General features: G+C 42.8%; 1 protein-coding gene across 2 annotated transcripts; it reads left to right on the top strand.

The window, feature by feature from the left end:
- Positions 1 to 93,216: 93,216 nt before the first annotated feature.
- NR4A3 (nuclear receptor subfamily 4 group A member 3) lies at positions 93,217 to 206,610 on the top strand. 2 transcript variants are annotated; one of them, XM_030205148.1, is made up of 8 exons: positions 93,217 to 93,536; positions 96,908 to 97,054; positions 107,966 to 108,816; positions 121,539 to 121,668; positions 122,107 to 122,279; positions 139,886 to 140,085; positions 180,698 to 180,876; positions 204,961 to 206,610. In XM_030205148.1, the coding sequence occupies exons 3-8, from the start codon at positions 107,968 to 107,970 to the stop codon at positions 205,221 to 205,223; spliced, it is 1,794 nt and encodes a 597-aa protein (XP_030061008.1). In that variant the 5' UTR covers positions 93,217 to 93,536; positions 96,908 to 97,054; positions 107,966 to 107,967; the 3' UTR covers positions 205,224 to 206,610. The 2 variants fall into 2 exon arrangements, with proteins under 2 accessions (XP_030061008.1, XP_030061009.1); XM_030205149.1 differs by lacking the exons at positions 180,698 to 180,876; positions 204,961 to 206,610 and adding an exon at positions 165,260 to 168,540.
- The last annotated feature ends 718 nt before the right edge of the window (positions 206,611 to 207,328 follow it).

Raw genomic sequence — 207,328 nt, 5'->3', positions numbered from 1 at the left:
TTTAGATGCTTATTTACGAGGATGATTCCAACTGTTAATGGTACAGAATTCGTTTACTAAGCTATGTTACGGGTTGGTGTATGGGAACTGTTGTTGGGCTGTGAATTGGGGAAAATATATTCAACGATCGGATATTGTAAAGGACAATAGTAATATCCATTGCCGAGGGGAGTAAAGGGGGAGAGCTATAAGAAAACAGGCTCTATCTCCTAGCTCTTGAATGCGAGGATTTACAAGCATGGACTGAAAATGTGGACTTTGCTGATTAAACAATTCCAGACACAGCCCTCAACATGCAAGAATATTTATTAATCAAGGACCAGTGGGAGAGAGGAGGGTATAATACAAAATAATTGATGATAAAGCATTAACTTGTATCTAGTTGGAATATATAATCTACATGTTTAAGATTGCGAAATGTTCAGTCTGTTATATCATCAATAAAAAATTGTTGAAACTTAAAAGATAAGGATGACATGGAAAATAAACATAGCTACTTATCAGGGAAATAAACCTAGTAAAGGATCAGGAAGCAGCCTCGCAAAAACCACACTCTTATGTCAAATCAGATTATGCAGAGTGCCAGAATTCTGACAAATGGAAAGCTAAATGCAGGGCTTTTTTTGAGGGGGTACTTGAGGGTACTGAGTACCGGCACCTTTTCCATTGTCTGCTAAAATTGACCCATGGACCCCAAGTTTTAATGAAAGAGCTCAGGCTCTACACACCAATTCTGCCTTGTCACAGATTCCGTGACTGGTTGCAAGGGACCTGGCTATTGTGGGGTGGGTCCCTCAGCGATTACCCCGCCCCTGAAGGGTGGCCTAGCATTTGAGTACTGGCACCTTTTTTTACTAGAAAAAATGCACTGGCTAAATGTATAGATCTTCAAGACAGGAACCTGGCACAGATATAGCAAGAGGATGCTATACTGGCTAATCTTGAAATGAAAAGTACTCAGTTGGCCAAAGGAAAAGATTATTGGCATAATAAGGCACCCCAATGGGAGAGGTACATTACCCAGAGAGAGGAGTTAAAAAAGCATCAGGAAGCAGAGAGTGAGTAAGAGATCAGACTATGACTCCTCTAAATCCCAACTCCACCCTGTTGAAACTGAGACCAGTTTATTGCAGGAACAGGAGTTTGTTGGGCTGGGACAAACCAGCCCCTCTCCTGAAAAGGGGAAAGGGCACTTTTCAGAGCCTGGAAAAAATATGTTCCCTATCCAGCCACAAGAGGGGGGTACAAGTCTATATTAACTCCTCAGCCAATACCACAAGTGGGAGAAAAAGAAACAGGAGAGGTATTCTGTGAAGGAACAGTTGTAACTAATCAAAATGCTTAAGCAAATGGTTGTTCCTTTTAAAAAGGGGGCAGGCTTACTATAAACAAGCACCTCTCCCATGTGCGCCAAATGTTCAAAACTCTAGACAGAGAAGGACATGCTAGCATTGTTACCTTGGACATTTTCAAAGACTTGTCAGCAATACATTAGAGAATGTAAAACACAACCTGATAAACTTTCATCAGTAGGCCCCTCCCCCCCCCCCCCCCCCCCCCCCCCCCCCCCCCAGTATGGTTTGTTCACATATCCGCTCATTGGGCAGCGTATAGTACGTACTGTGGAAAGGAATAGTTACCCAAAGAATATGCATACAAGTTAAAGCAAACATTTTTTCAAAATGAACCAATGTCTGCTGAAGTACAGGGCAGAAAACTTCAGGACTTATTCTATGAGACCCTGACCCATATATGAAAGCTTGCATTGGCTAATGTAAAATATGAGCCCCTCACCTAACTGAACATACAGAAGATTCATGAGGCATATATAAAAACTCCTGCATCCATCCAAAGCAAAGAAAAGAGTCAGGCTAAAGTGAAGAAATAAACAGGTTGTCAATGGTGTGCAGTCCTCATTATCATGTGAAGATAGCCATTCTTATTCTGATTCACAGAATCTCTCAGAAGGATCCAGTAGGTACTAGAAGTTCTTCCGCCTCCAGGAACAATCAGTGACCTAACCAGAAGTTGAGGAAAGGACAAAGATTTCAAGCTGTAGTCAGGATTGTATGTTCCTTGTTCTTAATTGCTCTTATATTTTTATGCATTGACAATCTGTCAACCATTTTCTATCACTAAATAGCTCCAGTCTTATTGAATACAAAATATCTTTATTAAACACGTGTGCTTCAAAACCTGCTCACGTGTGTTTAAAACCTTTATTCACAAACAATGTTCTCTTATATCTTTCATACTCATTCACACCTTATAGTACCTGCATAGAAAATCTATAACAAGGAGGATTTATATATACATGACTTTCTTGAATATCATTACACACTGTGTCAGAGTTCATAATTTCCTGTCTCTCAAAGAGACTTCACAGAATTAGAAATACGGGACCTTTGCATGTGTCCATTCACTCTGCTCTTCCGGTTTCCGGTTTCACATAAAGTTTCATGAAAGTTCAAGACAAACCCCAACATACTTCTCTGGGGATGAACAACTCCACTTGCAATAGATTTCAGGCACTACATAAGCAGAATGAGACTTTCAATCTCATAACTTCTGTTACTCCAATCCTTAAGCAAGCATCGGCTCCTATTGAGTCCCTATTTGTATAACATAACCATTTTCTATGCCAGCTCTGTCAGATCTGCATGACCCTGAAGACCCACCCAGTTAGTCCCCCAGAGGTGATGCCACCACCTGGCTTTTATATTTTCAAGATATGTGGCATCTGTACTGAAGAAGCGTGCAAAAGGAGCACATTATAACTCTTGGGCACCTTTCACGTTAGAATATAACTTTCTGGGGGGCGCTGGCGAGCTCTGTGCTGCATGGATGCCTCATACCTTTGCTTCAGAACCCCTTATACAGAATCCTGTGATCATTGACTTTTTGGAGTCAGGATTTAATCCTGTAAATAAAAGACGCATCTAATAACACAGAGGACATGGTGGGACGAAATTTGAAACTTGATCCAAGCTCCGCTCCATTACCAGCATCAAAGCGACCGAAGCAAGACTGCCACTTGCCTTCTAAGATGGTGCCGGAGCATGAGTCAGAGATCTCTCTGCATTCATTAATGGGAGAAATCCTGCTTATCAAAGGTTTCCTACAGAATAATCAAACCTCCCTCTCTGAAATAAAAGATGAAATTATAGAGATTAAATCTCAAATTTCTACTACAGAAACTCGCACACAGAAGATGGAACACACATGCAAAATACACTCTGATCTTATTCAAAGTCTGCAAAAGAAATTTAAGGAGAATGATTCCTTAAAAAGAGATCTTGAGGACAAGTCGCACAGAAATAACATCCACTTGGTGGGCCTCACCGAAGGAGCAGAAGGCACAAATACTGTATATTGGATTACCTAGTAAAACTTTTACCAAAATTGTCTGACATTCCTGCTGACCTCCCGATAGAAACTGAGTGCACCCATTGCGCACCATCGTTCATACCAGCTCATCAAAAGTTCCCACGCTCAGTGGTCATTAAACTACCGTGTTATCCTCTAAATTTACTCCTACTGCAAAAGGTGAAATTAAAATCTACTCTAATATACGAAGGGTTGAAGCTCTCGATATACCCTCCCTGAACAAGTCTACAGTTCAGAAAAGAAAAGCTGTCCTTATACACCGCAATCGACTTAAAAAGATAGGGGCTCAATTCAGGCTTTTTTACCCAGCCCATATGAGGGTCACTCTTAACACTACCTGTAACTTTGAGGATCTTGAAGCTTTGATCTCCATTCTGGATTCCTGTGACTGCTAAGTTAAGATAATTACATAACATCTTACATACCATCCTGTCTGCCTGTTTGCCTTACATCAGAGCTGTTTTTGCTTCTCCACTGCAGACTATAAGTGCATGTTGCCATGGTTAATATAAAACATTATACTTGCTTACTGCAATTACTCTTATTAGCTTTATATATGCTAGTATATCCTTTGCAAATTTAGATTGATTAGGTGTTATTATCACTTGTGCTTATTGATTTTACAGTTCTCAGTAATATTATCAGTTCTTATTTAATACTGCTGGTATTAACTCTTCTCTTTTCAAAGCCATTTGATATGCTTATTTTTATAGGCTTTAATCTCTCCTATGATCCCATAAAAGTGGGGGGGGGGGGGGGGGGGGGGGGAGTGTTTGGTGTCCACATGCTCAGACCTCCTTTCCTCAGTGCTTATCATTTCAGCATGGCGGCAGCTGTGCTACAGAGTGCTGGTATGCTCAGCTTAACTCAGTTGGTTTTTTATATAGCATCCATTGTAAATATGACTGTTTTATGCTGCATATATCTTATTCATTTCTCACTCTATGTCTATGGCTTTTCTGGTAACCTTTGCCTGCTCCCAAGCACAATAAAACCATAGACAACTGATAGTTCCAAATTAGAAGGTAAACGTTATCAAATTGTGGGTTTTTATCCTGCTTCCCAGAAACATAATGGTGTAGCTATCCTGATTTGTAGGCCACTCCCTATTACAATTCTAAAGCAAGCCTGTGATAAACAGGGTAAATGGTTATTACTAGACATTACTATATTTAACTGCTGCCTTTTATTGGTTAACTTGTATGTCCCAAAGATGGACTCCCCACAATTTTTTATGACATCACTACTGAAATTGTTGGCATGGGCAGTTCTCAGATCATAATAGGTGGGGACTTTAATCAAGTGCAAGACATCATTTTAGATAGGAAATCTTCTTGTCCCCCCCCCCCCCCCCCCTAGGAAGACTAACTCCCTAGCCAAAGTAAATGACCTAAAATCTACCCTAGGTTTATCTGACCCCTGGCACCTGTTCTACCCCATGGAACAAGATTACACATTTTACTCCCCCCCCCCCCCCCCCACAATAGTTTCTCTTATATTGATTACTTAGGCAGGAGTTTGATTCCCACTGCAGCTCCTTGTGACTCTGGGCAAGTCACTTAACCCTCCATTGCCCCTGGTACAAAATAAGTATCTGAATATATGTAAACAGCTTTGAATGTAGTTGCAAAAACCTCAGAAAGGTGGTATATCAAGTCCCATTTCCCTTTCCCTCTTAATATCCTCAACCTTGTTTCCATGTGTACTTAATATGGATATCCTTGGAAGATCACTCTCCTATTACTTTGGATATTATTACCTCTACCAACAAACCCCCATGGAGGTTTAACACTACACTCCTTCAGGATGATGAATTTGTCAAATTAATGAGATCCAACCTAACACACTTTTTTTAAATCTAAATCCAATTAATGATATTAAGGCTAGTGTCTGGTGGGACATTAGCAGGCTCATTTTCGAAAGAGAAGGACGCCCATCTTTCAACACAAATCAGAAGATGGGCGCCCTTCTCCCAGGGTCGTCCAAATTGGTATAATCAAAAGCCGATTTTGGATGTCCCCAACTGCTTTCCATCGCAGGGACGGCCAAAGTTCAAGGGGGTGTAGCGAAGGCGGGACTTGGGCGTGCCTAACACATGGACGTCCTCAACCCATAATCGAAAGAAACAAGGACGTCTCTGACGAGCACTTGGATGACTTTACCTGGTCCTGTTTTTCTTACGACTAAGGCACAAAAAGGTGGCTGAAATGACCAGATGACCACTGGAGAGACTCGGGGATGACCTCCCCTTACTCCTCCAGTGGTCACTAACCCCCTCCCACCCTCAAAAAACATCTTTCAAAATATGTCATGCCAGCCTCAGATGTCATACTCAGCTCCATCACAGCAGTATGCAGGTCCCTGGAGCAGTTTTAGTGGGTGCAGTGCACTTCAGGCAGGCGGACCCAGGCCCATCCCCCTCCCTACCCGTTACGTTTGGGGAGGAAACAGCGAGCTCTCCAAAACCCACCACAAACCCACTATACCCACATCTAGGTGCCCTCCTTCACCCGTAAGGGCTATGGTAGTGGTGTACAGTTGTGGGTAGTGGGTTTTGAGGGGCTCAGCACACAAGGTAAGGGAGCTATGTACCTGGGAGCAATTTATGAAGTCCACTGCAGTGCCCCCTAGGGTTCCCGGTTGGTGTCCTGGCATGTCAGGGGGACCAGTGCACTAGAAATGCTGGCTCCTCCCACAACCAAAGGGCTTGCATTTGGTCGTTTCTGAGATGATCATCCTTGGTTTCCATTATTGATGAAAATCAGAAACAACCAAGTCTAGGGACGACCATCTCTAAGGACGACCTAAATTTCAAGATTTGGGCATCCCTGACCGTATTATTGAAACGAAAGATGGATGTCCATCTTGTTTCGATAATACAGGTTTCCCTGCCCCTCCATCGGGATGTTTTATTTATTTATTTGGATTTATTTACCGCCTTTTTGAAGACATTCATCTAAGGCAGTGTACAACAAGATCAATCTGGATATAGGCAACAGATAATATCAACAGAAAAAGTACATATTGGGAGAAAGTCAATTGCAAAGACATCCTCAACAAAACTTGGGTGTCCCTTTCGATTATGCCCCTCTATGAAAACTAACATAAGAGGTCACATAATAAGCTATACAGCTAGTAAAAATCGTGCACACAAAAGAGAATTACAAATGTTAGAATCTGACATCAAAGATCTAGAAAATAAATTCTTAGCTGATAATAATCCTAATGCTTTAATGCAATTGCAGGCCCTAAAATATAAACTTAATTCTGCCTTACGGTTATGCCTTGGAGATAATCCATATTCAAAATTCTAGGCTTTATGCAGAAAGCACTAAAGCTAGTCACCTTTTGGCACAATATTTTAAATCTAAATTTAATAAATCTCGAGTGGCCCAGATAGTTGATTCCAGTGGGATCCCATATTCCTCAGATCGTTACATTGCTCAACGGTTTCAGACTTATTACAAGAAGCTATATGCTTCTGAAATCCAATTTACTTTAGATGCTTTTAAACAATTTACCAAAGATTTAACGCATCTGTCAGTTTCCCAATCCTAGAACTCCCTCTTGGACAGAGATATTTCTGACCAAGCAGTGATTAAGACTCTCAACTTAGGGCAAGGCACCAGGAAAAAATGGATTCACAGTGGAATCCTATCAGGCATTTGTGGATTTATTGATCCCTAAATTAGGCTTTTATCTTCCAGTCACTATAAACCAAACCTGATTGTAATAGCTCTTTCTTTCAATCTACTATAATGGTTATCCCGAAACCTGAAAAAGATCATACCAAAGTAGACTTTGGAAGTAGACTTTGGAAGGACTCTGGAGTGTTTGGGAGGTTGTTTTTCTTTTAGGTATCTGGTTTAGTGCTGTCAAATTAATGATTTTAATCTATTTGCCGATTCGTTTTGGGTGAATCGATTCGAATTGATTTGTTTTCACAAAAAATCGGGAGTCCCGATTTGAGCCTTCCCTACCTCCCTCCCTCCTGCCATCACCAAAGCCGCCGCTGCTGCTTCTCTAAAGCAGCAACAAAATAAGGTAAACTCACTGCAGGACCAGACTGACTCCATATTGGCACAGGTTGCCATCTCTGTCCCGGCACAGGAAATAGCATCAAGGGGGCGAGACAGGCAGCCACACCAATGGAGAGTCTGGCCCTGTACAATGTTGACTTCTTGAGAAGCAACAGTGAGCAGCGGTGGCAGGGGTGTCAAGGTAGGAGGGCGAACACAGGAGGCATACGCTCAGTTGGGGGGAACAGAGATGGAACAGTGGCTGGATGGAAGAGGTGGGAGAAAGAGAGGAAAGAAGCTAGATGGAAAGGGGACAGAGGAGGGCAGAGGCTGGACTGAAGGGGAGAGGAGACCAGACCATAGATGTAAGGAGGAGGAGGTTGGAAAGAGGGTAGAGGAGAGCAGACCATGGATGTAAGGAGGAGGGCGAATGCTGGATGGAAGGGAGAGAGGACAGCAGAACATGGATGGAAGGAGGAGAGAGAAGGAGAGCAGACCATGGATGGAAGGAGGACAGAGGAGGGCAGAGACTGGATTGAAGGGGAAAGAAGGAAAGCAGACTGTAGCTGCAAGGAGGAGGGCAGAGGTTAAATGAAAAGAGGGCAGTGAAGAAGGGCAGAGGCTGGATTGAAGAGGAGAGAGGAAGAGCAGACCATAGATGTAAGGAGGAGAGAGGAGGGCAGAAGCTGGATGGAAGGAAGAGAGGAGGAGGGCAGAGGCTGGATGGAAGGGGGAAGAGAAAGAAGACACACCCTGGATGGAAGGGGGAGATAAGGAGGGCAGAGGCTGGATGGAATAGAAAGAACACACAGGCTGGATGGAATAGAAAGACACACCCTGGATGGAAGGGGAGAGAAGAAGAGCAGGCACTGGATGGAAGGGGCAGAGGAGGGAAGAGGCTGGAAGAGGGCAGAGGAGAGCAGACCATGGATGTAAGGAGGAGGGCAGATTCTGGATGGAAGGGAGCGAGGAAAGCAGACCATGGATGGATGGGAGAGGAGAGCAGACCATGAATGGAAGGAGGGCAGATGTTGGATGGAAGGGGAAGGGGAGGATGAGAGAGAAGGAAGGGAGATGCCGGTCCTTGGGAAGGAAAAACAAGAGGGGAGGGGAAGGAAGGAAAGAAGAATAAGGAGAGAAGCTGAACATGAGGAAGGGTAGAGACATGGAGATGCAATGCTGGACATGGGGAGGAGGGATAGGAACACAGAAGGGTGTTGTGGACAGAGAAAGAATAAAGGGGAGATGCTCAACATGGCAGGAAGTTGGGGCAAGGACACAGAGGGGAGTTGAATGATGGACATGAACAGAGAAGAAATGCCAAATGGATCAGGAAACCTTGGCAAAAGAGAGAAGTCAAAGGAAAGTGGAAACCAGAGACACAATTACAAAAATTAAAAGACCAGACAACAAAGGTAGAAAAATGAATTTTATTTTCTATTTATTGATAGAAGCCTTAAAGAACTGAATCAAATAAAAAAAATCGATTCATATGGCCAAATCAGACAGCACTAATCTGGTTTTGTTTCAAGATGTGTAAAATTTCTGCTATTAAGGGGAACGGGCGCTATGGATCAATACCATTTAAGAGGTGTGGGGAGCGAGGGAATAGAAAGAGAATTTTGAAGTTGGTCCCTCTGTAGAAAGGAAATGTGGTGTCTGATTTGCGTACATTTAAAATTGTCTTAATTAATGCACAGTCTGTTCAAAATAAGATCACACTTATCAGGGATTTGTTTTCACAGTATGATTTGGATGTTTTAGGGGTCACAGAGTCTTAGTTGAACTCTTTAGCTGTTGTTTTAGCAAATCAATGTTGTACGGAAGGATTTAAGTCAGATTGGGGGTGTAGGACTATTAGGCAAGCGAGGGGGGTTAAACTATAGCGGAAGTCTGCAATTTAGGAAAATATTTGATGAAAGTTGTGATGGGGTTGATGTTTTGTTGTTAAAAGGCTTATTGTGTTCAATTGTATTGTCCACCAAAGTTATGTTGTAGTGACTGCTCTTCCCTGTTGACAACTTCGGCACTGCTCCCTGTGGATCTGTCCAATCTGATTTTGCTAAGAGATTTTTATATTCCATTGTCTCCAGGTGCGGGCTCATAACATGTGCTGTTTGATGCTCTTGTGGGTCTATCTTTTACTCAGGCTGTAGAGCAGGTAACGCATCAGGCAGGTCATATGTTGGACTTGCTTTTTAGTCCAGTGAGTTGGGCCTGGCTATTAATGTTACTGTTTTACCAGTAGGGTGGTCGGATCATTTTTTATTAATATTTACATTAACCCTGAGGTGGTGTATTATGTTCATTTGAAGACTAAGGCAGTTCGGCCCTGGGATGCTCCTGTTTCTTTACTGAAAGTTAAAGCCCCTTTGATGGGGGATATTTCTGGTTTTGAGAAAAAGGATGTTGTCAACACTGGTGGCCCCTAGGAAGGTGGTTGCAGTAGAGTGTGAGAGAAACAGTGTGCGCCCAGGTTGTCTACAGGTTTGAAGCAAGTGCATCGGGAACTCTGGCAAGCAAAAAGGGAGTGGCGGAGGTTGAGGGATCCTAATGATAGAGGTTCGTATTTGCTGAAGTTGCAAGAATATATTGTTGTAGTTGCTAACAAAAGGGAAGTGTGTTATCAGAAATGAATCATGAGGTCTTTAAATCACCCCAAAGAGTTGTTCTCGATTGTTCATTCTTTAATCCAAGATAAAAGTACAGTAGGGGCTAGCTCTCCATTCTCCCCTGAACATATGGGTTATTTTTAACCGGAAACTTCAGAATATTGTTGATTCTTTTTCTAATAGTGGGATGGTTGAGGATTTTCCCCCTGTATTAGGAGAGGGGTGGGGGGATTTTTCAGAGGTGAGTCAGTTAGAGGTAAAATTGTATTTGAAGAAATGCCATCCAACTGGTACTATAAGAGATGTATGTATCCCTACTTTGCTGAGAGGACTGGGAGATTTTATTGTTCCCATGTTGGCTAAAATTGTTAATGTTTTTCTGGAAACTAGATATTTTTTGGATGAATTGAAAATAAGTACGATATGACCAGACTTGAAAGATTCTGCAGTAGGATGTAATGTCTTGGCTATCACCTGATATCTACATTGCCTATGCTAGCAAAAATAATTGAACAATCTGTTTATGTTCAACTGGATAATTTTCTGTCAAGAAACTCATTGTTGGATCCGTTCCAGTATGGCTTCCATAGGGCACACAGCACCGAGGCACTTATAGCTGCAACTGTGGATGAGGTCTGTTTGGGGTTGGATAGACACGATAATTACATTTTGGTTTCTTGGATATATCTGCAGCATGTCATCTGTCACGGTCCCAGGCTTTAAACAAACAGTAACGGCCTCTGGAACAACGTAAGCCCTTGGCCTACTGTCATCGAGCGGCAGCAGGAGGCAAAACCCACCAGGGCTGGACAGGATTCAGGATGCTCAAGCAGGATTCAGGCTTGGCAGGAACAGCATTCAGGATTCTCAAACAAGCTTGGCAGGAACAGGATTCTCAAACAAGCTTGGCAGGAACAGGGTTCAGGATACTGGAACAGGATTCAGGATTCTTGAACAGGCTAGGCTGGGGGCCCAAGTCCTTATGATCGAGACCCAGCCCACGGACGGTGTTAGGCCGGTAGTGGCCCCTGGCGCGCTGGGCCCTGGTCTTCTCGGAGTCGGGTTGTTTGGGAATGCAGCCCAAAGCGGGTGGTAAACGCCATCTAAGGCTAAATACCGGCACGAGACCGATAGCGGACAAGTACCATAAGGGAAAGTTGAAAAGAACTTTTAAGTGTATTTGTGATCTGGATTGGCCACTGTTGGAAACAGGATGCTGGGCTTGATTGACCTTTGGTCTTTCCCAGTATGGCAATACTTATGTACTTATGAATGGAAGCTGAAAGCAAACAGGGCAGACACAAGCAGGATACAAAGCTGACCCACACAAACAACAGAACTATGGCTGAAGGCTGAACCTAGCACACAAACTGACCGAGAAGAACAGAAGTAGAAGTGCACACAGGCACCCTAAACAAGGAATCAAGACAGAAGTGCCCACGGGCACACAGGCTATGAACAAAGCAACATGAAATCAAGACAGAAGTGCCCACAGGCACACAGACTTTGAACAAGGCAACAAGAAATCAAGACAGAAGTGCCCACAGGCACACAGACTATGAACAAGGCAGAAGTGCTTCACTGCACACGGACACAGACTAACCTGGAGACCTTTGGCATTGCAAAGTCCCTGAATGAAAGTCCACCACTTCCTTATAAACAGGACAGAGGCAGGAAACACACTGAACACCAAAGTGAGGCTTGAAACACACAGGAAGTGGAAACCCTACAGGACAGAGGCAGGAAACACACTGCACACTAAAGTGAGGCTTGAAACACACAGGAAAGAAGCAACAATGCAGACAGAAGCCAGCCCAGGAGCTGACCATCAGGAAAATAAGGTGAGTCAAAGAGGGGTCATGACCACAGTCGTGACACAGCATTTGATACACTGGAACATGACATTTTGATGAAGCGCCTGGGTGCTTGTGGCCTTGTGGGACCATACTGTCCTAGTTCAAACAAATGTGCAATTGGGTGATGTGGCTTTGACTATGCACCCGTTGAATACTGGGGTACCACAAGGATCAGCACTGTCAGTGGCTTTGTTTAATATTTGTTTCCTTTGTGCCATTTGTTGCAGACAATGAACGTGTCATATTGCGTATATGTGGATGATATCCAGTTTTTTTCTCTGACAATTTCTATTCCAGATGTAGTATCGAAATTGCAGGCTGTTTTTGATGTTATGCTTGCTTGCTTGGTTGATAGAAAGCTGAATGTTGCTAAGACTGAGCTGTTATGTTACTGCAGATTCCTTGATGGTGTTTCCTGACACTATTTCTTTGTCAGGGATTCCGGTGAGGGTTTCGACTCAGGTGCAGAACTTGGGAGTGTTGTTCAATTCTTGTTTTTCTTTTAGGTCACAGGTTTAGCACCTGATTCATAATTCTTACTTTAAACTGTGATTGCTGAGTAGGCTGTAGCATTTATTGCCTAGGATGGATTTTGTGAGAGTAGTACAGGCAATGGTATTAAGTGGTTTAGATTACTGCAATGTGTTCTACTTGGAGTTGCCTGCTACTTGTATTCAATCACTTCAGATTGTTCAAAACTGGGAAGTGTGTTTGTTGTATAGCTTGCTGAGGTTTGAGCATATTAGTGTTTATGTTGGCTGCCAATTGCCTATCGTGTAACATTCAAGTTGCTAATGATGATTCACTGTGTACTTTATCAAGCTTCTTCTTTTATCTTCAACATGCCGTGCAAAGGTATGTATTGCTCTGGCCGGCAGCAGCATGTGATTTGGTTGTGCCTGCCCTGGACCAGTCAAGAAAAGGTGTGTTTTCTATTGCTGGGCCAAGTGGAACAAACTGCCTTGTAGACTTGAAAGAGACTTGTCTGTTGGCGTTTAAATGGCAGTTGAAAGACCTTTTGTTCTGTTTGGCCTACTATACCCCTGATGGACAGAAATAAATGTTGCTTGGGGAGAATGGACTATGTTGAACAGTAGTTAAGATCACCTCTGTCAATATTGGAGAATATTGCCTGGCTGTGTTGTTGATTATATTGTTTTTATTTATGTGATTTAATGTATATTTTTGTTCACTGCTCTGGATAAGGGCAGTTTATAAATAATAAATCTAATTGTGGCCCCCCACCCCCAAAAATGCCTCTGCTGCAGGCAGAAGGTGGGAAGATTTTCAAGGTGGTCACTAAGACAACAGGTGCTGTGACTGTCAGACTGTTGGGTGGTTTTGGGCAGGGCCAAGAAGTAATAAACAACATTGCATAGAGAAAATTCTGGTCTTTGGTAGCCCACCCCTGCCGAGACCCTGAGCACCAAAGAGGAAGTCCCAGGAACCAAGGCAGGAGGAGTTTGTAGTTTGTGGTGATTGAAGTCCCTGCTACAGAAGAGCAAGTGCCTGCGGGGTGTTCCTGACTTGGGAACGAATAGGAGTGCTTGTGGAAAAAGACACCCCAGGTAGGAGGAGTGCCACACTTCTGGCAGGATTTTCATTGCATGAGTGAATGGCCCCTGTTCTGGGATGGGAGAGAGAGAACTGAGATAAACACATGGAGATGACTGTGAAACTGTAAGAAGTCTATGGGGAGATTACCAAGTACTTTGTTCTGGTTTGCAAATAGAGGAGATTTAATAGAACTGAACTGTGATTTGAATGCCCTGATATTATTTGGAGATTATGATTGACTCTGGGCTGACCATCTGAAAGACCCTGACATGTACAGATCAAGATGACAAATTTATGAACTATTTTTCAAGTTACTGTTAGTAAAGCAAGTTGAAGTGGAAATATGGAGACTGCTGCCTATTTTGTGTGTGAATAAAATAAAAAGTGCCCAGAAAAGAGTACCCATTGGCCTACCGGGATTTAGTCCCACCCCGGCCTATGCCCAGCTCATCCCCTTGAACTATTTTTGTACATCCTGGTCCTAGGGTACCTGACTTGAAGAGCTTAGCCTATGCCTGTGAACTGGGACCAGGGTTACATAAATCTAACGTATCAGGGTCAGGTGTTAAAGCATGTGATACAAGCCTCACTTGTGATGCTTAAATCTCAATCTTTCCCATCTCATAGGCATATGTTTATGGAGATGCCAAGCTACCACTCTTGAACATTTCAGAGATATACACTTATGAATCCACCAGGGGCTGGGATTGTGAGAAGGAACAGAAACACAGGTAAGTTACTGCCCAGGGTCACAAAAATATGAGCACTTCCTTCATAGAGAATCGTAAGAATGTAAGAATAGCCATACTGGGTCAGACCAATGGTCCATCTAGCTCAGCATCCTGCTTTCTGCAGTGGCCAATCTAGGTCACAAGTACCTGGCAGAAACCCAATTAGTAGCACAATTATATGCTACCAATCCCAGGTCAAGCCTTTTTTAAACCGATATGCTAACTGCTGTTACCATATCCTCCGGCAATGAGTTCCAAAGCTTAACTATTCTTTGAGTGAAAAAATATTTCCTCCTATTTGTTTTAAAAGTATTTCCATGCAATTTCATTGAGTGTCCTCTGGTCACGTCAGTCATCAATGTGTGTGGTTTGAGGAACATATTCTGTGTTGTAGGCTGTACTGTTTGTATGAACAATGGATAGAGTACACTGTGGTGGATGATGGACAAATGGTTGAGGTCACTGTGTTGAGGCCTGATTTGGATATATAGAGACAACAGAGCAGGGAAGGAGCCGGGAAGGAGAAGTGTGGTTCAATTGGGTCCACATGAAGGGTCAACAGCAGCCCTTCACATATGCTCAACACATTTAGGGCTTGCCAGCTATGCTTAACTTAAAGAGGTCACATAGATGGTTCTGTGCCTCAATGAGACACATATGGAGTGACATTCGGATGTCAGTTGTCTGGAAAGCTCTCAGGTAACATAGTAACATAGTAGATGACGGCAGAAAAAGACCTGCAAGGTCCATCCAGTCTGCCAAACAAGGCAACTCATGTGTGCTACTTTTTGTGTATACCCTACTTTGATTTGTACCTATGCTCTTCAGGGCACAGACCGTATAAGTCTGCCCAGCACTATCCCCACCTCCCAACCACCGGCTCTGGCACAGACCGTATAAGTCTGCCCAGCACTATCCCCGCCTCCCACCACTGGCTCTGGCACAGACTGTATAAGTCTGCCCAGCACTATCCCTGCCTCCCAACCTCCAGTCCCGCCTCCCAACCACCGGCTCTGGCACAGACCGTAAAAGTCTGCCCAGCACTATCCCCGCCTCCCACCACTGGCTCTGGCACAGACCGTATAAGTCTGCCCAGCACTATCCCTGCCTCCCAACCTCCAGTCCCGCCTCCCACCACCGGCTCTGGCACAGACCGTATAAGTCTGCCCCGCACTATCCCCACCTCCCAACTTCCAGCCCCGCCTCCCACTTCCTCATCTTCTGCGCCACCTTCCTACTGAACCGTAGCCATACTCATCCCCCTTGCACTCTATGCACCTCTCCTCCCTCCATCCAGACCAGGCCACTTTTTCTTGTGCTGCGAGGTTTGGGTTTACAACTTAAGCTGCCTATTCTTGTGCTATGGAATTTGGGCTTTCCACAGCACATCTGAGCTCCACTATTCAGGCCACATCTTGTGTCAGGTTTTGAGTTCCCCACAGTACAGAGAGTAGCAGGCTTCACATAGCTCTGGCCAAAGCAGGTCTTGTTCTTGTACCACAGGGTTTTGGCATCCGGTAGCAGTGTCCTCCCTGTGGAAAAGGCTGACCTCCCAACCACTGTGAGATTTACTGAGTTCCTGCTCTGAATCATTATGCACAGGTTTGTTTTTGCACATATAAGAATAGACAGACCAACCCTTCCCAAAAGATGAGACTATTCAGCTAAATACACCTACAAAGGGATAAAAACTAGGAGTCATGTGAGCAGGCAGAGTTCTCAAGAAGAAGGTAAAAGAGAGGATAGTGAAGGAGCAAAGAAAAATAAACCCTAACCACTGAAAATGTTTCAATCCCTTTTCATACTTGAGCTTGAGCCGTTTTCATTCATATCTGGTTTCACCACGTCCATAAGATACCCAAAGCTTATGGGTATCTTCCAGGCCAGAGATTTTAGGGCAGTCCAGTGGTATGCTATTAAATTTTAAACAGGCTCTCTCTCCAGGTGTAGCCAGCCCTGCAATTTTTTTTTTTTTTTTTGGGGGGGGGGGGGGGCGGTAGAGGTAGACTGGGGGGTGGGTGGGTGGCAATTCCTCTCCCCCTCCTATGTAGGCATACCTTTACTGAAAAGGATGCTGAGCCCTGCCAGCCAAAATCATGGACTGCCGCCGCTCCCCACTGCTTGTTTCTGGCATCAAAACCAGGCTGTTTAAACAAGCTTACAGCTAGCAGTCTAATTTGGGTGTCCTGCGGTCTCTGACCCTATGCTCCCTTATCCCTTCTCCTTTATACCACTTCTCTGTTCTTTTCCCTTACTCCCTCCTGGTTCCTGGTTTGAGTGCGATTTTGGAATTTGCTTCTTTCCCCTCTGTCCTATTTTTTTAATTGTAGTTCCTTCTCCTTTATTTATTTAGTTACATTTGTACCCCGCGCTTTCCCACTCATGGCAGGCTCAATGCGGCTTACATATTGTATACAGGTACTTATTTGTACCTGGGGCAATGGAGGGTTAAGTGACTTGCCCAGAGTCACAAGGAGCTGCCTGTGCCTGAAGTGAGAATCGAACTCAGATCCTCAGTTCCCCAGGACCAAAGTCCACCACCCTAACCACTAGACCACTCCAATTCTGATTTCCTTGTAGAATTGTAAACCACTTTGATCCCAATATCACGTAATGTAGTATAGCACATGCCAATAAACCATAAACCACTGAGCAGCATGCAAGGACTTCTCGCAAACTGTTCAGAGCCAGCAGTCTTTATTTGGCTGGCAGCGTTCACAATTGCCACCAGCAAAATAAAAGGGAGTTCAGGAGGGGTCCCATGCCTAAACCGATTGTTAAAATAGCCACAGGGTGCCTACTCTAATAACCTGCTCCCAAAATTCTTAAAATTGTTCTCGCGAGCCAGTATAAGCTGGCTCCAGCACACCATTAGGGCAGCCCTAGATTTCTGCAAACCGCATCTATTTGCATTATGGAACTTGCAGCACTGAGGGGCTACAAACTCCCTCACTATTTCCGGATGGAAGTTTAAAACCAGGTCTGGCCAAGAAGTCTCTCTCGGAACTGGACAACTTGGCCGCTCTGGATACCATAGAATACGTTCAGACTGTTACGCCTAACGCTGGGTCAAATGGCAACTGTAACCAACAGAGGCAGGCCACAATTCAATTCATATGTAATAACTTAAGTCAGGGGTGTCAAGATGAAGAAGCTCTTGTTTTCTTAGGGAAATAGTAGGTCGATTCATTTCTCCATCATTCTGAAGCCCACTGCATACCTGCGAGGTAATTCCCATTTAAAAACTAAAAATAATGAAACCACGAGAAAAACAATATAAATAAACACGAGGAGGACTAGAAGATCCAGTATCGGCTTCACAGACTAAAGTCAGCCTCCTCCTCAGCCGCACGAGCACATTTTTTTTTAATTCTGCTACGAGACAGTCCAAAAATAACAGCTGATATGCCACTCCCCCGTTCCACATAGTATTCTCTTCCGTTGCCACTTGCCAGTACCCTCGCTTCTAAAATTCCGTCCCCCGCCGGAAACCCGGGTCACGGGATTGCAGAACAGAAAGGGAAGACATACGGCCATATTCCTCACGTCAGGCGGCAAGTTCTTCCGCGCGTCAGCGTACCCGTACGTAATGGGAACGTACCTCTCACGCGCCGTCCTCTATTTATAGCGAGAAGTAGTAGTGCTCCGCGGCGCTTGTCGACGATCAGTCATCTGCTTTTGGGCGGCGGATGTTGTATTTTCATTGGGTAGGCAGGGCGGGGATGCTATTTATATGCGGTGTGTACTTAAAATAACGGCGGAAGAAGAGGTGTGGTTTGGTCAGGAGTACAGAACAGGCAACACGAGCCACCATCCACCACGCTACTGATAGCTTGAATCTGAATAATCCTAGGAATGTCAGGCGCGCGCGGGCTCGGGTAACCCCTGTCTTCCCTGGAGGGTATGAAGTCCCACGTGTAGCGCATGACTGAAGGGCTGCAGACGCCCATATTTGAGCTTTCAGCTTTGGTTGGACATCCGTTTGTGGTGACCAGGCTGGCTGATCTAAAGTGAGCGAAGAGGGAGTTTCCCCAAGTTGTACTTAATTAGCTTACTTCACCTGTTTGCTGCTTGTCGTTTTTCATATTTTATAGGTGTTTTCAGTTCCCTCATTCATTTACTCTTTGTGATAGAGTTCCCCTGTTCCTCCTCTGTTTTACAGAGTGGGGCTAATGCAATAAGTTGTGCTATCCATTAAGCACAGCAGTTAATGCTGGATTTTCCTTGTTGCAGGTAAAAAGATTAACATAAAACAACAGTTAAACAGTAGGCATTGGACTTAAGAGTTTTGGAAATAAATTGTTCTGCAATGTTAAAATAAAAACACAAAAAAAACTGCCAATTACTCACTGTTAAAAACTGCCAAATTCTTTGTTCATCTTGTAGTATTGAATCTTTATATTAGGGCCCCCACACCCCTTCTTGGGCAGACACTCGCATGTGGTGCACATACCACACGGGGCCAGCATTGCCATTTCATACAGTTTTCTTGTGCTGAGGCTTTAGCGTGTGGTTTTAGGGAGTAAAAGGGGAGGCTGATGTAATAAGCAGTGCTGAGCTTCAATAGCATATTATAATGCATGTGCAGAATAAAGATGAACAGGGATTGGGTCATGTAGTGACAGGAAGACAAGAAAAGCCTAGTTAAGTATCCATGTAGGCCTGCACTCATAGTAACATAGTAGATGACGGCAGAAAAAGACCTGCACGGTCCATCCAGTCTGCCCAACAAGATAAACTCATATGTGCTTCTTTTTGTGTATACCCGTATAAGTCTGCCCAGCACTATCCCCGCCTCCCACCACCGGCTGTTCACTTCAAGAGTAGTGCCCACATGTTCCAATGTTTGGTGCTGCCATCATGCAAAATGGTGATCCCTGACCCCCCCCCCCCCCCCCCCCCCCCAAGCTTAGGGGGTTAGTCTATTAAATAAGTTGGTGGTTCCTTCATTTTGCTAGACTGATCTCTAACGATGTGTCTCGAAGCACCTCAAGGCAGCAGGCTCTGACATTTGCAAGATGGCAGAACAGGAGCTAGTGGGAAGGGGAATGGCTCCTGTTTCTAGCTCTGAAAGTTTGGAGGGGGAGGAAGGAATCTGGGGCCCATTGCGGCACCAGGAAATATGTGAGGCTGGGGCCCACTGGTCTTCTGAAAAGGTGGTGAAGTGCTGGAACCTGAATAAAAATTCAGTACTTCCAGTAAAACTATAGAATAAAACAAAAGCCAGAATTAAAACATGTAAACAAAGGGTACACCAAAATTAACTTTTGTTGACCATGAAAAGACAGTCTAAAAAAATTATATAAAAGCCAACATGGCCAAGTTTTGAAGTTCGACTTCTACACGCGTTGAGTACAATACCCATAAGTATGTGTCTTGATGATCTAGAAAGCAAACATAAATAAACATTATCACTACCAATTTGAATCATAACTTCTTGACCTGATCAGTCTTTGGTGGGTTACTTTACTATGAATAGGCTCAGTTGGCGGGTCCAGGTCGAGACTAGTAATCATGAGGGGCAATGGCAAAATCAGGCCACACTTTACACTCTACTGGCACTCAATACCTCAACTCATTCCAGGCCTGAATTGGGGTTCTGAACTAAAAGCGTGCCATAAAATAAAAAAAGACTGAACAACAAAAAATCAGTTGTCCAAATTAAATTCACCGCTTTATTGTATTGTATTCCGATCTGACAAAGAAGAGCAACCTTCGAAAGCTAATCAAGAAATGTATTAAGTTATGTCCAATAAAAAAGGTATCATCTTATTTTCTTTTCCATGTTTTATTTTGTTTGTATTAACTCCAACACGTATAAATACATTTAAAACCCTTTCCCTATATGTTTGACATAAGAACATAAGAATAGCCAGACTGGGTCAGATCAATGGCCCACCTAGCTCACTATCCTGCTTCCACAGTGGTCAATCCAGGTTACAAGTACCTGGCAGAAACCCAATTAGTAGCAACATTCCATGCTACCAATCCTGGGGCAAGCAGTGGCTTCCCCCATGCCCATCTCAATAACAGACTGTGAACTTTTCCTCCAGGGACTTGTCCAAACCTTTTTTTAAACCCAGGATCAGGCGACCCTCAGGGGGAGGAATGCTGGCTTCGGCCTAACCCCTGGTAAGCCTTTCCTCGGCTGAGAGGTGCCCAGCTCTACCACCGGCTGCCTTTCAGGTGCTGTGGAGGACTTGCAGCTCATCTGCATATCCTTACAGCCTTCTCCGGGGTGACACCCAGGTCCATTCCGATCCACTCAGGGCCTCCGCTCTAGGTGCCCAGCGCTCCCACCAGGTGCTGTGGAGGACTTGCAGCCCTTCTGCATTTCCTCATAGCTGTATCCGGGGTGACTCCAGTTCCACCCCGATCTTCCCAGGGCCTTCGCTCCAAGTGCACAGAGTTTCCAGGTGCCTTTTGGCTAGGATCAGGCGACCCTCAGGGGGAGGAATGTTGGCTTCGGCCTAACCCCTGGTAAGCCTTTCCTCAGCTGAGAGGTGCCCAGCTCTACCACCGGCTGCCTTTCAGGTGCTGTGGAGGACTTGCAGCTCATCTGCATATCCTTACAGCCTTCTCCGGGGTGACACCCAGGTCCACTCCGATCCACTCAGGGCCTCCGCTCTAGGTGCCGGGCATTTTTCTCTTTGTATCTAATCTTCTTCCCAGTTGCTAAAGTACCTCAGTCATTTATGGCCCCTATTCACATTCTCTTCCTAGCCCTGTATCCTCCTAATTTTTTCCCTCACCCCCTACCTCTCTCCGCTCACTGCCCATCCATCGACTTCATCACCTCACCTTCTCTCCTACCATCTTCCTCCCTCTTGGCTTTTAATCTCCGCCTCTTTCTTCCATCCATTTTGCCTTCCCCATTCCACCTAAATACCTCTCGCCTTCGACACCTTCGTGGCCACACCTCTCCTACTCTCCTCCGCTCTCTTTTACTCCTTCTCTTACTCTCAGCCGGTGACATCAATCCCAATCCTGGCCCCCCTCACCAACTATTATCCCAACTCTACAGATCTCACCGCGACCTCTCTAACCTCATCTCTATTTCTCTACTCCCCTCCTCTTCTCTGCCCTTCTCTTGCGCCCTATGGAATGCCCGCTCTATCTGTAACAAACTCGCCTATATCCAGGACCTCTTTATCTCGCGTCACCTCCATCTGCTCGCCATAACAGAAACCTGGCTCTGCCCTGATGACTCTGCTTCAGTCGCAGCCCTGTGCCATGGCGGTTATCTATTTTCACATACTCCTCGCCCTGCTGGCCGTGGGGGCGGTGTTGGACTACTTCTCTCTCCCTCCTCCAGATTTCAACCCCTTCTTCCACCTCAATCTCACTGTTTTTCCTCATTTGAAGGCCACTCTATCCGCCTTTTCTCTCCTCTGCCTTTTCGAATAGCGGTCATTTATCGTCCCCCTGATAAGTCCCTTTCATCCTTTCTCAGTGACTTTGACGCCTGGCTTGCCTTCTTCCATGATCCTTTCTCCCCCCTCTCTCATCCTTGGTGACTTTAATATTCCTGCTAATGATCCTTCCAACTCTTATATTTCCAAGTTACTCGCTTTAATGCCCTCCTTTAATCTCCAACTATGCTCCACCTCCCCCACTCATCAAAATGGTCACTGTATTGATCTCATCTTCTCCAACAACTGTTCACACTCTAGTTTCTTGCCTTTGATCTTCCCTCCTCTGATCACCATCTTATTTTTTTTTTTTTTTTTAATTTATATTTATTAACTTTTTCCATTATATTACAAGACATTTCTTGTTCAGGTATAGTATACAGTAATTTACAATATTGTAAAATAGTAATAATGAAGAAAAAAAAAAAGGAAAAAAAAAAGAGAAAAAACGTGAAAGTAAACCTTCACTAAGGAAAATTTATACTCAAGTCCATAAATGTGATCCAAGATTTCAGGAAAATTACGGAGACAAAGTATAAGGAATTAATAAAGATTATACAAAAGCTGCTAAGAAGAGCACAAATATTATTAACGTTTTTCCATTTTCACTGAGGTTATAAGCGAAGACACATGCGACGGCTGTGTAAATACATATTTTCTTTCTTTAAGCCTTATTATGCACTTGCAGGGGTACCTTAAAAAAAAAGTACCCCCCAAGTGCAACACCTCAGGCCTAAGAAGTAAGAATTGTTTCCTTCGTCGGCGAGTCTCCTTAGAGACATCAGGAAAAAGTAAAACTTTTAAACCCAAAAAGGGTTTATCTTTATTACGGAAAAACAAACGAAAGAGCAAATTCTTATCTGGTAATAATACCACTGTGGCGACTAACGTAGCCGCAGTCGCCAATTCAGTATCAGAAGTTTCAAGTAACAAGGAAATATCAATCGGGGCTTCAGGTACCGGGGTTCCTTTCCCAGGAATGTAGTAAACCATAGACATTGGAGGCAGATTCTGTTCCGGAATTAATAAATTTTCACGCATATAGCGTTTCAACATATCTATTGGAGTTACATTCTGAAGTCGAGGAAAATTAGTGAATCTAAGATTATGGTTTTTAGTGTAATTTTCAAAAATTTCCATTTTGTCTCTAAGACTAGTCAAGTCTTTCACCATAATAGGTTGTAAGGTTTCAATCTTCAGAAGTCTCTGATCCAGGTTGACTATTTTACCATTTAAGTCTTTAATCTGTTGATCTTGTACACCTAAGTTACTTTCCAAAGATTTCACTTTAGGTTGAAGGTCATTGATCTGCTTAAGAAAAACTTGACCAAGATTGGAAACCAAGTCCCACAAAGCCTCTAGTGTAACATCTTTAGGTTTAGTCATAAATTCTACTGGTAATTCAAACCTCACAGGCAGATCAGCGTCCTCACTTCGCCCCTCAGCTTCTCTCCCCTCAGTTTGCAACGATTCCACGGGCAAACTGATCTCCAGTCCCTCCTCGGTCGCAAAAGAGGCTTCGATTCGGCGTTTTTCTTCTGGGCCCCTAACCTCAATGGGAGTAGACCCTGTCGAATCCAGGAAGAAGGAACTGTGGCGCCAATCGGCTGGGGAGGAGGTGTGCGTTCAGCGGGGCTAAGAGTAACTTCAAGTCCAGAGAGCGCCAAAGTCTCCGTTTCGCCGGCGCTTACACCTGGTTGCAACCCGCTTCCATTATGGGCTCCTTGCGGTCTCAAGTAGCGATCCATCGGACCAGGTAAGGAGGGTGGTAACGGGGAAGCCCTGCCCGCTATTCGTCCTCTTCGTTTCGGCATGTTAGGAGCTTGAGTCAACGCGACCTAGCAGCTTCTGATCACCATCTTATAACTTTCACACTTAAATCTCCTCCCTCCCAGTCCCGTCCTATCTTATCTAATTTGTCTAGGAATCTTCACGATATTGACCCTTCATCTCTATCCTCCCATGTTTCAAACCTCCTCTCTACTGTGGCACCATCCACGTCTGTCAACGAGGCTGTTTCTTCATACAACAATACTCTATCCTCTGCCTTAGACACTTTTGCACCTTTGATGACCCGCCCTGTAAGGCGTACAAAACCCCAACCTTGGCTGAATTCTAATATCCGCTACCTACGTTCCTGTACCTGCTCCGCCGAACGCCTCTGGCGGAAATCTCGGGCCCTTGCTGATTTCTTACACTTTAAGTTCATGCTGACCTTCTTCCAATCTGCTCTTTTACATGCCAAACAGGATTATTATATCCAACTGACCAACTCGCTTGGCTCTAATCCTCGACTTCTCTTCACCACATTGAACTCTCTCCTCAAGGTGCCCCCTCCCCCACCTCCCCCTTCATTATCTCCTCAGACCCTTGCTGAATTCTTTCACAACAAGGTTCAAAAGATAAACCTTGCTTTCTCTACCTCACCACCTCTCCCTCCACTAGTCCGTTCCCCTCTCTCTCCTTCCCCTCATTCCCTTTCCTCCTTTCCTGAAGTTACTATTGAGGAAACTACACTTCTCCTTTCTTCCTCAAAATGTACCACCTGTTCCTCTGATCCCATTCCCACCCACCTTCTTAATGCCATCTCTCCTGCTCTTATTCCTTTTATCTGTCACATTCTCAACCTCTCACTTTCCACTGCGACTGTCCCTGCTGCCTTTAAACATGCTGTGGTCACACCTCTCCTTAAGAAGCCTTCACTCGACCCTACTTGTCCCTCTAATTACCGACCCATCTCCCTCCTTCCTTTTCTCTCCAAATTACTTGAGCGTGCTGTTCACCGCCGCTGCCTTGATTTTTCTCTCCTCGCATGCTATTCTTGACCCACTACAATCTGGTTTTCGCCCTCTCCACTCAACCGAAACTGCGCTTACTAAAGTCTCCAATGACCTATTACTGGCTAAATCCAGAGGTCAATATTCCATCCTCATTCTTCTTGATCTTTCCGCTGCTTTTGACACTGTCGATCACAGCATACTTCTCGATACCCTGTCCTCACTTGGATTCCAGGGCTCTGTCCTTTCCTGGTTCTCTTCCTACCTCTCCCTCCGCACCTTTAGTGTTCACTCTGGTGGATCCTCTTCTACTTCTATCCCTCTGCCTGTCGGCGTACCTCAGGGTTCTGTTCTTGGTCCCCTCCTCTTTTCTATCTACACTTCTTCCCTTGGTTCATTAATCTCATCCCATGGCTTTTCTTACCATCTCTATGCTGATGACTCCCAAATCTACCTTTCTACCCCTGATATCTCACCTTGCATCCAAACCAAAGTTTCAGCGTGCTTGTCTGACATTGCTGTCTGGATGTCTCAACGCCACCTGAAATTAAATATGACCAAAACTGAGCTTCTCATTTCCCCCCCCAAACCCACCTCCCCGCTCCCCCCATTTTCTATTTCTGTTGATGGCTCTCTCATTCTCCCTGTCTCCTCAGCTCGAAACCTTGGGGTCATCTTTGACTCTTCTCTCTCCTTCTCTGCTCATATCCAGCAGATTGCCAAGACCTGTCGTTTCTTTCTTTACAACATCCGTAAAATCCACCCCTTTCTTTCCGAGCACTCTACCAAAACCCTCATCCACACCCTTGTCACCTCTCGTTTAGACTACTGCAATCTGCTTCTTGCTGGCCTCCCACTTAGTCACCTCTCCCCTCTCCAGTCGGTTCAAAACTCTGCTGCCCGTCTCATCTTCCGCCAGGGTCGCTTTACTCATACTACCCCCCTCTCCTCAAGACCCTTCACTGGCTCCCTATCCGTTTTCGCATCCTGTTCAAACTTCTACTAACCTATAAATGTACTCACTCTGCTGCTCCCCAGTATCTCTCCACACTCATCCTTCCCTACACCCCTTCCCGTGCACTCCGCTCCATGGATAAATCCTTCTTATCTGTTCCCTTCTCCACTACTGCCAACTCCAGACCGCGCCTTCTATCTCGCTGCACCCTACGCCTGGAATAAACTTCCTGAGCCCCTACGTCTTGCCCCATCCTTGGCCACCTTTAAATCTAGACTGAAAGCCCACCTCTTTAACATTGCTTTTGACTCGTAACCACTCGCCTCCACCTACCCTCCTCTCTTCCTTCCCGTTCACATTAATTTATTTGATTTGCTTACTTTATTTATTTTTTGTCTATTAGATTGTAAGCTCTTTGAGCAGGGACTGTTTTTCTTCTATGTTTGTGCAGCGCTGCATACGCCTTGTAGCGCTATAGAAATGCTAAATAGTAGTAGTAGTAGTAGAAATGCTAGCCACTGTTACCACAGCCTCCAGCTGCGAGTTCCAGAGCTTAACTATTCTTTAAGTGAAAAAATATTTACTCATTTGTTTTAAAAGTATTTCCATGTAACGTCATTGAGTGTCCCCTAGTCTTTGTACTTTTTGAAAGAGTAAAAAATTGATTCACTTCTAATTGTTTTACACCACTCAGGATTTTGTAGACCTCAATCAAATCTCCCCTCAGCAGTCTCTCTTCCAAGCTGAAAAGCCCTAACCTTTTTAGCCGTTCCTTGTATGAAAGGAGTTCCATCCCGTTTATCATTTTGGTTGCTCTTTGAACGTATTCTAATTCTGCTATATCCTTATTGAGATACAGTGACCAAAATTGAATACAATACTCAAGGTGAGGTCACACCATGGAGCGAGACAGAGGCAATATAATATTTTTGGTCTTATTTTGTATCCCTTTCCTAATAATTCCTAGGATCTTGTTTGCTTTTTTGGCCACCACCACACAGCAGAAGATTTCAGCGAATTGTCTACAGTAACACCTAGATCTTTTTCTTGTGTGCTGCTGACTCCTAAGGTGGACCCTAGCATCAGGTAACTGATTTGGATTATTCTTCCCAATGTGTATCACTTTGCATTTGTCCATAGTAAACTTCATCTGTCATTTGGATACCCAGTCACCCAGTTTCCTAAAGTTTTCCTGCAATTTTTCACAATCCACATGTGTTTTGACAAATTTTAAGAGTTTTGTGTCATCTGGAAACTTAATTATCTCACTTCTCATTCCATTTTTCAGAACATTTATAAATATGTTAAATAGCACCGGTCCCAGTACAGATCCCTGTGGCACTCCACTATTCACCCTCCATTGAGAAAAATAGCCATTTAAGTCTACCCTCTGTTTTCTGTTCAATAACCAATTCTTAAACCACAGGACATTGCTTCCTATCCCACGACTTTTTAATTTTCTCAGGAGTCTCTCATGAGAAACTTTGTCAAAAGTTTTCTGGTAATCTAGATACAACTGGCTCACCTTTATCCACGTGTTTATTTACGCCTTCAAAGAAATGAAGCAAATTGATGAGGTAAGACTTCCCTTGGCTGAACCTATGCTGACTCTGTCCCATTAAACCACGTTTGTCTACGTGTTCCATAATTTTATTCTTTATAATAGTTTCCACTATTTTCCACGGAGCTGAAGTCAAGCTCACCGGTCTGTAATTTTCCAAATCACCTCTGGAACCCTTTTTAAAAATCAGAGTTATTATTGGCCACCCTCCAATCTTCAGGTACTATGGACAATTTTAATGATAGCTTACAGATCACTAACAAAAGATCAACAATTTCATGTTTTAGTTCTTTCAGTATCCTGGGGTGTATGCCATCCGGTCCAGGTGATTTATCACTCTTTAACTTGTCAGTTTGGCTCAGTACATCTTCCAAGTACACTGAGGTTTCTTTCAGTTCCTTCGCATTGTCACCCTTGAAAACCATTTACGGTACAGGCAGATCTTCTTCCATAAAGACCGAAGCAAAGAATTCATTCAGTCTCTCCACTGTGACCTTGTCCTCTCCGAGTGCCTCTTTTGCTCCTTCATGATCTAACGGTCCCACGGATTCCCTCACATGCTTAATTCTTCTGATGTACCTGAAAAAGGTGTAATATGAGTTTTTTTTCATATTCTCTTTTAGCCTTCTTTATCAATGCTTTGCATCTAGCTTGACACTGCTTATGTTGCTTATTATTTTCTTAATTTGGGTTCCTTTTTCCATTCTTTGAAGGATGCTCTTTTGGTTCTAATAGCCTCTTTCACTTTACCTTTTCACCACGCTGACTGTTGTTTGCTCCTCTTTCCACCTTTGTTAATATGCAGAATGCATCTGGTCTGGGCTTCCACGATGGTATTCTTAAACAACGTCCACGCCTGATTAAAGTCCTAACCTTTGTGGCCGATCCTTTCAGCTTGTTTTTAACCATTTTCCTCATTTTGTCATAGTCACCCTTTCGAACATTAAATACTGCTACAGTAGATTTTTTTTTAGTGACTTCACTCCAGATATCAGTTCAAATTTGATCATGTTATGATCACTGTTTTCCAACAGATCTAACACCGTTATCTCTCGTACCATGCCCTGCATTCCACTAAGGACTAAATCTAAAATAGCTCCCTTTCTTGTTGGTTCTTGGAACAGTTGCTCCAAGAAGCAGTCATTTATTACATCTTAAGTATTTTACCTCCCTAGAGCCCTCTGATGTAGCATTTATCCACTCAATATTGGGGTAACTGAAATCACCCATTATTATAATATAGCCCAATTTGCCAGCTTTCCTAATTTCTGTAAACATTTGCTCATCTGTCTGTTCGTTCTGTCCTGGGGGACGGTAGTACAGCCTTACCAGTATACTCTTTCCCTTCACACATGGAATTTCTATCCACAAGGAATCCATGCTGCTGTTTCATCTAGAATATTTATTTTGTTTGACTCAATTCCCTCTTTAACATATAGCGCAACCCCTCCTCCAATTTCATCCGCTCTATCACTGAGATATAATTTTTACCCTAACACAGTGTCCCACTGATTGTCCTCCTTCCACCAGGTCTCTGAGATGCCTATTATATCTATCTCTTCATTTAGTGCTATATACTCCAACTCTCCCATCTTACTTTTTAGGCTTCTAGCATTTGTATATAAACACTTCAAATAGTGTTTTTTCCTAGCATCTACAAGGTGCTTTGAAGTGGATGGGGATAATTTGCATTTTTTTTCACTGTTCTTCCATTAAACACTCCTGACTTTCTTTCACAATTATTGAAATGTCTATGTCGGGATTTCCTAAATGTCCTGTTTCAATAGGATCCTTCGAGGATACTCCACACCAAACCATGTGCTCCTGGGCGACTATCAGCTTCCTCCCCCCCCCCCCACATTTTACTTTACAAGCTGCTCTCTTTTTAAATGTTAGCGCCAGCAGCCTGGTTCCATCCCAGTTAAGGTGGAGCCCATCCTTTCTGAGCAGGCTCCCCCTTCCCAGAATGTTCTTAAATCTAAATCCCTCATCCTTGCACCATTGTCTCAACCACGCATTGAGACTGCAGAGCTCTGTCTGCCTCTTGGGTATTGCGCGTGGAACAGGGACAGGTCATGGAAGAGCAGAATAAATGTTTTATGTTTATTAAAAACTTGATATACTGCCTTTCACAGTAAAATCAAAGCGGTTTACAAAATTCTAAAAACAGAAATAAGAGAAAGGAACAGAGCTACAATTCTCATAATTCCAATAGATCTCATATGGTTTAATTCTTATTTTCTTTATAGACAATCACTGAAAACTTTCTTATTTCAGAAATATCTTGGTTGATATGCTTATTTATTTGATGTTTTCAGTGCAATATTTTTGGCCTTGTAGTAAACACTTACTGTTGTTGTTGTTCAGCGGAATATAAATTCCAGGTTAGATTAGATTTTCCTTCTGCTCCTGACTCCATGGTCCGATTTCCAAATCTTATTCTAGATGACCTGAATTTTCATGTTGACACTCCTTCCAGGCCTCAAAATCATTTCTTCCTTTTTCTTCTTGAGGACCTTGACCAACATGTGCCATTCCCACACACGATGCAGGACACACACCGGATTTGGTTCTTAACTGCCATACTGATTCCTTTCTCTTTTCAAAATTTTCTTCGCTCTCCATTCCATGGTCAGATCATGTTATGATCTCCTTCAATCTCTCTCTACCATACTTTTATTTACTTCAACCGCCCAACCTACTCAGCATCTTAATCACCTTGATTTCAATTTTCCACTGGAATGTCTGTCTCTCTGTGTCACAGCAATCAAACTTATGGGACTCAACTCTTTGTGCAGCAACACAATTCTACCCCCATTACAATAAACCATGGCATCATGGCAATGTCTGTATTTTTACAACACCACTATATGATACTGATACCCGATTACTCCATTTATAAATGTCCAGGTTTATAAATAGCATATATTATAAAGCCACTTAAATACTCAGAATCAATTCTATGGTGACCTCAGCGGTGCTCATTACTAATACATAGAGATAGCAATGTATCTAGCACTCACCCCTTCATCGGTTCACCCGATTAACATGTATTATTTTATGTTTATAGCTACTTTTTATATTTTCATATATTTTTTAAATAATAAGTACTCATCTTTATGTACGTCAGATTGAGGGGTTTAAATGTCCGACATGCATGTTTCGCCCATAGATGAGCTGTCTCAAGGACAATCCCCTAAAGAAAGAGAAAGAAAAGTGACATAACTAGGATCTGTACATTAGAATCACACCTTCATAATCCCATGCAATGACCCATTAAAGATTTAACATTGTATTCCTTACCCTAACCCATCAATAGCACCAGCTTTGCAGTAAACGTTCTGGGACCACCCCTTACAAAGATGGCGACGGTGTTTCCTCCATCTGCTTATATCCATTTTCTTAATCATGATGTCATGGTCCCTCCCCCCCGGTCCTCATAGCTGGAGTGGGCATCGCTGATGTAAATGAGGCAGCTCTGATATAATATGGGCTGTCCCCCTCCCTCTCCCCTGAATGCTGCTATACAGATGTCCATGTCCTTTGTTTCCAATTTCCTCCATTCAAAATTTGGATGTTTCAGTTTGTAAAATGGATGTTCATGCTGTATGTTTCCAGTGCATGGATGTTCATCTTCCGTATTTTCAAACAGACTGTATCCTGTTTGAAAATGCATGTGAGATGGACGTCCTTTTGAAAATGTCCCTCCATCTATACTACCTACTACAAACAAAAATCATACAAGTGAGCAGGAGAGGCTCCTGCCCACTTAAATCATGCTCTGCTGACTGGCCGCCAATATTCAGTGACTCTTAACCAGGCAGTGCCACTGATTATTGGCTGTGACCAGTCAACGCCCACCCTGCTGATTCAGAACCCCTGAATATTCCAGTCCCGCCAATTCAGATGCTCCCCTCCCCCCATCTACATCCCTGGTGGTCCAATTGGGATATCCAGGCAGGAGCGATTCCCCACTTGTTCCTATCTCTATTGGCTCCATGTACTGTTTGGGTGGGGAGGCTAGAAGACAGAAACTGGCTAGATCCATGTCAATCTGGATTCAGACCCAGTTATGGAACTGAAACGATCCTCGTATCCCTATTAGATGATCTTCACAGAAACCGAGACGGGATTCGCCTCAAGTGTTAGTACTGCTAGATTTCTCAGCAGCTTTTGACACTGGATCATGATATCATGCTAGCATGACCGACAGAAACAAGTATCAATGGAACAGTATTTGCTTGGTTCAGATCCTATCAGACAGGCAACAATCCATAATATTTGGTAGCAACTCATCGCCAGCATGGGCACTGACCTATAGGGTACCACAAGGATTGATACTGTCACCTATTCTGTTCAATATCTACCTCAAGCCACTAGCTGAGCTGATTCGGTCAATAGACACTCAGTTCTAAATCTAAACAAATGATCTGCAGCTACTCATACCCATTGAACCTAACATACCTACAGACCTGAATAAACTGATTAACATCAATTCAAGAATAGACTAAACACAACAAACTTTGCCTGAATCCAAGTAAAACCAAGCTTCTCTGTGTCCCAAACACAAGTGGATACATACCAGACATCAAAATCTCTTTTGGGATGTATAAACTCCCCCTCAAATCACAAGTCAGGAACCTTGGAATACAGATAGATTCAACACTTACTCTGATTCCCCAAATTCAAGCAACCTTCAAGAGCTGCTTCTACTATTTGCAACAGCTACGCTGCCTCTCTCCTTACATTGAGAAGGTAAATCATATCCCAGTTGTGCATGCCATGATAACATCAAGATTGGATTACTGTAATGCACTCTACAACGGTCTAACTACAAAGTTCCTGCACCAGCTCCAACTGATTCAGAATGCTGCAGCAAGACTAATAGAAGGTTGCAAGTGACATGACCACATCACACCATTTTTGCAAAGCCTTCACTGGCTACCAGTACAATACAGGGCTAAATTTAAAACTCTATGTCTGATCTTCAAAGCCCTTAAAGGAATGGCCCCGAGTACTTGAAGAATAGGATGACTCTAAGGTCCTCTCAAGGACTATCATTAACTACACCCTCTCCAAAAGACATTACACAATGTGATACCTACAAGCGAGCCTTCTCCAGAGTAGCCCCCCACACTCTGGAATGCACTGCCTGAAAGGCTCCACTTAACACCAGACTATCTGTACTTCAGGAAGCAGGTGAAAGTGTGACTCTTCAGGCCTTTAATGGAAGAAGTAACTAACTTATTAGTCTCACTCACACACACAAAGAGTGACATGGGTTGCACATACTGCAGCAGGACATATTTATTCACTCCTACTCCTGCTAATATTTAACCATCTCTCCGACCTCGTGCACCTTTCTTTAAATTAGTCACTTCTAACTCCTGTTACTGTCTTACCTATCTATATGTTAACCATTTCTTTGACCTTGTGTGCAAATTTCTTTAAGTCACCTTATTTTCTAACACCTCTTACTCTCTTACCTATCTATGGGCCGTGTTTACTAAGCCATGCTGTAGGCGCGCAAACCTTTTAGCTGACGCTAACGATAGAGACACCCATTGTATTCCCATGGATGTCTCTATCGTTAGCGTGCACTAATTTTGCGCACATGCTAAAAAGTTTGCGTGCCTACAGCACGGCTTAGTAAACGGGGCCCTTTATGTTCCATCTTTGCTTATACCCTACACTGTCAATTCTATTTGTATTGTGTTGACATTGTAAGTAGTGTACTATGCCATACTTTGTATTGTTATTGTATTTGAATACTAGTAAAATAGGCACGTTTCTTAACGCAATGAAACGGGCGCTAGCAATGTAATGAGTTCCTGCTATTAATGTTTCCATGGTTGTATTCTGAATATAATTGTTGTTTACATGTGTAAGATTTCTTTATATACAATATTTTTTGTGTACACTGTGTTACAATGTGGTAAAAGTTTTCCTTGTTCAGGCCCTTCAATCAGTTTAACAATCACATCAGAAGAGCTCCTTACTCGTGAGAATGCAACATACAGTTGCCCATGTGAGAGACTGAGAGTGACAGAGTAAGAGAGAGAGATACACAGAGTGTGTGTGTGATGTCTGTGTGTGTGTGTGTGTGAGTGACAAAGTGATTAAATGTTTGTCTTCCCTTCCGTTCTGTGCACTTGCCTCCACTGATGTTCGTACCTCCCTGTATATGATTGATTGTTAGAGATTTAATCCACTCCACTTCCCTCCTCCAAGTTCCGTTCTGTCTGATTGGTTCTTCGTCCTGTGACGTCGCTTTTGTTTGCTTGGCAACTATGCAGCGTTCCGTTTCCGCGACGTGAGGGCGGGAACAGTGAGAGCCAATGAAACGCTGAACTACAGACTTACGAACTCTACACTGCCACAGTGCCACGTTGTCAGCTTCAGAATGTTGGAGGTGCTTTTTATTACATAGGAATTTTACTGCTGTAATTGTCCATTGCTCGTGTTTTATTGTTACTGTACACTGCCTTGAGCGGGATGTCCTCTATTGTATTTTTCCTGTTAATGATCACCATTCCATGATGATATCCTATGCAGCTCTATCCAGTTCACAAGATCCATTAGGATCCTTTCATAGACGCTGTTATTTGTTCAGAAATATAGGGAAAGCAACACCAGCTCTCATTCTACATATGTCTGAGGGTTTGTGTGGAGAATAAAATAAAAATACTTTTAAAAATCTAAATTTAAATAAATCTGGGGCCTTCCGGTTTACATCCTTGCTTTAGGTGTTATTCTGGAATTGAAGTACTGTGATGCAACAGCTCATCCAAGCCATCTGTTGTAATCTGTGCCACAAAGCTTGTGACTCAGGAAAACAGTTTCACAGTAGCAATAGCTCTGTAATATCACTATGACAATGAAAGCTAAATCAAATCTGCAGCTTATGGAATCAGTGCAATATTTATGCTGGGGGTGGACGGGGGATAGTATTTCAGGAAAATGCATAAGTAGTTTAGTACATAATAGTATTCGCTCAAATGCTGGATTGATTTCTGATGCATACTCATAAGCAAAAGGGTCCATATAATCAGGACCATCACAAGAGGAGATCAAGTAGGATCACTACATGGGATGGGGGAAGTACCACATAGCCCCTTTGACTCATGTTGTGAGGTTGCCAGCAGTGAAGCAAAAGACTTTTATCCAAATCATTTATACCATGACTTGAGATAGCTATATCTAACTAGTAATGTAATTTACTGGCATACCACCCTATATGTAATTTGGCCTAAGAAATTCAGAAGTCTCAGTCTTAAGAGCATTTTGTAATGTTAATTGATGCTGCAATAAGCAGTTTTCCATAAGAAATGTAATAAAAGTAATATCTGTAAGTTTTGTAGAAGTGAAAGAAATAGCCTTTGCTTGGTCATGATATATAGTTTGTCTACAGTGGCATGTGTAGTTGTGGTGCATTCTTTTATATTGATGTTAAGAAATGTAACACTATATAGAATATAATAATGAAGAGAGACAAAGCAGTTGTAGCCAAAACATGTTTTCTTGTCCAGATGCCTCTACCCAATCTGTCACAGATGCAGACATGCCAAATCACATGTATTTGGCCCCATTCTCCAGCTTATATGCTAAAACACCCTCTCACGCATTTCAGGGAAGGCCCCCTGAAAGAACCCCCTCCCTTTCAGGCTCTACCACAAAAGCCACCCCCCACCCCCACCCCACATCTACCTGAACGATGCCCTGGTGTTCTAGGTTAAGGCAGGCAGCAGCAATCCCCAGTCACTGCTGCCTGTACTAGCTCCACAGTTCAAAATGGTGGTGGCGATCTCTCACAAGACTACCTTGAGAGTTTGTGGCTGCCATTTTGAACCATGGGGCCAACATGGGCAGCAGTGACTGGGGATTGCTGCTGCCCGCCTTACTTTAGGCCACCAGGGCATCGTTCATGGTAGGTCTGGGGAAGGGACAGGATTCTCCACTTGTGTAGAGCATCAGAGAAGAAGGGGATGAGGAGCAATGAATGGGAAAAATCAGGCAGTGCTGAGGGAGAATGGGTGCATGCTAGGGGTGGAGGGAGATGTTGACGTGTGAGAGAGAGGATGAAAATGGCAAGTTGAGGAGGGGATGCTGCAGGAAAGGTGTATATGCTGAATTTTGGGGATTCCACATGGGGGGGGGGGGGATGGGTGTTGGTTGTATGTATGTGCCAAAGGAGGGAGGGAGACAGAGAGCAGGGGAGATGTATTGGTGGCATATGGGGAGGTACATTGGCAGGAACCCTCGATTATCATGCTGGGGGAGAGCTTTGGGAAGAGGGTGGAAGCTCAGATTGGGGTGGGGCTTTGGACAGAAGACAGAACATGACTGACCCTTGGGGGGCAGGGGGACAAGAGAGGGAGTATTGCTGGCTTGGGGGGGGGACATGAGGGAGAGATATGAAGGGCACGAGTTATGTTGGACAGGAATAGGACAGAAAGAAGGGAGTTGATCAACATGGTGGAAGGATGGGGCAGGGACACAGGGGCAATGCTAGGAAGGGTAGAGGATGTAGAGAAAAGATGGATGATGGACATGTACAGAGAAGAAATGCCAAATGGACATGGAGACCCTGTCAAGATAGCTAAGAAAACAGGAAGGAAATAACCGGACAACAAAGGTAGAAAAAATAATTTTATTTTCTATTTGTCAGTCTTTTGCTAGAACTGGTTTTAGACATGGCTGGGGCCTGGGAAAAAATACTCCAGCATTGGGAGGGGACACCTTTGGCGTCTCTGCAGATGTCCTTCTCCCTATACCCACTGTACTGCCACCCTTATGAAATCATAAATATAGTAATATAGTAGAGGGTAAATCAAGACCAATGTGGTCTATCCAGTCTACCAAGTAGAGTTGTCAGGGCAGTACCTGTCATTTCCCTGTGCCTGTTTTTACTTTTGGGAGTTGTACCCGATGCACAATACAGATTGCTTTCCCCATGCCTGTTTTTTTTTTAATCGGGGGAGGGGGACAGTACCTGCCGCTAAGCACCGGTTACTTTCCCTATGGGTTTCTTAGATAAGCAAAACAAGTCATTTCACAGCTCTTTTGAGTGGAGGTGCTCCATTAGGATTCACTTTGCCTGTCTCCAAGTTTACCCCATTGATTTTATTTATGCTTAAATTTGTCATTTTACTATTGGGTGAATCTCTTCAAAAAGGTGGTTAATAAAACCCAATACATAAATATTGTTAATCTGTTAACAAAATTGTAAGTTTTATGTCAAGCTATATGTACTGTACACCACCTTGGGTGAGTCTTCAGAAAAGTTAATAAATCCCAGTAAACTGAAATAAAAGATCTATCAGGTTATTTCAGTATACAAGCAGCTACTCAACCAAACCAGACAAAAAATGTACACAGTCATGCATAATGTCACAGAAATATGTTAAGCATGCTTCCATTACGGACTTCATGATGCCAAAGAGGGTATTTCCAAGATGTGACACATGGAAGCTGTGACAAGGTGGAATGAAAGCCTTCACACACAAACTGTAGCTGAAGAAGGCTAACTCAATTCAATTAATTCTTGTTTCTATAGTTGCTACCTAAAACATATACTTTAAAACTCAACCGAACAATGAATGCATTACAAGGAAACAACAGTGCACTGACCAAAAGACTCATGCTATAAAAGTGGAGCATTTGGCACTAGAACAATGTAATCTTGTTTGAGATCATATAAATAACACAGATTCCAAGAATAAGACTCATCAGTGAAGCCTACATAGTAAAACTAGCAGAATTTCTGATATTTCTGTTTGAGAAATAACAGATGCAGGGCTGGATTGACACTATATTGGGCCCTTGGCAAACACATTTATGGGTTCCCAAATTTCTTCTTCCTTCTTCCTTCCCCCACAGTCACATTCGCAGCCCTTGCCCGTCCCTTCTTAGAACTTTTCATACTTTCCACTTTGATTTGTCTGCTTGTTTGTCTGAACCCCCAAGAAAGCCAGACTCTAATGCCCAGGGCTTTTTTGAGGGGGTACTTGGGGGTACTAAGTACCGGCACCTTTTCCAATTGTTTGCTAAAATTGACCCATGGACCCCAAGTTTTAATGAAAGAGCTCAGGCTCTACACACCAATTCTGCCTTGAAATAGATTCTGTGGCTGGTTGCAGGGGTCCTGGCTATTGTGGGGTGAGTCCCTCAGTGATCATCTCATCCCTGAAGGGTGGCCTGACATTTGAGTACCGGCACCTTTTTTGCTAGAAGAAACACACTGCTAATGCCTAAATGAAAACCAGGTATTTGGAGGTTGTTCCGGGGAAAGAGTCAGCACTCAATTGGTTAAGTGCCGATATTCAGCGATAAGAAAGGGAGGAGGGAGATGGGGTGATAGTTGGAAGGGCAGGTAGAAGACTTCTATAAATTAAAAAAAAAACAGTGGCAAGGAATATTTTTTTAGACTTTAGACGTTTTCATCCTTAAACTAAAAAACAGTCTACCGATTAGCCGATTTTTAAGGATTTGACAGATTTGTTCCTCTTTGATGGACTTTAAATTTTGAGCTTGGGAATTGTTTGGACAGGGGTTACCCTAAGTTCTGTCATTAAGAAAGCATACAGTGGGGGAAATAAGTATTTGATCCCTTGCTGATTTTGTAAGTTTGCCCACTGACAAAGACATGAGCAGCCCATAATTGAAGGGTAGGTTATTGGTAACAGTGAGAGATAGCACATCACAAATTAAATCCGGAAAATCACATTGTGGAAAGTATATGAATTTATTTGCATTCTGCAGAGGGAAATAAGTATTTAATCCCTCTGGCAAACAAGACCTAATACTTGGTGGCAAAACCCTTGTTGGCAAGCACAGCGGTCAGACGTCTTCTGTAGTTGATGATGAGGTTTGCACACATGTCAGGAGGAATTTTGGTCCACTCCTCTTTGCAGATCATCTCTAAATCATTAAGAGTTCTGGGCTGTCGCTTGGCAACTCGCAGCTTCAGCTCCCTCCATAAGTTTTCAATGGGATTAAGGTCTGGTGACTGGCTAGGCCACTCCATGACCCTAATGTGCTTCTTCCTGAGCCACTCCTTTGTTGCCTTGGCTGTATGTTTTGGGTCATTGTCGTGCTGGAAGACCCAGCCACGACCCATTTTTAAGGCCCTGGCGGAGGGAAGGAGGTTGTCACTCAGAATTGTACGGTACATGGCCCCATCCATTCTCCCATTGATGCGGTGAAGTAGTCCTGTGCCCTTAGCAGAGAAACACCCCCAAAACATAACATTTCCACCTCCATGCTTGACAGTGGGGACGGTGTTCTTTGGGTCATAGGCAGCATTTCTCTTCCTCCAAACACGGCGAGTTGAGTTCATGCCAAAGAGCTCAATTTTTGTCTCATCTGACCACAGCACCTTCTCCCAATCACTCTCGGCATCATCCAGGTGTTCACTGGCAAACTTCAGACGGGCCGTCACATGTGCCTTCCGGAGCAGGGGGACCTTGCGGGCACTGCAGGATTGCAATCCGTTATGTCGTAATGTGTTACCAATGGTTTTCGTGGTGACAGTGGTCCCAGCTGCCTTGAGATCATTGACAAGTTCCCCCCTTGTAGTTGTAGGCTGATTTCTAACCTTCCTCATGATCAAGGATACCCCACGAGGTGAGATTTTGCGTGGAGCCCCAGATCTTTGTCGATTGACAGTCATTTTGTACTTCTTCCATTTTCTTACTATGGCACCAACAGTTGTCTCCTTCTCGCCCAGCGTCTTACTGATGGTTTGTAGCCCATTCCAGCCTTGTGCAGGTGTATGATCTTGTCCCTGACATCCTTAGACAGCTCCTTGCTCTTGGCCATTTTGTAGAGGTTAGAGTCTGACTGATTCACTGAGTCTGTGGACAGGTGTCTTTCATACAGGTGACCATTGCCGACAGCTGTCTGTCATGCAGGTAACGAGTTGATTTGGAGCATCTACCTGGTCTGTAGGGGCCAGATCTCTTACTGGTTGGTGGGGGATCAAATACTTATTTCCCTCTGCAGAATGCAAATAAATTCATATACTTTCCACAATGTGATTTTCCGGATTTAATTTGTGATGTGCTATCTCTCACTGTTACCAATAACCTACCCTTCAATTATGGGCTGCTCATGTCTTTGTCAGTGGGCAAACTTACAAAATCAGCAAGGGATCAAATACTTATTTCCCCCACTGTATTTGAGAGCTCATTTTGCTCAACACAATCTTTTATTACAATATACAGTAATTCTACAGGCTAGTGGCAGTTTTTCTTTATTCACAAGTCACAATACATACCATCCTACAATCAAATTGAAAATTGACTACTCCCCAGAAAAAGTCAACTTTCTAGACTTTCACCACAGTTTCCATCAACAATGAATATATACAAACATTGATATATACGAAACCTACAGACAGATGCAGGTATCTCCACCACTGCAGCTTCCACCCTTCACGTACATAAAAATTCATTATACTCAGCCAAGCCACATGATACCACCGCATCTGTCTGACCCAAGAGACAGAGATAAAAACCTCACAATCCTGACTGATTCCTTCAAACGAAAAGGCTACAACCCCAAAATAATCTCCAAGAATATTGCTTCTTCCATTAAAATACCTAGAGAAAATCTACTGCAGTACAAAGAGAAGAAAGCCATGGAGAGAATCCCTCTTGTAGTGACATACAATCCAGAGCTAGAAAAACTGAGAAGACTCATAAAAGTTCTACAGTCACTACTCCAGGAGGATGCATTACTGAAAGAGATATTCCCAGCCACCTAATTTGAAACAGAAATTAGTGAAAAGCAAACTCCCAATACAAGCTCAAAAATAAGATAATGGCATACGTCCCTGCAATATGCCTAGCTGCAAACTGTGCCAACACATCTCACAGGATCATACAATCACTCACATGGGAAAAACATTCAGCATAAAAGCATCATTTACATGCTCATCGTCAAATGTGGTATAAACATTCAATGCAAAAAGTGTGAAGAAGTGTGTTATATTGGAGAAATCAGTCAGATGTTAAAGATGAGGCTCAGTATATGTAGGTACAATATTGTCACGTCTGTGGCCGTGACCCCTCTCAGACTCACCTTATTTCCTGTGGTCAGCTTCTGAGCTGGCTTTTGTCTGTTCTTTGTGAGTTAGTTCTGTCTCTGTGTGCTGTCACCCGTTCCAGATTTCAGTGCAGTCCGGTCCGGATCTTCCAGACCTGCTTGTTTTGTTTGAACCTGCACAGCACCCTTAGTTGCGTGGTGATTGTTGCAGTGAGCTCCAGGTGCTGCTGGGCTTATTAGCCATTTTGATACTTTGCATTGCGTCTAAGGCCCTGGTATGTTGGTGCTTTTGCACTTCAGCCTGAGTTTTGTTTCCTTGCTCTAGTTCTTGCCTGAAATCTTGCCTGTTCTAATTAGTCTATGTTTAGTTTGGGGTATTGCTTGTTTCCCAGTCTGGTGTCTTGTTTGTATGTCTTTGCCTAGTTCTGGGTTTGTCTGTGTTTGTTTCCTGCTTCAGTGGCTGCTTGCAGCTTTCAGTTCAGTCTCCTGCCTAGTTGTGTTTGTTCCCTGTTTCAGTGGCTGCTAGCAGCTTTCAGTCCTGTCCTTTAGCCTATCCTTTCCGTGCCTTGCTGTCCCTGTTTATGCCTTTTCCCTCTGACCCTCAGTCCCTGTGCTGCCTAGCTGTTATCCAGTCCTGCCCTGACCAGCAAGTCCTGCCGGCCACCTGAAGCCAGGTGCTCAACGTTTGGTGAAAAGTGGCCTAGTGCAGGTGAAGTTTAAGGGTACTTGCTCTGCTTTAGTCCTGCTCGTTTGTCTCTGCTGCAACTCCAGTCCGGGGTCCAGTCCTGTTCTGCTTAGTCTCCTGTGTGGGGTGGTTTTGCCTGCCGCTGCCGCTCCTCGGCAGTGGTCCAAGGGCTCACAACTCAGTTTCCAGCTTTGAGTATGTGACAAATATTAAATATTCCAATGCCAACCAGGATGCCACCTCTGTGGGACAGCAGTTCATAAAACCAGAACACTGCATCAATGATCTTATGGTAAGAATACTAACAGGAAATTTTAAGACAATCCAGGAATGTAACCTTTGAAGTCAAAATTAAATATTTTGACACTCACCATATAGGTCTCAACAAAGATCTGGGTTTCTTAGCCCATTATAAATCACAAAATTCCACTGCTTTGTCACCCTCTTATCTACCATCCATCTCTCCCTGTTTCTCATCCAACCTACCCCACCGTCATTGGAAAGCTTTTGTGTTTCACTCATATTTGTCAACATTTAATTATTTCTGATCTGAAGAAGGGTTACCTTCAAAAGCTAATCAAAAGATGTATTGTTAGTCCAATAAAAAAGGTATCATACTTTCTTTTCTATGTTTTGATTTATTTCTATTTATTACAATTAAGTTCTGAAATTGTGCAGCGATTTTCAAACACTGGAACATACTGTCTTTGTATAGTGGTTTTTCTGAATTTCCTATTGGTGCATTCCAACTTGGTAAAACTAATGGAGAGAACTTGACATATAAATGTTTGGATTATATACAGTTGAATACAACATCTCTAAGCCATTTCAAATGTGGTGGATGTCAATGGTGCATTCTCACTATAGAAGGAAGGGATTGGACAGATCCACAAACTAGGAAGTGTGTAACTTCAAGATCAGTTACTACATGTGCTTCTAAGAATGTTATTTACATCATAATTTGTCCCTGAAATTTGATTTATACTGGCCGATCCTCCAGGCCAGTGAAAATAAAATTTTAAGTAATGTCTCATAAAATATGTATGAAAGTTTTAAAAAGTATGGAAAAAAACACATTAAAACAATGATGATTCTGGTAAGTAGTGCACAGGAAATGATGTTTGCTCACTATGGAGATCTTTTACTTAGGCACGCTGGCGTTTTTAATGCGCGCTAAAAATAGGTGCGCGCTAAATGCTAAAGATGCCCATAGGAATACATTGGCGTCTTTAGCGTTTAGCACGCGCTAAAAACTCCAGCGCGCCTAAGTAAAAGACCGCCATGTCACTTCTGAAGGTCCAAAAATATTTAAATTTTGAAGTATGCAGCTATTTATAGTTGAATTCATAAATTTGATAACTTACAATGGGGTAAATTCTATATGAAGCACCTAAAAGTCAGAACCGATAATATGTCACGCTTAGCATGATTCTATGAAGAGTATGCACTAAGCAGCACCTAACTGTAGGTACCTGCAATTTAGGCGCACTTAAGCGTGATTCTGAATCAATGTGATTAAAATCCAGGAACACCCCCAGGAACGTCACTAACCATGCCCCCAAATTATGTGCAATAGGATTTAGGTGCAATCCGTTACAGAATCAGATATCGGCTAAATCCTAATTATTGCCAATTAGTGCTGATAATTGATATCACCCAATTTTCAGCGGTGATTAGCTTGTTCAATTAAGTTATGTGCACTCTTTATAGAATCACCCTAAGCATGTCTTTAATCGGCACCGATTTTTCAGGTGCAATATATAGAATTTGGCCCAATGTAAATGGCTAATCATAATGACTCTCCCAACATCATAGTTCTTCTCTCCATAGTGCCCTATTAACCTAATGTGATCAAAGTGACTAGTGTGTATTGTCTTTTAGAAAATACGTGTCTATACATGAGCCTTGTGGAGCTAAATTTATTTATTTATTGCATTTGTATCCCACATTTTCCCACCTTTTTGCGGGTTCAGTGTGGCTTACAATAAGAAATGAGTGATGGAAGTACAATTTGTTACAAATTGGTTATGGATTACATTGTGCAGAATTATGCGAGACAATCGAAGTGTCGTTAAGGAGTGCAACAGTGGAACACAAACATTGAACATTGGAAGGAGACAATGGGAGCTTGAGGGGCAATAATAAGGCGTAAAGACATATGGTATACATATTTCTGTGAATAGGGGTATATGTCCCTCAACTTATAATACTTTTACACAATCTTGAAAAAAATTGTATGTGCCAGTATAGAAGAATTTTTTAACACCACAATTCAATGAAGTCACACTATTCAGCGCTGTCCAACAGAACGTAGTTTCGGCACACCTTCCTCAGGGACAAATGAAGCTGGAAAAAGTGGACAGTTTGTTGAATTAGCTAGCAAAACCATGGCATCTGCTTGCTTCAACTATGGTAGCAGAGAAATGCCACTTTGTTGCTTAGTCTATGAGCACTGGTGCTCATTGTTTTCCAGCTACATTTTATTGATTCTCTCACCTTTTCTATATCATATATGGATTTGACAATTTTTTGGAATCATCCTTAGAGTTGGTTACACAGAGACTGACTGACTTTACTGGTAACTTTTGCTTTGGAGAGTGACCATATTATGGTGTTACATTTGTTTTTTTGCACATTTACAAGATCAGTTTTGGGGTTTTATTACTGAGATATTTCCGGATGTTTCTAAGGCTACCCAGAAAAGAACGCAGGGATTCTTGATGTTCAAATCAAGAGTTCTAGCTCTGGGAGCCAATCTTTTTTTATTAAAATTTCCTTGTAATTGTTTAGTTATGATGGACAGTAATGCTTGTGATTTTTTTTGACTCAATGTGAGGCTAAGACTTTTTGGGGTCCTTTTACTAAGGTGCACTGAAAAAATAGGCTGTGGTAGAGTAGGTGTGTGTTGTGGACACGCGCAGATCCATTTTTCATCGCACCTGTAAAATAGGTCTTTTTAAAAATTTTGCTGAAATGGATGTGCGTCAAAATAAAAATTGGCACACGTCCATTTTGGGTCTGAGACCTTACCTCCAGCCATTGACTTAGCAGTAAGGTCTAGGTCTCTCACGTTAACCGTACAGTAATCGCCTATGTGGGTCAATCTGGAGTTACCGCCCGATTTTCGCCATGCGCCACAAAATAAAATATATTTTCTGGTGCGTGCAGCAGACGTGCATCAAAAATGAAATTACAGCACGGGCCAAGGGGTAGCCGGGTGGTAACTCCAAATTGACAATTGTTGGGCGCACGTGGGCACCTATGCAGCTTAGTAAAAGGGCCCCTTTGTTTATCTTCTCAAACTTAGGGGCCCTTTTAGTAACCTGCAGTAAGCATTAACGTGTGCTTACCGCAGGTTAAAATGCACTATCATGGGGCACACACAGGCATTCCGTGGTAATTTTTGCATGTGCGCTCACTAGGGGCATGTTTGGGGGTGAAGAGTGGGCACAACTATGCTAATTGGTTAGCACGTGGGCATTACTGTGTGCTGATGAGTGAAGGATTACCACATAAGCCCTTACCACATACAAAATAGGTGTAAGTGCTCATGCAGTAATGGCCTCACGCTAATAGGAAAATTAGCACATGACCATTATTTCAGAAATAGGAAAATCGGCCATTTACCAGCAGCGCTAAAAGTGGCCTTAGTGTGCGGGGAAAGACCTGCGCTGGGGATAATACCAGACCACTTTTTAGCACTGCTTAGTAAAATGGACCCTTAATGCTGTGAATGCTGGCTATTGTCCTTGGTCTCATTATATTCTTAATTTCTTTGGCTTATTTCTATATTTGCCGCTCCTTTTTTGTGGATGAACATAATTGGAAAATGTGGTTTTTAATCATTACCTGTTACTATTTTGCTGATTTTCTTTAATCACTTTTATGAGGTGATGTTATTGTTTAAACCTTAAACATAATAATTAAAAAAAAAGATAAATGCTTGCTAAGATTTTTTAGTTTTACATCAGGTTTAATAAAACATAAGTACTAGTTCATACCTTTTTAATTTGAAGTTTTCAAATCACAAATCAACACTGAAGAACCAGTAAAAGTAAAAAGATAAAAAATTTGGAAGTTTATTTAAGACCAATGAAAGAGACGTAGAATCTATGAAGTTTGATTTAAAGGTTTCTCAGGTTTTGGGAGGGACGGAGTTAAGATGGCGTGGCATGCTGAGCTATGCAAGGAGCACCTACAGTTTTTCTCTCTCTGTTTGTTTTTTTCCTAATGGCTCTGAAGCACCAGGGTAAGGTCCCGACCTAACCAGCTCAACAGAATTCTGCAGGGTTAGCTCAGCAAAACATCCAACACTATGCCCAGCTGCTTCCTCGGGTCAGATCTCTGCTGTGGTTGCCACTGATGGAGCAACAGCACTGCCTGGAGGGGGAAATGTTTCCAGCCCGGGTTCTCACATTACTCCCAGTTCCTCTGATTTGACCCTGGGCGCAGTAGCGGTTGTGCGTGCAGCACCCAAGGGAACAATTCTGGAGGTCTAGGAACAGTGTTCGGTATTGGGAGGAGATCAGGTGGTCCCCGGAGGAGAAACCTCCCTACAAGCAGGCAGAACAGAGTGATGGTGGCTCAACATTGGTGGTTGTTGCTGCCAGTATGGGGGGGGGGGGGGGGGGTGGGACTCAGGAGCCCTATGTAACCTCAGGTATGTTGCCATCTACAGAGGTCTCGCTGCATACAATATGGCAGATGCTGGTAAAAAATGGACTCATTTACATATAGTAACATAGTAACAAAGTAGATGATGGCAGAAAAAGACCTGCATGGTCCCTCCAGTCTGCCCAAGACAAACTCATATGTGTTTACCTTACCTTGAATTTGCACCTGTCCTTTTCAGGGCACAGACCATATAAGTCTGCCCAGCAGTATTTCCCGCCTCCCAACCACCAGTCCCGCCTCCCATCACCGGCTCTGGTACAGACCGTATAAGTCTGCCCTCCCCTATCCTCGCCTCCCAACCACCACCCCCTCTTCCCCCCACCTGCTCCGCCACCCAATTTCAGCTAAGCTTCTGAGGATCCATTCCTTCTGCACAGGATTCCTCTATGCATATCCCATGCATGTTTGAACTCCGTTACCGTTTTCATCTCCACCACCTCCCGCGGGAGGGCATTCCAAGCGTCCACCACCCTCTCCGTGAAAAAATACTTCCTGACATCTTTCCTGAGTCTGCCCCCCTTCAATCTCATTTCATGTCCTCTCGTTCTACCGCCTTCCCATCTCCGGAAAAGATTTGTTTGCGGATTAATACCTTTCAAATATTTGAATGTCTGTATCATATCACCCCTGTTCCTCCTTTCCTCCAGGGTGTACATGTTCAGGTCAGCATTTCCAAATGTTCTTCAGATTTAGCCTGTTTGGTAAGTACTGTGGGACAACTGTCTCAGAAGCATGAGGTTACTACCTAAATGCTGCAACATGAAATATCAGAGGTGCAGATAAAGGTTCAAGAAAACCAGCAGATGATTAGTAGGCTGGTTAAAAAATCGACATTTAAATTTAAGGATTTTGAGTTTTCCTAAAGTATACGGACAGAGTCCAATGGCTACATGGAAGAACATTTTGGTACAAGCTTTGGGATGGGAGATACAACTTTCCCGCCAGTCAATAAAGCTTATTATTTGCTAATAACCAACAAGTCCTTGATATTTCAGCAATACTGGAATCTTCTATTGAGGAAATACAGGAACGAGCCACCTTACTAGTGAGCTTTGTCTTTAAGCAAGATCTGAATGCTATACTGAGACTATAAGAACCTAAGAATAGTCATACTGGATCAGACCAATGGTCCATCCAGCCCAGTATCCTATTTCCAACAGAGGCCAATTCAGGTCACAAGTACCTGGCAGAAACTCAAATACTAGCAATATTTCAAGCTACCAATCCCAGGGCAAGCAGTGGCTTCCCCATGTCTGTCTCAATAGCAGGCTATGAACATTTCCTCCAGGAAGTTGTCCAAAACTTTTTTAAACCCAGACACACTTAACTGCTGTTACTACATCTTCCAGCAAAACGTTTCAGAGCTTAACTATCTTTGAGTGAAAAAAAACTTCCTCCTTTTTGTTTTAAAAAGTATTTCCATGTAACTTCATTATTAGTCTTTGTATTTTTTGAAAGAGTAAAAGATCGATTCACTTCTACACTCGTTCTACACCACTCAGGATTTTGTAAACCTCAATCATATCTCCCTTGGTCATCTCTTTTCCATGCTGAAGAGCCCTAACCTCTTTAGCCTTTCCTTATATGAGGAGTTCCATCCCCTTTATCATTTTGGTCACTCTTCTCTGAACCTTTTCTAATTCTGCTATATCTTTTTTGAGATATGGCAACCAGAACTGAATGCAATACTCTAGGGGGCCCTTTTACTAAGCTGCGTAGAAGCCTACAAGTGCCCAAGATGCATCAATTTTGAGTTACTGCCCGGCTACCATGTGGCCCTTGCGGTAATTTCATTTTTGCCACGTGTCCGCTAGGCGTGCCAGAAAATATTTTTATTTTCTGGTGTGTGGGCAGTAATCATCGTAGACCATTACCGCCCAGTTGCCGCATGAGACCTTACCGCTATGTCAATGGCTGGCGGTAAGGTCTCAGACCCAAAATGGATGCACAGCAATTTTCATTTTGCTGCACGTCCATTTTTGGCAAAAATTTTAAAAAGGCATTTTTTACAGTTGTGCTGAAAAATGATTCTGCACACGCCCAAATCACGCATCTACACTACCGCAAGCCATTTTTCAGCGCGCCTTTGTAAAAGGGCCCCTTGGTGAAGTCGCACCATGGAGTGATATAGGCATTCTTGCTAAACCATCCCTTTCCTTCTAATTCCTAGCATCCTGTTTGCTTGTTTTGGCCGCCACTGCACACTGGCAGAAGATTTCTGCGTATTATCTACAAAGATACCTAGATCTTTTTCTTATTCGCCTAAGATCTCTTCATCCTTGCTTTGCATCAACTACATGTTATCCCAAGCTGATTAACATCCTTTTAGCAACTGGTACTCAACACATCTTCAAAAACTGAAAAAATGAAAATTTTCTAAATTATACTTTTTGGTGGAATACAGTTTGCCTTTATAAACAATTTGAACTCTGAGCATCTGAAAAATCCTCATTACATGTTGTACAACAAATTTGGTCACCTATTGACTCTTTTATTACCAAAAACTTATTATTAAATCCATGTTATGTACATACGTATATTGCCCATACTTTCTGTTTCCCCCACATTGACTTCAGTTCCTATTCCTTTTCCTTTTTTTCTTTCTACTTTCCTCTGTAATATCCCTTTAATCTTTAAGATTGTTTATACCTCATCTGTTGAAACATGGTATACCAATTTATTATTCGCTCATTCAATTGTAGTTCCCCTCCCCCTATTTTTCTTGCATCCTTCTATGTTATATTACTGTTTTAATCTTCAATAAAGATATTGAACTAAAAAAAACACAGCAGAAGAAGAGGGCAGAAAACAGAATGGGAGACAAAAAGGAGACCAAAGTCATAGTATTGCATACTAGTAGGTACTAAAATTAAGGTAAAGAAATAATAAAATAGCACAGGGGGATGGTAGGTAATACATAAACTGTACTATACAGGACAACACTGGAAGTTGCAGGCTCCAATAAAAATTAGCCCAGGAAGACTTTGGCAAAATAACTTCAAGGAAACAGCAGGGCAAACGATCCACAAAATCCAAAATGGCAGTGCAAAGAAGCAGATCATAAATCGAAAAGTCCTTTTAAATCACTTTGTTCATATGAGGTCTAGCCTGACACTGGCCGTGTTTCACCCACGCAAGGGCTGCGTCAGGGGCTAAAAGCCACCAAGTAGTGGCTTCAGTTACTTCACCACCTTGGTGCAAAACAATTTGTTCCACAAGATGGCAGCCTCACAAAGTAATTCAACAGCATAGCTGACGTGGCCCTTACGTGGGCAAAACACAGCCAGGGTCGGGCTCATTTTAGCTCTAGACCTCACATGAATAAAGTATTTTAAAAGGGCTTTTCATTTTGTAATCTGCTTCTTTGCACCACCAAAATAATAGCTGTTCAAGACTTAAATTTCTTAAACGAGGTTTCCAGGCAAATACCCAAGGGTAAACTGTTCCAGAATGTAGGTGCCATGATATGAAACAGGAATTCCTAGTATAATTAAGATACAACTGAAGATGTAAGGGGATGACCTAGAGATTCTGTAGTGAGGGACAGGGAGCGTTAAATGTGGTATAAGCATGGTAAACAAAAACAAGGGCAACCCAGAATATTAAACCTGGTGAGAGATAACAAGGATTTTGAATGGTATCCTATAAAAGAACAGTAACTAATGGTTTCCTATCAATAGCAGTGTTGCAATCAAACGTTTTTGCACCAAAGAACAGTTTAACCGATGTATTTGATAGCTTTGAGCGCTGAAATACAGCTACAGTAGTCTAAATGCAAGAACACTACAGAGTTGAGAAGACACTGACCAGAACGATACAAAATGGAGTGGATGTTGTGCACATGTTTTAACATAAAAAAGATCTTTTCATAAGACAGACATATGTACCTGCTTTGTAAAATGTACAGGAGAAAATGCAATTCAGTCTCTTTTTTTTTACCAGTATTGCACTAATCTGGCTTCCTTAGACAGAGAGAGAGAGAGAGAGAGAGAGAGAGTGTGTGTGTGTGTGTGTGTGTGGGGGGGGGGGGGGTCCTCTATTTCAATTCTGTTGTTGTTGGGTTTTTTTTGTGGCCCCTTATTCTGTATTAGATTGGTAGCATGGAATGTTGTCACAATTTCGGTTTCTGCCAGGTGCTTGTGACCTGGGTTGGCCACTGTTTGAAACAGGATACTGGGCTAGATGGACCATTAGTCTGACCCAGTATGGCTAATCTTATGTTTATCTAGATGAGGGTCTGTCCATGTTCTGCATGTGTGACTGAGGTGAAGGATTCTGCTAGCATGTAGTATCTGTGTAGGAATGTATAACAGTGCAGTTTGTTCCAGTTTCCCAATAGTAGGTATATTGGTGCTCCACAGTCCAGTGTAATATATATAGTACTGTCTTCTGATAGGTGGGTTAGGGCTGTTATGGTGTGGTAAGTTTTGTGTTCTAGGGCAGTCCTGGAGTACCCCCTTGCCAGTCACCACACAAACAAAAGTCCATCTGATTTAAACAAGGTGTCTAGCAGTGGAAGGAATATGTGTGCTATTCCTGAATATTTTTACTTTGTAGTTATGAAGACAGGTTGCCTGCTCTGGCCAGTCCAGGGACTTCTTCTGCATCCTGCCATCTGATGTAACTTACTGTTTCCTTGTAGGCAGGATGCAACAGAGACAGCCTGTATTAATCATTGCCCACCACAGCACCTGAGCAACAACACAGACACTGCTGTCTAGCTGACACCAACAGGTGCCTATTTTATGAAAGTCTGCTCCCCCTGAGATCAGAACCTGGCTGCGCCTCTGCTTCAGTGTGAACTTTCTTTCCTCTACCTCAAGTTCTTTGGGACTCTACTGCCAACTAGGAAATACAACATGATTTCCACGTATTTTATATTAACCATTCTCTTTATCGTACCTTGAGGAGAACATTTTAGAAATAACTCTTTCTTTCAGATCTTAAATACCATAACCTCAGTCATGAATGCTATTAATTGTTGGGTATGTGCTTATATTCTTCTTGCATGGTATGCCCCTCATAGTTGTCCTATGGACTATTAATTATTGCTCAATGTTAAATGTCCCATGGGCTATTATTTTTTTTAGAATTTTTTTCCCAAATTCTGATGTTAGAATACAGGATAGTGTAATTAACTGACCTTGGCAGGAGAAGGGAATTTGGTTTGTTCACCAGCTTCTTCAGGGGAGACGCTTTAAGTCTTTTCAAAAATTAAAGAGGGAGTATAAGTTGGAGCTGAAAAGTTATCATCAGTGTTCACAGGTGAGGCATATCTGTAGGGCTAGGGTCTGGTTGCATAGGTGGTTGGTGGGGATTCAGGGATTAAGGACTTTTGAGTTGGCTAGAGTGTCTAAGAAGGTTTCTGTATTGTATAGGAAGGTTAAATTTAAGAGTGAGTTTACATGTGTTGCACTGGATCACATCTGGGAATATGATTTGGGGAAAAGTTTTTCTGAGATGGTATGGGAAAAATTTTGGATTAGGGTTTGTAGGTCATCATTGTCAGCCTCAGTTTTGCAATCTTTGTTCTACGTTGCCTATAGCGCATTATGGACTCCTTATAAGGTGTCAAAATTGACTGAGCATGGGTCTAGTAAGTGTTGATCCGGCAAGTCAGCTATGAGTACTTTTAATCATATGTTGTTTGCTTGTTTGAATTTAAAACATTTTTGGGATTCAGTCCGGGAAAGGATTACAACTGTGCTGTGAATTCAGATTGAATTACGTTATAAAATGGTAGTTATGCGATCAGAAGTCTTGTCTCTTCTTTGAGCAATACTGATATGCTTATGGGGTTAGCTACACAACTGATTTTATCAGAACAGAAAGATAATACTGCTATGTCAGTGAATACCTGGTGGAATGTTGTCTGTTTTGTTTGTAAATATGAAGAAGTGGCTGCTATTAAGAGATGTAACATTTAAGTTTAAAAGGTGTGCATACTACTGGATACTTTTTGTCAACTTGTTGTTAAATTGTGGCAATCGCCAGTCCCGTTAGCTATATTTGCTCCCTCTAATGTCTCAGCTCAAGCTATGTAATGTTAGGCTAGTGGAATAATGATGGGTTCCATGTAATTCTCCATTATAATTTTGATATTTTATTCCTTATTTAGAACTCTACCTCAATAAATTACTAATTCTGTTTTCTTGTTTCTCTCCCATGGTTGATTTCCTTTAATTCCTTACTTATATGATTACTGGAATTTTGTGTATTTCTTTTTAAATTTTCTATTTTAAGTTTGATCTTTCTTTGTCAAGCACTAAATTTGCGTATTATATAATGCAATAAAAACAAAAATTTAAAAAAATATGTTAAATTGTGCTGGGAACTCAGTTATTTGAGAATGATGTCCTGTGGGTTGGGGATTTATGTATTTCAATTTTTCAATAAAAATATTGAACATAACTTTCCAAGGGCCCCCTCTCTTTTGGTTGGCCCTTCCCCCATTTGTTCTCTCTACCTCTTTTCACAATTGCTCTACCCAGAATTGTATCTTTGCAACAGTTCATATTCAGAGAAGAGACTAGCAAATGTAACTGCATGGGACCTCAGATCATATATTTCTCGAGCCTGGTCTAAGGATCTGACTGTTCACACTGGTGTGATATACAGGCCTCCTTCACAGGTAGGAGCTGACAGAGATTTAAATGTCATTTGCAATATAGCTATAAAGGGGGCATACTACTAATAGGTGATTTCAATATGACAGACATTAATTAGGGCTTCCCTTTCCTGTTAAAGAGTTGTCTAGAAGTTGGGATATCTTGCTTGGCCTACAGGGAGAACTGTTCCAGCAGTTGGTAATGGAACCAGGTGTTTATGAATGGGGAGTGTTTCTGATGTTATAGTGAGTGATCATCTGGTATCCAGTATCAAGTATGATTCAATATTAAGACATGTGGAGAGGGTTTATTCTGGAGGTTCTAGACTTAAAAAAAAAAAAAACCTTGGCAAGATGAGGGAACACCTCAAAGAGTTGTTAGCTGGATGGGAGCATCTGGGAGAAGTAGAAAAGCTGTGGGCAACACTGAAAGGAGCTTTTTGGCCGCTTTGGTTCTCAAATTTATGTCTGATCTTCAAGGTCCTTAAAGGAAATGGCCCCCAGAGTACCTGAAGAGTTAGGATGATCCTCTACACACCTCCAAGGACACTAAGGTCCTCTCAAGTACTATCACTAACCACACCCTCTCCAAAAGACATTACACGATGTGATACCCACAAGCAAGCCTTCTCTGGAGTAGACCCTACACTCTGGAATACACTCCTTGAAAGGCTCTGCTTAACACAAGACTATCTCTACTTTAGGAAGCAGGTTAAAAAGCTTGGCTCTTCAACCAGGCCTTTAAAGGCAGAAGTAACTAACGTTAGTCTCACTCACACACAAGGAGTGACATGGACTGCAGCAGAACATGTTTATCCACTCCTACCCTAGCTGAGATAATACTTAACCATCTCTCTGACTTCATGTGCACCTTTCTTTAAATTAGTCACCTTATTTTCTAACTCCTCTTACTCTCTTACCTTATCTATATGTTCTATCTTTGCTTATACCCTATACTGTCAATTAAAATATTCTATTACTATTGTGTTGACCTTGTAAGTAGTATACTATGCCATATGCAGCTGGAAAATCATAACTTCAAGTCCCTGAATTCACTGGTGAAAACCCAGGACTGGATCAATTCAGTAGGGCAAATCTGGTCTCTGGAGCCCATCACCCTACTACTGTTCTCTCTCCACTCAGCCTCTTCCATACCCCACTGCAGGATTGCAAAACATTTCAACAATCTCCTACTGACAATTTACCTTTATTTACAACCTATGAATTTACATTTGTTCTGATCGCTTTTAAATTTTCTTTTTTTCGCTACCTTGGGTGTAATTACAGCAGCGGGGCAAGTAGTGTTTCCTGTACAAAAGTGGCGAGATTATATAGTAACAACAAAAAAAAAGACGGCAAGCCATGAAAGGCAAGCCACGCTAAAAAGAAGACACTCTCGAGCTAAAAATACCTGTCTACAACTATATTTGGTTTATCTGGAGCACAATTGAGTTTCTATAATAAACACACCTACTCCACCAGTGAATGGAATCAGTACTTTCTCTCTCTGGCTCTTTCATCCGCCGGGTTAGCCAACAGCTAATTTTAGCAACACTGCTTGCGTCAATCACGTGCCCTAGTGCGTCAGCGTCCCAGGTCCTAGCTCCGTACGGCTCCAGTAGAATAGATCGCGGCGCTCTCAGCCTAACGATTGGGCGCCGCGGCCGGAGGAGGAGGGCGTTACGCGGTGACGTCTGAGGGCCGAAAGGGGTTGGCCCGATGGAAAACAGGTTGCCATGTCCCCGCCGATGGCAACTTTATGTCTATTTTTTTTTAAAGTGATTTAGGGCTTCTTTTATAAGGCCGTGCTAGCGATTGCTGCTTGGTGAGGGGCATTTTTACAAAGGCTCAGCACAAGTACTGGCACAGGAACTAGCTGTAGAGCCACCGCACTGGCGTGAATTTTTTTTTTTTGGGGGGGGGGGGGCACGAGGGGCTTACCCGTGCACTACCTGGTTACTATTGGGGTTCGTACGGGAACCCTTACCACCTCCTATACAGGGATACAAGGGCCGGGGCCTCAGTGCATGGCAAATCCATGCACCGATACCACTGCAGGCAGGGCCCCTTTTACCGCAGCTTGGTATACGGACCCCCTAAATGAGAGGAAGCCTCTTCAATTCTTATGGGTTTCCTCTCTGTTTCTGCGTGGGAATCTTGAGTTTTGTCTCTGGTTTATCTGTTACTTTCTCAACTCCAAACTTTACATTAGTAACATGAAATTGAAAGCATTCAGAAAAAAAATATTTTAAAAATTAAATTTAAGCGCTGAATATATTCACTTTTTATTCAGAAAAGACATAACATCAGAAAGTAACAATTTCACTTAAAAATAAAACTTTGGCTTACGTTTATTAAAGTGCAGTAACTTGTGATGCCTGTATATTCATCTTACAACTTTGTAATTTTTTATATTGTTACTATGTAAGCCTCATTGAGCCTGCCATGTGTGGGAAAGCGTGGGGTACAAATGTAATAAATAAATAAATATTGCACGTTAACCTGATTTAATACACCATGTTTTAAGTGCCAGCCTCACTCTTTTCAATGGTAAGTTTAGCCTGTTATTGCTGCTATTCATTCTGTACATGAAATACAGGTAGACATGGAGGTTCATTTTCAATATGATGTCTAAATCCATTTTTGGATGTTTTGTGAAAAATAACCAGAAATCCAGTAGCAAACGGCCATTTCCAAACCAGAAAAAGTCCAATTTTTTGTTTCAAAAATGGCCATTTGCTAAACGTTTTGAGGACCATTTTTGGAAAAAAAAAAGTCCATAGGGAAAACGTGCAAAAACAATCAACTGTGTATGGGGGGCTAGAATTCTTAGTAGACTGGCCACACAGACATCCTAGGAGGCACTGCAGTGGACTTCACTTAAAAAGTTCCAGCTACACATCTCACCATTACCCTTTATATTGTATGTTGAGCCCTTCAATACCCACCAAAAACCTGTACTCAACTGTACACCACCACAATAGCCCTTACTTATTCCTGCAGGTGTCACCTATATTTATTTATTTATTTATAGCATTTATGCCCCACATTATCCCAAACAAGTTCAGGTTCAATGTGGCTTACATCAAACTTTAAAGCAAAGTACAATAAAGATTAAACAAAAGTAAAAGACATTGGGCCTTTTTACTAGGCTGCAGTAAAAGAAATGGCTATGCAGTAAGATTGCACTTACCGCATGTCCATGCGGGGGGGGGGGGGGGGGAGGGGAACACTTACCAGCACCCACGGATGTGATGGTAAGGGCTCCTATGCTAATCTGGTGGTAACCAGCCTGCGAGCGGTGCTGCCCGATTAACGCTGGGTAGCCCCTGTGAAAATATTTTGTAAATATTTCTGCTAGCGCCAGAAATGCCACATGCTGGGGGTGGAACTACTACCAGCGCCAGCAGTTTCGGATTGCCACGCAGTAAGCTCATGATGGGCTTACTGTTGCTTTGTAAAAGGTCCCCATTAAGAGGCATAACATCATAGTAGCAGAATTTCAACTTCATTGTCAATAAAGCACAAAATAAATGTAGGTACAGTGAGGTTTTGGAGGGCTCACATTTTCCACCACAAGTGTAACAGTGTAGGATATGGGCCCGGGTCCCCTTTCCTGTCCTGCGGTGCACTGCACCAACCACTAGGTTACCCCAGGGACCTGCTTGCTGATCTAATAGGACTAACCATAATATCTGACGCTGAGTCTGGTATGTACAGTTTTTTTTCACATCTTTGGGGGTTGGGAGGGGATCATGCCTTAATCCAGTGATTTTCAAACCTTTTTCATCTCACAGCACACTAACAGGGCGCTAATATTGTCAAGGCACACTGTCAGTTTTTTAAGGATATATTTTTATCATTTAAAAAAAGAATATTAAGATGTAGGTTAAAATCAGTTCTTCAATTAAGAGCTCATCAGATGAGCCACATTACAATCTACAACTCAGGTCTGAAATTGAAAATTCAGCAATTGGAAGAGAGTGAATATTGGGATAATGTAGGCTCAGATCTTTGCAGGTACTTTGTACCTATAGCATGCGTCAACTGACAGCATACACATACTTTCTCTTTGAACCTCGGTATAAAGACCCCAGATAGTTGTCCCAAAATAGTCTGAAATGTTTCCCCCAAAGCATCGTTCCCATCAGATGGCAAATTAATTATTATACCTAAACATTAATAATAAAAGGATTATAAAGAAAGCTGACACAGACATAGTTCTTGTAGGGCTCAGTGAATGAGCATAACCAAAATGTTTGTATTCCCCTCTTACATACCCCCTCCCCCCCCCAAAAAAAAAAGCTTCTTTCCCCCCTCCCCCCACCAGCTCCTCACAAGCATATATCACACATGAACTAATTTCCCCCAAATAGACAAAAGGGTCCAACTGAATTATTTTTTTTAAGTTGGAAATCTCTGCTGTCTAATGCACACCTGTACCTAAATGTGTGCATTTTAAGGCAGAGATTTCCAGCCTTTAAAAACTAATTTGGTTGTATCCCTTTTATCTATTTCAGCACATATATGCCTTCGTATTTTTAAACCAGCATAAAAATATCCAAAAGAGAACTTAATAGTATCAAATCCCATGCATAAGGCCCTATTAATAAAGGCGCACTAGCTTTTTTAGCACACACTATAGTCTCCCATATATTCCTATGGGTGACTTAGCATTTAGCACGTGGTAATAATTAGCATGCGCTAAAAACACAAGTGCGCCTTAGTAAACAAGGCCCATAGTCTCTGAAAATCATGCAAAACCGAGGGCCCTGTTTAGTAAAGCGCACTAGTGTTTTTAGCACACGCTAAAATTAGTGCGCATTAACGCTAGAGACACCCATATGGGAGGCAGTAAGGGCTCCTCCAGGAAATGGTTGCGTGGGAAGTTTGTACTTACCACAGAGCCATTTCCTTTAAAAAAAAACCTCACTGCAGTACAAGGGGCCTTGGCACGCGGCAAATCAACACACCAATGCCACTGCAGGGGCCCTTTTACTTTTTACCCACAGCTTGGTAAAAGAGCCCCTAAGGAAACTATTGCAACAGATAAAATGAAGAGAATAGTTTAAAAAACATAAAAGCTAAAAAGAAGCAGCTGCAAAGGTTAAGGAGGTCTTTTACAAAGTGTAGGTGAGCCAAACGTGGGCTTACTGCTCTTTAATCTGGAACTACTGCCAGCCCAACGTGACCGCTGGTAGTAGTTCTGGCTGGAGCACGCGCCAGTTCCCGTGCTCCAGAAAATTTTTTTTTCTGTAGTGCAATGCTAGCCCAGCGGTAATTGGGCATCGCCACGTACTGCCCAGTTAACACGGGAGCCCTTAGCGCCACCTCAGTGGGTGGCGGTAAGTGTTCCCCATCGCATGGCCACATGGTAAGGGTTAAGTATGGCCATTTTTGGGGTGTTACCTGCTATGGTAAAAGGGCTGTGGCGCATGGGAAAAATGGCCCCCACTGCTACGAGTGGACCCTTTTTCCCGCATCTTAGTAAAAGGACCTCTAAAAATTTAAAACAGGCATAAATATTGTTTAAAAATATGATCTTGGAAGCCCAGATCAGTTGAATATTAAAAAGGTGTTAGGAAGGCCAAATGATAGCTAACATGGTTGAGGTGAAGGAGACTATTAGAGTCAAAGGGATATCTTTCAAAAATGGAAAAAATGATCCAAATGAAAAAAACAGGAAGCTGCATAAGTACTGGCAAGTTACGTAAGTACATAAGTATTGCCACACTGGGACAGACCATAGGTCCATAAAGCCCAGCATCCTGTTTCTAACAGGTCACAAATACCTGGCAAGATCCCGAAAAAGTTCAATACATTTTAGATAGAAACATAGAAACATGACGGCAGATAAAGGCCACATGACCCATCCAGTCTGCCCATCCTCTGTAACCCCTAATACTTCCTAAGCGATCCCACATGGTTTTCCCATGCCTTTTTAAATTCCGGAACAGTCCTAGACTCCACCACCTCCACCGGGAGGCCATTCCACGCCTCCACCACCCTTTCTGTGAAATAATACTTCCTTAGGTTACTCCTAAGCCTATTCCCTCTTAACTTTGTCATATGCCCCCTCATTCTAGAGCACTCCTTCATTTGAAAAAGGCTCTCTTCCTGTACACAAATGCCCTTGAGATATTTAAACGTTTCTATCATGTCTCCTCTCTTCCAGCGTATACATGTTGAGGTTCATAAGCCTGTCCCTATAATTTTTGCATTCAAGACCACTTACTAATTTCATATTTTATGCTGCTTGTCCCAGAAATAAGCAGTGGATTTTCCCCAAGTCCATTTAATAATGGTCTATGGACTTTTCCTTTAGGAAACCATCCAGACTTTTTAAAAATCCCGCTAAGCTAACCGCCTTTACCACATTCTTTGGCAACGAATTCCAGAGTTTAATTACACGTTGAGTGAAGAAGCTTTTCTCTAATTCGTATTAAATTTGCTATTTTGTAGCTTCAGTGCATGCCCCCTATTCCTAGTATTTTTGGAAAGAGTAAACAAACGATTCACGTCTACTCGTTCTAATCCACTCATTATATTATAGACCTCTATCATATCTCCCCTCAGGCAACCTTTCTCCAAGCTGAAGAGCCCTAGATGCTTCAGCCTTTCCTCCTAGGGAAGTCGTCCCATCCCCTTTATCATTTTTGTTGCCCTTCTCTGTACTTTTTCTAATTCCACTGTGTCTTTTTTGAGATGCGGTGACCAGAATTGATCATAATATTTGAGGTGCGGTCACACCATAGACCGATACAAAGGCATTATAACGTCCTCACTTTTGTTTTCCATTCCTTTCCTAATAATACCTAGCATTCTGTTTGCTTTCTTAGCCGCCGCAGCACACTGAGCAGAGGGTTTCAACATATCATCAACAACGACGCCAAGATCCCTTTCTTGGTCGATGACTCCTAACGTGGAATCTTGCATCATGTAGCTATAGTTTGGGTTCCTCTTTCCCACAAGTTAGATGCAAGGCACTGATAAAAGAAAATTTGAAAAGAAACTTGCTATAGAGGTACATTAGAAGGAGAAAGCCTGTGAGGGAGTCAGTTGTACCATTAGATTATCAAGGAGCTAAAAGAGCACTCGGAGAACAAGGCCACAGCAGAGAGACTAAATTAACTCTTTGCTTCAGTCATTGGGATTGTATATGTGATTATTGTGCATGTGAACGATATAATCCACCTAGAACATTGGTGATAGCTGTCATGATGTAGATATGGGAGACGCGGGGGACCTTAGCCCTGATACCTGGGTGTTGCAGCATGCTCAGGAGTTCATCAGGAAGTCAGGTGCCATCTTTTCTGTGCAGCATCCTGGGTGCCAGAACCCAGGGGCCCAACCGCTGGGGAACGGTGGTCACCATAGGTGGTTTTGTTGACTGTCGGCCATCTTGACCAGCATAAGGGCTCACCACTTGTGATAGGTAGCTGAGGTCATGAGCTCGTCAGACAAGCCTAACCTGGTGCAAGTGCTCCAGCAACAACAGGCCCAGTTACAACAGGTATCAAGAGTGCTTCAGCTTACCACACTTTGCTCTCAGCAATGAACATTGGTCACTCCGACTGGAGCTGCCACTTCTGGGTTTACAGGAGCACCTCTCCGAGTCCCTGACCCACCTCGGTTCAACGGGTCTCCACAGCCTGTCATGGGTTCTTGAACCAATGCCTCATGCATTTTGAACTTCAACCGTGATCCTTTCTGTCTGACCACATCAAGGTAATCTACATCATTTCGTTGTTATCAGGTCAAGTTTTGGCCTGGGCATCCTTGCTGTGGGAACAGCTGGACCCTATCCTCATAAGAACATAAGAGTAGCCATACTGGGTTAGACCAATGGTCCATCTAGCCCTGTATCCTGTTTTCCAAACAGTGGCCAAGCCAGATCACAAGTACCTGGCAGAAACCCAAATCGAAAGGGAAAATTTGGCCAATTTTTGAGAATGAAACGTATTTGTTCTTCTATAACTGAATTTAAGTGTCAGGCGGAGATCATGAAAGAACATTTCTTGCAGCATGGATATCCCCAGCAGATCATCAAGAAACCCTACAAGAGAGCTTGGTGGGCCAATCGTGATTATTTGTTGTTACATTCCCCTAAAACACAGTCTGATCATATCACGTGTATTACCCTATTCTTCCAAGTGAATGTTGTGAGGTCCTCAGTTTTGAAACACTGGCACATATTAGGACTGTACTCTTCTCTGCAACAACCACGTCTCTTCGTATTTCATAGGGGGAAGAATTTGAAAAACCTCCTAGTTCCCTCTTTTCTGCCACCAGATTCACCTGTTCCTTCCTTTGTGACTGAGAAGGGTCATTTTCCATGTACAAAATGCAGTATGTGTTCTTTATCTTTCTCTGGGGCCTCTTTGACTACCATTGCCCATTCTCGATACCCCGGAACCTCCAGCAATTCACCAGACCCTCCAGGGCATTCGAAAGATCTGGGACAGTGTCCAGATTCATCTTCAACAGGTGTCGGTCAGGTACAAACGCTTTGCCGATCTACGAAGAAAAGACACTCCTATTTTCCAACCAGGACAAAAGGTTTGGCTAAACACTAAATATCTGCAACTACGCTTACCCTCCTATAAGTTTGCCCCAAAATTTATTGGGCCCTTTCACATTTTGTCGCGCGTTGGGGCTGATACCTACTGATTGCGCTTGCCCTCCAAGCTGAAGTTACATAATGCTTTCCATGTTTCTCTCTTGAAACCCTTCATTGCCTCTAAGTGGTATCCTGGGTACCACCCATCTTTCCTGATGCCACCCCGGAACCCGAAGGTGGCAGAGGTCCTAGATTCCAAATGTAGGGCAGGGCAACTCTACTATCTTTTGTCCTAGAAGATCGTATTCCTTGGATTGTTGTTAAATATTTTTTTAAAAACTTTTTCTTCATGAATCAAGTAATTGCATTGTGGCATACTAATTCATAGGTCAATGCGTGTTAAATTGATGTAGCATGCACTAGTTTGTTTTAGGGTTTTTTTTAAGCATAAACAGATGCACATTCCCTATTGTTTATGTTTTGTTTTCTTGTGTATGTTGTTTGTTTTCACTTTAGGACATGCTATAATTGTACAATGTGCATACATTTGCTAAATTGAAAGAAAAGCATTTATTGACATGACAATGTTTTTGTTAGCTTTGTGTATCATTTCAGGTGGAAAGTGACACAAATTTATGCAACTAGTATCACTGATGTTTGCATGGGTTTTTTTTCCTACTGTCTCTGCAGGTCAGCGGTAGAACTAGAGGTCACAAGTTGAGGTCGCAAGATGGGAGACTTAGAAGCAATATCAAGAAGTACTTTTTCACTGAAAGGGTGGGGGATGCCTTGAAGACAAAAAAGATGACAGAATTCAAGAATGCATGGGATAAATACAGAGGATCACTATATAGAAAAAGGACGGAATCCATAAGTACATAAGTGTTGCCATACTGGGACAGAACAAAGGTCCATCAAGCCCAGTATCCTGTTTCCAACAGTGGCCAATCCAGGCCACAAGTGCCTGGCAAGATCCCAAAACAGTACAATACATTTTATGCTGCTTATCCCAGAAATAAACTGGATTTTCTCAAGCCCATTTTAATAATGGCTTATGGACTTTTCTTTTAGGAAGCTATCCAAACCTTTTTAAAACCCTGCTAAGCTAACTGCTTTTACCACATTCTCTGGCAACAAATTCCAGAGTTAATTACACATTGAGTGAAGAAATATTTTCTCTGGTTCGTTTTAAATGACCTCATAACTGGAGTGGGCTTTGATGGCAGCTTCAGAGGTTGGGAAGTAAGACTAATGCCAAGCAGACTTCTGCAGTCTGGGTCCTGTAAATGGCAACAGTTGAGGATCAAGGCTGAAATGAGCTTCAACGGCAACTTCAGTAATTGGGAAGTAGGACCAGTGCTGGGCAGTGTTCTACAGTCTGTGCCCCAAAATTGGCATGGAGAGACAGAGATTAACAAGCTTATTTTCGAAAGAGAAGGACGCCCATCTTTCGACACAAATCGCAAGATGGGCATCCTTCTCACAGGGTCGACCAAATCGGTATAATGGAAACCCGAAAGTATATGTATGGTGATGTTTTGTACTGATTGTAACTTTTTGAGGAGAGCCAACAGAAGACCAGCATATATGACATTACAATAATCATAATAATAATAATATTCCACATTGTCTTTATAGATATACCTTGCCATTATCTATGGGGGAATTCTGGATGGTTCAGAGATGTGCCCAAATGGTGACATTGTCTGTGGTAGCTCTGGTAAGGTGCAAATGGTTAGGTCACATGATGCCCTATCTCCCTATCCTAGCATATGGCAGGACCATTGTGGTAGAAATAGGCTAGTAATTATGCCATGTTGGTTCCTCATATGGCATGTGAGGTGCATTTGACAAACTCATTCCATACCTAAGCATGTGTTGCTTTCACTGACAGTAATGTGAGCACTATAATGTTGACTTTGTGCAGATTTCACTTATAAAGAATTCCATAGGACACTGTACAATCATTGCAAACTTGTGCCCTGCATTTACAGAAGCGATATGGGAGTGAGATAAAAGCTCTTACCAATGCAGCCAAGACTGGAATCTCCTCTAGTGTGTCTTCTGTGCCTGAGAGGGTTCTAAACTGCACATCTCCGCAACCTGCTTCTAAAAACTAGCTATCTGGAAACATTTCCCTGGGTATGTAGAGGCATGTCCACAGGTATGTGGTGTGAGATCTCTGAGTATATGCTATCAGGTATCTGGGTAAATGGTGACATACATTTGGGTAGTTGGCACTATACATCAGGGACGAAGTTGATAGTTACTCGAGTTTGCTCAGCCACACATACTTTCACACTATTGTTGTATGATGCAATATTTAACACTGGGTGGCCAACACTGTGGCTCTTTAATGGTCAATATTCATCAGTGTATGTGTTGTTTGGTGGCCTAATCAATTTTCAACAGCACCGTATAAGGTTCTGTATGTGTGTACATATACAAATACATCTTCAGGGATATTAATATCATATGTGGATGTCAAATGGTGTCTGAAAATGTGGGTTTAGTTTTGTGTGGTTTTTATCTAGATATTTATCTGCTCAGTGGTTTTCTGAATATCGACTGTCTTATTTTTCTATCAGTACATGGGAAAGGGAAATGAAAACAATATCGTCAGTTGCATCTTCTATATACAATGCAATTCATAATAATTTAATTTTTAAATATATATATTTATAGCCTGCACTTCAAGCCAAAAGGCTGTACAGAGTGGGGTCCAATAAAAACATCCCAGGGCTCATTAATAGAGAGGTAAGTACACCAGGTATCCTGTAAGAATTGCTGAATCTCAGGGTCCAAATAAAAGGTTGGATTCATCCACCAAGCATTTAGGCGCTACCTAAAGCCCTCCCACCATTTCCCAAACTCATCCCGCTCCCGCCTTTGCATATTTACACCTTCACCCCAAATTATACCTATTGAGCTTGAGCACACACACACACCAAACATATTCCAATCATTACCCACAAATGATACTCATACACATTCACACACCCCCAAACAAGCGTCTGCCCCAGATCCAAACCACTAATAATGCAACACCGCGCCCCCACCCAAAACTCACCAATCATACAACAAACAGAGTCCAAAAAATGAGACAGAGTGTAGCCAGGGCCAAGCTCACACCGCCCTCCGATAGAGTCTCAGCAGAGGTCCCAAGTATGCACGATCCAGATGAACTGAGAAATCTCCACTAACATATGTTCCTAGAAGGGACCTATTATTTACTGATGCTGCAGCAGGAGCTGGTCCAAAAAGGTGCGGAGCTCCTCTGCCTTGGTTAAAATCAGCGTACAGTCATTATGGGTGATAACGTACCCGGGCCAGGTACTGGAAATCGAACTTTATGCCTCGGGCGAACAGTTGGAAACAGTGTGGGCCAAGACTCGACGCTGATCTGAGACTTGTATGGAAAAGTCCTGAAAGAGTAGCAGTTTAGCACCTTTATATTCCAAGAGCCAATTCTTCCCGTATAGATCTAAGAGCTTTGCCTTAATGGCATAGTTGAGAAATCAGGCAATCACTGGACATGACCTCTCTCGGTCTTCTCTAAGCGGACCCATGCAGTGCACCCAACCCACATGCACCGGTCCCATGCTGGATGAAAGAAACACTACCTGCTACACTTGTGGTAGAAATTGTGAGCCCCCCCCCCCCCCCCCCCCCCACTGCTCTCAAATGTACACCACTACAATAGCCCTTATGGGTGAAGGGGGCACCTATATGTGGGTACAGTGGGTTTCTGGTGAATTTCGAGAGCTCACAATTTTCCACCACAAGTGTAACAGGTAGGGGGAGGTATGGGCCTGGGTCCACTAGTCTGCAGTGCGCTGCACCCACCACTAGACTACTCCAGGGACCTGCATGCTTCTGTAATGGACCTGAGTGTAACATCTGAGGCTAGCATAGAGGCTGGTAAGTAATGTTTTTAATCACATTTTTGGGAGGTGGGAGGAGGTTAGTGACCACTGGGGGAGTAAGGGAAGGTCATCCCTGATTCCCTCCAGTGGTCATCTGGTCATTTAGGGCTCTTTGTTGTGGCTTATTCAGTATAAAAACTGGTCTAGCTCAAAACATCTTAGTTTTAGTCCTTGGACAGCTTTCTTTTGGTCCATTATGGCTGAAAAACGTCCAAGTGTTAGGAACACCCAGATCTTGCCCTTAACACGTCCCTGACACGCCCCCTGGTGATTTGAACGCACTTCTGACGGACGTCTTAGAAAAACATCTAAAAATTGGTTTCAAAAATACCAATTTGGACATTATAATGAGAAAAATGTCCAAAATAGATTTATGCCACTTTTTGGACATTTTTCTCTTTTGAAAATGAGCCCCAAAGTTATTCAAAGTTGTTAATTCACAACAGGATTGTGAAAAATTGCAAGAGGACCTTACAAGACTGGGAGACTGGGCATCCAAATGGCAGATGACATTTAATGTCAGCAAATGCAAACTAATGCATGCGGGAAAGAGGCATCCATACTATTGCTACATGATGCAAGGTTCAACATTATGAGTCACTGACCAGGAAAAGGATCTAGGTGTCTTCGTTGATGATACTTTGAAACCCTCTGCTCAGTGTGCAGCAGCAGCTAAGAAAGCAAATAGAATGTTAGGAATTATTAGGAAAGGAATGGAAAGCAAAAATAAGAATGTTATAATGCCTTTGTATTGCTCCATGGTGCGACTGCACCTCAAATATTGTGTGCAATTCTGGTCACCGCATCTTAAAAAAGACATAGTGGAATTAGAAAAGGATAGTGAATTTCCTGGAAGCCAATAAGTTGCAAGATCCAAGACAACATGGTTTTACCAAAGGGAAATCGTGCCAAACGAATCTCATTGAATTCTTTGACTGGGCGACTGGAGAATTGAATCATGGACGTGCTATAGACGTAATCTACTTAGATTTCAGCAAAGCTTTTGACTCAGTTCTCCACAGGAGGCTCTTGAATAAACTAGACAGACTGAAGATAGGACCCGAAGTGGTGAACTGGATTAGGAACCGGTTGACGGACAGACGCCAGAGGGTGGTGGTAAATGGAATTCGATCGGATGAGGGAAAGGTGAGTAGTGGAGTGCCTCAGGGATCGATGCTGGGGCCAATTCTGTTCAATATATTTGTGAGTGACATTGCCGAAGGGTTAGAAGGTAAAGTTTGCCTTTTTGCGGACGATAGTAAGATTTGTAACAGAGTGGACAACTGGGAGTGAGTGGAAAACATGAAAAAGGATCTGCGGAAGCTAGAAGAATGGTCTAAGGTTTGACAATAAAAATTCAATGCGATGAAATCCAAAGTGATGCACTTAGGAAGTAGAAATCCACGGGAGATGTATGTGTTAGGCGGTGAGAGTCTGATAGGTATGGACGGGGAGAGGGATCTTGGGGTGATAGTATCTGAGGATCTGAAGGCGACGAAACAGTGTGACAAGGCGGTGGCCGTAGCTAGAAGGTTGCTAAGCTGTATAGAGAGAGGTGTGACCAGCAGAAGAAAGGAGGTGTTGATGCCCCTGTATAAAGTCGGTGAGGCCCCACCTGGAGTATTGTGTTCAGTTTTGGAGGCCGTATCATGCTAAGGATGTAAAAAGAATTGAAGCGGTGCAAAGAAAAGCTATAAAAAAGGTATGGGATTTGCGTTACAAGACGCATGAGGAGAGACTTGCTGACCTGAACATGTATACCCTGGAGGAAAGGAGAAACAGGGGTGATATGATACAGACGCTCAAATATTTGAAAGGTATTAATCCGCAAATGACCTTTTCCGTAGATGGGAAGGTGGTAGAACTAGAGGACATGAAATGAGATTGAAGGGGGGCAGACTCAAGAAAAATGTCAGGAAGTATTTTTTCACGGAGAGAGTGGTGGATGCTTGGAATGCCCTCCTGCCAGGGCCGCCGAGAGGGGGGGACAGGGGGGACAAAAGTCCCCGGGCCCGGGCCTCCAGGGGGGCCCGGCGCCGAGTCCGTGGGTGCTCGCCCCTCCGTGCGACTCCTAGGTCCCTCCCTCCCTCCGAATTGCAAAAGCGATCTTCTTCTTACTTCTTCGGCGGGGGTTACGGCGAGAGCAGCACGCAGACGCAGTGAAAAGCGTGCAGGCTCCCGCTTCAGCCTTCCCTCGTTGTCTGTCTCTCAGCTCTGGTCCCGCCTGTGAGGGCGGGACCACAGACAACGAGGGAAGGCTGAAGCGGGAGCCTGCACGCTTTTCCCTGCGTTCTCTTCTGCATGCTGCTCTCGCCAACCCCCAACGAAGTAAGAACAAGATCGCTTTTGCAATTCGGAGGGAGGGACGGAGGGGGCCTTGGAATTCAGTCGGATGGACGAAGAAGAGGGGGGCCTTGGATCTGGGAGGGAGGGAGTTTAGTAGCGCTATAGAAATGATAAGCAGTAGTAGAAGGGCCTTGGATCTTGGAGGGAGGGGGTAGGCCTTGGATCTCGGAGGGGGGCAGGCCTTGGATCTCAGAGGGGGGGGAGAAAGAAGAGATTGCTGGACAAGAGGGCAGGGCAGGGCAGGGGGGAGAGAGAAGAGATTGCTGGACAAGAGGGCAGGGGGAGAGAGAAGAGATCGCTGGACAAGAGGGCAGGGGGAGAGAGAAGAGATCGCTGGACAAGAGGGCAGGGGGAGAGAGAAGAGATTGCTGGACAAGAGAGCATTGGGGAGAGAGAAGAGATCGCTGGACAAGAGGGTAGGGGGAGAGAGAAGAGATCGCTGGACAAGAGGGCAGGGGGGGAGAGAGAAGAGATTGCTGGGCAGGGCAGAGGGGAGAGGAGAACTGCTGAACATGGATGGATGATTGGAGGGGGCAGGGGAGAGAGGAAATTTACTGGATATGGTTGGATGGAGGAGAGGCCAGGAGAGAATGAGGAGTTGCTGGACATGGATAGATGGAGGGGAGGGAAGTCAGGAAGGAGATGCACATGGATGGAGGGAAGGGAAGAGAGGAGAAATGCTGAACATGGATGGCTGGAGTGGAGGGCAGGGAAGAGAGAAGAAATTATGGACAAGGATGAAGGGAAGGAAAGACAAAGGAAGGAGATGCACACAGATGGAGGGAAAAGGAAGAGAAGAGAAATGCTGGATATGGATGGAGGGGAGGGAAGACAGGAAATACATGTACATGGATGGAGGGGAGGAGAGTGAGGAGAAATGCTCAATTTAAGGGCTGGATCGGAACACTTTCAGGACAGATGCCGAAACTTGAGGAAGGATAGGGACAGGGTTACAGATGGTAGACAGGACGCATAAGGACACAGGAGGATGGTGAGAGAAAAAATATCAAATGGAAAGAAGACACTGCATAAAACAGAAGATGGGACCAAAGCAAATAGAAAAACTATGATCAGACATCAAAGGTAGAAAAAAGTATTTTATTCAGAATTTATTAATTGGAATATGTCAGCTTTTGGAAATGTGTATCTGTGATATTTTTCATGCAAGTTTCAATTTTTCTAGTATTGCTGCATGCTGAGTCTGACTTCTTGAGGTAACTTTCTAGTTCAGTATTTTGCCTTCATATTTTTTTTATTTCTAGTTCCTTGTGTCATATCTGTTGCCATGTGTTTTTCATGTGTGATCAAGGTACAGTATTCTGCTAGTGTGTAGTATTTGCAGCCCTTTTTGTTTTGTTTTTCATTAGGTTGTGTACTGGTGTTTTAGAGCCCGGTGTAATTATAGTGCTGCCTTTCTACGCATAAGGTTGTAGTTCGTCCTGTCCTTGGAATTAGTGCTGTTGTGCAAAAACCCACTCATAACCTTACCAAACCATAACAGCATAAGTTTGTGTATAGTGTTTTGCAGTGGAGAGATTGTGTTTTGGCTTTACTGAGGTGGCACCAAAACATCAGAAAAGGTGTAGAGCCTAAATCATGACACACTACCTCTTGAAGGATCTACATATAGTGCAAGGGCCTGGCAGTGGGGGGGGGGGGGGGGGCCCAGGGGCAGCCTTGTCCCGGGCCCGGCCCAGTCTCTCGGCGGCCCTGCCTCCTGCGGGAGGTGGTGGAGAAGAAAATGGTAACAGAATTCAAAAATGCATGGGATAAACATAAAGGAATCCTGTTCAGAAGGAATGGATCCTCTGAAGCTTAGCGGAGATTGGGTGGCAGAGTCGGTTTGGAAGGCGGGGCTAGTGCTGGTCAGACTTCTACGGTCTCTGCCCTGAAAATAGCAGATACAAATCAAAGTCAGGTATACACGTAAAGTAGCACATATGAGTTTATCTTGTTGGGCAGACTGGATGGACTGTACAGGTCTTTCTCTGCCTTCATCTACTATGTTACTATGTTACAGAGAAGGGTGATAAAAATAATAAATGGGATGGGATGACTTCCCAATGAGGAAAGGCTAAAGCGGCTAGAGGTTTTCAGCTTGGAGAAGACACAGCTGAGGGGAGATATGATAGTGGTCCTTAAAATAATGAGTGGAATGTGGATATGAATCGCTTTTTTACTCTTTCCAAAAATACTAGGAGTAGGGAGCACACAATGAAGTATTAGGCAGTAAATTTAAAACTAATCTAAGAAAATATTTCTTCACTCAACGTGTAATTAAAATTTTGAATTTGTTGCCAGAGAATATGGTAAAAGCTATGCCCCATTTTTAATCTCACAATTAATCGTGAGATAAAAATGTTTAATCATGCAATTAATCAAAATTAGAAATTTTAATTGAATTGCAGCCCTATTACAAATGTTGCTCTTCATCCAAGCATATGGCTAAAGACTGTAAAGCAGCCATCAAATGTATGGCGTGCAATAGTGACCAGCACGTCAGCACCTTACACCCTGACCAAAGTAAGCCGACTTCTCCTGGAACCCCAGCCTCAGATACAGGGAGAAGGAGGCAGAGCAAGCATCACCACTGAGCACTACTTCAAATATGCAAAAGAGCAACCAAAAAAGACAGTAAAGATGTATATTGTCATAGATGAGCAGAGTAATCAGTTCCTGGCAAGGACTGAATTCTTTGACTTATTTGACATCCAGGGAGATCGCTATCCCTGCAATCTCAAAACTTTTACAGGGATAACAAAGAAAACAGGGAGAAGAGCAAGTGGCTATATGATAAAAGTAATGGATGGCAGCAACAAGACCTATCTACTGACTCTTATTGAGTGCAATCAAATATCTGATAAAAGGCAGGAAATTCTGACTCCAGAGGTTATATAACACCTCCCTCATTTGTAACCTATAGTGGAGTATCTGCAACCTTTGGACCCAAATGCTGAGATCTTCCTCTTGTTGGGAAGAGACATACTAATATTGATCAGAGTTCATGAGTTACGCACAGGTCCACCTGACGTTCCCTATACCAACTTGACTTGGGATGGGTGATAGTAGGTAACATCTGCCTTAACAGATTGAGGAGACCAAGTATAGATGTATACAAAACGTGCATCTTGGAGAATGGGCACACCACCTTGTTCAATCCTTGTCATAACCATCTGCATGTAAAGGAGGTTTTCAGCTGGGAAGAACTAGATCCTGGATCAACCATTTATCAGAACACCTCTCCACCAGATTTAGGAGAACATCTGGGGAATTCAGCATTCCAAGTCACCAAGGATGATGACAAACTGACTCGTTCAGTAGAAAACAGATAGTTCTTGAAAACCATGGATAAGGAATTCTGCAAAGATGAATCAAACAGTTGGGTAGCTCCAGTGGCGTTCCGAGGGGCGCTGACACCCGGGGCGGATCGCCGGTGCGTCCCGCCCCCCGGGTGCAGCGCCCCCCCCCCCCCGGCAAAGGGACACCCCCCCACCCCGGCGAAAGAAGCCCCCCGGGTGCACTCCGGTCAGCGTCGTTGGTTTCCATGCTCCCTGTGCCCCGGAACAGGTTACTTCCTGTTCCGGGGCAGAGGGAGCATGGAAACCAACGACGCTGACCGGCGCGCGGCACCCCCCCCCCCCCCAGCGGCGTGCACCTGGGGCGGACCGCCCCCACCGCCCCCCCCTTAGAACGCCACTGGGTAGCTCCACTATCATTTCAGATGCCCAGAACTACTCCCTAATAACAGAGAGCAGGCTCTCTCTCTCTCTCTCTCCTTACTTTGTTGCAGAAGACTCTAAGAGGGAAATCAGAGACAAAACAGCACTTCATAACTTTCATGCAAAACATACTGGATAACGGCCATGCAGAGTGAGCTCCACCATTAAAAGACAATGAAGAATGTTGGTACTTACCTTACTTTGGTGTGTATCACCCACAAAAAACAAGCCAGATCAGCATTGTGTTCAATTCCAGTGCTCAACCTCAAGGAATCTCACTCAACAATGTGCTGCTTTCTGGGTCTGACATGATTAACAGCTTATTAGGAGTCTTAATTCTTTTCAGAAAGGAGCCCATTGCCATAACAGCAGATATACAGCAAATGTTCTACTGCTTTGTCATACACCCAGACTACAGAAACTTCTTGAGTTTCCTTTGGTACCATGACAAAATGACATCAACCAGGAGACTGTGGAACACAGAATGAACATTCACATCTTTGTTAACAGTCCATCACCTGCAGTACAACCTATGGGCTTAGAAGGATAGCCCAAGAAGAAGAAAGAAAGTGTGGCATGGATGCCAGATGATTCTTCGAAAGATACTTTTACGTTGATGATGGTTTGAAGTCCTTACCTACCATAGGAGAAGCCACTGACTTGTTAAAGAGAACTCAAGCAATGCTGGCAGATGCCAATCCGATACTTCATAAAATCACATCCAACAGTCCAGAAGTAATGAGAGCATTTCCTGCAGAGGATCATGCCAAAGATTTAAAGGATTTAGATCTAAGAGTAGATAGCCCTTTGTTTTGGTGAAGCCTTAGATTACATTGAGGGGCATAATCGAAAGGGATGCCCAAGTTTTGTTGAGGACGTCCTCCCAAAATGTCCCGATGAGATGGACGCCTATCTTTCGTTTCAATAATATGATTGGGGATGCCCAAATCTTGAAATTTAGGTCGTCCAGAGATGGTCGTCACTAGACTTGGTCATTTCTGATTTTCGGCGATAATGGAAACCAAGGCCGCCCATCTCAGAAACAACCAAATGCAAGCCCTTTGGTCATCGGAGGAGCCAGCATTTGTAGTGCACTGGTCCCCCTGACATGCCAGGACACCAACCGGGCACCCTAGGGGGCACTGCAGTGGACTCCATAAAATGCTCCCAGGAACATAACTCCCTTACCTTGTCTGCTGAGCCCCCCAAACCTCCCTTAAAACCCACTACCCACAACTGTACACCACTACCTTAGCCCTTAAGGGTGAAGGGGGGGCACCTAGATGTGGGTACAGTGGGTTTGTGGTGGGTTTTGGAGGGCTCACTGTTTCCTTCACAAACGTAACAGGTAGGGAGGAGGATGGGCCTGGGTCTGCCTGCCTGAAGTGCACTGCACCCACTAAAACTGCTCCAGGTACCTGCATACTGCTGTGATGGACCTGAGTTTGACATCTGAGGCTGGCAAAAAATATTTTTAAAGATGTTTTTTGAGGGTGGGAGGGGGTTAGTGACCACTGGGGGAGTAAGGGGAGGTCATCCACGATTCTCTCTGGTGGTCATCTGGTCATTTTGGCCACCTTTTTGTGGCTTGGTCATAAGAAAAACAGGACCAGGTAAAATCGTCCAAGTGCTCGTCAGGGACACCCTTTTTTTCCATTATGGGTCGAGGACGTCCATGTGTTAGGCACACCCAAGTTCCGCCTTCACTACGCCTCCGATACGCCCCCTTGAACTTTGGCCGTCCCTGCGACGGAAAGCAGTTGGGGACGTCCAAAATGGGCTTTCGATTACACCGATTTTGGTGACCCTGTAAGAAGGATGCCCATCTTCCGATTTGTGTCGAAAGATGGGCATCCTTCTTTTTCGAAAATGAGCCCAATTGGGACCTAAAAAGATATATTTTTACTTTTCAAGTCTCCACCCAAGAGAAACCATATACACGCAGAAGTATCTTGTCCACAGTCAATAGATTATACAATCCACTGGGGTTTGTGGCTCCAATCATCATTCAAGGAAGATCCTTACTGAAGGAGCTTTCCCAGAGTACTGATGAGTGGGATGTTCCACTGCCACCAGAAATGCGACAAGAATGGGAGAAATGGAAAGATTCTGTAAAGACTCTTGAACAACTGCACATTCCATGTACTTCTATCCCTGCAGCACTCAGGACTGCCTATCACAAAGAGATCTGCATCTTTTTTAGATGCTTCTGAAAAAGCCATAGCTGCAGTGGCCTACTTGAAAACTACAGATGCAGATGGGCTATCTCATGTGGAATTCATATTTGGTAAAGCCAAGTTAGCACCACAACTCAATCATACCATTCCACACTTAGAATAGTAAGGAGCAGTGCTGGCAATAGAGAAAGGAGAGATGATACTAAGTGAAATGGACATTCAAATAGACTCAATTTTTACACCTACAATAAAGTCATCCTGGGCTGCATCTACAACCAAACCAGGAGATTTTGCGTGTATGTCAGCAACAGAGTTGAGATATACAGAAGTCAACACGACCAGAACAGTGGCATTACGTGCCAACTAACCAAATTCCAGCAGACTGTGCCAGCATCCCATCTAATGGAAACCACGTGGTTATCAGAACCAGATTTTCTTCTAAAACCAGTCTACATGTCTCCAGCTATGAAGAACTCCTTTATGCATATAGACCCTGACTCTGATGCAGGGATCCATCCAGAGATGACTGTTCTTGCCACCAACATTGTGTCTTCAGTTTATCAACCAGCTGATGAAAGAGTAGACACCTATCATCAAAGTACCATCATGGATGCAGAACTTAGCACCACTTGGGAATTTTGACACCAGATTCCCGCAGGAGAAAATGGACTGCTTCGCCAGAGCCATCACTGAGCCAATGATTCATATACACCATGAAGAGACATGAACTCTGTGGACCATTGTCCACAGTACAGACTCAGAGGCCTTTCTCTCTTTTATGTTGTTTGTTGTTTGTGTTGTTTGTCTCTCATTTCAGCTCCAGTGCGACTGCAAGAAAGAAGCCACCTGAGGAACAGAGAACTTGAGACAAGTAAGGAGTTCCATTAATAAAGATACAGCTTTATTAATGGAATTTGCATGCTTATAGTGGTTTATATTTTGAGGAATTAAATAATGGTATCTACTGATACCATGCGGGGAGTGTTTGCCCCTATTTGCATGGAGGCAGGCTGTTTGTTATTTGTGTATATATGTTAAGAATTATCTCTAATAGATTACATTGTCTGTACCTTTAATTAAGGTTGCGCTCTTGAACTTGATACTTTTGGTAAGCTTTTAGGTTTTAAACAGAACTATACAAAAGCTGTGGCTTTACCTGTTAATATCGATCCACAAGCCTGGAGAGTGGAGGGGTTCCCCTTCCAGTGGGGTATCACTTCGACTTGATACTTAGAAGTCCAGTTCCCCAGAACATATTCCCAATTGTATGCCATGAACATTGCTTCCTTAATGGACATCACAAAAACATTGTTTCATAATTGGGAGGGTTTACCCTTATCAATGGGACAGGTGGCACTTTACAGGATAGTGTTATTGCCAAAATGGTTGTGTGTCATGCAAACAGGTATTCCTAAATGGAAGGATAAATTGACTTTAGATCACCTATTAACTCACTTCCTTTGGAGGGGAAAACAAGACAGATTTCGATTGAGCTTGTTGACTCAGAAAGGGGGGGTGGCTCTGCCTGCATTAAATCTTTATGGTAAAACATGTCATATGCGGCAGATACACACTTTTAGAATGTGAGAAGGCATTTATATACCTGCTTTCTTCTAATTTTATCCTACATGCGCAAGCCCGTAACTTGCCCAAATGCCTGTGCCAGAGTAGTTTAATAAAGCTCATGCAGGTGGTTAGGGGTTGGTGGTGTAATTTTAACAAGATTAATAGATATGTAAACGGGTGGTTACTCTTTTGGAGTAATCCAAACTTCCCAGCAGGCATTACAAGCAAACCTTTTCAGTAATGTGCTCAGGATAGCCTAACATCTGTTTGATGTGTGTTAACTAAAGGACAGGTGCAATCCTTTGATCTGTTGTGAGAATCTTATCACATAAGACCTGTAGATTATTATGCTTACCTTCAAGTAAAACATTCCGGTCGATATTCAAAGTGAGTTATCCGACCAGGCAGTGGCGTTCCTATGGAGGGGGCGGTGGGTACACTGCTGAATAGGGAGCCAGTGTTGATTATAGAGTAACAGTGTGACATAGTCAAAAATTAGTGGCGTAGCTAGGATCAGATGAGCCCCTTTCACCCTCCAGTTTCCTCCTTTTTTATATCTCACCTACCCATCTTCCATTCTTGTCTTTCACCAGTCCCAACTATCCAACCCTCTTCTTCTTTCTCTTTCCTGCTACCCAGTTTCCTCGTTCCCTTCTCAGATCTGTCTTTTCATCTGTTTCTTTCCACTGCCTCTCAACCCCCTTGTGTCAACCCCAAGCCCCAGCATCAGCTCTAAGGCAATAGTTTGGAGACCCTGACATAGAGGGTAAAAATCTTCACCTCCTCTCTCCCTCCCATGGTGCAGCATTTCTCCTCCCCCCCTATCCAGTAGTGCAGCATCTCTCCTTTCCTCCATTTCACCCCCAGGTCCAGCACCTCAGCCTCTCTCTTCCATTGTCCACTATTTGTCCCTTCCTCCCTTCCACGCCAGTGTCCAGAATTTCTTTCTCCCCTCAACCTAACTGCAGTTTGGCATCTCTCCCTTCACTCCCATCCCCCTGCCTGTAATCCAGTATCTCTCTATTGTTATTTATTTATGTATTTATTTAAAATATTTATAACCCACTCAATCCACAATGTTCTATGCACCTTACAGTTAAAATATATGTAATCATAAAGTCATCACAAAACAAATAAAATTAGCATTTCCAAATAAACATCAATCCTCCTGGCTCCTTCCACAATAACATTTCTCACTGTACTTTCCTAAATTAATCAAATCATACAGTCAAGTAACTAAAAATTGTATTCCCCATATGGTTTGTGAAATAATATGGTCTTTAAATCTTGCTTAAACTGATTTACAGAAATTATAGATCTTATGTTCACAGGTAAATCATTCCATAATTTTGGTCCCCAAACTTTGAAAATTGACATTCGATACTCATCTGATCTGATGACCTGAAATTAAGGCACATCTAGAAGATTTGCACTAGATGACCTCAAGGCTCTAATAGGTTGATGCATTCTCAAAACTAACGCAATGAGAGGTGAAACCAAATTATACCATAATTACACCATCAGCAGCAGTGCAAAACACTGTTGCTGATGGTGATCTTTAGCAATAAAGACAAATGCAAAGCACTGATAAGGAAGACAAAAAGAGACCTTGAAAAAAAGATTGCCTTTGAGGCAAAAACATACAGTAAAAAGTTTTTTTTAGGTATAATAGAAGCAAGAAGCCAGTAAAAGAATCAGTTGGATCGCTAGATGACCGAGGGGTAAAAGGGGTGCTTAGGGAAGACAATGCTATAACAGAGAGACTAAATGAATTCTTTGCTTCGGTCTTCACTGAGGAAGATGTGGGGGAGATACCAGTGCCAGAAATGGTATTCAATGCTGATGAGTCAGAGAAACTGAACCAAGTCTCTGTAAACCTGGAGGATGTAATGGGGCAATGTGCCAAACTGAGGAGTAGCAAAACATCTGGACAAGAGTACTGACAGAATTAAGAAATGAACTTGCAGACCTATTATTAATATTATGTATTTTATCTTTAAAATCAAGCATAGTACTGGAAGATTGGAAGGTGGACAATGTAACGCCAATTCTTTAAAAGGGTTCCAGTAGTGATCCAGGAAATTATAGACTGGTGAGCCTGACATTGGTGCTGAGCAAAATAGAGAGACTATTATAAAGAACAAAAATTCTGAGCATATACATAGGTATGGATTAATGGGGCAAAGTCAACATGGATTAGTCAAGGGAAATCTTGCTTTACCAATCCGCTACATTTCTGTGGTGAACAAACATGTGGATAAAGGTGAGCCCGTTGATTCTGTGTATCTAGATTTTTAGAAAGCATTTGACAAAGTACCTCATGAATGTCTCCTGAGGAAATTAAAATGTCATGGGATAGGAGGCAATGTCCTAGTGTGGATTAAGAATTAGTTAAAAGATTGAAAACAGACATTAGGGTTAAATGGTCAATATTCTCAATGGAGAAGGGGGTATAGTGGGGTTCCCCAGGGGTCTGTGCTGGGATCATACTTTTTAACATTTATATAAATTATTTAGAAACGGGAATAACGAATGAGATGATTAAATTTGCTGATGACACAAAGTTATTCAAAGTTGTTAAATCACAAGAGGATTGTGAAAAATTGCAAGAGGACCGGAGAGTGGGCATCCAAATGGCAGATGACTTTTAATGTGAGCAAGTCAAAGTGATGCATGTAGGAAAGAGAAGCCCAAACTGTAGCTACATGATGCAAGGTTTCTCATTAGGAGACTGCCCAGGAAAAGGATCTAGGTGTCATCGTAGATGATAAATTGGACTCCCTCTGCTCAGTGTGTGCTGCAGCCGCTAAGAAAACAAATAGAATGTTAGGAATTATTGGGGAAGAATGAAGAGCAAAACTAAGAATAATGCCTTTATATCACTCCATGGTGCAACAGAACCTTGAATACTATGTGCAATTCTGATCACCACATCTCAAAAAAGATATAGTAGAATTTGAAAAGGTACAGAGGAGGGCGACAAAAACAATAAAGGGGATGAGATAACTTTCCTATGAGGAAAGGCTAAAGCGGCTAGGGCTCTTCAGCTTGGAGAAGAGACTGCTGAGGGGAGATATGATAGAGATCTATAAAATACTAGGTGGAATGGAACAGGTAGAGGTAAATTGCTTGTTTACTCTTTCCAAAAATACTAGGATAGGGGGCATGCGATGAAGCTACTAAGTAGTAAATTTAACATAAATCAGAGAAAATATTTTTTCACTCAATGAGGGGCATAATCGTACGCGAACGCCCATCTCCATGGGCGTCTGTCTCCGAGAACGGGTACATGAATGGATGGGACAAACTGTATTTTCGAAAAAATGGGCGTCCATCTTTTTTCCGATAATACAGTTTGTGCCCGGCAAATGCATCGGAATTGTGCGGATTTGAGCTGGGCGGTTTCGTTTTTCAATGATAATGGAAACCGAAGGCGCCCAGCTCAAAAATGACCAAATCCAAGGAATTGGTTCATGGGAAGGGCCAGGATTCATAGTGTACTGGTCCCCCTCACATGCCAGGACACCAACCGGGCACCCTAGGGGGCACTTGTAACAATTTAAAATAAACAGTTTACCTCTGAAGTCCATAGCTCCCTTCCTTTGAGTGCTGAGCCCCCCAAATCCCCCCCCCCAAACCCACTGCCCACAACTCTACACCATTACCATAGCCTTTATGGCTGAAGGGGGGCACCTAGATGTGGGTACAGTGGGTTTTGGGGGCGGTTTGGAGCACTCCCATTTACCACCACAAGTGTAACAGGTGGGGGGAGGATGGGCCTGGGTCCACCTGGCCGAAGTCCACTGCACCCACTAACAACTGCTCCAGGGACCTGCATACTGCTGTGATGGAGCTAGGTATGACATTTGAGGCTGGCATACAGGCTGGAAAAAAACGTTGTTAAAGTTGGTTTTTTTTTTTTTTGGGGGGGGGGGGTTAGTGACCACTGGGGGAGTCAGGAGTAGTCATCCCCAATTCCCTCCGGTGGTCATCTGGTCATTTAGGGCACTTTTTTGGGACTTGTTCATGAAAACAAAGGTCCAAAAAAGTGACCCAAATTTGCGCTAAAAAGTCTTTCTTTTTTCGATTATTGGCCGAGGACGCCCATCTCTCTTCAGCTGATAAACACACCCAAGTCCCGCCTTCACCACGCCTCCGACATGCCCCCGTCAACTTTGGCCGTTTCCGTAACGGAGTGCAGTTGAAGACGCCCAAAATCAGCTTTTGATTATACCGATTTGGACGCCCACGGGAGAAAGACGCCCATCTCCCGATTTGGGTCGAAATATGGGCATCTTTCTCTTTCGAAAATAAGCTGGAATGTGTAATTAAATTCTGGAATTTGTTGCCAGAGAATGTGGTAAAAGCAGTTAGCTTAGCAAGGTTTAATAATGGTTTGGCAATTTCCTAAAAGAAAAGTCCATAAGTAATTATGAAGATGGACTTGGAAAATCCACAGCTTATGTTTATGATGAGCAGCATAAAATCTGTTTTACTTGGATTCTTAGCAGTCAGCTCAGAGGGAAATACCAAGTGTGATCGGCCACAGATGGAATCACAAGATGGAGCCAAAATGCAGAGGAAGCAGTATTTATTCAGAGACCCGACACACCCCGTGTTTTGGTGAATGCCTATGTCAGGGGTCAGTAGAAAGTACAACATAAAACATGGTCTTTTCAAGCACTTCACAACAAAGAACAGCAAATACAAGAAAAGCCTCAGCATAACAACAAACAGAAATGGCAACTGAGTCTTTTCTTGTATCTGCTGTTCTTTGCTGTGAAGGGTGTGAAAAGACCACGTTTTATGTAGCACTTTCTACTGATGCACAACCACAGCACTAGAGACAAGGAGTACAGTGCACTTTAGAGACTGATGTGCAAGAGAGCCACACAGGCAGGTGGGTAGACATAGAACTGTGGAAGGAGTGCAGAGAACACAGTGAAATTACCTTTGCGGGTGGGTGACTGTTTTGGTGCCATTCTGACAATGGGTTGCAAAAGTTCGAAAATACTGAGAAGGACGTCCCAAGGACACCCATGTAAGAGCGAGATGGGCGTCCCCAAGATGGACGTCCTAATTTCGATTATGGGCAAAATCCCTAAATGTCCCCAGCTGCTCTGCCGATTTGGGTGTCCTCATTTCAATTATGGGTGGGAACTATGGATGTCCCCAGCTGCTCTGTGTTTTGGATGCCCTAATTTCGATTATGGGTGAAAATGATAAACGTCCCCAGCTGCTCTTCCAGTTTGGAAGTTTGCATTCCCTTTATTGGCGCCTCTTTAAAACGGCTTTCTCTGTGCTTGCACTTTAGAGGTTTTTCTTTACATTATGGGGTGGTATTTCTAAGCGTTTTACTTTCAGTTATAGTAAACCTTGTTTTTGTGTTTAAATCTTATTTATTGGTTGACATGTACAATGAATATGTGTTTGTCAATATAAGTACATTACAATGAATATCGTCCAGTGGTATACATTCAACATAATCACTTACAAAATTGCTTTTATTTTTCTCCCCCCAAGATCCCCACCCTCCCTCCCTCCCTCCTTCTGGTATCCTGTAAGTTCTTCTCGGCCAAAATCATTGTACATTGACATCAAAACCACATGTGCAAAATGTTTAGCCCGTGCTACCTGTGTGGTACTTTCTCTTCTTTCCAATAACTGATCAATCCCTCCCTCCACCCTTGTCTTTGTGCTCCCTGGAATTCAACAATAAATAAGGCTTGGGTCTCTCACCTATTTCAAGTAAAAGTGAAGCAGGCCACGACATCTTATCTGCCCAAATTGTCCATATGTGTGACAAAGGCTGTACCATGGTACTACTCATCAAGGAATTCTCCTTTTCTAGCAATCTCGTCTCCAGTTACCCTGCTTGGCGCAAGACAGGAGATGGGGTCGGGCAGAAATCAGAAAGTAAGCAACAAGCTTCTCGCTCTAGGCGGAAGGGTGACCCACAGTGCTTCCCATTGTGCCTTAAACCTGATGCCCGCTGCACTGTCCAAATCTGTTACTCCACACCTATCAATTCTCATTTGTTTCACTAACTGTGAGCGCCACACCTGTAGCGGTGGCGCTTCTTCCGCTCTCCAAAATTGTAATATGGATGTTATCCCAAAGTATATTGCTATCTTTGCAAACGCCCTGAAGCCTTCTGGGGGGTCTGAAGTATAACTAAAGATATTAAATAGAATTTTGGGTTCCCATATAAGAGTACAGTGCCACATTTGTGCTATCCCCCCTATAATTTGTCTCCAGAACCGGCTAATATAGGGGCACCTCCAAAACATATGTCCAAGAGAGGCCGCACTCTGATTACATTTAGGGCATGCCCCTGTTGTGTCGAACCCCGCTTTTTGCGCCCGGTGAGGGGAGATATGGGTTCTAAGTAACCATCTATACAGCCGCTCCCTTTGTGGAATAGAGAGCCGCTGCCTATATATAGATTTCAAATATGAGCTATATGTTTCCTCAGTAATTGTACACCCTAAGTCTTTTGACCATTCTTGCGCTAGTCGCCTAAAGTCTATCTCTTCTGTGGTATCTTTAAGTTGTTGTTGGTGGAATTTTAGAGGTACCTTGAGCTGTGCTCCCAGGGTAAACTCTTCCGAAAGAACCTCCACTACATCTTCCGTGAGGTCTGTCCACTCTAGGGAAGTTACATAGTGATACAGCTGGTAATATGCAAATTGATGTGTGGAAGGAATTCTGTATCGGGACTGGAGCTCCTGGTATGTGAGTATGTGCCCCTCTTCCGTAACAACATGCGCCAGGTATATGATCCCCTGTCTTGCCCACCTGCTAAATATACTGGCCTCCTGACCTGGGGGGAAAGCTAAACCTTGTTTTTGTTTTCTGCATTCAAATCTTACTTCTATTTTCACCAGGTTTGCCGGTGGTTTGTGCAGTGGTGGAAGGAGACGCCACTTGATGCTGCATCAGGGCTGTACTGTGTGCTTTCAGGTCACGCCGTAGGCCCTTGATGCTGAGCTCCAGCCGTTGGAGCTGCTGTACCGCTTCCCATTGGGCCTCTACTGCTCCCCGGTAGGTTCCATCCTTCTTTATATGGTGAACCCCAGTCCCCTTTTATGAAGTGCCCACCCATTCTCAAGTTTGCTGGGGGTGGGGAAGCATGTATGCATTGAATGTCTTTTCCACATTATTGAACACAGTCCTACAATCCTCCATAGTTATAGAACATTTCTAAATTCTATCCTGCAAACCATTTTCAAGGTGGCCACAGGTGCGTGCCTACTATTGCCTTCAGCCCTTAAGTCATGGTGAGGGAGAGGGGTTCTGGTTACAGGTCCTATTCTAAATAACCTGCAGGTGGCTACAGCCTGGTGCCTATATAATTCCCCTAGCTTGTGCCCTTCTGTACCTGATGTATTATATTGCAATTGTGATGAAGTAAACAGCCATCTAATGCTTTTACTGTTGTTTTCTCTTTTCTCCTCAGCACTATATATCATTGCTGATATATTAAATGTGAAAAAGATGATCCAGCTGTTTGTAGCTCCTTCCTAGCCCTCACCAATGTGGTTTGATTGTGGGTAAGGGTGTCTGCTGATCAGAGAGCAAACATAGTCTAGGCACTACCTATGGTTATCTGCAAGTTTGTACGTGGCAGATCACTAGTGCTAGACAACATACCTGTTATTTACACAACTCTGTGATGTGGGGCTGTATGGTAAGGGGGGAGACGCTGGATGGGCATTTCTGTTCCTCAACAGAAATGACCACCCAGCCCCCCCTACCATACAGCCATGCAGTTTGAAAGGAACAGGTGGCCTTCTGTATGGCCACACTTATGACACATATGTATCAAAGTTTCTCTGTCACAGTTTACCTGTCATGCAACCCAGATTGCTGCCTTCTCTCACATCAACCCCAGCATTTGATAATATATAGTGCACAAAGTAGAGACACACACCCTGTTATATCAAAAATATCAAATGTGTATTTAACCAAAAAAATAGAACTATGTACAAATATATATTTTTTAAAGTCTCTCAGGGGAGGCCTTGTCCTCCTCCCTGCATGGCCCTTTGCAGCAGGCTAACGAGCAGCACCAGGAGCTGCCTCTGTGCCCCGAAGTGCTGCTCGTTAGCCTGCCAGCTCCTGCAGCAACTGGCTTTGGGTATCAACCAGTTGCTGCAGGAGGTGCAGTACAGCAGCATTGTACTGCTCGGCTGTTGCGGGTGCTGGTGCTGGTGGAGGTGATGGTGTGGAGAGGGCTGGTGGTGTTGGGGGTTGTATAACATCCTCCTCCTCCTCAACCCCCTCAAGGGGAGGCATGTCCTGGAAGGAGCCTTCAGGGGGAATCTCCCATTCCCCTTGGTTCACAACCACGACACACTGTGGCCCTTCCGCTACTGCTGCCTCCTCCTCCTCCTCCTCCAGTGATGCCACCACTTCCTCCTCCTCCACCACCGGTGCGGCCAATACTGCCTCCTCCTCCTCCTGCTCCTGCTGCCGCCCTGTGTATGTAAAAGGATTGTCCTTGAGATCAGCACATTCAACATGGCTTGCATAGTGCAGGAGCTGGCTGGCTGACATGAGGCAGGGATGGGGAAAGGTGGGGTCAGTGGTGAGGCCTGGGTGTGAGATGCATGAGATGACATGACAGGGAACCCTGGAAGCTGGTCTGAAAAAGAAGTCCCCAAGATGTGTTGGCAGGGCACACTCATTCCTCAGCAGCATGTTACTATTTTGAGTTGTGACTATGGTTGGATGACCATTTTTTTTTTTGGGGGGGGGTGAAGGAGGGGGGGTGGAAGCACTATTTCTTTACATTACTTTCAATTCATGCTATGACATCCACTAAGAGCAGGACATCAGGCAAGAATACCATGAAATAGTATCCACCCCAGAAAGGGGGATACAGAAGTGAGGCATGTCATCTCATTCATCTCAGTGGAGGTTAGTTGGAAGTTGCAGCCACACTCATGGGAGGGTAGCTGCAACCTCAGGCCTTGATCTGGGAGAGAGGTGTTGACTTACTATTTGCCTATTAGCCACATGGAAACTGATATTGTACATGAAATTTGCATTATTAAATAAATACATTTACAAAGGACTACAGGTGCCCTGTTTATAATACTTACGTCGAGCCCTGAGGCACCATCGCACACTCCTGATGATGTTGGGGTTGTCCCGCCGTATACGGCGGAACCTATGCCTCAGGGACTCGAGGTCCCAACTTATGCCAAAACGTCTGCAAGATACAAGTTTGTACACCAGGAGTCAGGGGATGGCCCTTATTGCCTTCACAACACAAATTCATTTGGCAGCCAAATTACAACACTGATGATGGGGGGGAGGGCATGACATTGGTACAGGTAATGTCATTGAGGTGGACATGAGGACAGAGAGTACCATTTGTGTGCAGTATTGTTGGAAAGTGAGAATGTTTTTCTTTTCTAGTACATTGATTCTATTAATTAATTACATTTATTTATTTATTTAATACATTTATATCCCACATTTTCCCACTTATGCAGATGATATCTTATTAGTCTGAGTTCGAGATCCTCTCTCCTGACTTTTCTGCTTTGCAACTACCCTTGATGTGGTTGATGAGTGGCTTCATAACCACCATTACCTAACCCAGTAAAATCAATTGCTCTTTGGATCACTGGTCACACTTCAGCTCCCACAGTTGTTCCTTGTCTTCGGTCTTCCCCCATAACTTTAGTGGATACTCTAAGTATTTTGGTGTTATTTTAGATCGTCAACTATCTCTGCGTCCCCACATTTCTTCCATCATTAAATCCTGTTTTTATTCTCTTCATTACATCTGTTCTTTGAGATATGTTCTTGATGATATTGCTTGTGCCACTCTTTTGCATGCTTTTGTCTTGTCTAAGACTACTGTAATGTTATCTGTACTGGTCTCCCCTTGTCTGCACTGAAGAGATTGCAATTAGTTTAGAACACTGCTATTCTTCTCCTCACTTGTGCTTCTCATTTTGCTCATGTTACCCCTGTCCTTTTTCTGCACCATTGGCTCCTTATATCTTTTCAATTGCAATATAAAATTTTGGTCTTAACTCACATAGTTACTACTACTACTATTTAACATTTCTAAAGCGCTACTAGGGTAACGCAGTGCTGTACAATTTAACATGGAAGGACAGTCCCTGCTCAAAGAGCTTACAATCTAAAGGACAAATGTACAGTTAGTCAAGAAGGGGCAGTCAAATTGGGGCAGTCTAGATTTCCTGAAACGTATAAAGGTTATGTGCCAAAAGCAACATTGAAGAGGTGGGCTTTGAGCAAGGATTTGAAGTTGGGTAGGGAGAGGGCTTGGCGTAAGGGCTCAGGAAGTTTATTCCAAGCATAGGGTGAGGCGAGGCAGAATGGGTGGAGCCTGGAGTTGGCGGTGGTGGAGAAGGGTACTGAGAGGAGGGATTTGTCCTGTGAGTGGAGGTTTCGGGCAGGAACATAAGGGGAGATGAGGGTAGAGAGGTAATGAGGGGCTGCAGACTGAGTGCATTTGTAGGTAAGAAGGAGAAGCTTGAACTGTATGCGGTATCTGATCGGAAGCCAGTGAAGTGACCTGAGGAGAGGGGTGATATGAGTATATTGGTACAGGCGGAATATAAGACGTGCAGCAGAGTTCTGAATGGATTGAAGGGGGGATGGTTAAGTGGGAGGCCAGTGAGGAGTAGGTTGCAGTAGTCAAGGTGAGAGGTAATGAGAGCGTGGATGAGAGTTCAAGTGGTGTGCTCAGAGAGGAAAGGGCAAATTTTGCTGATGTTAAAGAGGAAGAAGTGACAGGTCTTGGCTGTCTGCTGGATATGCGCAGAGAAGGAGAGGGAGGAGTTGAAGATGACTCCGAGGTTGCGGGCGGATGAGACAGGGAGGGTGAGGGTGCTATCAACTGAGATCGAGAGCGGAGGAAGAGGAGAAGTGGGTTTTGGTGGAAAGACGATAAGCTCAGTCTTGGCCATGTTCAGTTTCAGGTGGCGGTTGGACATCCATGCAGCAATGTCGGATAAGCAGGCCGATACCTTGGCCTGGGTCTCCGCGGTGATGTCTGGTGTGGAGAGATACAGCTGGGTGTCATCAGCATAAAGATGATACTGGAAACCATGAGATGAGATCAGTGAGCCCAGGGAAGAGGTGTAGATTGAAAAAAGAAGGGTCCAAGGACAGATCCCTGGGGAACTCCAACAGAAAGCAGGATGGGGGTGGAGGAAGATCCATGAGAGTGTACTCTGAAGGTGCGGTCATACTAGTCTTCCTACCTACTCTCCTCTCCTCTCTAATTGCTCATTACCGGTCTTCTCGCACCCCTCACTCAGCTTATAAGAATAGTTTTGCTCTTCCCCCTCTGCACTGTTCTTGTCTTCAGTCTACTCATCACTCTTTTCTGTACTGTCCCTTCCCTTTGGTACTTTCTCCCACCTCATCTTTGCTCGGAATGTTCCTTCCCTAACTTTGAAGCAGCTTTGAAAACTCACTTATTTGCTTTGGCATTTCCTGATTACACTAGGCTAGAAGACCAGTAGCCTGACTTGTCATTGTGTGTTTTTTTTCTCCTCTCCTTTCTCTTTTGCTTTTCTGTGATATTTTGGAGTTCCTTTCCTTTTATATTTTAGATTGTACACCACTTTGATTTTATGATTGAAAGGCAGTTTAGCAAGAACACAATAAAGTAAACTAAACTAATGAGTGGAAGTAATTCATGGGCAGATTTATGTAGTCATTGAGAAGGAAAGGCATTCAGTGAAAAAATAGTTGGCCTGACTATTGCAAATAATTTAATGAGAGACGATTGTATGTTCAGGTTAAAGGATGACAAAAGTACAGGAAGAGGACAAAGTGGGGGGGGGGGGGGGGGGGGGGACCACTGAGAAGGGAGCCGGCTCAGGGATAGAATTAGAGACAGAGAGCATACCAGCCTGCAAGTCGCGTACTGTAAAGCTAAAGTGTTGTGCAGTACTACTGTTGCGTTCTCGAGGGCCTTGGCATCCTGTCAAGTCCTCGAGGCAGGACTGGAGTTTGTGAGCCCTTGGGCCACTGCCGAGGAGTGGCAGCAGCAGGCAAGACCACCTTGGAACTGGATACCCCGAAGAGCAGTAGTGGAACTCTGGATTGGAGTAGTACAAGGCAGGCAACTAGAACAGACGAAACAGGAACAGCTTCACCTGCACTTAGCCACCGTTCCTCCAGAGTTGAGCTCCGAAGTGCAGGTGGCCAGCAGGACTTGCAGGATAAGGCAGGAACTGAAGATCCAGAGGACCCACTCTGGATCTGGGATACAAGAGGGCGACAGGGCACGGAACTAGACTCAGACAATGTGCTGCTGCACAGTGTGAAAATGATGAGGCTTGCTATTGTGAAGATGAAGCTCCCACCTCAGGATCCCAGGTCCCTCTTCACTCAGGGTGAGCTGGTTCTCAGTATGCAGATTTTATGCAAATTAGTATCCTACCCCTTTCTACTCGGGGTGACCTGGTTCTCAAAAAGGCAAACATAGTCAGGTCTTATCAACAGGATTTTTCTCATACAAATCTTTATTCCCGCCTCTGGGGCACACTTCTTTTAGCTTAAAACACTTCTTCTTGCACAGTTCAAACCCAACAGATTTCTTCCCCCTGAGCCCTCTCACACAGGCATTTGGGCTCAGTACTAACTCAGTCCTGGACACACAGTACCTCCTTGTAGCACACAGCTCTAGACACACAGTCTTTTCATCTTGGACACACAGTCCCTCTTTGAACACACAGTTCTTATACTTGGTACTCTAGGGCCTTCTTACCCCAGCCAGCTTCCTTCTTGGGAACACACAGTTCTAGACACCCAGTCTTTGTAGCACACAGCTCTAGACACACAGTCTTTTCATCTTGGACACACAGTCCCTCTTTGAACACACAGTTCTTATACTTGGTACTCTAGGGCCTTCTTACCCCAGCCAGCTTCCTTCTTGGTAACACACAGTTCTAGACACACAGTCTTAAGGGCACAGCCCGTACTTCTCATGGGGATCCTTCTGCAGCGGCTAGCTCTCCTCTCCCTCACAACTCAAGTGGGGTATTAAGTGCTTAATGGCCAAACAGGACCCATCCCATAACCTGCTGCACCTGTTTCCTCCTCCAGGACTCTCCTCGGTCCTAGCGACCTCCTGCTATACATCCCCTTACTGGCTCCCTTTAGTGACTCACCCAGCCCTTCTCCCTGGACATTTTAGGGGAACAGCGCCCTCTAGGGGCCTAACCAGGGTAGGATAGCCTCTTCCTTATCACAACAGCCACTAGCAAGACCCAGAAGACAGACCAAGGAACACAAGGCGTACAGAAGCTAGCAGGAGCAAGGACTAGGGCAGCAACACACTAGGCAGAACGGGGATCCGGGAATACCCACAGGGTAAACCCTCTAGCTAGGTGGAGACAGGATACAGGAATAACCACCCAGGAAATACACACTAGCTAGACAGATACAGGATTCAGGATATACACTCCGGATATACAAGCAGGGTAGGCACACAGGCTAGGCAAGGCAGGACTTAGGGTAAAGACAGCAAACCAGGAATAACAGGCCAAGGGTCTTGGGCAGGCAGCACAGCAAACAGAGTAACCAGGAAGAACAGGCCAAGGGTCTGAAGCCACAGCCGTTCCACACACTGACTGGGGAACTCACAAAGGCTGAGGCTTTGCATACAGACAGAGAACAAACCCGGACAAGGGCTTCACCCCAACCCAGGGTAAGCCAGGAACAGAGGCTTCACCCCAACACAGGGTAAGCCTGGAGCAGAGGCTTCAACCCAAACACAGGGTAAGCCAGGAAGGACCCACAGTCCACAGACAGACAGTGGCAGGGAAGACCCCCCACGGAAGGACAACAGAGACACAGACACAGAAAGAAACTGGGCTGGAACCCAGAGAGAGGCTAAGCAGTAGTGCAGCAGACACTTACTAACCTGGCCTAAGAGCATAACACTTATGCAAAGGCGCTGACTGCAAGCACAGCACTTCCTTATGAAGGCTCTCACTGATGAGTCAGCAGCAGTAGGGCAGAAGCAGGAAGTACGCAGACCCCAAAGAGAGGCTTGACACACATAGGAAGTGAGCCCACAGGAAAGACAAGCAGGAGCCATCTTGGAAGCTGGCACAGAGCCGGTGGCAGCCATCTTAGATGCTGGCTCCCTAGAGAGGCATAGCCCACACAGGTGAGGTCTAGTGAAGCAATCAGCCCAGAGACTAGAGACAAGACAAACACAAACACAGACAGAAGCCAGCAGAGCTGCTGACCCCCAGAAAGAAGGTAAGGCTGAGGGTGGTCATGGCCACAGACGTGACAACTACCTCTCCAGCTCTATTTCCATTCATCCTCATCTCCTTGCTGGTTCACTCTTGGCCTCTTAATATTTGGTTCCACTATACCCAGTATCTCCTCTCTTTCTCCACCCCTTACAGTCCATCTACCCCTTCTCTCTCTTTCTGTTCCCACAGTGTGGCATCTCTCTATCCCCTCCAATCACATGGTCCAGCATCTCCCATTCCCTCCCCCCCCCCCCCCCCCAGTCCAGCATATTCTCTCTCTCTCTCTTTCTCCTCCCCTTCCTTTCCTGGCAGTACAGAATCTCCTCATCCCCTCCACCCTCATGGTCCAGCATCTCCTTGTCCCTTCTCTCTTATAGTCCAGCATCTCTACTGTCTATCCCCCATTTCAGTACCTCCTTTCTGTCTACATCCCCATAATTCAGCATCTCTTTCTCTCCCACCCTACCCTTACATAGTACAGTAGCTCCCATCCCATCTCTCTTCCCCTCCACTCTCACAGTTCAGCAAATCTCTGTCCCCCTCTTTCCCTCACCTGCAGTCCAGCATCTCCCCTCTTTCCCTACAGTCCAGCATCTCCCATCTCCTCTGCCTTCCCCTCCACCTCCATGGTCCAGCTTTCACGCCCTCTTCCACAGTCTAGCATCTCCCATCTCTCCCTGTGGTAACATGGCTTGCGGCTGGCTGCAGGACCTCACAGACACAGGCAAAGGGTGGTATAAAGTCAAAGGGAAAGCTTTATTGGTGAACAAGTAATCAAAGCAAGACAGTCTGTTCCGGTTACAAACTCACTTCCACTCTGGGCAACAACAACATTAACATTTACTATCTTCTTCTGTACATTTCTAGTTACTCATACATAAATCCAGGCCTAGCTCCAACTAGGACACTTAGGATCTGGGTCTTCACAGAAAAATTAAGACACTCCTTTACCTTGGCAGTCTTCTAATCCTTCTCATGCAATCCCTGGGCCTCTACAGGGTGCATATCTGTGAGCTGGGGTCACGCCTTACTTCCCTGGGACTCCCCCACAGGTACTGCAGCCCAGCCAACACTTTAGGGAGGATTCCTTCACTTGGATCCTCTATCCAGGAGATCTCTGCACTCGGGATCTCTCTCCTGGAGATTTCTTGCCATGGGGCCTCTCTGATCCACTCTACTCCAGGGCATTTAATCATCTCCCACCCTGAGCCCTACCACCTGAATTAGCCTCTGACATGGCAGGTTAGTGCCACCTGCCGTAAGGTGGCAAAACTGCAACTTTAGTGAAGGGTTGTTCTTAGGGACACGTGCCGCTGTACCACTCTCTGTCTCTCAAGAGAGAGTATTCAAGTATTCACAGGGGAGGAGCATGGACGAGACCAACATTTACTTGCATAACTTACAGTATACTGTAAGTCAGAGGTTCTCAACATGTAGTACGTGTACCCCAAGGGGTACTTGACACATAAGCAGGGGGTACATGGCGGTGGGCAAACTGGCCAGTATAAATGCTGGTTTTCTGCTGCTGCAGCTCCCTGTTCCTCTCACCCTAAATCTATCAACAGAGGGTTTGCTTTAAGCACTCACCGGTCATTTTTACCAGTTCTAACCGGTTAAGTGCAACTGAAAACAACTGGTTAACCCTGAACAGGCAATTTAACCAGCCATGTGCTGGTATTTATACACATAGAGGGGCATAATCGAAAGGGACCCCCAAGTTTTGATGAGGACATCCTTGCAAAACGTCCCGGTGGAGGGACGGGGAAACCCGTATTATCGAAACAAGATGGATGTCCATCTTTTGTTTCAATAATACAGTCGGGGACGCCCAAATCTTGACATTTAGGTCGTCCTTAGAGATGGTAGTCCCTAGACTTGGTCGTTTCTGATTTTCGGCGATAATGGAAACCAAGGACGCCCATCTCAGAAACGACCAAATGCAAGCCCTTTCATCATGGGCGGAGTCAGCATTCGTAGTGCACTGGTCCCCTTGACATGCCAGGACACCAACCGGGCACCCTAAGGGGCACTGCAGTAGACTTCAGGAATTGCTCCAAGGTACATAGCACCCTTACCTTGTGTGCTGAGCCCCCCAAAACCCACTACCCACCACTGTTCACCACTACCATAGCACTTACGGGTGAAGGGGGGCACCTAGATTTGGGTACAGTGGGTTTGTGGTGGGTTTTGGAGGGGTCACATTTACCATCACAAGTGTAACAGGTGGGAAGGGGGTGGGCCTGGGTCCGCCTGCCTGAAGTGCACTGCACCCACTAAAACTGCTCCAGGGACCTGCATACTCCTGTGATAGGCCTGAGTATGACATTTGAAGCTGGCACAAAAGATTTTTAAAGATTTTTTTTGAGGGTGGGAGGGGGTTAGTGACCACTGGAGGAGTAAGGGGAGGTCATCCCCAATTCCCTTCGGTGGTCATCTGTTCAGTTCGGGCACCTTTTCACGGCTTGGCCGCAAGAAAAAATGGACCAAGTAAAGTCGACCAAGTGCTCGTCAGGGACGCCCTTCTTTTTTCCATTATTGGCCGAGGACGCCCATCTCTTAAGCACGCCCATGTCCCACCTTCGCTACACTGCCAACACGACCCCGTGAACTTTGGTCGTCCCTGCGATGGAAAGCAGTTGAGGACACCCAAAATCGTCTTTCAATTATGCCGATTTGGGCGACCCTGAGAGAAGGGCGCCCATCTCCCGATTTGTGTTGGAAGATGGGTGCCCTTCTCTTTCGAAAATAAGCCTGATAGTCATCGTGCCCATTCAATATTAGGCCCATATTGATTCAGTCAGTAAAGAACAATGCTGTGGAATTTTTGTTGCTAATTTGGTGAAGGCTAGTGGCATAGTTGAAGGACATTATTAGCCATGTAGACTTTGGTGTCTCTACTTCATATTTTTGAAAGTGTCATAATAGGAAATGTTACTTTCCTATTAGGATCTGTGGGATCCTGGCTGGATGTTATGGATCACTGGTGTGCTTCAGCATAGCATTTTTAATGCTCTTATGAGCTCATGTACCTGATCTATAAGATTGCATTTCGGATGACAGTCACTTCAGCCTGCAGAGTCTGCAAATTCCAGGCCACAAAGACTTATACACCTTATATCAGATACGCATTCCATGTTCTTGCCTTGGATTTCCACCTTGATCAGTCAATTACCCCTGCACTACATCTCCACAAAGGTGACAAAGACCTCAAGAATTCCATACCAGAAAGTCCATCCTGCTTTTTTTTTTAATTCTAACAGGTCTGAGAGTGCATTGACAACATGTATCATTTTTAAATGAATATGAAATTCCTTCTCCTTCTGTTATGATTAGGCAGGTGTGACAGGGAGAGAAATATCAAGGCCCTCAATGTTAAGACTATGGTGATCTTATCCATCCTTGTTCAAGGATCTTAGGGTCCTTTTACTAAGGTGTGCTGAAAAATGACCTGCGGTAGTGTAGGCAAGTGTTTTGCCCATGCGCAGAATCATTTTTCAGCACACCTGTAAAAATATGCCTTTTTTGGCCAAAAATGGACGTGCGGCAAAATGAAAATTGGCACGCGTCCATTTTGGGTCTGAGACCTTACCGCCAGCCATTGACTTAGTGGTAAAGTCTCATGCTTTAACCGGGCAGTAATGGTCAATGTACGTTCAAATGCCGATTACCGCCCGCATGTCAGAAAATAAAAATATTTTCCAGCGCATGTAGTGGATGCACGTAAAAAATGAAATTACTGCCAGGGCCACACGGAAGACGGGCAGTAACTCAGAATTGATGTGTGTTGGGCACGTGCAGGCACTTACATAGATAAGTAAAAGGACCCCTTATTCTACAGAGATTTATGAGACTGTGATATAAGTACTATCTGCATATGGACTCTCAGGGAGATAATAGATTTGGACTATCTGTGTTTCACAATACATTTGAGGTGTACAACCAAGCTCCATCCCTCATAGATGATTTAAGGATGTAAAAATTTTAGGTGGTCTTCCCTGCTTTATAATTTAAACAGTTACTAGAGGAAAAAAAGGTATCTTTCCAATAAAATATATTTCCTGCCTGTTGGTGGCTCTTCTTTTCTTTACATGTTGAAAACATTAGCTAGCAGGTTTTACCTGTGTTACTTGCTGAATAACTTGTGGTCAGGCAATGCAAAGTTCTTTACATATAACAGGTGTTCTCTGAAAACAACAGTTCACCAGTCGAACAGAGGACAGCTGCAGGCTGGCCACATGGTCACTGAAGGGCTTTTGCCTTTTTCCAGAAAACTCTGCACGATCTCCTCTAACCCCGAATACAGTCACCATGTGTTTGCAACTTAGTTTTAGGCTTGGATTTTCCTCCTTGGAACTAGATTTCCCTGAACATGGCACCCTCCCCCTTCTGTTTTTTTTTTCTCATACTGCTGACACCAAACCTGAAAATTTAAGGCGTCTTAGCGGTAGCTTAGAAACAGGGAGGCTGACTTTCTGTCACATTACACTGGCATTGTGTGTGTGTGTGCATGCAAGATATATATTCTCGGTCACACGCACATATACACACACTGTACTGTAGAAACAGAAAGCGCCCTCTGCCTCTCCAGTTCCACACCCCACACTGTCACACAACCACGCGGAGAAAGGAGGGGCGGGGCACGAGCAGTGACGTCAGCCTCCCATGGTGTCACTATTGACGTTCTCACATTCCAGCCACTGTATGAGGAGATTGCTAGGCTCCTCTAGCATAAATGACGTGCAGCTTGGTAGAGAGTACGCTGCACAGAGGAGTTCGCTTATTCTTCCCTCTTTCTCTCCTCCTGTCGCTCTCTTTCTCTCCTTCTCTTTATCACTCCGCACATGAGCAAACGCACATTTTCCAACTTACTACCTTACCCTTCATGCACGCTCTCGGTTTCTCGCCTAAAGAAACGCGATCGGCATCTTCAGCATTTTTAATTCTGTGACAGGGGTTTTCAATGACTCGGGCTAAACATTTCTCAGGATAACAAGAGTTTTGTGGCACATATCCCGTGGACATCCTCCTCCCCCAAGTTTGAGGAAGGCTTTTCGTAAACTAGATGTAAAGACGGAATCATCACAGCAATCAAGTATGTATTGAATGAGTATTTGGAGGACTTGGTGGAGAAAGTTGAACTGTGTGCATGACAACTGTTTTTGTGGTCGTCTGGGTCGGTAATTTCTCCTGCTGAGGGAGTTCTTCTGAAACTTTTCTCCCGATTTCCGACTTGGATAGTTCCATGCTCTTTTCTCATCACTGAGACTTTCCCCCCCGATTAACAGGAGAGAGTGGGGTTCTGGAATAAGAGCCCAGCCGGTATTAAGGTATTTCTGCTAGTTGTCATGGAAATGATGCTTGTCGACAGAGACTTTGCAGTTACTGTAATGAATGGCAGTCATTTGCCTCTTCCCCTTAAGTATGCTTTTCTTTGTGCTAGTTAATACGGTGAGAAGAGAATCGTCAGTGACCAGGTTAATCCGATGTTGCCTTAGGTAAAACATATAGAATTAACTCTGAAGGGCGCATTAAAGGGGTAATTATTGCAAGATACTATATTATAATTAAATGAAATGTGACCCTCGCTAGGCACGTATGCCTGGCATCTGTTCATCAGATATGTGCACTTTTTTTGTTGAGGCAGTAATGAATTTTAACGACAGAATATACTGTTACTGTAAGGATAGAATTGATTTTTATGTCTCAGATCAGTTTCTTCATTGCTTAATACAGAGATCAGCTTATAAATTATCACGCTACTGAATGATACATTTTAAGGTTTGGTCTGCATGGAAAAGTTTTCTAATTATTGTGGTACTGACTCTGTGTGAGTAAGGTGTTTTTCCAAGCATGGTTTTGAGCTTGAGAAATACTTTCTGATACGTAAAGAAGAAAAACGTATCTTAATGATGTATCCCCAATGATTGATTCAAATGAAACATTCAAAATGTATTTTAACTTATTATATAAAATAATATAAAATTCTGCGTACACTCCTTTCACTGGTATTTCATCATTTACTGTAGAATGTATGCTTTTCAGGCACATAACAAGCTCAACTTTGTGCAGAAGTGTTAAGCTGAAAATGACTCATATTTTAACTGCTTACATTCTTAGCCTGTACTGAACTTTAAACCGAGTTCATTTTTAAAGTGTTTTTGGTTTGGTTTTGCTTGCTTGTGTTTAGGGTTTTTTTTTTTACCGAATATTTACTACCGGTAATCTGATAGATGTAATATTTGTAATAGTCGTTTATTATTTTCTTCAGCACACTGCAAATGAGTGTTAGAAACTTTGCCCGGGGCAGAAAAGAACAATGCAGGACTTCAGACTGGAGTTCCATCACACTCCCCAGGGTTTACTTGTACCTGAATGTAAAAAAAAAGCTGAAGCAGGAATAAAGGCGCTTTGACAAGGGCTGTTACTCCTGCTTAATTTACAGCACTTGAAACTCTGCTGAGTGGAGGGGCTGGTAGTGCTTGATTACAGTTTGGGGAGGGCGGTAGGGGGTTGCCGTAGTAATAAGGTGGATGGTTAAAAGCACACTGACTGTTCCTTAGGTAACCGAGAGATTTGGTGGCCTGCTTCAGAGCAGGAAACGCCAGCAGTGCGGTTAGTGCAGTGTGAGAATCAGCCTAAGAGCTGGGGGCAGAAGAGGTAAATCTTGCAATAAAACCCTAGAAAATAAAGAAGGGCTGGCCGAAATGTTTTTGACAGGGAGGAGGAGGAGGGGGGGGGGGGGGTTCAGTAGCATATGTAATTCCACTCATCACCAGTCCCGATACCTTATTTATTTATTTAACTAAATTAAGGTAGTTTAAAATTACAGAGAGAAAGTGCAATGTTCTGGGGTATATTTATGGGCAAATACATTTTTTAAAGGAGTGGTATGACAAAAGTGGATCGGTACACCGGTAAAAATATAAGAATTAAACATAAAATTAAGCAATGAAAAAAAAAACAGATTTAGGGTCTGAGTAGGCAGTGTTAAAAGAACTTGAGAAAGATCACCGAAGGACAATTCATCTTTGCTTTCAGAGGAATTCAGGTGGGTTTGAATAGAGCTGTTTCTTCTTTCCATAACGTCATCCGTCTGAGTTTGGTAGTATTAGGAATGTCATCTGTCATTTCTGTCAGTCTAAAGGATGTTCATAACCTACTGTCTGAATTTGGACAACTTTTGAGACCGGATTCCATATTGTAGATCTTGGGAAAGGGGGCGCTCTAATCTCAGAAATGGTGCTTTTCAAAGGATTTCTGTCCGCTGTAAACCAATGCAGCCTTTAGAAAAGTTTTTGAAAAAATCAGGTATCAACCTGAAGCTAATTTCCCCGAAGAAGCATGCTAGATATTATAGAACTAAACTGTAGCAAGGTGAGTAGAGGCATTTATTGGAAGGCAGCCTTGCTGCTATTCACTTCACATTTTATGTCTAGATGTTAGAAGCATAGGAACCAACTTTTCAAAATGATTGGGGGGGGGGGGGGTGCTAAACCCAATTGAAATGACCCCTCCCTGGACAAAGAGTTTGCTCAATATTGGGGGTACCACAGCACCCACAGATCTGGCTCCTACAGTTAGAAACGCATATGTATGTTCCATTTTAGCGTAGGGCAGGAGAAAATGTTTTCTGCAGGCGTCAAGATTTGACGTCTTTAGAATAAGAGGTAGATAAAACAAATGGAAAGAAACACAGTGGAAAATTTTCCTGAAAGTGTTTACTGTTGTCTAAAAACAAAAAAAAAATCTATCGTTGACAAAGCAGGTCCTATATTTTCTCCTTGAATAAGAAATGAAAAACCTTCCAGTGCAAAAAAAGATATCACTTTGGAATTGCTCGTCTTCTTGGGCTAATCCTGTAAGATATGGCTGTGTTAGTAATATACATTGTTTACTTTGCTCCTGAGAGCCGTGATTTTATTTATTCCTCGAGTTTTCGCTCTGTTTTTTTTTTTTTTAACTGTTATTGTAGTTTCCTGTCAAAAGATTATATCTAGATTTTACCCTCTTAACTTGCTGCTTACGTGTATAAACATTATTGTTTGAGAACGGCAGGTTTGGAGTTTTTAAGAAACTTTAATCGCGTTTGTAAATTCGCTATTCTAGACTCTTTGGGGGTTTTTTTTAAACACATTTCCCTTCAGGAATGCCAGCAATCTTTGCTTTATATGCTGTGTTCAGCTTCTTGATATTGAATCAGAAAGACAAGAGATAAGCACCCTTTCTAGCCCCATCCTGTTGCTTTCCGGTGCATAGTAAATACCATCGATGAGATGCAGAACTTTTATTTATTTATTTGTACTTTGCTTCAATTTTGCCCATTTCGTCTCTTATTTCCCCTTCAGCCTTAGGTTCTTTGAAATGTTGCTGTTTCTTGTGTTGGCCTCTGTCCCGTCACGTTTAGCACTGGCTGGTCAGGTTTAGGAAAAGTCACTTTGGCTTGTGTTGTCTTCTCTTTGACAGAAGCCGGTTCGAAAGAAAAGTCCCCAGCGAGCTCCGGCCCCTCACTCAGCACTGCTTCTTTCGCCTCGGAACCCAGCCGGTCTCCTCTTCCAGCACCTGTCAGCCAAGCATCCAGCAGCACCATTCAGCGAGCAAGATACCCACCAGGTAACGTGCCAGAAAGATCAGAGAAACGTCTCCTCTTCTAACATATGTGTATATGTGTTTGTGTAAAAAATGTTTTTAAAAAGAGTGTGTGCTTGTGTATAACATTTGTACATTTGAAATACAATTTACTATTTGCATGCTGATTTGAAAGTGTTATAATTGAATTGGGATCAGTAGGCAAGCCTTGTTTTAAGATATAGCACGTTTCTCCAGAGTGGATTTCTTTATTGTATTTAAGTTATTTATGTATATAGCTTGATAGACAACATATCAACAAATACCTATGTGGTTTCCAATACTTAATAATCTCATATACAGAAGCATTCTGCAAACATGTTTAAAATAAATATCTTTAGTCCAGACGTTCTCATTTTCCATTTTTCAAGACCACAAAAAGGACTGTTTATCAGGATGGCCATAGTGAATATTCCTTAGCTACTTTTGCACACAGTTGGTCTACAAATAAGATTAATTTGCTCACATGTTACTCTGAAAACTAGAGCAGTTGGCATTCCTTAAGGTTTGGGTTTGAAAGGTCGTACTTTTAGTCATTCATAGACTTGTCTGATGTATCCTTTCCTATGTGTCTTGTGAAACTCCCGGGGTATTAGTCTTGGACATGTGTTCTATAAATTGAATTAATAAGAAACTTATACATAAAAGACAGAGACTTATTTACACTTTCTTAGTAAATAAAGTAAATAAATGTTTTATGTAATTTATATGCAAATCATCAGATTATTTTGCTCGATGGAGAGAATTAAAAGTCCTAATTAAAGATTTGAACTTTAGATAATATCAGAAAGAAAGAATATTCCAAAGGGTTGAAAAATAACATGGCTTCATGTTTGCAAAGTTCCCGAGTCTCATATATTGTCAAATATCTAGAAATAGCAGGATGCAGCATTTGAGGAATCCCCTCCTGGAAGGGGCTTCCAGGATTCCACTGTTAAATTATTTTCTGAAAATATAGAATGCTTCACAGAGTAGGACTAAGCTGGCAAAAACCCCTCGATACATGTTGTTGTAGCGTTTTTCTCATGTTGCAGAAAAGCTATATGGGCTGACTCGGGGCATATTTGACTGTCCCATGGAGATTAACAGTTTTACAAACTTGCAGATACTATGCAGAGAAAATGAGATGACAGCACGAAAGCATAGAAACAAATGTCTGAGACCTGTCTGATGTTAACCCCTCCCCCACCAATGTTCTCTCCACTGAAGTCAAAGAACAGAAAGGAGAATTGGTGGTTACCCTCCGATGTCTGCCAGAGCCCCTTCGGGGCCCAATTTACTAAAGCTGTTTTCCTGTGCTGTGTCTGTAGGATAGGAAGCGTCATAAATCAGTCCCCTAATATATCATTACATGGCACTAGCAGAAGCACATAGTTAACAGCTCCCCCCCCCCCCCACCTCTCCTTCAGTGTGCTGTCAGTAGCTTGCCAGTGACCCTCTGACAGCTGCATCTGAAGTGATTGCCATTTTGTTTCACCTATCACTTTGACCCAAGCCCCCACCAATCTCTCCCAATTTGTCCTCACCCAGGAGCCAAAGTGGCAAAGTGTGCATGGCGTTGTGCAGGGTGGGTGTGGGCACACAGACGCTAAAAAGGGTTTTGGGCAGAATTAACCCTGTTCAAAGCTTTGTGTTAGACACCAGCGCACAGCATATTATTATCAATGCTAAGGAGGCCATATTAGCTATTCTGCATGGATGCAAAGAAGTGTGCAGACTTAAAGGTTAAGCACAACTACTACTACTTATCATTTCTAAAGCGCTACTAGACGTACACAGCGCTGTACACTTGAACATGAAGAGACAGTCCCTGCTCAACAGAGCTTACATTCTAATTAGGACAGACAAACAGGACAAATAAGAGATAAGGGAATATTAAAGTGAGGATGATAAAATAAGGGTTCTGAACAAAATGAATAAGGGTTAGGAGTTAAAAGCAGCATCAAAAAGGTGGGCTTTTAGCTTAGATTTGAAGACGGCCAGAGATGGAGCTTGATGTACCGGCTCAGGAAGTCTATTCCAGGCATATGGTGCAGCAAGATAAAAGGAACGGAGTCTGGGGGGACCCTTTTACTAAGCTGCATAAGGCTCTATGCGCGCCCAATGTGCGCCAAAATGGTGTTACCGCCCGGCTACCGTGTGGCTCTTGCGGGAATTTCATTTTTGGCGTCTGGCCAAAAAATCACTTTTATTTTCGGATGGGCGTATTGGATGCATGCCAAGCGGCATTTGGCACGCGTAGGTCATTACCGCCCGGTTACCGCATGAGACTTTACCGCTAGGTCAATGGCTGGCAGTAAGGTCGCAGGCCCAAAACAGACGCGTGGCGATTTTGATTTTGCTGCACGTCCCTTTTCGGCAAAAGTTTTAAAAAGGCATTTTTTTTAACAGGTGCGCTGAAAAATGATTCTGCGCATGCCCAAAACCCACACCTACACTACCTCAAGCCGTTTTTCAGCGCACCTTAGTAAAAGGACCCCTGGAACTGTAATGTCAAGTCTGAAGAGCTGCCCTTCAAAGAGCTGGCACAAATTTATTTGGGGCAGGAAAATGCTGAAAACGACAGGTTAACCTCTAGAGACCACGGTGACCTGATGCCTGAGATTAATGAGCCCTAGTTATGCATGTTGTTAGATTAAATAGTTACTAATGATATGGTATGTCTTCTCTGTCTGGGGACTCTGTCTTTCTTTTGCCTTTTACTAATGAAAGAAGGAATAACATTACCTACAGCCCTGAAAGCTATTGATGAAATAACTAACTTCCGCAAATCACTGAAGACACATCTATTCAACAAGGCCTACAAAGAGAACCCATAGCCTTACAAAACTACCTCACCAACTCACCCAATTATTACAGTCCACCTTATATCCTGCCTAACACCTTCCTTCTCTCTTCCCTCACCTAGTCTTTGTACATTACTAATTGTATCTGATATCATGGAATGATTACGCCATAACCAAACTCTGTAAGCCACATTGAGCCTGCAATAGGTGGGAAAATGTGGGATACAAATGCAATAAATAAATAACAGGGTTGGTAATATAATTATCAGTACTGTGTAAAAATGAAGCACATTGATTCCCAAACTGTTGTGTAAAGTGGGCCTTTGTTGCACATACCTAATGTATACACAAGTGATTTAATTTTGAGTTTGGGCCCTCTTCATCAGCTCTGCACTCTATGTACCCTTATTATCATTAATCTTTGAGGCCAGGACTCATATTTTCTGGTTGCTTTGCTATAACAAAGTGGTCCAATTATATCAGCCAACAAAATTCACTGTATCTTTACATTATGACCCCTAGTCACTGATGATATGTGCAGGGGCCAGTATTAGGTGGATGAAAACATGGCAGGGCATGGCCAAACACCCAATTTTAGGTGGGCCTGTATTCAAGTGGGTGGGCACGACAACCCCACCCCCTGCCCAGCATCTCTCTTTCTCCTCCCTCACAGAGTTTTTCAACTCCACTCCCCCTCCAGTACCTTTTAAAGCTGTCAGTTCTTTAGTGGCAGCAAACAGCGACTCCTACCCTTTGCTCCCACTGACTCCTATAGTTGGGAACAGGTCATATGTAGGCTTTGAGCTGGAACGAGCAGCGTTGAGAAAGCGTCTCTGTTCACTGCTGGCGAAAAACTGTCGGCTTTAAAAGGTACCGGGGGGGGGGGGGGGGGGAGAGGTTAGGGGAATGGAGTTGAGAGACCTGATCGCCTGCAGGGAAGGGGAGGGAGCAGGGGTGTGCTGGTAAATTTTTAACAACGGGCTGTCTATCCGGGCATAGCCAGCCCTGAAATTTGGGAGGGGGGGGGGAATACATGCCTCTCTCTCCCCTTCCTTGTGTGGGCACACTAGGCATACCTTTGTCGAGCCCCACCAGCCAATAAATGGACTGCCACCATTCTCTGCTGCTTGTTTCTGGCTCTGAGCAGCATGATGGAACCTTCTTGCACTTGCATGAAAAGTCCCAGCCTGATGCTCAGAGTCAGAAACAAGGAGCAGGGAGCAGCAGCAGTCTATTTACTTGGCTGGTGGGGCCAGCATCACTGCCAGCAAAGTAAAAGAGAATTCAGGACAGGTCCAAGCCCACATTTTGGGAGTCAGTTGTTAAAGTAGCCATGGGGAGGCCTACTTTAACAACCGGCTCCCAAAATTCTTAAAAACTTAACAAACGGCTCTTGCGAGCCCGTGAGAGCTCACTCCAGCACACCACTGGGAGGGAGAGATGCCAGGAGTCTTCAGATGGTGGGGCTTGAGGATCCCTGGCAGCCACATCACAACTGTGCTACTGCTGGGTGGTCCTGGGCCCATCCCTGGCTATGCCACTGAAACAGGGTATTGCTCTAGGCCCCCATCCCAAAGAGGCCCCCAAACCCACCTGAAGTTGAAGAAAGTGGGGAAAGGGGAAAGGATTTGATGTACCACCTTTCTGCAGTACAGTCAGAGCAGTTTCCATGTTATATAGACAGGTACTTTTTCTGTCCCTAGTGGGCTTACATTCTATGGGGTTTTTTTGGCTTTGGGGCCTTCTCCAAAACTTCTGCCTTGAGCTGCAGCATGTTGTAACACCATCCCTGAGCATGTGATAAAGTTATTAATATACATTTTCTGGGGCCAGTGCTCAAAGCCAGGTGCATAAGCCCATAACGCAACAGCAATGCATACATATAGCAAAGCGATGCTCGAAGTAAATCATATGTAAATGTTGTGTGTGGTTGATTCACGCTACTAAACTGAAAGTAGGGGAAGGAATGTGCCTGGCACACGCACACAAGGGCTTTACAGTAAGCGTAGGGAAAAACCAGAAGTGCAAGCACACATCGGCGCCTGTTCCTCTGGGTTTAAATATGAGCCTTTCAAAAATTGTTTGCCCTTGAAATTTTTAAAAGGCTCATATTTAGGCACAGACGAACACATGTTGGTGTGTGCATTCACTTTCAGTTTTGTCCAGACTTACATACATGTTTGTTTCATACTCCCTGCGCTTAAAACATGCGCGGGCTTCCTTTTGCTTGTAAAAGAAGATAAAACCTGCAGTTCAATGTGAAAAACTGACAAGAAATCTTCGCCTCAAAACTTTCTACACTGCCCCTGACCTGGTGAAAACATTTCCATGTTATAGGCCATCTTTTCCTTCTACACATTGCAGTGCATTGCGAAGGAATATTTACTGAGCTCAATAGCATCCATTTAAATTAGTTTCAATACAATTTGCGGCCATCTTTAATGCGCATGTTACCACCTGTGCTGGAGCCCCCTGAGCATTCAGTGCACAATAATCTGTGCACAGATCCCATGTTAATAGCATGCTAATGCTGGCATTAGTTTTGAAATCCAAAAAATACTCACTACAATTTCCAGGACCATAAGAATTTCAATAGATGTTTCAATCTTCACCAGCTTGGTGTGATCATATTCCATCAAATGTTCCTCATCGGTCCAGATTATTTTATTCCTTATTTAATTGTTCACTTTCAAATCTATGCATATTTATCTTCTTTTTTTTTTAAATACAAATCTTAGCTAACACACTGTCAGACCTGTGAGTTATTGTACCAAGTAGAGCACTGCCGAGCCCAGTACTCGGACCAGGTTCTGCTTGGCGGCCGGACAACCCTGGGTTTCACCTGCGCTGACCGCTGTTCCCCAGAGGTTGAGCCCCTAGATCTGGGCGACCTGCAGTGTTTACGAGATGGAGCAGGAAGCGGGGTGATGAACATGACAGCCTGACAGGCAGCAGGCAAGAGAGTGATCCAGGTACAGGCAGAGTCAGTAGGCAGGCAGCAGACACGAGAGTAATCCAGGTACAGGCAAGGTCAGTAGGCAGGCAGCAGACACAAGAGTAATCCAGGTATAGGCAGAGTCAGCAACGAAGAACAAAGTAGAGGAGAAGCACACTACTGAGCAAGTAGAAGCCGAAGCAAGGAGTCTAGGGAGAGCTCAGCTGATAAAAAGCTGGCTTCTGACATCAGCAGGGAGAAGGGGCACAGCCATAGAACAAGAGCAGGGGAAGGAGGAACCAGAAGACCAATAGGAGAGAAGCAAGGGAAGCCAGGCAGTGAGAGAGCAGACTCAGGTGTGTGGAAGCAAAGCAATCAAGGAGCCTGCAGCCAGAGAAGAACTACACACACATGGCTCAGGGCTGTGCCAGTCAAGTGTGCGTGTCGACGGGACCCTGCGCAGCCCGAGGACGCCGCTTGCATTGAGGTAGGGGACATGACACACACATATCAGGTCTTGAATTTGATAAATAATTTTTCAAAACTCAGCACTTTTCTTATTGTATCCATAGATATTGGGCATATACTTCTTCACAGTGAGTCAGTCCACCATAGTGCCATGTTTTGCCTCCTAGCTGCGTCAGGGAAAGCGACTCTGTGAAGGCAATGTCCAAAATCAACACTCATATCATACATATTTACATCCATCTAATCATAGGTCCTTCATAATGACTCACTCGCTTAGCTTTCTTTAGAACATATATGTAGAAGCCATTTCTTCAACTACAAGATGGCGACAGCATCTGACGTAAGCAATATATATGGGTGGTATTTCAAAATCTGCCAGTCAAATCAGATTAAAGAGTACCATTCAAGTTCTTCATTCAAACCCTGATTTGGGGCATCGGCCTCTCTGTTGCAGAGCCCTCGCATTGGCTTTACATCAGATAACGAATGATAATGGTGTTATTGCATGCTATACGTTACTAAATAGAGGGCTTTAGGCTGAATGTTTTAATAGGTAATGATTCCTATATATGGTGGGATTCATTAAAAGATTTTGGGCTCCTTTTACAAAGCCGCTCTAGCGATTCCAGCACGGCAAATGCAACAAAGCCCATAGGAAATGAATGGGTTTCATTGCATTTGCAGCACCAGAATCACTAGCACAGCTTTGTAAAAGGAGTCCTATGTTTTCTGCAGTTTTCTTACCTGCTATTAGTGACTTGCCTTCATGTTCCAGAGGACGGCTTAGAACAGATTAAATATTGTGTCCAACTATAATTTGGCTAGAGAAATAATTGGCATGTCAGTTACTTAAAAAGAAATTACAGTTATGTGATGGTCAGCATCATATAGCTAGTAGAGAGATTAATCATTCAAGGGTTATTTTATAACTGTGTGCATGGGAGAAAAGCAAAGTGTGCTTTTCACTAAAGGTATGTGCATGTTTTTACTTTGAAATTTATCCCAGAAAAAGCACCCGCATTTGCTAACTTGTGGACATGCTTTTTTTCTGAGTTAAAATACATGCATACTTTGGAAAAAAATTAAAAATGTGCACAGAGTTTCAAACCCTGCCTGGAAAATCTGCTCAGTGTGCAGTGTTGTCCAAAAAAACAAACAGAATGCTAGGAGTTATTATGAAAGGGAAGGTAAATAAGACCAAGAATACTACAGTGCCTCTGTATTGCTTCATAGTGCGACCGCACCTTGAGTACTGCATTCAGTTCTGGTTGCCGTATCTCAGAAAAGATATAGCGGAATTAGAAAAGGTTCAAAGAAGAGCGACCAAAATGATAAAGGGGATGGAACACCTCATATGAAGACAGGATAAAGAGGTTAGGGCTCTTCAGCTTGGAAAAGAGACGGCTGAAGGAGGATATGATTGAGGTCTACAAAATCCTGAGTGGTGTAGAACGAGTAGAAGTGAATCAATTATTTACTCTTTCAAAAAGTACAAAGATTAGGGGACACTCAATGAAGTTACATGGAAAGGGAAATGGGACTTAATATACTGCCTTTCTGTGATATTTTGCAACTACATTCAAAGCAGTTTACATATATACAGGTACTTATTTTTTACCTGGGGCAATGGAGGGTTAAGTGACTTGCCCACAGTCACAAGGAGCTGCAGTGGGAATCAAACCCAGTTCCCCAGGATCAAAGTCTGCTGCACTAACCACTAGGCTACTCCCCCACTCAAATAGGAAGAAATATTTTTTTTTACTCAAAGAATAGTTACACACTGGAACTTGCTGCTGGAGGATGTGGTAATAGTGGTTAGTATATCTGGGTTTAAAAAGGTTTGGACAGTTTCCTGGAGGAAAAGTCTATAGTCTGCTATTGAGACAGACATGGGGAAGCCACTGCTTGCCCTGGGATTGGCAGCATGGAATGTTGCTGCTATTTGGGTTTCTGCCAGGTACTTGTGACCTGGATTGGCCACTGTTGGAAGCAGGATACTGGGCTAGATGGACTGACCCAGTATGGCTATTCTTATGTTCTTATGTAACCCTCTCCCTACGGTGGATAAAAAAAAGGCATAACATGGCAGTATGTTTACAGAGGTAAAGCAGGATTATAAAAAAAGTCTGTTTCCGCAAGTAATGTCCTGTTTTATCCATGGAAATGGATTTTACAACTGTCCTCTTAGGAGGACATTTTTTAAGTGACTTGAGGCTACAGAACATTTTATCCACTCAAGTATGTGCTTATATATGTAAAATACACATGTGTGCTAATTCCTACTGGCACATACTCCTGCTTCGGTCCATTTATTTTATTTATTTTTATTTATTGCATTTGTATCCCACATTTTCCCACCTATTTGCAGGCTCAATGTGGCTTACAATAAATCATGGGTAGTGGAAATATAATAGAAAATAGACATTTAGTGTTACAGAAACCTTTTGGCAACATGATAATTATAAGACATGATAGTAGTATAACAAGCAGATATTATAAGACATTTCTAACTATGTGTGGAGGGGTTATGTATATTCACATTGGTTGATCTTTGTGGTAAGCCTTGTTAAAGAGATGGGTCTTCAATAGTTTGCGGAAGTTCGTTAGTTTGTAGATCATTTTTAAGTTGCGCGGCAGTGCGTTCCATAACTGTGTGCTTAAGTAGGTGAAGTTTGACACATGCATTAGTTTGTATTTTAGACCTTTGCAGTTAGGGAAATGCAGATCAAGGAATATGCGGGATGATCTTTTGGCATTCCTGGGTGGTAAGTCTATCAGGTCTGACATGTAGGCTGGTGCATCTCCATGAATGATTTTGTGAACTAGGGAGCAAATTTTGAACGTGATGCGTTCTTTGAGTGGGAGCCAGTGTAGTTTTTCTCGTAGGGGCTTAGCACTTTCATATTTTGTTTTGCAGAATATGAGTCTAGCTGCAGTGTTCTGGGCTGTCTGAAGTTTCTTGATTATTTGCTCTTTACAGCCGGCGTAGAGTGCGTTGCAGTAATCTAGGTGACTGAGCACCATTGATTGTACCAGGTTACGGAAAACATTCCTTGGGAAGAAAGGTCTTATTCTTTTTAATTTCCACATTGTAACTTTGTGTGGGAGTTTCTGGGTAGGCTGTTCTATAAAAGTACAAAGGTAACTGTGCGCCTTCCCTGCCTTCACCCTTGTACAAAATCACTCTCCATATGCATTCTTTGTCACTATAGTTTTGTGTGCTTTGATTAAATATTTTTGTTGATTGTAGGACCTAATAAACTGAAATGCAGATATGGAGGTCAGAGGTTGAAATGTATCTCAAGGGTGGCAGTGGCTGAATGACATTCTCATTTGACTGACCTTTGTTGGTCTCCATAAAATGTGTTGATGGTTCTGTATTGTTTCCACTAGGTGAAAGCCTACAATGAAAGGTCAAACATTGAGGGCCCCATGCACAAAGCTTACCGAGCTTTTAACGTTTGCTTTAGACCAGTTGTAGCCAGTCTAAAGCAAATGTTATTGAGCAAGTAATGCACAAAAGAGTTTTCCATGGCTCTAACGTGTTCCATTAACAGCTACTGAAAGCCCTTTGCAAATGCATTTCAAGGAGCTCAGTAGTATTAAAATAAGCATTCTGAGCAATACACAGACCTGAGCGCCTACCTTTACCGTGCAAAATGTTACTTGTTGTTATGCAGAGCAGCCTGCCTGTACTGTATAGTGCAAGCAGACTGCCCCTCATGGTAGGCGCTCAGGACTTCCCTCCCCGCTGACCCGACCTGACTCCCCAAGACCTAAAAACTTTCCTAGCGGTCCGGTGGACCCCAACCCCCCTCTGCATCCCCCCACACCTCCAAGGAACAAATCCCTGGTGGTCCAGTAGACCCCAAATCAGTTCAAGGTGGCCTAATGTTTAGTGTAGTGGGTAGTGGACCTGCAGAACTGGGTTTGATTCCCTCCGCTGGCTGATGGTCAGTAGTGGGTTGAGATTCTGGGGAACCAGGTTCAATTTTCTCTGCAGCTCCGCGTGACCCTTGATAAGTCACTTAAACCCTCTGTTGCCCCAGGTACAACAGTAGTACAATGTACTACTTACAGGTACTAGACCTGTAAAATTAAACTATAAACTAGTATATAAATACATGAATGAATGAATATTTTTGACCTGCTGAGTGAAAAAGTACCAAAAGTGAGATTACAAATAACAGAGATAAAGGCTATAAAAGACTGGAGAGGCATCTTTCAGTTTTGAAAATGTTGTGTACTGTAGGGTCAGTAGAAGGGGACTCTGCAATTTTATTCACAATTTTCATGTGCAGGTACCAAATGTGAGGTATGTGATTTGTGGGGTTAATTACCTTCTTTTATTCATAAACATTTCTCATTTTGTAAAGATGTAATTAGCCCATATCTGAGGCTGAAATTTTGCAGAATCATGCAGTTGATATCCTTCTATCTTGTGGTATAGTCACATACCCCACTTTTGGTACCTTTTTGCTCAGCAGGTCACATTTTTATGTATTGCTGAGCATTGCTTTCTTGTGATAAAACACAAGAAAGGGACACTGTGTGAATGCACAGCAATCAGAAAAGCATTGTCGTATTTTACCTCACCAACAAAAACAAAAACTCGCTTCATTTATTTTCCGTAGAATGTAGAGTACAATGAACTAATTTGAAAACAGATGATGGCACTGTTGATAATTAAGCATTTCTCACTTTCAGATATGCCCTGCGTGCAAGCACAGTATAGCTCTTCTCCACCTGGTTCTGGTTATGCAGCTCAGACGTATGCTTATAGCTCTGATTACAGCTCCATGATTATGAATCCAGATCACACAAAATTTAGCATGGACTTGAACAGCACAGAAATTACTGCCACTGCCACAACATCCCTACCCAGCTTCAGCACCTTCATGGATGGCTACACTGGAAGCTATGAATTCAAACCTTCTTGCCTGTACCAAATGCAATCTTCTGGCCAGAGACACCTAATCAAGATGGACACTCATGTAACTGGTTACCATTCCCCAGCCCCAGCACAAATCGAAGATGTTATGCCCAGCACATCAATGTACTTTAAACAATCCCCACCCTCCACTCCAACTACACCTGGATATCCATCTCATCAGACATCCATATGGGATGAAGCTCTCTCACTGCCACCAGCACAGACATGTATGGCTACCAGACATTTGATGGAAACTCCAATGAAGACTGTTCCTCCACGGTTTCCTCTGTTTCACTTAAAGAACTCTCCACCTCATACTCCTGCCTCTAGCGGCCATATGTGTTATGATCCAAACCCTCCTATGCCAATTGGCTCTGACAGGGCTGCTGGACAGGCAGCAATGGAGACTCTTTCATACGCTTTACCAGTTGTTAAAGGATCTAGCCTGGCCTTTTCCCCACTTGCACTGAACCAGGCCACCAGCCTATTGGCAGAAAGCAGCCTTCCTTCACCCCCCAGCAGGAGCTCGTCATCGGGGGAGGGAACCTGTGCTGTATGTGGAGATAATGCTGCCTGTCAACATTATGGTGTCAGGACCTGTGAAGGCTGCAAAGGCTTTTTTAAGGTAAGACAGTCAAGAGCTGTCTGCAATTAGAATGTGTTTTCTGCAGAAACAGACGCCATGCTTTCAAAGTCTTGATAAAAATTAAAAATCTGCAAAGAATTAGCTTTAAAATCATCTTTTAATATGGTCGTTATCGAGAGTAATTTCTGACAAAAAGCAGTTAGGTTGTATCAAACAAGATAGAAATAGCAACTGCTGTATCTTCCTCTTATTTGATCAACAATATTACCATTGTTGGGGGAGGGGCAGCTTTACCAGAGGATGCTTATGACCAAATAGGAAACATGCACCCATTGGAAGTTTGTTTTATAAAAACTGAATACCAGCCACACACACTTACTCAAGTTAAAGGGTATGGTCATATCCAATATCCAATTGAATTGATGAAAAATTTTTTTGAAAACATTTTTTTAGGACTTTCAGTGGTGAGCTCTCAGGGACTTATATCCCAAACTGAGGATTCATCAAAGGGAAGAAACTCCATTCATCTTCATCAGGTCATAATAATTTCAAAATTTTCAAATTCAATACTGTTCAATTGTATTCATAAATTCTCCACTTATTCTTAGGTTCAAAATATAAAAAATAAATATTTCATATCAAGCTAGTTATTCATTGTCTAGTACTTATCTTGAGAAGTTTCATTCATAGAATTAAAATAGCCATTAATATAGGTTCAGGCAGACATTTTCGACATGAATCCATGTTTCGCATAATGCTGCTTCATGGAAAAGTCTCTTGAAAATATAAGATGAATCATTAGATTTTATCCACACTATGTACATAACTACATCCACAACTCCTGGTCCAGATACCTTCTATTTTAGCATTCAACCAGTTTCACACGGCTCAGCCAAGATAGCCCTGGCGTTTCTCTCTACCCTCAAATAACCCCTCCCCCAAAATCTTACAGCCAATCACAGAACCAGATTAGACCAACATCATCCCCTCCACTTCTTTTATTCAGTCCCAGTGGCACCACTGAACTCAACTTGTAGATCTATTATTATTCTTTAATATTCAAAAATCGAACCATATTGCTACCCTCCCACCCGAGTTGCACAGAATCTATAACTCTATAACAAGTGGTGCCTGGCATGAATGGGCAGACTAGATGGGCCATATGGTCTTTATCTGCCTACAGTGTCTAGGAAAGTAGTTCAACACTGGTTGGAATACAAACATCGAGTGATGGACATTCATTGGAGAATTATAGATTCTGTGAAGCAAACTGATACAAGATGGCAGTGCTTAGTAAAGGGGACATTCCTTTCTACAGCTTTGCGCGAAACATGATTTCATGCTGGAGTTAAGTCCTTGAACTGTCGTTTAAAAGATGAGTATTTTATCTAGACCAGATTGAAAAGTTCTAAATTAAATAGATGGAAAATGAACATTTAAACATTTAAATTTGATATTGAAAGAACTGGATTAATGACGATTATGTTGAATGTTTCTCGGTAAACAGCTTTCCAGGGAGTCACCTCTGAAAATCCAGCATTTACCGGATATAGTATTTGTTGTCTAGGAAGATGATTTTTGAATGAGTTTTCTTCTCTTATGATCTCCTAGTGATTGGAATGCCTTTTTTAGTGGTTATTTTATTTAAAAAAAAAAAAAAAAGAACAACATATGGAATAGGTTCCTCAAATCATCCCTAATAGCACACTTTACACCTGTTCCAAATTTTGTGCAAATGTATGTGTGTATTCTGTACATGTACCATATGTGTTATAAAATATATGGTCAACAGCCAAAGATGATGGAACAAAAGAAGAGGAAGTCAAAGCTAATCCGAATGATCAGGTCTTTATTGTTTCAAAAGCACTGTTGGCCAATTGTCGAAAAGGCTCGACATGGTTGTGTTTCGGCTGGTGTGCCTTCATCAGGAGCCTTATCTTATCAACCACAGAAACAAATTTTGTAACAATGAGAACTGGTACAATGTTATATACATTAGACTAAAAATATCCAGCTGTAAGTTTGTTGTCCAGTGTGCCAGCAGGATATTTCTAGTCTAATGTATATGTTTAAATCTGTTTTTTATTAAAGAACAGTCATATTCTACATCATATGTATACAATTCTGCCATGTATACCTATAACCAAGGATTCAACAAAACTTTCCTCATAGGATTATACATGTTATAAATGAATGTTATCGCCTTGTCTCCTAAGCCTTCAATAACAAAAACTTCTGCATTGACAGCTTTCGTTATACATCTAAAGTTAGTTTTCTTTTATCTCCCCTTTCCCCCCCATTCTCTTCCCCTTCCCCCCTCCCCCCTTGGTCTTTATAAGTCATAGCATTGTAGTCAGTAATTCAATATGTGACTGCGTGCTGCAGATGTCATTGAGTCCCAAAATGGACTCCAACGCTGCTGGAATCTCACTCCGGTCTTTGATTCCAAGTCCTTTATGGACATGCGCTCCATACGCAATAAGGTCACCATACGAACATGCCACTGCTGCCATGTAGGGTATTGATAGGATAACCATTCTGCCAGGATCGTTTGCTTACCACCAATTATTACTCTCTGTACAAATGCAACATATCCTTTTTTTTTTGAGGACACTCCCAAGTTTGGGTGTCCAAATAGCAGCAGTGGTTCATAATGCCATGTCTGTCTCCATATCTTGGTGACCCAGACTATGATTTGTTTCCAAAATTGCTGTACACCAACACAAGTCCAAAACATATGGCCCAGAGTAGCCCCTGGGGCACCACATTTGACACAGTCTCCCCAGGGTGATAACCCCATATAAAACGCTCGTTTTGGTGGGATGTATAGGCGCAGGGCTATCTTATATTGTAATTCCCAGTGAGTCGCAAAATCTGTGATTCGTCGTATCTGCTGAACATGGGATTTCAGCTGTTGTTCCAGGATTGTTATTTGTAAGTCTCCAGTCCACAAACGTGCCAGTCTGCGGTATTCTAGTTCTGGAGTTGTATCCCGTATATGTCTGTGATGATATGACATCGGTACTCTCTGCTGCGACTCCAAGGTAAAAGCCGAGGAGAGTTCTTCTTGAACATCTTCTGTCATCGACGTCCATGGTATTGTAGAGATATAATGACTCAACTGTCCATAGTAAAATTTATCACTGTCCAACAATGTATATTCATTTTGCAAGTCTGAAAACGTTCGCATACGCCCTTCTCTAGTTACCACTTGCAACAAATATACTATTCCCTTTTGTTTCCATTTGTGAAATACAGAATACATTTGACCTGGTACAAAAGCAAAGTTATCACATATTTGTAAGTATGGTGTCACTTTTATATCAAAATGGTGTAGTCGGCACACCCATCTCCATATTGCTCTAGCCGTAGTCATAATCCCAGAATGCCTTAATATATATGGCATGGGCGCGCCTGTAGCATGCAGGTAATTGCTAAAGTGTAGTTTCGGCGTAAGGCTCAGTTCTAGGGCTGTATTTGTGTAATCACTGGTACTCCTATACCAATCATTTATATGCCTCATTCCGCTAGCAATATTGAGATAACGAAGGTTCAGGAGTCCCAACCCTCCATATTCTACCGGTATACTTAAAGATTTGACAGACAAACGGGCCCTTTTCCCTTTCCAAAGAAATGCCTGCAGCTGTTGATTCAAAATTTGCTCATCTTTTCTCCTTAAATACAGTGGTATAGTTTGAAAACAATAAATCCATCTGGGGGCTATAATCATATTAAATAATGCTATTCTCCCCAGTAACGATACCGGGAGTGCACTCCAAGTTTGTAAACTTAACTTTGTATCTGTAAGCAACTTTTGTACATTAAGTTCATATATTTGTGACAACTGGGCTGGAATGCGAATTCCTAAATACTTAATAAATCTCTCCTCCCAGATAAGGGGAAATTTATGTTTCCAATCCTGATTATCTCCCTTAACTACCTCTAATGCTGATGATTTAGACATATTTAGCTTAAGGCCCGATAGTTGTCCATATCTGTTTATTTCAGTTAACAGAACTCGCATTGATCTATGTGGGTCAGTGACCACCACCAGCAAGTCATCGGCAAAAGCCAATACCTTCACCTGCTGTCCTGCCACAGATATTCCTGTAATGTTTCTTTGTTTCAGGAGTGTGCGTATAAGTGGTTCTAATGATATTACAAAGAGGGAAGGTGAAAGAGGGCAACCTTGCCTAGTACCCCTCAAAATCTCAAATTCTTTCCCTCTTAATCCATTCACCAACACCTGCGCTCCTGGTTTATAATAAAGAGCCTGCGCCGCCCACAGGAACCAGCCTGTAATTCCCATTGCTTCCATGGTGTGAAACAAGTAATCCCACCCTACCCTGTCAAATGCTTTATCTGCATCTAAACTCACTATTACTGATGGAATCTCCCCCTCTTGGCTAGATGCCATCGCCAGTAATAGGCGGCGCACATTATGTGTGGCTTGTCTATTTCGAACAAAGCCTACTTGTTCCATTCCAATTAATTTAGGCAAAAATTTTGCAAGTCTTTCCGCCAGTATGCCTGCCAACAGTTTAGTATCTACATTCAACAGAGATATTGGTCGGAAATCTTCTGCTCTGTTATGCGGCCTTCCCGGCTTGGGTATTAATGTAATTAAAGCTGAATTGGCATAACGGGGGAAGCCCCTCCTCTCTATCACCTCCTCAAAGTATTCCAGCAATGCCAACTGCGCTTCCTGGGACAAGCTTTTATAATATTCCCCGGAGTAGCCATCGGGTCCTGGTGCCTTACGCAATTTAAGTTTCTTAATCGCCTGTTGCAATTCTCCCAGGGTCAATGGCGCATTTAACATAGTCAACTCCTCATTCGTCAATTTTGTGAGCCCCGCCCTTTCCAAGTATTCCTGCATCAGGTTGGGTTCTGGTGGGGCACCGGCCGAGTAAAGTGAGGCGAAATGGTTAGTAAAAGCCTGCCCAATTTCATTTTGTGTGACTATAATTTTACCAGTGTCCTCCTTTAACGCAGTCACCACCCGAGGTGTCCCCCAATTTTTGATAACTCTAGTTAACAGCCTCCCCGTTTTATTACCAAAACGTTGCAACTTATATTTATAGTAAATCGAGGATCTGGTCTCATATTCATGCAATAAAGTATTCAGAGTTGTTTGGATTGCTTTCATATTCTCTAAAGCAGTCAGTGTGTGTTTTTGCATATAAATTCTCTTCGCTTTCGCTAGCTGTTTTTCTAAGCGCAGGATGTTTGCCACCCGACGTTTTTTCCTAATACTACTGTATGCTATAAGGTCACCTCTCAGGACTGCCTTCGAGGCAGACCAAAACAGGATCGGGTCTGTTTGTGCATGTTCCTTATTATTAATGGCATAATCCTCCCATCTATCTGTCAAATATTTCTGAAATAAGGGGTCGTTATGTAAATATGCGGGGTATCTCCATCCTGTTCCTCCACCACCCCCGTCCGCAACCTCGAGATCTAGCCACACTGATGCATGATCTGATATTTCTTCCGGTCCTATATGGGCTGCCCTTACCTGGGAGAACATAGATCTTTCTAGGAATATATAATCTAACCTCACCAATGTGCCATGTGCCCTGGATCTGTGTGTATAATCTTTTTCCCCAGGATGCATTACTCTCCAGGTATCTATTAAATTTAAAGCTTTTGTAAACATTTTCAATCTTTTCGCCCTTTGCCCTAAGTAATGTGAGGAGGTGGGATTCGAGGTATCTTCTTTTGGATTAGCTACTAAGTTAAAATCACCCAATACTAACAATTTATTGATTTTATGTTGAATACAACTGCTTTCTAGTGAACTGAAGAACCCTGGGTCGTATTCGTTAGGGCCATATACCCCCACTAATAAAATTCAGTGCCCTGTATCCATACCTTTAAGAGGAGGGTACGCCCGTGTTCTCCTTTCTCCACTACTGAGACTTTACATGCTAATCCTTTTCGAATTAAGACCACCACTCCACCTCGGCGTCCCCTGGCTGCTACGGCATGGCATTCCCCCACCCATGCTCTCTGCAACTTTGCGTGCTCCACATCATTAAGTCTTGTTTCCTGAAGGCAAACTATGTCAGCCCTATACCTTTTTAAAGCCGTTAGGATTTTATTCCGCTTTATAGGGGACGTTATACCCCCCACATTCCAGGATATTATTCTAATTGGCATGCTGTGAAAGTACTGTTATCATTCCCACCATCATCATCATACAAAGGAGCCCCCTTACTCATTGAGCACACATTGAACCGTGTTAGATTTCTCATAATCTGTGCACATAAATATTCTTGTAATATATTTCTATATAAACATTTGTTACTGACCATCCGCCAACGGTGTTCCCCGGATCGATTTCCCCTTCCCCCCTCCCATCCCCTTCTCCCATCCCCCCCGCATATACCCTTCCTCATCCACCTAAGCTAGTCAGGTGTTGAGATTAGGACTTCAGTGAACAATAGAGACCCCAAACTCCACAATATAACCAAACACATATACATACATTTAGTCTGCAAATTCCATACACTTTAACTCCCACAGAGCGTTGTTGCGCAAAATAATTAAATTCTTGTTCAAACAGTATCAATGACGTTATTTTCGGCGAGATATTTTTTTGCATCTGATACTGTAGTGAATATTTTCCATTGGTCCTGTATAAGTACTTTTAATTGAGCCGGGTATTGTAGCACAAAGCGAATTTTCTTATGTACCAAGGTTGTACAAATCGCATGATACTGCCTTCGTTTTTCTTGAACTAGAGTAGAAAAGTCTTGAAATATCAACACATTTTTCTTATTATATTTTAGCGTATCTCTTTTGTGTTTAAAACCTTGAAGGATTTCTAGTTTATGGCGATAATTTAGTATTTTCGCGACAACCACGCGTGGGCGGCCATTTTGGCGATCCTCTGTTCGACGGCCCACGCGGTGTGCTCTTTCCACAACCAGCGGCCCCATCGTATCTGTAATCGCTAATTCTTTTGAGAGCCATGTTTCCAGCCACGTGTCGAGGTTTCGTTCTGGAAGTGTCTCATCTAGCCCAACAATCCGTATATTATTTCGACGCGCTCGATTTTCAAAATCATCCAACAAGGTTCTCTGATCTGCGAGCTGACGCCTTAGGGCCACAATATCTGGGCTGAATCCACGGGTATCGTCTTCCACGGCCGAAACTCTAGCCTCCAAGTCTCCGATTCGGATTCCCATCCCGTCCAATGTAGTTTGATAAGCTTCTATTTTGGTATTCAGCGCTTCCCATTTCGGCTCCCACGCTTTCGTGATTGCCTGGGTAAGTTGCATGAGTTGATTTTCAGTAAACGCTGGTTCTATAATCGCGGGCTCGTCCGCCATCTTGGTATCCCCGCTGCCTGTTTTAAGTTTATCTTTTTTTGCAGTTTTTTGCGCCATGCCTTTCGGAAGTGCTTTATAATATTTTTCCATGCAATGGACTCGCTCCGTAGGATTCTTAATGCAAGATTTAAGTTTTAGTGGAGTCAGGGGTCTCAGAGCTTCGACAGCACGCTGCTCCCTAGCTCATGACGTCACCGGAAGTCCCCCCTAGTCTAATGTATATAACATTGTACCGATCCTCATTGTTACAAAATTTGTTTCTGTGGTTGATAAGGCTCCTGACAAAGGCACGCCAGCCGAAGCATGGCCGTGTCGAGCCTTTTCGACCGTTGACCAACAGTACTTTGAAACAATAAAGACCTGATCATTTGGATTAGCTTTGGCTTCCTCTTCTTGTGTTCCCTCACCTTTGACTGTTGACTTGATACGCATTCTTGAATTTTGGAGTTTCTCCTCTTTTTCTGTTACAAAATATATGCACACATCTCCACTCCACCCCAAACTACGTCTCTAGGAAATACTTACGTACAGTACATGTATACATTTGTGCTATCTTGTTAGCACATCTCCTCCAAATCTCTCTATTATGTTTGAAAGTATATCCTGTTTACAGGATATACTTGTGTCCACAAGAGAACTTGTTTACAGCAAGAACTATGTCTTTTTAAGTAACGAATTTTGTATCAGTTCAAAGATCTTATATGTGGAGAGAATTTTTGGAGGGTAGTTCAGAGTTTGGCGATTATTGTAATGTGCTATATTTAGGACTCCCACTGTCCTAATTGTGAGCTTTACAAGTGGCCCAGACTGCAACTGCTCATCTGTTGAGTGGGGTTTATCAATTTGAACACATTTCTCCTAATTTTGTAAGTTTGCATTGGCTTGAAATCTATTGGCCTGTTCAGTTTAAAGTGCTAGTACATATCCATAAAGCACTAAATAATGATTCACGTCTTTGTATTGCCTCTGCACTGAGACTATAGTGCTCATTTTCAAAGCAGATGGACACTTCAAAATGCCTAAAAAAAAAAGATCCATCTGTTAAAAACATCCAAATCCTGATTTTGGAAAGTCAGAATGTGGAGGTTTCACACTGCAGTTCATCCAAATAGCAAGGGTCATGTTATGGGTGTGTTTTGGGAGGGACTAGGGAGGGCCCAAAAGTAGGACGTCTAGCAGCGATTTTCAAATGGGAAGAAATGTCCATCTAGACCTCTTTTAGTCATACCCAAGTTATAAACAGGTGCTCTGATTGATCAACTGACCACTGGAGGGATTAAGGTTTGACCCTCTCCTTAATCCACCAGTGATTTCTGTCCCCCTCCCACACCCCTGAAATGAAAACTGGAGAGGAAAACTAGGCTCCAGGTCACCTGCAGGTATTATGGCCATTCTGAGCAAAGCAGCAATAGGTCAGAGGTTGGTGCAGTGGACTGTACACCGAAAGATACAAGATCAAATCCCATTGTAATTCTGTGAATTTTTTTTTCTGGGGTTCCCTCCAGGAACAGAAAAATACTTACTGTACCTAAAGATATAAGCCACCTGCAAGCCTGAAGGCTATTGAAGTGGAGTACATTCAGGTACAGTAGACATTTTTCTGTTCCCGGAGGGATCACATTTACAAAAAAAAAGTTATAGTAGGATTTGAACTTATGCCCCATGGTTTACAGTCTACTTCACGAACCACTAGGCTGCTCCTGCAAGGAAGCCTGTGTGGCCATTTTTATAAGAATGCTGTCAGGTGTCCCTGTGCCTTGTTTTCTCTCATTTATAATTTAAATGTTTCAGTTTGTACAATAGTTGTTCAGGATGGATGTCTCCAGTGTAAGGATGTCCTTCTCACGTATTTTCAAACAGGAAATCTGGACATATTTCCTGTTTGAAATTTGCTGTGAGATGGACGGGGGTTTTTTTTTTGGACATTGTGGGCAGAATGTACCAATTCTGACTTAGACATTCTTTCAAAAATGTCCCTCCACATCATTCGACTCAGATATTGATAACTAAGAGTAAGTATCTTTTGGGTATATCTGTCTGTTAGGTAAGGCAAGAAGAGAATTGATTACAGATTTTTTTTTCTATTGAAGGCCCAAAACTCATTGCCAAATGAATTAATACAGACTGTTCAGTTGAAATAATTTAGGAAGCGATTGAAACAGACCACAATACTCCAAATGGATCCTCACCAATGACTTGTACAAGGGTGTTAACACCTACTTTCTTCTGCTGGTTATGCCTTGTTGGATGCTAGGCTACATACAGAGAGGCATAATCAAAAGAAGAAAAGCGGTGTTAATGACCCTCTTCAAATCATTGGTGAGGCCCCAGTTGGAGTATTGTGTTCAGTTTTGGAGGTTGTATCTTATTTAGGACATAAAAAGACTTGAAATGGTTCAGAGGAAGGTGACAAAAATAGTATGAGGTTTGTGCCATAACATGTACAAGAACAGACTTGAAGGCCTGAATTTGTTTACCCTAGAGCAGGGTTCTCGGGACACACCCAGCCAATCAGGTTTTTGGGATATTCAGAATGAATACGCAAGAGATAAATTTGTATGCAGTACCTCCAATGTATGTAAATATATCTTATGTATATTCAGTGCATTTTTTCTAGCAAAAAAAGGTTCCGGTACTCAAATGCCAAGCTACCTTCAGGGGTGGGGTGATCACTGAGGGACCCACCCCACAGTGATTAAGGCCCCCTGCAACCAGTCACAGAATCTATGACAAGGCAGAATTGGTGTGTAGAGCCTGAGCTCTTTCATGAAAACTTGGGGACCATGGGTCAATTTTAGCAGACAATGGAAAAGGTGCCGGTACTCAGTATCCCCGAGTACCCCCTCAAAAAAAATCCCTGTGTATATTCATGGAGAGTATCCTAAAAAACCTGATTGGCTAGGTGTGTCCAGAGGACTGGGTTGAGAATCACTGCCCTACAGGAAAGGAGGTAAAGGGAAGAAATGATGCAAACAGCTAACTTAAAAGGTATTAATATACAAACAAATCTTCTTCAGAGATGGGGATGTGGTAGAACTAGAGGACATGAATTAGGGTTGCCAACTGATCTAGATTTGCCTGGCATGGTTGATCCAGTCTTGGTCTTACCCCATTACATGCACGGAGTTTGGTTCTGATTTCCCCATTGGATTCCCTAAGGAAAGCCAGGCTACAAGTCCCTGCATGCACTGGGGTAAGCACAGGACTGGATCAGCCCTATTGGGCGAATCTGGAGCTAGTTGGCAATCCTCGTTGCAGGAAGCCAGACTTAGGAGTAATATCAGGAAATACCTTTTCACAGAGAGGCTGCTGGATGCCTGGAATACCCTCCTAGTGGGGCCGGTGAGGACAAAAAAAGTGATGGAGTTCAAAAATGCTTTGGATAAACATAGAGGATCCCTATATAGAAAGAGGATAGAATCAAAGAATAACTTAAACGATATTCACACTTTAAACGGCATAGAGGGTGTAACCTGCAAGAAGTGGCAGGTACTAGCCTAACTTCCTTGATTAGCACAGATACGGTCCCTCAAACAAAAAATAAAAAAAATATTTTTAGCACATGGTTAGTGCATGTACTTTTGGGATGCACTAACCACATGTTGCCTGAACGCTTCCTACGATAAGCCCTTTTAAGCGGTGGTAAGCAAGCGCTGGTGCTTACCGCAGCTTTGTAAAAGGATCCCTTAATGTACTGGGAATCATTATCTTGTCATCGATTAAACTGTAACAGTTTGATACTGCATTTAGCATATGTTTGCATATCCTGAAATTGGCAGTACCAAGCAAATTATTGCTAGTGTATTGTGAATAGACACGGCGTTATTTTAGTCCCATAGAAGGTGCTAATGTATTCATGCTGGCAATAAACTATTACATATAATATCACTGAAACCATAGTTTACTTGGTTGATTTTATTTATTATTTGTTGGGCTGGGCAGGAATAGCTTTTTTATTTATTTTGATTTAGCTTTTGTATTGCTGGTTAAGGCTATTTTGTTTATCAGTGACATTAATTATAGAAAGGAGCTGATTATTTTAAAGCCGTTATTGCTGGCTCCTTTAAAATGAACTAGTTTTTCACCATCAAGTAGCAACCAGCAATTTCTGTTGTGCATTCCTTGAAATATTAATTATTTCCAGTTGTTATATATTAGAAAAAAAACTAAGGAGGTCTTTTACAAAGGTGCGCTAATGGTTTTAGCGCATGCTAAAAATGAGTGTGTGCTAAATGCTAAGATGCCCATTGAGGAGGTCTTTTACTTAGGCGCGCGTTTTTAAGCGCATATTAAAAATAGGCATGCGCTAAATGCTAAAGACGCCCACAGGAATACATTGGCATCTTTAGCGTTTAGCGTGCGCCTATTTTTAATGCACGCTAAAAACGCCAGTGCGCTTTAGTAAAAGACCCCCTATATTCCTATGGGCACCTTAGCATTTAGTGCATTTTAAATTTTACCATAATCTAAAAAAACTAGCGATCCTTTGTAAAAGGGCCCCTCAGGACCCTGTTTGCTAAGCCGCACTATAGGTGTGCTAGCATTTTTAGCATGTGCTAGTGCACACTAATGCTAGAGACACCCATAGGTATATATGGGTGTCTCTAGCACTCAGCACACGCTAAAAATGCGAGCGCACCTTAGTAAACAGGGCTTTAGATAATGCACCTAGCTTCTAGGCTGACATAGATACTTGCAGTTTATGGAACCCTTGCCATGCTTGTTGTTTAAAAAAAAAAATTGAAAATGTGTTGCAACTAACTTTTCTCCTAAAAGTAAACTGGTTTTCCATAGCACATGAACAGCTGTATGTAGATCTCTTATCTTAACCAAGATGTTTTCCCTATGTAGATCTTAACCTTAGACCTCAGTGGTACAGCTTACCAACAATATGTATTTCTCATTTTGGCAAGTCTTAAGCCCCCACCTCGTCATCGATCATATATATTTGTAATTTCACCTTTCTTGATTTTAATGGCTAGCAGAATTGGTATTAGTCTAACAACAGGAATAATCAGAGAAACACATCCCAGCTATTTTCTGATTTTATTTTAATAAGGTCAGTAATAGTCAAGGGAATGAACCAAGTAGAAAATTGTTCCCGAGGGGGCATTAGAAGAAGAAGTAATATAATCCCAAATGGTATAATGCGATGACCTAGTAATTTCAGATATGATTTTATCATTCAGACCTGGCTGTCTCCTGAGACGACTTCAGTACAATTCTAGCTGATTTCCACTGTCAGAAGCTAACGCTAATAAAATTGTTTTTCTTGAAGGCTAACATGTTAGGAAATTAATTTTATCTAATTATATGAATTGCACAGTCGCTTATCATATTCAAATTAAAATACATTTTGTCAGGTCAGGCCCGAGCTCTTCTGAGAGACCGAGAGCTGACTGTTTTTTTCTTATATTTCTGCAGAGAACAGTGCAGAAAAATGCAAAATATGTTTGTCTTGCAAATAAAAACTGTCCAGTGGACAAGAGACGACGAAACCGCTGTCAGTACTGTAGATTCCAGAAATGTCTCAGTGTTGGCATGGTTAAAGAAGGTGAGGACTTTCAGCTACTATCACTTTTCGTTACTTTAAAATGAATTCCTGTCTGTGATTATTTTTATTAGGAAAGGCTGCCTGGATTTGTTTTGGCTTCCTTTTTAATTGAAAACATGCCATTTACTGCATACATTTGAATTATTTGACAGTTTGAAAGTGATTCTCTACTCCTTGTTTTGTTGATTTAGACATGGATGTTGAAAGCCAAGAATTAATGTTGGTTAAGAAACAGCTTTATACTGTTTGATAATACCTTATGACTAACTTTCCTTATTTGTTTAGTTTAATGAACAAACAATTTGGAAGTCATTGCAAATTACTGGACCTTTAGCTTGGCTTACTCATGCATTACAAGCTGATGCTCTTCTGCCATTTATAGCTGTGTGCATGCATGATCTACCAGCAGACCAATACTTTCTTGATTCCTTTAATTAGTTGTCCGCACGGATAGTCTGAAGGGCAGAAGAGGCCGGCTGCCTTCAAAACCAAAGAGCCCCTTGCAGCAGGAACCTTCCCAGCCCTCTCCTCCCTCTCCTCCCATCAGTATGATGAGCGCCTTGGTCCGAGCCTTAACAGAATCCACACCCAGTGAGCTGGATTATTCTCGAGTAAGTGTGGGGTAGTTTCTGCAGATTTTTGCCGGACAACAGATGTACAATTGTCTATGCAAATATTTAGTGCAGAGCAAAAAGGAGTTAAACAGTAAACATAAAATGAAAACCAGAAACTTATAGAAAATACAGAAGCACACTGTCCTAACGTCAGCGTCTGTTATACTGCATAGAGGTATTGTTTAATCGTATGCATGTTGAACAGAAACACAAAGAGGCCCCTTTTACTGAACTGCAGTAAACACTACCGCAAGTTAAAAACCACTACCGCAGGTGCGCTCAGGCATCCCGCGGTAGTTTTTGCATCAGTGCATGCTTCCCATGCGCTAAAAAATACTTATTTTTAGCACTAAGGGCGTGTTTTGGGGGTCGGAGAGTAGTCGTGTTCTGCACTAATCGGTGAGCACAGCTACATTGCTGCATGCCAACTGATTAGCCTGGGAACCCTTACTGCCTAGAAAAAAGGTGTCGGTAAGTGCTCCCGCGCTAATGACCGCATGCTAATTGTGAAATTAGGACCTCAGCACACAGGAAAACACTGCGCTAGTGAGTGGAGGAGTGGCCTAATGGTTAGTGCAGTGGGTTGTAGACCTGAGGAACTGGGTTCAATTCCTGCTGCTGCATGATGGTAAGCAGTGGGCTGAGATCCTGGGGGACCAGGTTTAATTCCCTCTGCAGCTTCGTGTGACCCTGGACAAGTAACTAGCACTCCATTGCCCCAGGTACAATATATAACTTACCCCCCCTGTTTACTAAGCTGCACTAATGCCAACATAGCCCATTCACTTTGAATGGGCTGTGTCGGCATTGCTGCACAGCTTAGTAAACAGAGGGGTTAGATTGTGAGCTCATTAGAAACAGTGCAAAATACCTGTAATAGAAATTGTAAACCACGTGGAGGGGCATAATCGAAAGGGACGCCCAAGTTTTGTTGAGGACGTTCTCGCAAAACGTCCCGGTGTCCCAATGGAGGGGCAGGGAAACCTGTATTATTGAAACAAAATGGACGTCTATCTTTCTTTTCAATAATACGGTCGGGGACGTCCAAATCTTGAAATTTAGGTCGTCCTTAGAGATGGTCATCCCTAGACTTGGTCGTTTCTGATTTTCAGCGATAATGGAAACCAAGAACGACCATCTCAGAAACGACCAAATGCATGCCCTTTGGTTGTGGGAGGAGCCAGCATTTGTAGTGCACTGGTCCCCCTGACATGCCAGGACACCAACCGGGCACCCTAGGGGGCACTGCAGGGGACTTCATAAATTGCTCCCAGGTACATAGCTCCCTTACCTTGTGCGCTGAGTCCCCCAAAACCCACTAGCCACAACTGTACACCATTACCATACCCTTATGGGTGAAGGGAGGCACCTAGATGTGGGTACAGTGTGTTTGTGGTGGGGTTTGGAGGGCTCGCTGTTTCCTCCATAAACATAACAGGTAGGGTGGGGGATGGGCCTGGGTCCGCCTGCCTGAAGTGCACTGCACCCACTAAAACTGCTCTAGGTACCTGCATATTGCTGTCATGGACCTGAGTATGACATCTGAGGCTGGCACAACATATTTTGAAAGATGTTTCTTGAGGGTGGGAGGGGATTAGTGACCACTGGGGAAGTAAGGGGAGGTCATCCCCGATTCTCTGTGGTGGTCATCTGGTCATTTCGGCCACCTTTTTGTGCCTTGGTCGTAAGAAAAACAGGACCAGGTAAAGTCGTCCAAGTGCTCGTCAGGGACGCCCTTTTTTTTCCCATTATGGGTCGAGGACGTCCATGTGTTAGGCACGCCCAAGTCCCGCCTTCACTACGCCTCTGATATGCCCCCTTGAACTTTGGCCGTCCGTGCGACGGAAAGCAGTTGTGGACATCCAAAATCGGCTTTCGATTATGCTGATTTGGACAACCCTGGGAGAAGGACGCCCATCTTCCGATTTATGTTGAAAGATGGGCGTCCTTCTCTTTCGAAAATGAGCCTGATAGTCACCGCAGGGATCATTTACAGTATATAAGTGCTGAAAATAAATAAATAGCACTGACCACTTTTTTTTTAAATTTTTTATTTATAGCCATTTAAATTTTTACAAGCGATAAAAATAGCATTGACCACTTTTTAGCGCAGCTTAGTAAAAAGGGCCTCAAACTTTTTATTCTTATGCTAATAGCAGAACTGTGATGTCTTAGTGAAGATAGCAGTTGATCTTTCTTTGACTTGTCTCAAAAATGTCTGTTTGCTTTGCTTTCATTAATTCAGTCTTACTGTATGTTGGAAAAAAAAATCGCTATGCTTCCTTTTATCCAGAGCTGGCAGGGAGATGGTGTGTATAAGACCAAGTGTCAGAGACAAAATCAATAGGGCTGCTTATGCAGCACACAGCTACTTTAATTGGCTTTGCTTTCATTCATTATTCTCTGATATGTGGTGTAAGTTTTTAAAAGCAGGCAAGAAAACTATTCACTGCATGTTCTCAGGTTTGTGAATTGTTTCTTTTAGGCCATAATGTTTACTTTCTTTGAATAAATGATGAAAAGTATTTAACCCAACATAAATACTTACAGCCCTTTCAGATTAATAGTGTCATTCCAGAGTGCAGCATTTTTTTTTCTCACAAAATGAGATTGCTGTTATTCTTGAGAGAACAGTGCCATCTGTTAAACGGTGCACGTATTGACTATTTAAAGGTTCAAAATGACCAAAATATGAAAATGATCCCAGACAAACTGTGCTTTGGGTCGTTAGAAAGAATGCCATCGTAAAGCTCCTGCACTGTCAAACTGGATAGATGGATGGAAGCATTTACTGATTTGGCTAGAATTTAAAAAATATTTTTCTTAAAACTGGGCTCTTTCATAGCAGAGCAGAATAATCATAGCAGCCCAACCACATCCATCAGAGCTCAAGATCCAATATTTAAATTCTAAAGTAAAGATTAATTGCAGCAAGTACTTGGGCATTTAGCCGCATCTTAGGCTATGCCACTGGATATACTGGCAAGTAACCAAAAACAGGTGGAGATAAAAAAGGTATGCAAATGAAATCACCTTTCTTTAAAAAGACTCGACACAATCGATGTGTTTCGTCTAAGCAAACCTGCATCAGGAGTCTAAAAACAATACATATAAAGCACATAGGGGCCCTTTTACTAAAGAGTTGGCTTGTGGCAATAGACTTATTTATTTATTTATTTATTAGGATTTATTTATCGCCTTTTTGAAGGAATTCACTCAAGGCGGTATACAGTAAGAATAGATCAAACATGAGCAATAGGCAATTACAGCAGTAAAAATATTCAAGTAACAATACAAAATATGGCATGGTATACTACTTGCAATGACAACACAATACGTAATAGAACATTATAATTGGTAGTGAAGGGTAAGGTAAAGTTGTAACATATACCGAAACAGTACTAGTTACTCTCATGAATAAGCTCAAACAAACGATTGCAACTGGCAAGAACATACTACTTCTACAATTTGACATGTCTAGCGCCTTTGACATGGTTGACCATGGAATACTATTACATATCCTCGAGTACTTCGGAATTGGAGGCAGCGTTCTCAGTTGGTTCAAGGGGTTCCTAATCTCACGATCATACCAAGTGACATCTAACTCGACTACATCAGCCACATGGATACCTGAATGCGGAGTTCCACAGGGATCCCCCCTCTCACCGACCTTATTCAACCTAATGATGATACCCTTGGCCAAATTACTATCAAACCAAAACCTCAACCCATATAACGATTTACATCCCATTTAAACAAGATTTAAAGGAAATTTCCAATGAGATCAACCAAAGCCTACATATCATGCATTCATGGGCGGATGCATTTCAACTGAAACTCAATGCAGAAAAAACCCAATGCCTAATCGTCACCTCTCAACACAACACGAACAAATTCACCACCATTACCACATCAAAACTGAACCTTCCAATATCGGATACCCTAAAAATTCTTGGAGTTACCATTGATCGACACCTAACTCTTGAGAGTCATGTGAAAAACACAACTAAGAAGATGTTCCACTCAATGTGGAAACTAAAAAGAGTGAGACCTTTCTTCTTAAGGACCGTCTTCCGCAATCTGGTACAATCAATGGTACTCAGTCATCTAGACTACTGCAACGCACTCTACGCTGGCTGCAAGGAGCAAATAATCAAGAAACTTCAGACAGCTCAGAACACAGCAGCTAGACTCATATTCGGTAAAACAAAATATGAAAGTGCGAAACCCCTACGAGAAAAGCTACACTGGCTCCCACTTAAAGAATGCATTACGTTCAAAATATGTACCCTAGCTCACAAAATCATTCACAGAGATGCCCCAGCCTACATGTCAGACCTGATAGACTTACCACCTAAGCTACCATTGTCTCCTTCCAAAGTTGCAATGCCTATGTTCCACTATTACATCTCTTAACGACACCTCAATTGTTTCGCTTAACCCTGCATAATGTAATCCCTAACTATCTGTAACAAATTGTATTTCTAACATTCAACTCATATTGTAAGCCACACTGAACCCGCAAAAAGGTGGGAAAATGTTGGATACAAATGCAATAAATAAAATAAATAATTAAATAAATATTAAACAGCAGAATAGTAAAGAAAATACATTTAAGTGTTTCTGGATTATCTGAAACCAAAGAAATTGATCTGATTATGTTGTTTCTGGAGAGTAGACCTTTTTGAATAGGATGGATTTTAATAATTTTCTGACCTTTAGATAGCTCTGGGTTGATTTAACTAATTTAGGTAAGGCATTCCACAATCGAGTACCCAAGAAAACATGTTGCATAATAAATATAATTAAATATAAATGTACATATTTAATGTAAAAACTAAATACAAAGCAATGTGTAAAAAGACAAACATCAGATAGGAATAGCCAAAGCAGCATTAAAAGGTGAAAGGGTCGTGCCACAAATGAATGAACCATATATAGAACAGAGAGCACACATTTATATATTGCATATAACAACATGTAGACTGTTGAACTCATTAGATAAACATATGAAAAAAATGTGCTGGTATTAGCTTGGGCTGGTGATATACAGACGTTAAATCGCAGGTAGCTAAAACACCTAGCTGTGCTAAAACCTAAGAGAAAATCACAACATTTATATACAATATTGAGAGAACACCATTAAAAAAGATCGACATGACTTAGACTGGCAAATATACATGTATTTTGCTAGCACACTGCCTTTTACAGAACATTCAGGCGCTGAGAATGGCCCAAATTGGGGGTCCTTTTACCAAGCTGTGGTAAAAAGGGAACTACGCTAATTTTTGCCACACGCTGAGACCCCTTGTAGCGCAGTGGGGAAAAAATGCTGAAAATAGCCATGGCCATGTGGTAAGATTGCTCTTACCACATGGCCATGTGAGGGGGAGCACTTATGCCACCCACGTGATTACCACCGAAATAGTACCACGCTAAAAAAATACAGGTCAATTTTCCCCAGCGCTGGAAATGGTACGTGCCGGGCCTGGAACTACTGCCAGTGTTTGCATTGGGCCAGCGGTAGCTCCAGTTTAACATATGGTAAGCCTGTGTTGGGCTTACCTCCATTTTGTAAAAAGGCCGCTGGATGTCCTAGTTCCTTTGTAGACATCCTGTGGACAATGGGGCTTTTCATATTCTCCGCGTCTCCTTCAGGAGAACATAACTTTGGATATAGGCTACACTATGGTGGTTATTTCAGAAGGGTTATTCATGATTTGCATATATAATTACCAGCACGTACAGATATATATCACATACGCAAGTAAAACCCCAGTTCATAAAGCTGATATTTATACATACACATCCATAGTGTAGATATTTCAAGAGGGTTTGGTTTAGGCATGATTTGGGCAGGTCTAAAATCTACACACATATTCCCTATTTCAGAAAGGGAATCCATAAGTATGTGGGAAAAATCGCATGTTGGGATTTACACCTGTGCAAAGCATGGTGGAGCCTTCAAGCTCTTGTGCTCATGAAGGCCCTGCTGGTTCTGCTCCTTTGATGCGTTTCCTATGTGTCAGGAATGTGTCAGAGGGGGTGGGACCAGCAGGACCTTCGCAAGCATATAGGTTCAAAGGCTCCCAGTTGCTCAATGCTGGTGCTGTGTTTATTGCTGCAGCAGGCCTGGAGGCATGGCAGCAGTGGTCCACAGTGGCAGCAGAAAGGAAGGACATTGGCCTGGGTCCTGCAATCCAGCAGCCCCCCTACTGCCCCCTCATTTTTCCAATGGGCTACTGGAGAGCTGTGCCCCCTGTATGCAGGGGCCTAGGGCAGCTGCCTCTTTTGCTCATCAGTAAAAGTGGTCCTGACAGGGAGCATCCAATTTTATAAGTATAAACATGGAAATAATCAGTAGAGGATAATTTTTTTCTTGACTGGAATAATAAAAGTGAGCTGGATGAAATTGCACCAGTGTCAGTTAGGAAAGTTAGAATGAGGGAATCAGTTAAATGGTTTGATGAAGAACAGAAATTGTTAAATGGGGCATCTAGAAAATTGGAACGACTTTGGAGGAAAAGTCCAACAAATGAGAATAAGAATAATTGGAGACAGGCAATTCATAAATATAAGTTTACTATCTCATTTAAGAGAAGACTATTATTCATAGCTTATAGGTAAGAATAAATTGATACTAAGCAAATTTTCAACATTGTCAACAAACAATTTGATGTAGATCATTTAACCAGATCAGAAATTTTCACCTATCCGTCTTCAAACACATTGACTTCTTTTTTTAAGGATAAGGTGTGTATCTTTAAGAACACAAGTGACTGCTTCAGACATTCCAGAACTGGAATTAGAGTCAGAGATTGCAGCTGACTGAATTTGGAATAGTTTTATTAGTTAAACATTAGTTGAAATATTGTGCTAAATCCTCCTATTGTCTTGACACATGTCCTGCCAATTTGATGAGAAATGCTTCTCCAGCATTTTACGCTATCTTATCTGATTGGTTAAGTCATTGTCTTAGTAAAGGTTTGTTTCCGAAATCAGGAGTAGCATTGTACTAACACCAATACCTAAAAATCCTAAGGGTAACTTGTAGGAGGTTGCAAACTATAGACCGGTTGTATCAATTCCATTGTTGATAAAGATTATGGAACCTGGGTTGGGATGCAGCTGGAGGATTACTTGTCAACATTTGATTTACTGCATTATTCACAATCAAGGTTCCGCAATGGTCATAGCAGTGAAATCATTCTGGGTGCCCTGATAACTCAAGGGAGATATATGTTGAGTAAAGGCTGAAACTCTGTGATTATTCAATTTGATTTGTTGAGTGCTTTCAACCTCATGGATTATACAACCGTAATAGCCTTGTTGGATAGTTTTGGAAAATCTGGTGCAGTGTTGAACTGGTTTAAGGGCTTTCTAACTGGGAGGAATTATAGTGTTAAGATGCAAGGTGTCCTTTCTGATATCTGGGAACCAATATGTGGGGTGCCACAGGGTTACCCCCCCCCCCCCCCCCCCCCCCATGGCTAGTGCTGTTCAATGTATTGTTACAGCAGCTATGGAGATTATTGGAGAAATTGAAGGTATTCTTTTTATATTTATGCGGATGATATTACTATTCTTCTGCCAACCTCTAAAGAATATGCTGATATCTTAAATGACATCCAAAGATGAGTTAATATCATGAAAGTTAGGTAAAAGAATTTCATTTAAAACAACCAATAAAAAATGAAATTCTTATAGATTGGCTCCCCCAAAGAGATTAAGGTAGAGAAATCTTTACCATTCGGACCACGAATTTTAAAATTTGAATTTCCCTCCCAGTTTTAGGTGTAGAAGTAGACAGTCAGTTGACCATGGTTAATCAAGTCAATAAGGTAATAATACATTCTTTTTTGCTACTAAGAAAATTAAGATCTATTCGCAGAAATTTTGAAATGTTTCCTTTTCGACTTATAGTGCAATTATTGTTACTTTCTAAATTGGATTACTTCAACATTGAATATGTGGGCTGCACTAATTCTTTTTTACTGAAAAGGTTGTAAACAATTCAGAATTTGGCAATTAGGGTGATTTTTTTTTTCTCTAAGAATGGATGAATCTGTAACTCCTTATTTGTATACATTACATTGGCTCCCAGTTACAGCAAGATCATATTTTAAAAAGTGTATAATTGTCTTTCAGACATTGCATGGAAATATCCCTTCTTACTGGGTAGTTTCCCCCCCCCCCCCCCCTTTATTATTATTATTTTTTAGTTACATTTGTACCCCATGCTTTCCCACTCATGGCAGTCTCAATGCGGCTTACATGGGGCAATGGAGGGTTAAGTGACTTGCCCAGAGTCACAAGGAGCTGTGCCTGAAGTGGGAATCAAACTTAGTTCCTCAGGTCCCCAGGACCAGAGTCCACCACCCTAACTACTAGGCCACTCCTCCACTTCTCATTAGTTGTCCTTAAGTAGACAACTAATGAGAAGGCAAATATCTCTATTATTTCCCTCAGTAAAGCTGATTTTCAAACAGCTTTCAGATTCACTTCTATTTCAAGCCACTTCATTATGGAATTCTCTTCCATCATCTGTTCATTCTTTAACTCATTATTTATTGTTTCATAAACAACTTAAGACTATTCTGTTTAAGAAATATGTGAAATGATTTATTATTATGTTGTCATTTTGATTTTGTACATTCACAGTTGTCTGTTCTGGTAGCTTTTCTTCTTTATATAGTTCATGTTGAACTGTGAAGGCTGCCCGCCTCGATCAGAAACTAGTAATATTTGCCATATTCCCCCACCTTGTCAGGCTTTTCTTGAGTCCACAATCCACCCTGCATTTTTCTTATTAGCACCCCTATTGTAGAATGCCTTTCCTGTATAATTAGTGTGTGGAAACGTCATTTGCAAGGTTTAAAAAAGGTCTAAGGACTCTTTTTGAGCCTGTGTTTGGGGTATCACTGGACAACATGGTTAAGTAGTAGCTAATTCCCTTCCATATTCCCCTCTTGTATTATTGTTATAACTCTCCAGTCTCTGTGCTCTCCTGTATTGTTTTTTCACGCTTGATGTTTCCTTATTGTTGACTTGTAAATTGTTTTGTTGTGTAAATAAAAGGTGGTATGAAAAGTATCAAATAAACTAAATTAAACTAAACTCTTGTCTGGTACCATGAGAGACTTTTGTGGCCTGTTACCAGTTTAAGGCAAAGTTGCCCACTTCACTGATCCCGAGGGTTGAATGTGTTCTCACCTCTTATTGGTTGAGATCCAAATGCATGGTTTGAGCTAGGAACTGAGTATGGTACTTTCTTGGTAGTTTGACACTGAAAAGATTAATTGGTGTGATAATTAAGAGGAAGCCCATTCAATTCCTATGGGCTTCCCCTCATTTTCCGCATGGGAATTGCTAGTATAGCTTTGTAAAAGAAGCCCATAGTGAGGTAAATTTGTAAAACTCCTGGTTGTGGTCAGTGTTACCAACTTATAACTATCATTTACCTTTTATAGACATGATATACCGACTCTTTCGTACACGAGTCAAAGTGGTTTACAAAATAATATACTTAAGATAAAATGCTAGAAAAGGAATGCCATAAATTTGATAGGACCGAATAAACATTCAGCAAGTAACAGTAAAAACCATTCACAATTAATTAAATTGTCACCCACTGTTCCCCAAACCAATGAATCCCGATTGCAGGCCCAGCTGTTGAGTAGCACACTATAATTAAAGGTCTACATTGGCCCATGGTTTAACATAATAACATGTAGTCCATTTGGGTACAAAGTTAAGCCAAGGATTTATTGGCATTAGTGCTCTTCAGTAGATGGACATGAGGCCCCACCCTGCAAAACATGACTGTAACTCCACCAAATGTTAATTGTAAGCAGTGCATTTTGTCTAGCAAAAAAGGTGCCGGTACGTACTCAAATGCCAGGACACCCTTCAGGGATGGAGTGATCATTGAGGGAGCCACCCCACAATAGCCAGGCCTCCCACAATAGCCAGGCCCCCTGCAACCAGACACAGAATCTATGACAAGGCAGAATTTATATGTAGAACCTGAGCTCTTTCATTAAAATATTTGAACCATGGGTCAATTTTAGCAGACAGTGGAAAAGGTGCCGGTACTCAGTACCCCCAAGTACCCCCTCAAAAAAAGCCCTGATTGTAAGCCAATGTAAATTGCAATTCCACCATGTAAACTGTAAGCCATTTTGTAAATTGTGAGCCACTTTGAACCAATGGATAATAGTGGGATACAAGAATACATAAATAAATAAATAATCAAATATTATTTAAAAAATATGTTTGCAGCACAGCTCAAAAAGAGGCATAATATTTTTCTAGTCTAAGATGCTGTGGCAAAGAATTCCTCAATGCATGGGCTAAAAAATAAAAAGCACTAAATCTAGTAGACTCCCATTTTGCTTTGGATGGATGGGGCAGTACAAGTCTGTTATCTGTGAGAGAGTGAAGGGTACGAAGTGGGGTATAAGGATAATATGTTTCCTCCCGGATTCTATGTATGGGGCTACATTCTGTAAATGGTGCCTGAAAATTCCATGCAGAAAACAAGTACACCTAGGCGTATTCTCTAAAGCATGCCTATATTTTTAGAATAGGCTTAAATTTCCACACAGTATATAGAATACGCCAAGCGCCTCTCCATGCAACCAAATTTAGTTGCAGCCATTTAAACCATGTTTTACTTGGCGTAAATCCCAACACCTAAATTAGGCACAGAGCAGATGTATTCTATAGCAACGCACATAGATTTTAGAAACACCCACGTCCCACCCATGGCCATGCCCCCTTTTCAACTATGTGACTTAGAATTTACGCCCACTGTGTTACAGAATACACTTAGCAAGTTGTGCACATAAATGCCAATTAGTGCTGATAATTGCTTGTTAACATCCAATTGACAGCGCTGATTAGCTAGTTAACCAATTAAGTTACACACACTGTTATAGAATACACTTCAGTTTCCTCACAGAAATTAAGGTATGATATATAAAGGGGCATAATTGAATGGGGCACTCAAGTTGTCATGAGGGCATCCTCGCAGGATGGCCCCGTAAAGGGGCGGGGCAACCCGTATTATCGAAACAAGATGGGCGTCCATCTTTCGTTTCGATAATATGGTCGGGGACACCCAAATCATGAAATTTAGGTCGACCATAGAGATGGTCGTCCTTAGGTCGTTTTTGAGATGGTCATCCCTGGTTTTCGGCAATAATGGAAACCGAGAATGCCCATCTCAAAAATGACCAAATCCAAGCTATTTGGTTGTGGGAGGAGCCAGCATTCGTAGTGCACTGGTCCCCCTGACATGCCAGGACACCAACCGGGTACCCTAGGGGGCACTGCAGTGGACTTCACAAATTGCTCCCAGGTGCATAGCTTTCTTACCTTCGGTGCTGAGCCTCCCAACCCCCCCCCCCAAAACCCACTCCCCACAACTGTACACCACTACCATAGCCCTAAGGGGTGAAGGGGGCACCTACATGTGGGTACAGTGGGTTTTGGGGGGGTTTGGAGAGCTCAACATTTACCAGCACAAGTGTAACAGGTAGGGGGGGGATGGGCCTGGGTCTGCCTGCCTGAAGTGCACTGTACCCACTAAAAACTGCTCCACGGTCTTGCATACTGCATGGAGCTGGGTATGACATTTGAGGCTGGCATAGAGGCTGGAAAAAATGTTTTTAAACATTTTTTGGGTGGGAGGGGGTTGGTGACCACTGGGGGAGTAAGGGGAGATCATCCCCGATTCCCTCCGGTGGTCATCTGGTCAGTTTGGGCACCTTTTCAAGGCTTGGTCGTGAAAAATAATGGATCAAGTAAAGTCGGCCAAATGCTTGTGAGGGACACCCTTCTTTTTTCCATTATTGGCTGAGGACGCCCATCTCTAAATCACGCCCCAGTCCCGCCTTCAGTACGGTGCCGACATGCCCCCATGAATTTTGGTCATCCCCGCGATGGAAAGCAGTTGAGGACCCCCAAAATCGGCTTTCCATTATGCCGATTTGGGCGACCCTGAGAGGACGCCCATCTCCCGATTTGTGTCAGAAGATGGGCATCCTTCTCTTTCGAAAATTCACCTGATAGAATCCCAGGGATGGTGACTAATTTGGCAGTGTGCTAAATTGCACACAAATCTTAATTATTTAACAAGCCAGTTGGCACCGATAATTGGCCAATAACAAGCAATTAGCTGCACTAATTGGCACTAATTAGAATTTACATGTGCAGCTTTCTAAGCATATTCTATAAAGTAGTACGCATAAATTCTAATGCGTGGATGGATGTGGCCATGGGAGGGGCTTGGGTGGCTCATGGGCATATCTAGAAATTATGTGCACAGCTATAGAATACGCCCGATCCGCAACCAAGTTAGGTGTGGGCATTTACACCAGGTTTTAGTTGGCATAAATGGTCACACCTAAATTTAGTTGTGGTTATGGGCGCTATGCGTATTCTATAAACCATGCCTAACATTAGTCACGATGTGTAGAATAGCACTAAGCGCTTTTTTTTCTGCATCGATTTTTTTGGGCAACATATGTAGAATCTAGTCCTTCATGTGTAAGAGTTAATACTTTAAACTTCATCTTGAAATCTATTGGAAGCCAGTTTAAGAAGGGGTGTGACATGGTCACGTTGCTTTGCCCTGCAGAAAATCCTGGCTGTTGTGTTTTGAAGAGTCTGTAAACTTGACATACCGCCTTAGGTAAAAGAAGGTCAAAGCAGTGTTCAATAAAAATACTAAAATCATAAAGCAGAAAAGGAACTACAATAGGACAGGAAAGATACAATCAAACACAGGACCTGGCTTCCAAGGGGGGGCCTGGTGCTGGGGTCTGTCTCTCTCCTGCTCCTGTGTTTCTGGACCTGACTGATTGCGTTAACATGATAACACGTGTCCCAGCACACAGGAGCAGGAGAGTGACAGACCGAGGGATGAGCCGACATGGGAAGGTAAGGGGTGGGGGGCAGCAGCGGCCCAAATGGAGAGGGGGGTGGCAACCTGAATGGGTGGTGATGGTGACCTGAGTGGGGGGGCAGTGGTGGCTCTGGTGGCCCTGCCCCAGGCCTGGCTCTGTTTTTGGTGGCCCTAATAACATAAACTAAATGCAAATTGGGAGGGAGGGGTAAGGGGGCAAGGGGTTTTCAAAGGGGACACAGCATTGTATCTTGAAGGCTACTCGTAGGTGCCAGCACCTAGGTAGGATCAAATCCAAAGGCAGTCTTGAAGAATAAGGTCTTCAGTTTAGTTTTAAATTTAACTAAGTAGAGCTCAGATCTAATTTCTGCAGATAAGCCAATTCCAAAGATGGGGGGGGGGGGGGGGGGGGGGAGGGCAGGAAAAAGAAAGCTGAATGCCGAGTGGACTCATAGTGAGCTTGTCTCGGTGAGGGTAGAACCAGTCAGTTTGGCGATACCTGCATATATAATATTACAATAATCATACCGTGAGTTAATGTAAGCATAATATAAAGAATGAAGAGAATTTGTGTCCACATAATTACGGATTACTCTTAATTTACGCAAAAAAAGAAACCTGTACTATGTGTAGAAGACAGAATGAGAGCGCAGAATCCAAGATGACTCCCAAGTACGTAAATGAAGGGGCAGGAACAATTGGCCTGTTAAAAAGAATAGGAATATGAGAAAGAGTAGGTGTTGAGTCAGTGATCCAACAGGCAACAGTTTTCTCTGGATTCAATATTAGCTGATGTTCTTGTAGCCATGATGCAACTTCATGGAGATATTTCTGAAGTGGCTGTAAGTCAATACATAACTGCTGGTGTAATTGCTACTACCAGTAAGTACAACTCTTTCCAAAAATGTTTTTTATCATAAAAAATCCCGATAGTATGCAACCATATTTTGATGAACAGGTAGGCGGTAACAGCAGTTAGCGTATCTGGGTTTAAAAAAGGTTTGGACAAATTCCTGGAGGAAAAGTCCATACGCTGTTATTGAGACAGACATGGGGGAAGCCACTGCTTGCCCTGGGATTTGTAGTATGGAGTGTTGCCACGATTTGGGTTTCTACCAGGTACTTGTGACCTGCCTTGGCCACTGTTTGGAAGACAGGATACTGGGCTAGATGGACCATTGGTCTGACCCAGTATGGCTACTCTTATGAACAAAAGTTTTTCCCCTGGGCCAAATGATACCACGTGACACACTGAGCAAAAGGTACCAATAGTGAGGTTACAATTAACAGAGATAAAGGCTATAACTTTTGGAGGAGCAACTTTCACTTTGGAAAGTTTTGTCTACTGTAGGCTTAGTAAAAAGGGAATATGCAATTCTTTTTCACAACTTTGATGTTTTTCATGGTCTTCAGCCTAAAAACTGCAGGTACCTGAAGTGGGGTATGTAATTTCTGGGGTTAATTACTTTTTTTTATTGATAAACATTTCTCATTTTCACAGATGTAATTTGTCCATACCTGAGGCTGAAATTTTGCAAGATCATGCAGTTGATACCCCTCTATCTTGTAGTATAAATAAGTCACAAACCCCACTTTGGTACCTTTTTGCTCAACAGGTCACAAATTATTACAAATATATATATATATAATATTCATGTAATGTGTATTATTTCATTTCATTTATTACCATTTGTATACCTAAGTTGTCCAGAGTGGTGTACAAATTAAACATATACAATAATAAAAGCATTACAAAACAAAACTCATCAAATACAGTACAAACAGATTGATCACTGTACTGTGTCAGTCAACTGCCGAAGTCAATTTTTAGCATACAGCAAAGAATGCTGTTTCAGCAGTCTTTTAAACAATCCTGAATTATTCTGGGTCCTAAGGGTTCCAGGGAGCTTGTTCCACTCTGTCAGAAACATAGAGACATGATGGCAGATAAAGGTTATATGGCCCATCCAGTCTGCCCATCCTCTGTAACCCCTAACTCTTCCTTTTCCTAAGCAATCCCACATGTGTATCCCATGCCTTTTAAAATTCTGACACAGTCCTCGATTCCACAACCTCCACCGGGAGGTCATTCCATGCTTCCACCACCATTTCTGTGAAATAATACTTTCTTAGATTACTCCTAAACCTATTCCCTCTTAACGTCATCGTATGCCCCCTCGTTCCAGAGCTTTCCTTCAGTTGAAAAAGGCACACTTCCTGTACATTAATGCCCTTGAGATATTTCAACATCTCTGTCATATCTCCTCTCTTCCAGATTCGCCTGCTAATGTCCTCCAAACGAAATAGCAAAAAATCAAGACTCTGATGGGCCGATGATCAGAAGCAAATGCCAGCGCCTGCGTTTGCTACCGCCCTATGATCAGAGCCCCTGAATGTGTCAAACAATGTGCTCGTGGGCTCTTAGCGCAAGTAGCATGCAAATGCATGCTAAACATATTCCTCCCCAGTGATCAGCGGGCAGCGCGCCAAACATTGGCACGCTGTCCACGGCAAACCCTAATCCAGCCCAGATTTGCATGTGCAATTTTAAGTGCCATATATAGAATCCAGGGGCTCTCCCCCAGATTTTATATATGGCATGCGCCTTAATAGTTTAACGAGCCACTTAGTCATGATAAGTGGCTGATAACGACCACTTATCATCATTAATTGGATTTAATTGGAATTTACACACACACTCTGTGCTTAGGCGTATTCTATAAAGCGGCATGCGTAAATTCCAATGAATGCAGCCAAAAAGGGGGCGTGGCCATGGGCAGAGTGTGTGAGTGATGGGCCTATCAATCAAGTCTATAAGCGCACCTAAATGTAGACACATCCACCCGGCCTAAGGCATATTCTATGCATCACACCTACATTTAGACATGTCTAATAGTAGACACCTAGGCATCTTGGACGCGCCTAGATTCTAGACACCATATTTAGAATAAAGCCCACTTTGTATAATTTCTATGTGAATCTAAAAAAAAAAAAAGGAAGCAAAAGAAATTTATTCATGTGTTACTGTGCTTGTGAAAGTGTTAAAAGAGCTGAGTATCAATAACATTTATCAAAACACTTTCCCCCTAATGCTATACAAGTCACCAAAAATTGTGGGCAATTTAATTGAATAACAAGCCAATTAGTGACAATAATTGGCTTTTTAACAAGCAATTATTGGTGCTAATTGGAATCAGTTAAGATGTACGTGTGTAAATTTACAAGTACGAAAGCAGACATAAGATACAAAACTGCTGTCAGTAAGTCTTATATTCAAAAAACTGTGGGGGTCTTTTATTAAAGCTTAGCTTGAGTTATCTGCAGCAGGGCCCATAGGAATAAAATGGACCATGCTGCAGATAACTCGAACTAATCTTTAGTAAAAGACCCCCCTGTGTAACAGCAGCTTCTTCCTCGCAAAGGAAGAAGCTGCTGTTACAATACCCCTGATGTAGCCTGTTTGGCAAAACGTCACCACGTCGGACCCTATTGAATAAAAATTGTTTGGGTCCTTTTGAATAAAGATTCTTCTGGATCTTGTGTCTGCTTTGGTGCCTGTATATCCTGTTTGCTGCAGACTACAAAAGCCTCTTCTTCGTGCTCATGTGTAAATTTAGGCATATGATCCATGCCTAAAATTTACGAACATCCTGAAAAAGGGGGCACGGAAATGGGAAGGGCACGGGCAGATCAGGGCGGATCGTGGGTGTGTTTTTTGGTTACACATGCAATTATAGAATAAGGGGGTTCTGCAAGTAAATTTAAGCGGGGACATTTGCACCATGTTTTCGTGGATTCAAGTGGACACACTTAAATTTACACGTGACTCCCGGGACTTAAGCGCTATTCTATAAACCATGCCTAACTTTATAGTCGTGGCTTAAAGAATAACACTTAAGTGGGGGGAGGGGGGGTTCGGTGCAGATTTTTAAGGCACAATTTATAGAATTTAGCTCTTTATGGTGTAACTTTGCTACCATCACCAACAACATTCAAACATTCATATTATCTGTTGAGGTAACAGATAATTCATTTGCTTTGTATTTCAGAAAGCAAAAAGGATGCACATTTCTCCTTTTACTTTGAGTAGGTGTATTCAGCATAGCATTTATTACATGGCCTGGATGTTGTCTAGCTTTCTGCTGTTAATAAGGTTGGTTTACTATTTGATTAGGAGGATTGTATTTTCCATACTGAGTGATTTTATAATGTGTTAATGTTTTGTTGAATGTATTTAATTATGTGAATTGTGTAGGGGCCTTTTTACTTAAGCTTAGTGTGTGCTAAGTGCCACTTGGCTTGGAGTTTTAGCATAGGACATGGAGCATTTAGCACATGCTAAGCTTTAGTAAAAGGGCCCCTTAGTGATTTATTGATAAGCGGTATATCAAATATGAAAATAAATACAGTACAGTCTTAATTATCTGAACTTCACTGATCCAAACATCTGGTGACATCACGTGGCTTTTCTTTCCATTTTCCGTACCCGGCACCCTACTTTTACTGACTTTGTTTCTGTATTGTTTGTGGGGTTACCATTGTTTTCCCTATTATCTGACTTTTCATTTATCCAACAATGGGTCCCATTTAGGTCGGATAATCCAGACTTTACTGTAAATTAATACATTTACATAAGAATCGTCCGCTCCAATTTTAAACATTCATAATACTATTTCCTCTAATTTTCTTGTAGTACTGTGCTACTGACCAGGCTGCTGCAGGCACAGACACAGAACATGTGCAACAGTTTTACAACCTACTGATGGTCTCTATTGAGGTATCCAGAACATGGGCCGAAAAAATCCCTGGCTTTACTGACCTCCCAAAGGAAGATCAGACTTTATTAATAGAATCAGCTTTTCTGGAATTATTTGTACTAAGACTGTCTATCAGGTAAGTAGTGTGACTCACTTTTACAAACTAGTACTTTATGCTTTTGGAAATTAAGCCAGAGCACACATTTCTACAAGCTTTTGCTAATTATAGCATTGTTATAATAATAATAACAGTAACATATATAGAGCCTTCAGTGCACGATTATTCATACGGCTATGGCACATAGGCAGTGCAGGGTGGTAAGAAAGCAAACCTATGTCTCACAGCTTTGTATCTTCAGTATGTGTTTCATTACTGCCTACGTTTTGTCATTTCCTGTGTTTTCCACATGGCTATGAGAAATTATGAAACATTTTACTGAAAAAAGTCAGAATTTATTTAGACCCATTCCCTTCTGAATTTGACAGCAATCTTTTTGATTTAACATTTGATCATTATTGCCCTGCTTTTCATTGTGGGTAGGGAGAGGGAGTCTTGGTTTCCCTATCTATCTATTCAGTTGTAGGAAAGACAAATGATCAGTTGGGAGTCCAATACACACAGCATGAGGCTTCCCCCCAACAAAGCAAATATTCTGCAAAGGAAAAGTATGTTACTGACCTGAAAATAAGGATTAGAAATACCAAAGAGCACACTAATGCAAAAATAAGCTGTGATGTGTGAGCCTGCGAATAGGTGGGATAATGTGGGATACAAATGCAATAAATAACTGTGGAGTACAACCCCCAGTTCTTCTTAGGAAATAGAACACATTCTATTGGTTGGTAGCTTGACTTCTTCCCAGAGGCTGTTAACCACAGGACTATTCTAATGACTAAAGTAATATAGTGGTTAGAGCAGTGAGCTGAGAACCAGGGAAGTCAATTTTCAAATTCTGCTTCTCTCAATGACCCTAGACAAGTCACTTCACCCTCCATTGCTTCAGGTACATATTCAGCCAGCAGCAGAGTACTTTTTTGTTAAGCCCTCACCACTGCTGGCCAAATTAGACCTAGATATTCAATTCTGGGCCATGTTCTGGCACCAGTGGCACACCTAGCTTAGTTGCCACCCGGGACGGAACACCTTCTCCTCTAGGCACATCCCCCCTCTGCCCTCCTTCCATCCCTCCCTCCTCTGAGCAAGGGGGTGCACTAAGCAATCATGCAGGGCCACCAAGAGACACAGCCAGGCCCGGGGCAGGACTGCCCCCCCACCTGGACCGCCCCGCTCCCACTTGGGCCGTCCCCCTACATTCGTGCCGCCCCCGCACCTTCATGTCACTGTGTCCAAGTAAGTACCTCCTTGCCTGTGTCTGACTCAGGGGCGTAGCCAGCCTTCCGTGGGGGAGGGGGCCAGAGCCCGGGGGAGGGGGCACATTTTAGCCCTCCCCCCGGCGCCGCCCCCCCACCGCCGACATTGCCGCCCCCCCCTCCCGCCGCGAACCCGCCGCCGCCGTCACAGCCTACCGTTACTTTTACTGGCGGGGGATCCCACTCCCCGCCAGCCGACGTCTTCTACTCAGTTGCTTCCTGCTGCTCTTCAATTTGTTTGCTGACGTCCTGCACGTTGTACGTGCAGGACGTCAGACTCAGAGAACAGAACTATTCTCTGAGTCTGACGTCCTGCACGTACAATTACGTGCAGGACGTCAGCAAACAAATTGAAGAGCAGGAAGGGCTGAGAAGACGTCAGCTGGCGGGGAGTGGGATCCCCCGCCAGCAAAAGTAAAGGTAGGCGGCGGCGGGGGTGGGTTCGCCGGGAGGGGGGTCCTGGGGTGAATCTGCGGGGGCCCCGGCCCCCTCAGGCCCCACGTAGCTACGCCACTGGTCTGACTGCTCCTCTGGCCTTGGTCTTTCATCTCCTGCTCCTGCGTGCCGGGCCTGGATGATTGCAGTAACACAGTATCAATGCAATCATCCAGGTCCTGGCATGCAGGAGCAGGAGAGAGACAGACCCGGAAGCAAGCAGGCAGGCAGAATGAAGCTTGCCAGAGCCAGCATCCCCCCCCCCCAATGGAGGCCGGGCCTGGGGAATTTTGCCCCTCCCCCTTGGTGGCCCCCTCTGATGTCAACTTCCTGTTCCAGGTCAGGGGACCAGCAGAGTCGACAGCCACACGACAGTTCAGGACACCTCTTTGCTGCCTGCACCTGAGGCGGACTGCCCCCCACCACCTTGCCCTTGGTATGCCACAGCCTGGCAACGGAATTGAATACCGTGGGTCAGGTATGGACCTAGAAGTTATGTGAGTGTGGGCTGATATTCAGTGCTGGCACCCACCTATCTAACCAGGCAAAGCTAAGACTTATCTGCCCAGTTATGTATGTGGGCTCTGGCACTTAATATGGCCGTTTTTTCAACCGATGGCGTTTATACCTTTTGTGCTGAAGTTTTGCGTTCATATCAACTCTGGGAGATATCTATGCAGCAAGGAGCCTGTTTTTACAGCGTTCCTTTTTTTAAGCATTTTGGACCCCATGAGGCAGGCATCTTTGTGCTGAAACATGGCATGCGCCGGGTCTTTCAGAAATAAAGGACTCCTGTTGTCTCAGTCTTGAAGGCCTAGCTGTGCTTTTATCTTTGGTTGCTTATATTTGTATACTGTCTTACCCTCTCTTTTGTTACCGAATATGGCCGGGGCCCAAAGTTTCTGTACCCAGACTGCCCTGGCAGGCAGTCAGCGGACATATTCAGTGGCACTGCTCAAATGGGGGAAGTTATCAACATGAGCTATTGTTAAGACATGTTATTTGACTGTTAACCTGGGTTATTAGTAACTAGGCCTCATTGCATAAAATGGGACCTGTGGTGAAATAATCTATCTTAGTGATGGCCCATGTTGATAACTCCCTCCCTAAGTGTCACTGAATATCCCCTCCTGGCCCACTCATTGGGGTTTAAGCAGGTAGGAGCTCCTCATGTCCACTGAAACCCCTTGAATATCTACCCTTTAGACTCTAAGGGGCCCTTTTAGTAAGCCACATTGGCACCTACGAGCACACAATGTATGCCAATTCAGAGTTACCGCCTGGCTACCGCGTGGCCCAGGTGGTAATTTCATTTTTTACGCGCATCGCAAAATATATTTTATTTTCTGGCGCACAGCGAAACCCGGACGGTAATCGACATTGTACGCGCGTTGACGATTACCGTCCAGTTAATGCACGAGACTTTACAGCTAATGAACAGGTGGCGGTAAGGTCTCAGACCCCAAATGGACATGCACCAGTTTTGATTTTGCTGCATATCCATTTTCGGCAAAAAAAAAAAATAGGGTCTTACAGGAGCACTGAAAAATGGATCTGCGCATGTCCAAAACACGCACCTACACTAGCGCAGCCCATTTTCAGAGCACCTTAGTAAAAGGAACCTTTAGTCTATGTGGACAGAGATGTAGCTTTTGTGCCTGTTTGTAACTTGGATTTGGAAAGGCGAGTAAGTAAATCAAAAGTCCAAATCCTTTAGATGGCTCAGGAATGTTAAAAACTTAGGGCCTTTTGGAATCAATGATACTGTTCTTATAAATAAAAATGTGAGAGCCCTGCCTAGTCTGGCTTATGACTCTTCAGCTTTGAATATGACTCTTCAGTTTCCTCTTGTGACGAAGACAATATCAGTGGTTATGGTGAAACTTAGATCTGAGTCAGGTCTTTATAGACACTGGAAGGCTTTTCTGCATTTTTTCTTGGCTTGGATCCACTGTAGGTCCTGAGCTGTGAGCTGAATTTGGTCCCTCTTAATTGTTTTGGCTGAGATTACTAACCTGTGAGGTATGTAGAGATAACACTGTCACTCAGTCTCAGTGAGGACACAATGGTGTTACAATCATTGCCCTAACACTAAAGGATCAGTTCTGCTGCTTAAAAAAAGATATTCTTGCCTAGTAAGATTTATGAATAGAGTACTAGATGCGATAGCAGTAATATTTATGAATAGATATGATACTGTGAATTATCCAATCTGTATTTCCATCAAGACTTTGAATGACGTCAGAAATCTGAACAATGAAGCTTGTGTGATTTAAAATGTCAACAAAACCTGAAGCGAAAATATTTTCTTTTGTCACTGCAGTTCAGGTCTTTTCTAGTTGTGTATGGTACAGTCCTCTGGCCGCCCTCAGCTTTGCTATTTCTTAACAAACAACTGTAGCTTGATTGTAACTGACCTTCTGTCATCTGACTGAGATGCTTCTGTCTTCAAAAGTAGCTTGAAAAAAAAACATATATAATGCGTGAACGGTGAACCCAGCTGACCAGCTTTTATTATTAATTTTCTAATTTTCTTGAGAAAATCCCACCAGTCTCATGTAATGCTGGACATGATCTTTTTAGTGTGGATGAAAAAGCTTGATGTAAGGCACACAGTGCAACTTGCTTCACCATATTAAAAGCTTCACTGTAGCTGGGTGGTACTAGTATCCAGGCAGTCTGCATTTATTGATTCACAAATGGGATTCACTTTAATTGAAAAGACAGAACTGATAAGGGAAAAAGAACTAGTGCCACTCACAACATCTAAATTAAGTTTAATCCTAATTCATTTCCAGTAAATATAAAACACCTGGAGAAACACAATTAGAGTGCAGGGCTGCAGCTCCTTGGCTGAATTTGAGTGACACTCCATAAACCGTTCGGACACTCAGAGCTTTGGGCTTCATTTCTAATGTCCCTGAAGATCTAGCTGGGAGAGGGGTCCATTCTCATTTCATGACAAATTTCAGCAGGTAGCAAGACACTCTGGAATAGTATAAACAACAGAGACTGGAGGAGGTGTATGGAACAAGGGTGTCTAACCTTGGCCTTTGCCAGGTTGGGTTTTCAGGATTTCCATAATGGATATGCATGAGATCTATTTGCGTGCATCCTGAAAACCCGACTGGATTGTGGTTCTTGGATCATGGGTGGACATCCCTGGTATAGAGTAACCCAGTGGTTCCCAAACCTGGTCCTGGAAACACCCCAGCCAGTCAGGTTTTCAGGATACCCACAATTAATATTCATCAGAGAGATCTGCATGCACTGCCTCCACCTCATGCAGGTTTCACCAGGTGTAAGTCCTGGCGCCTAAAGTTAGGTGCAGCAATCGGCACTAAACGCTATTCTGTAAAGGGTGTGCACCCTGTATAGAACACCATTTTGCATCTATTTTTTTCAGTGCCCATTTTTTGAGCGCCATTTATGGAATCTGGTCCGATATTTGTATCTCCCAAATATAGACACAAGCATTTACACCAGCTCTATGGCTGGCACAAGTGCCTGGGCCTAAGCACGTACTCATGTATATACCCAGCTACACTACTATTTTATACAGATACCCTAGAGCTGCATCTCTGAAGTAGGTTTTGAAAACTGGCTGTTTATAGCTATTCTGCATGCTGTTTTTGATTCTGTAAGGGCCCTTTTTACAAAACGGCGGTAGAGCTACCACTGCTTTGTTGCGCACCAATCCAGCACTACCACTGGCTCACCGTGGGAGCCAGAGGTAGTGCTGCCCCCACTGTGCACCATTCCCAGCACTCCAGAAAGTATTTTTATTTTTTGTACCTGGGGCTTCCCCGGCAGTAAACGGGCAGCACCATGCGCTGCCCGGTTACTGCCAGGTTAGCGCAGGAGCCCCTACTGCCTCCTAAATAGGAGGTGTGGTAAGGGATCCCTAGGAAATGGCCATGTGGCAAGTATATACTTACCACACGGCCATTTCCTTTTTGCACAAAAAGCCTGCTGCGGTAAAAGGAGCCTCAGCGTGCGGCAAATCCATGTGCCCAGGACACCGCAGGGCCCCTTTTACCACAGCGTAGTAAAGGGGCCCCTTAATTTGCAATTTGGATTTTGGATTTTTATCTTTTCATTACATTTTATTCTTTAATTTTATTTAGGGCTGCATTTTGATGAAAAATTATAATTGAGATTAATCTTGTGATTAATCGTGCAATTCAAGGTATGTTATTTATTTCTTTGTGTTCTCACTGCAGCTCTGGGCAATGGAGGGTGAAGGGCCTCTTTTTCTAAACTGTGTTAGCGATTCCCGGCACTGCAAATGAGAGGAAGCCCATTCAATTCCTATGGGCTTCCTCTCAATTGCTGCACAGGAATCGCTAGCACGGTTTAGTAAAAGAGGCCCTAAGTGACTTGCCCAGAGTCACAAGGAGCTGCAGTGGAACAAAAAAATAAATGACTTACCTTTAATCACACAATTGTTTGCTATTAAAATTTTAATCAAAATGCTCAGAATTCAAATAGTTGCCCTTTAGCTGCCCTTTAGCTGCCTAAACTAATCGTGTAACTGAAAACTGACCATAAATTGTCTGAGGAGTGAGTTTTGGAGCAGTACTCTTCAGTTATGAATCTCACCACTTCTCCCATTAAGGGGAAAATTCAGACTTATGGTGATTGTTTGTTTGAATAAGTGTATGGTACTTTTTGTTGGGTCAAGTTTGCAGTTTAGTTAGACTTTTTATACCACCCATACTGACATGCAGAACTCAGCGGTGTACAATGTAATACTAAGAAAAGGAAACAGAAAAGGAAGAACAATATCCAAAGGACAGCAAAACATTCACATAAGAAGGCCAGGTCAACACAAGAATGTGATCTTTAAAGCTCATGTATTTCACCTTCTGATAATTCTGGCATTGGTCAATATGAGGTATCATGGGCTGTAAATTAGTCCAGTTTTTACAAGATCAATACAAACCTCTGAACTGCTTTATAAAATTAATTCTTGTGTGATGCCCTCTGGGGACAAGAAAATACCTACTGTAATGGAATGTAACTTCCCTTGAGCCATAGGCACTCCGTATAACAGGCTTGAGGAGGCTAAGCCTCCCCAGCCCAGCTGTGACCTTCCCCGCCTGCCTCCTCCTCCAAATGTAGCCCCAATACACACACCTGCCAAGACTTGAGTCCTGCTGAATTCAGCTTCCGACGCTGCTTCTGTTGAGCAGCGGCAGGAACAAGCACCACACTGAACCGCTGCCGTCGCTTCTCTCCACAGCCAGCATAAGAACAAAAAGAAGCACGGGGCCACAGCAGCCTTCAGGTATGCACTGTCAGCTCTGCCGTCCTCTGCCCCCACTGACGTCAATTTCCCGTTCCAGGGGCAGAGGACTGGCAGAGCCGACAGCGCATGCCTGAAGGCTGCTGTGGCCCATGCTTCTTTTTGTTCTTGTGTCAGCGCTGCTGTAGAGAGGCCTGGAGGGAGAGAACATGGCTGGAAACGGTAAGGAAGTGAGGACGCTGGAGGTGAGAGAGAGAGAGTGGAAAAGAGCAGGGGAGAACCAGAGAGAGATGGGGAGAGAAAGAGGGGCCATGGAAAAGAGCAGGGGAGAGTCAGAGAGAGATGGGGAGAGAAAGAGGGGCCATGGAAAAGAGCAGGGGAGAGCCAGGGACATGGAAAAGAGCAGGGGAGAGCCAGAGAGAGATGGGGAGAGAAAGAGGGGACATGGAAAAGAGCAGGGGAGAGCCAGAGAGAAGATGCTGGATGGAAGAGGGGTACAGAGAGAGAGAGATGAGTGGAAAGATGGGGAGAAAAAGAGGGGACATGGGCAGGACAGAGAGAGAAGCTTCTGGGGAGAAACTGGGGGAGACCCTAGCTGTCAGACAGAGAAATGCTGAATGAAAGGAGGGAGAAAGAGGGAAAATGCTGGAAGGAGGGGACAGACAGAGGGAAGACGCTGGATGGAAGGGTAGGGAAGGAAAGAGGAAAGACACTGGAAGGATGGGGAGGGAGAGGACATGCTGAATGGAAAAGGGTTGAGAGAGAGAGAGGTCTAGAAGGAAGGGGAGATAGAGGGTGGAAGGATAGAGAGAGAAAGAGGGATGACACTGGATGGAAGGGTAGGAGAGAAAGAGGGAAGTTGCTGGACATGGATGGATGGAGGGGAGGAAAGACTGGAAGGAGATGCACACGGATGGAGGGGATGGAAGAGAGGAGAAATCTGGACATGGATGGAGTAGAGGTCATGGAAGAGAGGAGAAATGTTGGACAGGGATGGAGGGAAGGAAAGACAAAGGAAGGAGATGCACACGGATGGAAGGGAAGGGAGAGAGGAGAAATGCTGGACATGGATGGAGGGGAGGAAAGTAGATGCACATGGATGGCGGGGAGTGAGGAGAAATGCTGGATATGGATGGAGGGTAAACTGCTGAATTTAAGAGCTTTGAGCCTTGTAGCGCTATAGAAGTGATAAGTAGAAGTAGTAGTAGTAGTAGCTGTATTGGAACACTGAAGGATAGGGACAGGGCTACAGATGGTAGACAGGACGCATACGGACACAGGAGGATGGTGGACATGGTGAGAGAAACAAATATCAAATAGAAAGAAGACACTGCATAAAACAGAAGACACTGGGACCAAAGCGAATAGAAAAACTAAATGCTCAGACAACAAAGGTAGAAAAAAGTATTTTGTTCAGAATATACCAGCTTTTGGAAATGTGCATCTGTGATATTTTGCATTTAAGTTTTAATTTTTCTAGTATTGCTGCATGCTGAGTCTGACTTCTTGAGGTAACTTTCCAGTTCAGTATTTTGCCTTCATATGAGATGTGTATGAAACTGGCTGAGATCCACAATGGGTCAAGAAAGACTGACAGCTTTATGTTTACTGAACATTGAATGTGATCTTGCTGGAGATATTAACCCTGAGCAGATCATTGACACCTATGATGTGAAGTCTAGTCGCCGGATGTTACTTCACTAATGTGACCATTTCATTTTGGGATTTTCCATGGATGGAAATAGCAGTGTTTAATAATTGATAACATTTTTGAATAGTATACATTGGTTAATATATGCTTTGAGCAACCGCTTTTTTTCTTTGACATATGATACATATCTAATATCTAAATTTAATAAAATGTATTAATTGTGACTATTTTACTTTTGCTTATTTTTTTTCTGTGTGTTGTCAGACAATTATGGATGTAAGCCCCACCCCTGGCCCCACCCCTAACCTCACCCCCTTTAGCCTTCCCAAACAGTTGGGCCACCGACCGCCTATGCCTTGAGCTACTACTGAAAAAGTGTTAAATTTTATTTGGATTTTTAGATTTTAGTTATGTGCAGAGGCAGATTTATAGAATTACCCCACCGAGTACACACCCAAATGTTTGGGGAAGGTGTGAATTTGGGGGTGAGAATTCCTTCGCTACTGGAGGTTATTGTATGAGCCTATTGTATTAAAGCTTATAAAATAGGTGCTTTTTCGGTGACTATCTAGCTTATTTTCAAAAGGGAAGGACACCCATCTTCCGACACAAATCGGGAGATGGGCGTCCTTCTCCCGAGGTCGCCCAAATCGGCATAATCGAAAGCCGATTTTTTGCGTCCTCAACTGCTTTCCGTTGCGGGGATGACCAAAGTTCATGGGGGCATGTCGGCAGTGTACCGAAGGCGGGACGGGGGCGTGGTTAAGAGATGGGCGTCCTCGGCCGATAATGGAAAAAAGAAGGGCGTCCCTCACGAGCATTTGGTTGACTTTACTTGGTCCCTTTTTTTTCACGACCAAGCCTCGAAAAGGTGCCTGAACTGAACAGATGACCACCGGAGGGAATGGGGGATGACCTCCCCTTACTACCACAGTGGTCACCAACCCCCTCCTACCCACCCCCCAAAAAAACAAAACATTTTTTCCAGCCTCTATGCCAGCCTCAAATGTCATACCCAGCTCCATCACAGCAGTATGCAGATCCCTGGAGCAGTTGTTAGTGGGTGCAGTGCACCCCCCCCCCCCCCGTTACACTTGTGGTGGTAAATGTGAGCCCTCCAAAACCCACTCGAAACCCACTGTACCCACATGTAGGAGCCCCCCTTCATCCCTAAGGGCTATGGTAGTGGTGTACAGTTGTGGGGAGTGGGTTTTAGGGGGGTTTGGGGGGGTTCAGCACCTGGGAACAATTTCTAAAGTCCACTGCAGTGCCCCTAGGATGCCCTGGCATGTGAGGAGGACCAGCGCACTATGGATGCTGCCTTCTTCCACAACCAAAGGGCTCGGATTTGGTCGTTTTTGAGATGGTCGCCCTCGGTTTCCATTATGGCCAAAAACCGGGGACAACCATCTCTAAGGTCGACCTAAATATTGAGATTTGGGCGTACCTGACCGTATTATCGAAACGAAAGATGGACGCCCATCTTGTTTCGATAATACGAGTTTCCCCACCCCTTCGCCGGATCGTCCTTAGAGATGGACGCCCTTAGAGATGGTCGTCCCCGTTCGATTATGCCCCTCTTTGTGTCTGAAATTACTTCTCTGAGTAAGTCTTTTTTACCTGTTAAACCATCAACCATTACTTTAGATACTATTTGGGAAGCTCTTTTGGGCTTGGAAACATTGTTTTCCCAAAAACTAATATCTGTAATTCGGCATACTCAAATCCCCTTGGAAAAAGTCTCTATGCTTTAAACAAAAATCTTAACAATGGACAAAAAAGTTGAGCCGAATATTAGTAATATTCATTCCCTTCAACAAACTCAAGTAAATTTGATTAAAGAAAATATGATGTTACAATATAAGATTTAAAAGTTAGAAAACCAACAGAGGGCTAAAACATTGCGTTTGATAAACTTTCCTAAAGTGCCCTCTATTGCTCCACTTATAACTTTTAAAAAATATCTACTGGAGATATTGAAGATTCTTGAGCAAGCCTATCCTCCAGCCTCTAAAATATATTATCTATTGCCCAATAATAAGAAGAATACTGAACAACCTATTGTAGAAGAAGCTGGTGTTTCTTTTGACATTTTAAATCTTACTCAAATGCTTGAAGATGATACTTTGGGCTCTAAATTGGCAACTTTGATTGTGACTTTTGTATTACAACCTGACCGAGATTGGATATTGAGACAATTTTTTCGTCATAGAGAGGAACTTTTTATGAATTGTAAGATTAGAGTATTTCCTGATGTATCCAGAGTAACTCAAAAGAGACGCCAATTTTTCCTTAAACTCCGCCCGCAGGTTTTACAACTGGGTAGATTATTTTGGTTGAATATTCCTTGCAAATTTGTATTGAAATTGAATTCAGTGAAATATGTTTTTCTCATGATCCTATGCATTTGACATCATTTTTGGACTCGAAGACTGTTGTAACTCCAGTTTTGCAGCCAATAGTAATATCTTCATCTACTCCGTAATTTAATTTAAGTCCAAGCTCTTCTCTTCCTACGTTTACCTTTAAGTAGTGATATAAATTTTTCTTGGCATTGTGCCTTGTTCTTTCCCCTTATTAGTGGACTAGAGATTGGATAAGAATATATATTGCTTATTTTATGTTTATGTAATATGAAGTTTCAATATTACCTATCTTTTCTGTGTCAAGAAAATTCTTGGAATTAACTTGTAAATTGTCAAAAAAAAAATAAAGGTGCTTTTTTTGAACACTCTGTACAGCAGGGGCGGACTGACAGTGCTAGTGATCTGGGCCACCGGGCAGTAAAGGTCATTGGGCCCCCCGACCCCTAGCCCTGCCCCTACTGCTGCCTGCCTTACTGCTGCCCCCGCCTTTGCTTCCAACATCCCCCCTGCACAATACACCCTCCTTTGGGCCTACCTTGATGGGCCATGGTGGCCTACTGGCCTCTTCAGGGGCAGGAAAGAAAGAACCTCACTCTTTCCTGCCTGCTGCCGCTGCTCTATCCTTCTCCACCGCTTCTTCTTAAAATGCACAGAAAACTTACTATATGCATAAAGAACAGACATAGGGTACTTATATTTAAAATTCAGTATTCAGCGTGATGCCAGGAAACAAGAAGATAAGCTTGTACACTTCTTAACAGCAATGTGATGATATCACAGTCGGATTAGTGAAGGTCAAAGAATCGGGTCTGTACTGTACTTAACCCCTCCATGTTCAAGGTGCTTGCACCATAGGCATATGCCTAAGGAGCAATGCAACTAATGTTTTCATATGTCTCTCAGTTTGTCTGCTGCTTTTGATCCTGTCGAATATCCCCCTCCTTTTGCAGCACCTTTCTGGTCTTGGTCTTCAGGATGTGTTATTAGACTAGTTTACTGCCTACCTTTATGGATGCTCTTTTTAAGTCTCCTCTGGTTCCTCACTTTTCTCTACTTTCTCATTGCCTGTGGGTTTCCCCAGGGTGCTCTGCTAGCCCCTACCTTGTTCAATATTCTGCCTTCTGTTCCTCTGCTTAATCAGTCCTTGGGCTGTAGCCCAAACTGATACACTAGTGACGTTCAGATCTTGTTTACCATCAATTCTTCTTCAGCTGCCATGGGAGCATGACTTTTCGGCACTGCTGTTTGAGCACTCCCATTTTGGTACCCATGACTTCTGGGTCCTCTCCCTCCCCTTCACTAACTGTGATCTGAGCCGGGGGCTGTCTGGGCCGGCAGAGATATAATACTGTGGGCTGGAATGTCCTTAGAGAGTAAGAGAGGTCATAGCTGCCCCAGGTACTGCCTGTGAGAGGACAGAACAGGCAGTGTCCTCATTCACAGGCACTGCCTGGGGAAACTATGATCTCTTTTCTGCTGCAAGGACCGTAACGGCAAAGGAGATCAGTACCTGTGAAGGAGGATGCTGGCTGTTCTGTCATCTCTCACAGGCACTGCCTGAGGAAGCTAAGATATTATGCTCCAAAGACCGCCCCACCCTCAGCACTGTGCCTCTGTCAGTCCAGACGATCCCCGGCTCAGATCATGTTCAGTGCGGGGAGGGAGGGAGAGGACCCATATATTTCTGTGGGTGTCTCTAGCATTAGCGCGTGCTAAAAACGCTAGCTTGCCTATAACACAGCTTAGTAAACAGGGCCCTTAGTAAACATCTCTACTAAGAACAAATTTCAAGAATCTGAAGTCATACGTAAAAAAATATATATTGATTTGATACAAACAAATCTTAATCAAAAGCGGTATATTACAGATACACATGTGTAATGTCAATGGGGCAATAATATGTATGAAAAAATACTAATAATGAACAATATGGATATATTAGAAAAGTGTCATTTAGCAAGTACTGTGTAACACAAAAATGAAACATAAATATAATGTATGAAATAAATCCACAATGGTGTATATAAAAGTAAATCGGGCTTCACATTCAGTTGAACATCACATAAAGTCAACAAAAAAATGTGAAAACTAAGCCCCGTTTACTAAGCCATGCAGCAATGCCAACACAGCCCATTCAAAGTAAATGGGCTGTGTCAGCATTAGCGCATGGCAGCCGCTAGCGCAGCTTAGTAAACAGGAGGGTAAATACCAAAAGAAGGAGGAAAATATTTCTGCTCTTGTGATAGATAAGTTTAAGCAAACTGTTTGCCGAAAATACTTGACAGAACTGATTAAGGTATAAACAGTTAAAACAGAAAAAAACAAAACCTAACAAAAGCATATCAAATATGAATGATGCAATTGAAGAACAAAACCATAAAAATGATATCAAAACAAAAAAGCGATATGTGCTGATTACAAAATCACCATCTTATATGTCAAAAATGGTGTGAAACTAAGGGCTAGGTTTACTAAGCGCTGCTATGGGCGCGTTAGCGTTTTTTTAACACGTGTAAATGATTTACGCGCATTAAACGCTAATGCACCCATAGAAATGTATAGGAGTATTAGCGTTTAACGTGCCTTAAATTTACAGGCACATTAAAAACGCTAATGCACCTTAGTAAACAAATAAACACCACACAACAAACAGTAAAAAAAAACATACAATAAACTTTAATACAAATGACAAACCGATGATCATAAAAAACAGGACCTAACAAAAGGGTAGCAAATATGCCTGATGCGATTCTAAAAACGAACCCATAAGGGCAATAGCAAAGTGAAAATCTGTACCAATATGTGCTGATTATAGACCGCCTTAAATGTCAAAATTGGTATGAAACTCAAAAAACATACCACACACTGCAGACAATTTAAAAAACTCCAAATACTATTAGCTTTAATGCAGGTAAAAAAACATTGTAAATCATGAATAGACTACTAATGATAGAACGCTAGAATAATCCTAAAATGCCATACCACTGGTGGGTCAAGTCAAACCTATTGGTAAGAAAATAATAGTCCTTCAAATTCCTACAAACAAAAACTATGAACTTACCAAAAATATGCTTCTAGCAGCACAGGTGGAGGGGCATTTTCAAACGGGGACGCCCATCGCTAAGGGCGCCCATCTCCGAGGACGGCGCGGCGAAGGGGCAGGGCCAACCGTATTTTCGAACGAGATGGGCGTCCATCTTTCATTTCAAAAATACGGTTGGGGCCGGCCAAATCTCGACCTAAATGCTGAGATCGCCAGATGTAGAGATGGGCGCCCTCAGATTTCCCCCATAATGGAAACCGATGGCGCCCATCTCAAAACCGAACAAAGGCATTTGGTCGTGGGAGGGACCAGGATTTGTAGTGCACTGGTCCCCCTCACATGCCAGGGCACCAACCGGGCACCCTAGGGGGCACTACAGTGGACTTGGCAAATTGGTCCCAGGTGCATAGCTCCCTTACCTTGGGTGCTGAGCCCCCCAACCCCCCCCCCCAAACCCACTCCCCATAACTATACACCACTACTATAGCCCTAAGGGGTGAAGGGGGGCACCCACATGTGGGTACAGTGGGTTTCAGGTGGGTTTTGAAAGGCTCCCATTTTCCACCAGAAGTGTAACAGGTGGGGGGGGGGGGGATGGGCCTGGGTCCACCTGCCTGAGGTATACTGCACCCACTAAAACTGCTCCAGGGACCTGCATACTGCTGTCATGGACCAGAGTATGACATTTGAGGCTGGCATAGAGGCTGGAAAAAAAAAGTTCTTAAAGTTATTTTTTTTGAGGGTAGGAGGGGGTTAGTGATCACTGGGGGGGGAAGTCAGGGGAGGTCATCCCCAATTCCCTCCATTGGTCATCTGGGCAGTTCGGGCACTTGTTTGTGACTTGGACCTAAAAAAAAGGGACCAAAAAAAGCGGACCAAATTCTCTCCAGGGACGCCCATTTTTTTCCATTATTGGCCGCAGCCGGCCATCTCTTAACAACGCCCCAGCACACCCCTGTCCCGCCTTCACTACCCTTCTGACATGCCCTGGGAACTTCGGCCGTCCCGGCGACGGAAAGCAGTTGGGGATGCCCAAAATCGGCTTTCGATTATGCTGATTCTGGCACCCCTGAGAGAAGGACGCCCATCTTCCAATTTGTGTCGAAAGATGGGCGCCCTTCTCTTTCGAAAATGAGCTGGACAGTATAACAGCAAAAATGCCACAAGAATAAAATTCCGTGCTGATGACCATTGATATTTAAATAGTAACTTGATGTCAAAAGAATAAACATGTGGATAAAGGTGAGCCAGTTGATGTAATGTATCTAGATTTTCAGAAAACTATTAATAAAGTTCCTCATGAGAGACTCCTGAGAAAATGAAAGAGTCATAGGATAGGAGGCAAGGTCCTGGTGTGGATTAGGAATTGGTTATTGGACAGAAAACAGAGGGTAGGGTTAAATGCTCATTTCTCTCAATGGAGGAGGGTGAATAGTGGGTGTCGCAGGGATCTGTACTGGGACCGTTGCTATTTAACATATTTATAAATGATATGGAAATCAGACGACAAGTGAGGTGATCAACTTTGCAGATGATATACAAGGTTGTTAAAACATGTGTGGACTATGAAATATTGCAGGAAGACCTTAGGAAATTGGAAGACTGAGCATCCAAATGGCAGATGAAATTTAATGTTGACAAATGCAAGGTGATGCACATTGGAAAGAATAATCCGAATCATACTTACCTGATGCTCGTTTCCACCTTGGGGGTTAACGCTCAAGAAAAAGATCTGGGTGTCGCTGTAGATAATACACTGAAATATTCTGCTCAGTGTGTGGCAGCAGACAAAAAAGCAAACAGGATGCTAGGAATTATTAGGAAAGGGATGGTGAATAAGACCGAAAATACTAGAATGCCTTTGTATCGCTCCATGGTGCGTCCACACCTTGAGTATTGTGTTCAGCTCTGGTCGCTGTATCTCAAAAACGTTATAGCAGAATTAGAAAAGATTTAAAAAAAAGCAACCGAAATGATAAAGAGGATGGAAATCTTCTCATATGAGGAAAGGCTAAAGAGGTTAGGGCTCTTCAGCTTGGAAAAGAGATGGATGAGGGGAGATATGATTGAGGTCTACAAAATCCTGAGTGGTGTAGAACGAGTAGAAGTTAATCGATTTTTTACTTGTACCAAAACTACAAAGACTAGGGGACACTTGAGGAAGTTACATGGAAATACTTTAAAAACAAATAGGAGGAAACATTTTTTCACTCAACGAATAGTTAAGCTCTGGAACTCTTTGCTGGAGAATGTGGTAACAGTGGTTAGTGTATCTGGGTTTAAAAAAGGTTTGGACAAATTCCTGGAGGAAAAGTCCATAGTCTGCTATAGAGATAGACATGGGAAGCAACTGCTTGCCCTGGTATTTGTATTATGGAGTGTTGCCACGATTTGGGTTTCAGCCAGGTACACGTGACCTGGCTCAGCCACTGTTTGGAAAACAGGATACTGGGCTAGATGGGCCATTAGTCTGACCCAGTATGGCTACTCATGTTCTTATGAAATTTAAATGAGGCAAAGGCGTAAGCAGATTGTGAAAACAAACAGCACAGAAATTTTAAAACACAGTATACCACATGACATTCTCTCCCAGCTGAAAAAAAAGGTAGAAAACTTAACATCAGAGAAAAATGAAAACAATGACATAAACAGCTTATAAAGCCAAGCAGCACAAACATTTGTAAGACACATACAGTGGAATAAATGAGCTGTGAGTCTAATCGCTAAAGCAAGAAGATGCACTCGGAGGTAATATATCTACTCTCTTCCAGAAAGGAACAATATAGTGCAACATTGTCCTCATATGAATTAGACTCAGGATGTGCTAAAAGGGTGCATACATACCGCAAAATGCTATTAGCATATCTACAATAAATATATTCTTTTCATGTTTTTATACACTTAAATCAAAGCAGTTCACAAGAAAACATACAAAGCATTAAAACATGCAACCCAGAAAAAAATAAAACATTACAAATCTTAGATTTTCATCCCTATTTAAGTAGCAGTTATCTGTCCAAAACATATTTAACAAATAAGTGCCTAAAGCAAGATGAATGTCTGAGGAGCTGCTGCACAAGTCGTTGTGCCTTCAGCTCTATTTACCTTCATGGTGAAGAGAAAATCCAAGGTCTGAGTGCATCGAGTTTAGCTTTCCCCAAGGCCGATGGACGCCTATATGCAGCGTGGCTGGGCGTTAAAGCTCTGGAAGTCCTTTTGGCTTGAGAGGCCCCGAGACGGAGGGGAATCCTGCCTCCCTAGAAACTGTCAGCCTATCATTTGAGCAGCAGAGTCTGCCAATCCAGCCACTACCCCTGATATCCATGGCTGTGGGCGTCACACTGGAGGGTGGAAACAGTGCACGGTGGAGCCATGTGGATTCGGAAGAACCCAAGAGAGGGACCAGGAAAAAGTGGATTGGCTACTGGACATGAGGAGGTTTGTTTGCAGGAGGTGATATCTTCCAGAACTGCATAAACTCAAAATTTATCAGAGTTAAGGTCTGAACTCTCTCCGCTGCCAAGACCGAAGGTCTTTAATTTAGAATCTATTTGGGAAGCAATTTCAGCCATGCAGTTGTCTCTGGTTACTCAAAGACAGACTTTAGCTACACGCTGCTTGTCTATAATCTCTGACTAGTAAATCCTGAAGTCTAGAGTTCCTTTTTTGGGGCCCCTTTTACAAAGCAGCAATGCGAGCTTTCCGCTTGCTAAAAAGGAAGTATCGCTGGGCTACTGCATCAGTCTGGTGGTACTTCTCACCCCCAGCGTGCAGTCATATCCAGCACTACCCAATTACCACCGGGTACACACCGGCGCTACAAAAATATATATTTTTTGTAGCGCCAGTGTATGTACCCGGTGGTAATTGGGCAGTGCCATGCACTGCCTGGTTACTACCGGGTAACACTGGAGCCCTTACCGCCACCTGAATGGGTGGCGTTAGGGCTCCCCTACGAAATGGCTGTGCGTCAAGTGCTTAAAAAAAGTTAAAGACCTACCTTTTATCAAAATATCTTTATGAGCTAATTGTTGGCTATGATGTCACAAATACATATGTGCAATAAAACAATACAAAATGTATCTATTAAACAGTCAAATAAATTAGTCCAATAACATTGCAATAAAACAGAAAAGCATATACAAGCAACACAGATAATCAGTTTTGTTGTTCAGACCGTGAGGTTGCTGAGTGTTCAATTCAAATATGTAGTGTTGTTCTTCTTGTAACAGTCTTTTGTCCAAATCGCCTACTCTCCATGTTGTGTGGAACATCCTTATTGATAGAATTTCAAGTCATTGGGAGGACAGGCAGTAGTTCACAATAGGTGATGTAAGACACTGAGGGGCATAATCGAATGGCGCCGGCAAAGTAGATTGCCGGCGATCTATTTTGGCGGCGCCGCAACAGCTGGCTGGAACCGTATTTTCAAAAAAGATGGCCTTCTTTTTTTTCGATAATACGGTTTAGCCCGGCCAAATGCCAGAGTTTGCCGGGTTTGAGATGGCCAGTTTTGTTTTTCAGCGATAATGGAAAAAAATGCCAGCCATCTCAAACCCGGCAAAATCCAAGGCATTTGGTCATGGGAGGAGCCAGCATTTGTAGTGCACTGGTCCCCCTGACATGCCAGGACACCAACCGGGCACCCTAGGGGGCACTTCTAAAAATGTTTAAAAAATATACAAATACCTCCCAGGTGCATAGCTCCCTTACCTTGAGTGCTGAGCCCCCCAAAACCCACTCCCCACAACTTTACGCCACTATCATAGTCCTTATGGGTGAAGGGGGGCATCTACATGTGGGTACAGTGGATTTTGGGGGGATTTGGAGGGCTCAACACTTAGCACCACAAGTGTAACAGGTAGGGGTAGTAGTAGTAGTAGGGGGGAATGGACCTGGGTCTGCTTGCCTAAAGTGCACTGCACCCATTAAAAACTGCTCCAGGGACTTGCATACTGCTGTCAGGGAACTGGGTATGACATTTGAAGCTGGCATACAGGCTGGCAAAAAAGGTTTTTATTTTTATTTTTTTAGTGTGGGAGGGGGTTGGTGACCACTGGGGGAGTATGGGGAGGTCATCCCCCATTCCCTCCGGTGGTGATCTGGTGAGTTGGGGCACCTTTTTGAGGCTTGGTCGTGAAAATAAAAGGACCAAGTAAACCCGGCGAAATACTGATTAACGCCGCTTTTTTTCCCATTATCCGCAAAAGCCGGCCATCTGGTAGCCACGCCCCTGCCCACCCATGTCCCGCCTTCACTACTCTGCCGACACACCCCCTTGAACTTTCGCCGACTCGGCGACGGAAAAACAGTGATGCTGTCAAAAAAGCAGCTTTCGATGATATCGATTTCGCCACTTTTGAGAGATCGCCCACCATCTCCCGATTTATGTCTGAAGATCGCCGGCGATCACTTTCGAAAATAAGCCTGACTGTCTTTTCAAATTACTTTTATGTTTAACATTCTGATACGAATCTTCCTAGAGGTTTTACCCACATACAATAATTTGCACAGACACATAATTACAGAAACTACATTTTGTGAGTTGCAGTTAGACAAATGGTCAATAAAATATTGTTTACCTGTGACCAGATGTGTAAAAGTGTGAGTATTAAATCTGGACAAACTGAGCATCAACCACATTTGAAGTGACCTTTTCTATCATTAGTACTGAAAGGACCTGAATCTAGAGTGGAAGGGGCAATGATGTCTCTAATATTACGATCTCTGAAGTAGGCTACCATCAGATTTTTATTCTTAAAGCACTTGTGACCCTCTAGAATGTTTCAGTGTTTGATTAACACTTCTTTAATATTTTTGGACAAGCTAGAAAATAGCAACGTGCACAAAATATCCTGTTGTTTCTCTACTTTCTTAGAAGTCAATAACTCTTCTCTCTTAGCTGCTCTAGCTTTCACTAGACCTTCTTCAATGCATGTTATAGGGTAACCCCACTCTGTGAACCTACCAGTCATTTCTTTAGCCTGAGACTCAAATTCATCAAAAGTACTGCAGAAACGCCTAAGTCTCAGAAACGATGAATATGGTAAATTTCTCATAAGACTTGTAATGTGGCAGCTCTCGTGATGCAACACATGCTTCTTATCAGTAGGTTACCTATATAGCGTGGTACTAAAACTGTAGGTATCCTTCTGAATAAGAATGTCAAGGAAAGGAATCCTACAGCAATCATAGGGCCTCTTTTACTAAGTTGCGCTAGTGTTTTTAGTGCATGCTAATATTTAGGGTTTGCTAAACATTAGAGACATCCATAGGAATATATGAACAACTCTAACGTTTAGAGTGCCCTAAATATTAGCGCACGCTAAAAATGCTAGTGTGCCTTAGTGAAAGACCCCCTATATAGTGCATAGAGAACTTCAAGTTGGGATCTTTAGTACTGAGCCAGTCATGAAACTGATGTAGTCTATCTGGACTGCCCTTCCATAGCATAGCAATGGCATCAATATATATTCTATAATTTTTACAAACAAAGCAGACTTATGTAATAAACATTGAAAAAAAAATAAATCTTTTTTTTTTTTTTGAAGACCTCAGTAGAGAGATTTGATGGAAAACTTCCTTTATCCCATCAAAATAATTCTCCAAAATTGTCACTGGTCTTTTCTATATTTTTTACTTTCACTTTTCTTTGTCCTACTTTATACTATCTTCAAACAATCTATAATGTTTCACTGACCCATTATGACTGAAATGATAAACTTATCTTAGCAATGTCGGCTCAGGGGGTTCTTCTGGTCCGACATGAGTCACGTTTCTCCTCACATTTATATCAAGGAACCACCCCCTATATGTCTTCCAAACTAGCCATAAGACAATAAGAAATTGATTGAGTCGGCATGACCGGTCTGGAAGACATATAAGGGGTGGATCCTTGATACTGCCATGAGGTGAAACATGATTCATGTGAGACCAGAAGAACCCACTGAGCTGACATTGCTAAGATAAGTTTATAATTTCAGTCATAATGATTTAGTGAAATGTTATAGATTGTTTGAAGATATTATAAAGTTGGAGAGTGAAAGTAAAAAATATAGAAAAGAAGACCAGTGATGATGTTGGAGAAATATTTTGATGGGATAAAGGAAGTTTTCCATCAAATCTCTCTGCTGAGGTCTTCAATTGTTTTTTCAATGTTTATTACATAAGCCTGTTTTGTTTGTAAAAATTATAGCTACTTTATTTTATGAAAACTTTACCACATAAGCCATGTTATTTGTTTAACAATATATCTCCACCACATTCTTACTTCAGATTGGAAAGGGTGAACCTCCAGATAATTCTTCTCAAATTCAGCTATGTAAAGGTTAGCTATATCAGGGGCATTAGTAGCCCCCGTCGCTGTACCTTTGATTTGTTGGATGAACCATCCTTGAAAACAGAAATATTTTCTTTTAGTGCTAAACTTGCTAGTTGGGTCTAAAAAATATATATAGTGGAATTAGAAAAGTTACAGAGAAGGATGATGAAAATGATAAAGGGGATGGGACGATTTCCCTATGAGGAAAGGCTGAAGCATCTAGGGCTCTTCAGCTTGGAGAAGAGATGGCTGAGGGGAGATATGATAGAGGTCTATAAAATAATGAGTGGAGAGGAATGGGTAGACATGAATCGTTTGTGTACTCTTTCCAAAAATATTAGGACTAGGGAGCATGCAATGGGGCTACAAAGTAGTAAATTTAATACAAATCGGAGAAACCTTTTCTTTACTCAATGTAATTAAACTCTAGAATTCATTGCTAGAGAATGTGGTAAAGGCAGTTAGCTTAGCGGGGTTTTAAAAGGGTCTGGACGGCTTCCTAAAGGAAAAGTCCATAAACCATTATTAAATTGACTTGGGGAAAATCCACTGCTTATTTCTGGGATAAGCAGCATAAAATGTATTGAGCTTTTTTGGGATCTTGCCAGGTTTGTGATCTAGATTAGCCACTGTTGGAAACAGGATGCTGGGCTTGATGGACCTTTGGTCTGTCCCAGTGTGGCAATACTTATGTACTTATATGGATCTTTGCCCCTTCGCTCAAGATTTAGGTCCTTTCACTACTAATGATAGAAAAGGTCACTTCAAATGTGGCTGATGCTCAGTTTGTCCAGATTAATTTAATACTCATACTTTTATACATCTGGTCACAGGTAAACAATATTTTATTGACCATTTGTCTAACTGCAACTCACAAAGGGCCCTGTTTACTAAGATGTGCTAGCTTTTTTTAGCGCACACTAAAAATACCCATATATTCCTATGGGTGTCTCTAGCGTTAGCATGTGCTAAAAATGCTAGCACGCCTACAGCGAGGCTTATTAAACAGGGCCCAAAATGTAGTTTATTTGAGTGTCCGTTCAAATTATTGTATGTGGGTAAAATCACTAGGCAGATTCATATCAGAATGTTAGAATATAAAAGTAATTTAAATATACAACAGATTGTTACAGCACCTATTGTGAGCTACTTCAGTAATTTGAAATTTCTAACAATAAGGATGCTCCACATTACTACTACTACTACTACTGAGGTGCTTCGGACAAAAGAAGGTTACAAGAATAACAACGCTTCATATTTGAATTGCACACTCAGCAACTTCACGGTCTGAGCAGCAAAATTGATTATACTGTGTTTTTATAAATGTGTGTTGTTGTTATGTGTTTTCTGTTTTATTGCAATGTTTTTGGACTAATTATTCAACTGCTTAATGGATATATTTTGCATCATTTTATATGCAAGTATGTATTTGTGACATCATAATGAACATTTAGCTTATAAAAATATTTTGAGTAAACTAAACTCATAAGGAGCAGTGATCGTTACTTAACCTCCTGTTTACAAAGCCATGCCAGTGGCTGCCCATTCACTTTGAATAGGCTGTGCAGGCATTGCTGTGCGGCAGCTGCTAGAGCAGCTTTGTAAATAGGGGGATTAGTTTCAAGGTGAAATCTTGGAGGCTGTCTCCCCTTTCCCCTTTTCTTTTTTTCCTTTGGGATATCAATATTACGGCAAGTGAGGTTTTATTACACACTTTAATAGGATTATTATCTTTTGTTAGTGCTTGTGTCAACATCTTTTATTGATATTCCCCTTAGGCACTTATTTGTTAAATATATTTTGGACAGATAAGTAGCATTTAAGATATATATTTTTAATGTTTTCATTTTTCCAGGTTGTAAGTTTTAATGCTTTGTATGTTTTCTTCTGAACCGCTTTGATTTAAGTGGTATAAAAATCTGAAAAATAAATAAATATATTTATTTATTGTGGATATGCTATTAGTTTTGTTTGCGATATGTATGCACCCTTTTAGCATATCCTGAGTCTAATTCATATGATGACGATCTTGCACTGTATTGTTCCCTTCTGGAAGAGAGTAGTGTTAGATATATTACCTCCTATTGCATGTTCTTATTTTAGTGATTAGACTCAAAGCTCATTTATTCCACTGTATGTGTCTTACAATGTTTGTGCTGCTTGGCTTTATATGCTGTTTATGTCATTGTTTTCATTTTTCTCTGATGTTAAGTTTTCTACCCATTTTGTCTGCTGGGAGAGCGTGTCATGTGGCATACTGTGTTTTACAATTTCTGTACTGTTTGCTTTCACAAGCTGCTTACGTCTTTGTCTCATTTAAATTTCCTTCGATATCGTTACTATTAAATATCAACGGTCATCAGCACGGAATTTTATTCTTGTGTCGTTTTTGCTGTTATACTGCGTGCGCTGCTAGAAGCGTATTTTTGGTAAATTCATAGTTTTTGTTTGTAGGAATTTGAAGGTCTATTATTTTCTTACCAATAGGTTTGACTTGACCCACCAGTGGTATGGCATTTTAGGATTATTTTAGCGTTCTATCATTAGTAGTCCATTCATGACTTACAAGCGTTTTACCTGCATTAAAGCATTTGTTTTTTTGTCTGCCATGTATGGTATGCTTTTTGAGTTTGTTTTTAGCAAGGTTCATGGTTATGCCAATATTGTATATTTCTACAAGTTTCACGCCAATTTTGACATTTAAGACAGTCTATAATCAACACATATTGGTAAAGTTTTTTGTTTTACTATTGGCTTTATGGGTTCATTTTTAGAATCGCATCAGTCTTATTTGCTACCCTTTTGTTAGGTTGTGTTTTTTATGATCATCAGTTTGTCGTTTGTATTAAAGTTTATTGTAAGTTATTTTACTGTTTGTCATGTGGTGTATGCTTGTTTAGTTTCTTGCCATTTTTGACATTTAAGATGGCGGTTTTATAATCACCACATATCGTTTAATTTTTTTTTGTTTTGATATCATTTTTATGGTTTTGTTCTTCGATCACATCATTCATATTTGATATGCTTTTGTTAGATTTCGCTTTTTTCTGTTTGTACCTTAATTATCTAGTATGTTCGGCAAACAGTTTGCTTAAACAGTAGCTAGCACAAGAGCAGAAATACTTTTCCCTTTTTTTGGTATTTAGTTTTTACATTTTTTTGATATTATGTAATGTTCAACTCAATATGCAGCCCTATTTTCTTGTATATACACCATACTTGTGGGTTTAATTCATACATTATATGCAGCTTTTGATTAAGATTTGTTTTTATCAAATTGGTATATATTTTTTTACATATGATTTCAGATTCTTGAAAAATGTTCTTAGTAGTGATGTTTACTAAGTTTGTCAATTAGGAATGTGTAATATTTTATTTATGTTTTTTATAATCCTTCAGACCTTTGAAATATTGTCATTGATGACATTTTGCAGGAAGCACTATCCCACTGTGACATATATTTTGGTATTTATATTGGATGACACAATACAGTACAGTCTCGATTATCTGACCTTCACTAATCCGACCATCATATCTAACAGACCCCCCCCCCCCACCCCCACCCAGGGATGTTACCGTGTCTCTTTCTGTTTTCCAGCATATCATAGAGGGCAGTTTCACACCTGAAACAATGTATTTCAGACCTGGAACCCTGCTTTTTCAGTAAAACAGCAGAGTTGTGACCCAGGACCCTGCTGCTACAGCCTTTGTTTATACATTGTTTGAGAGGTTACTATTATTTTTTGGATTATCTTTATGTGGCAATAGGTCGGCCACATTTACGTTGGATAATTGAGACTTTACTGTATATATATTTTTAAAGCATATTTTATACAATGTTTTTTAAACATTTTTGTGTATTTTTATGTATATAGACCCCTGATGCAGGCATTTGCTGAGATACGGGCCATGTCGGGTCCTTCAATAAAATCTGCTTCCTTCAGCGTTTGGCTCTGCTGTGTTGTTCCATCTACAGCCCACGTCACTGTTTGGTTTCACGCTTGGTTTGTGTTGCTGTTTCCCTCTGGTCTGCTTTGCCATGTAATTTCACAGTCAGAAGTGTCCAAAGTTTTGTGTAAATCAATATTTCACTGCACAACAACATAATTAAGCAACACAGGAGACTTGATATAATATACCCCAGGCACCCATTTCTGTTTTGATCTAGCAGTATACAGACACTGCTCAATCAGTCTGAGTGTCCAGTAGCACCAGCACCATTCACGCAAATGCCACAACACATCCTGAATCTTAAGATTGTGCATCCAACTGAAATCCCTGCATTAAAAACCTGAAGTCTTTGAGCTGCTTCTCATGCATTAATTGACAGACATGCTGCAGCCTCCTTTGTTCCCACTCCCCCATCTCTGGAAAAAAAAAGTTATGTAAGAAAGACTTGGATGCTTACCCAGCAGCGAAACTGGGGATAAGACCTCTTCCTGGAGGTCCAATTATGACAAACGATGCTATACCACAGTCGTATGGGCCACTGTGGGGCAAGTCCATAGAATCTACATCCTGAGATTCCTGTGCTGATACCAACAGTAAGGGAAGAGAAAAAAAATCCTTCTACCTGTAACTTTGCAAGTTGCAGCAATCTCATGGAGTGAAGCCCCCAGTACCACCGTACAACTCTCAATAGCCATGATACCCAATAGTAAAACTCCAGATTAGGCAATCCCATGCCTACTTCTCCTTTAGTAATGCATAATGTACTAAAATCTATCCTTGGAGTTTTACAATGCCAAATGAAAGGTATCTTCTCATCTATACCATGAAATGGGCAGGTCCATCCATAACTTCACCAAACCACTCAGCTATGAACGCCCACCTCTATAACTACCCTAACAACTCTCTTCCGTCTTCCCTCTTCCCTTCCTTAATTGCTACACATTTCTAACTGTATCTGTTATCCTGATATAACAAAGTTAACAGATCTATGTAAGCCACATTGAGCCTGCAAATATGTGGGGGAATGTGGGATACAAATGCAATAAATATATATATAAGTATATAATATAACTTAAGATCTGAATAATTTGATCTAGTAAAGGAGTATAATTAGTCCTGTTTAGATCCTGTAATCTAGAAGGGACAACAATGTTTAAATATTTAAAGGAGGTGACCCAACATATCAAATGTAACAGTGGGCAACATTCACCACACACCCAAAATATACAGTTCAGAGTTTGCAAAATTAAGCCTTTACCCTTATGTCTATGCCTGATTGGAAAAAGTGCAGGTCCAGTAGGCACCCACTGGAATTTTATACCATCAATTGCACTAGGGTGCCGCTGGGCAGTTTACAAAAGTAAGGTTAAAATTATTCTATTTTGAGATTTATATTCTGCCTGATTTCACTATGGATTCAAGGCAGATTACAGTAAAAGAAAACTTCTACAACAAGAAGAGATAATACAATTAAAGGTATATAGAATGGACAGAAGTTACAATTTCACTTATTTATCAAGGCTGAAAATAGTAAGTCTTTAGAGCTTTCCAAAAATGGGAAGTAAGAAGGAATCATTTTAATTTGTACAGGAGTGTAATTCCAGATGTTTGCACCCCAGTAAGGGAAATAAAGTTCTACCATTAATTTTAAATGGATATTTTTCATCTTAGGGTAACCTAATCTTAAGGTTGACTGGAAACAAGCGTTTTGTCAATTGATAAGAAAGTTTAGAATTTGCACGAGACCAACTGAGCCCATGCTATGTAAAGATTTAAAAAATAAAGTTTCTATTTTAAATCTACTATGCTGTTGAATAGATAGCCAGTGTACAGTTTTCATTGAGGGAGAAGCTCTCCTGTATTTTCCCACACCAAAAATCAAATCAGCGAGCGGCTGTGTTTTGAAGTAGCTGTAATTTGTAACGTAGTTTCGCTGAAATTCCACTGTAGAGAGCATAATAATAGAAAAGAAGAGAAAAAAATGGCATCTGTCAAAAAAATGGAGTTAAAAAGAGGGTATAGAAGGGCAAACACAGGCAAAAGCAGAGGAGGAAAAGCAGATGAGATAGAAAGGGAACACTGCTAGCACTGCATTAGAAAGAATGGTACATTAACCATAGGTCAACTGAAATAACCGTGTTTTTAAGCAGATTCTTAAATTTTACATTCGGCTCAGGGGGAAGAGAGTTCCATAAATGAGACCTTAATTAACAAAGAGCAGGGTCCTTGGAGATATCAAGCTGGAAACGAGAAGGAGGGAGAAGAGCAAGTAAAGAGGCCTGCGAAGAATGCAAAACATATGAAAGAACATATGGGGTGAGAAGATCTGCAAGATATGTAGGAGGCTGCAACTTAAAACCCTTAAATACAAGGGTCAAAATTTTGAATTTGAATCTAGCAGTGGATTGAATGACTTGGAGCTTCTTAAGAGATGTGAGAGGCGTATACTCAATATAACTCCCAGCCAGCCTTGTAATATAATTAAACAGAGTTTTCCCTAGATTACAAAACTTTCTTCATCTTCTCAGGGTTCACAAAGGAAAATATATTCTCATGTAAACAGATAAATGCACTTAGCTGGAAATTTAATAAATTAAATCATACCCAGATCTAATGCAAATTGTCACATATTCAGAAAAGCTCTATTCTTTAGTTGGGTAGATGTGGAAAGATCTGGAATCACCCTAACTTTGTCATTATGAGCATTATGTCTGTTATATGATTGTTCTAATGCATGCCTATTTAGGTGTATCAATGTATTAGTGCAGAAATGGTGTTTAGCATATTTTTGTTATTTGAATGTTTTGTGTTCATTTTAAGATGTTTCATTTGTATTGTGTTGACATCATGAGTATCCTATGTTATATGAATGTGCTTTCCATGTTGCTGAATCTACATCAGTGATTTGCCATTTGCAGGACACAGACCGTAGAAGACTGTCTGGCATTGGCCTTAGTTCCCAAATATTGTTGGATAAGAGTAGTTGGGATCTAGGCCAATGCCGGACAGACTTCTACGGTTTGTGTCCCACAAATGGCAAATGACAGATGTAAATCAAGTCTGTGTATTGCATATCACTTTATTATCAGTTGCTACAAGTGAGGGTGCTGTGCATCTCGAGAGGAAGACATCTTAATGTTGAAAGTAGAAAGTTAACTGTGGGGCCCTTTTACAAAGGAGCGTTGGTCTCTGCGCATGCAGTGTGTGCCAAAATGAGACAATTGCCAGGCCACCGCACCCCCCCCCCCCCCGGCAGTAATTTCAGATTTGCCGTGTTCCCATAACGCCTGGATGATTTATTTATTTATTCCCACCTGCAGCATTTCTGCGGTAATCGGAAATTGGTGCGTGCTGACCAGTCACCACATGTGTAGCGCGTGGGCCCTTACCACTAGATCAATGGGTGGCATTAAGGGCTGAGGCCAGTTTTAGGCACAGTGGTTTCAGTTTTGCCACATGCCCTTTTTCCATCCCACTAAAAAGCCCTTTTTTTTCCAGACGTAGTAAAAACTGGCCCAGCGCGCACCAAAAACACGCACCTATACTACCGCAGGTCACTTTTTACCGTGGCTTAGTAAAAGGACCCCTGTATTTATAACATATATTGTCCCTAGACTGCATCATATAAGGCGGTTGATATGATGGCAAATTGCCAACCAGTGTTTAAGCATAAATGTGCAGCTCTGGGTGCCTTGTTGGGCAGATTGGATGGACTGTGCAGGTCTTTATCTGCCGTCCTTTACTGTGTTTTACTGTGCTACTCTGCTAACATTTTTGATATTTTTATTATATAATCTACTGTTGGGGGGGGGGGGTTAAATTGTGTATATTTCTGATACTATGAGACACATTTTCGAAAGAGGAAAAAGTCCAAAAAGTGTCATAAAGCACCATTTGGATGAATTGTTTCTCAAAATGTCCAAATCACAAGGGGGCATGTTGGGGGCATTTTGAAGGCAGGATTAGGGCATTCCTAACACTTGGACGTTTTACAGCCATAATGGAACAAAACCAAAACATCTAGGGTGAAAACTTCATCGTTTTAGTCTAGACCTGTTTTTCTAATGAATAAGACACAAAAAGCTAAATGACCTGATAACCACTGAAGAGATGCAGGAATGACCACCCTTAATCCCCCAGTAATCACTGACCCCCACCCCCAAAATGTGAATAATAATAGTACTCACCAGTCTCTATGATAGCCTCAGATGTTATAGCCAGGTCCATTACAGCAGCATGCAGGTCCTTGCAGTAGTGTAGTGGTGGGTGCAGTACACAGTAGATAGGTGGACCCAGGTCCATACCTTCCCCTACCTGTTACAGTTGTAGTGGAAACCGTGAGCCCTCCAAAACAGAACAGAAACCTACTGTACCCACATATAGGTGCCCCCTTCACCCATAAGGGCTCTTATAATGGTGTACAGTTGGAGGTAGTGGGTTTTGGGTGGGTTTGGGAGGGCTCAGCAGATAAGAATAAGGGAGAAACGGTGAGATGAGTACCTGGGAGCATTTTTATGAAGTCCACTGAAGTGTCCCCATTGCTCTCCTAGGATGTCTGGGGAATCAGTCTGCTAAAAATGCTGGCCCCCTCCTACATCCCAATGGCTTGACTTTGTGCGTTTTTAACTTGTGCTGGGGTTTGTTTGTTTATTTATTTTTTTGAAAATGGCCTAAAAAGATAAAATGCACAAAGCACAAAACCTTGTTCGAAATGGTATTTTCAAAAAAAGATAGATGCTTTTCTTTTTTCGAAAATGGTTACATTTGCTATTCGGATTTGGAATATTTAGCGCAAAACGTACAAAGTTTGACTTAGACGTCATATCGAAAATGCCCCTCCACATGTTACTCTTATTTCTAGGATTCAATTTGCCATCTCCAAGTTTATCTCATTGATTGTATTTATGCTCATGTTTAGTCATTTCACCATTGTTATACTGTTAACAAAATAAGTTGTATCAAGCTGTACCCGCTGTACACTGCCTTGGATTAATTTCTATAAAGGTGGATAATAAATCCCAATAAATAAACAAGTAAATATATAAAAGCTGTACCCGCTGTACACTGCCTTGGATGAATCTTTTTAAAGTGGCTAATAAACCCCAACAAATACATAAGTAAATATGTAAATTAATATAACAGAGAATGTTTATAATCCTACAGCCCAATTTATATTGGGCTCCAAAGTAAACAACACTAATAGTGTAGCCTGAGTAGTATTTTACAAGCAGGACTCTAATCTAACATAGCAGTCACTTCTAAACTGTCCACAGTCAAATCACAGTCATGATTCTCAACACTGGCAGCCAGTCTTCTGCAAACTAGGACCTTTCCATAGGTGAAAAGGCTTCTGCCAGATACTGCAAGACTTCAAGGAACTACTTCCTCAGCATATCCAGAGATTGACTATAAAGAAATTTAGAAAAATTTGCAAATTGCAAGCTCTGCTTCCTGGCAGAGTTCTCCAGTCTTTAATATATTCCTCTGGGCCACATTGGGGTCAAATCTGTAAGTGTGTGCCACAATCTAGGTAAATTCATACACATTCTATTCAGGAAACCCAAACAAACCCCAGAAGATGGAGTTGATAGGGAAAGAATATTGAAAGTAACAGCAGCAGGTATGAAGGATTCAGTTTCTTCAAACAAAGAGCCACGTGGCAGTACACACATTCCTCCCAGCTGATTCTTCCTGGGTCCAGCCTGGCACGAATATTGTTAGCATAGTACCTTCATCTGCAATAGCAGTCACAGGCACTTCCACATCTCAGTTCCAGTTCTGCTGTATTTTAGATACTGAACTCTAAAATGTCCCTGGCTTCTCTGTTCTCTTTACTGTCATTTGATAATGAAGGCCCCTTTTTACAAAGCTTCGCTAGTAGCTTTCGGTACAGTAATGCCGAAACAGCCCATTCACTTTGAATGAGCCTTGTCAGCATTGCCACGCAGTAGCCGTTAGCACGGCTTTGTAAAAGGGGGCCTAAGGGATTAGAGAGTCATTTATTAACACAGGCAACTGGCATAGGGCTCCTCCTGAATGCCCCACTCAACAGTAATAATCACCCAAGCTTCTGCCCCCTTTTTATTCTCCCATTTCCTCCTGTACTTTAACCTCAGCCCCCACCCAATCCTCAGCAACATTATTATGTAACGCAACCTCATGAGCATCACTGGATTTGGGGAGGGGGCAGCCTGACAGGAGCCCCAGGGCCAGCTCTGTCGATCTCCCTATATATATGGCACCTAGCGCCCCCACCTAAGGTGAAAGGGTATTAATGGGTAGGATTTCCCTCCCGATCCCTCAGGAACTAGAATAAAATCTCATCTGGATAAGGAATGGAAAAAGAGGAGAAGGTATAGCTATAATTCATAGATCCCACTTCATTGTTACAATTATTGCTGAATCCATACTTCCCCAACTTGAAACTGCCTCAGTTAGAATCAACCATATAAATTTGCTTGACCACCGGCCTACATGCTAGACCTTATTGACTTACCACCCAGGAACGCCAAAAGATCAGCACGCACATTCCTGAATCTTCACTTCCCCAGCTGTAAAGAACTAAAATATCGATTAATACATGCGTCCAGCTTCTCATACCTGAGTTCGCAGCTGTGGAATGCATTGCCATTTGACCTGAAAACAGTTTACAACCTAATTAACTTTTGTAAAGCACTGAAGACTCATCTCTTTGACAAGGCATACCACAATGATCCATACATAATAAGAACTGTAACGCATTACCACTTACTTGATATTCTGAAGGTATTCTCCTTTTACCTGATCGTCTAATTTTATTATGTCACCCATATTCTATATGTAATACCAATTGAATGTTTTCTCTTTTTACCTGATAGTTCATTTTTTATTATGTTCCCGTGTTCTCTATGTAATACCAAATGTATCTTTTATTCTGGAATGGCGAAAGCCATGACGGAAAATTGTAAGCCACATTGAGCCTGCAAATAGGTGGGAAAATGTGGGATACAAATGCAGCAAATAAATAAATCTGTGTTCTGTTTTCCCTGACAGTTTTCCACAGAATCCCCTCTCTCAGCAGAGAAACACATGCAGATATTTTCCCTCCTCAGAAAGCTCCTCCCCTTGTCCATAGCACCGGTTGTCATGGAGAAGGGAAACTGATACATTTTTTGACAGCCTGCCCTAGTTACATACATACCTCATCATCAAAAACTGACAGGAAAAAAAAACTCATAGAGAAAAATGCCAGTCTGATTAACACACAAATTATAATCTATCAAAACCAAGTTCATAGCTGGGTTTCAATAAGCACACTGGAGATGCTTAAATTGGACAAGCAGTTGCCTGCAGCTTTATTAGGCAGAACCAATATATCCATTAACTCCAATGAGAAATAAAAATATTAAAATACTTACAACCATTAAATTGAACAGCCATCTCTCCCCCCGTATTAGTAGCTAAGGGCCAGCTAAAACCTGTCTGCCCAGAAAGGGAAAGGGGATGGGATTTGATATATCTCCTTTCGGTGGTTACAGTCAAAGCGGTGTACATATATACATGTATTTATTTTGTACCTCCTGGCCAAATTCAAGCAGGAGATTGCCACAGGCAAAAGCATACTCCTCCTCCAGTTCGACATGTCAAGCACATTCGACATGGTAAACCACAACATACTACTAAGAATACTAGGCCACTTTGGGACTGAAGGAAACGTACTTAACTGGATCAAAGGCTTTCTAACCACCAGAACTTATCAAGTAAAATCAAAGTCAAACATTTCACCACCGTGGAAAGCAGTCTGCGGAGTACCTCAAGGATCACCATTATCACCAATACTCTTCAACATGATGATGATTCCACTGGCACAGTCCTTATCCAACCGAGGCCTTAACCCATTCATTTACACAGATGATGTTACAATATACATCCCCTTCAGACATGATCTGACAGAAATAACCAACAAAATCAACGATAGTCTGAACATCATGGACTCCTGGGCAAATTCATTCCAACTGAAACTGAACACCGAAAAAACACATTGCCTCATCCTCTCCTCTCCATATAACAAATACAAACCCACAACCATAAATATTCCAGGACATACCCTCTCTACCTTGGACACTTTGAAAATACTCAGTGTCACACTCTATCGCAACCTTACTCTCAAGAGCGAAGTAAACTCTGTGACAAAGAAAATGTTCTATTCAATATGGAAGCTCAAATGATTAAAATTTTTCTTCCAAAGAGCAACTTTTCGATACCTAATACAATCAATGGTCCTAAGCCATGCAGATTATTGTGACGGAATCTACGCGGGCTGCAAAGAACAACTCATAAAAAACTCCAGACCGCCCAAAATACAGCAGCCAGGCTGATATTCAGCAAAACACGCTTCGAAAGTGCCAAACCCCTCCGAGAAAAGTTGCATTGGCTCCCAATCAAAGAACGGATCATCTTCAAAATCTACACCTTAGTCCACAAAATCATATACGGCGTAGTCCCAGAATACATGACAGACCTCATAGACTTACCAATAAGAAACAAAGTCAGACCAACAAGATCCTACCTAAACCTACACTACCCAAATTGCAAAGGACTGAAATACAAAACAACTTACGCAGCCGGCTTCTTCTACATAAGCGCACAACTATGGAATGGGCTCCCAAAAGCTGTGAAAACAATCCACGACCACTTGAACTTCAGGAAATCACTAAAAACCACCCTCTTCAAAAAGGCCTATCTCAATGACCCCACGTAACCCTCTTCACCTACCAACACAGCATGACTATGATTGAACAGGACAACATGCAATCTTCATCCATTCCGACCCTCCACTTATACCTTATACGATCACTATACAACTTTGAATTTGTTATCCACCGATTAGGCAAATGCCTCTGACGGTACTATGTAAGCCACATTGAGCCTGCAAATAGGTGGGAAAATGTGGGATACAAATGCAATAAATAAATAAATACCTGAGGCAGTGAAGGGTTAAGTGACTTGCCCAGAGTCAGAGAGCCATTAGACCACCACCATAGTCCCTGCCATGTTACTAACTGAGGACTACAAGTACTCAGCTTGACACCCTGCCAAGCCCTAGACAGTGTAGCTGGGCCTGAACCTCATGCTGCCCTAGGTTACTGCAATATCTTCATCCCCCACTTTACCACAAGGAATTAGTTCAGGTAACTACCAAAGGCCCAGGACAGCTAAATGGCTTGGGTCTCCCCCACCAAAGAAAGCTGTGACCAACTAAGCCTATGATTGGATCACCCCTTCCAAAGCCTCCTGCAAATCATTAATTTTAACTCTTCATGGCCAATATTCAATACATGCACTCCTTCCCCCCCCCCCCCAAAAAAGCCCCAGTAATCTAAATAACCCATTTGTGCCTAATCTACACTGTATCCCCTTAGCTACTCCCACTTGCAGATTTGCCTATTAGTTTAACTAGCCCTTTTGTCCCTTGAAGCTGAGCCTAGGAATAATCTGTGATCCTAGAAGAATCACCTCATGTAACAATCTCAAAACGACACTCAAAATCCCTTTTCATGGATCTGATAGCTACTTACAAGTCTGACAATAAAGATTGTTTCCATCAAGGTGCACCAGGAGAGCAGATGGTCATTGTCTCAGCTGCACTTAATGACACAATAGAGGGAGTAACTATGACCAACGCATGCCTTTCTCCCTCATTTATATCACCAAGGTACCAGCAGAAGACAGTCTCAAGTGTTGACCATAAGGCTGAGTAGAAGCCTGCCACTTAACCCGGTAAATGAAAGAATGCACAACTAACCAGAAGACCATTCTTAAGACCCAAGATCTGGAAGAAAAATGTGAGCTAGCCAGAGTACCATTGCAGTCAATGTATCCAAATGAATATAGCAAACACGCTAGAACTCCATCTACCAATCTTTTTTATGACTGCCTCCCCTAGCCCAGCTTGAGTGCTAGTAACAACCCCAGTGTGAAAGAATGAGTACCAACTTTTGAAAATTACACCTGTCTTCCACAAAATTAGCATTAATACATCATAAATTGATATTGTGTTAAAGGGGAAGCATCAGAATGCAGAAAAAACGACCCCCAGCAACCAGGTGAAGAGTGAAATACTCACACATTTTTTCAAGGACAAGTAACCAACCCCATCCACCTTACTCAAGACCACAAAATGCTCCATATATTGTTGATCAGTTTTGGATCTGGAGATCATCAAACAGATCTGTGACCCTTTTATCTCAACAAGGCTGAATTAAAGCCCAGACTAATCCCACTCACCTAGACTCAGGCACCAACTTCCCAATCCTAAATGCCCCCCAACAATCAAGAGAAAATGTAATCAAAAATAGCAGCATCTAATAAGGGGAGCTCGCTACTTAAGGAAGTACCTGACAGAGCTTAATTAAAAGGTGTTTTGTAATGGGCTTTCTAATATCATCCTAAGGGGACAAAGACTGGGCCCAGTCCTACAAAAGTTTCTTAATTAAAAACCCAGACCCTGGACTCCCCCAACCAAAAGCGTTTGCAAGAAAGGAAAATCTTGGAAGATGGCAGACAACAAGTAGAAACAGAACAGCCCTCCAGAAATCTCGAATTAGAGTACCAGAACAGCGGAGTTGACCCAAAACGCAAAATAGTTCTATAGGTACTAAAATGTTCTTTATTATAAATGAAACTAGACTCAACATGGGCCGTGTTTCGTCCAATAGGCCTGTGTCAGGAGTCTGAACAAAATGTCAGTTGAAATATCTATGATGTACTGAAATCAAATACCAATGGAAAACTGTATTACCAATAAGCCATTGCTTAGAAGGTTATTTCACCGCCTTCTCAATAGGTCTCTGATCAAATTGGCACTTCAAAGAAGCACAAAACTTCTAGCTCGGTCATCGTAGTCGATGGCAGACAACAGCAGCTTTTGGAAAAACTTGAACTTTTGGCAAAAGTGATACATCCAGGTACAGCAGCATCAGGCATCCTCCCCACCACTCAACCTGGCTGAGATGAAAAGACAGTCACTTTATGGTAGCCACCAACATAGGAAGCCCAAGCTGCTATTGAATCTGGACAGCCAGTCCCAGACCTCTGGATGTCCACTGATACTCCAGGACACCTGCTCCCTCTGCAACCACTCCAGGGGCCTGAATGCTGAAAACTGACCACTGGAAACATGAGAAAGAAACAGCAATGCAATCAACATGTTATGTCTCCACTATTACATTAAGGCAGAGCCAACCCAGAACAAACTCCCTCATTAACTTAGATATCCTCAAACATTTGGCTGAGTACCCGTTTATTACCTTAACCACATCAAAATATTACCTTTCTGTTTCTCATTAGGCCAAATCTCTAAAGCAAAAATAATAGGAAATAACCCCAGAAAGATAATATCTTGCGTAATCACAGACCTCTAGCTAAGCCACTGCGCAGCAGGAACTTTGACAATACAGTTCAAAGCCAAAACCCCCAGCCATATAAAATAAACAGCTGCAAATCCACAGAGGACACTTCTTCAGACTATAAAATTGCCACACCATTGAAATCACTAAAAACAAGTCTCAGATCTGTAGATGCATTCTTATTCCTGATGACATCCTTATAAAATGATGCTGCCACCTAACCCAGGCTATAGAAACTGCTATTACATAGTAACATAGTAGATGACGGCAGATGAAGACCTGAACAGTCCATCCAGTCTACCCAACAAGATAAGCTCATAGTATAAGGTATGATGTGATACTACATATGTATTCTTGATCTTGATTTGTCCTTGCCATTTTTGGGGCACAGACCGTAGAAGGCTGCCTTGCTTTCCAGTTACTGAAGCTGAATCTGTCCAGCCATGGATCAGGGCACAGACCCTAGAAGTCTGTCTGGCACTGGCTTTGCTTCCCAATTACTAGTGTTGCCATCTAATTACTGCTAAGTTTATTTGGTGCCATGCCTTCTATACAGGATTGTCCTCATAAATGTATGCCCCCTGGGAATCACATGACAGGCAAAAGATCCAGCTAAAGACTGCATAAGACACAGAGAGGGGCATTTTCGAAAGGGACGTCCATGTTTTGATATGGACGTCCTCACAAAATGTCCTGATCTAGGGGCGGGGAAACTCATATTTTTGAAACAAGATGGACGTCCATCTTTCATTTTGAAAATACCGTCAGGGACATCCAAATCCTTAAATTTGGTCATCCCTAGATTTGGTCATCCCTAGACTTGGTCATTTCTGATTTTTGGTGATCATCGAAACCAAGGATGTCGATCTCAGAAACGACCAAATGCAAGCCATTTGGTCGTGGGAGGAGCCAGCATTTGTAGTGCACTGGTCCCCCTGACATTCCAGGACACCAACCGGGCACCCTAGGGAGCACTGCAGTGGACTTCATAAATTGCTCCCAGGTACATAGCTCCCTTACCTTGTGTGCTGAGTCCCCCAAAACCCACTACCCACAACTGTACACCATTACCATAGCCCTTATGGGTGAAGGGGGGCACCTAGATGTGGGTACAGTGGGTTTGTGGTGGGTTTTGAAGGGCTCGCTGTTTCCTCCACAAACGTAACAGGTAGGGCGGGGGATGGGCCTGGGTCCGCCTGCCTGAAGTGCACTGCACCCACTAAAACTGCTCCAGGGACCTGCATACTGCTGTCATGGACCTGAGTATGACATCTGAGGCTGGCACGACATATTTTGAAAGATGTTTCTTGAGGGTGGGAGGGGATTAGTGACCACTGGGGGAGTAAGGGGAGGCCATCCCCAATTCTCTCTGGTGGTCATCTGGTCATTTTGGCCACCTTTTTGTGGCTTGGTCGTAAGAAAAACAGGACCAGGTAAAGTCATCCAAGTGCTCGTCAGGGACGCCCTTTTTTCCATTATGGGTCGAGGACGTCCAATTGTTAGGCATGCCCAAGTCCTGCCTTCGCTACGCCTCCGATACGCCCCTGTGAACTTTGGCCCACAACTGTACACCACTACCACAGCCCTTACGGGTGAAGGGGGGCACCTATATGTGGGTACAGTGGGTTTGTGGTGGGTTTTGGAGGGTTCGCTGTTTCCTCCACAAACGTAACAAACGTAACAGGTAGGGGGGGATGGGCCTGGGTCCGCCTGCCTGAAGTGCACTGCACCCACTAAAACTGCTCCAGGGACCTGCATACTGCTGTGATGGACCTGAGTATGACATCTGAGGCTGGCATAGAGCTGGCACAAAATATTTTTAAAGATATTTTTTGAGGGTGGGAGGGGGTTAGTAACCACTGGGGGAGTAAGGGGAGGTAATCCCCGATTCTCTGCGGTGGTTATTTGGTCATTTCGGGCACCTTTTTGTGCCTTGGTAGTAAGAAAAACACAACCAGATAAAGTCATCCAAGTGCTCATCAGGGAAGTCTTTGTTTCTTTCGATTATGGGTCGAGGACGTCCAAGTGTTAGGCACGCCCATGTCCCGCCTTCGCTACGCCTCTGATATGACCCCTTGAACTTTGGCCATCCCTGCGACGGAAAGCAGTTGGGGACGTCCAAAATCTGCTTTCGATTATACCGATTTGGATGCCTGTGAGAAGGACGCCCATCTTCCAATTTATGTCAAAAGATGGGCGTCCTTCTCTTTCGAAAATGAGCCCGAGAGTCACCTTTTTTGTTTCCCCACCATAAGAACTACATCACACAATGTCCTAACTTTAACCTCAAGTAAACAATAAATCATGATCAGTGTGTTAATCCCTAGAAAAGTCAAGACTGACACTGGACGTTCAGTTTTCTCCTTCACCAAGGAAATCCCAAAAGACTGCAATACCTGCATGATGCCCTGCATTAGACAACAGCAAGTCTCAGAACCAAAAGGGTCAACAAATAAAAAAAATCATTTAAATAATGGATTATGATCTCAATCTCAGTGATCTACTGAGTAACCTAATGGGCAAAGCCGGTAGAAAACTTTTCCATGCAGGAGCAGAAGAAGCAACCCATTGGGAAACATTTGTCAAATTAAAACTGAGTCTAGGATGTAAAGAGCCCGATAAAGACAAGGAGAAAAAATGAACTGGGAGCAAACAGAAAGCAGTCTTGATGTTCACCATAGCAAGCAAAGTGCCAGCTCCACATCTCCTCACTAACTGAAGAGAACTGTCAAAGGTTGCGTACTGAATGGTACAGCACTCCAGAGGCAAAGAATCATGAATAGAACTCCCCATTGGAGAAGATAAATTGTGAATTACAGGAGATTTAACCAGATCTTTTTGGTACCACACCCAACGAAGACTAAAAATAAACTGAAAAGGGCCTCTCATGGAAAGGCCCAACAATTCAGCTGAGATCGGTCTCTGCTGCCAGTTTCTCAGCCACTATCCTTTGGAGTCACTATAAAGAAAAAGAATTAGATTTGGTTTTAAAATTCCATTTATTAGATGCATATTCAATCATTCTGTTTCTATTTCCCTAGATGAGCACACAGATCAGCCAGGCTTGCCTGTCCAGGCTGTAGCTAGTAACCTGCTATCCTTGCCCCCCTCTCCCCACCATTACTGCAGGAATAACTAACATGTGGCACTCAGTTATTGTAGGTTAGTGACTCCCACAGTAATTAAAGCTGTGGTAAAACTGCATATTTTACCACAGTTTAGTAAATCCCCCAGTGTTTGCAGAAAATGAATGAAAAATTAGTACTCTAAGGGGTCCATTTACAAAGCCGCAGTAAAAAGTGACTTGCGGTAGTGTAGGCATGGGTTTTGGGCGCGCATTGAAATATTTTTCAGTGCATGTACCAAAAATGCCTTTTAAAAAATTTTCCCCGAAAATGGACATGCGGCAAAATCAAAATTGCTGCGTGTCCATTTTGGGTGTCTGATCTTACCGCCAGCCATAGACCTAGCAGTAAGGAATCTGTGCGGTAATGACCTACGCGTGTCAGATGCCACTTGGCGCGCGTCAGCTATGCGCAGCAGAAAATAAAAAATATTTTGCGGACACGCACCAAAAATGAAATTACCGCAAGAGCCATGCGGTAGTCGGGCAGAAAGTTCATTTTGGCACGCATTAGGCGCGTGTAGACGCTTACACGGCTTAGAAAAAGGGGCCCTAAATTTTGTCTTTGACAAGGCAAAAAAACAAAACTAACCAATCAGCGAATCTAGATCATGTGATAAGGTTTATCCTCAGGCGTTTAACACTATAAAGTATGCAATTTGAGTGGCTTGTTTATTTTATATATTCTTCCCTGAAAAGAATCATATTGTTAAATTTGAGTTCACACATATGTCTGCCAGTCACATGTTCAAAAACCTAAATGATACCATTTTAGAATTTTATTAAACACCTGAACAAGTAATCATTGGTGTTCTATTCAAGATATTTCTTCTATCTTGCTTCTATTCCAGATCCAGTATTGCCGAAGACAAGTTTGTGTTCTGTAGTGGGCTTGTGCTGCATAGACTTCAGTGCCTTCGAGGGTTTGGAGAGTGGCTCGAATCAATCAGAGACTTTTCTTTAATCTTACAAAGCCTTAACCTTGATATCTCATCCTTGGCTTGCTTATCAGCTCTAAGTTTGGTTACAGGTAAGTGTCCTTTCTTTCAATCCTTCTTCTGAGTAAAATTGCTTTATATTTTGTTCTGTTCATTATTTCTTCTGGAATAAAGTTCCAGGACCTTGAGAGATGTTTGAGGTGATAAGGTAGCCTGGAAATGCCATGAATGAAGATCTTGCCAGTCTCTCTTTAGAGAAAAAGCTGGTTTTATCCGCAGCATGTTCTGCTCCTTCTTGAAATTACCATTAAAGTGTTTATCCGCACATTCTGCCTAAATACAGTTAGAGATTGGAAATCAGCCACGACCACATTAAAAGCTCCACTGCTATATATTTTTCATAAACAAACCTTAACTATCTTGTTCTTTGCAGCATAATATCTAATATTAATTGTCAGATTTATTTACACTGCTTCGGGTGGCTCCAAACTGAGCTGAAGCGTGCAGTAATTGCTCACTGTGGATTACCCAGCAGGGTGTGGATTCATTAATACTTAAATAACTTCATGCCAAAAGTCTGTGCTGAGGGGGAAGGGTATGAATTGAATTGCTGCTGCTACAGAGCCTCAATAGACCAGTAGACAGACATCACAGCTCTCACTTTCACAGCACTCTTTGGCCCACTGCTGCTTGAAAACAGTAGAAAGCTTGCATTATGGATTTTTTTTCATTAGGGAAATAGATTTAATACTTGAATTCCAAGGGCTGCATTTTCAAAGGTAAGCAAAGCAAATACTCAAACAATTGATCAAGATGCATGCTTACAGTATCTGCACCATTTTCACAAGTGTTTTGGGGTTTTTTTGTTTGTTTGTTTTTTTGCTTGTTTGCTAATACATGGCATAATTAGCTTACGTCTGGATTTAGAAACTGCATATTTATTTTTTAAAAAGGACACGATAGCAGTGATGAGTGCTCATCTTGACCAACTGTTAGACCATCTAATTTTCTCCTTAAATGAAAAAAAAATTGAGGAGTAATTCTATAAATTGGCGAATAAGTCTAGATGCTCCAATGCCATGCACATAACCACATTCTAATAGGGTATTTTGGTGCTAAGATTCCAATGTAAATGGCTTAGGGGGGATATAATTGAAGTGTACAAAATCCTGAGTGATGTAGAACGGGTAGAAGTGAATCAATTTTTCATTCTTTCAAAAAGTGAAAAAAAAACAAGGGGCTGTCAATGAAATTATATATAGGAGGAAATATTTTTTTCACTCAATGAATACTTAAGCTCTGGAACTCTTTGCCGGAGGATGTGGTAACAGTGGTTAGCGATCTGGGTTTTAAAAAGGTTTGGACAAGTTCCTAGAGGAAAGGTCCATAGGCTGTTATTGAGATGGACATGAGGGTAACCACTGCTTGCAAAGGGATTGGTAGCATGGAATGGTGCTACTAATTGGGCTTTTGCTAGGTACTTGTGACCTGCCTTGGCCACTGCTGGCAACAAGATACTGGGCTAGTTGCACCATTCGTCATTAAAATCATCCACTGTACCTGAAGATTGGAGGGTGGCCAATGTGACACCAGTTTTTAAAAAGGGTTTCAGGGGTGATCTGGGAAATTATAGACCGGTAAGCCTAACATCGGTGCCGGGCAAAATAGTGGAAACTATTATAAAGAATAAAATTACAGAACATGTAGACAAACATAGCTTAGAGTCAGCATGGGTTCAGCAGAGGGAAGTCTTGCCTCACCAATTTACTTAATTTCTTTGAAGGCGTGAATAAACATGTGGATAAAGGTGAACCAGTTGATGTAGTGTATCTAGATTTTCAGAAAGCTTTTGATAAAGTTCCTCATGAGAGACTCCTGAGAAAATTAAAGAGCCATGGAATAGGAGGCAAGGTTCTGGTGTGGATTAGGAATTGGTTATATAGGACAGAAAACAGAGAGTAGAGTTAAATGGTCATTTCTCTCAATGGAAGAGGGTGAACAATGGAGTGGTGCAGGGATCTGTACTGGGACTGATGCTATTTAACATATTTATAAATGATATGGAAATCAGAACAATGAGTGAAGTGATCAAATTTGAAGATAATACATAACTATTCAAGGTTGTTAAAACACATGCGGACTGTAAAATATTGCAGGAGCACCTTAGGAAATTGGAAGATTGAGCATCCAAATGGCAGATGAAATTTAATGTGGACAAATGCAAGGTGATGCACATTGGAAAGAACAATCCAAATCATACTTACCTGATGCTAGTTTCCACCTTGGGGGTCAGCACTCAAGAAAAAGATCTGAGTGTCATTGTAGATAATACACTGAAATCTTCTGCTCATTGTGCAACGGCAGCCAAAAAAGCAAACAGGATGCTAAGAATTATTAGGAAAGGGGTGATGAATAAGACCGAAAATACTATAATGTCTTTGTATCACTCCATGGTGCATCTGCACCTTGAGTACTGCGTTCAGTTCTCGTTGCCGTTTCTCAAAAAAGATATAGCAGAATCAGAAAAGGTTCAAAGAAGAGCAGCCAAAATGGTAAAGGGGATGGAACTCCTCTTGTATGAGGAAAGGCTAAAGAGGTTAGGGCTCTTCAGCTTGGAAACAGAGATGGATGAGGGTAGATATGATTGAGATCTACAAAATCCTTAGTGGTATAGAACGAGTAGAAGTAAATCAATTTTTTACTCATTCCAAAAGTACAAAGACTAGGGGACACTTGAGGAAGTTACATGGAAATACTTAAAAAAAAATAGGAGGAAACATTTTTTCACTCAACAAATAGTTAAGCTCTGGAACTCTTTGCTGGAGGATGTGGTAACAGCAGGTTAGTGTATCTGGGTTTAAAAAAGGTTTGGACAAATTCCTGGAGGAAAGGTCCATAGTCTGCTATTGAGACAGACATGGGGAAGCAACTGCTTGCCCTGGGATTTGTATTATGGAGTGTTGCCACAATTTGGGTTTCTGCCATGTACTTATGTCCTGACTTTTGCCACAGTTTGGAAAACAGGATACTGGGCTAGATGGATCATTGGTCTGACCCAGTATGGCTACTCTTACGTTCTTATTGATCTGACCCAGTACAGATATTCTTATGCTCTTAATATTAGCATGATGTCAGCACTGACACACCATGTTTATGCATACACTGATTTTTAAAAAAGGTTCGAAAGGAGATCCGGGAAATTATAGACCGGTGAGTCTGACGTCGGTGCTGGGCAAAATGGTAGAGACTATTATAAAGAACAAAATTACAGAGTATATTCAAAAGCATGGATTAATGAGCAAAGCCAACATGGATTTAGTGAAGGGAAATCTTGCCTCACCAATCTGTTGCATTTCTTTGAGGGGGTGAACAGACATGTGGATAAGGGTGAGCCAGTTGATATTGTGTAACTGGATTTTCAGAAGGCGTTTGACAAAGTACCTCATGAAAGACTCCAGAAGAAATTGGAGAGTCATGGGATAGGAGGTAGTGTCTTATTGTGGATTAAAAACTGGTTAAAAGATAGAAAACAGAGAGTCACTGACCAAGAAAGGGATTTAGGTGTCGTCGTTAATGATACATTGAAACCTTTTGCTAGGTGTACTGCGGCGGCTAAGAAAGCAAATAGAATGTTAGGTATTATTAGGAAAGGAATGGAAAACATAAATGAGGACGTTATAATGCCTTTGTATCGCTCCATGGTGCAACCGCACCTCGAATATTGTGTTCAATTCTGGTCGCCGCATCTCAAAAAAAATATAGTGGAATTAGAAAAGGTGCAGAGAAGGGCGACGAAAATGATGAAGAGGATGGGACGACTTCCCTATGAGGAAAAGCTAAAGCAGCTGGGGCTTTTCAGCTTGGAGAAAAAATGGCTGAGGGGAGATATGATAGAGGTCTATAAAATAATGAGTGGAGTGGAAAGGGTAGACATGAATTGTTTGTTTACTGTTTCCAAAAATACTAGGACTAGGGGGCATGCGATGAAGCTACAAAGTAGTAAATTTAAAACGAATCAGAAAAAATTTTTCTTCACTCAACATGTAATTGAACTCTGGAATTCGTTGCCAGAAAATCTTGTAAAGGCGGTTAGCTTAGCAGAGTTTAAAAAAGGTTTGGACAACTTCCTAAAGGAAAAGTCCATAGACTATTATTAAATTGTACTTTTTTTGGGATCTTGCCAGGTGTTTGTGACCTGGATTGGCCACTGCTGGAAACAGGATGCTGGGCTTGATGGACTTTTGGTCTGTCCCAGTATGGCAGTACTTATGTACTTATGCCATGTCAATGGCATTGGTAATTTGGCATGCCTAGATGTCCCAAGTGACTCATGTAGTTTATAGTATTCTATAAAGTGTGTGGGTAACTGGGAGACCTGCCCAGGGCTTGCCCATACTCCGCCACTAGGTCAGTGGCGTACCAAGGGAGGGGCGGTGGGGGCGGTCCGCCCTGGGTGCATGCCGCTGGGGGGTGCTGCGGCGTGCGCCTGTCGGCTTCGAGTTCGCTAACTTCGCTCGTTCACTGCAGCTCCCTCTGCCCCGGAACAGGTTACTTCCTGTTCCGGGGCAGAGGGAGCTGCAGCGAACGAGCAAAGTTAGCGAACTCAGAGCCGACAGGCGCGCACCGTGGCACCCCCCCCCCAGCGGCATGCACCCGGGGGGGTGTCATTTTGCCGGGAGGGGGGAGGTGTCATTTCGCAGGGGGGGGGCGCATCAGCGATCCGCCCCGGGTGTCATCCAGGCTAGGAACGCCACTGCACTAGGTGCTATGACACTAAGGCACTACATTATAGAATAACCACTTAAGTGCACATAGGTGTCTAACTGTCAAGTAATGGCACCTTTGACACATATAAGTAGTGCCAACCTCTAGGTGCAACTTTATAGAATTGCCCTTCAAGAGAGTAGGTCTTGATTAGATGTTAACCATTCAGAGACCATCCTAGTCACATGGAGGTAATTTTATAACTGGTTACCTGGATTAAGAGGGCAAAAAGGCACATATTTGTAGCCTATTTTATAAAGACAATGGAGGAGCGTTTTTGATATGACGTCTAAGTCTGATATGGGACGTTTTGTGAAAAATGTCCAAAAATCGAGTGACAGCGATTTTTGAACCAGAAAAACGTCTATTTTTTTTGTTTTGAAAGTTGCCATTATTTAGATGGCTTTGTGCTCAGTGCATCTTTCTTTAGGTACCATTTTTAAAAAGAAAAAGTCCTAGGGAAAAACACACAAAAACAAGCAATTGGGATGTCTGGGGGCCAGCATTTTTAGTAGACTGGCCAAACAAACATCCCAGTACAGCAATGGGACATCCTAGAGGGCACTGCAGTGCACTTCACATAAAAGGTCCCAGGTACACATCTCAAATGTTACCCCTTTATATAGTATTGTGAGCCCTCTAGGAACAGAAAAATAAATCAACTATAACTCACTGTACACCACTACAATTGCCTTTATGTCTGCAGGTGTCACCTATAAGCAGATATATTTTTTATTTTTCTTACATTTGTACTCTGTGCTTTCCCACTCATAGCAGGTTTAATGCAGCTTACATATTATATACAGGTACTTATTTGTACCTGGGGCAATGGAGGGTTAAGTGACTTGCCCAGAGTCACAAGGAGCTGCCTATGCCTGTAGTGGGAATCAAGCCCCGTTCCCCAGGACCAAAGTCCAACACTCTAACCACTAGGCCTCTCCTCCACTCAAGTATTTACTAGCTTTTGGAGGGCTCATACTTTCTACCACAAATGTATCAGTTAGAGTGAGATATGGGCCTGGGTACCCTTCTCTACAGTCCACTGCACTGACCACTAGCCTACTCCTGGGACCAGCTTGCTGCTCTAGTAGGAAAGACCATCATATCTGAAGCTGTCATAGAGCCTGGTATGACACCTTTGGGGGTGGGAGGGGGGTCAGTAACCACTGGGGGATTTATGGGGGGTCATGCCTTGATCTCTCCATGGTCATCTGGTCATTTAGGGCACCTTTTTATAACTTTGTTGTGCTTGAAACAGGTCTAGCCAAAACTGTCTCAGGTTTTGCTCCAGACATTCTGATAGAAAAACGTCTAACTTTTGGGAATACCCAGGTCCCACCCAAAACATAATACAGAGCAAACTTACTGAGCATATACATAAGCATGGCCTAATGAGACAAAGCCAACATGGATTTAGTCAAGGGAAATTTTGCCTCACAATCTACTACATTTCTTTGAAAGGGTGAATAAACATGTGGATAAAGGTGAGCCAGTTGATATTATGTATATGGATTATCAAAAGGCATTTGATAGAGTATCTCATGAAAGACTCCTAAGGAAATTAGAAAGTCATGGGATAAGTTGTAATGTACTATTGTGGTTGAAGAACTGGTTAAAAGATAGATATACAGATAGAATACAGAGAGTAGGATTAAATGGTCAATATTCTCAGTGAAGTAGGGTAGATACTGGAATTCCCCAGAGGTCTGTTCTGGGATCACTGCTTTTTAACATCTTTATAAAATGATCTAGAGATGGTAATAATTAGTGAGGTAATTAAATTTGCTGACACAAAGTTATTCAAGGTTGTTAAATCGCAAGAGGATTGTGATAAATTGCAAAAGGACCTTATAAGACTGGGAATCCAAATGGCAGATGACGTTTAATGTGAGAAACTGCAAATTGATACATGTGGGAAAGAAGAATCCAAACTCAGTGGAGTTCCTATGTTGGCTGCTACTCGGGTTGGATTGCCGCTGTGCACCCCTCCCCCAGCACATTATCTCTCCCCAGCGTATCACCCCCCTTCCCCCCGCACATCATATCTTGGGGGTGAAGGGAGCAGTCACACGGCTGTTGGCTCTGCTGGTTCCCTGCCCTGAAACAGGAAGTAAAGTCAGAGGCAGCAGGGAACCGGCGGGGCCAACAGCCATGCGGCTGCTCCCTGCACCGCCGTTGCAACATCCACCTGGGGCGGACCTCACCACCTCGCCCTTGCTACGCCACTGCCCAAAGTATAACTATGTGATGCAAGGTTCCAGAATAGGGAGTCACTGCCCAGAAAAAGGATCTAGGTGTCATCATGGATGATACACTGAAACCCTCTGCTCAGTGTGCAGCAGTGGCTAAGGGGTCCTTTTACTAAGCCATGCTAAAAAGTGGCCAGCATAGTTTTAATGCATGGGTTTCCCATGTGTTCTGGCCACGTTTTACCATAAATATCTATTATAAAAAGTAGACCGATACACATATATAAAAAAACAAAGAAATAATTTATTCAAACCAAGATAAAAACAGTACCCGACGTGGCCACATTTCGCCCTCAGGCTGCGTCAGGGGTAAAACTACAAATAAAAACATAAAAATAGTAATAACATCATCTCAAGTTATGTATATATATATATTTTTTTCTCAAATATATAAAAAGTCATAAAAGCAAATGATAAAATAAAGTACAATAAATGCATTACACATTCAAAAGTAAAATGGAGGAGGAGATAAGACAAACCACTTTCCAAACATATAAAATGTTGGGTACTGTTTTTATCTTGGTTTGAATAAATGATTTCTTTGTTTTTTATATTTATTTTTGTTACATTTGTACCCTGTGCTTTCCCACTCATTGCAGGCTCAATGTGGCTTACATGGGGCAATGGAGGGTTAAGTGACTTGCCTGGAGTCACAAGGAGCTGCCTGTGCCTGAAGTGGGAATTGAACTCAGTTTCTCAGGACCAAAGTCCACCACCCTAACCACTAGGCCACTCCTCCACTCCTATATGTGTATCAGTCTACTTTTTATAATAGATTTTTATGTAGCAAGTAGACTGTTGCCTTTTTTGTTTTCTTTTTATCACTTTTTACCATAGCCATAAAAACCTTTGCTTTCAATGGAGGCAGTAAATAAATACATTGACATTTGGCCATTTACTGCCTGTGCCCTTACTGCATCCTAATTAGTAGGAGGTAAGGACTCACATGCTACTCACGCAGTACGCAGCAATGGCCGTGCACTTTCCATTACCGCTTGACATGCCCCTCCTCACACTAGAAAATAATATTGATTTTCTGGGTGCGGGAAATGGCACTCACTGAACTCAGTACTACCGTCGGGCCATTTTACCACCATGCTAGAAGTGGCTGCAGCACGCAGTAAACCCATGCGCTGATAAGAGCACCAACCACTTTTTAGCACCACTTGGTAAAAGAGCCCCTAAACCATTTGCTTTTTTGGTCATTTTACATAGGTGCCCCTTTATAAAATTAACCTTCTTAAAGTTTTTAGTTTGATATAGGTATAGATATCTTTCCTCTTCCCTAAGCTCCTTTCTTGAAGCCTGCAGGTAAATTGTGTTTTGCAGTGGTATCAACAACCGCAGCTTACAGAGGCTGGACAAATTTGATCATGTATTTTGCTAAATATATTAAACTTCAAACTATTTAATGGCAGAAAGCTGAGTACATGCCCCATGCAGCTGATATAACGACATTATATTCAATTTATTTGGAAAGTGAATCAATATTCACCGAGTTCCCATATGTTACTGACTGCAGCTTCTTGATTTCTTCATTTAATCTGTAAGGAAGGCTGCCTTGCTGAGTATATCACATGTAGCTATTTATTTATGCCTGTTATAATATAAATGCCTATATTATGCCACAGAAACTAGGCATACAAGGCTTTATTCAGAAAGGAATTTTCATCATTCTGTGCCTATGGAAAAAAAAATCTTTATTGAATAAAGCCAGTACTCCTCTTTTATCTGGCTTAGTTTAATAATTTAACATCCATATCATTTCCAACATCAGTTTTCCTGATCCATATGCAAATGGTAATGTAGAGGCCAACATTTAGTGGTGCGATCAGTAGGTGGGATTTAAAAAAGCAGAAATGCATCTGGGAAGCTCCAAAGTTACTGGGGCAAATCCTTTGAATATCCATCCCTTAATAAACACAGATGCAATAGAGGTTAGTCACTAGAAATTTTTCTCTAAAAGCTAGTCAAAAATATATTTTTAGTCCAATAAAAAGGTATCATCTTATTTCCCATTTCTTCCATTTAGCATTTCCTATCTCTCTCTCTCTATCCTATAGGCACCCGGTATGAGAGGCTAAGCCTCCTCAGTTCCAACCATGACCTTCTCCACCTCCCTCCTGCTGCCACCCCTGCTGCTTCTAGAGACCAGCAGCAGCAGCAAAAAAACAAAACAAAACAAAAGACAGCTGTGAGACTGTAGCCTGTATACCGATGGCTGCTGGCTCTGCTGGTCCCATCCCCCTCCGATGTCAGTTTCCTGTTCCAGAGAGGGTGAGACCAGCACAGTTGGCAGCTGCACTTGTAGAGGCTGCAGCTCCACAACAGTTTACTTTTTATTGCTGGCCGCTGCTAGTCCTGGAAAGCAGCAGCCACTAGGGTGCCAGGGGAGCATGGTTGGGGAAAACAGAAGACGTCAGTGGTAGGGAAGCATTTTATGAAGTCCACTGCAGTGCCCCCTAGGGTGCCCTATTGCTTTCCTGGGATGTCTGGGGGACCAGTCTAGTAAAAATGCTGGCTCCTCCTACAACCCAATGGCTTGATTTTGTGCGTTTTGCACATGGATTTTTTTTTTTAATTTACCAAAAAAAAAAAAACCGTCCAAATCACAAAACCTTGTTCAGAACAGTATGTTTGAAAAAAAAAAAAAAAAAGATATATATTTTTCTTTTTTGAAAATGACCTTCTTTCCTATTCAGATTTTGGACATTTTTTGCAAAACATCCAAAGTCAGACTTAGACGTCATATCGAAAATGCCCCTCTGTACATCCTAGGTATCTCTAATTATACTGCTGCAACCCACCTTGAACCTTTAAGTTATGGGTGGAATTGGTCTACATATTTCTATTTTTAGTTTGTGGTTACTTATTCTGTACTTGTTTAGGGTTTTTCTGTGTTCCACGTGTGTAAAAGAATCCAGGTATTCTGTTAACGCTGATTGTCTATGCAGGATTGATCTGTACTAATCCAGCTTGTTTAGGTTTCCAATAGGTATATTGATGTTCTGGTGCCCACTGCAGTGTTTACGCTGCTGCCTTTTCCTAAGTGCACCCTTGTGTGATTCCTGGAAGTTAATGCTATTATGGTATGGTAGAATTGCTCTGAAGGTCCTGAGTGAAATTTGTAGTGTTTTGTACCACTTTGTAAAATGTGTGGTACTGAATTTTGCATTTGAATTCAGATCACACATTTCTCAGAAGTATCTCAAGGCAAGTTGCATCTATCCCCCCTTCAGTCTGTTCAGAACTCTGCTGCACGTCTCATATTCCGCCAGAACCGATATACTCATATCACCCCTCTCCTCAGGTCACTTCACTGGCTTCCGATCAGACACCGCATTCAATTCAAGCTTCTCCTTCTTACCTACAAATGCAGTCAGTCTGCTGCCCCTCACTATCTTTCTACCCTCATCTCCCCTTACGTTCCCGCCCGTAACCTCCGTTCACAGGATAAATCCCTCCTCTCGGTACCCTTCTCCACCACCGCCAACTCCAGGCTCCGCTCATTCTGCCTCACCTCACCCTATGTTTGGAACAACCTTCCTGAGCCCTTACGCCAAGCCCCCTCCCTGCCCGTCTTCAAGTCTTTGCTTAAAGCCCACCTCTTCAATGCTGCGTTCGGCACCTAACCCTTACCGTTCAGTGAATCCAGACTGCCCCAATTTGACTGCCCCTATCGGACCGACCGTTCACTTGTCTATTAGATTGTAAGCTCTTTGAGCAGGGACTGTCTCTCTTTGTTAAATTGTACAGCGCTGCGTAACCCTAGTAGCGCTCTAGAAATGTTAAGTAGTAGTAGTAGTAGTAGTATTTTCCTGTTCCTGGAGGGCTTACAGTCTATGGGCCCTGTTTACTAAGCCACGCTATAGGTGAGCTAGCATTTTTAGTGTGTACTAAAAATTAAAATGCACTAATGCTAAAGACATCCATAAGAATATATGGGTGTCACTAGCGTTTAGCGTGCGCTAATTTAGTACACATTAAAAACGCTAGCACACCATAGTAAACAGGGCCCTATGTTTGTACCTGAACCAATAGGGAGTTAAGCGACTTGTCCAAGATCTCAAAGAGCAAAAATGGGATTTGAACTCTGGCTTCTCTGTTTCTCAGCCTGGTGCTCTAACCGTTAGGCCCAGCTAATACAGATAATATATACTCCAAACATGTTTGATAACTCAACAGCAAACTAAAGGCCAGCAGATTTGAAGCCTGGTGGCCATTTGGAAACCTACCAAAAACTGATAAGTAAATCATTTTATGGCTGCCAGTAACCACAAGATTGCTGTTATAGTACTGCTGAACACTACTGTTCACATGGCAACAGGAAGATGCTGGTCTAGGGAGCTGGGACTGACTGGGAGCCAAGTATTAAAGTACTTGTATATATTTCTAGAATATTGGAAATACTGTTCTGTTTAATATGTTATAGTATTTTGGTGTGTGTTATTTTGATTTTTTTTTTTTTTGGTACATAATACCCTGGAGTATATTCAGTGTGTATATTACCATCAACAAAAGAGGTAGTAGGGGGACGCAGCTGGTGCATCTGTAGCCCAGGCACCATGAAAGGATTCTTCCCTGCTTGTTCAAAAATGTTATGTTATGTATTTATAACCCGCCTTCTCCTGGTAAGGGCTAAAGCAAAGTCACAAATCAAGAATCTAGTGAATAACACTAAGAATATTACAAAAAGTGATAATATATATTACAATTTTTAGTATTTATGAAAAAAGATATGTTTCATTTGTCTCTGAAAAAGATATGAAGAAAGTATTAGCTGGATAATAAAAGGAAGCGAGTTCCTTTCTAAGAATCGTTTTACTCTTAGGCCTGAAACTGATGAGGAAAAAGAGAAGACCTAAATTCATTGTGCAGCTCGCTCAATCTACTGAAGGAATCCCTAAAGCAATAATAGAACTTTTAGAAGACTGCCCAGATAGTATTTTATAAACAAAAAAAGATATTTTAAAAATTAATCGAGCTGCAGTATTCTGCAACAACTGAAGTTTTTTTGAGGCTTTTTATGAGACTCCTACATACAAAGAGTTGCAGTAGTCCATCTGGGTCAAAATTAGAGACTGTGCCACTAAAATCTAATAGCATTCCTAAGCTCTAGGGGTTTTCTCAACTGAAAGGGAGAAATAGTTACCTAATAGAATAGTATTTCGAACGTTATTTAAATCAGAACCAAACCAACGGATTTTAGTTTTATCTGTATTTTGCTTTAGAAGACAAGTTAAAGACCAAGCTCTGATCTTATCAATACACATTTTTATCCTAAGATATGAATAATGCAGATCTTGAGAAACTGGTAACAAGATAAGAATATCATCTGCATATGAAAACAAAAATTCTCCTTTATCAAATGCCAACAGACCTAAAGAACTCATATAGATGTTAAATAAAAGAGGTGAGATAGGAGAGCCCTTAGGAACTCTGCAAGGTAGCTCCAATGAAGAAAATAATTCATCATTCTTAATTACTCAATAACATTTATTTCTCAGAACATCATTAAACCATTGAAATACATTGTTAGTGTTTCCTAATTCAGCCAGTTTATGCATGAAAATATCATGATCAGCCATACCAAAGGCTGCCAAGATGTCAAACTGCAAAAGCACCATCTGGCCTCCCCTGCTGAGTACTTTCTTTACTTCAGATGTAAAGATGCTCATTTTCAAAGCACATAGACTTACAAAGTTACATAGGTTATGAAAATGAGCACCTAAATCTCTCAACAATAACTCTGTACTATGGGAACACCTGAATCCATAACTGTGAAGAACGAAGTACCTCAGAATCTTCTATGATAATTGTGAACTAACTACAAACTCGGGGGTCCTTTTACCAAGCTGCGGTAAAATGGGCCCTATGGTAGCGGCAGGGGATGTTTTGGCTACGCGCCAGGGTCCTTTTTACTGCAGTGGGTAAAAAACCCCTACAAAATACATGGCCATGCAGTAAGATTATTCTTACAGTGTGGCCACATGGGGGGAGCACTTACCGCCATTCATTGAGGTGGTGGTAAGGGCTCCCGCGGTAACTGCTGCCTGATTACCGCCAGGTTAGCGCCACACTAGAAATTATGGTATTATTTTCTGTAGCGCGTTTGAGATGGAACTACCGCCGGAGACCATGTTGGGACGGCGGTAGTTCTGGGTTGCCACTCGGCATCCCTTTATTAAAAGAACCCCTCAGTTAATTAGTAAGAAGTGGAATGCTAGCTATTGGCCTAAAATGACATGCTTTAGTTAGATCAAGATCTTCTGCCTTTGAAATAGGAGTTAGCACAATCTCACCCCATTTGGAGGAAAAAATATCCAGTAGATAAGCACACAATTTACAAACTTCACTAACCATTCAATTATTTCAATGGGAAGGTCAGCTAAAAGAAAAGATGGACAGAAGCTCAAGAATATATAGGCAGATGTTCAAAAGAAAACATGGGCGCTAGAGGCCATTAGCGCTGGTCTAGCACCCGCATTTACCAGCACTGGATATTCGGAGGCCCAGAGCATGAGATCAAATAAGCCTGGGAAGGAATAGCACAATGAGCATGCAAATGCACGCTGATCGCCTCATTGGCGATTCCTCCCCAGTGCTCAGCGGGAAGTGCGCCAATGAAGAGCGATCCTCCCGCTGCAAACCCTACACCAGCTCAGAGCTGGTATTACGGTTTGCGAAGCACCCAGGCTGACCCCACCCCCACCCGCCATAAACTTTAATAACCATGGTGGTCCAGTGGGACCCCAGCCCCCTACCCCCCAAAATATCAAGCGCCCTGGTGGTCCAGTGGACCCCAGGCCCCACCACCCCTCCAAAATGTCAAAGGCCCTGGTGGATGTTTTGGAAAGAATGTTTTAAAAATCCAGTACGAACATGACCATTTTCAAACTAGAAAAAGGTCCGTTTTGTTTAAAAAAACAGCCATTTGCTAAATGTTTTTGTGCTCAGTGCATCTGTTTTTTAGGATCATTTGTTTTAAATGTCCAAGGGGAAAAAAGCACAAAAACAAGCCTTTATGCCTGCAGATTGTTATGTTTCTGCCGGTTTGGCAGGGGCAGGGGGTGGACTTCATTCCTGATTGGCTGGCAGGGTCTGACTGACGTCAGGGGGTGTACTTTAGCCTGCTTCCTTCTACCTTCCCTGCTTTGGCGTTACATTTCTTTGTGACTAGAAAGCCGGACAGTTCTTAGTCAGAACGTGGTCTGTGCTCTGGCTTTGATCTGTGTTTCTCTTCAGGCAGGGCCGGTCTTAGCAAGTGCGGGGCCCTATGCAGACCAATTTGGTGGGGCCCCATCCTAGCCCCGCCCACCCTAGCCCCGCCCCAGCCTGGCTCCGCCCCACCCTAGCCCCACCCCATTGATAAGATTATTCCATTTTTAGAAATTTTTTTTAATTATGAAATTTCAAATAAAGACAAATGACGCTAAACTTGTACAAAAAAACTGATTGAAATAATAAGCAAAATGCTATCATGAAACCATAAACAGCACTAATTCCAAGGACAAGACGAGCTACAACCTTATGCGTGGCATGGAAAGCCAACTTTAATTACACCGGGCTCTAAAACACCAGTGCACAACCTAGTGAAAAAAAAACAAAAAAACAAAAAAACAAAAATGGCTGCAAACTATACGCTAGCAGAATACTGCACCTTCCTTGATCACATCTGAAAAACACATGAAGGCAAAATACTGAACTGGAAAGTAACCTCAAGAAGTCAGAATCAGCATGCAGCAATACTACAAAAATTGAAACTTACATGAAAAATATCACAGATGCACATTTCCAAAAACTGACATATTCCAATTAATAAATCCTGAATAAAATAGTTTTTTCTACCTTTGTTGTCTGGTGACTTTGTTTTTCTGATCATGCTGGCTCAGTATCTGATTGTGCTGCTATCTGTCCTCTTAACTCCATTTCCAGGGCTTCCTTTCCATTTATTTCTTAACTTTCCGCCTTTCTTCTTCATTTCTTGCCCTACATCTGTAAGTAAAAGCTGGGTCCTCCGCAGACTTGACTGTCCAGTGGATCCAGCTTCTGCCTATTTTCTATATCCATGTGCACTTTTTCTCCTCTCTTCCTTTTCCCTCACCTCATCTCCTTCCTCACTCTTCCCTTGCCTCCATCCATGTCCAGCATTTCTTCTCTCTCCTCCATCCACCCATGTCCAGCGACCCTCCTGTCCCCCCTGCCATCCATCTATGTCCAGCAACCCCCCCGTCCCCTCTGCCCTCCCCTGCCATCCACCCATGTCCAGCGACCCTCCTGTCCTCCCTGCCCTCCCCTGCCGGATATCCACCTATGTGCAGAAACCCCCCTCCCCTGCCATCCACCCATGTCCAGCGACCCTCCTGTCCCCCCTGCCATCCACCTATGTGCAGACACCCCCCATCCCCTTTGCCCTCCCCTGCCATCCACCTATGTCCAGAACACCCCCCTCCCATGCCATCCACCCATGTCCAGTGACCCTCCTGTCCTCCCTGCCATCCCCTGCCATCCACCTATGTGCAGAAACCCCCCTCCCCTGCCATCCACCCATGTCCAGCGACCCTCCTGTCCTCCCTGCCCTCCCCTGCCATCCACCTATGTGCAGAAACCCCCTCCCCTGCCATCCACCCATGTCCAACGACCCTCCTGTCCCCCCTGCCATCCACCTATGTGCAGAAACCCCCCCCCATCCCCTTTGCCCTCACCTGCCATCCACCTATGTCCAGAAACCCTCCTGTCCTCACTGCCATCCTGTCCAGAAACCCCCTCCCCTGCCACCATGTCCAGCGACCCTCCTGTCCCCCCTGCCATCCACCTATGTGCAGAACCCCCCCCATCCCCTTTGCCCTCACCTGCCATCCACCTATGTCCAGAAACCCTCCTGTCCTCACTGCCATCCTGTCCAGAAACCCCCTCCCCTGCCACCATGTCCAGCGACCCTCCTGTCCCCCCTGCCATCCACCTATGTGCAGAACCCCCCCCATCCCCTTTGCCCTCACCTGCCATCCACCTATGTCCAGAAACCCTCCTGTCCTCACTGCCATCCTGTCCAGAAACCCCCTCCCCTGCCACCATGCCCAGCGACCCTCCTGTCCCCCCTGCCATCCACCTATGTGCAGAACCCCCCCCATCCCCTTTGCCCTCACCTGCCATCCACCTATGTCCAGAAACCCTCCTGTCCTCACTGCCATCCTGTCCAGAAACCCCCTCCCCTGCCACCATGTCCAGCGACCCTCCTGTCCTCCCTGCCATCCACCTATGTCCAGAAACCCCCCTCCCCTGCCATCCACCCATGTCCAGCGACCCTCCTGTCCCCTCTGCCCTCCCCTGCCATCCACCTATGTCCAGAAACCCTCCTGTCCTCCCTGCCTGCCCCTGCCATCCTGTCCAGAAACCCCCCTCCCCATCCACCATGTCCAGCGACCCTCCTATTCCCCCTGCCCTCTCCTGCCATCCTCTTCTCCCCCCCAACCAAGGAAGGTTAACTTTTCTTTTAAATTTACCCTCCATCGCCGCTGGAGCAGCGTCAGTGAAAACGCTCCTCCCCTCCCGAGTTCCCCCGACGTCTTTAGCAGAACAGAAGCTCTTCCTGATTCGTTCATTCTCATTGTCCCGCCCTCGGGCGGGACAATGAGAATGAACGAATCAGGAAGAGCTTCTGTTCTGCTACAGCCTACAGACGTCGGGGGGACTCGGGAGGGGAGGAGCGTTTTCACTGACGATCGCTGCTGTGCTGGATTCCGGCGACGGAGGGTAAATTTAAAAGAAAAATGATCGTACGTCGGTGCCCTGGGAAGAGGCTGACTGAGGCGTGCCGCGCGGGGCCCCCTTAAGCGCGGGGCCCTATGCGGTCGCCTCGGCCTAAGACCGGCCCTGTCTTCAGGGATTCCTATTCCCTGCCCTCTGTTTGTGTTAGCTGGTTTCAGCGTGGGTGTGTGGAGCTGTAATCAGCTCACTGCCTCCAGCTGGGCTCTCCCTCACTGCTTGCAGTTCTCAGTGGGAAGCCGGGCTGTGTGTTTGTTCAGTGGGGCTGTGCTCCCAGTTGGGAGCTTTCTCTCTGTTTGTTTGTTTGTTTGTTTGTTGTTTAGTTAAGGATCTCCTTCCCTGGTGTGCCTACCTGCTGGCTCAGTAAATTTAACCCCTTATGTGCTGTGGCTCTGCCTCTGTCTTCTGGGTGTTCTGAACAGAATAAAATTGGGCCTAGGAGGGTGGAGTTGGATTCTAAACCCCGAACAGGTTCTGTAGCACCGACTGCCCAAACCGACTGTCGCGTCGGGTGTCCTGCTGAGATGTGAATGTGTGGACTGATGACCATGTCGCAGCTTTGCAAATCTCTTCAACAGTGACTGACTTCAAGTGGGCCACTGACACCGCCATGGCTCTAACACTATGAGCCAGGACATGACCCTCCAGAGTCAGCCCAGCTTGGGCATAAGTGAAGGAAATGCAATCTGCTAGCCAATTTGAGATGGTGCATTTCCTGACAGCAACCCCTTTCCTATTGGGGTCAAAAGAAACAAACATTTGGGCGGACTTTCTGTGGGGGCTTGTCCGCTCCAGATAGAAGGCCAGTGCTCTCTTGCAGTCCAATGTGTGCAACTGACATTCAGCAGGGTGGGTATGTGGATGGGGAAAAAATGTTGGCAAGACAATTGACTGGTTCAGATGGAACTCCGACACCACCTTCAGCAGGAACTTAGGGTGAATGCGGAGGACTACTCTGTTATGATGGAATTTGGTATAGGGAGCATGGGCTACCAAGACTTGCAGCTCACTGACTCTACAAGCTGAAGTAACAGCCACCAAGAAAATGACCTTCCAGGTCAAGTACTTCAGATGGCAGGAGTCCAGTGGCTCAAAAGGAGGTTTCATCAGCTGGGTGAGAACAACGTTGAGATCCCATGACACTGTAGGAGGCTTGACAGGGGGCTTTGACAAAAGCAAACCTCTCATGAATCGAACAACTAAAGGCTGTCCAGAGATAGGCTTACCCTCTACATGGGAATGATAAGCACTAATCGCACTAAGATGGCTTCTTACTGAGTTGGTTTTGAGACCAGACTCCAATAAGTGTAGAAGGTATTCAAGCAGGGTCTGTGTAGGACAAGAGCGAGGATCTAGGGCCTTGCTGTCACATCAGACGGCAAACCTCCTCCACTTGAAAAAGTAGCTCTTTTTAGTGGAATCTTTTCTGGAAGCAAGCAAGACTCGGGAGACACCCTCAGAAAGACCCAAGGAAGCGAAATCTATGCTGTCAACATCCAGGTCGTGAGGGCCAGAGACTGGAGGTTGGGATGCAGAAGCGTCCCCTCGTTCTGGGTGATGAGGGTTGGAAAACAGTCCAATCTCCACGATTCTCCAGAGGACAACTCCAGAAGAAGAGGGAACCAGATCTGATGTGGCCAAAAGGGCACAATCAGAATCATGGTACCGCGGTCTTGCTTGAGTTTCAGCAAAGGATACGCGTACAGGAGGCCGGTCCCCCAATGCAGGAGGAAGGCATCCGACGCTAGCCTGTCTTGGGCCTGAAGCCTGGAACAGAGCTGAGGCAGCTTGTGATTGGCCTGAGTGGTGAAAAGATCCACCGAGGGGGTGCCCCACTCCCGGAAGATCTTGTATACCACACTCGAATTGAGCGACCATTCATGCGGTTGCATAATTCTGCTGAACCTGTCAGCCAGACCATTGTTTACGCCTGCCAGGTATGTGGCCTGGAGAAGCATGCCGTGCCGGCGAGCCCAACACCACATCCCAACGGCTTCCTGACACAGGGGGCGAGATCCGGTGCCCCCCTGCTTGTTGATGTAGTACATCACATCTGAAAGCCCTTAGCGCGTTCCAGACCGCTCTCAGCTCCAGGAGGTTGATCTGTAGACCTGATTCCTGGAGGGACCACAGTCCTTGAGTGGGAAGCTAGGGTCCATTGAGCTGATCTCATGTGAAGACGAGCCATAGGAGTCACATGGACTGTCGAGGCCATGTGGCCCAGGAGTCTCAACATCTGCCGAGCTGTGATCTGCTGAGACGCTCTGGCCCAAGAAGCGAGGGACAGGAGATTCCCTGCCCTCGCCTTGGGGAGATAGGCATGAGCCGTCCGTGAATTCAGCAGAGCTCCTATGAATTTGAGTGACTGGACGGGGCGGAGATGGGACTTTGGGTAATTTATCACAAACCCCAGTAGCTCCAGAAGTTGAATAGTCATCTACATGGACTGCAGAGCTCCTGCCTCCGAGGTGCTCTTCACCAGCCAATCGTCGAGATAAGGGAACACATGCACTCCCAGTTTGAGCAGCGACGCCGCAACCACTACCAGTGGCGCAGAGGCGAGCCCAAAGGGTAGCACACAATACTGAAAATACCTCCTGGGACAAACTTTTTATTAAATTTGTGCTTTAACTTAATATCTCAATTCATGTTCAGAATTCATTTTTTCTGTTTTTATATTTCACTTATATTATGTGAAGGGCAACACTAGTACTTATCTTATTATGTAGTACTGTCTGTGTTGATCTGCTCAACAGAGCGCCTCCATTTCGTTTACTTCTTCAGGAGACAAACCGCACTGCACTGTTTTTGCCGTGCCCTGTTGAAAGTAAAACAATTGTAAGATCATGGATATACCACATCCTGGATTTTCTTCTCTCTTGCTATGTTTGTTCCGCATTGGAGCTTGATTCTTTTACTCACCCCTTCTCTTTATAAGGTTTTTAGGCTGATGAAGAAATTGGTTCGGCAGCTGACAAAGCAATAAGCATACCGAATAGCAGAAACCTTTTCCTTCTAGAAAGAAACAATATACGATAAATAGAAAGTACAGAAGAGAACTTGTTTTAACCAAAATAGATAAATGTCTGCAAAACAGATTTCAAAAATACCAATTTGGATGTTTTGAGAAGAAATTCATCCAGATGCTACTTTATGACACTTTTTGAACATTTTTCTCTTTCAAAAATGAGCCCCTAGACTATTAGATTCTCTACTGCATACTATATTCTACATTATGGGCACTAGTTACTAAGAGACCCTTTTACTAAAGCTTAGCACATGCTAAATGCTAAGAAGTCCATAGCACGCGCTAAGGGGGTCATCTGCTGCAGGGCCCACAGGAATAAAATGGGCCCTGCAGCAGATTACTCGAGCTAAGCTTTAATTAAAGACCCCCTAAATGCATGCTAAGCTTAAGGAACACTAAATGTAATCTGGCAATGTTTGTACCCAAAATGTATTATATAAATGGCCTTTTCATCCCATAAACTTATTTTTTAATGCTGGGTGTGTATCTGGAGGTGAAGAGTAAGCATGTCCTGTGCTAATCGGTTAGCACAGCTATATCGCCACAAACCAATTAGCGCGTGAGCCCTTACCACCTGGAAAATAGGTGTTGGTAAGTGCTCACATGCCAATGACCATGCGCTATGAGGAAATTAGTGCATAGCCATTAATAGGAATAATAGAAAATAGAGATATTTTACTGCCATGTTAAAAGTGGCCTTATCACACTGGAAAGATCCGAACTGGGATTAGCGGTGGCCACATTTTTGTGCTGCTTTGTCAAAGGGCCCAAATGTTTTGTTTTGTTTTTTAACCATAAAGCCTTATGGACACCATGGAGAGGGAAAGGGAATGGGATTTAATATACCACTTTTCTGTGGTTTTTGCAACTACATTCAAAGCAGTATACTATACAGGTACTTATTTCTACCTGGGGCAGTGGAGGGTTGTGACTTGCCCAGAGCCACAAAGAATTGGTATAGTACCTTCAAATGTTTGTTGGTCTTGCAAAACATCACAGGGTACTCTGACGCATATACTATTTGAATGTAATTCTGTCCTCTCATTTTAGAAAGATATATGGACAACAATAATGAAAATATTATCTATTTCTACTCTAACACTCTCAATTAAGATCGGACTCTTTCATATAAAATTATTTGATATTCTAATTACGATTGCTTTGAAGATGATTTTATTGAATTGGAAAGATAGCCATCTCTTAAATGTTCACTTTTGATGGCAATAATCTTACAAACATTTAGGGCTCCTTTTACTAAGGTGCACTAATATTTCATGCATTTGTTGGCTCTCAGATAGACTATTGCAATGTTATTTATGCCGGCATTCCAAATTTTGACATCAAGAGGTTGTAAACTCTGCAAAACACATCCGCACATCTGCTGTGTTTGCAAGACATCAGGATCACGCAACACCTTTATTGATGAAGCTATATCGGTTGCCTATCCACACCTGTAACCAGTTTAAAAGCCGTATATTAACTCATAAAGCCATTTACACTGGTGGTCTTCCTGAATACCTTGCAAAATTAACCATTCCCTATACCCCCCTCCTGTTGCTTGCATTCTGTGAAGGATCACCAGCTGGTGTTGCCGAGTCCATGCCAGGCCTACTGTGAAATGATTCATAAAAGTGCCTTTTATTTCTAGGCCCCTTATCTCTGGAACAGTCTTCCTTTTAACCTCAAGGCTGAACCTTCACTAAAAACTTTCAAGATCAATTGGAAGACTTACCTTTTTTCCAAGGAATTCTCTCGGTGAATGGCAGGCAGATGGGATCTCAGTGCTGTTGTAAAAGATATTATGTAAAGATATTATGTGATGTATGATTGATCTCTAGTGGGTTTGTCTCCTATCCTATAATTTTTATAGTGTTCCTTTCCCTATTTTCGTTTTACCAATTGGATTTTAATATAAATCGCGTCGACTTACACATTAAAAAAACAATCTATCAAATTTTAATAAACATAACAAATCCTCTTATTCAGTCTACCTGTTCTACTCCACTCAGCATTTTATATACCTCTATCATATCTCCCCTCAGCTGTCTCTTCTTCAAGCTGAAGAGACCTAGCTGCTTTAGCCTTTCCTCATAGGGAAGTCATCCCATCCCCTTTATCATTTTTGTTGGCTTCTCTGTACCTTTTCTAATTCCACTATATCTTTTTTGAGATGTGGTGACCAGAACTGCACACAGTATTCAAGGTGTGGTCGCACCAAGGAGTGATATAGAGACATTATACTAAAGGGCCGATATTCAAAGTGATTTAAGCGGGTAGGAGCCTCTCATGCCCACTTTATTCACCTGTCGCTGCCCAACCACGGATATTCAGTGGCACTAAAATGGGGAGTGCCGCTGAATATCGCCTCTGACAGGCCCTGAAAAAGTGGGTCAGTCAGGGGCAGGTCAAGGGGAGGAGCCAGAGCTTATGCAGGTGCCGACAATATTCAGTTGAAGCCCGCATAAGTTAAGTGGGTGACGTTAGGACAGCTCAAAAGCTGTCCTAAATTCACCCGCTTATCTTTATGTGGGCCCCGGCTGAATATTGGACCAGGACCCACATTTAAAAAAAGATTTCCCCCCCCTCCTGCAGCCCATGAAAATAGCCCCCCCCCCCCAGTCAGCAGCCCCATCCCACACCCACCTCCCAGTCAGGATAGGATTTCCCCCCCCCCCCCCCCAGGTCTACCTTTTGCGACCTATATTCAGCCAGGGCTCACATAACTTTCTTATGTGGGCTCAACTGAATATTGGCTGGGCCTGCATAAGCTCCAGCAGCCTGCCCGCCCGCCCAACATTATCCCCCAATATTCAGTGCTGGTGCCCAGACATGACCCAGCACTGAATATCAGGGGATAATTTAGCCAGCGATGATCAGCGTTGTAAAAAATGCTGACTGCCACCGGCTAAATATTGGGGGGGGGGGGGGGGGGGTAAGTATTGTGATTGTTTATTTCAATGAATTATATATGTGACTTTGTAAGCCACCTAGAATGGTAGATAGCATGGGTTATAAGTATTGTAACTGAACAATAAACTCACTAATTTTTCTACCATGCCTACTTTTATGAATGTAACCCATGGGATAATTTTATAAAAGCTCTTTATGTACATAAAAGGCCTTTGTACATAAATATTCAGCCTGTGGTGATAAGCCGTGTTTCAGCCGTTCACAGCCACGGGCTAAACTGACCCTGGATATTTAATGCTAGAGCATGTGTGGCTCCCGATATTGAGTATCCAGATCTCAGCGGTCTCCTGGAAGTTAACTTGGCACTGGCTGATATTTAGACTGGCTCCCAGTTAACTTCACCACATAAGGTTAGGACAGCAAAACTGGGTGTTCCTACGTTAGTCTACTTTACTGCACACTAACTGCTTAGTACACAGGAGCTCATACCACCTATAAAAGGAGTGGAAGTAAGTACTTATGTGGCAATTTTAAAAAATGGCTGTGTGCTAATGGAAGGTTTTTACAGCCATGGTAAAAATGGCCTTAGTGTGTGGGAAAGACCCATTTAAGGACACACTAAGGCCTATGTTTACTGCAACTGAGTAAAAAGACCCCTTAGTCATTTCTCACCTTTTTTTTTTCTTATTTATTTATTTTTGGCCTTGTAGCAAAACAAAATAAAAGAAGCCATGCAAGCTATGTCTGATCAAAATGGCAAAGAATAGCTGAGGGGCCTTTAGTTTCCTTTGGAGTGTCTATGAACTCCCTATGGAATTTCAGTCCTAGCAGCACTGGCAGGGGATATTGATCTTCAGTTGAAATTTTTACATAATGATTGCCATAGATAGAGCATTCATGGCTGGATAGGAAGAAGAAAACAATCCAGAAAATTCTCCTGTGACAGCTTTGCCCGCAAAATTATTCAAGAACATCAGATAGAATGTAGCTCAGAAGCTGAAGTCAATTAGCATCCCAGCTGGAAGCTATAGTTGTTTACGGGTATTTATTGGTTGCTATAAATATATTCACGAGAGATTTTGTATAGATGTAAAACAGTACATTTAAGACTTGATTCATCAAGGTCTTTTCCCACACTCACAAAATGGAAGAAAATCCTTAGTGACTCAGGCCGCTAGTGTGGTAAGCCCAGGGCTAGGGTTGGGGCATGCAACCAGGGCAACCAAGGCTGTCAAAAGCTGAAGATGGCCCCCAAAGCCTGCCAGTAAATTATACCATCTCCAAAATTTCTGCCCCGGGCCTCAGCATGTTTAACACTAGCCCTGGGCATGCCACACTCACATATGATGAGTACTTTCCAGTTGTAATACACCTCAAAGAAAAATGGATGATGACGTGAATAAGTGAGTATATGATGAAAATAATTTCTAACTAACCATTCTTTGATCCTTATTTTGCAGAACGACATGGGTTAAAAGAACCAAAGAAAGTGGAAGAGTTACGTGGCAAGATTATTAATTGCTTGAATGATCACTTAGCTTTCAGCTGCCAAAACAAAGGACAGCCACAGGAACCTGCAGAGCCCAAGGTGTTGCACGTCCTCGCTGACCTGCGCTCTCTCTGTACACTGGGACTGCAACGCATCTTTTACCTGAAACTGGAAGATTTGGTGCCTCCCCCCCTGGTTATTGACAAGCTGTTTCTGGACACCCTACCCTATTGAATTGTCTTAAATTATGAAACTAAATAAAGACTGTCCTTCGGAGCAGTCGGATGGTTTGTTATTTGTGAAGCTAATATTTTTATCCCCGTTTTAAATAGAAGCTGCTCCTGATCAGAAAGAGAAGGACTTTTTTCTAGTGTTTTTTTCCCCTTTAGGATCTTCAGGCTATAACTTAACTCTGCTTACTGGTTTGTTTGTACTATATATTTTTGTCTGACTTGTTATTTAAAATGCTGATATAGCACTTTTGAACAATGATGTTCCAGTAGAGAAAAAGTTTTGAAGTCCATTACATAACACTCCAGAACTCAGATATGAAGTGGTAAACAGTTTTCGTAGAAAGAACAAAATGTTTGCCAAGAAAATATGCGTTCTCCACCTTTTTTCTTTTAATCATACTGTTATCACATTTACCAGTTGATGCAAAAGTCGATAAAACCCAAACACAATTTCACACAAAAGAGCTCTAGCAAAACAACAGTTAGCTTCCATGTTCAAGTGCAATTTTTAAAGTGCTGTCTTATTAAAAAGTTTGTTTAGGATTCTTTTCTCAATCTATAATTTATTTTAATATAAAATTAAAAAGAAAAAAATATGTTAGGAAATCTTTATGCACTAACTTCAATGACGGGAGTTACCTGAACTTCATCAATGTAGTTTCTCACTGACAAAAGTGTACAGAGAAGGCAAGGACATTTTATAATTCAATCATGCACTTATATTTCTAGGATAGCAGTTTCCAATGGCCTTTTGCCCACAGAAATAGGCCATTTGAAAATTGTCTGCTCTGTATGCGGGTAAAAGTACACGTTCCACCCTAACCCCACTCCCTTGTACAGCTGAGGTATTCTCCGGTGTAGGGTTAGACTGCAACAATGCACCTAGGGGTCCTTTTACTAAGCTGCAGGAAAAATGGCCCTGTAGTGGTGGCAGGGGCTGTTTTTCCTGTGCACCAGGGCCCTTTTTACTGTAGCAGGTAAAAAGCCCCTAAAAAAATGGCCATGCAGTAGGATAACTTTTACCGCAAGGCCATTCGGCAGAGAGAACTTACTGCCACCCATTGAGGTGGTGGTAAGGGCTCCTGCGGTAACCTGGAGGTAACTGGGTCAGCGGTAGTTCTGAGTTAGTGTGCTGTAAATCAAATCAAACTAGGACTTATATACCGCTAAAATCCCCTATCAAGGGATCAGTGCGGTTTTCATCAATTAAATGAATAACTTATAATAATGCAGGGGGTTCGGTATATAGGCAGAGGAGATCTTGAGGAATCCATAGGAGTCATATGGGGTTGGTGATTATGTGGTAGGCTTTGGAAACAGGAAGATTTTTAGCTTCTTCCTAAAGCTCTGGTAGTTACAATCAACCCTAATACCTTACCAATGCTTTGTAAAAGGGCCCCCTAGTTTTGCATTTCCAGAACGATGGGGCCCTTTTACTAAGCTGCAGTAAAAAGTGGCCTGCACTAGTGTGAGTGTGTGAAATTGTCTCATGCTAGCCCATTTTTTACCACGGTTGGTAAAAAGGCCCTTTTTAAAATAGGACAGTAAATGGCCATGCGCTAATAATAAAAGTAGCACCTGGCTATTTACTGCCTGAGCCCTTACCGCCACCTATTTACTTGGCAGAAAGGACTACTTATGTGGTAATCAGGCAGCATGCAGCAATGTAGCCGCTGTGCCGATTACAGCCAGGAATGCCCCCCACAGAAGAAAATAGAAAATTATTTTCTACCATGGGAAATTGTGCACGTCAACTTCAGAACTACCTCTGGGTGCCACACTATCCTGGCGGTAGGGTCAATTTGGCACATGCTACCCGCCCGGTAGCCCTACCGTGGCTTAATAAAATGGCCCCTATGTGCATTGTTTTAGTTGGAAAACGTGCCTTCAGACAAAGTAGGTGAAAAAGTCTATGGGTGCTTTTTCTTCAGGTAGTTTCTCAAAGTGAAAGTATCACATGCTTTTTCTTTGATAATTTATGCAAAAGGCACAGGTAAACAGTACCCGTGGACTTTGCAACAATTTGGGCAGTATGAAAATTATGCTTTATGGGGGTCATTTACTAACAGCACACACTCATGCTGTTAACACATGCTATTTGCCCAG

Source organism: Microcaecilia unicolor, chromosome 1, assembly GCF_901765095.1.
Source record: "Microcaecilia unicolor chromosome 1, aMicUni1.1, whole genome shotgun sequence".
In the NCBI taxonomy this organism is placed as follows: Eukaryota; Metazoa; Chordata; class Amphibia; order Gymnophiona; family Siphonopidae; genus Microcaecilia; species Microcaecilia unicolor.
This window is presented reverse-complemented; position numbering and strand designations above follow the sequence as displayed.

Coding starts and splice junctions, on each gene's coding strand:
- NR4A3 (XM_030205148.1), top strand. CDS start 107,968: ATGCCCTGCGTGCAAGCACAGTATAGCTCTTCTCCACCTGGTTCTGGT. Junction 121,669..122,106: donor TGTTGGCATGGTTAAAGAAG/GTGAGGACTTTC, acceptor TCCTTTAATTAG/TTGTCCGCACGGATAGTCTG. Junction 122,280..139,885: donor GTGAGCTGGATTATTCTCGA/GTAAGTGTGGGG, acceptor ATTTTCTTGTAG/TACTGTGCTACTGACCAGGC.